This window comes from Sorex fumeus, unplaced genomic scaffold (assembly GCF_029834395.1).
Source record: "Sorex fumeus unplaced genomic scaffold, SorFum_2.1 ptg000028l, whole genome shotgun sequence".
Lineage (NCBI taxonomy): Eukaryota > Metazoa > Chordata > Mammalia > Eulipotyphla > Soricidae > Sorex > Sorex fumeus.
In genome coordinates this window covers 12,032,309-12,320,666 of record NW_026606085.1, presented here as the reverse complement: position 1 = coordinate 12,320,666, position 288,358 = coordinate 12,032,309, and the positions used below count along the sequence as shown (strand labels likewise).

The following is a 288,358-nucleotide window of genomic DNA, read 5'->3' as shown; positions in this document are numbered from 1 at the left end:
TCTCATTCTTCTGACCCTGAAAGAGCCTCGAATGTGGCACTTTTTAAAATCTCAGGGCTAGGACGAAGGAGACATCACTGAGGTCTGCTCGAGGCAATCGATGAACAACAGGATGACAGTGACTAAAGGGAGATAACTTGATCACCCTTGACCCCAGAATATAGGAAGGAGAGGACAGAGAGGGAAAGACATCGAGAGGGAAAGCAAGAAGTAGATGGAAAGTGATGGAGCAAGGGATGGTGCAGAGGAGATGAACAGCAGGACACCCAAACAACAGTGACCACTGAGATCAGGAGATCCAAACCACAACAACCCAACTGGAAAATGTGCCCATCAAGGAGGCTGGGGGTGGGGGCACCTGGGGACTCTGGTGGGAGTTGACACTGGTGGTAGAACTGGTGCTAGAACATAGTACACCTAAATCTCAATGCTGAGTAACTTTGCAAATCACGATATCTTAATATAAATAAAAGCGGTGAAGAAACAACTACTGAACCCCCTAAGCAATGATGCCCCCACCTTCCTCTGGCTCCGAGGCTCATTCTTCTAGTGACTCCTTGAGCTAGGGCCTTTAAGAGCACTGGTAAATAATGTACCAAAATACAAAAACCAACTTCCCCCATAGGGAGTTGATCCCTACACAGTCCAACATTCCAGCTCCTCCACCCCTTACAGGGGCGGAAAAGGACAGAGAACTCCCTCTAACTAAATAACCAGCAAGTGACCTTGAACTTCTCTAAGCAAGACAGCGACCTACAAGAAGCCCGTGGATGCAATGCAATAGTTTACCCTGACCCCGACTGACAAGATTCAGTGCCACTCCACTAACCTCAGAGAGGCTTCCAGGGATTGAAGGAATGATGGGTCACACCTGGTGATGCTCAGGGCTTACTCTTGGCTGTGCATTCAGGGATCACTCAGAGCAGTGCTCAGGGTGATGGGGATTGAACCAGTCTCGGCAGCATATCAGGGAGGTAAGTATCTTCCCTACTGCTCGGACCCTGATGATGAGAGTATTTCTCCCACAATCATCAGCATACACATGCATTATCAGTTACAATCCCCAAACCACACCAAGAATCCAGAACATATCGTGTTTGTTGTGTTGAGATGTTTGAGGAAAATTTACTGGGTTTTTTCAAAACAATGTGAAATTTTCGTCCTTCACGCCCTACCGAGGTTACGAGTTGCCCCCAATGAGCGGCTCTCCAGCACAGTCATGGCTCCAGAGGCAAAAGGACTTAGTCCAGAGCCCAGCAGCTTGTGGCAGAAAAGTGAATGGTCATGTGTTAAACTATGGTACCATGCCTCCCCAGGAGGGAAATGGTGTTGCTCCCTTCCGCCTTCCCCCCGCCAACCCTGGGCAGCAAGGTGGCCGCCCCCTCAGAGCTTATAGGAAAGCCAGGTATAAGCCAGCGGTGACAGGGCAACTGCAGTCTCATGGGAAGGGGGGCTGTTCCGGCTCGTCCTTCACTCCCTACTGAGGTCACGAGTTGTCCCCCATGAGTTGCTCTCCAGCACAGCCATAACACCAGAAGCACAGAAACCAATCTCTTAATTATCTGGCTCTTTGCAGAAATCCAAAATCGCGAGGCCGCTATTGCGGCTACACGAGATTATATGATTCTCATAACCAGCTATAGAAAACAAAGTACTTCACAATGCCTTTTCAGCAATTCTGATTGTTGCGGGGGGGGGGGGGGGGAGATTCTAAACAATAATGGTGCATCTTTTGTTGAAACAATGAATGTAATCAATGTAGAGAAGAGTTAAGTGGAAATCATCTGCCTCACAGACATTGGGAAGGGTCGGAGGGGGGTATATTGGGGTTCTTGGTGGTGAAAAATGAGTACTGGTGAAGGTAGAGGTGTTTGATCATTGTATGACCGAGACTTAAACCTGAAAGCTTAGTAACTTTTCCCACAGTGATTCAATAAATAAATATAAGAAGAAAAAAAAACAATGTGAAATTTTGTTAACGAAGGGACAACTGTAGGCATAAAACATGGGTTCAAATCTCTGCAATATCTGAGGTCTCAATCTCAAGCATTCCCAACAATTATTTAGCAGATTGTATGACTGGGCCATATTTTCATGGAGGGCTCCTTCCTCGAATCCTGTAGTTAAGGTCAGTGTGCCGCTACTCACCCTTCCGTCCTAAAGACGGAATGAAAATTTTTTTTATTTTATAAGGTAGTTCACAATATTTGGTTACAGTTAATATTTAAACACCAATCCCAACACCATTACATCCTACCACCATCATATTTTGGGTGTTTCCATCCTGAACCCCAACCTCTGCCCCACAGCAGAACTGAAATAATACAATATTTCCCTCTAAGGTTGATTGCCTCCTATTTGAATCCCATCAAATGTAGTGTGGTACTCTAGGAGTATGGTTAGGGCCTGCCCTATGAGGTATTGCTCAGCCAAGAATGCAGCTGCACCGTCCAGGAAAGGGTTTGCTCATGGGTGACGCTCGGCCTGAGTGTGTGGGGAGAGACTGTGAGCATGGTGGCGGTTGAGTTCTGGAGGTTTTCAGCTGCCAGAACTGGGTCTCTTGGGTTGGGAAGGAGTCTCACCCAGCCCCCTCTGGTGCGCCCCTAGTGAAACAGCATAGAGTGGGCCGAGCGGCATGGTTACAGCAAGTGTCATGCTATGCTCTGTGAGAGAAGGACATGCAATCTGGATGGTGGCCAATGACAAGATTATCTGGTGCCAGCCAGGGGTGGCTTATGGGCATGACTGCTGAGTTTCCAGAGACAAAGAATAATGGCAAAGGATGTCTGTTCCCAGTCCTGTTAAACCCAGCGTTCTCAGTCATAAAGTCCCACTGCCATGAAGTTTGAGAACACAGCTTCAGACCTTAAGACAGCTCCAAGGCTCAGCTAACTGAGCAGCCAGGGGCTTTGTTTCTTGATGCACTGAAGAGAGTCTTCTGGACTCCCCAGGTTTTACAATTAGAAGTCCTCCTTCTGTCTTACTTGGAATATGAATCAAGAGTTTGTTGCGAGTGCAAATCATTCCCTGATTTCAGAAACTGGCCTCGGAGACTGAACTCACTTTCCCCTCTGATGAAGAGCTAGTCTGAATGTTCCATAGTGTGCGTCACCCGGCCCTTCCATCTGCCCTTTGTCACAGCAACATCTTACTAAGCAGATCTCTGTCCATGAACACAGCCCTCGTCACTCCAACCTTCAAATCCTACGCACTGTGCAAGCTATTACCCTAGGTCTCCACTACCACATTTCATTCTCGGAATTCTGCAAAGATCAGACTCTTCTCCCAGCCTTTGATCCCTTACCAGCCAATAAAAAGTTAATCTCCTGCAATCTGGTTTCCACCTCCACAGTTGCTAAAACTGCATTTTCAAATGTCACCAAATGGAACAGCTGGTCCCAGTCTGGACATAAATCCCTGTCCTTCTCCTACTGCATTAACACCACAATGTCCTTTCTCAGTCCAAGTAGGCTAATCTTGCTGCATCCCAAGGTCCTTTTTCTCTCTAAATCCCCAAACATCTACATTCCAGAGCTTCAGTGACCATTGTTCTCCTTATTGTTCACTGTTTAATGTTGACAATGCTGAAGTCTTTGGGGACTTTAATTTCTCTGTGCTAAAGAAGAGTCCTAGAAAAATAAATGTAATTTTTAAAGTATTTAAAATAATGAATATAAAACATGTTAAGGAGAAATTTAAAAATATCTTATTTCATATAAATTTTCCATTTCTTAGAGAAAACATTTGAGAATGCCAAAATAAAGTGATACAGTGCTCTGGGCTTGGGAGTACATGTTTCACATGTAGAAGCCTTGAATTGGATCCTTGACAACACATGGGTTCCCTGTGAGTTCATTTTGAAAGCAGGAAGATCAATGAAACATTCCTCTTATATGATTATCTGGTTATCCCCTGATTATCAGATACCATTATTTTTAACTTTATTTTGTTGCATAAAAAATAAATGTGTCACTCAAAGAAGGGAAGTGTTTCAGTGAGGGGAACAGAGGCAGGAAAGAGTCAATATCACTGGCCCAACCTCAAAGTTCATAATCTTTTGATTATGCCGCTTTACAAAAGAAATTTCACTAAACCAATATAAAAACACCTTGCACTTGCATTTTTCATTATGAAAGCTTAATTTTGCATGCTAGCCATCCATTGAAAATGAGTACATTAGTGTTTCAGTCCTAAAATGACAGAAACAACCTTGCTGCTCACAAATAAAAATAGTGAAATAGAAATACAGACACATGTGTATCAAATACAGATGTGTATCAAACATAAAATACATGATTTATATGAAAAAAATACGTTTCTTGGTAAATCAAGAATTTTTTTTGATCATTCACTAGATTGTCTGGTTTTCTTGGGTGTCTTTTAAAAATATATATTTCTCTAAAATGAATAACAAATTTATTCTGAAGTGTAACTAATATGGTTCAGTTGGAGGATGCTCCAACTTAGCATTAATATTTAAAAATTAGACATTCTTAGTTTGGGGGATTTTTTTTTGTTTCATTTTGGGACTATACCTAGTCAGGGCTTACTCCTGGCTCTGCCCTCAGGGATCACTCCTGGTGAACTTGGTTGACCATATGGGATGTCAGGAATTGAACTCAGGTCAGCCATGTGGAAGGTAAGCAGCCTACCCACTGTGCTATCAACCCTAGACATGTTTAATCAGTTTTAATCAAATAATTCATTCTAAAAATGTGTAACTTGAATTTAAGAAATCCAGTGGGATATCTTGATATTATTGACTAAAGTACTACACCTTTTTTTTTGTTTATGTTTTCCAGATTTTGGGCCATACTTGGCCATTCTTAGAGCTCACACCTGGCTCTGCACTTAGGAACCATATGTGTGACGGGGTTCCTGCTGAGCAATCTGTCTCTGGGCCTAAAATAATAAGGAAAGCTTTTAAACTAAGATGAAGGAAGCAAGGTGGGAAGGAGGGAGCCTTTGGTCACTGATGGTGAATTATGAGTGACTGGTCAACATTTAGTTGATGTAAGTATTTTCCATAATGAAAAGTCAATATTTAATGTCTGAGCTACTCCTGATCTCTCTATAAAGGTTTATACTAACTAGAATGTTCAAAGAAACTAGAACATTTTTCTAGGCAAATGCAAAGTGCTAAGCACTGCTTTCAGAATGCAGGGACAATGTAGAAAGCACCATCTCCATCAGGAAGCCTGAGCTTGGACTCAGGGTATCCAACCAGACCATCTGCATATACGCCTGTTCATTTCTTCATTAATTTAGAAAGAATCGAGCATTACTGAAATAAGACTACAGTGGTTTCAAATGACTCTAGAAAGTACAGAAGATGGTGTGTCTTCTGCTATCTTCAGATTTAATTTGATATAAAGATAAGGATATATTTTTAAAGTCAAGAACATTCTTAATTCTCTCCTAGTTTCTGAACACTCCTATAGAAGGAGACAAGTTGCTTTCAAGTCTTAAGATGTCAAGAGTATCAAAAATTCTTCATAAAGCAATCAATGACCTTACCTGTCCATGTTGATAAAAACTACAGTATAGTTTTATGCAACTGTCCTATTGACTGCTATTATTTCTGACATTTCACAAGTACATTCATAACCAAGACGCAAAGTTATATTTTTATCATATACCTTCATAACTGTGGGTTTGGGTGATAGTGATAGCACAGTGGGTAGGGCATTTGCCTTGCATGCTGCTGACCTGAGTTCGGTTCCTTCGTCCCTCTCAGAGAGCCCGGCAAACTACCGAGAGTATCACACCCGCACAGCAGAGCCTGGCAAGCTCCTAGTGGTGTATTCAATATGCCAAAAATAGTAACAACAAGTCTCACAATGGAGATGTTACTAGTGCCCGCTCGAACAAATCGATGAACAACGGGAGGACAGTGCTACAGTACTACAGTGCTACCTTCGTAACTGTATTAAACTCATAGAAGTCATTCAATAAATATCACTAATGGTTTATTGTTTCTTTCTAAGGATGGAAGGCTAAAATTTTAAGTAACTATATTCATTCATTTAGCCTATAATCAATCCTTTTAATTTCTAATCCCTGCCCTAATGAAACTGTATTTTTCAACTTATGAAGAAATGTAACAAATTATTGAGAGATAGAGTACCAATGGAGGAGACATTTGGGACAGTGGAATAAGAAAAAACCCTCTGAGGGAAAAACATTTTAATCAAAAACTAAAGGAAATGAACCAATCATGCAAAGAAACTTAGGAATGAAAATTCCAGGCATTGGGTAGAGAGATAACACAATAGATAGGTTACTTTTTTTGCATGGAGCCAACCGGGATTCAATTCTCAGAACCCCATATGTTCCCCTCTACACCTTCCAGGAGTGACCCTTGAGAGCAGAATTAGTAGTAAACCCTGAGCATCACTGGATGTGTCACCTCCAAGAAAAAAAGAAAGAAAGAAAGAAAGAAAGAAAGAGAGAAAGAAAGAAAGAGAGAGAGAGAAGGAAAGAAAGAAAGAAAGAAAGAAAGAAAGAAAGAAAGAAAGAAAGATTAATAAAAGAAAATTCCAGGCAGACATAATCATATCAAGGTCAGAAGGACTAATAGAGGAGAATATCAAACTTAAAATTTTAAGTAGATCTTGATAAACATAACTGAGTGTCATATCATAAATATGGTCAATATTTTCTCATATTTGGAATATATAACTTTTCAGTGACAGTAACTTTAAAGTTCAAATATCAACATGTCTCATTCAATCATTGCTACTAGGGTTACTAGTCATGTCACTGTAAGAACTTTCCATTTTTACAGATACTTTCCTTTATTCCTAAATAATGAAATTTGGTAACACTAGATTTCTTCAAGAAAAACATGCTTATTTTTATCCAGATGAATGAATAATAGAGAGTGTGTCACAGTAATAGATGTGAATGTCCAGTAAGCATATCTTGGGGTTATAATGAAAGCAACTAATTATATAAATTATTTTTAACATCATATGAATGATATGAATGAAAAGTAATGACATTCCACTTGCCAAACAAATTTCCTTATTTCAAAGTCACTGGTGGTGAGAAATACACATTGGTGGAGGGATGGGTATTGGAACACTGTATGATTGAAACTAGATGATGAACAGCTTTGTAACTGTATATCTCATGGTGATTCAATAAAAAAAACAAAGTCAACTTGTCACTTGTTACAAATCAAAATAAGTCTCTAAAGTTTTATAAATAAATTAAACTTATCATTATATAACTAGATTTTTTTAAAAAGGCTAATTGCATTGCTAAAAAAATCATTTTTTCTCTCTTCTTAAGTTAAATTAACAGTTCTTGACTTGTTATATTTTCAGAAAAGCAAAACAAATTTGAAAATTGTTGCTGTGGTGATGTGAAAACCTCCTGATTTGTTTTGTCAGAGCTTTCAATGTTGTGCTAAAAGGACAGAGTCGAATAATTAGCCTCCATTTTTTTTAAACAATTATTGCCAATTTTCTATAGAATCAAGTTTCCATATCTGGTACTAGAATAATGTGAATTTAGAGATTCGATTTGGGAAATAGAAAAGAAGCTGTGAAATGCGGAACTCGGATCAAAATGAATAGACATACATGAAATAATAAATATAATCCTTGTCCAAACTGCCTTAAGGAGTGAGTGCTTTTGAACTTCCATGACAACAATAAAAGAAACATCTTATTTCAGAATAATTTGCATCGAGTTTCAATATTAAATAATATCTATCATTCATGCAAAATATAAACAATAATTTTTATTATTCCCATTCCCACTAAAGCTGGTATAAATCAACAACACCCAGGTCCTTTAATCAAAATACCTACCTGATCCTTCTGCATTATTCAGCCACATTTTTATTAACAAGATGTTTAAAACTATAAATCTGATGGAATAACTTGTTTTAAAATCAAGATTTGCTGCAATGGTTCTTTTGCTGAAGGGGTAGGGGACACCCCCAGCAGTGCTCAGGGCTTATTCCTGGCACAACTTTATTTATGATTACTTCTACCGCCCCCAGCTTCCCGGGAGGGTCCCTCCAAGGGAGCAGAGGCGGCGCTGTGACCCGGCTCTGCTGGGGGCCTGGGGGGGTCTGTACAGCCCCCGGGTAGCACTGAGTCTCGGCGGCCTGTGCCCTGGGTCGGTGGGGCACCCCCGGTGCCCCTAGCGGGACGGTGGGAGATGAGGGGGCATGGGGCCCTGGGGTCAGAGCTGGGGGCTCTTCTGCTTCCGCATGGGGGTCACAGAGACCTTGGTGACCTGGGCCCTCTGGGCTGGGGCCCGCCTGCAGACCCTGCTGTAGTCTGGGCGGGCGAGTCGCGGGGGCCATCCCAGCTGCAGCAGTGCTTGGGGTCCATGTGGCGCAGACCCCTGTGCTGCCTCTCTGCCCCCATGTTCTTGATTCTTTAAAAGAAGCCAGAGACACTACAGCAGACAGGGCACTTGCTTGGCGTGCAGAAGACTCGGGATCGAATCCTGTCACCCCATAAGGTCCCCCCGGGTCTGCCAAGAGTGGACCCTGAGCATCGCCAGGCGTAGCCCAAACAGTCCTGTCACTGTCACTGTTCATCAATTTGCTCGAGCGGGCCCAGTAACGTCTCCACTGTGACAATTGTTACTGTGTTTGGTATATCGAATAGGATACGTCACAGGTAGCTTGCCAGGCTTTGTTGTGCGGGCGAGATACTCTCAGTAGCTTGCCGGGCTCTCAAGAGAGGCAGAGGAATCGAATTTGGGTCGCCATGTTAGCCGCTTGCAAGGCAAACACCCTTATTTTGGACCACACCCGGCAGTGCTCAGGGCTTACTCCTGGCTCTGCACTCAGGAATTACTCTTGGTGGAACTCAGGGACCCTATGAGAAGCCGAGGATTGAACTCAGGTTGGGTCATGTGCCAGGCAAACGCACCTGGGCATTTGGGCCTCTCCCTCTGCCCCCACCCCCAAGAAAGACTTTAAAAAATAAAGTGATTGTGCAGAAGCCTTCCTGGCACTCGGGGGCAGGGATTGACAGCATTGGGCGGGCGGCCTGCAGGCATTAGGGCCCAGGCCCTCGAGGTGACACAGTACCTGCCCACTGCTGGGCCACACCCTGCAGTCCTTGGGGCTATACCCAGCAGTGCTCAGGGCTACTCCCAGCAGTACTGGTGGACTTACTCAGAAGTACTGGGGCTTTAATCCAGTAGCACTGGAGATATTCCTAGGAATAATGGAACTCTTCCCAGCAGTGCTTGGAGCTTTAGCAGTTCTGGGCAGTTCCCAGAAGTCCCTAGGACCTAGGGCTCAGACCGGCAGGCACCAGGGCAGGGGTGCCCACAGCATGGGTCCTCTTCGGCCTTCCAGCACACGGGGTGTAAGCTCTGCCCTTTATCTCCTTGCCCTGATTCTTTTTATCCCTACTTTTGGGTTTTATTTTGGGCCACACCCTGTGGTGCTCCGCCAGTCCTGGCTCACTGCAGGGCGAGGACATATTGGCTGCTCCTGGGGGTACTTGAGGGACGCAGTACTTGGGTGCAAGTCCTGCCATCTCCCCAGCCCTGATTCTTAGTTCTTTTTTTCTGGGGAGGCGGGGGTCACACCCACCAACTGGCCCCCTGGCGCCGTATAATCCCATCAATGGCCAAATCTCAGAGACTATAAAAACCAGCTCCTGGAACTGTGCGGCCACATTCGTGGCCGTGCGACATCTTATTATGACATCTTATTATCTCATTCCTACTTTGGACAAACTGGCAGGCTACCCAATGTAACCTGCCCACATGGCAGAGTCTGGCAAACTCCCCGTGGCGTACCCAATATGCCAAATACCAGTAATAATGATGGGTCTCATTTTCCTAAAGAGCCTTGAATATAGCACTTTCTTAAAAATCTCAGGGCTGGGATGAAGGAGACGTTACTGGGGCCTGCTCGAGACAATCGACGAATAACAGGATGGTCGTGATTCGTGATTCGTGACTTCTACTTATATTGACTATTAGTCTAGGAGGGCATTGGAGGGCAGACTTTCTAATGAATACATTTAACTCCAGCAATTTTGCTGCCTATTCACTGTAAAGTTTGTCAAAGCAATGTGAAGAGGTGACTGCGGCTGGGTTTGTGGAACTCAGGAGTATAAAGAATGATGAGAGAGATGAGGTCAAGGACCAGTAACACCCTGAGCTTAAGGCTGGTTTTTGTTTCCTGACTACATCCAAAGGACTGTCAGTGGAACTAGAGGTCAAGACTTAATGGAGCATGCGCAGGAGAACACATGCTGTGGGTGTCTACTCCTGGCACTGGCGTCATTGACTTGAGTTTGATGTCCCAGGCATCACTGAAGGTGAACTGAAGGTCAGAGGTCTAAAGAGTCTCCCCAGAATTTTCCCACTGGAATAGCTGGAGGTCAGTGACCAAAGAAGCACAGAGGGATCTGTGAGGGAGGAAGGTGCTGAATGTCTGGAGCAGCAGTTCAAAAAAATTTCCCACAGAAAAAAGGGATCAGGGTTTTGGTCACCAAGGTCAAGAGTCAAACTGGAAAGCATCCAGGAATCTTCTCAGATGAAGAGAATGCTTTCTTAGGTTTCCCTGCATATCCAGCAATGATGGAAAATGAGGGTGTGTAATAAGGGGAGCAAAACAAGTACCACACCCAAGAAATGGGAACAGAAAGGAAAGTAAGGTGTATATAACAGAAGCAGGTCTAGAAGCAGAAGGAGAGTCAGGAGAAGTACCACCATGGAGTCTTTTGTGTGTGTGTGTGTGGAGGGGGGGGCAGTTCTTTTTTTTTAACGAATCGCCTTTGAGCTAAGGTTACAGACTTACTTACAACCTTTTCAGTCATACAATGATCGAGTACCTATCCCTCCACCATTGCCCGTTCTCCACCACCAGTGTTCCCAGTATCCCTCCTGCCATCTTCCCCAAACCCCCCACCCCACACCCCGCCTCCATGGCAGGCACATTCCCTTTCACTCTCTCTCTCTCTCTCTCTCTCTCTCCTTAAGGGTTTTATGGTTAGCAATATGGGTACTAAGTGGCCATTATGTTCAGTCCATGGTCTACCCACAGCACATATCTCCTATCCTGAGTGAGCCCTCCAAGCATCATTTACTTGGTGGTCCCTTCTCTATCTCAGCTGCCTTTTCCCCCAGCAGGTGAGGCCAGCTTCCAAACTATGGAGTGATCCTCCTGTACCATGGAGTCTTGGGGAGACAATTGTGATTGCATAAAGCAATTATCATTGTAGTTTCAAATGTTCTACAAATGAGAGAGCAAACCGCAGTCTTTTAAGTCTGCCTTTATTTTCCAAGGATGTGGGAAAATAACTACTGCCACATTTTTCATTCCCTTCATTATACTTCAGTAGAATATGAACATTCTAGTAGCTGCATATTTGCAAGAAAACTATTTTCAAGGTTTATCATTTGAGAGACTCAGATAGGTATGAGGAATATCTATTGCCATGTTATTTCAGTGATGATTAATGATATTCAGGATGGTTTTATATGAATGTTAGTCCTTTGCCTATCTTCTTGTGATGTATCTGTTAAAATTCTGAATATATTCAATTTGTGGTCTTGATATTGATGATAATAAATTGTGAGAGTTTTTCTGTTTTTTTAAATTTTTATTAGTGAGACACCATGAGATACAGTTGTAGACTTACAAATTTTTGTGCTTGGGTTTCAATTATACAATGATAAAATACCTATCCCTACACCAGTGCCCATTTCCCACCACCACGGATCTTAGTATCCCTCCCACCTCCCATCCCCCCATCACACCCTGCCTCTCTGGCAGGGCATACCCTTTTGTTCTCTCTCTCCTTTGGGTGTTGTGGTTTGCAAAAGAGGCATTGAGTGGCAATCATGTTTGGTCTATTGTCTACTTTCAGCATGCTTCTCCCATCCTGGAAGGATCCTCCCAACACCCTTTATTTGGTGCTTCCTTCTCTATCTGAGCTCCCTTTTTCCCTAGCATGTGTAGCTGGCCTCCAAGCCATGGAGCAAAATTCCTGGTTCTAATCTCGGCCATTCTTGAGTGTTAGTCTCCTATTTTGTTACTTTATGTTCCCCAGAGTCTCCTGCCCTGTGCCTGGCTGTCCTTGCCGGGGCCCCTTGGAGGGGAGCGGGTTGAGTTTCTCTCCCCGCCCCGACCACGACTCCGGCAGCTGAAGACCTACAGAACCAGCCACCACCATGCTGAGACCACTCTCCACACGCATGAAGGTACTGGCAGAGGAACAAAGGCATGCGGATCCTGGGGCTGAGATCTCCAAGCCTGCTCGGATCAGGGCTGAGCATCCTCTACCCAGGTCCTCCAAATTCCAGTAGGCAGGGGTCACACCCACCAACTGGCCCCCTGGCGCCGTGTAATCCCATCAATGGCCAAGACTCAGAGACTATAAAACCCAGCTCCCAGAAGCGCACGGACATCTTATTATCTCATTCCTATTTTGGACAAACTGGCAGGCTACCGAATGTAACCTGCCCACACGGCAGATCTGGCAAACTCCCCGTGGCGTACCCAATATGCCAAATACCAGTAACAATGATGGGTCTCATTCTCCTAACCCTGAAAGAGCCTTGAATATGGCACCTTTTAAAAAATCTCAGGGCTAGGACGAAGGAGACATTACTGGGGCCTGCTCAAGGCATGTTCCCCAGATAAATTCAATCTTTCTATGTCTATCCCTCTCTTTCTGACTCATTTTGCTTAACATGATACTTTCCATGTAGTACCACTCGTATGTATTTTTGTTGTTGTTGTTGTTGTTGTTGCAATACAAGGGGTAATGCTCAATACAAGGCATGAAGGTACCTCCCACTGAGCCAATACAAAATTCAGACTTGTTTTTTACTATTAAGGATGTGAGTTCTTTATCAGAGAGATATACTGTATTTTGTCCTATGGGTTTCCTTTTTATCTTTTGAAGAACAGAAATTTTTCATCTTGAGGACACCCATGTTGATTTCTTAATTTTTAAATTTTCAGTTAGCACTTTAAGGACCCCATGCTGTAAATTTTTGCTCAATATTCCAGAGAACCAGCACATGACAGAGCAAAGTCATTTTCCTCTGTGCAAGCACCCCTGTTGCTTTTGAAGGGCCCATAATGATTGAAGCCTTTAGAGAGAACAACTATAAATTCTAATTTGCCCACCAGTCTTGGTTTAAGTCTACAATATCATTTTAATCAGTAAAACTCAATTACTTATGCTTGATGATAGCTCAGCTTGGATGGTGAAACAGTCATTACCCTGGGCTTGGGTGGATGCTCAGGGCCCAGGGCAGTATGTCTTACATGCACAGGGACCTATGTCCTGTCTCTGGCACTCATGGCCCCCAGCACTGCCAAGATGACCCTGGAGCCCCCCCACCTCACTGGGCCCAAGCAGTTTTGCACAATATGTTCTAGTATTAAATTTGACATGACTCAACAAGCATCGCTGGGGATGCAATCTGGGTATCTTGGACCTGCTTAGGCCAGATGGGGGCTCACATCCTGGTCCACAAAGCCATGAATGTCACATTGAGGGCAAAGAGACTCAGCAGATGTGATTAAGTTAAGGCTCTTGAGATAGGGATATCACCACAGTTTATTTGTATTGATCTGAAACCTATTTACAAGTGCCCTTAAAAGAAGAAGGCAGAAAGATCTCTGGCTACAGAAGGGGAAGTAAGAGACGGAAAAACAATGAGAAGAGCTTACAAGGATTACGCTGGAGTGCCGTCACTTCACTAGCCCGGTCGTACAGGAGCCCTCAGGAAGCCAGAGAAGGCAGCCGATGTGGCATGTGCCCTGGAGACTGCAGAGGGAGAGTGCTGTGTGCCGGGTAGCCCCTGTGTAGGCACCTTCACAACTTCGCACCAGGGCACTGAAACAGGCTGACAACTTTCAGGCTGCTTGCGAAATTGGAGTAGAATAAACATGTTCTCCTTTTGGGTTCTGCAGGGCTGGTTGGTTTATTTTATTTTTAATGGGGGGCAGGGTGTGTTCAGGCCACCCAGGAGTTACTCCTAGCTCTGTGCTCACTGCTGGAAGTGCTCAGGAGAGATCAGATGCAGTATCAGGGTCGAATTAGAATCAGAGACATACATGGAAAGTACCTTAACCCCTGGACTATCTCTGTGGCCAAGAACTTGTACTGTTTTTGAACCATTCCATTTGACTCCCTGGTGAGGACAGTTGTGGCAAGTCAGCACCCTCCCACAATACTGGAATCCAACTCCCCCAGGCAGCCTCCCAGCAGCACTGGGGTACTGGGGTACCTTTCAGAAAAGGGATGTTCAAAGAAGTCAACTTGTGCAAGGCAGGAGCAAAAGTACAGCAGGCGGGGCACTCGCTTTGCATGCAGTTGATGGAGGGTTCATTCCTGGCACCCCATATAGTTGCCCGTGCACTGCCAGGATTAACTATGAAGGCAGAGCCAGGAGGAACCCCTGAGCACTGTCAGGTGTGGTCCAAAAAGGAAAAAAATGAAGTGATGTTGTGTCAATTAGTCTTGATGCTTATGATTTGGTCTCCCCAAATAAAAAATGGAGCAACCTTCTTCAACCGAGAGAAACGCACCTTTTGGGGGTCACCATGAAGAAGACTCGCTGGAGAAGGCCAGTCCTAACTCTGAGCAGTGGCTTTGAGCTGAGGTCCCCTGAGAACAGAAGGCTGAGTGAGAACTGACTGACTCTGGACAAAAGTGAATGATTCAACAATTACTAACGATGCTTTGGTGAGAAATGTCTTGGTGACTTGAATTTGGGAATTTGATATTTTTAAGTCATAGACATCACTGCCTTAGCACAGAATTTCAAGAGGTGGGTCCTGTTTTCCACATAAAACAATTGAGTAAAAAATTATAAGTTTTTTCTAGATAGTGAAAAATAAAAGCAGTCTCAATTATGGCTTGAAGCAAATCATAAAGACAAATCCATGAGAAGTATTGCCAATAACCATGCGTACTCAAAGTGACACCAGGTAAAAGTCAGTTACATGATGAACTATCATGCACTGTATGTTCCACGGAACCATTATGACTTCACAGTCTCGGGCAGAGGGCAGGGGAATGTTAATAAGATTCCAGAAAACTTGGGCAATGTCAACATCATTCTTGGAAATTTGTTCCATGCTTTTTTTTTTAAGGTGTGTACCACAAAAGCAATCAGCGAATTAATCTGCACTCATGGACAAGCTGCTTATAAACAAGAGTATCCTGGATCAGCCATGCTTGGGACAGACACAGGGTCTCACACAAGCAAGGACTGTTCTTCAAAAGATATGCCCCATGGCTGCCCCACGCCCCAACCAACCACCTGACATGGGCATAATCCTTGTGTTCTTTAGGACTACATGGTGTAACAGGTGGCCTTGCATTGTGGGCATGGCCTCTATAGCTAACCAAAATTAGAGATGGTTCACTTCATCTTATGTATCTTCTATAAGGAATTCAAAACTATTTAAAATCATAAAATAATTCTTCCTTAAGGTAGATTTGACAACTCAAAATGACCTCTTTTTTTTGGCTTTTTGGGTCACACCCAGTGATGCACAGGGGTTACTCCTGGCTCATGCACTCAGGAATTACTCCTGGTGATGCTCAGGGGACCATATGGGATAATGGGAATCAAACCCGGGTCAGCCCTGTGCAAGGCACACACCTACCCGCTGTACTATTGCTCCAGTCCTCAAAATGGCCTCTTGAATCAACTAGATGAAAACAGAAATAATAGCTATGTGCCCCATATCCCATGGCAGCCGCTGCTAATGTTGGCTGACTCTCTGTGGGGCTTTTATATGCCCTGCCCCATGATTTTGCAAGCCCAGGGCACAGGATTTGGCCGGTAAAAACTGAGCACAACAGTGCCTGTAATTTTATGGAGAAACTTCGCAAACTATTGGATTGATTCTTATCTCTTCTATCTCCCTTCTGCAAGAATATTGATTCCTGTGTAATACCCCCTTGTTAAGTCTGTCAACCAGAACATATTTGAATTAGGAAGACAGCTTAACCTGTATATGGTGGTATAGAATATAAATGAGAAAAAGAAAGTGTCATTATTATACCCAGTGGACACTTGTAGTTACTTACGTATAAAACTGTAGAAATATAAAAAGAAAAAAAAAACGTAGAAATTAACCTGGAGGCCACACCAGAAATTGGGAGAAGGAAACCAAAATTCAGAGCCTGTATTCAATGTAGGAATACTAACAGAATAACCTACCCCCTTAACTATTAGACCCCCAAACTATATCAGTCACTTTAATGATAAAGTTAGAAGAAAATGGACCAATCCTCACCTCCATTCACTGCAAGTAAAAATGTCCTATCAGTGAATAAAGCAACATATTAAAAATTAAATATACAACAACAAAACTGATATAACCTGCTGGATTCAAAAACCTTTAAACTTCTAGAGGATCTAAAATGATAGAACTCACAGTATGCTGAGAAGCAAAGTCGTATTTCCACTAGAGCAACCATTTCAATTCTAAAGCTCAGGAAAGCATAGCATTAATTTTAATGGAAAATGATAAAGTCATAAGGAGAACTAACTAAGCACATGAGGAAAAGAGATGTCAAACTCGAGAAGTGACAGAAAGGAGATTGTAGGAAGAGAGAAAAGGTCTCACAGACACATTGGAATGTACAAATACAGTTTAGCGTGTAGAACATGAAAAGACCAGCTTGAAAATATCCACAGAGGGCCAGAGATCTGTACAGAGGTTCAGTGCCTTTCGTCCAGTCAATCTGTTTTGAACTCAGGACCATATGGGGTGATGGGGTGATCTGAACATCTGGAAAATTCCCCTGGAGTGTTCAGTTGAGTCCTACTCAGCAATTTTTGTGTGAAGAAAGTTGAGAAAAGTAATATACAAAAGAAATATAATGAATAATGTCTGAAATTTATTATTCCAGGGCAAACCTACCACCTATTCCCAACAGTCAGGTAGAAAAATTGGAGAGCATCTGTTAGATTTCTAAGAAGCAATCAGGAAGCCTGAACACTACACCAAGCAGAGAGCAAACTAAGCTTTAAATTAAGACTTAAAAAAAAAAACACTTTACAAGTCACTTGTAATAACAACTCTTTACAAGTAACTTTTTTTCTACAAAAATATTTAAAAGAATATAAATATCCAGTTAAAATCTGAATTTTTCAGAAGTGAACAGTTAATCAGGTTAGCATTTTACAATCAACGTTAAAAATATATGAAACCGTAATTAGCCCAGATGGTTAAAAGCTGTGCTAATTTGTCTTCACAGAGGACCCACACAGGGTTTTGAAAATATAGCCAGTTTCTCCAGCAGACACTACTGGGAAGGTTGCAATTTGAGGAGATCTTGCTGAATAATGTATAAAAGTTTCTCCCTGAGATAAGTAGTCTATTATGTACATGACACTCAAAAGTTACTTTGATTTAGAATACAATGAATTCAAGGATTAACCAGTATTACCATTGGTTTGCCATACTGAAGCCTAACTGGGAGGTGACAGTGCCTAATTGCTTCATTTTAAGATTTCTACTCAGCTAATGGCGACAAAAATAAGATCAGTCATTTCTTTTAAAATGGATTTCTGACTTCCGTTTGTTATATGATGCAACTTAGTACCATGGGGCAAGATATTAACTTCCTGTGAAATACAGAGAAGTTACATCCCTGAAATATAGTTATGGTACTATATTGAAGTTTAAAATTTTTGCTTATAGATAGGCTATTGTCTATTAATTTATTTTCAGAATTGTAAAGCAGGCATTAAAAAGTAATTATTATAAAAATAAGAGATTAAGTGTAATAGGACTGAGCACTGGTGTAGAGAATTATCACAAAAAGAGGACATTTAATCTAATAAGACTTAGAACTGCTCTATAGAAAAATTAAATTTAGTGAGAATGTTAAATTGACACTGTAGAAAATAAAATGTCAGCTCAGCAGTGCCTTCACAAGTAGGAGAAATGAAGTAAGCTAAAATTTAAGAATTCCTGGGCAACAATTTATGATTCTCCTAAAAATAGACACCATACTCTTAATCTGTATAAGAAACACTGTTCCCTACTGGAAGGTGTCATGTTGAGAAAAATAAGTCAGAAGTAGAAGAAAGACAATTACCAGATGATCTCACTTACCTGTGGTACATAGGGAAAAAAACAAGGGAAGAACAGACATCTAAAAAAGTAACAAAGCCTTGACCCTCAATTGCAGAATGGAGAATGCCACGCAGGGGGAGAGTGGAACAGGGAGGTGGTCTAGAAGTGACCTCCAAGTATTGGTGGAGGGTCCTTGGGGAGTGGTGGCTGCACTTTGGAGGTGGTTGGTGAGGTGAAATAATTGTGCACATCAAAACCATGAATGTTAACACTATTATAAACAGGATACCTAAACTATAATCATTTTCAATAACAAAAAAAATTATGTCCCTATCAGCTTTGACATTACAATCTCAACAACCGTCCTCATTGTTTTCATTTCTTTATAAATAGTCAAACTCCACTTCATTTTTATAAAATGTTCTTTTTGTACTATCTCTTTCCAACTCAACCAGTTAACTTATTAAATCCATTTTAAAGTTACAAGAACCTATGGCTCTTGATCTTAAGAGCTGATTTGTAATGTGGGTCAAATGCAGGCTGAGCACTAGTTGCAGAGGGTCTTTGAGAAATGCATAGCTATGTATTAAGACTGAGTTCATGAAGATTTTGGCATCAGTTGTGCTAACTTCTGTAATTTAAGGTGAGCACTGCCTCTCATTTGATCTTTAAGGCTTTTGATGGTCTATGAATATCAGTATCTGGAGATGTTATCCATTATCAAGAAACTAAGTTAAATCAGCATTTTCATAATCCTACAGGCACAAACCACTTGAGAAATCATAATCTCCGAATAGTGATCACAACAGAACAAAAGGAGAATGTGTGAAGAATGTATTAGCATCTGCAAAAGACTGGAAGGAAGGAGAGGTGAAGGAAAACTGGGAAAGAAAGAGATTGTGGTGCCAGATGCAAGATCACTGTGAAAGATAAATGTCTGTCATTTTTAGCTGGCCAAAGTGCTGAGTGGTGAAGAGTCTTTTGCTGAAAAGCCTCCTCTTTTTCAGAACCATATTATGTTAGTATAGTTAATGTTCATGTAAAGCCCATAATTCAACCTATAAAATGTATAACCTACATTCCAAAGCAGGAAAATTAAAAAAAAAAAAACTCAACCATCTCTTATTGCACACAACTGACTTTCTAAGATAATAATGTCTGTATTCTCTTTTGACTTCAGGGTTACTTTTCCTTGCCCGCAGCTCTTTTAAAAGGTAAAAATATTGAATTTGCCTTACCAGTTGGTGCTTTTCCTCATGTTCACAAAGCATTAAATTTCAGTCGTATTTCAGTTATCCTTGTAGCCACTGCACGATTCCTGAAGCTCTGTGAGCTCTTCACATCTATTACTAGCTGGAGGAACCAGGGGCTAAGCCCAGAGTAAATCTCTGTTGTTCGGTGGTTCATCCACACCTAAGTCTCTATTTCTGTCTCCAGAGCAATCACCATCAAGTGTCCTCAAGTCCTAAATCTATCCCTTCCCTTAACATTTTCTGCAAATTAGCAATGGCAAGTGCAAAGGTCCACAGTGGCCACCTTCTGCCTCAAAGCCAGTGAGACTCCTACCCACGGCACCTTTACTGTCATCTCAGTACAGGAATCGCTTCCGGCAGCTCTAAGGCAAAGCCCTCTATCTTCTCATCTCTGGAGTGCCATTTTCTGATCATTCCAGGAATATCATCAGATCTCACTAGCAGAGTCATTGAGGTCAGAGAGAATCTGGTAGTTGAAGAACACTAAAGCCAACAGCATGTGGCACGTTGGAGTCCGATGTGGTTGACCTTAAGCTATCACTTGGAAACAAAGGAAACAAAAGACAGGGAAATAAGAGACTAGTAAAAATCCTTTCCAATGCTCATTTGACTTCATTTTTATACAAGTTACTTATGTTAGTAATGCCCGCCTGTCCTTCACCAACTAGAAGACCAAGATGACTGCCCTCCGACGTCCTGATGGATCTATCACATCTTCCAGAAGGGGAATGGAGAAGATTATTCATGACTTCTACTCAGATCTCTTTAATAGCCACGTCCTCTTGCCCACATACCAAATTCCGCAGGATGGATATGTCGTTCCTAATGTTCTCCCTTCCGAAATCCGACACACCATCTCGTCTGTAAAGAAACAAAGAGCACCTGGCTCAGACTAGGTCAGACCTGAACACCTGAAGAACCTACTGTCAGTACTCATCAATACACTGGCTTGGCTCTTCACATGCTACCTGACTGAATGCAAGGTTCCGTCCCAAAAGAAAACCAGCAGGACTGTACTACTGTACAAGAAGGGAGACATCCATGACATTGGCAACTATCACCCGATCTGCCTGTTGTCTGTCCTCTACAAGCTGTTCGATCGAGTCATCCTGAATAGAATTGGCAGAACACTAGATGAAGGACAACCATGTGAGCTAGCCGGGTTCAGAAAAGGATTCAGCACCATTGACCATATTCACATGATAACCAAGCTCACTGAGGTTTCTCAGGAGTTCAAGATGCGGCTCTGTATAATGTTCATTGATTTAAAGAAGGCCTTTGATTCTGTTGAGACAGAAGCAGTCATCAAAGCCCTAGCCCATCAGAGCATTCAAACTCAATACATCAGGATCCTCCATAAGCTGTATTATGGATTCGCTACCAGGATCTCACCATTCTACAAAGAAGTGATCATTGAACATTTAGAGAGGGATTCAGCAGGGTGATACTATTTCACCGAAACTCTTCAGTCCCACCCTCGAGAACGTCATGCAACGACTGGAATGTGAAGGAATGGGAGTGAAGATCGATGGTCAGCAATTACGCCACCTCCACTTTGCTGATGGCATCATTCTAATAACATCAAATATCAGCCAAGCGGAACAAACGCTGACCAACTTCGAACATGAGTGTTGAAAGGTTGGATTACAGCTGAATCTCACAAAGACAATGTTCATGAGAAACAGTCTTTTTTCTGACATTCCATTCACTCTCAACAGAATGACCATCTCTGAATGCAACAGTTATGTATACCTAGGTCGAGAAGTCAACATGACGAATGACCTGGTACCTGAGTTGCGCAGGAGGAAGAGACTGGCTTGGAATGCCTTCAAGATCATTGAAGAAATAACTAAGAGGAGGAAGAACCTCCAGCTCTGAGCACATCTCTTCAATTCCATTGTTCTTCCTGCTTTAACATATGCCTCAGAGACCTGGGCCCTACGAAAACAGGATGAGAACGCTCTTCAGGTCTCTCAAAGAGGAATCAAAAGAGCTATGCTTGAAGTGTCACTTTTCACTCAAATGAGAGAAAGAATCCGGAGTTCCAAGCTCTGGCAGCGCTCAAGAATCAGGGATGCCATCTTGTTTGCCAGGGCATCGAAAATCAGATGGGCTGGATACGTAATGAGATTTAGAGACTACCGCTGGATTAGAGCTATTACTGACTGGATTCCACGGGACGTCAAAAGATCGCGTGGCCGCCCACCTATGAGATGGTCAGACTTCTTCGTCAAGACCCTGAATGATCAGTTTGAAGCTCTTCATGTTCCTAGAATGAGCAGATGTCATTGGGCTATGCTAGCATGCAACAGAGATGAATGGAGATGTTACTGGCACCCACTCGAGCAAATCGATGAGTAACAGGATATCAAGTAACTTACATTAGATCTTCTAACAACTCTCTGAGGTATGTAATGCAATCTCAACTTGATATCAACGAAGCTCAACTTGATATCAACGATGCTCACAGGAGTGAGAGAAGCAAGACACAATGACAAAGCCAGTACAATGGCAGCATGGTCTGGGGCTGAATGGCATCATTCTGTAAGACTCACGTTCTTTTTTTTTTTTTGTCCAGTCACTTGGTCCTGGTGCTATTGGATATGCTTGAAGAGAAAAAAATGCTTTCCTTTGAAAATATCCCTGAGCCCATCCTCTTCCTGAGCCAGCTAACATTTACCCAATAACATCCAGAAGACTGACTCTGCAGCTTTTAGCTAATTGCATGTTCTTTTGTGGCAGAAACAATGTCTGTAGATCATGTCCAGATGACATCTCTAGCACTGAACAAGAAGTGGTGTGTCACCTAAAATTAAGCGCATCTTTTTCCAAATAGTTTAACATCTCCAAATTACAACCAATGGCAAATTACAGCCTCACTAACTGCAAGGATGAAGAATATATCACCTCTCCCTCCTGCATCCCACTCCCTCACCACCAAGTCACCAAAAAAGCACCCAGTTCAGGACTGTTCGGTTCAGGACTTTATTTTCTCCACATCCTCACTTCATTCCAGACCATTTTATCATGCAACTTGAGATGTTGAACCAGAAGCTCCTATTGGGTGCTCCTAAAATACAACAAAACACCCATGTTTTATAGTTGGAGCTCATTTTGAGCCCTGATTTTCACCATGAATACCTGAATGACCTTTGGTGGGTCAATGCTTCTCTAAACTCTACTTCTTGATCCACATAATACTGACATTTGTTACTAGTGTACAAAACTAGAATGGCTGTGATCACTAAGACGAAATAACAATAACACCAATAACAAGCTCTTTAAATACTCTTGCATTCCTTCAGAAAGGGTGGACAACCTCCACAAAAGACTCTTTCTTGTCAGATCAATCCCTCAAATAACCTAAATGCTAAGGACAGAAATGTCTAAGGAAGACAATGCAATAAATATGCCATCTAATTCTATTCTGAATTACAGTCAGGTACTCCCATTTATTTTCTTAATATGACAAGCTCAAACAATTTTCTGTAAAATTAAGCACATTGCATATATTTTAATAGAAAGAAGGGTGAATTTTTATTAAGGACTCCGGGTTGATAAGTAAATAAATCAAGATTCAAGTCGAAATCTACCTAGCTTCAGTATCTGTCCATTAGACCGCACTGAATAAACCTACTTCAGCTCTGCACCTTCATAGTTGATACTGTGTTATGGCTGCGATCACAACTCATATCCCCTCAGAATTCACCTCTAAATAAATGAAGTTTTCTTACTACAATTACTATAGGCCATTTTTAAAATATTTTCTGGACAAGGAATTATATACTTGGCCTGCATACAAAGCAAGTCAAAAGTGCCAGAACATTAATATCCCTGCAAGCAGCCAGCTCCAGATGGAGAACTAGAAGAAAGTTTCAAACATTTTCCCCCTTTGATTGGGTAACTTCTGACACAGATTCATATCGTCTCCAAGGAGTTGCCAGCAGGAGTAAGCCCTGATGCTCACAGGAATAACCAACAAAAGCTCTACTGACATTGTGCCCTGTCCTGGGTTTCTACCCTAGACCTCTTGTAGGGCCAAGAATTACACCTCAAGAAACAACATGGTCCTTATTTGACTCTTGAAGTTTAGTTCTATGAAGCTTTGAGAAGAAATGGCTAAGCAAACCCAAGAACTCTTCATGTCTTTGCTATTTCTTAATTCATTTTATTTATTATTTTCTTTTTATTCATTTGCAGCCAAACCCAGTGGTGCTCATGGATTATTCTTGGCTCTGTGCTAAAAGATCATTTCTGGTGGGAGTTAGGGGACCACACAGGATGCTGAGGATTGAACCTGGGTTGGTTGTATGCAGAGCAAGAGCATTACCCACTGCTCTATCTTCCCAATCTAATTAGAGAACTTGGGACATCTGAGTGCAACAGACCATGAAATGAGTTCGGGTTCAATTTGTGGAAAATATAGAATCAAAGACAACAAAAACAAATCATCAGATTCCCACAATAGAATGGTGATTACCAGAGTGGACAAGGGAGGAGGGAATGTGGAACAGATGGAATGATTGATAGGATGGTGCTGGGTGGGAACCAAGTCAGTGGTTGGGGTGTGGAACTGTCTATACAGATGTCAAGAAAAGAACTTTATACAGTGTTATCAACCAATTTTCCCTCAATCAACAATTAATTTAATTACAAGAGGGAGCTAAGGTTAATGAGTTTCTCTCAGTCTACTACGCCCCATTTGAAACATCCACTTATTCAATAGTTATAGCCTAAATACCACTGTTTATTTACGGAGGGTTCAAAGCTAATTTGAACATTTTCAAGACCTATCCATATCAGGAAACCAAAGTAGTCTCTCACAAAAGGCTATGACATGATTGCAAAGGATGGTTTTGTTTATATATTTATTATATAACAGGAATAAAACACACTAGAAGTGACTAATTGGATAGTATTTGACAAACCACAGCTTCTAATGGTCATCTAAAACTGCCCTCTTCATCAATTCCTTTTGCTTACACATTTTTACCACAAAATATGATATTTTTATTCATAGTTACAGCAGTACTAAGGCTCCTTGAATGTTTTATATCTGGCCCTTTCATTAACATCCATCTTTCTTGAACTTTATCATTGATCCATGAGTAAATTATTTCACCTCTTAGCAGAGCTTATAGATCAGTCAGAGAAATAAACCAAGAGGTACAATTTCCAGGATACATTCAATTTTGTTTTCTATTGAGATTTCGGAAACTCAACCAAAGCCTTTAATTTCATTTCATCATTTGCCTCTATGTTTTCCCAGAGAAGCATTTTTAATCAACTTGTTGGACAGATAACCATGCTTAAATAGATTATAAAGCCCAGGTATATTTAGAAAAAAATTTTAATGTGCAAAGGGAGAAAAGAAGTATAAATAGTATGGGTCAATGAAGACCAGAGGTTAAAGACATTTCATCAGGATTTGGTTATGACTTTGATTCCATGATAGCAGCAAATGTGCTTTGCCAACCATCTAAATGCATAGCCTAATTCTCTGCCTGACTCAAGAAGGCATAAATATATGTTATATTAATTACCAAAAGAGAAAAATATCTGTTCTATTTTAAGCTATATGTCCATTCTTGCAGATCTGGGGACCAGTCCCAGGACATCATACATGCCAACCTCTACCACTGAGACACATCTCCAGCTCAGCACTGTTCTTCTTTGAAGTCACCCAGGTCAAAGTAGAGGGTTAGAGAGGAAATTCACTGTAAGTTGATATGAGAATGCCTACACTATTTATGAAAGGGTTCCAAGAAATACTATATCTGTCTATTTGGTGAGAAAAAAATCAAGTTTGCCATCATTTTCAACAAAACAATTTACAGTGAAAATCATTAGAAAGTACCAATTTAACAATTTTCCTTAAATAAGGTCCAGCTCCTCAGTGAATACACAAAAGAAGAGGCCAATAAAACTAAAATCAGAAAAAAAAACTGAAGTCAGGTTCATAGTAACTGACTTGCAGATTTTCTTTGTTCTGTTCTTATCAATAATTTCCGACTCCAGGCCAACATGGCTTTTAGCCTTGTTGACTGGCCTATTAGTCTGTGGAATGACTTATCTGGGATCTTCAAAATCCACTAATGCAACATATTATGAGGAGAATTACACCCCAATTAAAAATATTGCGTTAGTTTAGATTTTAAAAAGTTATCTAAAATGGGAATGTTTTGCTCAGTGTTAATCAATCTCTCAAGTCTCTCAGATCAATGTTCCTTGATGCAAAATTATTCAGGCATATTTTTCCAGATTCCCATAATTTCAGAACAATAAAAAAGAGAGAGTTTCAAATTTGTTGTATTATCATTAATATAATTGTTGCTCTTGCTATTGCTTAGTTACTCCACTTCTCTATTGCAAATATAATTTTTCACCATTATTTTATATTTCTCTATAACCTTTCGTATTAGATGCATTCTTTTTCTCTACCGCTTTTCTAAAGCTGTGAAGAAGCAAAGCTTTTGCACACCAAAGCACCTAAGTAATGGACAGAAGGAACCACTGACATGTGCCCGGTGCCCAGTGCAGAGCACTTGAAGAGCATTTATTTGAAGTGCTATCATCTGGATTTGCATTTTTTATAACTTTTTTGAGTTGAAAGATAATAACTTTTAACAACTTATATATTTCCACTCAGCCAAATAATTTATATATTCTTATTCCTCCTGGGAAATTTTTTTGATAGTCTCATACTTTAGACCAGCTCATTTTGCATATATGCCTTTTGATCATTTTTTTATGGAACACCATTTAAAAATAATTTTTTTCTTGTTTAATCACAAGACAAAGATTGTTAGAGCTCATGATTTAGATATAAACAAAGGCAGAGTCATTTGAATGTTTTATACTAGTTGGCCATTATTAATGAGTTATGCAGCACTGAAAATAATTAGGATGCAAAAGCAAAATAACTTTGCATGCATTATTGGTGTCTGGTATTTCTCATTATTATTATAAGTAACTTAACTGGAACAAACAAAAATGTTGCTTCTATTCTATTTTTTTTATTTGTGCATTCTCTGTTTCAGCTTCTTTTTATAAACCAAGAAATAATTCTTTTGTTTTTAGCCACACCCAGCAGTGCTCAGAACTTACTCCTGGTTCTGTGATCAAGGATTATTCCTATCAGGTTTGGGGGACCTTTGGGGTCCACCAAAATCCAAGGCACACACTCTTCCTGCTGTACTATCTCTTTGGTCCCCAAAAAATAATTCTTGAGCTGAAAGTAGGCTGTGTGTTTCTGACCTATCTATTCAAAGGATGTCTCCCAAGAAGCTCTAGAAATGCCTTCTCATGACAAGTCAACATGGCATGTGGATCATTTTCAGCTAAAGTGAATAAAAATCCTGAAGATCCAAGAGAAACATACTATTCTCCTAAATATCTAGAAAAATAAGCACTGGAAATCTTATCCAGAGTTGGTGTTTCTAGCAGAAATCTTCTATAAGAGAAACCTTTGACAAGGCAAACACCTCATTAAAAAGCACCCGGATTTCATCATGAGTCACCCTTTCCTCAACAGGTGAGTTCTCTTCATTCTCCTTCAAGTACCTCTCTTGTTTCTTGTCTCAAGGCCTTGGGATCCGTATCTATCAGAAGTCCCCTGTACTTTTAATAAGCCTAGTATTTATTTAATATATCCCAACCAGCACAAGAAGAACCCAGAGGGGTAGGAAATTTTTTTCCTTTCTTCCCTAACAAATTACCACATCTAATATCAACCATTAAGCATAATTCCATCTTCTACAATTCCAAGTGAGTAAATATGTTCCCAAGCAATGTATATAAAAATATATACAATTTAGTTTATAATCTCACAGAGGCTTGAGTAATAGCACAGTGGTAGGGCGTTTGCCTTGTGCAGTCAGCCCGGCCGAGCCGGGTTTGATTCCTCTGCCCCTCTCGGTGAGCCCAGCAAGCTACCGAGAGTATCTTGCCCACGCAGCAAAGCCTGGCAAACTACCCATGGCGTATTCAATATACCAAACATAGTAACAACAAGTCTCAAAAATGGAGACGTTACTGAGCCCGCTCGAGAAAATCAATGAACAACAGGACAGTGACATTGAATCTCACAGAACACGTGCTGAGAAGCTGGACAGGAAAAAAAAAAGCCAGTTTTGTCTAATGCACACATAGATTTCTCTTAGTGGGCTGAAAGGTGTACAGAATAAGATAGCTTTTATTCCCCAAACCATTTCCTCCTTATCACATCGATCCACACACCCTTCACCCCATCCACTTGGTGAGAGGCACCGACGAGAGTAGAGTTGATTTCTGTACATTTTTCATGACATTTTTTACTTTTCTCTTATCTTCTCTATATTTTCTCATGTTATAAACAAAAATGTATGTCTTGTTCTCTTTTAAACCTTGTTTACTTTAACACCATGTAACACTATGTCAGATCCCTGTCCTTCTAAATGTCTAATTCTACAAAGTAAGAGCATTTATAAAACCTAGTGTCTTTGCACAAAGAAAAAACGTTTTACCCATGGAAAGTCCTGATGACATGCGAAATCATATACAAATGAGTATTTTATCAATAAATAATTATTTTATATAAAATATAATGTTCGTGAAAACACAAAAACATTAGAATGCTTTAAGGGTAGCACAAATCATTTCTTACCAAGTTTATACAGTTAGGTGAACTTCAATTTGAATTATTCTTCGTGTGCTCAATTAGAAAATAATAGCATTTTGTGGTAGCCAACTTATACTCTCAAATGCATAAAGATGTTTCCTCACCTTAGGAACTGCACATGAATATGTTGGTATTATACAAACTTATAAAGATAATTCCTTCATCAATTATGAACACATCTGCCCTTTACATTAATTAGTATTTTGTTAAAAATAATTTTAATTTTTGTGGAATATTATTTTCTAAGAATTACCAAAAAAATTACAAATTCCATTTTCTTCATTCTTGAATTTAAACTTAGTTTTGGATTGATCTCACTGCACTCATAAATAGTTGTTAGCCCAGTTAAATGAAATTATGAAGCAGAAAATGTCAGCATTTTTCTGAACTCATTCATTCTGAGTTCCTCTTTGACATGGAAATGTTGATGTCTTGATAATTATCCTGCTGCCAGGCTGACCTAATGGTAAAATATTTTCCCAACGACATGTATTACTATTTTTTTCCAAAAAAAAAAAAAACACTTTCTTCCCTTCATGACCTTGTCTCGAAGGCTCCAGAAGCACTTTCAAAAATTGATTTGAAATGGTGAAAAGCTGAGTGGACTGTCTTAAATCGGTTAGCTATCCAGAGCAATCATGCTGCAGAATCCCCTGGCAAAAGACGCGAACGAAATGGCACTGCAGAAATGCTCCTGCAAGGCCCATCCTGCACACTTGGGCCAGGATATCCAACTTCAGAAAGGCTGGGGGCTGGGGACCACACCAGAGCCTATGGCTGCAGCCCCTAGCAGATTGCTCCCGCAAGGCGCTTCCCCTGCTCCCGGCCCGGGACAAGGGCTGCAGGAAGGCTGGGGACTGGGAACTGCAACAGAGCCTGTGGCTGTGACAAGCCATCACGGGCCCGTCTCTGCCTCCTGGACTCTGCTCCCACCGAGCCACAGCCCTGCTTTCACTGTATCCCGGGTGCTCAGCATACTGTCCGCTAAAGCAGTTACTCCCAAACTCCCCTTCTCATTTCAATCACCAAGAGCACTAGCACTGTCCTCCTGTTATTCATCTATTTGCTCAAGCAGGCACCAGTAACGTCTCCATTGTGAGACTTGTTGTAACTGTTTTTGGCATATAGAATATGCCATGGGGAGCTTGCCAGGCTCTGCCTTGCCAGCAGGATACTCTTGGTAGCTTGCCAGTCTCTCCGAAAGGGACGGAGGAATCGAACCTGGATTGGCCGCATGCAAAGCAAATGCCCTACCTGCTGTACTATCGCTCCAGCCCTGGAATTTATTTTTATAAAGTAAAAAAAATTTTTTAAAATACTGGGAATAACCTTTTTTGGCAGGGAGGTGGTGAGAAGGAACTCTCATCACTGCTCGCAGAAATGTCTGATTTTACCCCTCTGGAGAACTGGATGGAGAATTCTCAGTAAACTAAAAACTGAACTCCATAGAACCCAGCAATTCCACTTCTGAGTATTTGCTCCCAGGACACACACAGGTAAAAACTATTTCAAAGTCTGTGTGTGTACCATTCTTCCCTGCGATGCTTAATATAATCGCTTTGAGATGTAGAATCAATCTAGGTGTCCAATGACATGAGTGAATTAGGACAATGTTATGTACATGAGCCATGGACAATGACGCAGCTGTAAGGAATGGGGAAATCACCCAATTACCTGCAGCATTAAAAGAAAAAAAATTCCCAGAGTCTTTCTAGTATTCCTAGTGGCATGTACTGAAGCGATTGTTGGGTAAGGCACTTATTGGTGTTGCACATGGCAGACCTAGGTTTGATCCTTGGTACCCCATGTAGGCTTTCCAAGCACCACCAGGACTGACTCCTGCATGCAGAACCGAGTCTGCCCTGAGCACAGCTGGGTGTTGCCCAACAACAAACAAAAAAACAAAAATGGCTATTCCTGGGGATGGCCACAGTGGGTAACAAAACAAAACAAAACGAAACGAAACAAAATAAAAAGACTATTCCTGGAGCCAGAGAGATCATACAGCAGGGAAGACATTTGCCTTGCATGCGGCCAACCCAGGTTCAATACTTCGCATCCCATATGGTCCCCTGAGCACTTCAAGGAGTAATTCCTGAGTGCAGAGCCAGGAGAAACCCCTCCTCACTCCCAAAAAGCACTTCTATTCCTGGGACATGAAAGGTAGTACAGTGGGTCTGTCTTGCCTTGCATGTGGATGACACAGATCCAATTCCTGGCATTCCCATACAGCCCCCTGAGCATGCCAGGAGTAACCCCTGAGCACGGCCAGGTGTGGCCCAAACAACAGCAACAAAAACCCTACTCTTCCTAATAACATTGCTGAAGAGCAGACTGCTAACACAGCTGCATTTCAAGACATAGGTTTTCATCAGAATCAGCACTAGCTTGTCTTGAGTTCTGTGCAACCTGCCCCCTCTGGCTTTGCTCACCAGTGTGTTCTAGAAGGCAGCCATACACACAGGCCTCAGGAGACCTCATTCTTAGCTCTGTCATGCCTTCAACTTCATGAAATCCTCCAGGAAGCCACCCACATAGCCCCCTGCCCAACCCTCCAGTTGATGTAATCACGGCATCTCTCCACCCTTGCAACTGCAGTGTGCCCACGTCTTATGATAAAGACCAGTTTGAACTGGATGGAACATGGATCCATACACAAGCTTTAATTCAGTTGAACATGTCATGTGATGTCAGATTTTCTTGCTAGACTCAATTTCATGTTTCTCAATTCTTGGGAACATGTCTGGACTATTGTGGAAATTCACAAAACATGTGTGGAATGCATGCATCCACCAGACTGCACTATTAAGATTATTTTTTAAAAATTTTTATTAGTGAAACACCATGAGGTACAGTTGTAGACTTACAAATTTTTGTGCTTGGGTTTCAGTTATCCAGTACCCATCCCTCCACCAGTGCCCATTCTCCATCATTTACATTTTTTTTAAATTTTTGTTAGTGAAACACCATGAGGTACAGTTGTAGATTTACAAATTTTTGTGCTTGGGTTTCAATTGTACAATGATCAAACACCCATCCCTCCACTAGTGCCCATTTTCCACCGCCACAGGTCCCAGTATCCCTCCCATGCCCCATCTCCCCATCCCACCCTGCCTTCCCATTAGGGGAGATGGGGTGTTAGTTCAGTCGATGATAAGGCAGAGTAGGAAAGTGAGAAAGTTGGTGCTTATTAGGTATTTGCTCAGAAAATACATGGGTGGTACATCCATCTGTCTCTCAAATATTTCAGTCACAGGAAGCCTCATTTAAATTTGGAGAGAAGGACAAGAAGCCACTACATGACACATCTTGGCAGGCCGGGAGGACCAGCTGCAAGCATCCATGTGCACAAGTCACACAACAGCACTGAAACATAATGAATGTGTAATAAAAATGCTTCTTTCTTCATTCAGCAACATTTTATTTTGCCCCTCTGCTCATTAGGCATTTACCTTCTTAATAAACTTTAATTTGTGTGCATGTAAACTACTGAGATTTTAAATGAAAGTGCTTATTCAAAATCATATTAAATTTTACATGCCTTAAAATGCACCATAAAAGTTTATAAGGCAGTGGCTATCTCAGATTACATATGTGAGAGGTTTGCAAGTCAGACATTAATTATATAAAGCATTGGTGCTTACTATGCATGAAGTTCTTCAATATTAAAACTGAATGTATGGCATGGCAAGTGTGACATATATGCGTAATAAAAGTACTGTTTACTACAATACTCGAAAATGTGCTCTTCTTATTAACGTAAGTTATAGAGGCAAATTCGGCTTAAGCAGAAAACATTTGTTTTCTGCAGAATCACTATTACAATAATCACTTATTATGTCAATGCCTGTCCATGTCTCCATTCTAGCCCTTTTATCATTTGCATGTCTCACAGTAGCAGTCAATCCTTTTAGGACACAAGTTACTTCATAATATTTCTCATTACACTAGACTTGACATTCAAACGCTCTGCCTTGGGAAATAAATGAAGGTATTATATAGAACTATGGGTGACAGTGAATGCACTCTGAATCTGGACACCATATTGGAATCACCAGAAGAACTCAGAACAGTCTGAATCTTTCATTCCCTTCTCAGCGGTCTTGACTTAACTTATCTGGATGAGAGTGTGAGTGTGTGTGACATATTTATGAACCTCAGGTGTTACTAACGTGCCTACAATGCTGAGAACCATTATACTAAAGAGTCTGTCACTCATTCTGTGATTGAAAGAACCACTGATGGGCCCTCATCATTGGTATAAAACAATGTTGCTAAGCATTGTATGATAAAATGATAAAACTCTGAAAATTTCCCTGTTAATTGTAGTTTTCTTTTTGTTTGCTCAGGGCTTACTCCTGACTCTGTGCTCGGGTCTTAGCAGCATTTGGGGGACTAACTGAAGCACCGAGGATTGAACACAGGTCAGTCACATTCAGGGCAAGCTCCCTACCTGCAGCACTATTGCTCCAACCCTGGAATTTTCCTTTGAAAATATAGGGTGACAAGTTCCATCTTCTTTGCTATTCCTAGGGTCATTTTAGCTCTTTTGGATCAATCACAGCAACTCCTGGCTCAGTAGTACAGCAAATACCATGCCTGTGTGAGATACTGGGTTCAAGCAATGTTGGGGGGGAGGAGTCAAATCATGCAGAATTTATGATGGAAATGAGAAGGCACTAAAAACTCCATCCTGCTCTCCACAGAAGGATTATATCTTTCAGGCTCTGATTCTGCCTTTTCATTAATGTTAAGAAAGTCCTATAAACTGTTCTCTCAGTGTTAAACTAAAGCCTATAAAGCAAGGGAGGAAAACAAACAACAGATGTCAGCTGGACCACGTCACAGAGCCCACCAAGGGCCAGGCACCGCAACATGTGCTGTTATCTTCAATTTGACAAAGAGCAGGCCAGTGTGCCTCGGTGATGTCAGCGGGAAGCAGCAAGACTGGTTCTTTTTTCTCATGAGCCCGCTGCCCTGTCCTGCATTTGCCCATGTCCTCCACCAATCTTTAGATATACCTAGTTCCTGCCTAAGAGAAACATGATTTGGGGACAGAATCCAGGTACCATCTGCTGCAATTTTTAAAGATGGGTGAGAAGGAACTAGCACAGAAGAAAAAAATGATCTTCTTATCTGGAGCAATAGTGCCAGCAATGGCCTGAAAGAAGCATGAAAGGGAATTTCAGGTTGGAGATGCAATGACAAATGGAGAATCTAGAGTAAAGGATGTCCTGTAAATACCAGTGTCCAATAAATACAAAAAGGAGAGTCACAATATTTTGATATTTTAAGAGATTTAAATTCTTACAGTAATGTCTTCATATTTAGAGAAAAGATGTAACATATTTTGCTTGAGGTTTCATCTAGAAATCATCTTTAAAACTGGAGAGTTAAGCTCTTGGGGCACTCAGAATGTAGAAAGGCTCGAAGCAATAGCTAATAGAGTGATTTCCCTGTAGTCTGGCAGAAACCCTGGATGGCAGCACATATGATAAGTCATTCCTGCTGGCTATGAGGAACGTCCAAAACATCAGCTCTGCATCCTAAAATTCCTATTGAAACGAGAATCTTTCTTGTCAGTGTATCAGGCCACATCTGGCAGTGCACAGAGGCTATTCCCAGATCAGTTAGTTCTTGGAGGACTACGTCATGCCAGGATAAAACCCAACCTCCTGTGCACAAAGCCTGGGACTTAACCCTTTGAGTTTTCTCCTTTGCAAAACCAGAAGTCTCGAACTACTTCCTATGAGCCAAATGTCAGCATCCACTGTAGAAAATGACGTCATAGTGGACCCCAGATGTTATCATTCATATCTGTGACAGAAACCAAACAGGCTTCAAATCCCAAATATTTACTACCTGTTTTATACAATGGTAAAACATTAAGCAATGCTCAGATCTGTGGGTAAGAATTGCCACTATTAAGGTCCTATCACCTTCATACAAATTAAGAGAGAGCAGTGATACCTTAAGGCACAGTCACTGTTCACAGGTAGCACCCTCAAATCCCAGTTCTGCCACCTGCCAGCTATGCAGGCTCAGCAACGCTTTCAGCTCTAAACAGAGCTATCTGATTTCCATGGGAAAGGCCTCTGATTGCTGTCGCCAAGGCAACATTGGGTTAGGAATCTGTGTGATTGATGATCACAGAATGACACAGCCTGTCACCTGTCCTGGTGCATTTCACTCAACTTTCAGGTAAGCCTGATCCAATCACTCATCACACCGTTTTCACAGAAGAGGTGGGGGAAAGAAAGCGGGAGGGGAGATGTCATCAAGAATTTTGCAGAAGGCATAGCATGTAAAACACTCTTGATAAGAAAGCAACTGTGCAACTATTTGTCTCACCAAATCCCACCCTCTCTTTTCCTCTTCTCAGAAATTTTGGGTTGAACACAAAGCCATTAGGATAGGGTCCATACTTCCGAGTTTACTCTGAAAGGAGGTTTGGCTAAATAATGAGATTTGTTAGAGAAAGGAGCACCAAATAAAGGGTGTTGGGAAGATTCACCCAGGATGGGAGATGCATGCTGGAAGTAGACTATGGACCAAACATGATTGCCACTCAGTGCCTCTTTTGCAAACCTCAGCAACCAAAAGGAGAGAGAGAGCAAAAGGGAATGCCACAGAGGCAGGGTAGGATAGAGGAATGGGGGGTGAGGGATACTGGGACCCGTGGTGGTGGAAAATGAACACTGGTGGAGGGATGGGTGTTTGATCATTGTACAATTGAAACCCAAGCACAAAAATTTGTAAATCTACAACTGTACCTAATGGTGTTTCACTAACAAAAATTTTTTTAAAAAAATGTAAATGATGGAGAATGGGCACTGGTGGAGGGATGGGTACCGGATCATTGTGTAACTGAAACCCAAGCACAAAAAAATTGTAAGTCTACAACTGTATCTCATGGTGTTTCACTAATAAAATTTAAAAAAAATAATAATGAGATCTGAACTAAAAGTGTAGAAGGGGGAAGTGCAGAGAGATAGCTCATCAGGCCAAACTGCACAGTTTTCAAGCAGGAGGCCTGGGGGGAAGAGGGCGAGAGGGGGAAGGGAGAGGGAATCTCTGACACCACATCGTCTCCAGAGTACAAACAGGATGGAGTCTTCAACTCTTGAGCACAACTGGGTGTGGCCAAAAAAATAATTAATTTCTTTTCCTGAAATGTGAATTTTTCTTCCTTCCCAAGAAAGCCTGGCAGAAGATAAAGACAGTGTTGGGGGAAATCTGGGTTTCTGGAACTGAAGAAAAGGACTTAGGACCAGGTGACCTGGCAGAAACATCTGTATGAGGAGGAAGTGCCCATCATCATGAGTTGTGTTTTCAGACTTCCTGATCCCTCGAGAACAGACACATTTAAGTTCCAGAACTTTTTGTTGGTTTTCTATACTGTATATGACACCAGTAATGGAGTCACAAAAGTGAACCAATCCATTACCCCTGAAACTTTCCTTGTGCCCCTTTGGAGTCCTACCCTGGGCCCCCTTGTGGGCCTGCCCTACTCATCATCCTACAGCATGTGTGAGGGCAAAACTGATGCCATGACAAGCTGCAACTAACATTAAGTCTCAACGAGGCCTCAGTTTCTATTTCCCCGAGGCAGGACTTGCAGTTTCTGGTAAGCTCCCAATTGAGTAATTCACCTAGATAAGAAACTGGGCAGTTGGATCTGGCCAGTCGTGAAGGGTCGCCACACCCTTTTTGGAAAGAACCACAAATTGTTACTAGTACCTGCTGTCTAATTACTGACCACTGGTGTAATAAAACCAATGCTAAAAATAGACCCGTATATAAACCACTCTTAACACGGAGTCCTATAAAAACTGCTGGTGATTTGGAGTCAGGGTCCTTGTCAAGACTCCACTGCATTGGATCAGACTTGGACCCTAACCCAAGGTAGCCAATAAAGACCCTTTGCTTATTCCATCAGAACTTGTCTTCATGTGATTCCTCCGGGGAGATCTCGGCCTGGTTTAACACATGTACACCTCTGTGCCCCAGTCTTCATCTACATGGATGCAGGTATTTTTTATCATTACCATCAGTTTTATGTCAGTCCCTCCTAAAAAAAACTGTTGGTACATTTGCAGCTGGTAAATGTGTTTGAATGTGGAAGCAGGAGAAAATCGCTGAAGTCTACAACACAGAGAGTGAAGCAGTATTTGAGAGTGAGTGGTTGGAGCAGTCTGAGCAACTGATTGTTTCATTAGAACTTCCCTGAGGAAGGACCCATTGTTCTTCCATATCAGTTCCCAGCATCTCCAACAGGGTCCTAGTCTTCAGGACTCTGTGCCCGATGGATGGATGGATGGATGAATGGATAGATGGATGGATGGATGGATGGATGGATGGATGGATGGATGGATGGATAGATGGATGGATGGATGGATGGATGAGGGGGCAGACTTAACAGAGGAGAAAATGATCAACACTATAATTTCCTAGTTACTGAGCTTAATACCACTACCAAAGCATTAAGACACCATTTTTAGTGATAGCCAGTAAGAAAATTTTTAAAAAATAGTAAGTTCAGGTACAATTTTTGGGGACAACATCTTTGATCTTCTCCTAAAATATCTGGTAAAGAAAAACTGAAACAAACCAAAAAAAAGGATTAATGTTATGCAAAGCCTCAGGAGAAGAACATTTTTATTTGACATTTTAGAGCTATCTCTGGTGGAATCTTTTTCAAGTTCATCTCAAGAGCAAACTAGAAAAAGAGAATGATGAAGAATGAAGAGAATGTGCAATATGCTGAAACAAAGGAATAGAGCGAAAACCAGAGGGGCAGCCAATGAGAGACTTCACGAGCCTGAGTCACAGAATGTCTGGGTCCTTGGGACATTTTTATTCTGATGTCCTTCACTGATTAAACTTCCATTCATTCAATCACTCAATGAACCAGGTAATAGTTGTCAAGGGCTGTAAATACTTAAAGGTAAAAATGTCAAATATGGCACTCTGAGTGGGAATCTTGCTATTTGTTTTGTTGTTTGGGCCAACACTTGGCCACACTCAGGGACTAATTCCAGATGAATACTTGGGATCACTCCTGACGGTGTTTTGGGGATATGGCAATTGAATCTGGACTCCCTGCATGCAAACATACACTATCTCTCGATTCCCTTCAATGAGCATCTTCATAGAAGATATCCACATCCATGGAGAAAAAAATTATCAATACCCCAGTTTCATCAGAGCAGTCCCCATTTAATTTTGCTAAGTTATTCTATTTTTTTAAGAATTCTTTCCCATTGTAAAATGACTCCGACCATTAAATGCCACACTATGACTAAAATCTTAATGGTGCTTCAAAGGACAGAGTGGGTCAGTCTATCTAGGGAGGTCAGGAAAGATTTCCTTTCGAGGAAACATTTGAAGTAAATCTGAAATGTAAGTAGCCATGAGCCAGGAAAGGAAGGGCAGCATCAAGCAGGGCAGGCAAAGGGCCCATTAAAGATAGAGTTTCAGTGTTGTCCAGCAAGCATAGCACTTTTTTGAAAGAAGAGGGGAGCCAAGAAAGAAGGTTTCAAGTGTATGGGAATGTTTCTCATTAAAAATACATGAGAAAGAGGGGAAGAGAGAGAGAATGAGAAAGAGACAGAAAAAGAGAGAGAAAGGAGCCCACCATAGAGGCAGAGTGAGTGGAGGAGTTGGGGGATGAAGGGGGGGAAACTGGGGACACTGGTGGTGGAAAAGGTACAGTTATGAAGGGATGGGTGCTGGAACATTGTATCAGTTGAACCTGATCATGAACATCTTTGTAATATTCTGTCTCATGGTGATTCAATAATTTTTTAAAAAAGCATGTGGAGGGTGGGGCAGGAGATCCCTGGCACCAAACAGTCCCACGTGCATTTCTGAGTACAGATCTGGAGGTTCTGAACAAGCTCTGGGGGGTGTTCCTCGCAGCAAAATCCCAGGCAATGCACAGCCAAGCAGTACCACACCTTTGGTTCCTTCCTGCAAACCTCCAGCTTGGCTGGCCAAAACTCTCGTGGAGACATATCCAAGCCTCCTGAGCACTGCTTAGGAGCCCACCACCACCACTACCCTTCCACCAGCAGTTTTACAAATAATAGTAAACAATAGGTTAAAGATCCAAGAAATTCTTTTCTGATATCTAGGTTGGGGAATAACTGCAATTTATAAGCAGGTTCCATTCTCCCAATTGAGAATTCCTCCAATAAGGAATCTCACCCATGAGATAATAGTGTAGGAAGAAAACAAGGATCCTGCTATTAATTCAACAATACTTTTGAGATGATTAAGCTAAAGGAGAAAAGGCAAAACATTAGATGCCTGTGGTGCCAAGAGAGCTGTGATATAGTCTGTTAATCTTACAAGCTCGTTAAATTGGGAAGTTATACTGGAGCAGTCTCCTGCCCCCGCACCTGGCTGTCCTTGCCGGGGCTCCTTGGAGGGGAGCGGGTTGAGCTTTCCTCCCCGCCCCGACCAGGGCTCTGGCAGCTGAAGACCTCCAGGACCAGCCACCACCATGCTGAGACCACTCTCCGAACACCTGAAGGTACCGGCAAAGGAACAAAGGCAAGCGGGTCCCGGGGCTGCGCGGCCGCGCGACATCTTATTATGACATCTTATTATCTCATTCCTACTTTGGACAATCTGGCAAGCTACCGAATGTAGCCTGCCCACAAGGCAGAGTCTGGCAAACTCCCCGTGGCATACCCAATATGCCAAATACCAGTAACAATGATGGGTCCCCTTCTCCTAAAGAGCCTTGAATATAATCTCAGGGCTAGGATGAAGGAGGCGTTACTGGGGCCTGCTTGAGGCAATCGACGAATAACAGGATGGTCGTGATTCGTGATACTGGAGCAATAGTAGAGTGGTAGGGCATTTGCCTTGCATGCGGCCAGCCCAGCCAACTCAGGTTCGATTCCTCTGCCCTTCTCGGAGAGCCTGGCAAGCTACCGAGAGTATATCGCCTACATGGCAAAGCCTGGCAAGCTACCCGTGATGTATTCATATGCCAAACACAGTAACAACAAGTCTTACAATGGAGACGTTACTGGGCCCACTCAAGCAAAATAGATGAACAATGGGAGGACAGTGCTACAGTGCATACTGGACAGAAGAGGAGAGATGGAGGGGGAAATAAGAGGAAGGCACTGAGAGACTGGACTCGTGGATCTGTAGAGCACATATAAGCACTGTCCAGAATGTTTATTAAAATAACACTCTGATGTTTCACAGCTAGCAAGCATTCTACAGAGAAAACCTGGTTTAAATCTCAAAAATTATCTAAAAAGGATGAATATAGTTGAAGTGAAATGAAGATTTGGTGTTCATAAAGTCATTGAACTCAATACAAATAGATATTCGGCCACTGAGAAAATCCAATTTCATCAACTGTTATACTTGAAGTAAATGCTAATTTAGTCTATTGCTTCTTCCCTGTCATTTCTCATTCATTTACTCATTCAAAACTGAGATTCCATTATACTGAGGAGTTAGAGAAAACTATCAACTAAAAGCTATAAAACATTAATAAAGGAAATGGATCAAGGAACAAATAAATGAAAATATATCTTTGCCTATGGTGGAGGAGAATTAGCATTGCAAAAATGTCCATATTTGTCTAATACAATCTAAATATTCAATGTAATTTTATTAAAATTCCATTATAATTGTTCACCTATATAGAACAAGGAATTTTAAAAGTCTTATGAATCCACAGAACAGTCTTGAAAACGAACAAAGCTGGAAGCTTTCTGCTTTCTGACTTCAAACTATACTACAAAGTTATAGCAAACAACAGAGTAAAAGAGAGAGCACAAAAACTGTATATGGTTAATTAATTTATGATGAAGAAACTAATAATAGAAATTGTGTATCCATCTCTTAAATAAATTATGCTAAAAAAACAAAACTGGGATGGTCAGGTGAAAAATTATGAAACTAGATTCCAATCTTATACCAAATAGAAAGGTAAGGTAAGGTAAAGGCCCTCCCGTTGATCGTCGATTTGCTCGAGCGGGCCCAGTAACGTCTCCATTGGAGACTTTGTTGTTACTGTGTTTGGCATATCGAATACTCTCAGTAGCTTGCCGGGCTCTCCGAGAGGGGTGGAGGAATCGAACTCAGGTTGGCCGTGTTGGCCGCTTGTAAGGCGAACGCCCTACCGCTGTGCTATCGCTCCAGACCAAATAGAAAAGACAACTAAAAATGGATTAAAGGTTAGAATGTAGTATCTGACCATAACTCTCCTACTCTAAAACAAAGGGGTAAATGATTTGATAGATGACATAGCAAAGATATTTGACACTGAAGGCAACAGAAATAAAAATTAAAAATAAAAACTGGTAACACTACAGCAAACTAAATATCTTCTGCATGGAAAACTAAGTAAAATGAGAAGAAAGCCTATGGAAATGGAGAAAATTTGTGAAAATATTATCTCTGGAAAAAAATAATTCCATTTAAAATGGGCAGAGGTTATGAATAGATTTATATACACATACACAGATATATATATATATATATATATATATATGATGGAGAGATACAACAGTGGGCAAGGTGCTAGCTTGTGTGCAGCTGACCTTGGCATCAATTCTTGACATCAATTCTTCAATTCTTGGCATACCATATTGTCCTTTGAGTACAGAGCCTGGAGTAAGCTTTGGTTGGGTATATCCCCTCAAAAGATATGTAGATTAACATCAGCCACATACAAATTTTTCAACATGCAATTATCATCAGGAGGATATCTATCTAAACTCCAACACAATGTCACCTCATATCTCGTCACATGGTCAGTGGAGGGGGGGCAATGTTGGCAGGGTCATGGGAGAGGAGTTGGTCACTGTTAGTAAGAATGTGCTGCCATAATGGAGAAATAGTATATGCTTCTTCAAAAACGTTGAAATAGAATTACCACATGATCTAGCTATTTCACATCATGTATATACAGAGGCAAAAAAACACAGCCTTGAAGAAATTCGGTGCTCCATGTTCACTACAGCATATTAACAATAGTGACAACATGGAAACAACACAAGTGTCTATCTACTGAAGAATCAATTAAGCAAATGTGATATGTATGTATGTATATGTATGTATATATATGCATAGACATATAATAGCATAGATTCAGTCATTAAAAAAAGAAAACAATTCCATTATGACAATGTGCTTAGATGTGGAGGGCACAAGGAGAAGTGAACTAAGTCCAGATAATATGGTATCACTTATGTGAAAATTAAAAATAAATAACTGAACTTCATTATATAGAGAACAACATACTGATGTTTCCAGGAGGCAGTTGTACAGAATGAATAAAGGTGGTTAAAAGATACATTGTTCCAGATGTCAAATAATTCAGTCCTAGGGTAGAATGTACACTAGTCAAAAGTACTATATTATGTGTTTAAAAGATAGAATTTACAATTCTCATAGAAATAAAAAAAATGTGTGTGATCATTAGTGGTGATCATGTGCCACACACATACACACACACACACACACACACACACACACATGGGCTTGCACAGTATATACATGTACAGGTAGAAATGAAAATATAACTTGAAAAATATGATTCCTTCCATTGTCTGTATGCCAATCCTTCACTAGTCTTTAAGTGCACTTAATCAGGCAGAGCTCTATCTATGTGCTGAAGGAAGAATTTAAATTATCCCAAGGCATGTAGATATACAATAAAATGGGGAAAGATGGGCAGCTCATTTCTCTGTAGAGAATTCGTCAATTATATGGAAATCAAAATGTGAAATTCATGGCCTGGGTCACTGGTATACAACCATAAAATACTTACACTGGAAGAGATTCAGTGGCCACTAAGTCCAAAATTTTTTTATTAGGTAGAATTCTCATGTGAAATAAAGCTGTGACACTTACATCAGGTCACAGAGCAAAGTGGTTGGAGTGAATGTAGTACTCAGTACCCAATACCCAGCTATCACTGTCAAACCAGAACACTCCTCTAATTACCCTTATCACTGTAATTCATGCTTATTTGTGTAATTATTCACTTATCCATGTTACAAGCATTATTGACTAGTTGAGATATCCTAGACTTTTTTCAAAATATTGGATGCTCACAGAACCAAATATTAGAAAATAAGAGCTGAAATTTGTTGATTTCTAATTATTTGCAAAATACAATTTTAAATGATTTATGTATATTAACTCATCAATCTCCACACTTTTGAAGATAGGGGAATTTCATAGCTTTGTATTTCAAAAAGAAACAGTCCAAAGTAATCTATATGCTTTAAATATTTAAATATTGGGAAGATAGTACCCAAGAAATGAGAGGAGGAAAGTTTTTTCTCATGGAAGAGTTGGTGAAGGACTTTATGTTCAGGAGCCCCACATGTTCTTGCTAAGAAAGAGTGGCCAGGAGGCTAGAGTGTTTGGAGCAAGGACAAGAATGAGAAGAAATCTCACTGAGAGGAAATCCAAGGTCCAGATGGTGTGGCCTGGGGCCTCATGAAGAAAATCATCCCTTTATTAGTATAAGGGAGGTCACCGAAGCATTTTAAACTGAGCCCAGACTTGGAAGATTAGGTCTCTTTCAATCTAGTGGTGCCATGCACATGTTGGATTAGGTATAATAACTAGAATTAAACCAACCCTCAGATCACTAACATGGGCCAGAGATGTGACCCAGTGGTACATATACGCTTGCATGTCACACAACACACACACACACACACACACACAAGAAATAACCTGGAATCAGGACTAGAGAAATAGTACAGCAGGTAAGGTCCTTTCCTTAAATGCAACTGACCCAGGTTCAATCCCAAGGCCTGCCAAGAGTGATACCTGAGTGCAGAGTCAGGAGTAAGCCCTGAACATCACTAGATGAGGTCCCCAAAAACAAATAATTTTAAAAAGAACAGGGGAAAAAAAGAAATAACCTTCAGTAATATAGAGCTAGACAGCCCTTGGGACTTCATCAGTTTTTATGCCAATAAAAATATTACCCTGCCACCCACACCCACACCTTATTCATATTTGAATAAGTAACAAAGATGCTATTTAGACTAAAAAGGTCAGCCATAGGGTCCTATTTTTAGAACTCCCCAGACTAAGTGTAATAGAACATCCAGATACAATTATTTTTCAGCCCACAGTTTTCCTGCTCCAATTGTGTTTTACAAAAATGAATTCTTTCTGCCTTGAAGAAAAACTTGGAAAAAAATGTGTGTTTCTTCAGCAATCCCTCTGATCCAGAACATGGATATCAGAGTGAAAACTAAAATAGATTTCCCTCAGACATACAGAACTTCTGGACAGAGGAGAAGGTGAGAAGAGAAGGGAAACATTTCCAGGAATTCTTCTCATGCCTCCAATAGAACAACAAACATTAAGTCACTGCATTAACTGAGACCAGAGTCCAGATTCAGGCTCAAGAAGGCCAAAGGTGCCAAGTTCAGCGTTTACTCCCAGGAAGACTAAGAAGTTGCCAAAAGAAAGAAAGGCCAGGAGTGAGAGGCCTGTGCTCCCTCTGCCACATGGACTACCCCTAGCTCAGGGCTTAAGTGCCATGACAAAGCACCTAGAGGAAGGAGATTTCTGTCTATACCCCCAAGTCACACCTGCATGCAAAATGTTTTTAAAATAAGTCACAGCACCGTTCTCAGGCTCAGCAAACCTGTCACTAGAGGCTACATGTCCAAGTCCAAGAAACACATTCACTCTGCAGGATTTGGGAAAATGCCCTATAAACCAGAGTGTCCCACCTGGAGGGGTAACCCCAGAACTCACACACACTCCATGAAAATAGTGGCCAAATCTTGATGGCCATTTGACATCCTCTGGTTACGGAAATTCTAGCAGAAGCAATTCGGTAAAAGCACAAAGAATGGATTAGCGGTTTATCTAGAGTCAGGTCCCATTTACATCCTGTGAGGAAATGTAGAATGTACCTAATATATGAGCGCTGCTTAAAGAGTGTACAAAGTGGTTACACAGTCAGCAAATTATCTGACATGACTCAACATAGAAACTGATGGTCATAATGGTTAAGAAGCCTGTCAAACACTCTCCTGCTAAGAAGTTCAAGACCAAAACTCCAACCAAGGGCTTCTTTCCTTCATCCCAAGTATGAGTCCCAGCTGCATGCAGAAGACACATCAAACCTTTCTCTCAGTGAACTCTCAGTGCAGGAGTCTCTTGATTACCATGGTCCTAATGCTGTTCTCAAAGCAATGCTGGCCATGTTACCAAAGAAATATTTACTCCACATTGCATGGTCTACTCTACCCATCAACACATAAAGTAGGCCATGGTTCTTTCCAAACCAGCACTGTGTTTTCATCTTATTATTTTCAGGCAGGCCATCTTTGATAATTCTCTTGTACTATATTCACCCAGCTCAGCATCATTCTCAATGAAATTTGGAATAAATTGTTATTTTATCAATCCCTCCCATGCCAAAAATATGCATGAATAGAGATGCATTATGCCATGAGATCTATGCCATTTACCATCATTTCACCATATAAAATATAAATTTAAATGTATTCCTTATTACATAATGACAGATAGCAAAATGATGATCCATTTTGTATGTGAATGTTTTAAAAAAAAATGATGGGTGGGCGACCAGGAGATGATACAGGGGTAAGACACTTCCCTTCCACACAGAAGACTTAGTTTCATTTTCAGTACCGCTTATGGCATCCAGGGCACTACCAGGAGGAATCACTGAGGACCCAGCCAAGTGTAAGTCTTGGACACTCAGATGTGGCCCCCAAACATAAAAGCAAAACAGAACAAAACAAAAGCAACAAAAAGCAGAAATAGCACTTGTGGCTTGCAACCTTATCTCTGTGAACTAATGGCAGCCACTGTCTCTGGTGGCCTGGGTGGGCCACTGTTCTGCCAGCTTTGCTCGTTACCCTCCATCTCTCGGGGCAGGGTTGCAGTCGCTGATGAGAGCCATATTGCACTTCAGCAGACAGGATGACAGAGCTCACCTATTACAGCTCAGAGATGGAGGTGCTTTCATATGGCACCTCAGGCAGCTGCCGTCACTGTGAACAACGTCCACACCAGCCAGTGCCAAGCACTTGCCAGAATATTGAGAACCAAGGAAAGGTGAGAGGAACCGGCGCCTGAGTGTGGGGAGAGTCACAGGGTGGGGGTGGGGGGCAGGGGATGCCTGCTGACTAGGAGCCGCAGCCCAGCCCAAAGCAGGGCACAGGCAGCCTGGCCCCTCAGTGGGCAGTCCACTGCTATGCCTCACTTCCTGAGTCTGCGCTCTTCCCTCCAATCTGGAACATGATAGCATTCTGACCAGATAAATTCCCTTTTTCATGAGCAAGCTAGAGTGCAACTGTTCCCTACAACTGCGGGAGGGCAGAGCCTAACCAGCACATGACTAAGCTCAGCTGGGAGAGTGGGACTGGGAATGGGAGAGCAGGATTCCCAGAGGTGATCTTTCACATCTTCCAAGAACATGCGCTAAGCCAAGAGCATTAACTTCAAGTCAAAGCTCGTAACAGTTTCAGGGAGAAGGGGGAGACACCGCAGAGGAAAGCCAGAGAGGGTCCTGACCATCTATGAAGGTGAAAACACTCACAAGCTTCTTGTTGCCCACACCAGCTTGGCCACATCATTGATATCACCGTGACATTCTCAGAACTTTCAGTGGGGACGGTGTGGGCTCACACCCCCTCCCCATGCCCCTCTCACTCAGGAGGAAAATCCGGGCCCCGTGATGCTGTGTCTTCCCTGCAGATGCTGCTGCCAAGCCCTCCCAAGTTTCAGGGGATAAAACGCTAAGACTGACCTGACCGTGAACATATTGTTGATGACAAAGCACTGTGCTCAACATGGACAAAACAGGGACTACAGTGTTTTGCCTTTTCAAACTGAAAACCCTCAGTGCTTCTGTCGTCAAGCTGCTGTGGGAGAAGAGCCATGAGAAGTTCCTAGGAGTGAGACATTCATATTGACTCCTGGAACCACCGACAGTGGCCTCTAAGATGTGGCCCTTCTAGGGTGATCAGTTCCATGACCCCACTTTGCAGCCATCACAATTGAGTCAGCCCGTCCAAGCCTAAGCATAAGGATCCTTTCTTATTTACTTCGACGCATGAGAAGTGTTCTGAAAACATTCTCCCTGGCTGAGGAACATCTTATCAAATGCACCCACTGTCAGTCACAGTCTAACTGTTGTCAACTAGAAGCTCATTTGCAGTGTTTCATGTATTTAGAGACTTCAGGTACATTGGTTAAATATATATTGACTCTGAAACCCAACCTTGATTCACCCTAATTTCTCTTCAAATTTTTAAGGAATTTTAAGCAACAGAACAGAATCAGAGAAAATCAGTTGCCAAGATGGTTTCATAAAACACTTTGTATTTTTCATTCTTTCCTCCACTTTCCCTTCTCTTCATCGCCATTTGTCCCTGTTGTTGCTGTTGCACAGACTGGGAGCTCCACACACCCCCACACACAGCCACACCCCCCTACACACATCCACACACACTTACATCCACACACACCCAATCACACACACACACACACACACACTCACACACACACCCATACATACCCACACCCACCTGACACCCACACACACTTCCTCATACACACACCCCACACATACCCATACACACCCATGCATACACACCCATACACACACATACACCCACATACACACAGAGCTGTGGATTCACACACTTTCACATGGTTCTTACTGAGGGTCACACATCAGGATGGGGGTGGTAGCATACTTTTGCACACTTGCTGGGGTGCTCAGTGAGGTTGGCACTCCTTTACTGGGTGCTCACACACTCCCTGGCCAGTGCCTGGGCACCTCTCTTAGTGGCAGTGCTTGCCAGGACTGGACATGGCACCCCTCTCTGTGGAGCAGCCAGAAATTGCTGGTGGCACCAAGGTCCACAGCACAGTTGGCAGAGTGCAGAGGATACCTGAAATTTTAATTCCTGAGTGCGGGCAGGAGGATAACAATCTGTGGCACTCCCCTCAAATTCAGGACTCTTTTACCTCTTCAAAGCTGTAGGCCAACACTTGTCCTGCACAGGGGTTCCCGGCCCACAGTCAAAACCATGACAGGAGACTGGGGCTTTCACCTTTGTGGACCTGAGGCCAGAACCATTTCACTGGTCAAAAGCCTCCAGGTTCCTAAACACTTCTGGATAATATCTTATGAACCTAAATTGCATATAATTTGATGAATCTGAACACATCAAAACTAAACTTCATTACCACTAAAAGAGAAATATATTTTTACATTTATCAAAGAAACATTTTTACATTTGCAACAGAAATAAATTTATCTGAAATTAACAGCTATTGCCAAATTTTGTGCTGACCAACTTACTGGTGCATTCTGGAGAATCACAGAATAATCTTCAGGGAAAATATCTGTGCTGTTTAGAAACAATTAAGGCATGGAAGTCTATTAGAAAACTTGATGAGGTAGTCAGCTTTGAAGTCAATACATCCCCTGTCCTCAAGAAACTACAGTTTTAAAGACAAAACTTGAAGTCTGGAGACCCTGAGTTAGGCATAAATAATTTATATTCATCAAACTTGATGCCTGAGTCTCTGGCATATTAAGTGCCACCATTATCCAGAGCAGACAAGTGCTTCATTTTCATTTTCAAGAGTGATTTTTTTATGGTTGGATATATCTGTGGATATTTCCACATGATTGCTTATAAGAGGTTTGCTCAGTCCCCATTTAAATTTGCAAAAAGAAGTTAATGTTTTGCCATATTGAAATGTACACTGTTCCTGGAGGGTCAAAGTGAATTATGTTCCTGTGTTTTATGTTTGCTTTATCCTCAGTAGACTGTGGGGAGGAGATGTTTGGTCATAAGGGAATTCTGTTTTGCATAATTAAATAGCTTTTATTCTCTTCTACTTCTCATATTCAACTAGGAATGTCTTCTTTCATCTGCTTGAGTATTTCTCTTTTGGAGAGAGAGAACTTAATATAAGGAGTTATACTGAACGAACAGCAAGCTCCCCAGAAATGCAGCAAAAGAGACAAGTATGTTATGTTTCAAGATAGAGCTTCTGGGGGCCCAAGCACTGCTTTCTACACTTACAACTTCTCTCTTCTTGTGTCAATAGTGAAATATTAAACTGGTAAGCTGGCCATTGTTTTATTTATTTAGTTAGTTATTTAGTTAGTTATTTCGTTTTGCTTTTTTGGGTCACCCCCAGTGATGCTCAGCGTTTACTCCTGGCTCTGCACTCAGGAATTACTCCTGGAGGCGCTCGGGGGACCATATGAGATGCCAGGGATTGAACCCAGGTAAGTCGTGTGCAAGACAAATGTCCTACATGCTGGACTATCTCTCTGGCCCCTGGCTGTTGTTTTTACCCTTGATATTTCTTACTTAAATAGAGAAATGGACTTTTTCCATCCTGTTGTCCTCGATTATCAGAGTGTGTGACCTTCCAGACATCACCATAACAAAAGAAAGGGATGGGATAAAGGAAGAGGATAGAAACAAGGAAAACTTCCTAAGAGAAAGCACTCATCTAATTGAGGTTTTCATTTATATTAAAAATGTTTGATAGAGAAAGAGAGAGAGATAGAAAGAGAGAGAGAGAGAGAGAAGTACCTGCCATAAAGGAAGGCAGAGGTAGGGGCAGGAGGGAAACTGGGGACACTGGTGGTGGGCAATGTACACCGGTGAAGGGACAGGTGTTGGAACATTGTATTATTGAAACCCAATAATGAACATCTTTGTAAAAAAAAATGTAGTGTCTATATTGTTTGATATTATTGCATTGTAAAAAAGTTTTATATGATTTGGATATGTGCTTTGTTGGATTTATAAATCGTAAGAAATTCAAAAAGTTTGATATATGTTTATAATGTTGGCCTTGTGCAATCTACTTCCATTTCTCCTGCTCTTGTCAAAGATCAAAGATCTAGTCGCCAGCCATAGGCTGGAGCCATAGCACAGCAGGGAGAGTGTTTGCCTTTTATGAGGCCAACCCAGGTTCATACCACATACACTCCCCTGAGCACCATCAGGAGTGATCCCTGAGTACAGAGCCAGGGGTAAGCCCTGAACACCAATGTGCGTGGCCCAAAACACACACACACACACACACACATACGTACACACAAACACATACACACACAGTTCCAGTAGGCATACTCTTGCTTTTAGCTCTCACAATTAATCTAACCATAATTCTCCCAAACATGTCTTAGATTCTACTAGTTCTTTGCAGTCTCAACTGCCATCCTCCAAGGAGGACAGAGTTAATCTTCATTGATCCTGGGAGCATGAAGTGAAATAAAATATGCAAAACTAAGAAGACATATACAATGCCATTAAGTAGGAAGAGTGATACTAAAACATTTCCCCCAGAACATCAGTAACATTTTTAAAAGTCAGTTTTCAGTGCTTTGAAAGTTCTGTCTTCTAGGTTACATTAGTCCTGGAGTACATTTACAAATGGTTCTAGAGGTTGTGGGTGTGAAAGGACCACAGCTGCAGTCAACACAGGGCTGTTCTCAGACAGTTTCTACCGTTGCATGCCTCTAATGTGTCCAGGGAAGCTCAGAAATTCTAGATTCATCAATATGAGTGACATTGTATTCCATTTTTAGAAGGGGAATACAACAAAGGACATACATCAAAGAAATTCCAAAAATTTGAAAAATAAGCAATAAAACAGAATGCAGAAACTGGAGTAAATACAATGGAAATAGGAATCGGTCACTGAATCACAGGCTTCATGAACACAACATTAAGCAAGGGGACCAAGAAAGGGAAATTTAACAAATATAACTTCTGAATAATACAAATTTTTGCAGAAGTGTTTAATTCTTAAACTCATCCCTTTAAAAAAAGGAGAACCAGTAATCTGGGGGAATATTTTAGCACATACAAACTTAATAAGATTAAGGATATTGTCCTATTGTAAATATTTTCTATAAAGAGAAACATTTGCACCTGAAAATACTTTATCTCCCAAAATTTTCTATGTTGAGGTGCTAGAGAAATAGCAGAGGGGTTAAGGCACTTGTCTTGTCTGGTCCAATGTCCAGAACTGCATAAGGTCCCAAAGCATCCCAGGAGCATCTCCAGAAGCAAGCCCTGAGCAAAGAGTCAGGAGTAAACTAAGCTCTGAGCATGATTAGGTATGGCCCCAAGACAAAAACAATAAAAAATTTCCATTTACTATCCTAACATGGGGCTAGAGCGATAGCACAGCGGTAGGGCGTTTGCCTTGCACGCAGCCAACATGGCCGACCCGAGTTCGATTCCTCTGCCCCTCTCGGAGAGCCTGACAAGCTACCAAGAGTATCTCGCCCGCACGGCAGAGCCTGGCAAGCCACCCGTGACGTATTCGATATGCCAAACACAGTAACAACAAAATCTCCAATGGAGACGTTACTGGGCCTGCTCGAGCAAATCGATGAACAACGGGAGGGCCTTTACCTTACCTTTACCTTTTACCTTATCCTAACGTGATTTAATAGCCAGAGGAAATGGGACCTTTGGGGATACCTCTTAAGAGAAGTAATATTTATAAAAAAAGAAACACTCCATGTGAAGACACACGAAAACACAGTTGTACATGAACCAGAAAAAGCCCTCATGTGACATGAATGTCCCGGCAGCTGAATTGGGGCTTCCGAGCCTGTAGACCCAGGAGGAATTCAGCAGCCAGTCTAGTCTACACAGGGTTCAAAACAACAGCACTCAACACCAGAATGAAAATCAGAGTCTCAGTCTCTGCCCTCACAAAGTTTGTCATGATAGAAGGCAAATAGTCAAAACTTAACCAGGAGAAAATTCCATAAATACACAGCATCATTTCCGGTGATAGACTAAATTTACACAGAAGGAGGTAAATCAGTTGAATAAGTATAGGGGGAAGCTTTTGGCATGAATGGGGGTTAAAGAAAGCTCCTCTGAGGAGGTGAAGTGACAGAAGGAGCTTTGGATCTGTAGACAGGCATCTGCTCCAAGCAGAAAAATCCAGCAGCACAGCCAAACAAGCACCTCGAGGAAGCAAAGAGTGTGGCAGAGTCTCAGAACTGAGACATGGTGTGTCTGGAGCTGAGGGGTGTGGAGGAGATGGCTGAGAAGGGATAGATCAGATGAGGCTTGGAAGCGAATAGAGCAGGCCAGTTTGTCCTCTTTGAAAAGAACCTCCTTAGTAACGATTTGGTGCAGATTTAAAGCATCATGGGAAGAGATCTTAGCTACCACAGCAGTGAAGATTATAGCATCCATGGATTTGAAGAGGCTCATAGAAGACAAAATTCCAAGGTGAAATGAAAATTGTGAACACTTTCTCAAAGAGGAATTTCATAACTGTAGAGGTTTAATGTTTATTCACATAATTTCAAGGGTATTTCCAACTCTAGGAATGTGTATGTATAATATGCACAAATATATACGGTCACGGTCACGGTCCTCCTGTTGTTCATCGATTTGCTCGAGCGGGCCCAGTAACATCTCCATCATGAGACTTGTTGTTACTGTGTTTGGCATATCGAGTACGTCACAGGTAGCTTGCCAGGCTCTGCCGTGGGGGCGAGATACTCTCGGTAGCTTGCCGGGCTCTCCGAGAGGGGCGGAGGAATCAAACTTGAATCGTCCATGCTGGCTGCGTGCAAGGCAAACGCCCTACCGCTGTGCTGAATATATGCATATGCATGTATATAAATATTATGCATATGCATGTATATAAATATATGTTTATATATAGTGAAGGACTGAAAATAAACTAATGGACAAATAAATAGATATTATTGCATTAGTATGGCTCAACAAGCACAGCGGGTAGGGTGTTTGCCTTGCACGCAGCCAACATGGCCAACCCCAGTTCGATTCCTCCGCCCCTCTCAGAGAGCCCGGCAAGCTACCGAGAGTATTCGATATGCCAGACACAGTAACAACAAAGTCTCCAATGGAGACGTTACTGGGCCTGCTCGAGCAAATCGATGATCAACGAGAGGGCCTTTACTTTACTTTACTATAATAGAATTCAAAACTATATTTTCAAGGACTACTTAAGAAGCCTTAATATTCAGAGTAGTCTGTAGAAGAATAAAAACCAGTGTGTAAAAATTAACCCTAATTTTATTGGAAAAAAAGAAACAAAAGAAAGCAACTGAGAAAGACAAATATAAGTGGTGACTGTTACTGTATCAAGGATTATATTTGATACTGACCTCCTTCTTTATATGCTCTGTGACCTACTTTTTGTTCAATGACAATAAATTCCTATATAATCACAAAGTAATATTTTTTTATATAATGGTCTATGGGACTGGAGCAATAGCACAGCGGGTAGGGCGTTTGCCTTGCACACAGCCAACCTGGGTTTGATTCTTTAGTCCCTCTCGGAAGCCCAGCAAGGTACCGAGAGTATCCCGCCCGCAGGGCAGAGCCTGGCAAGCTCCCCATGGTGTATTCGATATGCCAAAAACAGTAACAAGAAGTCTCACAATGGAGACATTACTGGTGCCCGCTCAAGCAAGTCGATGAACAGTGGGAGGACAGTGCTATACAGTGCTATAATGGTCTATGATAAATGATTCCCATACTATGGACACCTTGTTAGACTACAGACAGAATGAAGGCCAGGAAAAAGCAGAGCTGTCTAGAAGTTTTTCTTTATTCATTTCCTACCACCAATGTCACCAGTTTCCCTCCCATCATGCCCCCAACCCTTCCCCTGGCTACCACTATGGCAGACACCTCTCCTCTCCTCTCCTCTCCTCTCCTCTCCTCTCCTCTCCTCTCCTCTCCTCTCCTCTCCTCTCCTCTCCTCTCCTCTCCTCTCCTCTCCTCTCCTCCCTTCCCCTCCCCTCCCTTCCCCTCCCCTTCCCTCCCCTCCCTTCCCCTCCCCTCTGCTCCCCTCCGCTCCCCTCCTCTCCCCTCTTCTCTTCTCCTCTCCTCTCCCCTCCTCTCCTCTCCTCTCCTCGCCTCTCTCTCTCTCGCTCTTCTTTATCTATCTACCTATCTATCTATTTATCTCCTTTGGGGCCTTATGGTTTGCAATACAGATACTGAAATGTTATCAGGTACATCCCTTTGCCTATTTTCAACACTCATTTCCTGTCCAAAATGATAATTTCCAACTATTATTGTCATACTGGTCCCTTCTCTATCCTAACTGCCCTTCATCCCTGAAACAGTCTTGTGGCAAGCCTCTAACCATTGGACGAGTCCTCCTGAACTCTAGTTTTCCTGGCCTTGGATAATAGTCTCATACTATATAAATATATATACATATATAATATATATATTCCACAAATGAATGCAGTCATTTTGTATCAGTCCTTCTCCTTCCAACTCATTTCACTCAGCATGATACTCTCCATGTCCATCCATTTATAAGCAAATTTCATGACTTAAAAAAAGAGAAGTTATTTCTTAAAATTAGTTGTCTCAGATTGATGGGCTTTTAGATTCAGAAATGAATAAAAAGATCACTTTGTCAAAATACTTTGTTTTAAAGATGAGAGGCAGGATTCAGAAAAGATTAGTGCATGACCTGCCAAGGACTTAACAATGAATAAATCAATGGCAGGGATAAGACTAGTACCCCAATCTCTGGCTTCTCTGCTCTTTTTACCTAGAATTCCAGAACAACTCCTCAAACTGCACAGGAATATTAACAGCATTTTGGGGTGCTGAGAGAGAAGAGGGGACAAGTGCTTGGCGGAATCCACTCATGGACTGAAAATCTCTTCATGTAGTGAGGGAGAGAAGAGAAGACACAGACGCCATCACTAGCAGCGCAAGTACCTGCAGACCCAGGTACCAAAATGAAATAAAAGCACCAGTGATGACTGAAAAACAGTGAGCAGACAGAGGAGAGCCCTCCAACACCACTTTTACATGACCAAGTTCAGCAGGAAACATATCTGGACCAGCAGGACTAGAAACCCCATCCTTCAGGAAATGATGACCCAGCCCCTTAAAGTAAAAGGAAGGAGTGGAGGTCAAGTGGAGAAAACATATCTGCAAGGTATTTGAAAACATATTTGTGTGCATGTGCGCGCGTGCGTGTGTGTGTGTGTGTGTGTGTGTGTGTGTGTGTGTGTGGCTTTATGTAGAGGAAAGGGACCCTTTGGACACAAAAATCACTGAATCAATGGAATAATAAAGAATCTAATGATGAGTTCTACTGCATTTGTCTAAGTGTGCCTTCGAGGTAGAGGCAAATCCACAGAAGACCCTGCAAAATTCAACTTCTGATTCTTCCCCCAGAGCACCTAGTGAAATGGAACAATAAATGTTGTCCATTTTAGCTTTCTAATATACTTCATGGCAAGAGAAATTAAACTGGAAACCAAAGCCCAACTTGCCTGCTTTGTGTGGTTACCATTCGCCCTTGTTCGGGATGCAGCAAGGCATGGGAGCCCTACACTGCTTCCCCTGCTATAGTTTCTCCATCTCACTCGCACGCTCACATGTATGTCTCTAACTGTTCGCTTTCACCTTAATAATGTGCCTGTGAATCATCTGTGGAGCTTTTGGAACACGGGGATCCCCAGCCTGCCATGAAAAATGTACTGCCGGAAACTGCACGTTAAATGAATATTCCCAGGGGTCAACCCCTAGTCCATTATGAGAAATTGCTACAGGTCTCTCTTCTTTGCTGTTAATTTCTCCTAATAAGTCCGTCAGCTAATTTATCATCTTTTCTTCTAATGTCTTCCACTGGGAAATATATTTCCTACAATTAAAAATAAAAGCCCCACACGTCTCTGCTCTCTCTTTTCCCTGCTATTTTCCATTTCTTCTTCACGCAGCTGGCGCGAGACAACGTCTCTTGGCTCAGAGAACACACACTCACCCACACATTCTGTCATGTTTTGGCCTTTGTTGCTCTTGACCCATCTTCCCGTCTTGACCCATCTTTCTGTGTGGACAATCATCTCATAGTTTGTGTATCTGATTGAATGTCAGAAAAACTGTTCCAATGTTCTGGGTTCCAAATTGGGATCCTGAGATTCTTCCTTCAAACCTGAAGACTTTTCTCTGTCAGTTCCCTTTTTCCCCCGTGGCCAAAAGTCTTAGACTTGAGTTTGACCCTCGGCTGGAGCGATAGCACAGCGGGTAGGGCATTTGCCTTGCACGCAGCCAACATGGCCGACCCGAGTTCGATTCCTCCGCCCCTCTCGGAGAGCCCAGCAAGCTACTGAGAGCATCTTACCCACACAAAAGCCTGTGTTGTATTCAATATGCCAAAACACAGTAACAAGTCTCACGATGGAGACATTACTGGGTCCACTCGAACAAATTGATGAACAACGGGAGGACTGTGACCGTGATCGTATGAGTTTGACCCTGCCCTTTCTCTCAATCATAACATTGAATCAACGAACAAACCCCAATGGTTCTACTTTAAAATTATGTAGAAATGGAACCCTTCTCACCTCCAACAACATTGCTTCAGCTCCTACCATTCCATTTCTCTCCTGAAAAATTCAATATTTCCTCTCAGCCCTCATTCCCACACACATTTCCCTCTGTAGGACTATTCTTGCTACCAACATTGGAAGAGTCTTGTGGAAACAGAAATCAGAGCATGTCCCCCCTCAGACCAAACTCTCACTCTGAATAAAAGCCAAAGTCTGTGATTAGCCTCCTGGGCCCCGCAATGCTTTGGCCATATGCTCGCTCTCTCTGACTTGATTTCCTGCAGGAACCCCACTTGCTGCTTTCCCGTCTTTAGCATTGGCCACCCCTGTTTCTGGACCACACCACTACAGGGCCACTGCAAGTGCTACTTCTTTTATCATCTGAAAAGTTGTATAGGGTCTACTCTCTCACTTCCTAAGCTCTTTAGCAAAAGGTCACTTCCAATGACAGCTACATGGGGGAAAGAATAGGTGGCATGTGCTGGCAGGACTGAAGACCACTGGGCCAGAAGGTGAAATCATGCTTAGTTTGGGCTGCGACCTGGATGGAACGGCAAGGCATGCTCAAAGCCTAGGTTCAGGACTCCGTGTCCACATATATTAAGCACTGCTAGGTGCTGTCACGGTGCCTCCCAAGCACTGCTGGGCTGAGCACTGCCAGGTGTGGCCCCACAGTAATGAAAACCAACAGAAGTCATTGACTTAGTAATAGTACTTTTGTGAAAAACACTAATACTTGCACCCACCTTCTGACACAATGCTGTAACCCTGTTTTACAGATGAGAAAGGTCATCTTTAAAAGTGAGGGGTCTGAAAAGGAGAGAGAGAACAGGGGGGAATGCCCTGCCACAGTGGCAGGGTGGGATGGGGGGGATGGAGGGGGGAGGGATATTATCCATGGAGGTAGAAAATGGGCACTGGTGGAGAGATGGGTATTTGACCATTGTATGGACGAAACCCAAGCACAAAAATTTGTAAATCTACAAATGTACCTCATGGTGTTACACTAATAAAAAATAAAAAAATAAAGTGAGGGGTCTGAGAGCATATTTAGTTAATAATCCTTGATCTTTCCAGGTTGCCTCAAAAGAGAGTCTTTCCCAAAGATTGTGCCTTCCCTTCTCGTACCACTGTTAGAGCATACCACTTCACAAACAAATTCCCCATTTTCAGATACTACTAGATCCTAAATATGATACACTGTCCCCCAAGATGATAAATTATATACATTCAAGTCTACTCTTTCATTTTAAAGGTATCTCTGGAAAAATGTGTCCTATATTTGTAGCTCTCCTAAAGCCCATGTGATGGAGTCAAGGTTGGATATGGGTAGTTTTTATGTCACTTGACTCCAAGCTTCTCTCCATTCTTTCAATTCATACAAGTCTGTCAACAGTTAAACAAACCTCAAATTCCAGTCTGACTTTTTAATATGTGGCATCGAAACCAGTGTTAATATTTCTAGCCAATGTCAGCAGAAAACTTGGCTAACCCTTTGTTTCCAAGTGGAATTATTGGGTGATTAATCTGGCAAAGTTATTTGCCTAGTAAAAGGTGCTAATACACACTCCAAAAATCTCCCCTTAAATTTTTGTTGCATTAATATATCCATGGGAATGACACAGTAAGGAAATATTTTAAGATAATGTCAATTTTAAGAATATGCAATTCTTACAAATTTGATGCAAACTTACCAATGCAAAATTCCACCTGCATTTATAATACTTGTTCCTAGCTTTTAATTGGACAGAACAAAGATAATCCGTTGGATATTAATGGGGGAAAATGCCAGCAACTGTGAAAACGTCATGCTAAGTTAGTACTTCACAAATAAAGTATGTTCTTCTTGCTGAGATTGACTTAATTAAGACAATCCTCCTGAGGGATAGTAGTACCTTCACAGATTAAAATTCCAATCCTCAATAAATATTTTGATGCAGATGATTCTCAAAATAAATACCTTTATTTCTTAGTGATTCATTATCAATCTGATGGAATAATTATCTATAGAACCTTACTTTCTTTGGAGCAAACTCAAATTTTACAATGTTCTTTTCTGCGTTTTTATTAGGAAAAGGGGAGATGCATAAAGCTAGATTGTGAAGGCACTTATATTAATTCATTACTTTCTCTGGAAAGGAAGATGGATTTTATAGTCAAATTGCATTGAAGCAAAACTCCTTTAATATATGGTAGGGTGTTCATTTTCAGGAACTCTCTGGAGAAAAGGAAAAAGGTTAAAGTTACAGATTTACGAAAGAACAAATTATTAGAACAAATTAAAAAGTATACTTATTTTGTGACCATAATTTTTTACCATAGAATATAAATTTCTAAACAAAAGAAACACAAAGAAAGTAAAAAAAGCATGAAAAATATCTGGACTGGACATAGCTTTAGCCACAAAATATCCTAACATCAACCAACATTTCATCACAGGTTTTAGAAAGGAAGTTCTTCAGATTTTTAGCCAGAGGCTTATCAGATAAAAGCAGATTCATATGTAAATGATTCCTTAATGCATTTTCTGTCAACTCCTTTGTTTGTACCATCATCACTATCACATATGCAAAATATCCTCAGTTCAGAAATTGCATCAATATCTTCTAGTTCTCTGTGAGTTCCTAAATATGGTCAGTTTAAACATAGCTATCTACGAGTCTTGGAACCGAGCAACTTGCTGCAGAGATGGCTCTGGAGATTGCAACAGGCCAGTTTCACTGGGCCACTCCAGATGGGAGCAGGTGCAGTCCCTCTGCCTGCCCCCTAGGAATCCCAGGGGAGGAGCTGGCCCTTCTCCTTCCCCCTCACCCCAACGGACTCTGAGATGATGCCCACAAATGGCCACCAGCTACTTAAGCTCCCACATAGCCATGATTCAGAGACACACACACAAATCTTGGAACAAAGCAGCTCCCTACAGAGATCTCTCCAGAGCCTAATTATTAAAATTTTAGAACTCCTAGAGTGCGCAGCCACTCTCATGGCCATGTGACATTATATCTTATCCATAACAAGCAATACAAAAGAAATTCTTTAGCATTGCCTTTTCGGCAGGTTTGAGTGGTGGTGGAACTGGTGTCGAAATATCAGATGTAATCAAAGTAGAGAGAGAGAATATTGTTAAAATTGTCTGCCACACAGGCAGGGGGAGGGGTGGAAAAGGGCGGGGGGAGGGGGGATACTGGGGATTTTGGTGGTGTAAAATGTGCATTGATGAAGGGATGGGTGTTCGATGATTGTATAATCGAAGCCCAAACATGAAAGCTTTGTAACTGTATCTCATGGGGAATCAATAAAAAGGGGGAAAATAAACATTTATCTGTAGAAAACAAAACTATCTAGTAAAATGATTAGTTCACTACTTTGAGAAATTTAATGCTGATATGAATATTTTGGGCCGGAGCGATAGCACAGCGGGTAGGGTGTTTGCCTTGCAAGCAGCCAACATGGCTGACCAGAGTTAGATTTCTCTACCCCTCTTGGAGAGCCCTGCAAGCTACCGAGAGTACCTCGCCTGCACAGCAAAGCCTGGCAAGCTGCCTGTGACATAATCGATATGCCAAACACAGTAACAATTGTCACAATGGAAATGTTACTGGCCCGCTCAAGCAAATAGATGAACAACGGGAGGACAGTGACAGTGACAGTGATGGATATTCTAAAGTTCTAGCATCACTGGAGAATGACCATAGTTAAACAGATCTAAGATGCATCCTATAAAAATAGTCATTCTTTTGTTCTATCATTAAGGAATGATAAAATAAGCTAATTAATTACTGCTTTGTTATCCTTCAAAATGTCATGATTATTCAAAGAATCCTTCTAAATAGATTTATACATACTTTAAAAAAATCAGTCCTTTGAATAATTATGCAAATACTGGGTCAAAGTGATAGTGCAATGGGTAAGGTGCTTGGCTTACATGCCTTCAAATACAGTTCAACCCTCAGTGCCCTGTAAGTTTTCCCAAGCTCCACTAGGAGTGAACCTTAAACACAGCAAGTAAGTCAGTTCTGAGCACCACTGGGTTTGTCGACGACACAAAACCAAAGAATTCTTCAACTCTGTTTTTTTCTCTATCATTATTTTCTAGGTCACTAAGAGTGTTTATAAAATAGCACATAAAGAGATAGTCAACTATATACTTGAAAGTTTTCTTTCCACCAACACAAAATGTGACTCTTACTTGTAGAATTTTTTAATTTTACCAGATGCATCAGGTGACATCAACCACATGCTTAAGACTCCTTGGTCAACAGCTTAAGAAAAGCAAAAAGTTTATCATGATTTCAGAGTTGCTCAGAATGAGTCAAAGAAATGTATCTTAGAAGTGATAGCATATGGTTTGCTCTTATGAATATCTCTCTATTTGTTCAATGACCAACAACATTATTTGCTAATACAAAGCTTATTTTTAAGTGTATTTCTATAATGTCTTCCATTTTAGTGCTCTGGTATTATTCCTCACGTTCTGGAAAGGTCCTCAAATACCTTTAACATATCATTACCAAATATTGACTATAAAGTTCAGCTTCAGGATAAGTTCAAGTTGAACTTCCTTTGAATTTAGTACTTCATAAATAATGTCTAATATCATAGTGAAATGCTGGATCAAGCAAGGTTAAAATAGGACTAGTTCATACAAATTTCTCAATGTCTGTAATATATTCAGACTGGTGAATGATGTGCATTTCTGAAAATTACTTGACTATGGACCCTTTTGAAATAGGTAATATTGTAAGATTTGTTTTGAAAATAGACTCTTGGAGCAAACCGGTATTCTTCATAGGGTTCCTTTGTATTGTTTTTGCTAGGTAATCCTGAAATTCAATGAATCATGGAGTGATAGAATTTTAATACAGGTTAACACAACATTTATCAAACACTATTATCAAACAGAGGGGTCATTGGGATTTAAAATTGAGGGATCTAGATAGATTCTTCCCGACACACACAATTGTTTGCCTTCTGTTATAGGTATGGTTTCACAACTCTCTAGGATATATCTGCCACATCTGTCCTGTAAATCAGTGAAAACCATCTGATCTGGAGGTATATTCTGAGTCTTTTGGGTGAATGTTGCCAGAGACATCGTGAATTAGGTAGGTGACAGTTAAACGTTCTTTCTCTTCCCTCTTCCCTCTCAGCTGTTAGATTACAGTAGAAGCATGTCAAGGCCAAATCTATATATATCATGATCAAACAAGCAGAAAACAAAGTCACTTTTGACTGCTGTGCAGGCAGATGGAGAAGGGCCAACTCTTCCCAGACACTTCTGCCAGCAACAAGTATCACACATCCACTCAGAGGTGAATGTGGTGGTGTCATGGCCTTGGAGCTGGGTTAGAAGGCAGGGCCCTCAGGGAGGGAAAGGACAATGGCCAGCAGGCCTGTGATCGTGTCTGTCCTGCACCAAAAATACTTCAGGGATGAACTTCCTGCATTCTTCAACTCCAGCCATTCAGGAAGAGGGGACCTGACCCACATTTCCTTCTAGCCACATATACAGACACAATTCACTTCATTCCAATGTCCCACACTATCCCTCTGGGCTATCAACTCTTCCGTATTCTGGATGCTCCCCTGTTAGGGTTCGCTACTTAATGGAGAAACCAGATATCTGAGTTGATTAAAGTTATCTTAGAGGCAAGACCAGGCGGTTTCAGAATGAAGAGTCAAAGTTTTCCACGCAATATATAAGGACTTTGCAGTACGACCTTTGGAAGACCCAGGTTGGCTATTCTAAGAGCATTCCTCAGTTTTATTACAATCACTCCAAATTTCTAAATGATCTATATTTGTCCATAGCCATACCACCCTGAACGCACTTGATCTCATCTAAATGAGCTATATTGAAAACAATAGCAAAAATAGAAGCTACACTGTATTTCGTTGGCCTTAATATTCTCATATTTTCTGTGGTTTGGCCTCATAAGTGAATTCAACAACTTTGCTGAGCTTGTTAAAGTTAAGATTGTGGTAGAAAAGTTATTACATCAACCACAATGTTTAAGGGAAAATATGTGTGTAGTCATAGCATGTTTCAAAATGTTGCCAGACTAAGAATATCATAATTTTGCATACATTGTTCAATGAAAGTCCATCCTGAACATGCCATAGAATCATATGAAGAATGCTGCCATGCCACGTGGGTGTCCAAAAGCAGTTGAAAACATTCGAAGACTCTGAAAAAATTATAAGTTCCCATCTGTACCAGATAAAATGGAACTGTTTCCCAAAAATAAATAATATGGGGTAGGATATGATTATAAAAATTTGAAATCCTAGAGCTGGCAAAATATACTTCTCAGATATTTCAAAACTTCTTAATGAAGCAACTTTAAATACTGATATTTATGCCATTATCAGGACAATGCTTTTAGTGATAAAAAAAAAATTAGTCTCAAGATACAACTCGTTCCCCATGGAACAGGTCAACTTACACTTAAGGATATAAATTCCCTTCCATTGGTGCTCCCTACCTGTCAGGGGGAGGAGGATCCCTCCTCTGTAGAACAATCCCCACATCTTCAATGTCTTTTAAAGTTACAATTCTGCCATCACTATGTCTTTCCTCCCTCTCCCAGCTGCCTCTCTACTCCTGCTTATCTCAAACCTTCCTCATCTTCACTCTTAAGCTGTGTCTTCCACGTATACATACATCTCCTCAGAGCATCATTACGATGCATTCTATCTTTACCACATGGATAGGTGGCCCTCAGGAACCAGAACTAAGTCATTTAAAAAATCTTAAGTCTGAGGGTTTTCCTTTATATGTTTTTATTATCTTGAAACAACCTACTTGGTGATCATCTCCCACACCCTTGCTGGCCACATACTTCTGGTTTTTCTCTTTGTGAGGTCTGTGCTTGAGCCTGCATCTCATGGGCTGGCTCTAGCTCAAGTCCATATGCTGGCCTGCCCACCCAAACTTCCTGTGTTTCGTATGCACCAGTCAACTCTAAAAGAGAACAGGCAGAGAGAGACAATTGGAGATGGCTTTTTAGAACTTTGAAAGAGGCCTAGCATAAATATCAGGAATGCAATCATGAAAGCACATCATTACCTTCCAAAGACGTCACTAGACTCTCGAGCAGTGCTTCTTAGACATTTTCTTCCCATGGTCTCTTTGGAATGTATTTTCTCCTAATCCCCCCACCCCACCCATCCCATCCTACTGGCCTGCCCAAAGTCTCATGCTGTGGTTCCCATATATGTGAATTTTCACTTCCACCCCCTTAGAATATTCTGGAGCCCAGGGAGGGGCATCTAGGCACTGACTGAGAAATGCTGCTTTAGAATCACCCGATGATCCCTGAGTCAATCTGTAAATAACACTGAAAAACATTCATAGGATTATGTAAAGTCAAGACAATGTTATTTAGCTTTATCAAAACAGCCTCCCTTTTGAAGATGTTTAAAAAGCTTACATGAGGGACTTTCCCAGTCTGCTCAGGAAAGAAATTCCTTGAGGCTTAAGTGAAAAAAAAAATCTAAGAAAAGAATCCATCTCAGTATCTAATAGTGATTCATTTCCACCACAAGTCAGCTCTTTAAAAATAAACTAGATCACTCATTTTGCACAACACTTTAATACTAATTCCTTTTCCACAGTATATTTTTATTTCCTTTAGTAGACTATAAGGATTTATATCTGAAGATATAACTCAAATTATAGAACACACACAAAAAAGACCTCAGTCCCAAACTCTTAAATATAATTTCCTGAATGAAGGACTTTATATATGACAGTGCTAAATTAGGTAAAACAGAAAGAATCCTATTAATAGAAAGGGGTTACTCAAGTTTTAGACATTGTTTATTAATTAATTTAGTATTTCTACTGGAAAAGAGAATAAATGTGTAACAGTATAATAGGAAACATATCTACAAGAAAACATTTTCTAGATGGAATTAAAAGTTTCACTTAAGGAAAGGAACATTTCAAGAACCTAATACCAGGTTTTTGCTCAATAAATGACAAGGTAAAAGGAGAATTCTAGCTATGGCAGTTCACTGGATATTAGCCAATCTTATAAAGATGAAATTGCAGAATTCTGAAGGAGAACTGGCAGACATCCCAGATCAATTAAGGAAGAAATCCTGCAGTACAGGCAACATATTCATCTTCGAAACCTTAAATTTAGATAATGCAGCTCAAGAATGGACAAATGGAAATAAAAAGTACAGCTACACTGACAAAAATTTATAGATATAGGGATTCTTTTCCATTATAGACTTTATATATAACTCAATGACTCATTCTATTAAGTTGAATTACTGGTTAATTCAATGAAGCAAAGAAACATTAATGCTTAATAGAAAAAAATACTAAATTGACTGACTAAACCTCTTAGCTGTCAAACGTGAAGCTGATAGTGTAACTTAGAATGAAATTTTTTGTAGTCAAGGTAATATGTTAACAACAATTTTAACATCTGGTCTTGGTATACAAAGTTACTGTGTCCCCACCGTTTTGCCCAGACACCAAACACACCCAAGAACTGTCTCAGGCCATTCTCTTCTACTTCTGCCTTCCCAACCTGTCCCTCGTCCCCTCAGCATTGGTAAGAAATCCATCAAACGGTGTCTGCACTATAACTGACTGAATTATACTTATCATTGCTATGTGAAAATCTGGACCACAGTCTAGAATGTATAGACATATATGTGAACGCATATATGCATATACCAATGTATACATACACATACATTATGTATAACAGAAGCGACAGGGACCTTTGTCAATTAACATACCTGGGCTATGGTTATAATACCATGAACTATGATTTTGTTTAACTTAGGACCCAGAAAATGGCATCAGTAGCTTTCAGCCCTTGGAGGTGGCCCAATTTTAGTCATTTCCTCCCTTTTAAACACAGGATATGAAATTCTCTTCAGATACTTTACTTAAAGAAAAAAGGTCCTTCTAAACTTGTTTTACTATTAAGAATAGACTAAGTATAATACAAGTGGCAAATAAGCCACTTAACATAGGAAAGAACAACAGCCTGGTTTTAGATATTAATGGATGGGCTAAATAGTGGTGGGCTACTTATTGATGAGTCAATATAACTAAATGATATATTTTGTATATATTTGATATAGAAAATTCTGTAACCATTCTGATATTTTAGACCTTCCAAACAATTAAGAACTACTTAGAAATTTACTAGTTTGTCACCTTATAACTATTTAATTCCATTCCCTGGAACTGAATATTCAAGATTATCTTTTTTCCAATTTCAAAAATAAATTGAGCTAAATCGTATTATTTACTTATCCATATCATAAGTCAAAATAAATTTTCTGTTTATAGCATCAGAGTGAACTTTAGGCTTCTTTATTAAATTTGTCATAATTTTAATCAATTGTATATAATCTATTTAGTTATATCTACCAGAAAGTATATTTATACATATCAACCACTGATCTCTTTCAAAGAAATCACAACCTTTAAAACAAAAATAACTGTTAATATCAGACAAAAAATCAACCTTTCTGCTATCCTTTTTATTATACATTAGTTACCGTAACTTCAAAATAGCAGCTTGCTAACTTTTGTAGAAAACTTTATATTCTCACACATAAAGTACATATTATCATATGTATACTTTGAGATATATGAGCTATGTAACAGGGCTTGAAAGCAATTATTCAACGTGCAATTGAACTTAATAAAGTTACAAAGAATTAATTGATTAGAAACAAAATTATGAGTAAAGACGGTTTAAAAAAGAAAAATTCGGGTTTCTGAAATAAGTTTGAAGGTAATCTACTCTAACACCCCTATCTTCAAAGAAGGAGTCATGGTCCCATAAAAGCTCAACATGATCAAACTCATCTGCCCAGTGGGAGGATAGAATCAAGGATGCTATGAGCGAGAGTACAGCGTCTGTGTGATCTGTGGGTGGAGTGCCAAGGCAGGGGCTATGTCTGGGAATGGAGATATCTTCCGAAGAGGCCACTGACTGGGACCCACTTGGTCCTCCACACGGTGACATGAACGGTTGGTGATCAACATATCACTGCTGAGAAACTCTTGCAGAAACTGGCGGTCTCATTCTTTTTCCTCTGGGGCTCTTTAATTTAAAAAAAAAAAAGTTATAGACAACAAAATACCTTTTGTGTCCTATCAATTCATTGAATGAATAACTACCTCAATGAAAACCCAGATTTTATATTTCTTTTGTGCCTCTCCCTGGGATTATCTTTTGAGACAATGTGATCAGAGAACTTTTTCCCCCTCAACTCTTTCAAAACATTTTTGTTCATGCACCTTTCGTGAACAGAAATACGTTTTTATGTTTGTGTACTTGAAACAAAGTATAGAATTTTAAAAATTTGCTCTTGGGGCCACCTGGCAGTGCTCAGGGGTTACTCTGCTAAGGGGTCACTTCTGGAGGTGCTCAGGCCACCGTATGTACTGCTTGGGATTAAATCTGTAGTACTGTCTTTCTAGCCCTCCTGAAACAATTCTTTCTGTTGGTTTTTGGTTCGGGGGTCACACCTGTGGTGCTCAGGGCGCACTCTTGGATCTGTACTCAGGGATCACTCCTGACGGGTCCGGGCACCATATGCGGTGGCAGTTGTGAACCCAGGTGGGCATAGGAAGAAACAGGACTGATCACTCACACGGCGGAGTGTGCGAGGCAGAGGCGACCCAGTGTCCACTCTCCCGCAGTGCCGCCTTGGCGTCCAATGCCCTTCTTAGATGGACGTCACTTACTTCTTACCCGTTTCCCTAAGGCTGGGAACGGTCAGCGAGGGCCCCGGGATAGCTGGAGAAGTGAAGTGCTTCCAGATCCAGCCACTACACCCTGCACTGCCCCCTACAGCTACAGCTGCAGCCTTAGGAAGAAACCCAAGGTGACTCGGGTGCAGGGACCCGGTAGCAGCGCACGGCCCTGAGTTAGGTCCCCATTATCGTGTGGACCTCGCAATTCCGTGTATGGCCTGCTGGTCCCATCACGGTCCATGGGTCAGCGTGAGGTCCCAGCGGCACCAATGAACACTGCGGGTAACCAGAAAGGAGCCTCAGGTCCCCAGAGCTGCTTGGGACCCCCAGCCCATGAACCCCTAGAGATAAAACAAACAAACAAACAAACCCCAAACTAAAGTTTAAGAGAGCAAGTGAAGGGCCCAGGTGAGCAGGACAGAGTGACAGTGGCGCGGGTGCCACGCGGATGCCAAGTGGGTCCCACCGGCGGGCCGGACCCCAAGCGTGGTCGCTGCAGGCTGCGCTGGACCAAGCCGAGAGGACAAGGACACGGGGTGTTTTGGGGTCCCCGGCCTCCACTCTCGGCTTCACAGTCACCTGAGATCAGAATCTGGACGGTGCTTTCCACCTTGTCGGCGGGTGACACTAGGCTCCGTGGGACCTGGTCGGGGTCGCGGGTGAGTTAAGAGAATCTAACCAGGCGTGAGACACGTCCGGGGGTCGCGCGCGCGCGCCCGGGGCTGCCGTCGGGGCAGATCTGGGCAGGCTACACTGGCTGCGGCGTCGCAGCGGGCGCGGCGCGCGCGGGGCCAGCTTGGAGGGAGCGGTGCCTCCGGGGCACGCGCGGGGCGGGCAGGGAGCGCACAGGGGCCAGCTTGGAGCGTGCGGGGCCTCCGGGGCGCGCGGAGCCGGCTTGGAGCGCGCGGGGCGGGCGGAGCGCGCGCGGGACCTCCGGGGCGCGCGTGGGGCCGGCTTGGAGCGCGCACCGCTGCCGAATGCGCGCGGCCGCCCGGGCCCGCCCGCCCCCTGCAGCCAGTGCGCACGGCAGCTGCGGGCCGCCGGGGGCGGGGGCGCGGGGGATGGGGGTGGGAGCGCGCCGGGCGGCGTCAACCTGTTGTTTGTCCCGTCGGCGGCAGGAAGCGCGGCGGCGGGTCCGCATCACCCGCGCGGCCGAGCGGCGCCTGCAGGAAGTTTGCGGCGCGCGCGGCCACTTGTGCAGACGCGGGCCAGCGCGGCGGCGTCCCGGGAGCGGATCCGACTTCTCTTCCTCGCAGCGGCGCGGTCCCCCGCCGGCGGTCCCCAATGCACCGGCTAGTCCTCGTGTGCGCTCTGGTGTGCGCCAACTTTTGCAGCGCTCGGGATACGTCGGCCTCCCCGCAGGGCGCATCCCTCCGAGCCTTGCGCCACGCCAACCTCCGGCGGCATGGTGAGACGCTCGCTTGTCCGCGCACCCGCGGCCCGGGGGCCCTCGAGTCGCTAAGTTTCTGCCCTGGACCCGGTTGACGGCCTTGGGTGGCGGAGTCGGGGTGCAGGGGGCGCGTTTCGCCTAGGGTCCCGACAGCTCCGCGCCCTCTGGGTTGGCTGCAGCCTGTGGCGGGCGGGGGACTCGGGGTTCGGGGACCACCCCCCTCCTCGCACCCTGGGCGCTGCGCACACTCCGGGTCCGGCCTCCGGAGCGCTCGGACCAAAATCCCCGAGTGGTGTCAAGTTGGAGGGATGCCCCCATCGGCCACGCGCGGAGCCCTTGGGAGTGGAGATGCCACCCGGGGGACGACGGAACGCGTGTGAAAGTTGAGTCGCCCCTCTGGACCGCTGTCCCCTAGCGCGGGGGAGATGGCAGGTCCAGGGACCGAGGGACAGGCGGTCTCTACGCCCTTTCTCCCCCGGGGCCGTTTTTGGGACTTGGGTTCGATGGATCCCGCGGGGCGTACCCCCGAGCTCTGCAGCGGTCTCTTGTTCACCAGGGGTCTGGAGGACACCTGTGTCCCCGGGCCCTGCCTTTTGCTTGAGTTCCCTTACTTAGAAGCGCCCCAGCAGCGGGGAGATTTACTCCTCGTCCCTCCCCCAGTTGTGTGCGTCCTTGGCACAGCTGACCCGGCCGGTCCGCACCCGCGCTGCCCTGCCCGAGCCTGCGGGCCCTGGTAGTTGGGGTGACACTGGACTCTCGGGTGAGCCACACCAGCGTCTGTCTTGGTCTCTGGCTCACCCAGACCCTGCCGATGGCTTCAGAACTTTGGGACACACAGAAACAAATCTCTGTTCCGTTCTTTCTGAAGCCAAGGAGATGGTGCTTCCCGGAGCACGCGGGAACCTGCCAAAGTGTAGGGATGGGGGTGGGTGGGCGCGGAGCACAGAGAATAGGGCTCACCTCGTTACCGAGGGTCCCCTCTGGTCCTAGAACTGCTTTTGCACGGCGGCTTTCTATGAAGTACTTGAGCAGTGCATGCTGATGGCCCTTCAGATGGAGTATTGAAGCACACGTGTTTCTCAAATTTAAAACAAAAAAAGACCAATGTATGCCCAAGGTCAAGCTTTCCCAGCTTGGCTTCACCTGTGAATGTTTCTGTCATGGTCATCCACTACGATTAAGTTTTTACATCGGTTCACATTGGCCCTTTTTATGTCCTCTTGACTTGGCAGAGTAAACTCTCATTTATAATCTGCGAGAGTCCATGGCCATGCTTTTGTAATCCTTAGCCCCCGAGTAGCTGTTCCAGAAAGTCAAGGACAAAAAATGAAAAGTATGCAGCCATTTTTCATGTACCCAGGATTCAGACCAAAACCACGTTTCAAGTTGCTCACAATATTTTTTGTTTAAGGGAGAAGAGTAATTTCACTGCAATGTGTACAAAGTTTTGAAAATGACCCCGAGTTTATTTCTCCATATTTTCAGCTATGGCTGTTTTGCAATTGCTCTTAATAGTACACACACTCACACTCACAAATTTTTATTAGTTCCGATTGCTCAATAATTACCTCAATTTCTTTTATTTACTTTCAAAAGCAAGCCTGGGAAAGAGAGAAGAGGTAGTTAGGTTAAAGGTGTTATTATAAGCTCAGAGAAATAGACATGGGTTAAAATACTTTCTTTGAATGGGAAGCAGCCAAGCTTTGATCCCCAGCATTGCATGGACTCCTGAGGTATGGCCCTAAAACTGCACCTCACAACCATTAAAAAACTTAAGAGTCAGAGGAAAAAATGTTAATGGATTGTTCATGTGGGAAATGTTCAGAAAGCATTTAGTTCTTAATCTGAAGCATCTTTTCTCAGCTGGGAACCTTATGGCTCCCTTGTGTGCCCCCAGGATATTCCACAGGGGGCATAGCATGAAACTAGGGCCCAGCCAGTTTTCCACTGGGCCAGAAAGCAAACAAATCAGAAGTGGCCATGTTCAGAAAAAGCTTGCAAAACACTGTTTTAGAGCATGCATTCTAGGAGGGATGATAATTGCCCCCAAGGGAAGAAATTCGATATTAGGGGGTAAAAACTTAGCAATAGTTTTAAGTCTTTCAAAGGCCAAGATAATACAGTGTATCAGAAATATTAACATTTCATAACACATGTATGTAATTGTCACTTTCCTCCTGTTGTTCATCGATTTGCTTGACGGGGCCAGTAACGTCTCCATTGTGACACTTGTTACTGTGATTGGCATATTGAATACATCACCGGGAGCTTGACAGGCTTTGCCGCGTGGGCGAGATACTCTCGGTAGCTTGCCAGGCTCTACAAGAGGGGCAGAAGAATCGAACCTGGGTCAGCCCCGCCGGCTGCATGCAAAGCAAGTGCCCTACCCACTGTGCTATCGCTCGGAGAAAAAGTCTCCATAGCCTTTTTATAAGGAGATTGACTATAAAAAATAATTGAAATATTTGCCATACAGTTTTGATGAGAGAATAAGAAAAAGAGGTCTTTGGAGATGTCTAGACATCATCTGGAAAATCTTGGAGTTTTTGTTTGTTTTATTTTGGGACACACCCAACAATGCATGGGGTCACTCCTGGCTCCACGCTTAGCTTGGGGTTACTCCCAAAAGGGTTCTGGGTACCCTGTAAAATGTCTGGGATTGAACTCGGGCCAGTTGTGTGCAAGGCAAACACCCTACAGGCTGTTCTATCCATTTGGCCCCATCATATGAAGAATCTTAATGGTCACATTTGACTAGAAGGAAATCATAAGTTACAATATGAAGCCCTTGTTATGATTCTCCACACTTCCAACTTGAAGTTCCTTAATGGGTCATTAAAGATTGCAATATTGTTCTTTTGGCTGTTCTATAAGGGTAGGCACTGGACTTCGAGGAAGATATATATGGATGTGGACTTTAATAAGGGATAAATAAGATAAAAGTTCTACACATTTATTTAGGGTCTCTTATAGATCTGGGCCACAGATTATAAATGGAAGGAAATCACATTCAAAATTAGATGGGGCCTCTGAATGGGGGGGTTTCAAAGCCATCATCTTATGATGGAATCATCTTCACACTTGAGTGCAATCCATTTGTCCTCTTGACCCTGTCCGTTGCTACCTTAATTGAAGGTGAGAGAAGGAAGAATGGGAGCAGGCATTCTGTTTAGGGTAAGAGATTTTGGATCCTGTCCAATGTGATCTTTCCTAACTACAGTATCTGAGAGCTCCAAATAAATGGAGTAGCAAACAAATGATACAGAAAGAAAGTATGGGATGCCTGTCTGTCGCTGTCTCTTCCCTTCCAGAACTTTGGAGTGGTTGTATTCCTTGCTCTGAAACAGATATCTTCAGAGCCCCTCTTAGCACCTGCCAGAACAGGGCATGTCAGCTCAGTGGAGGAGAGGGGACAGATTTTTCTCCAAAAGGAAAGTGGATTCTCCATCTAAAAAGGATTCAAATAGAAGGGTTTGCAGCACTTAATTGAATGTTTACACTTCTCTAAACCACCTTTATTATTCTTTCTCAGAGTGATTTGCTCTTGCTACCCATCCTGATCCACCTCTTGGCACAGAGCAGGCCTTAATTTAGCAACAGCATCTACATATTCTTATTTTAAGGCCTGTGCAGTTGGTGCTTTTGTAATAACTGGCCACAACTGGTGTTGCTTGCCCTGAATCTGGAAGTATAAAGGTAGCAATTAACTGACAGTATCATTTATTTTCAAATTGAACTAAATAGAACTTCCTGCTTGAGGGCTGAGAATACAGATGCACTCTTGGTTTTGTTGCTTTCAGTAAGTACAGGTGTGGGTAAATGATTCTGAAATTAGTTCTCTTTGGCCGTTTTACATCCCATGACTTTAATGTCTGTACATAACCGTCTCCTTGGGATAGACCTGCGGTGTTAGTGATTGTGGTCTTAAGATATCTAAGTAGTCAAGGTTTTTTCCCCCAGAAATAACATGGGTTTCTTCTGTTGCCATCATTGATGGTAGCGCACTGACTTCAAAAATCAGAACTTGGAAGTGATGCTAATGGAGAGTGGGAAATGTAAACAAGTTATTTTTAGTGTCTGAAAGCTGAAAAAGTAGATTTTGTCAAAATCATGTGTTTCTGTGTTTGTATTTTGTGCCTAAGGCCTCATCATCTTATAAATCATGGTGATTACATATTTTAAATACAACATGGCTTCAGCTTGTCACTGTAGATTCCATTAATAGAAATTCTTTCAAAAAGGCAAGTTTTGTCAGGTGCCCATAGGCTGTGAATTGGGAGTTCCTGTCAGGTTGTAAGTTATGGTGATAAGCATTGTTTGTTCATTGGCGTATAAGATTTTCATTGATCACATTTTCCCTTTCAGGATACAAAAAGTAAAACTTGATAGTTTCAGAACAATAAAGTCAAACAATGAAGTAATGTCCCAGAGTCACTGGACTTTCATGACCGGCAGTAAGCACATTGTCAGGGGGAACACATATCTATCCTGAGTTCATTATTACAGGATCCTGAGTGAATCTGTGAATTTATGTCTCAGCCTTTGAGAGCTGAATCATAATGCAGACTATCTTCTTGCTGGAGCTTATTCTTGAACTTCCTTAGCCGCAATGATCCAATTAGCCTGAAAAATGGCATGTGCCAAACGTCTTAGTAGGTCTCTGCTTTATTAAGATAGACTAACATTCCGGTGCAGGTTTCTAATGCTTTCAGATAAGACACTGGTCTTCCACCAAGGATACTGGGGAGTTGGAAGATGGAAATGGAGGTACAGGTAGTTGTTTCTACTGCTGACTCCCATTGGCAGCAGTTACCCATAGATCCAATCATCAGTTTCTCTGTAGGTGATCAATAAACTGGTGGTGTATGATCAATGGAACGTGAGGGTCCCTGTCTCGTTGGAGCCTACTGGACAACAATGAAGCTTAGTTATTCCAGTTTGTTGCTGTTGCTGTTCAGGTGCATCTGGGTGCCCATGCATTACCCAGCAGTACCACAGACTAAGACACAATGAGGGCACTGACCTTGTGTTGCTGCAACATCTTTATCCCTTCTTGAACAGACCAGCCCCACAATTTTGTTACATTTGTTGAAGTTCACTGGAAAGAGTGTGTTTCGCAGTTTGAAAAGAAGCTTGAAAACTCTCGTGTTCTAGGTACATAAATGCACACAGGAATGGGTGTCCTCTGAATCCATGAGGGACTGGGGAAGGACTTGTTAAGAGGTTTGGAGCAGTGGGAAGATGCCTCAAAGGGCTGCTGCATTCACAAAGCAACTGGGAGCCCAGCGTTCCCTCACTGGTACAACATGATTCGCCGGTCACCTCCCACCCCAGTAGTGGAAGCAGTGGAGAGGAAGGTGGAGTTTCCCAACAGATAGAACAATCTAGGCTAAGACTGAGAGATGAGAACAGAGGTAACCCCGTGTCCACTAGTGGGAGACATGCAAAGCCAAGGCAAGGAACTGGGGCATTTTGCTGAGGGTATCGGAAAGCTACTGAAAAATGTGAGTCACTTTGTGTCTGCATAGCGTGTCCGTTTCCTGCTGGAAGGAGAAACTGTACCAGCACAATGCATAGGGGATATGCCACCAAGACACAGGATTCATCTGGTTCCATGTAAAGGCAAAAGACAAAACTGATGCTGCTGGTCCAGATCCCCATCCATTAAGTGCTCGGGGTCCTCTCTGGGGTGCCCCTCAGCTGGGGTGCCTACCCTCCCCAATCTGTCCCAACGGGGCTGTTAAAATCATGAGAATAACTGGTTTAGGATTTTACCATATTTTAGGTTCTTTTAAGCCACTGCATTTCAGAATGAATGTCATTTTAAAAGGGAAGATTTTTCCATTAACATTTATGTGAAGGACAGTTGCAGCAAAAAGCTACAGGGGAGATAATATATGACAGCAGAAAGGGAAGAATCCAAGACAAATGTTGCCGCACAAATGTTCTGTCTCCCCATGCAGTATTTCAGGACCAAATGTAAGCCATAAATAAAGGAATAAGCCTACGAGACGCTAAAGTGCACAAGTGTCACACAGGAAGAAATATCTTCTTCTGAGCATTTCTTTTCCCAGGAGGATGAAGCATGCCTTGTTTGTAAAGCTGTTCTCGGTGCATGTAATAGTGTATCTTTTCTCTGCTTTTTTACCTCTGCAGTGCCAGCATCTTCCTGCTACCTTTGCTGTCCATAGATGAATAAGGTGTGTTTTTGTGCTTTTGCTGAATGCAGGTCTTGTGTGGGAGGTCTCAGATAGCACTGTCCACACATGTGAGCTGCCTTTCATTCTGAGTGCGAGCGCTGCTCTTTTCCCAAGTGAAGGGTTTTGGGGGCCAGAGAGATACCTGGCTAACCCGGGTTCGATCCCCAGCATCCCATATGGTCCCCCAAGCACTGCCAGGAGTAATTCCTGAGTGCAGAACCAGGAGTAACCTCTGAGCATCGCTGGTTATGGCCCCCCCAAAAAGCAAGAAAAATAAAAACAAATGGAGGGCTTTTTACCTGAGACATTTTTGTTGTTGTTCATTGCATAAAGACATAATTTTCAATGTAGCACCTTGCCTAGTAAAGTGTTCAAAAGGAGCCAGAAAAATAGCTCGAGTGATAGAACATCAGAGTCGTGGATGCGAGGCCGAGTTTAGTCACCAGCCCTATCACAGCCCCACACCACCAGCTGTGGCCTCTTAAAACTCAAGCCAAAATAGAAAGTGCTTAGAAGTGAGCATGGATGAAATTTGCTATCTTTGTTTTGAACAAGTTATTTCAGACCCAGTGAAGTTCTAACCCACGCTAACAAGAAGTCCTGTGTTGTACTTAAACATTTAGCAAGGAACCGAACGAAAGCCTACTTTTATAGAATTTAGCCCTTCAACAGCTTGTGTCAAGTGCAACTAAATGAAGGAATGCAGATGCAGCAAATTCCCTAAAAAGTCAAACTCAGTGTCATAGAGTGTCAAGATGGATTCATAAAGTTCGTGTGGTGAGTCCTGCCCGCCTGCTTGCCACCGTTCGGCATGTAATTCCACCCTGTCTGCGTTGAGTGGTTTCCACAGCCGGGTTCGAGCCTGCTGTGAGCACAGAGGGCAGGGCTGGCGCTGGCACGATCAGGACTGAGAAGTGACAGCTAGTCCTTCTCTTGCGTCCTCGCATATTTGTGGGCCTTGAAAAGCATGAATATAGCCTAAGCTAGTGCATATGCTTCCTGTTGAATAAAGTGAAAATAGTTCCAATCTGCAATGACTGGATGGTCCTCTCAAAATTCCTGTGATGGCAATCAGAAGCGGAAGCTTTGGGAATCGATTAGATTGAGGCTGGAATCTTTCATAAAAGAGACACCAGAGAGATTTCTTGTCCCTTCCATACTGTGAGAACACAGAAACAAAGCAAAAATACCTTGACCTTCAAAACTCCAGCCTCTAAAACTGTGAGGAAATATTTGCTGTCTAGAAGCTCCCAGTCTGTCATTTTGTTCTAGCACATACGGACTAACCTGTCCCTACATGTCACTGGAAATTGTCCGTGAATCATAAAGGAAAGTTTATATTGCATATTTCACAAGGGTCATGAAGTATTTTGGTAGCAATGTTTAAGTATATATGCATTTTAACCAGAAATTTGCCCATACTTACCAGGCAAACCTTGTGAAAAGGAACAATGGTAGCCTGGATATTAGTAGTATGTTGTTATTACTCTTAGTAAAATTTAACAGATTATCAGCGTTTCGTATTATACCTTTTAGGATTCAGATAACTAATTAATAAAGGTAAAGGTAAAGGCCCTCCCGTTGATCGTCGATTTGCTCGAGCGGGCCCAGTAACATCTCCATTGGAGACTTTGTTGTTACTGTGTCTGGCATATCGAATACTCTCGGTAGCTTGCCGGGCTCTCCGAGAGGGGCGGAGGAATCGAACTCGGGTCGGCCATGTTGGCCGCTTGTAAGGCGAACGCCCTACCCGCTGTGCTTCAATAAAGATACCAAAAACATATCTTCCTTGCATTTTAGCTGGAAAAAGTAGTTAATAGGATATATTAATTTTAGAGGTTGGCTGACATTTTATCAGAAGGGGCCAGATAATGAATGTTTTAGGACTTTCACACCAAAGAATCTTTGTCCTAGTTACTCAGCCTTGCTGTAGTAGCACAGGAAAATGGTGTGATTTGATACCTAGAACATGTTGCTGAGAACAGGCAGTGGGCCTGCAGGCTGTTCTTTACTGAACTAGAGAATCCTTAGGCTGGGGCTGAGGCTAAGGTGGTCCTTTCAAAATGAGATTCGCCGGGGCTTGAGAGAATGTCCAGTTCTTTGACTGGAAGGGAAAAGTACCACATATTGAGAGAATGAGAGAACTTGCATTGTCATCCTGAAAGATCTGGGAAGGAAGGGAGGAAGGAAAGGAAAATCAATAATATATGATGGAAGGATGCGTGCATGGAGGGATTCAAAGATGATTAATAATGGATTTGCAGGGAGATACGTTTTGTTCTCTCTGTCTTAATGTCGTTTATGCTTCAAAAAAGCTTGAGTTGCTACCCAGCGATGGCAATCCTGTGGGCATGCAGTTAGCCTTAACTCTCTATCGGCCGGAAGAGGCAGTGCACTTGGCAGATCAGCCATGAGAGGGGTCTGTGTGCTTGGGCTTCTGTGCATTATTCCACCTCTGAATCCACAGACTCGACAGCTCTTCTGCTGTTAAATTTTCCCTTCCTAGTTGCTCTGTCCCTTCAACCAATGGGTATGTTGGACTTTACTTGCACAGCCCTATAAGTCTTTCTGTTGATTTTTTTTTGATGTATCATTGCGTAAACATAGACTTACAATGACCTACTGGGAAGCTCACTCATACTTGAAGACAACTGTATACTTCTGTAAAGATCAGAGTGAAAATATTCATTTTTTTAAAAAAAAATTATTGGGATTTTCACTCGGTCATGAATTTCTCAACTGCATTAATTCTCTATCCTGTGTTCTTCTGGACACGTTCCTCTTGTTTTCCAGGGAGCTGTTGGGTTTAAGTACCATCCTGACCAACTATTACCTTTTAAGTAGAGGAATTAGATCCCCCAACACTTTCCTGGTATCACTTTCTACACTTTAACCATAAGATCCACAACAGAACTTATGGATTTAAATATCTGATGTCTGCTGAGAGGGGCTCACTTGGTCTGCTGCCTCCTCATTCCCTTGCCTGACATTGGAGATGTCTGATAAGGTTCGATGAAACCATCCATCAATCAGTGTCTTCATTTTATCATTAGGCCACAGGAACTCTCTCACTATCAGATGGCAAACAAATGGTAAAAGGGTATTTAGGGTGGCTCAAGGCTGACTATCAGGTTTCTGTTAATTGTCTATGTTATTGAACAGGATGGGAGATAAAGTACGCAGAGAAGACGGGAAAGTCATGGAGATAGAAATGTAACTTGTGGGCTTCGTGCCATACCCTGGTGAGTGAAATCTGGAGCAAAGGGACTAGAAGCATGAATATAATGATGCATACTGAACATGAAGTCATGATGTAATTTCATGTTTGAAAAGTGAGTGATTCATAGCTATGGGTGCATGATAAAATTACCTGATATTTCCTGAGTACTAGTAGTCAGGCAAAATAGACATCATAGACAATGATTTGGTGTGAAGACTTCAACTATGGTTCCAAGAGACTTCATTTAGAATGCCATGATCACACATATGTTAAGATTTGCTGCCTGAGGCAGAGGAACATTTTGGGTTAACTTTGCACTATTACCTATAAAATGTGGAGGATTTTCAACTCTCTCAAATGGGGAAAAAATCTTCAGAGAGATGGAATTATATATTAAATTAATATACATAATTATATTAATATAATATTAGTATTATTAATATTTTGCTCGAGCGGGCTCAGTAACGTCTCCATTGGAGACTTTGTTGTTACTGTGTCTGGCATATCGGATACTCTCGGCAGCTTGCCAGGCTCTCCAAGAGGGGCGGAGGAATCGAACTCAGGTCTGCCATGTTGGGCGCTTGTAAGGCGAACGCCCTACCCGCTGTGCTATCGCTATTATAAGGGCTGGAGCGATAGCAAAGCAGGTAGAGCATTTGCCTTGCACTCGGTCAACCCGGTTCAATTCTTCCATCCCTCTCGGAGAGCCTGGCAAGCTACCGAGAGTATCACTCCCACACAGCAGAGCCTGGCAAGCTCCCCGTATTGTATTCAGTATGCCAAAAACAGTAACAACAAGTCTCACAATGGAGACGTTACTGGTGCTCGCTCGAGCAAATCAGTGAACAACGGGAGGACAGTGCGACAGTGCAGTACTAATATATATAGTTCTATATTTAATATATAATTAGTTCTCTTAGACTTTCCTTTGTAGGATAAGTATTTGAGTTACTTTTACATGAAATTTTGTTATTTAGACTAGAGTTTTAAAAGAGGTGAAACTAAATGAAAGCAAATCGAATCTTGTGTTCTGTTTTGGGGTCATGCCTGGAGGTGCTCAGTGATCGCTTCAGACTTTGTTTTGTACCTGATGATGCCTGGGGTGCAATATGGTTCAAGGGGCCAGACCTGGGCATCCCACATGCAGAGCCTGTGCCTCAGCCTGTTGGACTATCTCTCTCACTCTCGGAAACAGTGCTGGAGGTTCAGTCTGGGTGATTGAATTGTGAATGTTAGGAAATACAGAGGCATCTGCTCTTATTTGCAGATTTACAGATATGGAAGACATTTATACTATATCTTTTGCCCCCAAGATTTAAACAAGAAAATTACTAATGACTTGTCTTTTAAAAGTATATTTTTTAATAAAATTATTTTGCTAAACATGAATTTAAGCCTGTTTTATTATTATTTTATAATCAGAATGTGTATGACGATTGCAATTTATTTCAAATTCAGAGAACGAGAAGATCGTTTAAATAGCATGGAAAGAGCTTTGTAGCTTTGTATTGCTCTGATTCAGGTCTTTCATTTACTAGTTTCACCAAACTCCACTTTAATGAGCATAAACACGACTCATTCATTCTTCCAGTCTTGATTAAATACTTTGATTAAATGCAAAGTTCTGGATGGAGACCTGAGACAGAAACAAGGGAACAGAGAGCCTGGGATGGAAGACACTGGCTTTGTTCACAGAAACAGTTAAGCTTTCAGCACATTTTTATTCTGTTAAAAGTTATGCTTTGGCTCAAGCAATAAAATAATGTGTGTGAATTAACACAGAAAAGGGTAGCATTTTCTGAGTTTTATATAACCTAAATTTTTCTGTTGCTTGTTGCTTTGATTTTATTTGTTTTATGTTTGTTGTTATTATAACTTAGGAAACATGTTTATATTGTTAACGTTTATGATTTTGATGTACATGTAACTTGCCATCACCGAAGTCAGTATCCTCCCCCATGCTTTGTTTTTGTGTGTGTGTGTGTTTTGTTTTTTAAGCCTATCTTGCATACTACATTATAATTACAAGTCAGTTATCCTAATACTTAATTCAGAAAGAAAAATTAACTAGTTGTTCTGGTGTTGAGCATAGTGTTCAAGTCTCTGAAGAAATATTAGAATGTTTTTTGAGGCTGAAAGGCAAATTCCTTCTATGTTATTCACTATCACTATCACTATTATCACTATCATTTTGTTGTTCATTGATTTGCTTGAGCAGGCACCAGTAATGTCTCCATTCATCCCTGTCATGTGCTAGTGTAGCCCAATGGCATATTGGGGGCTCTTTCAGGGTCAGGAGAATGAGGACCATCATTGTTACTGTTTTGGCATATCGAATACACTACGGGGAGCTTGCCAGGCTCTGCCGTGTGGGCGGGATACTCTCGGTAGGTTGCCGGGCTCTCCGAGAAGGATGGAGGCTTTTGGGAGAGCCTCTAATCACCTTTACAGCTGTTCCCAGTCAGGCATATATGCGGGCAGGATACTCTAGGTAGCCTGCCGGGTTCTCTGAGAGTGAGAACTAGACAATAAGAGGTCGTGCTCTATGTTATTATCTGAATAAATTGAGCTTTGATAATAATAAAATTTTTATCATAATAATAATAGAAGTAACTTAATTGTAGAGCTGAGTGTTATAATGGAGGTTCTGGAGTTTCTTTTTTTTTTTTCTTTTCTGTCTTTGAAATATTCCTGAATCATGAATATGTGAACTGCCTTTCCAACCTAGTAAAAGTGATATGGAATATGATTATTTGGCCACCGGATGGCAGTATGAAAAAAGCAGCTTTTTTTTTTTTGGGTCACACCCGGCAATGCACAGGGATTACTCCTGGCTCTGTGCTCAGGAATTACCCCTGGCGGTGCTCAGGGGACCATATGGGATGCTGGGAATTGAAACCAGGTCGGCCACATGCAAGGCCAACGCCCTACCCGCTGTGCTATTGCTCCAGCCCCTGAAAAAAGCAGCTTTGTACCTTTTTTATTTTTTTTTTCACTTCCTCTCTGGGTTGAGAATGTAAACTGAAGTAGGGAGTTTCATGTATATGAATTTCAAGTCCATAAGAAAGATAAGTTAAGGATAATAGTAATCCATCATTAATAGAGAGCTAATTTAGTCTGTAAGATATCAATAAATTTAGATATAATTAAACTGTTGAATCAATATTTCATGTGTTCTGAGTAAGATTCATGAGGCCCATGAATTTAGAGACATTGATTTGCTGAAAAATCCTTTTCTGAACTACAGCTGCATGCACACAACTATTGGTTGGCACAGCCGTCTGGCCACTGTGGGCAGCTCTTACCCAGGCCCCACTCTGAGCCCCTCATGACTGCTTTGCTTGCCCGTGAATGGCTCTGTCGTTGTCATTCACCACCTGAGGGGCAAAAGCATGAGGATGCTCTCAGAAGATATCACCTCAGGTGTTTGTGAGACAGGGAGTGAGAGAGGCTCAGATCTGTGAGTCTGAGTAAGCTGAATAAGCACAACTTGAACCCTGACCCTCACTACCAAGATACTGTAGCAGTCAGTGATGTCTGTGAATGTCCAAATCACTGCTGGACACTTTTGATTGGTTGTCCATAGATGGTACCAGATTATCACAAATCCTTGGCTTTCAATTGCAAAATTGAAATGACCAGGTAGTGGGGGAGGAGGTATGGAGAAGGAAGAGGTGCAGTAGGATTTACATAAGGACCGTGGTGGACAGTCTGGGCATCTGGGTGCATGATTTTGTGCATCAAACCATAAACATTAACATCATAACCATGCAACCTAAACTGTATTAAAACTTGAAAATTGGGGCTGGAGATATGACAGGGGTTAAGGTATTTGCCTTGCATCTAGCCATCCCCCTTTCAAACTTCTAGCACCACATATGGTGAGTACTTCAGGGGCCACCCCTGATCACAGAGCCAGGGGTAGGCCCTGAGCAGTGTTGCCCAATCCCCCCATTAAAAATTAAGATGGAAGAGAAAATCTTGGTCATAAGAGAGATGACCCAGTGGACTGAACACGTTTTGCATTGGGAGGCCTGGGTTTTATCCCCAGCACGGAGCACAGAGCCGGGAGTAACCCTCTGGCCCTGTCCAGTGTGGCCCTAAACCCAAATTAAAACTAAGCAAGTAAAAATGAATGAACGCTTCTAGTTGTGGCTGAGGAGAGAAGTGAGATGGGAGAGCGCATACCAAGTGAGTCTATGTGAGGCCCTGCGTGGCATCTCTCTATTCCAGAGCTATTGGAGGTTGTAATCCCTAGATTACGTTTTTTATTGTTGTATTCACTCAACTTTAACAAAAAACACAAAATAGTTTTCAAAAGTGTCCGCTGTTAGTGAGGTCTTGGGAGCAGATTGGCGCTCTCTGTACTGGAGTCTGTGCCCGACTGAGGGTCCTCCCCAGAGATTGCATTTGTGCGGCTAAGGATCCTGGGCTCAGGTGGCAAGGCTCAGTGGTGTGGATGGGCCTCAGTGCAGTAACCAGTGTCCCCCTGGGGGAGAAAAGGGTAAATTTGATTGACAGGAGAAGGCAGTGTGTCCCAGGTACAGCCACAAGTCAAGGAGACCACCAGAGCTACCCAGGAAACAAGAGGCGGAGCTGCTCTGAGCTAGTACGGCCTACCTACTGGTCTCAGATAAAGAGTTACTAAGAGTGCACCAGTCGGATCTGAGGCTGTTCGTCCCCTTTTAGATCACCTTAGCACCCCCCACAGAGCCACGTGGCCCACTTTGGAAAACTCTGCTCTACAGGAAGGGTGTCTTGCCAACTTCTTGCTTTTGGCTCCTGACTGCTCACCTCAGTCTCCCGGCTCCAGAACAGCAAGAGAACCAAAGTGTGTCTTGAAGTCTGTTCATTAGTGTCCATCTCTTTCAGTACCGCCAGGGAAGTAATAAAGGGTCTTGATTCCAAAGAAGACTAGTTAAGCTGCCCACTCGGTGGAGCCCAGGCTTCTGACCTTTTCTTAGAATCATTCTGACCAGTAAATCGATATTGTCAGCTTAATCCTGTGTTTAGATGTGGACCTCAGAGAACGTACTGGGAAGCTTTCACTCTGCCCTGGCACCATATCATAATGCTGTGGAAATTCTGACTCTTCCTTTCTTCTGTTTGGGGTTTGTTTTATTTTTTCTCACTTGCATTAAGTCCTTACATGATGGAAAGGTCAGTGACCCTGTCTCATCATAGTTTAGTTGGTTCTTAAAACTTTCCCTTAACCCAGATGTGTCATTTCTGCATTTTTTGACTCATACATTCATTCTTTTACTTATACATTCACTTATTTATTCCTGAAATTTCTGTTGTGAGTTCTCTCTTTGACAGTTTCTGTTTTTGGTTTTGGGGCAAAGGTGCTTAAAATTCTGTGATCATAATGACTTTGTTAGTTAACAGATAATTATACATACGCAACGTTCATCATTGCAGGTAGAATGCTGTATGTGCAGGTACAGGTACACCGATGTATGTTAGGTGAGCAGATGTAGAAAAAAAAGCATCTAGATGAGGTAGTCAACGAAACTGCAGTTATCAATATTTTAGGAAATCCAGGTGAACTTTCCTAAGCAACTCGTGGACCTTGTTACTGCAGATCCTTATTGTTCATTAGAAATTGTTGGAAGTCAGTTTGGATTAGAATATCATTCATTGGTAGCCACGTTTGAAAAATAAGGTGCATAAAATTAATTATAGTACCTGTCACTGTCACTGTCCTCCCGTTGTTCATTGATTTGCTCAAGTGGGCCCAGTAACGTCTGCTTTATTTAACTTCGTTTGTATCTGGATATTATTTCTCTTGGATTTGGGGTGGGTCTCCCACGTGGTTCTCAGGAGGCCAGGACCTCTTCGTGGCAGTGCTCAGACCCTGAGGTCTGGCAATGCGATGTCAGGGGTCATCGGGCCAGACCAGCCACTTAGAGGCTTCTGCAGGCCTGCCCACAGTGATCTGCAGTCAGGTGGCATTGGGAATGAAGCCAGGCATGGCCAGATACAAGGCATGCACCTGAAGTGCCCCTATACTATCTCCTCAGCCTCCGAATATTTTTAATCGAATTCTCTTCTTATGTTTTTCTTATATTGGATATTCAAAAATGGTTGGTGTTTTGCACTTGTAACTTATCCCACGTTTCACAAATGTATTTTCTAAGGCCCCAGAGCCACAGGTGGCCGATCATCACTGATTTGGACACACAGCATTTTAATAGCATCTATTTAGGACAACACATGTTATTCTTGGTATTTTTCCAACATAAAAATATTTAAGTTTTAAACCTTTTCTCAAACTCTGTGATATGGTTGAGCTGAAATTGCCTGAGTCCCCATTTTCGGGGGAGAGGATGAGTAACCCAGCAGAGAGAATTTTCTGCGGTTTATATGTTATTTTCTTGTTGCATCAGCATTGTCACAGCTGAGGTTTCTGGCTACTTTTGTGTTTTCTCTTTAAAAAAATAAAATAAAAGTTCTCTAATAAACTTACAGAAAACCAGGCTACTCAGTTTATATGCCAGGTGCAGAAGTTCTGATATTTGAGAAGCTTCTTATGAAAACAGCAGCTGGTACTTCATTTTTCTGCCTGGATGGGGAAAACTCTCTTTAACCAACATTGCTATTCCCTTTCATTTTCAACTTAATTTAACTTAGATAATGATAAAATTCTCTTTCATTAAATGACTTTTTTTTAATTGCCCTTTCTGACTGATTGGGAAAATATGAAAACCATAATCCTATTTTGTTTTGGGGGACAGACTTCGATACAGTTTTATTCAACAATTCATATATCATTGGATTTAGATTTTTTAGGAATATTAAGCTGATAAAACACCAAGGCAGACATGGGCTGCCAAAACGCAGAAAAACAAAAATGATTGTCTGTACTTTTAATGCTCGTACGCTGGCATCTGCTGCATCCATTGAAGACCTTATGGTACAAGCACGAAAGATCAAGTACGACATCATTGGTCTGACCGAAACGAGAAGACATCAATCCCATCATGCTGTTTTCGACACTGGAGAAGAACTGTTCCTTGGAACATGTGATAAAAGAGGCGTCGGTGGTGTCGGTATCCTTGTCAACACAAACTTAGTCACAAGCATTGATTCATTTGAATGCCTAACAACCCGAATCGGACGATTACACTTGAATAAATGTGGCTCACTACCGGCAGTTTCTATCTTTGTTGTCTACGCACCAACATCCAGTTATGGTGAAAAAGAAACTGAGAAATTCTACATGGAGCTGGAGAAATTCTATAAAGAAGATCACACCTTCTACAAGATCATTGTCGGTGATTTTAATGCCAAGATAGGACCAAGAAGATCAGTCGATGAACTCCACATCGGAACCCATGGCCTGGAATGGAACGAACAAGGTGACAGACTGTCTGAGTTCATCATGTCAACCAAAACCTTCCATGGTAACTCACAATTCCAAAAGGCTGAATCTAAACGTTGGACATGGGAGTCTCCCGATGGACGGTTCCACAATGAAATAGACCACATCATATTCAATCGGCGGTTTTGCCTAACCGATGTTGCTGTTGTCCCAAAATTCCAAACGGGATCAGACCACCGTCTTCTTCGTGCAAAATTCTACCTCACAGAACGAGGAGAAAAGAATGCAAGGTTTAAGAAGAAGACTCCCAGAACAACCACCAACTGGGAACTCTTTGGCTCTGTTGCAGCAACATGGGAAGATGCCGTCATTGACAACATTGATGAGGAATACGATCGAATGATTCAGCACCTCCATGATTGTGCAAGGAATGCCAAGAGAGAGATAACCACAAAAAACCGTCTTTCTTCGAACACTCTTGAACTTATTCACCAACGTGGTGTGGCACGTGCCTCAGGCAACCACAAGCAAACGTCCGAACTGGCAAAACAGTGCAGAAAAGCCATCAAGGATGACCTCAAAAACAGGAGAGCAGCAGTACTGGTAGATGCAGCAGAAGCTGGGAAAAACATTCGTAATGCCCGCCTGTCCTTCACCAACTACAAAACCAAGATGACTGCCCTCCGACATCATGATGGATCTATCACATCTTCCAGAAGGGCAATGGAGAAGATTATTCATGAATTCTACTCAGATCTCTTTAATAGCCACATCCACTTGCCCACATACCACATACCACATGATGGATATGTCGTTCCCAATGTTCTCCCTTCCGAAATCCAACATGCCATCTCGTCGGTAAAGAAACAAAAAGCACCTGGCCCAGACAAGATCAGACCTGAACACCTGAAGAACTTACCATCAGTACTCATCAATACATTAGCTCGACTCTTCACACGCTACCTGTCTGAATGCAAGGTTCCATCCCAATGGAAAACCAGCAAGACTGTACTACTATACAAGAAAGGAGACATCCACGACATTGGCAACTATCGCCCAATCTGCCTATTGTCTGTCATCTACAAACTATTCACTCGAGTCATCCTGAATAGGATTAGCAGAACACTAGATGAAGGACAACCATGTGAACAAGCTGGATTCCGAAAAGGATTCAGTACCATCGACCATATCCACACAATAACCAAGCTCATTGAGGTATCTCGGGAGTTCAAGATGCCGCTCTGTCTAACGTTCATTGATTTAAAGAAGGCCTTTGATTCTGTTGAGACGGAAGCGGTCATGGAAGCCCTAGCCAATCAGGGCGTACAAACTCAATACATCAGGATCCTTCGTGAGCTCTATTGCGGATTCACTACCAAGATCTCACCATTCTACAAAGAAGTAATCATCCATATCAAGAGAGGGGTTCGGCAGGGTGATACCATTTCACCAAAACTCTTCAGTGCCACCCTCGAGAACATCATGCGACGACTAGAATGGGAAAACATGGGAGTGAAGATAGATGGTCGGCAACTACACCACCTCCGCTTTGCTGATGACATCGTTCTAATAACACCAAACATCAGCCAAGCGGCACAAATGCTTGCGGACTTTGACCGTGAGTGTGGAAAGGTTGGACTACAGCTGAATCTTACGAAGACAATGTTTATGAGAAACAGCCTTGTTCCTGACACTCCATTCGCTCTCAACGGAACCACCATCTCCGAATGCAACAGTTATATATACTTAGGTCGAGAAATCAACATGATGAATGACCTGGCACCTGAGTTACGCAGGAGGAAGAGAGCGGCTTGGAATGCCTTCAAGAGCATTGAAGAAATAACTAAAAGGACAAAGAACCTCCAACTACGAGCACATCTCTTTGATTCCACTATTCTTCCTGCATTAACATATGCCTCAGAGACCTGGACCCTACGAAAACAGGATGAGAACACTATTCGGGTCTCTCAAAGAGGAATCGAAAGAACTATGCTTGGAATATCACGATTCACTCAAATGAGAGATAGAATCCGGAGTTCTGATCTTCGTCAACGCTCAAGAATCAGAGACGCTGTCTCATTTGCCAAGACATCAAAAATCAGATGGGCTGGACATGTAATGAGGTTTACAGACAACCGCTTGACTAGAGCCATTACTGATTGGATTCCACGAGACATCAAAAGATCACGTGGACGCCCACCTATAAGATGGTCAGACTTCTTCGTCAAGACCCTAAATGATCGGTTTGAGGCTCCACATGTTCCTAAAACGAACAGATACCATTGGGCTACGCTAGCACGCAACCGGGATGAATGGAGACGTTACTGGCACCCGCTCGAATAAATCGATGAATAACGGGGATTAAGTGATTAAGTGAAGTGATTTAAGGAATATTAAATCTCATGAAAAATTCTACATTTAAAAATCTCACATTTATATTTTACTCTATGGCCCATAATTGACAGGTACTTAAAATTATTACAAAAATACATCATTCCCACTTTTGCTAAATGACACAGTTCTGTCAAACTTACAGGTGGGTATTTTTCAGCATAAATGTTTCAATTTGCTTTAAATTTGGGCAAGTGAAATGGTTTGCATCCTGATTTGGGGGTTCTTTTTTTACCCTCTTAATTAGCTTTAGAAAGATCTGGGTTTTGTTTCCAGGAATGTCCCATAGATCATGATAGTCTATAAAACTTTCTTTCTTTATTTCTTCTTTTACTGGAGAATTCAAGCTGTGTTGCTTGTTCCGATGCCTTGTCCCAAGAAGGCGCTGAGCACTGTGTAACTGGGCTCAGAACAAACACTCAGGCTCTGAGAGTCTGAGATATTCGGGGGAGTCTGGGTGCCCCTTCTGTCCCCGCCCTATCGCTTGGTGGTCCGCACATAGCATGTCTTGGCTTGCTGGTTGTTGCAACCCTTTCACTCAGGACACACTTCTGTTTTCAGCAAAGAAGCATCTCTAAAAAAATACTATTAAACAACACTATTACTGTGCCCTGATATGACGTACCTGAGTCTCACTATCTCTTGCTAGAATCTTCTCATTTACTTTGATTTCTTTATGCCCGAATCTTCCTTCCAAGCCTGGGCTCCGTTGAGATACTTGACTCTTCCTGCTCGTTTCTGGAACAGTCCCCGGAGTGTGGGAGCAAACATCTACTGAATCTTTGAGTAAACATCAGCTCAAGTGAGGCTCACACATGCCAAAAAGAGAAAGGCACCTATTGGGGTCAGCCGGAGCTTCCTCATCAGGTCCTTTCCGTGGCCCTGTTACCTAATTTTGTATCTAGAATTTAGTATTTTTTGGTCTTAAAGCATCCCAAAGCATGTGAATGTCAGAACCCACAAAATCTGGATCATTCCCTGGTATTAAGGCACATTATCTTGTCATTTGAAGTTTGCTCTGAAGATATGTGAGAATATCCTCTAAGATGAACAGATTAATGCTGCAAGAAATCCTTTCCCCCACGAGCTGGATTATCCAAACGGTCTAGTCTTTATATAAAACATCTTATTGATGAGTACCCACGATTGGGAAGCTTTTGTGTTGCTTCTCTTGTGTGCATTTCTGCTTTACCACAAAAGAAAGACAGATTTCAAGGGTTTGTTGTATTCATTCCCAAACATACAACTTTCAGCTGTCCTTATTAATATAACTACTTAGCTTGCATAAACATTGCATGATATGACAAAATATGAGTGCAGCAGAGAGAGATATTTATTTCCAAAAGGAGTTCATCGAATACCCAAACTTTCGTGGTGAATTGCTACGGAGGGATGCTCTGAAAATAGGTAGAACCGAGACAACACAAATTAGTTGCATGAGAGTGAAAATAAAATAAATCTTCAAGGTCTGATAGACTCCATCTCTATATCCCTTCATGTGTGTTCTTAGTTTTTCTTTTGAGAAAGACAGAGCAGGGGGAGGAGGAGAGTGAATGCCTTTTTAGTCCAAGCTGTGAGTTCAGACATCAACACTCAGGGTGGTGAGCAGTGAGGGTGCTGCCAGTTTGAGCCCCGGGCAAGGAGTGTGTGGTCATCTTCACGCCATGGCTGAAGTGAACAGCACGTCCAAGTGTGCTGCCTGCAGGCAATCAGCAACAGTGAAGAGAAGGGAGAAAGTGTCAAAATAAATAAATTGAAAAATAGGGTAGTTGCGCAGAGGGTTTATGCAAGAGAGATTACAAAGAATTTCATCAGGATGATACACTCTCAAAGGAAAGATCTGTACTTCATCAAAACTTGGTCCCAGGAATACACATTTTTATGTGTTCTACTAAAATGTAAAACCCTGGCTTTTTAAATGGATGAGTTCAGACCTTTTCAGCTTTATTGGGTAAGATGGCTTCCAATATGTGTGTAGAAAGTGTCTTAAAGATATCCAGGCATTGTCTAATACAGCATAAAATTTATTACAGAAGAGGTTAATGAAATTTATTAGCATGAAAAGAAAATCTTGTCCAATGAGAGGCTCTATGGAATAATGATTAGGGGTAGCAATACCTCAGCTGAAATGTTGCCCCTCCCACTTTCTAACCATGTATTCTAGGGAAATTACTTGACCCCTTTTAGAGATTAGCAATTGAGAAATAAAAACAACCATATTGCAGAGTGAATGTTAAGATTTGTTCCTGGATATGGGCCAGAGACATAGTATAGTGGGGGGCTCGCTTGTCTTGCCAACCCAGTTCAATTGCTGGCACCACATATGGTCCCCCAACCCCCCACCAGGAGAGATTCCAAGAGTCAGACCTGAGTACCTCTGAGTGTTCCCCCCTCAAAAAAACCAAAAACAATTAGTTTTCGTATATAATGTGCTCGGCTTGATGTCAGGCATGGTTGCCCCCCCACGCTCCCCACCAGTGCTCCTCTAGGCCTGCCCCCCCATCGGCGACAGAGAGCAACGTGACTGAGACTCCAGAGACAATGTGAGACGTGGAACCACGTGTGTGTGTGTGTGTGTGTGTGTGTGTGTGTGTGTGTGTGTGTGACTTCTGGTTATCACAACTATCTCAATAGCTAAAAGGACAAGGAGGGGATAGAAATAAAAATATTAGTGAAATGACCAACAGAATTTACAGTCTGTTATCAGAATTATTTTTTTGTTTTACCTTTGTTTTCATAGTATCCCTTCATGATATTTGTATCTTAAATGTAGTACTAATGGGGGCTGGAGTAATAGCACAGCGGGTAGGGTGTTTGCCTTGCACGTAGCCGACCCGAGTTCGATTCCCAGCATCCCATATGGTCCCCTGAGTACCACCAGGAGTAATTCCTGAGTGCAGAGCCAGAAGTAACCCCTGTGCATCGCCAGGTGTGAACCAAAAAGCAAAAAAAATAAAAAAGTAATGCTAATGGTTGATGTCCTCCAGTACAGACTAAATGTTTGTACTGAAAAGCTGAAAAGGTCTGAAGTCATCCATTCACTTGGGTTCCCATGTGCTCCATCTCTTTGAGACATATCCGTGGCCCAGACTTGGGTTCCTTGAAGGCATGGAGGCAAGGCAAGTGACCTCAGCATTTTCCAACCATGGTCTGCTTCCAGCCCTGTTTCCTTCCTGGCATCCACCCCTGTCTCACTGGTTGGCTCCCTCATCTCATGCCTTGCCCCTGTCCATTTTTGGTTTTGTGTTTTCTTGTTTGTTTGTTTGTTTTTGAGTGACATCTGGAGATACACAGGGGTTACTCCTGGCTTTGAACTCAGGAATTACTCCTGATGGTGCTCAGGAGACCATATGGATGCTGGGGATCGAACACGGGTCGGACATGTGCAAGGCAAATACCCTACCCTCTGTATTATTGCTCCAGCCCTGCCCCTGTCCTTTCACACAACTTCAGTTTGGACTCTGAGACTATCCTGAGGGCCCCAGGGGTCACCTCGCCCTGTTGAGAAACTCTGGTCTAGGCTGTTTTCTTGCAGTTTAGTGGATGAAACCATGCCAGAGAGAAGCACAGTGAATTGTCTAAAGTGGTACAGATGACCAGGGACTCAAGGGCGTTTCCTGACCTCTGCAGGTGCCTCCTGTGTGTTGGCTGTAAGACAGTCTCAGCAGCAACTATTGGTAAGAGGTTACATGACATCCCCAGCACCTTCATGGTTGAGTTACCATTATATCTCTCTTCTCCAGAGTTGTCGTAGATTTGGGCTTTTGTTTTCCTTTTGTCCTTCTTGTTGCTATGGTGACTGAGGGTTGCCCACTTGGTTGTGATTGCCTGGAGTTCCTGCAGGAAATGTTCTGGGTCCCCCAGATCGCTCTGCACAGTGGGCTGCTCGGGCAAGGCCAGCTCCATCCTCTGCTCCTTCCTAGGGGCTGTGCCCAAAGCTTTCCCCCACCTCAGTTGGGCTTTGAGTTGTAAATATGTCATTTTTTAAGGAACTTTTAAACTAAAAACTTATGATAAAAGCTGAAAATTTGTGTTCTTTGTTTCTAAAAGCATCATTGTATGTATAAGCTTAATCCTTGTGCTCAGCTCCCTGGAATATATTCAAGTCAGAATTGTAGATCAAGCTGATTTGCAACCTGTTCAGAAGAGGTTTGACTTTTTTGGTAATAACCTGCTTCTTTGTATAAAAGCATGAATCTAAATAAAGTTGGAAGTCAGCCTGAAATCCATCTTGGAGCTGCCAGTCAAAGCTTTCTTTCTGAAAGCAGTATGCATGCAAACACAAACCTGTCTTAAGGAAAAGGTCAGTAACTTAAACTGCCTTAAATAATCTTCACTGGATTTGGAAAGCAGACAAGTCAGTTTTATGTTTAATTTATCAGTCATTTGCCAAATACGGAATCTGCCTTTTGACAGACACATGAACTGTCCACAGTAAGGTAGTATCCATGCTTTGGTGTCTCTTTGATTGGGGAGACCCCCAGACCAGTAGATTATATGCCCTGGGCAAATGCTGTGAGGGGAATATAAACTATGTGGGATGGTGCTTCAAGAGCACTTACCCAAGAGCTTTGAGTTATCTTGAAATGTAAATGATGCTCCAAGGATAGAAGTATCTAAGTAAAACCAAATCTCTGAAGTCCAATCAGCTGCCTAATTTTATATTTTCTTGCAGGCTAAGATTAAGCAACAGTTTCAAGGATAGCATTTCCATTCAATTTGATAAGCATTGGTTCAAGAACACTTTAGGGGGCCAAGAGAGATAGTGTGGGGGTCAAGCACTTGTTTTTGCATACTGCAGGTCCCAGTTTGATCTTTCTGCAGTGCAGATGGGCCCCTAAGCAACACTCGGAGAGATCTCTGAGTATGGGGCCAGGAATAAGCCTTGAACATCCCCAGGTGTGGCCAAACCCCAGTCCCTCCCAAAACCTTTCTGATTCACGTGGTCTTTACCTCTAGTAAGGTTAGTATTGTGCAGTATTATCTAGACATAGACAGTAGTTTTAGAATAATTCTTTTAATTGACCAACAGTTAGTTCAGACACATTCAGCAAACAGAAAAAAGACTGGAAGGAAGAAAAAGAATCTGGTGTAAAAATCGATGGACAATTTAAACCAGCATGTTAGACAGATAAGTTAATTTTCATTGCAAAATATTAATGGCAGTGATGATCTAGCTTTGCACTGTGGGGGACTTTCTTAAAGAATGAAGGCTTCATCTTTCCAAGAGCTGTGTGTGCAGCCTGGTCTCAGCGTGGTGGAGGAAACCCAGCAGTCGCTGTCTTCTCTGTATGCACAGGAATACTCTCCTGGCCTCACTCGTATACACCCTGGCCTAAGGTGGCTCGGAAACCCACGCCTAGGGACAGTGTAGAAACCATGACTCTGAGCATCATCATATTAAATACTATGGGAAGCTCTGCCTATGCAGGGTCACTGGTGGACAGTTTTCATTTTCTAGAACTTTAAAAGGAAGTCCATCACTTCCGGAAATCCTCTCCTTATTCTTGTTGCAAAGTTCTTAGTCCTTATATTTCTCTAGTGCAGTATTAACTCATCAACCTCTCATTTAAGTGTATCAGAAACTTGGAGATGCAGTAAGAAATTCAGAGACTTAAAATTCATTCACGAACAAAAATATAATGAACATCTATTTTAAATAAGACTAGTACTATGTTAGGTAGGTAAGATAGACTGTTAGATCATCTCTGGTTGTATATAGTCTGTAATTATTCCATATAGACACACATGTGCATGATAACATTAACATGTAGGACTAGACACAATTATCTCAGTGTTCAAGTCTTTTGTAAACTGCACACATTATGACTGTAATCATGCATGGCACCAATCTCTGTGGGGTCATTGGTGTGGCTTGGTGCTCATTAATATGGTAAATGTTCAGCCATGATAATGTAACAATGAAAATTAAGGGGGGTTACTTACTCACACCCTTTTATAGAAATGAAAAGGGTAATTGAACTGCAATGTAGAGTTAGCACGTTAGGTTCTTAGGCTGCATCAGATTATCATGATGTTGGTGGCTCCAAACAACGGGAAGCATTCTTTAATGATTCTGAGGCCAAATCCCAAATCCAGATGTCAGCAGCACCACACACATCATGGGCCTCCAGGGAAAGACTGCGCCTTGTCTCATGTTGGCTGTTGCCTTCTTGGTTTTAGCCATTTTGTTCCAATCTCTCTCTACCCCCACATTCCTTTTCCTGTTATGTGGGTGCTGACTAGTCTTTGGCTCCCTCTTTCCAGGACCCCCGAGACTGCTTGGAGGACTCTCCTGGATAATCCAGAGAAAGAGCTTCCTCTCAGCAGCCTTAGCTCCAGCATATCTTATAGCAGGAACAGAAGAGTACCAGGTTTTTGAGTATTTAGGATGTAAACTCTTTGGAGGAGGTTGACGGCTACATCATTGTCATTGTTCAATCCACTGCAGTTGAGAATGGATTCCAAAATCTGAATTTGGAGAAGACATTACAGGCTTGGAAACTGATCAGAGCAGAGAGGTAGGGGCATGATGAAAAGGCACTGTGGTGGCAGGGAGCCACAGGAAGCTTCCCCATGTGAAAGGGGGGTGGGCAGGCCTCAAAACTCTGCTCTCAAGAGCCATGCTCAAAATATTTGGAGATCTAGAGGGGGCATCTAGTGACAGCCCAGGTGTGTTATGGTCAAATCTAACCCTTGTCTGCCATGGGACTTGAAAGGAAGGGCAAGATTTCGGCAGTAAATGTGATCCAAATCCAACAGAATGTGGCATTGATTTTTGGTTTGAGATGCCACTGAAAAGAACTCCAGATATCTTGGTTACCAGGAAAGGTTTGTCACTAACAGTCAGGAAATCAGAAGTTGGAGATGATGGTTGGGTTTGGACGTAGTGCTTTGGTTGTTGGTATACCATGCAGAGGAGGATGCAGTTAGAAATGAGAATGTGGCAGTTGGGCGTTAGAACGAATTATGTGGGAGCGTGAAACTCTGACAGGAGGAAGGAGAAAGAGGGGAAGCAAATTCCTCCAGTGTGAAGCCAGCACTGTAGCACCCTTGCCTTTACACGGTCAAACCAGATTCAACTCCTGACTCTCCTGAGTCCCACCAGGATTGATCTTGATGAGTCCTATGCACTATTGGGTGGGACCCAGAAACAAAATAATAAAGAAAAGAAAATATTCCCAATGCTATATTTTTTGACAAAGTCTTCCTTTAGATGTTAGGTGAGAGCAGAAGAACTAATAATCTTCCTTTGTTTCTCCTTTGAAAATGCTTTCTGTGAAGGCAAGATTATTTAATGACTCATTTTTCATGCACTAAAACATTGTAAGTGAGCTCAGTCCCTTTATGTCTTCCACTAGGATGCTGGTGTATGAATCTTGCTATAATTCTTTGCATTTTGTGCTAAAGTAATTTACTCTAATTATGACCTTATAAAAGTAACATGGCTATATTTGCTCTTTGTTTTATGGTAATGACTGATAAACAAAATGCTAATTGGAATTACAATTTTGTGCTATATTTGTTCTGATGTTCAAATGGTTTAATTAGGATTTAATGTGAACACCAGCCAACGTGGTTGTCTATCCTGATATTTCTTTCTATCTTCCTCAAGGAAAAGCTATTTATTGAGACATGGCAAGGACTCAGAGCATTCTCATTGTACTGTTAGTGCTGGTTTTGAGGCAAGAAGATCTCCTTTAATAACCAAAGAAAGATGACTTTGGTTGCCAGTATGTCATTGTATTAAGGATTTTGCTGTTTCCAGTGAAGGGTCTCTGAATTATGTTGCATGGACAGGACATGCAATTATCTTGCAACGTCTTTATGAAGTGGAAATTCTGTGCAATTCCTGAGTCTGTAGTGTTTGTGATTTTACTGTCATCTCAGCTGCTCATTTCCAGTTTGGATCAGGTCCCTGTAATGAATCAGGTCCCTCTCCTCTGCCACATCCCAGGGTCTCTGTTCTTGGGCACCCTGTTCTCACGTTTTCCTGTCTATTGTCATGTACTTTACTCATTTCACTTTACAACTGAATTCCGGTTTTCATCATGTTCCCTGTCCACAATGGCTTAGGCTCTTAGGAGCCACATGGAGTCTCTGATCCCTGCTTAAGAAATTTCAATTCTCCCAAAATGGATTAGTGCCCTACAGAAATATCTCTGGAACCAACCACTTACAATCTAGGATTCCAGAAGCGTGTGGTTGTGGCACCCATAATATTCAAAATTAGTGATGGACAATAAATGACCTAGCATCTGCCTCTGGCAGGCAAGCTTGAATGGTGGTGGGAAAATTCGAACAAAACATAATGCCCAAAAGTGGAGAGAGAGTATTAGGGAAATTGCCTGCCATGGAGGCAGGGTGAGGACTGGGATGGAGGAGGGGGGAAATACTGGAGACACTGGTAGTGGAGAATGTGCACTGGTAGAAGGATGGGTGTTCGATCATTGTAAGACTGAATCTCGAACATGAAAGCTTTGTAACTGTATCTCATGGTGATTCAATTAAAAAAAAAAAAGTAGCATGGAATTCATGCCCAGTTCAATCAGCTTGATCAATGGCTGAATAAATAGCAGGAGTGATAACACAGCGGGTAGGGCGTTTTACTTGCACACAGCTAACCAGGGTTTAATTCCTCCATCCCTCTCGGAGAGCCTAGCAAGCTTCCGAGAGTATCCTGCCCACCCAGCAGTGCCTGACAAGCTCACCATAGCATATTCGATATGCCAAAAACAGTAACAGCAAGTCTCACAATGGAGACATTACTGGTGTCTGCTCGAGCAAATTGATGAACAATGGGAGGAAGTGCTACAGTGCTACTCCTACATTAAAAAAAAAATCTTTGCTTGCTTCATTACCCACTGTCACTACCAAATCCTCTGAGTCATCTGTCAGTTGGAAGGAATATGATTCTGTACTAATGATAGAACAGCAATGATGAGTGAAGTGAGGTCACTTCGTTTCAGAGTACTCTGGGAAAGTCCAAGGTACCATAGAAGCTGTGATCTCATTGCACTGCGTATTTAGTGCCACAGAGAGTTCATGCTTTTAGTTTGAAGTGATACATTCAGACCACAAGGAAGGGAAGGTGGATGGACTAAAGTCATGCATTTCAAAATGAAATGTGTATATGAATCAGATCCAGAGCTTCTGTGGTTGACCTTGTCCTCTGTATTTAATAAAGTATCATTGGCAAAGCGCAGGAGGTTTCTCTGTGGAGCTATGTTCTGTACCAAACAATTAAAGAACTTGGGCTTTATTGAGATAGTTTCTCTCTAATATCAGAAATAAAAAGACATGCTCATAGAAGCTTATATCAAATGTATCTAAGTTGTACTTAGATGCAGTATTGATATTAAAGCCAGACTGGGAGAAAGCATAAGAACTTACTTAATCCACTTGTAGAATCAAAGTTTTTAGAAGCCGAGACTGAAGCGATGGTCCAGTGAGTAGGGCGATTTCCTTGGGTGTGGTTAAGCTGGTTTCTATCCCCAGCACCCCTTAGAGTCCCCAGAGCACCACCAGAAATGATCCCTGAGCACAGAACCAGGAGTAAATCCTGAGAACCTCTAGTTGTGGCCCAAAAGAAAATAAAATTTATAAAAAGCAAAAATTACTTAACTAGAAATCTTTCTACTTGCAAGAGCTATATAGTGAGGCCTTTTGTCATACAAATTTTCATCTAAAATAACTTCTTTATAAATGTGAATTTCCTCATTGGGTTTTCATGAAGATGGAATTTTTAATGAAAAAAGATTTAATGTATAAGTAGAATCTATTGTCAATGTTTTCTCTATTTAATAAATATGATAATTTGAGGTAATATACATCATTTCTTTTCTTTAGCACATTAGTATGGTACATTAGCAATCACATCTTAGGGATTTATATCACTTGTTCTTAATAAGAAAATGTTCAGAAAATATTAGTCTCCTAATACAGTCTGTGCTGTGGGTTGTGTGTAGTCAGGTCAGCCTGGACGGAGAAGCCAGCGAGAGGCAGACTCTTGTGCCAGCAGTGCTGGTGCGCTTAGCAGGCGGGGGGTCAGCAGAGGCCAGGAGGACAGTCTGAGCAGGTCAGTGGGCCTGTTGCAAAGGGTAGGGATAGTTAACGGAATTCCCGGCAGAAATTTCCAGACATTCAGTAAGGAAGAAGATGCAAAGTGGTGATGTGCATCCTTAGGATAATGTCAGTGACAATGGACAGTCCAGTTAGGCATTGCAGAATTCCTTATGCAGATGTCAGCCAAGACCATCGAGGAGTGATAAGTCACCAGCCAAGAGGGTGAGTGACCGCACCGTGAGTTTTGCCAAGTTGGGGATTAGGGCTGGAGGTATTTACTGGGATGCTCCTGGCCCTGCTGCAATTTCCAGCTCTCTAGTTTGTCCATATACAAAGGAGGAAACTTTACAAAATGTACTTAGTTCCTTTTGTTCTAGAAATGACATTGTGAATATTGTGTCTGTAGGCATATTTGGAGTTGGGAAATTTTGTAGATCATTCCAATTGCCATGAATATTTTTTAGTGTAGATCACACACTTTGTTACTTTTTTTTTTTTTTGCTTAATTCGTCATTCTTTTACTTAGAATGTATTTGAAGAATCTACGAAAGAGAGAGGATTGACTCAGATATATGCAGTGTTTGGAGCATTTTTTTTTTCATTTAGAATGTAATTCTGAAACAGTTCAGATAAGATTCTTATTATTACTGGAACTCTAAAGAGCAGTTTAAAAATGATCTTAATATTGACAAAAATAGTGTCAATGTTTTGTTCAGGCCATCTGGTTTATTGTACTTAGTATTTAGTAGACCAGAGTTTGCAATATGACATCACCAGACAGGTAAGTTTTCAAATAATTTCTCCATATGACAACATGGACTAGTTATACTATCACATTTATGATGCATGTAAGTAAAATAAAATCTTTTAAAAATCTTATAAAATCTTTTATAGAATTGACTCAAATTTTGAGTATTCCTGAAATGTACTTGGTCATCCAAGCAAGGTAATTATTCTAATATTATTGGCCTAGACTTTTTTGAGAGTGAAAGGTGGTGTTTTAGGCCGTACATAACAGTGCTCAAAGCTTACTCATGGCTCTGTGCTCAAGGATCATTCCTGGCAATGCTCAGGGAACAACTGATCATTCCTGGCAATGCCCAGGGATTCAACTGGGGTCAGGTACATGCAGACCTTAATCATAATCTTCAAACTGTTGCTGAGACCTCTGAAGATAGGATCTTGTATGGCAGAATTCTGCTTCTCATGTTCCTGATCACAGGGAAAAGTGTGTTTGTGAAAATTTAGAGGCAGTCTGACTCTCACTGGCCTCGTTGATGTGGCATTTCATCAAATGATTACTTTTTCAAAAGTATAAATATACACATATTTGTATGTGTATAAATCTTGTTTGATATATTATTAAATGATTTACCTTTAAAAATTTGAAGAATATGCACAGTGGCAGTGGGTTGAACTTGGAACATTGCCTGAAACTGCCACCAACCGTGTTGTCAATAGCATAGCTAAATAAATACATGAAATGAAAAATAATGGTATGGGTACATAACCCTTGGTTATCAAGTGATTACTACAAAGCTTCTTATAAATGAAAGATGAAGTAGAATTGAAGGAGGGTACAGAGAGGGAATGGAGTGTAATCAGCTTGTTGTTGCTTTGAGGATGAATGAGGCCTTGGACTGGTGGGAACAAGAGAGCTTGACAAGTCTAGTAAATGGATTCTGTCCTGGAACCTCCAGAAAAGGCCTCGACACCTAATTTTCATCCAGTGAGATTCACATTAGTCTCTGGTCTCTCTAGAACATTAACAGAATATGATGTATAAAGAAACTAGACAAGTAAAGATCAATCATAGCCACGATAGAAAACTCATGTGTTTGGGTTTTCATAGTTTTGTTTGAAAAATGCCAGTCTCTAATCAACTCAAAACTATGCACATGTGATGCAACAGAGGACAGCTGGCTTAATATTTTTCAAGGTCTCCTTCATCCTTTCCTGGATCAGCTGTTCTTTCTGGACTGATGTGGTAGGACCAATTTATCACACACTGATGTTTCATATACGTATGATTCTATATCTGGATGTTTGATTTTGTTTCATTGATCCAGCTGCTTATATTTCATGCTAAGATGACTTTTGGTACGAATTTGTAACAAAATATTTGTTGCATAGAACCACTCTCTTAATCATTTAAAAAAAATAATAACACAGGCTTGACTGAAAAACAAAGGTAGCAATTTTCAAAGGTTTCTAATAAGGGGGTGAGGAGAGCTTTGCGGAGTGCTTGGCTGCTTTTTATTCTGTGCACCCAGAATTCAAATAAGTCCCCATGAGAGAGGAGATTATAGAGAGCAGGGTCAGCCTGGGGTCAGGGAGCAGACCCCTCTCTCACTTTGAGGTATGGGTTTTTGGTACTCACCCCTTAAGAACTGAATAAACATACTATTTAGACTGTGTCTACCCTTACATTCAACCTTTGATCTCAGATAAATTATTTAAAAATGTGTTGCTTGAAACCAAATTTTTCCTGACCAAGCTATTGGTCTTATCCAAATTACTTACCGTGAGCTTTTTAAAGACACAGTCAGTTCTCTGAGCTTAGCATATGCCTGATGCAGTGGAGGTAGAAACGCCCCATCAGTGAATGGATGAAGGGTGTGGAATCCCTTTGTCCTGGGTCCTGGCTGCCTTGACCAAAACCTTCTCTGAGACTTCCCATCTCCACTTGTCCAGCGGTTGTACCACTTGAGTTAATTGGGGTATTCATGAAGCAGATTACCCCCATTTAGAATTCCACTTTGTGCGTGTTATAAATTTTTGAATCCAACATAATCATTTATTTTCATAATATACTTAGGATGTTCTAAGTATGATTAATTGGGTGGATTTCCTTGGCAATGCTTAGCATCTAAAACAAGCTAAGCCAGTATTTACCCTGTCTAATCCCCTGTTGATTTTTAAGCAGTTGCCTGCTCTGTAGTACTCCAAAAATGGTATTGTATGTGTATGAGTAAATGTTATGTTTGTGTATAGCCCTTGAACACCTAGTATCTCTATAAACAGCTGGGTTTACAATTTCCAAGGGTAATGAAAACAGAACTCTTCAAAATTTTGACTCCTTCTTTCCTTTCTGTCTTTCTCAAGTGGATCATAATGACAATAGATGTGACAGAAAAGCATGTGCTTATCAGAGAAAGGTTCCTGGGGTTACCTGAACCAGCGTCTCTCCTGACATAGCCCATGTCAGAGAAAAGGTGTTCAGTATGGTTTCTAGGTCACATTCTGGTCGATACACGGACAGTGGTCACAGGAGAGACCAAGGCTCTGGGCTCTGCCATCGGGTTCATTATTGACTACTTTGATCTTTCGTTTTCTTGTTGTCTCTTTAGTTTGTTTCTCAATGATCCTTGCACTCATGGCACTGACGTTGATGTAGTAAATCCCTAATCTGTACAGTCTAGCGCAGTGTCTGACACAGACGAACACCTCCATGAAAATTGAATGTTCGATAGTGATTATTGTTGATGCTTACTGCCACGGGGATAATTAGTCGCTGTTCAGTAGAAAGTGGACGCACACAGGGCGACCTATGAGGAAGTAGAGCATTGACAGAGAGCAAGAGCGTTTGTCATAGGGGACGTGATTACACTTGAACTTGGTGGAGTGTCTCTGTCACATACAGCTCCAGACACAGCCGTGTGGCCAGGCAGCTGTGCTGTGGTAACTATAGGCACAAGCTAAGAGTATAATGAGGACTTTAGGACTTTACTTCTAGCCTTTAAGAATCAATTACGAAGAAGAAATTCAGCTACAGAAGCTCACCTTATAAAACCCTTCAAAAAACTTGATTAAATTCTTTACAATAGCTATTTCATTATTCATATTTTATAAATATTCAGTATATTAATCAAACTTTGACAGTTATCTTTTGTGTGCCACTTCACTGGATCCTGGCAATATTCAGTGTAAAAGTTTCTATAAAATGATGCCATATCATGGTAGAACATCTGTAGAAACTCACTTATCCAACTGCTTTCTGTTTAGAATGGCTATGCAGTAGGGCATAAAGAAGATGACAGAGAGTAGGGCAGGAGGGCAGCAATAATCCATGGAGGAAGGGTTCTGTTTGTAAGTGGGGTTTCAAAGAGTCTGCAAGGAGGCCACTAAATGTATTTTCTTTATCAGAAAGTAGGTATGTGCATCATTACAGACATGTACGCGACATAGGGAAACAGATAAAACAATAATTTTGTGTAATATCAACTTCAAGCAATCTGCGTATGAACACATTAACTTGATGTTACTTGTGCAAACTTTTTTGGGGAATAAAGCGTATTCTGGTCTGGGGTGCTTGTTAGTGTACATGTATAAATCCCTGGATCAAATTTCCAGGCACTGGGTAGAAAGAGACACAAGAGAAGAGAATATTGAAGTAGAGAAAAAGATGCATCATTCTTTACTAAATTTTGTCAGCATTCTTTTTATTTAGCAAGTTTTAATAAATTGCCCATCTCTCTCTCTCTCCCCATGCATGCGCACACACACATGGGGGGGGGGAGAGAGAGAGAGAGAGAGAGAGAGAGAGAGAGAGAGGGAGAGGTGTCTTCAAACAAGTTTATCAAGGAATAAGTGACAGATGAAATCATCCCATTGGGATGCTCAGATCAGAATCTTACCTGATGCTCCCCTAGTTTCTGATTCGTTCTTTTCTTTGGCACATTCACTGTGTCAGGACATCTTTCAGGATCAACATTTACTGCTCATAAACAGCATCATAGATTCTAATGGCCCCGGAGTTTCTTCCTCGTCTTGGCTTGTCAGCTTTGTTTCTAAGCAGGGCTCCATAAATGAGGATTTCAGCCTGTGCTTGTCTTTCCAGAGGCTCGATTGCTAAGCATCCCCAGACATTTCTTTGCTTTTTTTCCCCTTTAATTCATGACTGTCCAGAATATCAAAAGGAAAACATTCAAAAACAGCACCTCTGATAAGATTAGCTTTCTTCTAATTGGTAGCAACAAATCTTTAAGCCACAGTTATGAGAGCAGAAATACTAGTAGTCATAAGTGGCAGAGAAATTGCGTTGACTGCTCTTAGTCCATTGTGCATCATTCTAGGTGGTCGAGTGACACCCACAAAGGTGCCTTTCTCACAGGACATCCATCTGATGGATGCTCCCCTCGAATATGCCCCTGCTTGTCACAGAACAGACACACTGTTGGTATGTGAATTGGCCTTGTTCCTGTAACACTCATGGAGTTCAGTTGCCATTTAAAATGTCTTCAAGGAAACCTTGGGACCGATTTGATGGTTCAAATGAAAGTTACAGTCTCTGCCAGCAGAATAAAAGTTTAAATTTGGATCATATTTAATCAGAAAATTGACTTTGAAAGCATGGCTACAACTCTCTATTTTATTACACAACAAAAAGCAGATCTCCTTTCTATATTCCCATTTATATATGTAAAAGAGTGACATGATAAAAATGAATGTCAAGTGTATGAAGGCATTTTAATTATATAAGCAATGGGAATCGAGAATTGTCAGAAAATGTGGTGTCCATTGCTTTGACAGCATCTTGCAGATAGTTTTCAAAGTAACAGCTGACCTTACAGTAGATGGTCAGAATATCCAGGGAGATGTAAGGTCTGTGGAAGCAATGAAATAAGGTGAGATGCTAGAAAATGAGTCAAGTGTTGGGGAGGTGGCCTGAGCGTTTCCAGGAGAGGGAGCAGTGCCAGGCCTATGGAACTGCAGGGCAGGCAGATAAGTCCATCTGTACAGGGACAGTTTTGATCTTCAGCGTTCAGCGGCCTCAGCTGCTAACCATAGTTAGGTGTCACCCTTCCTCCAGAGGAAGAGACCAGCACTGTGGTCATTTGCAGAAACGTGGGCAAATCCAAATATGACTCTGAAAGGAGGAACCACTGGGACAATCCTAGCTGGACAAGCACTGAGTACTGAAAGGAGGTAAAGGGATGTACATGAAAATCTTTCAGTTGCTGTATTGTGAACCATAAAGCCCAGAAGGAAAAAGAGAAAGAGAAAGAGAGAGAAAGAGAGAGAGAGAAAGAGAGAGAAGTGGCAGGTGGGGGGAGGGGTGGGCGGGAGGGAAACTGGGGACATTGGTGGTGGGGAATGTACACTGGTGAGGGGATGGGTGTCGGAACATTGTATGACTGAAACCCAATCATGAACAACTTTGTAACTGTGAAAAAAATGAAGATAATTGAACTAAAATAAAGGCAAATCTAACTCTAGTCCTTTCTGCTGCTTTGCATTATCCTGGCTAGCTCAGATGTGGACACTGGACCTCAATTTGTAGCACTTCTTGGCATGGAGAGACAAAGGGTTGCCCTCAGCAGCAGCTGTGCCTTTCCTGTATGTGGGACGCCTGTGTCCCCTTCATGGCCTTGTCCCAAGCATGCAGAGATTCTTCTCTTCACTCACAGGGACTTACAGAGAGCTTTGAGGTGGCGTGTGTGGCCTGCCCCAGCCTCTGTGCAGCTGACATCCTGCAGCCCAGGCGAGAGTTCTGCTCTCACCTGTCTCTCTGTTCTCATTCTGGTTCTTGCTTTCACCTCACCCATAGCTTCCCCATGCCCTAAGCTGGTGACAGGACCATTTCCCCTTTAACTGACCTCCTCCAAGAAACTCCTCGAGATATTTGACCTGGAATTTCTTCCTTAGGAGAAACTCTGGCTCCAGCATTTACATGGTCCATGCTGCATTTGTGTTTCACCTGATGTTTGTGTGCAAAGACCCAGGGCGCTGTGGGAACCTCCGAGCGAATGCTGGGTGCCACCCCTCCCCCCGCCCGAGAAAAAACAAAACAACAGATAATAAAACCTCGTCTTCACGCTAAGCTAGCACAAAGCACTAGACTTTTTTTATAGTCACTTGGATAAATACAATGGGTTATACTAATATTCTGAATAAATGAGAAACCAGTGAACATGAACATAGCTAATAAAAATGAATATCAGCATTTGTAATAATTATCCTGAGTGAGGAAGAGAGCCTGAACGATTATCTAGTCTCCACAGAGCGGTCTCTTCTGGACCGCTGCAAAGGGACTGCACATCCAGCTGTTCACTTAGCGCTACTGGCACAGAGAAGCAGCAGCTCTCAGGCCTGAGAATCACCCACTGCACCACGAGTATGTACAGTGACCTTTTCCTCCCTCCAGATGATTTTTTTTTTTGCTTTTTGGGTCACACCCGGAGTTGCACAGGGGTTACTCCTGGCTTTACACTCAGGAATCACTCCTGGCGGTGCTCAGGGGACCATATGGGATGCTGGAATTGAACCCGAGTCGGCCGCGTGCAAGGCAAATGCCCTACCTACTGTGCTATCGCTCCAGCCCCTTTCCTCCTGATGATTCTTAAAATATACTTCTCTATTTTGCTCTTTTTTCCCTTTATACTTATTATATTTGTGCTAAAGGAGACTGGCCCCAAGTTCTCAATTGCTGAGGGAGGAGGAGAAGGAGGAGGAGGAGGAGAGTCTGGACTTAAGCTGGCTTGATCCTAAAATGCCAAATATAAGGGAGAACTGGTACACTCGCGTGAACACACTAGTAACATGAAGCAGAGAAAGAATTGCTAAATCCTGGGTTCTTAAACTCCATCTCTTCTCAGACTGCACCCTTTCTCTAGGGGTGACGCATTAATGTTCAGAGCAGCAATTACCAGCCACTTACTATTGAGTCTTCTTTGTTTTCCTCTTCCGCAGAACATACATCTATGACCTCTTATTAGACAACTCTCCTTGTCCATTTTACCAGTATCAGATAAATGGCACTTTATGATATTAGTTCCTCAAAATAAAAGCTACTTTTTTTTTGTTTTGTTTACTATGCTCCTTCTGTTTCCTACCAGTGAAGCAGACCTGTCATTCGGCCAAATACTTGAATCAGATACTTGAAAGTTTTTTTGATTCTGCCTTCCCTTGTCCCCCATATCTAATCTGCCAATAAACCCCATTCTCTTAGAGAGCTTCTGGAACTTTGTATACCCCCACTCCCTCTGTCTTTATCTAAGCTCCCGAGACCTCCAGCTACACCCTGGTGGATGAGGCCTGATGGATTCCATGCATGTTCTCCTCCACCTTCACGTAAGTTCTACAGATGTTGTTTCTTGAGTATGTCTCTTGGTGGACGGAAACCCTCTGTTCTGACATTGCTGTCCTCAAGGACACTCAGTAGTTCTCATACAGTTTCAGTTGTAGGGTTGTGAAGGAAATTTCCCAAGCCCTTCTAAACTTGGGCTTGGGAAAGTGGAACAAAAATAGAAAAGGAACACCAGTGCAGTTGGGGAGGGGCGGAGAACACAGTACACATGTATGAAGAATTTGGCATAAAATTGTAAAGTAAATGGAACCATCTGAGAAATTTTATTCCTAAGCCGAGGAATGGGTTAGGAACTTGAGGTGCCAGGGAAAGTGAATGGGGTAACTCATAGGACAGAACTAGTCATTCTCCATGTTTTCCTGCACAAAACTGCTTTCCTGATGGAAGGGTTCTACCTGCGGAAGCTGCAAATTCTAACTGGTCTTCTTGGTTTAACTTGGGGCTGTGATTGACCTTATCCCCAGGGCCAAAGTGACTTGGTTGAACAAAGCCAGCTCCAGAGATCTTGGGGAGGCTGATCTAGACATTTTGGAGTGAGAAGTGGGGGGCAGGGAGCTAACCTTCCCAACAGCAGGGCAAAGCTGCTTTCTTGGGTAGAAATTTGCATCTCCCTGAAGGACATACAGCCTCAGGGCGGTGCATACCCAAGTGTGAGGTTCAATGAATGGTGAGGTGGAGGCTGTTTTTTGTGAGGAAATAGGTGCTTTTTGGTGTGTCCCATTGGCCTTAGGTGAGTGCATAGGAAAGCAACATCTCAGTCTAATGTGGTAGGGGTGGCAGAAGGCTCTGCTGGGGGGTCGGGATGCCCCTGAGAAGTAGCACTGAGTACTCGCATTGTTCATCAATTTGCTCAAGTGGGCACCAGTAATGTCTCCATTGTGAGACTTTTTGTTACTGTTTTTGGCATATCGAATATGCCACGGGGAGCTTGCCAGGCTCTGCCGTGTGGGCAGGATACTTTTGGTAGCTTGCTGGGCTCTCCAAGAGGGATGGAGGAATCAAACCTGGGTTGGCAACGTGCAAGGCAAATGCCCTACCCACTGTGCTTTTGCTCCAGCCCATTGAAATATTGAGGGTAAACAATTATTGTGAACAACTTTATAAAAAATTTAAAAAGTCAAAAAAAGTGTGCCTTACTCCATCACTTTGCCTCAGTGCTAGACTGACATAACACTTTTCTTTGAGATTTGCAAGGTCCTAAGACTACCACAGTCACCCTGAGAAGTAGCATTTTCAAAATTGCTTTTCATTTCTCCTGAAATTAGCACCCAGTGATGACAGCCAATACTAAGACAGAGAAAAGGGAAAAGTATGAGAGAAATACCAAATCTCAGAAAAACAGAACATGAAGAAATATAGACATTTATAGAACAAAGGGCACTTGAAAAAAACATCAAAAGTCTGCATTAAAATTGCAAGCTTTGCTAACAAAGTTATTTATTTTTGAATTCATGAATTCTGAATAAAGACAAATGAATGCCACTTTAACCATACTTAATTGGTTGAATTCATGGCTTCGGGGTATTATTAACTCATAGTTTACTAGGTTTAAAAATTGATAAAACACTTATTAATAATAGATGCTTGTACTCATTATTTAACATTCACTAAGCAACCACAGTCTTTGTCTCCATAGACAAGTAAATCAGTAGTTTAAGGCAATTAAATAGACATTTCTAGAACTTTCTACTTGAAATGTCTAGATAATTGCCCTGGTGCCCTGTTTGCTTTTCAAATAGACAGATGCAATCAAATAGACAGAATATAAAGTTTTCTTTATTTTTAAAAGCCATTTTTTGCATAAATAAATACATAAATAAAGGACCTCCTTATTCAGAGACAACTTTTGGATGGACTTGGGCATTACTTTCCAGGTATCACGACTTGCTGGAAAATCTCTGATATGATCAGAAGTTTTGAAAGTGTTAGCTGTTGGTCTTTTTGTAACTTTATCTTTGTATTTCTTATGGTTTTTGTAGATTAAAGTGTATTATTGTCCAACTCAGATACAATATTTGGTAAATATTCACCACATGGTCATTCCCAGGAAAATATTTTTTTCAAGAGGGAGAGAAATAACAAAACTCCCCCATGGTTTAAATTGTTGGGATTAGCATTAGCCGAGAATAATGTAAGCACAGCTGTGTGGAGCCTTGAGCATCCTGGGCCTTGCCCCACCAAATTGTCAGTAAGTGCCTGGTCTGGACTAATAGTAATTTTTCCTCTTAGCCTTACTTTAATTTTATCCTTTGTTCTGTGTTCCTCTTCTATATACAAGGTAATCAAGATGAAGATCTAATTCAAGTTATATAGATTTAAAAACTGGTGCTCAGAAATCCGAAATTTCTGAGATTAAGGTTACACTTATATTTTCTTTTCCCGAGTTTTGGATAAGCTAAAGAAAAGAACCAGCTCTTGGAATTGCCAGTTGTGTTTCAAACAACACATTGGGCCAGAATAAAGATGACTTGGCCATGCCTCAGTTTTCTGACTCCGTGCTCAGATGTATCCTATTTTGTTGACATTGGTGTCATCAACTCTAAAGTGAGCATAGCTTTTACCTAAAAAGGTTTCCTAAGGATTGAATAGCATCAATCATGGTATGACACTATATCTTTTGTTGGTATATAAGAGGTGCCCACATTAGAAAATGATTGTGACTCTCACTTTGCTCTTCTCTGAAATAAGGGGGACTTGCTTAGTGCTAATCCAAGTGTTTGGCAGCCAGGAGGGTAAATAAATTGATCCATCTAGGAAGAGATTAAACGTAGGAATTGAGAGTGTACATACATTTTGTATCATTAGCCATCATTTTATGGCTATTGAATCTAGCCGTTAAAATAGGATCTTCTAGTAATGCACATTTTGCTTTTTATTTCAATTTTGATTGTTGATTGTATTATGCTTTACAAACACATTGGTCAATGGCAAGTTGAAAATTGAAAAATAAAGGTATGGGCTTTCAGCATTGGAGTTTAAGTAGCACTGGCTGGATGATCTCTGATATACTCTTAGAATTTAAACACTTTTAAAGCACTGCGACGGGCACTCACAACAGCACGTCATAAAAAAGGAAAAACAGCTCATTTAAAAGTCAGCTCAGTTCATGAAAATTGCTTCACTCAATTAAAATTCCAAATGTGTATACCTTAATATTTATTCACAATGTCACCTGGATTAAGAAGAATGTTCTGGGGGCCTGCAGGGAAGAAGCAATGTGTCTGCATTGTTGACAATCAAATTAAACTTTTAATTTGTTCTTTAACATCTAATCTACTTGGATTCGGAGGTCTGTTCTAAATGACAAGCAGCGGGAGCTTCCAGAACGAAGCCAAGGGGCGCAGCCACTGGTCTGTCAGTTGCCTCCATTGTACTGGGTAGGAGATGCTGCACTTCTCCAAGACACGCTGCCCTGTGTCCCGATGACCTCAGATTGGAGGTCCAGGGTGTTAAGCTGCAGATGCAATTCTGGTGGCTCAGCCCCTGCAAAGGAGATGTGCAGGGTGGGGAGTGACTCACAGCCATGCTCAGGGGTCTGGAGGGCCCCTCCCTGCAATACTTCAGCTTTTAAACTGTCTTTTAATAGTTTTTGGTAGGACCATAATTTTGTCATTTCATTTCTGTAACGAGAATGCAGCCTTCTAACATGCCTTATCAGGCAGTTTTATTATTTTTTTTCCATTCATGTATTGATGGTTTGATAAACATCTCAGCATCATTACTTGTTATTGGCAACATGTATAAGAGTTCCAGAGCATTGAAAATATTCCTCTTGTGTGTGTTTTGCATCTCACTGAGAGTTTGTAGAAATTCCTGTAGGGTTCCATTGCTTGCTCCCTACTTCCCAAACCTGCTTTTCCCCCAGGATCTCTGTTCTTTGAATAACAGACCCAAAAGGCCCTCTGCATACCATTGGACAACATCTGTCTTTGCAATTCTGGGACCAGCTGGGGTGTGTGTGTGGGGGGGGGGGGAGGGTTGGGAGGGCTGGTAGGGACTTATGGCAACTGTTTCAGAGAACAGTGATTTAGTTTATTATTTTTATTATTTTTAATCACTCTGAAATACAGCGACAAAGTTGTTCATGATCAGGTTTCAGTCATACAATGTTCCAATACCCATCCCTCCACCAGTGTCCATTTCCCAGCACCAGTGTTCCTATTTTTCCTCTAGCCTGCCTCTATGACAGACACTTAGACCTTTTCCTTCTCTCTCTCTCTCTCTCTCTCTCTCTCTCTCTCTCTCTCTCTCTCTCTCCTGTCTCTCCTCTTTCCCTTTATCTCTCCCTTCCACCCTCTCTCTGTCTCTGCCTCTGTCTCTGTCTCTCTCTCTGTCTCTCTCTGTCCCTCTCTGTCTCTGTCTCTCTGTCTGTCTGTCTCTGTCTCTTCTTTTGGGCATTATGACTTGTCAAACAGATACTGAGAGGTTATCATGTTTGTTCCTTTACCTATCCAACTATCTTCATCTTAATGGTTCCTTCCCTATCCCAACTGCCCTCTCCCCTAGTACTGAGGCAGGTTTCCAACCGTGGACCAATCCTCCTCACCCTGTGTTTCTTCTTAGTAAACTTCTGAGTTATCATGGAGCAAGTTGGTTGGAATTCTCTTCTGTCTTAACCCTAGGCCATTCAGGATGGTACTAATCACCTCCCTGCTGTGCCCTATGATGAACCCCCTGCTGTTTCTCTCCTCAGCACGTGTAAACACCTGTTTCCATCTAGAGTGCTACCTGTTCAAGAAAATCTGTTGGTTGAGGAAGGGTCACATTGAGACATGCCTCACCCCCATACTCTCCTGAAGTGTGGCTACTTCTTGAAGGCATTCTTGCTCACCCCTATGGGAACCAAACCATCAGTATATCTTTATTTTACCTTTCAATCTCTGTTGTCCTCCTGGATTTCACACAGTCTCATCCTGTCATCATTGAACACTCGTGTTCACATAAAGTTTGAATCACCTTCGCATTGATCATTCAAGTGCCCTGCGGTCTGCCTGACCAGGCCTGGCCAAAGATTCTTACAGAATCCTTTGAAATTTGAGCCATCACTGCCCCCCACATCACTCTCCAGCCTCTCTATTCAGTATTGGGGGTATCCTTCTCTGATATACTGCTATTGGGTGCACATTCATCTGTCTCTTCAGTGGAGGCTTATAGGGGCAGAGGGGCAGAGATGTAGATGCCTTCCTATTGCCCATTACATGTTAGGTCAAAAATAAAAACAAACTGGAAATCTTAGTCCTTCATTTGGGTTTTTTTTGGTTTGCGTGTTTCAAGAAGATATCGTACTCTGAATTCAATTCCTGGGACCTCTAAAATGGATTATTTACCCAACCTATATAATAGATATATGTCTAAAGTTTGCCTCATCCTAATTATCATATAATTTCTTCATTTTTACAGTCTGAGTTTCTCTCAATGGAATATTGACTGTTTTTCAAAACCTATAATGACAGAGTAGTCTTTAACTGTGGAAAATCATAGGGAAAAATCACTAGTTAGGAAATTATATAAATAATAATAATACTGTTCATGCATAGAAACTTAGTTTTTTCTGAATGAAGATGTGAAAAATTAGAAAAATAATACAGTAATAATAGTCACTGTCACTGTCATTGTCCTCCCGTTGTTCGTCGATTTGCTTGAGTGGGCTCAGTAACATCTCCATTGTGACACTTGTTACTGTGCTTGGCATATTGAGTAGCGGGTAGCTTGGTAGGCTTTGCCGTGCGGGCGAGATACTCTTGGTAGTTTGCCAAGCTCTCCAAGAGGGGCGGAGGAATCGAACCTGGGTTGGCAGGTCAGCTGCAGCCACATGCAAAGCAAATGCCCTACCAGCTGTGCTATCACTCCAGCCTGGCAAGCTACTGAGAGCATCCTGTCCGCATGGCCGAGCCTGGCAAGCTCTCTGTGGCGTATTTGATATGCCAAAAACAGTAACAGTAATAATAGCAATGGTAACAATAGCTTAAGCAACAGTCATATTTTACGGAGCACTTTCTCTCTGTGTTAAGAACCGTGTTTAGTCTAGAAATAAATTCTCTCACAAACTCTCTTAGTTTTATCCCCTAATTTATAGGGAATTTTAATCCCCTTTATTTTTTTCTTTTGGGGTCACACGTGGCAATGCACAGAGGTTACTCCTGGCTCATGCTCTCAAGAATTGCCCCTGGCAGTGCTTGGGGAACCATATGGGATGCTGGGAATTGAACCCGGGTTGGCTGAGTGCAAGGCAAACCCCTACCCACTGTGCTATCGTTCCAACCCTTTAATCCCCTTTAGTCCTGCTTTTAATCTCTCAACTCAAGATTCTTTATAAAATACTCAACTAAGATTATCCTTAGGACATCATCTCAGGCCACTGATTAGGAAACTAACCAAGGGCTTTAATAGGCAACAGGAATGTGGAGTATGAAATTCTCATCTGGCGCACATTGATTTTAGCATCTCACCCAGTGGCCTGACTGATACATGACTTATATTAATATAAGTCATGACTCTTTGTAGAAACAAATGGTGGCCTCCACTGTCACTCTTCGGAAGTCATGTGATGCAGAAGGAGTGATTTTGTCCCTGGATGTGAGTGTCTGGTGGGTAAGCACCACGTGTTATATGCCTGACTGTGTTTCTTGGTGGTATTCTAACATTCTTTAGAGCTGAAAATAAATGTGAGCATATGCTCTCAATTAGTGGGTACACCAGGAACTTTGCAAACAAATAGTGCCAAAGTGTTGAAAGATTAGAATGACCTCATCTTGTTTACAACTAGATTTGAAGTTTGGGATTCCAGTTTACTAAGATACCTTGTTTGATTGCTTTTAACTCATCTACCAAAGATTTATTCTCTTCCTTAGTTCAAAAACGTGTTTCTAATATATGCATGACTTAAGATTCCTTAGGGGCCTGGTTGAATTTTTTTAAATGAAGATTTAACAATACTTCTAAAGTTGCTCTTTTTAGAAGCATTATACTCCCCCACCCTATTATTTTTTGCAATCACTGTATCAGCAGTTTCTGGCAGCCAAATATCCATTCTGGGACTTCCTTGTGGTCCTGTCTCAATTTTAAGTTCTTGTTTTCCTCATTCATAATATTACCAACATGGTCTTACATCTAACCAACTCAGAAGTTTGCTTTTTCTTTGAAGATGTGTGAATTCCCATCAAATCCCAAGGAGGATTTCCGGGAACCCTTTTATGTGGTAGCTTTGTATGTTGCCAGCTATCCTGAGCCTCATGTGATGCTATTCTCCGCCAACCTTTTAGAACCTGCCTCTTGCACGGCAGAATCACAGGGGCCATCACCATAGTCCACACCAGATGAGAGGTGTGGAGTAGAGCCAGTGTTTGAACTCTAGGCAGACTTCTTGGTGACGCAGAGTGATTATGCAGATCCTGACATCTTTTTCTTTTGCAGGAACATTCTTATGCAAGTTCTTTCCGTCATACCCAGATACTTTGCCTTGTGTGGACTTCCTGTGCTTCCCCACAGTTTCTGCTCAGGCTCCGTTCCAGAGTCTCAGTGAGAGCACCTTTGCCTTGGTAGCTTTGTTGGAGAAAACCAGTTTGTTAACATCATATAAGATAATAGCCAGAGTATCCCAATGAGAAATTAGATTTATTGATATCATTTCAGCTCTCCCTCCTCCTTGCTGTTGCTGTATCTGGAGAATAAAGTCTTAAAAGCAGATCCAGCTCCAGCAGCAAACCAGCCCTCTCTGTGTCTGCACAAACCAGGTGCCACCTAGGGTGTCTCAATCTCTGCTTGCTTCTATCTCTGCTTCCCCCTCTGGGTGCTTCCAGAGCCCGCCTATGTCTCACCCTGTGGCTTAGATGAATGAAGCATGTGAAGTGTTTAAACACAACTGCAGCCGCAGAAGCTGCGTCACTTAAGTGTTAATGGTTTTTATCATCAAACTTTATCTTTATGGTACTGAGATTTATACGTATATACATGTGGTGAGCAGCAAGAAGCAAGTCTTTATCCCTGATGCAGTGGTTGTAAAATAAAAAGTGTGGGAATAATTTCTCTTGAGTACTGCTCCTAGAGGTATGTAAATTTGCACAGAGTACCAGTGTCTGAGGTCACAAAGAGTTGTTTCCAAGGTACGTTGAAGTATCCCCACCCTTCTCCATTGATGCATAGCACCAAATGACTTGGAGAACTTCCTCAGAGGAGTTTCTGTATTGATGTGTGCACAGTACTGTGGTACATGGTACAGTATTGGAGGGGAATTTGGTCATGGTATTGGATCATGTATTTTCATGGTCATGGTATTGGATCATGTATTTTCATGTATTTTCATGGTCATGAAATTGGATAGGATCATGGTTACGGCATCGGAAAGGATCATGTATAAGATCATGATCATGGTATTGGAGAGGTGAATGCATGTGCTCTCACCAGCCTCTGTTTCTGCACAGCACTTTTGCTCATGAGAAAGAAAAAGATCTTTTTTTTCAGGTGACAAATTTAAACCCAAACATAGACTTAACTACAGGATTTTAATTGAACCCACAGGCTCAACTGAAGGGAAAAAAAATCCCTCCAAAATCCTATTTTGTAAAGATAAGCAAATAACATTTATATAGCCAGCCTTCTTTTAAGAACTTTGCATCTATTAATTCACTAATACTTGTGCAACTCTGATATTAACAATATTATTACTGGCGTTTTATGAAGGAGGAAACTAAGGCACTTCCAGGTTAAGTCATATGATCAATATATATGAATAGGGATTTGACGCCTTGTAGTCTAAGTTCTTCTTTGGTGAAAATGCAACTTCAAAATAGTCATTTCATTATTTCATATAGTTCTAAATCTTACTGCTTTTAGACCCAAGAGAGATCCCGGTTCCTATGTATAAATGGACCCTGGTAATCCCCATCCCTGCGACACAAACACAAACATACACACACACACACACACACACACACACACACACACACACACACATTGAACAGCACATTGTCACCTGGTCCCTGGCAATCCAGTGCTCACGAAGTGTGGACTGAGCAGCTCAGGCACCTTGTGTCCCTCTGGGCACCTTGTGTCCAAGCTCAGTAGTTCATTTCAGCAGGTCCCAGTGCACAAAGTTATGTGGGTGGCAGGGGCACAGGGACAAATTAGCTACTCCAGATACAGGTTTCTGCAATCTGGACATGCTACCCCACCCTCCTTCTAGGGATATAAAGATCAAAAGTTCCAAGGAAACTTCCCGTGGATGTCCGGCCTTACTCTATACTTATTCCCATTATCTTCTGCTGCTTTCAGTAAGAAATTTATTTAAAAAATTACTGTCAGAGGACAGAGAGAGTCCAGTGGGTAGGGCACTTGTCTTGCATGCTGCTAACCTGGGTTCAATCCCTGGCAGCCCATGTGGTCCTCCAAGCCTGCCAGGAGTAATCCCTGAATACAGAGTCAGGAGTAAGGCCTGAACACAGCCAAGGATGACCCCCAAAACGAAAATAATAATAATAATAATAAAATGAGACTAGTGATTTTTTAAAGGTCAGTCATGTGTTTTTACTTACTTTTTCAAAAATAAGAGAAAGATCTGGGGCTAGAGTCATAGTACAGTGGGTAGGGCACTTGCCTTGCATGCAGTTGACCTGAGTTTGGTCCCCAACACCACATATGATGCCCTGAGTCCTGCCAGGAGTTATCCCTGAGCACAGAGCCAAGAGTAATCCTTGAGTAACCCCAGATGTGGCCTAAAATCAAAACCAAAATATAATAAGACAGAGATCTTCAACTGGCTTTATAGTTTCTGTGTGGTTTGCCTATTTCTGGCAACATGCTGCATTTTTCTTCTTTTTTAGTTTGGTAAATAAACAGAAAAAAAATGTTCCCATTTATATACATGATTTGAAGTCTTTTAGACCTCTGTACTTCAACCTGTGGTTCCTGACACACTGCCAAAAATTCTTCTTAAATCGTGTAGTGGTTAAGCAGTAGCAGATGTCATACTAGCTAAAAAGGAAATTTTTGAACATTAGATTCAAAAAAAATATACTGTATATATTTAATTTTATTTCTCTCTTAGCCATCGGCTGGTCTACAAAATATTTATCCTCTTTTTCCTGATCCATAGGTATTAAAAGGATGAAGAATGCTCCTTTAGATTGCTTTAACAAACATTTGTTATCAGAGAAGGTAAAAGTGTAAATTAAAAAACAGTTGAGCACTCCTCAGCAATCTTGATATTTCAACCAATCCCATGTATAGTATCTATGGTATCTTCTTTGATCTCATCTTAAAGGTCTGGGTTACTTGTAATCTCAGCCTCAAACCCAGACAGCAGACAAGAAAATTGAATCAGAGTATTTCACCAATACAACAGAGAGCTACTTTTGTCTTTTGAAACTTTTGATTGTAGACAAGTACCTAGAGAACATTGTAGCACATTTAATCAGCTTCAATTCTTATTTTTAGATTGAATTTATTATGTTTTCAAAAAACACATTGCATTAAATGTAACTGTAGTAATAATAGGAGATTGGGAATTTAATACCAGATTCTCCAAGTGCCTATGTAATAATCTGGGGAATATATTTGTGCCCAGCCGCAGATTGTATTAATTCTTGCCTGCCACTGGGGGAGTATTGGGTGAGTTATTGTTTCAAAGATTGGGCTGGGAAATAATCTGCTCCAGAACTAATAGAGCTAACTTGCATTTTTATCTTCTCATATATCAATGAGAGGGATTTCATTTCTAGTGTGAAATATAAGAAGAGATAAATACGATACTTGAGTTGGTAGGATGCTTGCTTCTAAAGATTGCAGTGGTATATTTGGCCTTTCCAGCGTTAGCAGTAATGGAGATTGCATGGCAAGGATTCATTACAGAGATGATAGACTTTTCTATGGAGCGTGTTTTATAGACCAAATCCGAAAGGAAAATGGTAAGGATATTTCTTACATATCAAATGTGCTTCCACTGCAAAAACTAAATTTTTTCCTTTCTGCTTTCCCTCCTCCCTCTCTTTCTCTCATTTTCTTCTTGTCAGGATTGATGCTACAAGAAATAGATGTTTGGGGATTGGAGCAGTGATAGGATAGTGGGCTAGTGTTTGTTTGCCTTGCATGCCACTGACCTGGTTTTGATCCTGGCATCATATAAGTTCCCCCGAGCACCACCAGGAGTGATTCCTGAGTTCAGAGCAAGGAATAACCCTGAGAATCTCTGGGTATGACCCAAAAAAGCAGCCCCCCCACAAAAAAAAAGAAAAAAAGAGATAGATGTTTGGATAGGGGTAGGTGTGAATGGCAAGGGTTTACTATAATGACCCATTGAATGAAAGAAGCTTTGCATGAATGAATCACCTTTTGACCTCTTACCACAGGACTTACAGGTCTGCCCATTTCAGTGGCAACAGTAGTTTACAAAAGCCAAATTCCTTTCTGCTTATTAATGCATACACATACACACACACACACACACACACACACAAACACACATGTATAATTTTTTCTTTTTGGGTCACACCGGCTATGCACAGGGGTTATTCCTGGCTCTGCACTCAGGAATTATCCCTGGCGGTGCTCAGGGCCATATGGGATTCTGTAATCAAACCCAGGTCAGCCATGTGTAAGGCAAATGCCCTGCCCGCTGTGCTATTGCTCCAGCCCCACATTTGTAATTCTTGAACACTTTTGTATGCAGTAGTAGGTGCTGGATATTCAGTATTGAAGGTATAATTTTGGCCATCCTGGAAGCTATAGTTTACTTAGGTGACATAAAGTCAGCAAAACTTGATGGAACATAGTAAGAGGAACTGGGCTGATTTAGGTCAGCAGATGGGGAAATTATCTTAGGAGGTGGTAATAAATGGAGATCTGAAGAATGAGTAGAAGGAGAGGAGGTTGAGTAGCGAAGACATCTAGAGGTAGAGGAAACTCCCACCAGAAGAGACGAGGATGCTCTGGATGTGGGTGAGGGAGCAGCAGGGCGTGCTAGAAACCAAACAGAAATCACATCACAAGGCTCGCAGCTTTGGTGGGCAAGTTAAGAGCTTCAGGTCTGTTTCCTGTGTAGTCGAAAGCCATCCACTAACGTCTAAAAGAGGAGTGTTATTACCTGGGTTGTAAGTTAACACTATCACTGGGCAGTGTGACGTGGATGGAGGAGGGCAGTGAGGACAGCGTGCATGGATGAAACCAGTGAGGAGATTATTGCACCGATCCAGCCAAGGGATAAAGCGATGATGAGCATTTTGGAAGTACAAGTGGACCCAACTCTGCTCAGGAATGTAATTATGGCTGATGTAATAGACAACCGGTAAGGTGATGGAAGAGTGGGAAATATCAAGATTGAGCATGAAATTTCTGTACTGAGTAACTAGGTAGATCACAGTGCTATTTATTATCAAGAAGACACGCTTGGGAAGAGAAGTAAAGAGCTTGATAATTGGGCCAGACAGATAGTAGAGCTTGCCTGGCACATAGCCAACCACGTTTGATCCCTGCACCACGTGGCCATCTGCACGTCAGCAGGTGTGGTCCCAAAGGCCCTTGAGCACTGCCATGATGAGCCTGGTCATTACCAGCGTGAGAGTCTGAGGGAAATGCTCGACTTTGGTACCAGCTCTTGAGGTTCTAGCCCCTTTCCTGGCTGCATCCTCTGGGGAACAGCCCGTGCCTCAGCATCTTAGCACAGTGCTTGGAGACCCCCCTCCCTCCGCCCTTCCTTTTCATTATCTTTCGCCTAGGAATAAGCATCTCCACCTTGCCACACCAACATGACAGTGTTTCCTCGAGAGGCATCATCCCAGAAGCCTGGTGAGCCATCACTGGGCCACCCTGACAGAGTCCCCACCCCCCACCCCACCCCTGCTCCCCATCAGGGCAAATGACGGCTGTGGCTGCTGGCAGCTTCCCCAGTCCTCACAGTCCGCTGGTTCTGCAAACTTCTGCATCTGAGATCAGTTTTGTCTTGAGTCTGGAGTACGTCAGAGTTAAGATTTTGAGCAGATTCATTTATGAAATGGTAGTTATTGTTATTTACTCGATAAACCACAGGGACTGTGCTGAGCACAGGAAACAACACATTGAATTGAGTCTTTGCTTTCTCCTCACCAAATGGGTCTGTCAGGGCACTTTTTCAGCATGCTGTGAAAACGGCCTCCTTAAAGACAGCTTGTTAGCCTTTCTCCGGAAAGTACTCAGTCTGCATCTCAAGGCACTGTCACCCTGGGGGACCTGCACCCTAGGGATCAGTAGCAGTCTCCCCCTGGGGGAGGGTCATGCCAAAGAGCAGGCCGCAGTATATAAGGTTTCCGAGGGGAGGGCTGCTCTTTCTGAGATGTGAAGGAACCTCATGGTGTCTACTTAAAAACCAAAGACTGTCTTTCATGGTCTAGCACTCTGAGGCGTTTCTATTTTTAAGAAAGGCAATATAAATTATAAACATGATATTAATTTTTAAGTACAGTCAACTGAGAAAGCGTTTGGAGAACGATTTCCATGGTTTGCTCAGAGCAAACAAGCAGGTGAGGCTTGAGCCACACACTCTCGGGACTTTCATTCGAATGCTGCTTGCTTTTCTCTTGTCAGGCTTCCGCTGGTAGATCTGTGCAAATCACACTGAGTTAGCTGGCTTAGCAAGCCTGGAGAATGCTAGCGGGTGTCAGCGTAAGGCCCCGGGGCTTGCCTAAGGGGCTTGGGAAGCTATTTGCAGGCCAGGCTGATAGAACTGTCTTAGCACTGTCTTAGAGCAGTAATAGAGCACAAACCCTCTCAACCAGCCATAGGGCTGCTGTGTGGTTCCACGTGTCTGCCCACGGGAGAACCCAGTGGGCGAGTAATGAGCAGGACAGTTGATTCCTGGGATAGCTGAGGAGAGCTTGTGCCCTGCTGCAGCCAGGACTGGGATTCGCCCTCAGACAGGAATGCAGAGCCATGGATTCCATTCTGCTAAGATATTTTTTTAAAATTAGCATGGTGGGGTTTCTTCTGCTTCTTCACTTCATTTTTGTAGTTGCCGTTGTTACAGGGCTGGGATCAACCCCAGGGGCCCAGCACATGTCAAGTGTGCGCTTTGCTACTCGAGACACAGCACTGGTCTCTCTTCAGTGAATAAAGATTGTTTTCACTGTGCCTTCTGCTGGAACACCCAGGAGTTTAACATCCACAGTACTCCAAGTGGCCCCAAGAGTGGTGAATTCTATTTGAACTTTTTAAAAATGTCATATGAAGCAAACAAAGGAAAACAAACACTCATCCCTTCTCTGTAGTGCTTCTGTGTATCCATCACATCTCACCTTTGTGTTCTTGGTAACAACTGTTCCATATACAAAGAGGCAAACAGAATGCTTCAGAACAAGTTATAAGCAGGCAATCAGGATGTCGTATATTGAATCCTACTATATGGAGTAGAAATAGACATGGGCTAATACTAGTCGAATTTCTGGTGGATTTTCAGCAAAGTTCAAAGAAATCGGTATGTTTATATTTCTTCATTTACATGGAAATATGAGTCTGAAACATTGCCTGTGTTTATGTGTGTCTGTTTATATTATTATTGTTGTTATTATATTGTTAAGTTTGGGGGCCACACCCAGCAGTGCTCAGGGCTTACACCCAAACTCTGTTCATGGATCTCTCCTGGCAGACTCAGGGGACCATCTGGGGTACCAGGGATGGAACCTGAGTCAGCTACATTCTAGGCAAACACCCTACCCACTGTGCTACCACTCCAGTCCTTGTTTGTGTGTTTTAAAAGCAAATACACAGACAACCTTCATGCACAAGAGCTGTGAAGGGCACTTGCCACCCCAGATAAGTGAGATGCAGGTCCAATCTCCGGGAACTAACTATTTCCCATACCCATTTGAATACAATCAAGAGGCAGTTACTAAGTGTGTATGGAGGCATAGAAAGGGTAGAAGACAGAGATATGTTCAAAAATAATGTTAAGCCTCTGTTTCCTTGAGATTGAAAAGCATTATTTCACCCTGCAAGCTGGCGAAGGTCTAGCATGTTCATGGAGTAAGGGACTCAGGATGACTGCACTCTCAGAGAAAACTGCATCATGGAACTTTATTGGAAATTCACTGGTCTCAATGTCCATTGTTCCAGATGAAAACACTATAGGGCAAACCATGCCCCTGAGTAGAAGCAGTTTCTTAGTTGTGTGAGTTAATGTAATTGAAGTTGTCCTTGGACATCTTGAACCTAAAATGATATGGAAAAATTATTCAGAAGACAAGTTATCAGTAGGCAGATAGGTTCCTTTTGCATTTATGTGATCTACTAAAAAAATTGTGGACAGATTTACTTTTTTCATTCCATCTGCAAATATGCTGAAAGGATGAAGGGGCAAGGAGGCCTAAGAGCGGGCACCGCATTACATGCCAAGGAGCACTGCCTCCAACCCTGCATTTGTGATTCATTCCTAAAGGACTCAGACACTACTTAGCCCATGTCATGGTGTATATTCCAAGAACATTGCTGGCACACAGGGGATGCACTAATTATCTGTCATTGATACTCAAATGTATTTGTTTACATCCAAATCTAAACAGAGGCCTTGGTTTTCACTTCAGTAACATGATTTTGTTTACATCAGATCCTCTGAAGGAACTGAGCAAGATGGCTATCTGAAAAAAAGTGAGTATTATTACAGTGTTTGAGTGAGATGTTTGGCTAAAGTCAACATCCTTTGGCCTGAACTCTGCTGTGTTTACTTCTAACCATGTTGTGCCAGTTGATGTTGAGAAGAAAATATAATCTTTAAACATTCATTCCTAGTTCTGAGATGTTTCCAAAACTGCCTCTCAAATGTCTACTGAATTCTAATATTTTTTTAGGTTGCAGTGAAATCACGAAGTATAGTCCCTGAATATAAGTCATTGATTATAAAATTTATCATCAGTTCAGTATCAAATATGGGGAAAGCAAGGGAAAAATTAGGTGGAGCATATCTCATTTAGCACACATGCTTTTCTCCTTTTTCCATATTTACACTAAGCTCCTCTAGACCTTACCTGTACTTGAGTATGATTGCAAAATTATCGGTCAATCCCTGATTTCTCTCTTTCTGTCATCTCCAGAATAAGCTTTATCACCAAGACCCGTAGACTCTACCTTCCAGATACACGCCTGCCAGTGCTATCTTGACTGTTGCTGGACCCGCCTTGCCCCATGTCCTGCCAGGAGAGCCCCAGAGGCCTCCCACTCGACTTCTCTGCCTCCAAGGCCCCCACCACATTCTTCATTGCCCCGTGCATTGCACACTCGGGGCAGGGGAGTGAGTGATCTGCGGTATAAACCAAATCCCATCTTGAGTCCTAAAGAAACTAATGCTTCGATTCGCACCTGGAGGCAGTGAAGGGTCAGAGTCTGACCAGCTGGGCAGTCAGTCAGGCTGGAAGTGCTTGCTCTTTCCTCGTGGGGATGCCAGCCTTGCTCTGGTCAGATCTCCAACAGCTTGGCTGAGGTCGTCCCTCCTGGAGCAACTCAGAGTCCAGATTCCATGGTGAGCTCATCTGCAGTAACCTCTCTTGATCTGGGTCCTGGCAGCTTGCTGACATGCAGAAGTAAGCACAGTCAGACAACTTTATTTATTTTTTTTTAATTTATTTATTTATTGAATCACCGTGGGAAAGGTTACAAAGCTTTCAGGTTTAGGTCTCAGTCATGCAAATATCAAACACATTTCCCTTTACCAATACTTTTTTTTTTTACCATGAAGAACCCCAATAAAACCCCACCCCCCACCCCTCCCCGTCCCTGTGAGGCAGATGAATTCTAGTTAACACTCTATCTGCTTTGATTAGATTCATTGTTTCAATAAAAGATTCACCACTATTATTTAGAGTTTACCCCCCCCCCCAAATCAAACAAGCTGAAAAAACATTGTGACGTGATTTGCTTTCTACAGCTGGGTTCAAGAATTAAATGTTGGTTTTGGATTTCTGCTATTTTACTTATTGACCCTGGAAGTATTTCTACTGAAAGTCAGATAGTTAAGAAATTGGTTTCTGTGCTCTGGAGTTGTGGCCATGCTAGAGAGCCGCTCGTGGGGGGCAACTGGTGACCTCGGTAGGGCGTGAAGGACGGACCGGAACGCCCCCCTTCCCATGAGGTTTTAGTCGCCCCCACACCCCGGGCTCATACCTGATGTCCACAAGGCTCCCATGCGGCTGCCATCTTTCTTTCCAGAGAGGAGAGGGCGAATGGGGCAACACCCTTTCCCCTCCAGCAGATTTGATGGCCTGGATTAACGCATAGTCCGTTCACTTTTCTGCTCCAAGCTGTTGGGTTCTGCATTAAATCCTTGTGTTTCTGGGGCTGTGGCTGTGCTGGAGAGCCGCTCGTGGGGGGCAACTGGTGGCCTCGGTAGGGCGTAAAGGACGGACCGGAATGCCCCCCTTCCCATGAGGTTTTAGTCGCCCCCACACCCCCGGCTCATACCTGCTGTCCACAAGGCTCCCATGTGGCCGCCACCTTTCTTTCCAGAGGGAGGAGGGCGGAAGGGACCAACACCCTTTCCCCTCCGGGCAGACATGATGGCCTGGATTAACGCATAGTCCTTTCACTTTTCTGCTCCAAGCTGCTGGGTTCTGCATTAAGTCCTTGTGCTTCTGGGGCTGTGGCCATGCTGGAGAGCCGCTCGTGGGGGGCAACTGGTGACCTCGGTAGGGCGTGAAGGACGGACCGGAACGCCCCCCTTCCCATGAGGTTTTAGTCGCCCCCGCTCCCCCGGCTCATGCCTGCTGTCCACAAGGCTCCCATGTGACAGTCAGACAACTTTAAATTCCACACCAACAGTGGGTAGTTCAGTCTAGGGAGGTATGCCATGCAAAGGTTGGGACATACCTACGATAAATAATTATTCAAGGCTTGAGAGAGAGTTCAGGGGCCAAAGTGCTTGCTTGCATTTGGCAGACCCCTGGTTCCATCTCTGTTTGGCAGCTGGATGGCAGCTCAATACTACCAGGAGTGACCCCTCCCCCAGGCACAGGGATGAGAGGATGCCCATAGCACTGCTAGCTGTGGCCCCAAGTCTCCCGAATATAATAATATCCTTTTCTGCTTTTCTGAAATTCAAATTTATCTGAGTGCCCTGTAATTATCTAGTAGCATGAGCCCAAGATTGGTCCTGCTTTCTTCTCAAGGTGGGATGGACAGATGGGCTGCATGTGAGAATTCTCCACCAGGTGAGAAGTCTCTCTACACTGTCACTGTTGAACAGAAGTTTGAGAGGGTTTGAAGGTATTTCTGTATTCCAAGATTATATCATACGTGTGCTTTAATTAAACCAGTATAATCCAGCTTTACTGTTTGGGAACAATGCCTTTGGTGATTATTTTGAGAGTTTAAGGTAAAAACAAATTTATATGCATAGACATTGGAAATTTTAGGGATTTTTCTATCAGGAAATATGATGGTATTATCACTAGTAACAGAGGAAATGTGATCAGGGTTCCAGAAAAATAGATTTGTGCCTCTTGTAGAAAGTGACACTTCTTAGGATATCCTCAGAACTTTCATGGTCAACTTCAAAATGTTTCTGTGTACCAAAAACATTAAAGTACCAGGTATTTTAATGTTTCTATTAAAAAAATACTGCTCCCATGTATAATTCCAATACTTTTCTGCCTTTGGGCATATCAAATATTTGCTCACAGAGTTACATCTATTGTTTGCAGTTTAGAAAGGACTAGAATCTTGAGATGTTTTTGAAAAGTTATATTACACCATTCTTCATCTGACTATTAAAACTTTTATGAGTTTTATTTTTATTATCAATATAAGTATATTGCCAACATATTATGAAACTAATACATTATATGGGCAGTATTAGTAATCTGAAAGTTATAGGGCCATTACCAACAAAAAGCTCCCTTAAACAGACAGTCTTACGGGAAGCTGACATTGTGGGGGATAGAACTCTTACTTTAGTTATGATTAGTAGACTGATCTCTTTCTATTAAAGCACACTTGGAGGAGTTTATTCATGGTTTTAATTCATGACAGGGCAAATAAATCTAAACTGTGCGTTTTGAAATTACCCTTAACATGTATGTATCAGAAAAATGTAAGCATGCAGATTTTGAACAAACATCATTAGTCTTTCTGTTAACTACACGTGAAACACAGTAACTGTATTTATGTCATGAAAAGTACAACCAAACCCTTAAAATAAAATTCATATTATTATTAAGTCTTCTCATTCCAGTTTCACAGCAACCTTTAAAAGTGAGATTCACATAATAGGGGATTTCCTGAAGCCCTGCCAACAAGGTTGAATCTCTGGCTCACAGCACCTGAGGACGCTCTGAGCATGCGTCTCTGCACTGCTGGGTTGAGAGCTCATTTCTATACAGTTTTGGAGTCCTTGGAATTAACTCTCTCATTGATTCTATTTCTGTGTACGTGACACCTCTAAAGATATTACATGATATCTTCTTTCCCAGTGTATACCAGCTGTCAGGAGAAGAGATTAGCAATAATTAAAAGGTCTATAAAAAGCAAAAAAATTGGAACTCAATGAACTGCATCAAGGCTATTGCTATATTTATTCAAATGACCTTCAGTGGGATCTGGAGAGATAGTGCAGTGGGTAGGGCACTTCCCTTGCACACGGCTGACACGGCTCGATCCCAGGCATCAAATATGGTCTCCCTTGGCACCTCCAGGAGTGATTAAGAGTGCAGAGCCAAGAGTAAGCCTGGTGCATTGTCAGGTGTGTCCCACCCAATAAACAGGAATTACTTGCAGAGAGGTAAGGGGGTGTAAGTCACTTACTTGCTTTGTAGGCCGTGGACTCCAGCCCAATCCCCAGTATCAGATATGGTACCTCAAGCTCTGCCAGCAGTGCTCACTGAGCACTTCCTGCATAGAGTTCACCCCAGTTCCATCTCTGACCTCGCATTCAGCCCTGCATGGCCCCAGCACCACTGAGCTGGCCCTGGTAACCCCTGGCACCACAGTGGCCTGTGCAGTGCCACAACTTTGGGCCTATGTATTGAGTAGCCAGCTTGGTTGGTGAATAAGGGCCCTGGGACCCCAGAGTATTGCTAGGAGACATACCCCATCCCCCCAAAAAAATGACTAAGAGACTTTGGTCCATGATTCTCTCAGTGTTGTCAGTGTAATGCTTTAAAAGATTATTTATAAAAAGCAGTTGATTGTAGCTGTCTCACATGAAACAAATTTGGGATGAATTTCAGAATGAATGTTGCAGGGAGCCCTGTGGGGAAGGGGCAGCTGGGCAGAGGGTCTCTCTCCAAAACGTGGCATGTGTGTGCCCACCCAGTTCCCAGCACCCCCACACTTTGGACAGAGATCACAGGGCTGGGCTGTTTAGAGCCCCCAGCACCACAATTAAGTGTCACCCACCCCCAGGATACCCATCCAAGTATGGGTGCCCCCTCAACCATCCTCACAGAAGCAGCAATGAAAGCCAAAGGGAAAGAAAGGCTTCAGATAAGAAAGAAGTAGACCTGAAATAAGAAAGAAGTAGATCTGAATGTCAAATAAGAAAGAAGTAGATCTGAATGTCGAGGTGAGAAAGAAAGTCACAGATTTCAAATGCTTTAAATTAGAGCTTTATTTGATAGGGAATGTGGTATATCATGCCAAGAGCAAAGCCTTGGATAAGTCATCTCATGGTTTGAGTAATTTTTGTTATAGCTGAATATTTGTATCAACAACTTCAATTGCAAAAATGAACTGTTTTTGTTCCTTTGCTTTTTACTGTTTCTATCCACAATAATACTGCCTAAAATGAAATTTTACTTGGATGAAAAGACTTGATCATATGAGCTATGGATTCCTTGTGGCTTATTTCATTTACGTTGGATAGAAATTACATGTTTCCTGATGAAAGAAAAATACCTTTTGATGATATATTTTTCCAAGACATTAAAAAATAAACTGAACAGTGATTCAGGAAGTATTTGAACCTGTCATATAAATCAAGCAACTCTACCTCTTACCAGAAAGGTGAATTTAGCCCTTTAACCACTTTCAGCACACATATCCCATCATATGGCTTCTCAGTATCTGTATTGCAAACCATAATATGGAGAGAGAGAGAGAGAGAGAGAGAGAGAGACTGAGAGAGAGAGGAGGAAGTGGAGGGAGGGATGGAGAAGAAAAGTGCCTGCTATCGAGGCAGGCTGTGGGGGTCAGGGGTGGTGGTAGGTGGGATACAGAGAACATTGGCAGTGGGAAATGTACACTGGTGGAGGGATGGGTGTTGGAACATTGTACGACTGAAACCCAATCATGAAATCTTTGTAACTGTGTATCTCACAGTGATTCAATTTTAAAAATAAAATTTAGTAATAAAAAAGAAAGGTGAATTGTACTTTTGAAAGTGTGATTCCCCCCTGTGAGCAGCCGGGTCTCTCCACTAGCACAGCTAGTGGAGACACAATTAGTTCATGAAGATGGACAGATTCGCCATTGGCATCTGCTTGTGTGGTTTATCTCTGTGTCTAATTAACTTAGTGGTCTTAAGTCAGTAAGAAATATATATTCTCTCTTAGAGTTGGTGAGAGTCAGGGCATCCAGAGGTCTTAGTCAAGACTTCCAGGCTGCTTTATAAAATAGCGTTTACAGGATCTTCAACGACCAGTGGTGTGCAATTTTATTATAGTTTAGACTCCTGTTTTCCCTTTGATTTACTCACATAGCAGGTGAGTTGGTACTAGTCGGTCCCAAGGTGCCTCCATTTCCCTTCGGCTTCTCCTCCAGGGTGCTTTAGTATGCGCTGGACTTGGCGGCTGTTTTCCCAGAGAGCATGCAGTCCAGAGTGCTGGCACAGAAGAGTCATTCTTTCTCCGAAGATGCTCAGCCCCATGCTTCTGCTGAGTCACTGAATGAGGTCTCTAGGCAAGAGCTGTAAGCAGGGATCCTGGGAAGGGCCACTCAGTGATCGGTTGCTCCAGCCTCTGCCAGATGGGAATCATAGACATTACATACCAAGGTGGAGAAAACACTGTTCTAGGTGCTAAAGCTTACCTGCAGAAGGCCAGCCTCTCAAATTCCACCCGGTGTCCTCCCTGGTACTTTAAACTCCATGCAAGTACATTGTACATGGTTACGTAAGTGATATCGTAATTTGTTTTCTAGAAAACATGAATCTATCATTTTAATATTGGTGTAGCTGATGTGTTAGGCCATCAAATCCAGATTTTAAATGCAGCTTCTTGGAGAGTCTTTAAAGATTTCAGATTGAGATCCACATGCTGGATGTTCGTTCTCTTCACAAGTCTTTGGGACGAGAGTCTGAGAGGAACTTTCTTTTAGGAAATGTCCCTTTAGACAGTTTGGCTGCATAAGCTAACTGCAAACATCTGAGTTAAAGATACGGAATTAGAAAAGGAAAGATACAATTTTATAGTATGTTTAGTGCCTGAATCTTGCTATTCTCTACAAATCTTTATTCAGTTTTTATATTGCCTTTCTATATAACCTAGGGATTTGTTTGTATTCACCCCCTGCCTCCATGTCTAAATCCTTCTATACTTCAAACCAAGATTCAATACTTTGTTTTTCACAAAGTCTCCGCACAGAAAATACCATATCCATGTGGCTACTGATCCCTGTCTCTTCTGGGTGGAGTGAGGCTGGGATGAGTGAGGTGGAGAGGAGGGGAAGGGTGGGGATAGTGAAGCCTCTGCCCCTCCCATCACACTTTCTCTGACACTTTCCTGTCAGCTACTAATGGCGGCTCATAAGCCAGTGTCACACATGATTTGTTGAGTGAATGTGGTGAATTGAATCTGTGCTCAATAAATAACTTCATCGTGGCTGGTTATCTTTGTGAGGCCAGCTATTATGATATGGAAGTCATGCATATCATGTCCATGATTTTCTCTATTCTTTCAGAGGAAGAGAAAACTCGCAAATTCTCAAGTCCAACTCTATAATTTGTCATCCATTGATCTTCGCTTAAGAGTGTAATTGGCTTTAATACATGGAAGATCTGCTGTTTGGGTTTTCCTTTCTCATATAATCTTCAGCATTGTTGCTGTTATTGACAGACGTATTAGTCACCCATCCCTACTTACTATGAAAAGAGAATAGCATTGATCACTCCCACAGTTGTTTTTCAGAGAACTTACTGGCTGGACCACCCATTTTCTCGTTATACAGAATACGGTGTTGAATGACTCTTGGTTTCCTAATTTAAAGAAGATGAAATATTATAGACAGGGCTATGCTGGAGCCTCCTTGAAGTGCCAGGAACCATCCATATTGCTGATTAATCTGATGGCATGCTTCTGAATTTCCAGAACTGCTGCTTCTCTTACTGAGGCTTGCTTTGATTTTGCTTGAATTCAGTCACATCAGCTTTTCTCCCTGCTGTTCCTTCTTTCTGGTTTCTGTCTTCCTTCCCTAGTACCATTTTTCCCTTTTCCTTCCCTCCCTTCATCTTGCCTTCCTCTGATCCTCTCCTTCCTTCACATTCAAGGGGACGGGCCAGAGAGATAGTGCAGGGGTTCAGGAGCCTGCTTTGCTCAGTGCCAATCTAGCATCACACATCACAGAGCACCAGAAGGAATGATCCCCTAGGCCAAATGATAGTACTCCAGGCAGGGTGCTTGCCTTCCACAGGGCGAACCCAGGTCCGACCCCAGCATCCCATATGGTCCCTTGAGCTCTGCCAGGAGTGACTCCTGAGTGCAGAGCCAGCAATAAGGCCTGAGCATCACTGAGTGTGCTCCCCTACCCTCCGACCAAATGTAGAGGTCATAGGGTGAGGAGAAGCCCTGAATACAGCTAAGTGTGTGCCCACTCCAAAATTCCACATTCCTGGGTACTGATGTAGGAGACTAGTTTGCCCTCTTTGTCACAGAACCTGCTCCAGTTGGAATGCTCAGTGAAGCTGTAAGGCTTCTTTAGAACAAGTTCTGACTAGTCCGATATTCTGTTCCTGGCATCTAATACACTGTTTGAATAGACTCAGTGTTTAAAAATATCTTTTCAGTGAGTGAATTAATTATATGGATCATCGTTAATAATAAAATTAAGTAAGTGACATACATATATATATATATATGTTTAATTCCTGTCCTGTAGTTCAAATTTGGTGATGGATGATAATATATGGGTATTATTTTTGTTTAGGGTTATTTGTTTATGCTTGATAGATAGATACATCATAATTTGTTTCCTTGTAGCATCAAAGCCTACAATCTTCAAAGAACAAAATGATAATTAATTGCCTCCTTTGGAAATCTTATATCCAGGTCAAAACAATGCTAACAACATATTTATTTAATGATGCAGACATAAAAACTTCCCTTTTCAGTGGAGGGTACATGGTATCTGTCTTCTTTTCATATCTCTTTATTATATTTACTATGTAATTAGTTGGGAAGACAAAGTAATTCTGAAATTTCAGCCACATTTGTCTGCATAAGCAGTATCTTAAAGAGTATAACGTAGTTTTTTTTTTTACTTTTTAAAAAATCTTTTTGGAGCGATAGCACAGCGGGTAGGGCGTTCGCCTTACAAGCGGCCAACATGGCCGACCCGAGTTCGATTCCTCCGCCCCTCTCGGAGAGCCCGGCAAGCTACCGAGAGTATTCGATATGCCAGACACAGTAACAACAAAGTCTCCAATGGAGACGTTACTGGGCCCGCTCGAGCAAATCGACGATCAACGGGAGGGCCTCGAGCAAAAAATCTTTTTAGAGAGGGGGTCACTGATATCATGTACTTTAGATCACATTGTCACTGTCACTGTCCTCCCGCTGTTCATCGATTTGTTTGAGCGGGCCGAGTAACGTCTCCATTGGAGACTTTGTTGTTACTGTGTCTGGCATATCGAATACGTCACGGGGAGCTTGTCAGGCTCTGCCGTGCGGGCGAGATACTCTCGGTAGCTTGCCGGGCTCTCCGAGAGGGGCGGAGGAATCGAACTCGGGTCGGCCATGTTGGCTGCGTGCAAGGCAAACGCCCTACCGCTGTGCTATTGCTATGTATAAATGTCTAGATATTCCTTGCCCTGCTTAGAAATATAGGTTTATACCTGGATTAAATAATATTTTCAGCCTTTGCCTTCTGTTCTTCCATTAACAATGTATTCCTGGGTGTGATATTACATAGATGTTTGTGCACAGATTGATTTTTCAGATTATACTCCTCTATCACAGTGTCTGTGCTGAGGTAGCTGGACAGAGATTTGTAAAAGGAACTTTACAGAGACGGTGAAAATGGGCCCAACTTTAGAGTCAGCACATCAGTTCAAGAAATCAGAAGGCAAACCTGATAATTTTAGAGGACTGGGATAGCAAAGAAGTTTATTGCAATTATTTAATATTGGCAGAAGTCAAGAGGTTTTATAGAAAGCAGGTAGGTTTGCTCATCCCTGTCCACTGAAACAAAGTGTACTTTGCCTGAGGTATTCCCACCCCCCACCCTCAAAACACACACACACCACACACACACACACACACACACACACACACACACACACACACACACTCCTTTGTTCACTGCTGCCTCCCTCTGTAAGTCATTGCCAGGATATGCAAACAACCAGCATGAAATTTTGAAGGTTGCATGCTAATAAATCACAATCTGGGTACAGCTGATGCTCTGTTTCTGTTCCGAGTTGTTCATTTTCTTATTGTGTTGGTACATGAAGATTCATCTCCACTGTGGGCACAAAGGGTGACTACACAATGGAATCTTGAGAGACTCGTGAATGTTAAATTAGAACAACATGAGGATGCACTCAGCACAGCCAAAGAACCTGATCAGCAGCATTTCATCTTACCTGAATAAGGATCCAATCCTTGGAAAAGTTGACATTGGTGGAGACATTTTTCAAATGTAGCCAGGGACTCATGGCAGAGAGGTAGAATGACCTGTGTCCTTTGGACTACACCTAACACACTTAGGCAGGGTCAAGGACAGATGTTTCTAGAAGACAGAGTGCAGATGGTTATTGGAACCATCATGAAGATCCTAGGACTCCATGATTATGGACTGGATTTTGCCAGAGAGTGGAACGGCAAGCAGCTTATACAGAACCAAGACTGTTAAACCAAGTTTGTTAATTTACCTCGCCTTCTACTTTTCCTTTCACTCAAAGTTCTGACTTGTCCCTTCTTGGGGAATGGTTTAGGTGATCCGCCTCAGTCTGTATGCCCTGGGTTGCAGTGCTTCGCTGGCAAATAAAGTGTCTAGCCTTTTTAATTGCTTTGTGCAATTTTTGAAGTTGCTGCTTCCCCACTCATTGCCTGCAAGAAGTCAGAGAACCCAGTTTAGTAATTAATTACAACACTAGTGCCAGGTAGGCTTGGGTGTCATCCCGACTCTGCACTTGTGTCTTTTTTTTTTCTTTTTGGGTCACACCCAGTGATGCACAGGGGTTACTCCTGGTTCATGCACTCAGGAATGCCAATCCCTGATAGATTGGCCAGTCCCCTGGCCGTGCTCGGGGGACCATATGGAATAATGGAAATCAAACCCAGGTCGGGCTGCATGCAAGGCAAACGCCCTAACCGCTGTGCTATCACTCCAGTCCCTGCACTTGTGTTTTGGAGAAGAGACTGTGAGCCGTTCTACAAGGGGGTATATGTAAGTGCAGTTCAGCAAGAACACCCAAGCAAGTACAGGGCTGCTTTCATCTTCATGCTTCCATTTTCTGAAGAGAGAAGTGGTGCAGTGCATCCAGCAGTTTTCTCATCTCACACGTCAAAAACAATTACCTGGAAAAGAGACTCTTGAACGTGTTAACATGCAAGTGTGTGATGACTCTGATTCTCTTTCACCCACGGAAACGTTCCTGTCAGTTTCACACGCAGAATTCTCTTTCCCCTGCAGTCTCATTAGCATTGTTCCCAAGAGAGAACCAAAGCTATAAAGCAAAAGCATTTTAATTAACTCTGGTTTGATACCTTTTCCTTATCTGCCGCTGGAGCAGATACCGCATGAACAGAGCTGTGCTGTCTTCAGAATCTTTCAGTTGATCAAAGACAGCCGAGTGCGGGAATTCAAGGCTAGAAATTCATTCAGTTCAGGTTAGGCCTCGGGCACCTGCAAAGGCCATTTATCCTTCAAAATGTCTTAAATTTTCTGTTTTTCTTATAGAATCTAATATCGTTTGGAATTATTCTGGCTTGCTAAAGGAGATCATACAACTGTACAACCACCTATTTTTTTTCCAGTTTCATATCTTACTAATGGGAAATCAGCGATTCCTTATGGTACATTTGATAAAACGATGAATACAATTTAAAGGTGTCTACATACGCATGGGTGCGTGTTTAATCTGATTGGATTCCAATAAAAGGATTTTTAATTTTGAAGTACCTTTTGTGCCTCACAAATAATGATGACAGCAGAAAAAAAATTGCTAGGTACGTTTCCCCCCACCTGTTTTCATATTGTCAGAACCATTGTTCAGCCCGTCACGAAACACTCCACAACTATCTTCTGTTGGAAGAGAAACAATTTTCAAAGTATAATTGAGAAAACCCTTTTAAAATATTCTGTTAGACTTCTCCACATCCACATAGAGAGCTATCTCCTTTGATGGAAGGCATTTTAGTCTGCAGAGAGTAGTCTTAAAGAAATGGGGTAATTAATAGTGGAGGCTGGGACACTAGCCTACATCTCAGCCAATTACAGTGTGGTCTTGTTTGCCCCACATGTTTGAATGACACTGGAGGGATTGGCCATGCCCTTGCTTTGGAGGCTACACATGAGATCTGCCCTTCCACCTTTTCTGCAGTGCCCGGCCACCGTGGTTTATAGTATGGGGAGAATTAGGCTTGCTCTGCAGCTTAGGATGAAGGAAAAAGTAGTACTTAGTCTTCTCCCAACACCATAGGCTCCTAGTACATGACCTTGAACTTGATGACTTGGAGAAAGGGAACTATAACCCTTAAATTCTCGAAAAGAATGGGATCAGGCCTTATGGTTTGATCTCGTGAACTAGGCCAGTGTCACCTGGAATTTATCAGTGATTCCAAAGATTTGGTTTTCTTTCCATCTACACGATGCTTTTGTGTGCCCCAGATACCTCGGTATGCCGTTGTACATTTTTAGGGACCACACCCAGCATTGCTGGAGACCCCTGGAAATCCTGGGGGTGCTGTATCCAGCAGGACCTCATCATGGGTGTAGGGATGGAAGCCAGAGCCTGTACTTCCTGAGCATGAATGCCACCGCTGGAGACAACTCCCCAACCCTCTGGACAGCCTTCAGAATATGAATAGGGATTAATTTACCCTTTTTCTGTGCTATCTTCTCTGAGTATGCCGCCTCCTGGACTCCCTGGCCTCTCCAACAGAGACCTTTTTTCTGCATGTACTTTTAAAAGCTGGGGGTACAGACTACTTGCTTTGATAAAGAATCAGTGAAGGGACTGTAGTGAGAGCACTGAGAGTAGACAAATGCCTTCCAAGCCGCTGACCTGACTTCAGTCCCCAGTACCCCATAAGGAACCCCACCAAGAGTGATCCCTGTGTGCCACCCCCTCCAAAATAAAAGTAAGAAAAGGCTGAGGAAGTGACCTGGCAGTGCTGTTGTCACTAGGGGGGGTCTGCATCTCCCCTGGTGGATCCCACTCCTGGGGAAGGATTCCCTGGGCTGTTCTCAGCCACATCTCCAGGAACCATTGCCAAAGTTTGGAGAAGGCTTTGGAGACGTCAGCCTTGGCGTCCACTGTCTCCGATTGGCTTCACTCAGAGCTGGGGTTGTCCTGCCTCAGGGATGCAGTGTTTCAACTCCCTGCTGGTTCAGCAGCCTCCATCTCTGTCCTCTGCGGTTTCTGGCTGTCCATGCTGGTGTCTCTCATCCATATCCTCGTGATGAGTGGTCAGTTGCATGCCAAAAGAAGACACTACTTCCTTCTTGGGCAGCAGATTTAGGCTTTGGATTCCCGCTGTCGTTCTTTCTGAGCTTCCTAAGCCCCCACAGATGTGCCCACTCTCCTCCTCGATCTCTAACTCTTCATGCTGTGATTATTCCTTCCTAAGCCTGGGACCATTGGCCTGGTTTGCTGGTTCTCAGGGGAAGCTCTTCATAAAGTATTTACATAACCCCAGTGTAGGGAGCTTTGCAATTACAAAGGGTTTGTTTGTGTTTTTTGTTTCGTCCAGGGATGATGGATGGCCATAAAGTTTTCTCAAGACTATTTGGGAGATAAAATACTCCACACAGACACTCTATATGTACCTCTAAAGAAGTCTTCATAGCTAACCAAGTATTAATGAGCATATCTGTTAGAGGTAAATGTGATTAATCCGATGGAAGACCTTTTTTCTTCCCTCCCCTGAACATGATTTTTCCAGTGCCCTCTTGTTCCCAGTTGTTCGGTTTGTATGTATATTTTTAAATTGCAGTTTGTTTAGACTGGAGGAGGTTTGGGGTAACATCATCATCTATTCTTTTTGTATGTGAAGTCTCAGCTTTTACTGCTGCAGTAAATTGAGTGGGTGGGTAAGCGCTTAATTAATGTATGTAATTATTTCTAAAATATTCTGAGGTGTTGAGCTGCCACCTGGATGGGTTTTTTTTGTTTTTTTGGGGGGCTTTTTGCAAATCTAACCCCTCTCCCCAAATGAAAATCCCTAACTTAATTCAGAACTTAAACGGGCCATTTCATACCTAGTTGGTAACAATGATTATGCAGTTTCACCAACTTGATTTGGATACAGGAAAATCCTCTGCATCAGAGGGAGTGAGTGGGAGTTCAGGGATCTGATCAGATGATAGACAGGAAGAGCTGAGGTGGGAGGTGGAGGGGTGGGTCTGTCCTTTTTTTTTTTTTAATTGAATCATCATGAAATAGTTACAAGCTTTCATGTTTGAGTTACAATCTCACAATGATCAAACACCCATCCCTCCACTGGTGCACATTCCCCAACACCAATATCCCCGGAATAACCACCCCCCTTTTCCAACTCTCCCACTGCAAGGGGAGGGTCTGTCTTTTCTGCTAATAAGAGCAACAGGAATAAGAAACGTCCTAGAAGCCGCTTCAAATCCTAGTGTATTGCTGGTGGGATGCATCTGTTTCCCGAGTGTTCTGGGGTCCTGGGACAGGGTAGCAGCTTCTGCTCTTCTGGGGGCCCCACAAGTGCCTTTGAGAAGCCCCCTCCCCACACCACCTGGGACCTTTTCTGTGTGCTCCAAAACCCACAGCATGTGAAGAGCCTGCGAGCAGAAGGACTCAGCACCCACCTCAGCCTTGGTCCTCCATTCTCAAGGATGTAATAACAAACCCAAGACAAAATGTTCTCAAACTTTTTTTTCATGAACCCAAATACTCTGTTGAGAAAATGTAGTTCCAGAAACGGGCACAGGTAGATTTGTTTGTTCATCTAATAAATAATGATTGAACACGTTGCTCGGCTTATAGCCTGAACATAGAAGGTCTGAAGTGGCCACAATTTTTGTTTGTCTGGTGCAGATTTAACCATGGGCAGGTCTGGAGTGGCATGCAGGGGGTAAACCGTGTCAGCCTCCCCCGGTCTCTGGCATGGGTCAAGCAATATGATGTTCCTCTTACTAACCCTGCATCCTGATGGGGGCCCAGGCCAAGTCCTGCCAGGGACTCTGAGAAGCCTGCGCAGCTGGCCCAGAGGGGTGCTCAGGTTTGACTCAGGGGAGCAGCCTCCCTGGCAGATGTGGGTCCCACATCTGTCACTGAGAGCCTCCTTGGCTGGGCACAGATCTCAGAGCAGAGGCCTCAGACACAGTCAGCCCTGGTCATTCAGAACTCCATCCTTCCATCTCTGTCCTACGTCGTGCTGTGTATCTGATGCCCACCCCTAATTCTCAGTCTCTCAGATGACACTTTATGCCTTTATGAAAAAGAAACAAATGGCAAGGCAGCCAAATCAAATTAAGGTTGAGTCTGTTGTCCTTCCAGTGCTCTTTCACTCTGAAATCTCTCCTTGGGTTCTCCTCTATTTCGCTTGTCTATTGCAGGGGTTAAATCTCCTGTACATGAAGCAGCAACTGATACTCAAAAGGATTTATTTTGAAAGCATGCGTGTATTTAGCACCTTCTGGGTAGTAGGGATTTTGCTAAGGGATGGCCAGATAAAAATATATCAACTGGAATCAGTATTCTCATTTTAGGAGAGAGGACAAATGTCAAGGGTGGGTGCTCTACTGGAAATATAGATTCGGTGCCCTGGAGCGCAGGAGCCAAATTGGTTTATCACCCAGCTTCAGGGAGAGTGGTCAGGGGTGGGCTTCTCAGCTATCTTACACCATCTAGGACTTCCTTAGGCAGACAAGGTCTCAAAGAAAAATGAAAGCATAGCACAGGGGATTCGATTATAGAGTGGAAATTTTCGCACTACAAATGGGAAAAACTCAATAAATTAGAGAACTGGGTTTGAATTAACTGACATATAAATAATAGAGCTAAAGCTTGTGTGCTATTTTCAACTGGGAGAGAGGTGTTTCACTGGAAAAGATTTGTGCTTAGTTATTAAGACAATGACCGGTAAAGTTGTAAGGATGCTTAAGAATCATGTGTTCGGGAGCATGCTGACAATTTCGTGTGTGTGTTTGTGTGTGTGTGTGTGTCTGTGTGTGTTTGGGAGGTTGGGGGAAAGTAGGGGAGCATAGATGGTGTTCAGGCATCACATCCCTATGATGTGCAGGGGAAAGAAATGGGGTTGTAACGGGCAAGGCAGGTACCTTAACTCTTGCACTAGCTCTTTGGTCTTGAAAATTATTTTAAAAGCTCTTTATTTTCCAGTAAAAAAGCACATACATGTATATATATTGCACATTCTATTGGAGAATGTTTTGGATTTATATTTGCTCCAGGGCATCAGTCTTGCTGAAGAACACACTTTACTAATAAAATTCCATCGTGTTAATTTCAAATAAACACTGTTTTGTAAGCTACTCTGAAACTCCTTTGTTTTCCCACTTATGTGTATTGGTACCTATTTAAAGCAAATATGATTTCTATTACTCTGTATATATATTACATAGACACATATTGAAGCACGATTCATACCTCGTGAAACATTTTTAGGTGGACAGCTCAAACTCTGGCACAGTGAATAGTCACCACCATCCTCACTCAAGATTCGGAACACTGTGTCCCATGAACACGTTCTCTGAATTGCCTCTCCAGCTCCAGCACTTCACACTGGCTGTTCCTCTTCCCATCTTTCTAATTTTGCTTTTTTCTTGAATTAGCATAGAAATGGGACCGTGTATTATGAAACTTCTGAGCCGGGACCCTTTCTTTAGCACATGCTTTGAAGTCAGGAGAGTTCTCATTTTCCATGTACTAGCAGCTTGTCCATTTGTATTTCAGAATGGTTTCTGATTCATTAATTTGTTTATCCATCCAAGTGCTCGTGGACATTTCAGGGTTTTCCAGTTGGGGGCTAAGACTGATGCATATTATAAATATTTGTGTGTCGATATCTGATCTACCAATTTGGGGGATTAAATGCCTGCAGGGGTGCTAAGTATGTGTTTAGCTTCATGTCTTCCAAACCATTTTTCAAAGTGACTGTTCCCTTGTATAATCCCACCAACAGTGTATAGGAGTTCCAAATGTTGACATCTTTGCCACGCTCCGTGTGGTGATCTGTTGATGTTCTTACTGTACAATTTTAGACATTCATGTAGTGGTGTCTTGATAGATCTCAGCGAATTTAATTTGCATTACTTACTATCACATTTTGACATATTCACATACTCATCAGTCAACTGTCTCTTCAAATCTTTTGCCAGTCATATATTGCATTCCTTTTCTTCTCATCGAATTGAAAAAGTTTGTAAATACACATTTGGATACTTATCATTTACACATTTCAAAAATAATTACTGCCAGTATGTTTTCCTTCTTAAAGTTTTTTTTTAAATTCCAATGAGGTCCAGCTTATGATTTTTTTCTTCCTTTGTGTTTATGCTTTTTTTATTTTCTACGGAATCTTTTTGTCAGGGAAATATTCTCTTACTTTTTTTTCTGGCAGTTTTGTAGGCTTTGCATTAGAGTTATGGTCTATTTTGGGTTTTAAATATTTCAGCATATGGTAGCCTTCTTGCTCCTAGACCATATGTTGAAAAGACAAATCTCTCTGCATTGGATTACTTTGACATCTTTGTTGAAAATCAGTCAGCTATATATATTTTATCTCTTTCTGGCCTCTGATTTGTTCCATGGATGTATATGGCTGTATGTCAACTCCTCTCAAATTAACTTGATTACTTCAGCTTTGTAAAGTCCTGAAGTCACGTACCCTGAGGCCTCCGAATTTTCTTTTTTCTTTTTAAAACTTCTCTTAGCTATTCGTTGCTCCCTGTTTTATGAATAAATTACCCTGTTTTATGAATAAATTGTAGAATAAGATTATTCATTTTTATCAGCAACAACAACAAAAGTATCAAGCTGGAGTTTGATTGGGATAACCTTGACTCTGTAGGTCAAATCTTGAGAGATATGCATCTTAAATGTATCAATTCTTTTCCATTACTTTAGCTAATGTTGGTTCCTTTAAAAAACAAAATTAAAAGTGTTGTATGGTTTTCTGTACAGAACCTATTCTCAAGACTATGTAATATATAGCTTTTCACATATTAGGTTCAATTAAGAATGCTGTATGGGGGAGGTGTATGGGTTTTGCTGGATTAGGGATCAAAGACAGGACTCAGGACCACAAGACATGAACTTTACCATCAAGTCACAACCCCTGCTAGTTCCTTTCTGAGACACCCAACGGACAATCCCATCCCCTGCCTCTCTCCGGGCCCTGGGGGCTCCCAGCTGCATGCAGGATTTTTAGTCTGTGACACTGTGACCCCATTCCCCATTTGTCTTCATGTAGCCTGCTGTGTGTCTGTCCCAAATGTTCCTCTCTTTGCTCTAGAAGGATGCCAGCCAGTAGACTCAGAACACACTCTTATTCTATGATGATATTAACCCCGATTTCTTTTTTTTTTTCTATTTATTTTTTTGGTCACACCCAGTGCTGCTCAGGGGTTACTCCTGGCTCTGCGTTCAGGAATTACTCCTGACAAAGTTGGGAACTATGGGATGCCAGGGATAGAACCCAGGTTGAGCACGTGCAAGGCAAACACCCTACTCACTGTCCTATCTCTCCAGCTCCAGCCCACCCCTCCACCTGCCACTTTATATTATTCCTACACAGACTCTACTCTTCTGAAGGCACTATTCAAACCACTAAAACATCCTGGAGGAAACTAACTGTGCAAATAAACACTCTGCCCACATTCAATATTCTGTCACCTACAGTAGTGTTTCTCAACTGGGGGCTGATAATAGTCCCCTTGAGGATATTCCAAGGGGGCCACAGGTGAAGGTCACATAAATGAGAGGTCATGTTGCAAGACTAGGGGCCAACCAATAGGCTGGGATCACAGGAAGGATGAAACAGAGGGTCACGAGTAGAGAAAAAGTGAGAAGCACTAGTCTATAAGACAGGAATATGGCACAGAAAGATCACAGCTCAGGCATATGATAGATTTATGTAACCTGATATGTTCCTGATGTTCTCAGTCCCTTGATTTCATTTCTACACTTTCAAAATGTTTATTGTTTGATAGATTTTTATGTGAGCAAAACCAGTGATCACTTTGGGGAAGGAAAGTGTTTCCAAGTTTTTCAAAATATAGATTAATCCTTTGATGTGGGGTTAATATTTTGCCTGTTTTTTAAATAATTAAGAAAATTATTTTTAAAATAAAACCAAAAAAAATAGACACACACACACACAAACTGAAAGACTTAAATGCAAAAAGGTTTGCTCAGTGATTTTATTTATTTACTTTTGCTTTTGAAATATTCTTTTTGCTCTGGGACACAAGTCTAGCAGCTGCTGGCATGCACAGGAGCTACTCCTAGTTTCATGCTCAGGAGCCTATCCAGCAGTCCTCAGCCAACTAGGCAGTGTAGAGAGCTGGACCATCCCTTGCACAGAGCATGCAACATCCTCGGCACTGTCTCCAGAACAGGGTTTTATTTTTGCATCTGAGTTTTTCCACTCTCCTATGAAGGAGTGCCGTCCACATGTGGAGACGGAGTAGAGAAATACCATTTCTAAGGCAGCGTTTAGATCTTGAATTTCAGTGACAGTTTCTGTAGCACATTGAATCTGCCACTGGTACCACTAAGGGACCCAAACTGGAGGAGTAATCTACTTGAGTAAAATTATAGAACGATGTCTCCAGGCGAAACATGAATTAAATTGATCACCTTAATGATGTATCTCAATGTTTTAGACATTCTTCAAATAATTATTGTTTTTACTAATTACCACTAAACATTGATATTCGCTACGAGCCCCCTCTAAGTGCTAGACATTCTATTACAACTTCAATATATTATTTCTAACACATTTGAGTTAAAAGTACCTCTAATTCCACTTACAGAAAAACAAGCCAAAACTCAAGAAACTTGATTCATTTATTCATTCAATAAACATATATTAAGCCAACCACTATATACTGCCATGAATAAGTGTGAGCTATAAAATAACAGGGCCAAATGCAAATCCACATCTGTGTAACTGTAAAATTTAGATTTTGATAAAAAAAACTGCTTTTGAATCTGACTCTTTTGCTATAATATACAGACAGATGTAAACATAATATGAATGCTAATTCCTTTTAATTCTTGGAATCAAGTTGTCAGAGAAGATATACTTTACCCAGACAATTTGCTTTTGAATGCATAGGACATGCATAAAATCAGGTAATAACATATGACCTTTGAATTTTAAAAATCTAAAGTTTAATAGTCTTTTATGCCAGATACTGTGTTAGACTAAGGAACATTATGCAGTGTTGCTCGCTGCCCCTTTGGGCTTTGGGAAGTGCAGTTCCTTGCCTCATCTGAGTCTCCCTCTTCTCACATCCCTCACCTATTCCTTCTTGTTTTCTCTTCCTTTCCAGGATCCCTTTCTGGTACCGCCTCTGTATTCTCTATCTGTAACCTTTAGTGACTTCTTTTTGCCTTTCGACTTGCTCTCCTATTTCCCATCTAAATTCACTTTCCCTTTGCCCTTCCATTGCCTCCTGCTGACACTCAATTTCTCTTTCAATTTGAAAACGTTCTCTATTTGCTCTCATTCCTCTCTTCTGTCCTGCTTATTCCACCTCAGCTGAATCCTCTCTTCTCCCTTCCATTTTGCTCACCTTTCCCAATGTCATGAATCTTACAAGTGATACTTATTTGCCTTTGGTTTTATTTCTAATTATTGGAGCACATTTATTTCCCTTCTCAACTGTAGTTTAGTGTTGCATGTTCAAGACACCTATCTGGTTTCTTGGGATGCTTTCCTGATGACATGGTTTAAGCTTTTGAGCCCTGGGTACTCAAGCCCAGGCATTGAGCCCAGGGCTCCTGTGTGCAAAGTCTACACTCCCATTTCTTTAAGCCATCTCACCAAACCTCCAAAGCATTTAGATTTAATGGGAAAAATAGGTCACCTCATGCTCTCTGGCAAACTGTGGGAAGAACTGAGTAGTTAAATACCATTATTGGTATCCGTCAGTGGTGTGTGTGTGTGTGTGTGTGTGTGTGTGTGTGTGTGTGTGTGTGTGTGTGGCTGAGGACACTGAATGACCAAACCGAAGTGTGAAGGGTTCTGTGCAGATGTGTGCCTGCCATTTTAAGAGTCAAACACTGGCCTTCCTTCCTTCTTTCCCAGCCTCCTTTTCTTTTCTTTTCTTTCCCAGTTTTTCCTATTCTTTTCTTATTTTTTTTGGCTGTGGGGGTGGTGGGGGTGGGGTGACATGGAGGAATCCAAGCAGTAAGTACTCTGGGCTTACTCCTAGATCTGCACTCAGGGATAACTTTTGACATCCAACCATATTGAATGCCAGGGATCAAACCCAAGTTAGCCTTATGTAAACCAAGCACCCTATCCACTGTCCTATCTCTACAGACCCAATCTCTACCATATGCAACCAACTGCTTGAGATACTAGGTGTCTATTTTTGAGCGATAGCACAGCGGGTAGGGCGTTCGCCTTACACGCGGCCAACATGGCCGACCCGAGTTCAATTCCTCCACCCCTCTCCGAGAGCCCGGCAAGCTACCGAGAGTATTCGATATACCAGACACAGTAACAACAAAGTCTCCAATGGAGACGTTACTGGGCCCGCTCGAGCAAATCGATGATCAACGGGAGGGCCTTTACCTTACCTTACAATGTGAACATAAATATATATATATGTATGTATACATATATGTATATTTTCCCTCAAGGGTATCATTATGAATTCAAGTTACTTTGTTGTCTCTGGACAGAGGTTACTAAGATGGGTTCACCACTGCAAATTTCATAATAAGAAAGTGTTTGCTCAATTAAATTATAGGCATTAAATCAAATAAAAAAAAGAACCATGACTTAAAATCAGAGTGTGGAAAATTACAGTTCTAACCAATTTCTCACACATTTCTTCACTGTGTTTGTGACAGAGAATAAAAATATCAAAATTCTTTCCTAGTTAGAATAAAGATCTTTCAGGATAGAGTTATAGGGGTTTTTTTTAATGGAGATATTCGCTAATTTTTCCTATCACCTGCTCAGGGTATTTTATGCAAAAGGAGCCTATCCCACCAGTTCCAATTAGGATTTGGTAGCACTTGAAAGCAGGTATATGCCAGCTCTGGAAATTAATGTGATAGGCACAAGAAAAGAGACAATTCCCACAGATTACCTCAACATCAGGTAATCCATTAGTTTGCCCCTTGTCCCATTAGCCCTCCTATTAGTGAGATAGAAAGAAAGCCCAATCAGAAAACAGCAACGAAATGCTCTCTGCTGTTCCTCCTGCAGGCCACTCAACAGACCTTCACTGAACCTCTCTCCGGGGTAGAGAACTCAGCTGTCATTCACTAGTAATTAAAGAGTATTTCTGATGTGTTAGTAGTGAAGACATTAGAGTTTTCTCGCAGTAGTGTCTTCAGATAATTATTGTCTCCTGAAGAAGGGCTGTGTCCACCAGGATGGACTGGATTTTGCAGTGTTTCTGCCGCTGCTGAGACTTGTTGTCACTGAGAACTGCAAGGAGGTCTTTGCAAGGCTTCTTAGTGAACGTTGACACTCGCAAGCATGTCAACTCATGCTGTAAAGGGAATGAAAGACAGATAAACACCTACACTGGGTCAGCCAGATATTAGGGGTTCAGAGAGAGGTACTGGGTACACCATCTTGCAGTAATTGTTCCCAAGTTATTCACTTTTCCAAGAAAAGATTATTTTATGTGACTTAGACCTTAATTTTTAAAAAGTTACCAAACATGTTCTACTTTTACAAAAGTGAAAAGTTGTTGGCTCTGTATATTTTACTGTATTTAATTACATTGCACAGCCGAAACAATAGTGTTTAGAATAGCCATCATGCATTTTATTCAATCGATGTCAGTAATAAAGCTTCTTAACAACTGCATAATCACTGGATTTTATCTCTCAGGAGTCACCAGCCTGCTATTTAACATTTTCACCTCACATATCTTCCCCACTGCCCAGGTTATTTCGCTATATAATTGTCCGCCTTGCATTTAAAATCTTCCCAGGAACCTTCACACTGGTTTCTCCTCAAGCTATTACTATGATGCTGTAAGCTTGCTCCGAGAGTAGCCCCCTTGTCAATCATTTTGAAAATCCATTCACTTGCTGGTTCTCCCCTTACACATCATTAACGAATGAGCCAATGAGAAAGGTCAGAGGTAGCTATGCTCATCATGTCCTGCCGATCATTGGAGTAGAATTTGTTCTATTGGCTCTAATAATTGCCCTCATCCTTGCCCTCTGAGTCTCGACTGACATTGGAGGCTGTCTAGTCAATACAATTAAGACAAATATTTTCCCCTTCTGTGGCAGCAAGATGTTCTCAGACCAGACACAAGCTAACCAAGGCCCAGATGCTGCTGCCTGACCATCTGGTTTAATCCTGGTGGTAGTTAATGACCACATTGTCCACAGAGGGGGCTGAGTTTGCATTTCTGGGTCACCTTCTGCTGACGTTTCCTCTCCTTCTCCCTTCCTGGGTGCTTTCTCTGCTCCTTAGGACCCCTGGGTCCTGACAAACTAACAGGGCAGCCTCCCCCTTGGAGCTGAGAGCATGCAGTGCTGATCCCCTACCCCTACAGGCTAGGCACTTCTGGGGCTGTTGAGGACATTCTTGTGTCCTGTGGGTCTCTTCTATGACAGCAGACACTGAGCACCCCCAGACCAAATGCCAGGAGTGGCCAGGACAACACAGAATACCCACACTTTCCAGTTGCAGCTAACGAGTGCAGACCGCATCTTTCTGCTCATATAAACCGAGGCCTTACTGAGAGGCCCCGAACCTGTAGCCCACCTGACGAAGATGGAATATGGGTGGGGGATTAATGCATCAACCTGGATTCCATGTTCCTCAATCAGCTCTGTGACCCTGGGCTGCTAGTTACTGCTTTGTTTTGCCATGCCCCCATCCTTCACCCTGAACATTCTTAGAGTCAGTAACTCACCCAGAAAGTTCTTCATAAATGACAGTATTGGCTGTTTCATCTTTGGTTTGTTTGAGAATCATATACCGCCCCTGCTCAGGGGAGACTCCTTGCTCTGTGGTCAGGGCTCACTCTTGGCAGTGCTCAGGGGAACATATGCAGTGCCAGGAACTGAATCCTAGTTGACTACATGTAAGGCAAGCACCTCAACTCTTGTGCAATCTCATTTAAAAGTGTCCATTGGAAACGAGGCTGGCAAAGGACAGTTGTTCTGCCCTCTGGATTCCCCTGTAGCATCAGCAGGGTCTTCGGTTCTGTAGACTCTTTAGTCATTGAGTACACAGCTGATTGCCTTGGATGGATGTCACAGCATCCCCTTGAATTCCCTGTGACTTGCCTGAGAACAGCATAGCTTTGCAAGCTGCCTGCATTATATATTATGGCTTTGTGTGTCAAGAGGTAAACCTGACTGAGAACCCCCATACGCTAAAGCACTCGTGTCTGCCTTGCTGGCAAAGGGTTCGAGAGCCTTCTGACTAAGAGTTAGATCTCTGCATGGACATGGATACCAGAGAGAGAATGGGGAGGTTGGCGGTGTTTGAGGTAAAGGCAGGGATAGGAACCAATTTTGCTCACTTGAGGAAGGAGACAGTAAAACTATCAGATGGCAGAATTAGAACTGGGTTTCAGATATTAAACTTTATCTATTGACACTATAAATTCATAACTTATCTTTGGGTAGTTTATCTCTCAATAGTCACTTAGAGTCACATTTGATTTTTCTTTTACAGTGTTGACCACATTTCTCTGCATCAGTAAGTTGCCCTCAAGATGGCCTTTAATGTAGAATATTTTTTAGTATCTTTGCTTTTTCGGTGCTGGGTAATGATTAAAAAATATGTGAATATAATGCGCAAAAAAATCTTACAAGAGAAATGCGGGCTTTCATTACTGGGATTTACCTACGGATTCCAGGAATCTCTCTTGTCCTCTCACACATGTGCACTACCCCCTTTGTCTCTTGGTAAACTGAAACTGCCTGAGTATCAGATGCAACAGCTTTCCCTTGGGGCCATGCACGGGAATCATTTGGGCCAGCTACAGATGGACACAGTGCTTTAGTCTGACCAGTTACCCTTCGTGACATCTCAATTAAAAGATGCTGAACCCTTACCTATAGGAGTTAGACCATTCCAGTAACTATGAAAATTTGTAGTGCAAATAGAAATTTGAAACTTCCTCGTGCCTTCCTACCACTTAGTTGTAATCAGGAGCATGCTTAGAAAGGTTTTTATTCCCCCAATTTTGGAGACACTGTGATCAACAATACTGTTAATGATGGTGTTTGATGCAGTGTTCTTCCACCCCCACAACCACCAGAGTGCCTGTGTCTTTCCACCAATGTCCCAAGCCCCGTACCCTCATCTACTCAAACCTTAGTAAATTCAGCCATGACTGGTCCCTTACTATGTTTCTTTACATGACACATGTGAGAGAGATCATCCTGTATTTGTCCCTCTCCTTCTATCTGACATCATGCAGTGTGAAAACCTATAGTTGTGTCCATGTAGCAGCCGATTACACGATTTACCTTTTATTAGCACTGAGTGTATTCTGTCATGTATACACATCATAGTTCCTTTATCCACTCATCTTTTCTCGGGTCTTTGGGTTGTCTCCATATCTTGACTACTACTGTGACCCCTGCTGCAGCGTACATAGGAGCACAGATATCTTTTCTAAATAGTAGTATTGTGTATAAATAGTAGTATTGTGTATAAACTCTTCGCCTGGGTTGGGTGGCCTCAGGCCACTCTCCTACCCGGGATGGCCCAGGCCATGGGGCAGATGGAGGAGGAAACGAGGGTGAAGCCGGTTGATTCATCAGTTGCCATTTATTCCATTCTCTCCAAGCGCCTGTTCCAGTCTCACTAAGCTCCTCGTTCTAGTCTCATGCTGCCCCTCATTCCCTTCTCCTCCCGTCTCTCCCACTCATCTCTCCATGCTCCATCTCACAGCCTGGTCTCTCTCTCTCCACGCTCCTGCTCCTCATTCTTCCCCTACATCCTTCTTCCTCTGTCCTCCTTGCTAGTCTCTCTACACTCCATCTTGCTGCCCGCTGTCTCTCTCATCTCTCTCCAACTCTCTTGTCTCTCTCTCTCTCCAATTCTCTCCAACTCTCCAGCACTGGAGGTCAATGATGCTATAACCAGTCCAGTAACAAAATCAAAAATCAACATAAGAAAGCCCTTCCTGACCACCCATCAGACTCAAAGGCAGAAAAACCACCTAGGGGTGTTCCTCCTCTCCTTAGTCCAATAACCTAATTAACATCTTAATTACCATCTTAATTCTACTTCTTAATGTTAGTTATTTTGTATGGAAACAGTAAGAGATAGCTTGTAGGGTGGCTCTCCTGGCAACGTCTCACCACAGACTCAGACTACAGTACTCAGGACAGATTAGTCTTTCCTAACCCTGGCAGGGTTCGAATCTAGTTATTGCTTTTTATTTCATGACAGCATTTGTTCATGTCCCTGCTCTTAACTTACAGTTAAGCATTATGGCACTTTGGCCAGGCCCATTTCGATGCCAGAGTAGCTTATAGCTCACAATTTGCCCTGGGTCCATCCTGTCCCTCGTCAGGACCCTGCTTTTGGGGTGCTAGGAAGTAAGGCAACTGAGGTTTAGGTCGAGAGAACAGATGTCCAGGAGGTAAATTAACTCCCAAGTTATGAAGGCATAGCATTAACTGTCTTCTTGTGTCCATACAAAAAGGACATTGCTCTGAATTAACTATGCAAAGGACTTAAGGAGAAGAGAAAAACAATATTTACAAGTCAACAGAGCACAAAGAAAGAGGTTACAAATAAACACAGAGGAATGGGAGCACTGCGATGGGAGCAGCCCAATAAACCTAAGCTCCCTGTAGTAAGGCAGAAAGGACAAACCAATGTTATCCTACAGTATTGGGCCATTGGAGTTGATGCCAAGAAGTGAAATTGCTAAGATGTTTTTCAAATGGAAAAAAAACATTCCCAAAGTATATTCACACTGTTCTTTGTAATTTTTGCTGAACTTTTTAATGAAACAGCTTCCTCTGGATCACTGAGAATAGTTAGCCTGTAAAGGGTTTTGCATTTCTTCATAAAACATTAACAGGCTTCTTAGTTACTGAGCACTGAGGTAGAAGCAAGGAGTTTCCATTTCTTCCATTAATGAAAACACTTTCTGACAAACGTATAATCATTCTCATTATAGAATGAGGCTTTGTTGGTGCAGACCTTGCCATATGGGGAATAAACTGCTATCTCTTAGAGAATATCTTTGAGATTGTCTTGTGTCAGTTACTGCTTTTGAGACGGAGTGATGGCAGTTGGCAGTGTTTGAACTGAGAGTATCTTTGTTTCTGTTTCACTCTAACTGCCCATCTGTTGCTTTACTTTATGTAATTATTTGTGATAGAATGAAGCAAGTGCTGGCCTCAATGCATATACATGAAAGAGTTTTCTTAATATCATTTTATTTTCAATTCTTGCTGAGAGAGGCTGGCAGTAGTACACAGCAAATTGATGAGCTGGTTCAACTGATAAGAGAAGTTTTTCTGTGGAAGTTGTTGCTGTTCCATGAGTCCCATCCACTTTGCTGCGTTTTCTGAGTTCTGTCATTTTTCCAGTGGCCAAGGTGAAAGTCTCATCATGCCGTTTTGCTTGCCTTCAAATAGTTTGGCAAACTATATGTCTGTGGCTATCCTATTTTTCCTTGGACCTCCAAGATCTCTACTTCCATGGCAGCGCCAAGGTGACAGGCCAGCCCTGGTTCCTGGCCATGCTTCCCGCCTTCTTTGGAGGAGTTGTGGGTCTCTGTGTCTCTTGGGCTCTCTGGCCACAGCCATAGTAGAGCTGGACCCACTGTTGTCTGAGTACTGTACACTCATCCCTGTCCAAACCCTGCTTGTTTCCTATCTCTCCACACTGTGCTTCTTGCTTCTTATTCCTAAGCAACTCGAGGGCAACTCAAAATTTCAACAACTAGGATTTTGTTGGAGATGCAGATTTAGTCCATTGTGATCCTTCCTCTAAATATCAGATTGTGTGATTTCACCAATGCCAAGTCAGCATTAGTTAATTCAAATTCATAGATAATTTTTATATTTAGAGTACTCCAAGCCCATATTTTCTACATATGTTTCTATACTCATTGAATGTTTTAGTTGTCTACCACTTTTTAGCTATATACTACTTTTGCAGAATCTCAAAAGTTAGAGTAGTTATGCCAGTTATGTTGTCGCTTAGAATAGCCGAGATAAATACCAGGAGGTTTACTGCATGGCTTGGAGGCCAGCTGCACACTTTAGGGGTAAAGGCAGCTCAGATAGAGAAGGGAGCACCAAATAAAGGGTGTTGGGAGGATCCTGCCAGGATGGGAGAAGCATGCTGTAAGTAAACTCTAAACCGAACATGATTGCCACTCAGTGCCTCTTTTTCAAACCACAGCACCCAAAAGGAGAGAGAGAACAAAAGGGAGTGCCCTGCCACAGAGGCAGGGTGGGATAGGGGGGTGAGGGGGGTGGGATTAGTGGTGGTGGAGAATGGGCACTGGTGGAAGGATGGGTACTTGATCATTGTACAACTGAAATCCAAGCACAAAAATTTGTAAATCTTCAACTGTACCTCCATGGTGTTTCACTAATAAAAAATAAAAATAATAAAAAATAAAGTAAAAATTCTGAAAAATAAATAAAGAAATAAATAAAATATAGATATGCAACATTTTCATTTTCTCATTTTATCTTTTTAGGATTTCATTTAAAACTATCTCTCCTCTTCCTTCTCCTCCTCCTCCTTCCTTCTCTACACTCTCCCCTTCCTCCTTCCTTTCTTCCTTCCTTCCTTCCTTCCTTCCTTCCTTCCTCCCTCCCTCCCTCCCTCTCTCCCTCCATCTCTCCCTCCTTCCCTCCCTCCCTTTTTCCCTTCCTTCCTTCCTTCCTTCCTTCCTTCCTTCCTTCCTTCCTTCCTTCCTCCCTCCCTCCCTCCCTCTCTCCCTCCATCTCTCCCTCCTTCCCTCCCTCCCTTTTTCCCTTCCTTCCTTCCTTCCTTCCTTCCTCCCTCCCTCCCTCCCTCCCTCCCTCCCTCCCTCCCTCCATCTCTCCCTCCTTCCCTCCCTCCCTTTTTCCCTTCCTCCCTTCCTTCCTTCCTTCCTTCCTTCCTTCCTTCCTTCCTTCCTTCCTCCCTCCCTCCCTCCCTCTCTCCCTCCATCTCTCCCTCCTTCCCTCCCTCCCTTTTTCCCTTCCTTCCTTCCTTCCTTCCTTCCTTCCTCCCTCCCTCCCTCCCTCCCTCCCTCCATCTCTCCCTCCTTCCCTCCCTCCCTTTTTCCCTTCCTCCCTTCCTTCCTTCCTTCCTTCCTTCCTTCCTTCCTTCCTTCCTTCCTCCCTCTCTCCCTCCATCACTCCCTCCTTCCCTCCCTCCCTTTTTCCCTTCCTCCCTCCCTTTTTCCCTCCCTCCCTTCCTTCCTTCCTTCCTTCCTTCCTTCCTTCCTTCCTTCCTTCCTTCCTTCCTTCCTCCCTCCCTCTTTATAATTTCCAGACCACACCCTGGAAAGAGTTTAGGGTTTACAAACTGGCTCTGCTCAGGGATCCCTCGTGGCAGGGCTCAGAGGACAGTATATGGTGCCAGGGGTCAACAGTATAGGCACACACAAGACAAGTTCCCTACCTGCTGTACTATTACTCCAGTCCCAGATGAGATTTTCTTTTAATTTGAAGAGGGGAGAGGTATCTCTCAATCAACACTTAGAGGGCTGGCGGGGGGAGGGGGGTCACTCTCTGTGACACTCAACCATCAGACTGCAGTGTGTGCAGTTGCAGGCTGCAGTGTGGATCCTGGCAGCGGCAGTGCTGCGTGCTGCCTTTGTGCCATCTCCAAAGCCTCATTCAGTTTATCAAATGATGAACTTCCCAGTCCTGAAATGTTTCAAAAATAAGTTTAGAGTATTCCTCCTACATAATGAATGCGAAGTTCTACTCAGAATATTTGGTTATACCACTGTGACATACATCAGTGATCATCCTGGTCTATAAAACAGTCATTGTTCAGCTTGTTTGGAGGTGCTCACAAGTATACACACATTTTTAAAATAAAAATCCACCCCCATAGTTCTTTGGGGAGTGTTCTGCTTCATGTGCTGGGTGGAGTTTTAAGGACTTTGAAGTATCCAGATCAAAACCAGGACAGTCTCCACAGTACCAGGATGACTTGGCCACTGCAAGCTAAAAGTGCTCTAATGAAGGAACAATTGGCAACTTTGACAGATTAAAATCACACTTTTTAGTCTTTATATCTTTATAGGCTTTATTTATTGTTCCTTTACATTTAAATTTAAGTTTACATATGTTGATGGTGTTGCTTGTCCATCGTATATTTACATTATGCAACTTAAATTTACCAGAGATATTTTAGTCTTGCTTTACCTATTTTATATAAAAATAGTAAATACAAATCTATCATTATCAATAGACTTTTTCTACTCTTTCATTCGTATAATCTGTATTTATTAAGCATATCCTACTTCCCTTGCCTGAAACACAAAGAACTAAAGTTTAACTATGAATGATATAATCATTCCAGGAAATCTCAGCACTGTTTAATTTTTGTTAGTGATTTGGGGCCCAATTCTGGTGCTTCAAAATGCCCAAATACTTACATCACTGCCATCTGGTTGGTAGCTCAGTTTCCAAGAGAACCGCAGTTCTTTTAGTTCCCAGAGTTTAATATGTGACAAATGTTCCCTTCGACAATGCCTCCTCTGGGAGTTGATTTCTTTGCCTGGCTTTGTGAGAGGCACATATGTGGGCTGTGGCCTGGCCACACTTCGAGACTCAGCCATCACCAGGAGGGAAGTGGAATCTCCTGTAGCTGTGGGTCAACAAGGCAAAGCAGATGTACGGGTCACTGAGGCTGGTTTGAGAAGGTGCCTGCTGCTAGCGTGAGGCAGTTACCGGGTCCCCTGCACTTGCAGGACAGGCCCTCTCTGTGGAGATGGCAGACTGTCCTGAGTGTGGACTGTCGCTTAAAGCAGCATTTCTTAGATGAGGATGTATCCCACGACCCAGGTTTGATGCCCCAGCAAACATAGTTCCTGAAGCTTCATCAGGGACCGGGAAGCCCAGCATCAGAGGAGCCCAAGTATCCCGGCACTGCAAGAACTGAGCTTTGTACCACACCCTCAGACCTTTGCGTTGAACTGCTGGCCCACCCGGCCGAGAATTGCCAGTGACCCCTTCTAGCCCTTCGAACAAAGTAGTGATTATCAACCATCACCACCTGGGGGCCCCAGACATTCCAAGGGAACCATAGGTGAACGCTGTATAGGTGGGGGACTGTGGCACAAGACTCTGCGGCTGAGCTGAAGGACTGGGAGGGGGAAATGCACAGTAAGGAAGCCAGCTTGAACGGGGCTGTGGTCAGAAAAAGACTGAGCAAGAGTGGCTTACAGCACCTGCCATGGCATCAGAACATTGATGCAGCCTATGAAACCTAGCACTTCCACAGCATCTGACATACTGGAAGTGCTCCATAGCGCATTAGCCTAGGGCCCAGCTGTGGTAGGGAGCACCAATAGCACCTACATAGGGTGGGTGCTCCATAGGGCGTTAGCCCAGGTCCTGCCTAGTATAGGGAGCACCAACAGCCCCTGACATAAGGTCGGTGCTCCATAGTGTTTTAGCCCCAGGTCCTGGCTGTGGTAGGGAGCACCAACAGCGCCTGACACAGGGTGGATGCGCCATAGCACGCACAGGTCTTGACTCTGGCAGGGATCACTACAGAGATAGATGATAAGCAAGTTTGTTCTTGTGGACTCATATTCTGAGGTTCTGGATTCAGCCCAAAATTAATTATTTTTTAATATTTCACTGTGTACATTTTTGCTGCATCTTTTCTTGTTTCTCTAACCGAGCATCTAAGGGTTTTTTTGTTTCTTTATATTTTTAGGCTATAAGGTATATTCTCTTGCCTCTGCTTGGCATAGAATGATGACTAGACTCTTGGAAAAGTATTTTGACTTTCTAATGACATCAATAAATGTAAAACTCTGATGCATTTCAATTGAAAGACTAATTGAATCCCTAGATATGACATGAGTTTGGGAGAATATATTAATTAATGTAATTTAAATTAATTTTCCTCTTCATCTTAAAAGGTCATTGTAGTAAAGTTCTGGCAAAGTGAGACAAAGTGAGATTGATGCTATAGGGTAAGAATGTGACAACTTGGGGGGGGCAAAGTGATAGTACAGCGGGAGGGCATTTGTCTTGTAAGTAGCTGACTGGGGTTCAATCCCTGGCACCCCGTGTGGTCCCCTGAACTCTGCCCTGAACAGTAAGCCCTGTAAGGTATAAGTTCTGAACACAGCTGGGTGTGCCCCCCCCACAAACAAACAGGAATGTGACTAATTTGAATGATGATTTTACCCAGAGTATACCAGTTTTGGACATAGCACCAGTTGATCCATTAACAGTAGGAAAACACTTTGATTTCATCTGCATAGTGTCTGCATTACTGCTTTATAACATGAAGAAAAGCTTGAGGATTTTCTAATAATATTCATAAAATAAGCCTTACTGATGAGAACTATGCAAAGAACCAAGCCTTAAAGAGTGTTTCTATTGAAGAAGGGGAAGGATAAAGATTAACAAGACAAAGACCACCTCAAATGCTTTGAATAGCTTTAGATCTTGTTGGGGTAATAGAATAATTTCAGTATGCCTACGTCATGATAGACTCTTCATACTGCAAATGCTTTTTCCTCTGAAACAATTTATGAATGATAAATTTGAGTTGCAAAATGTACATACTGATTTCCCTAGCACTATAGAGCAGGAAGCAGGATATATATTTCTTGACGAATTAATATGAATTATTGCCCTAAAAATTTTCTCTGCATCTGAAGATCTCAGTCAGTGGAAACTTTTGTCTTGGTTGTTTCATTCCTGGATTGTAATCAATCTTCTCTTTACCAGAGTCACTGGTATAGGAGAATAGAATGGATGTGACCATGGAATGCAGCTTCAGAAATCCTCCCATTCAGAAAGGGCAGCTCAGACAGAAAAGGGAACAAGTAAAGGGTGTTGGGAGCATCCTCCCAGGATGGGAGATGCATGCTGAAAGTAGACTATAGACGAACATGTTTGCCACCCAATGCCTCTTTTGCAAACCTCAGCAACCAAAAGAGAGAGAGAACAAAAGGGAATGCCCTGCCACAGATGCAGAATGGGATGGGGGTATGGGAGGGATAGGAGGGTTACTGGGATCATTGGTGGGGGAGAATGGGTACTGATGGAGGGATGGGTACTGGATCATTGTATAACTGAAACCCAAGTACAAAAACTTATAAGGTCAACAACTGTACCTCATGGTGTTTCACTAAAAAAAAAAAAAGAAAGAACTTTTCCCATTCAGAATACTCGAGGCTCATTTAAATAGTGAACTGCTTTGTTTAAATAATATTTATGTAGTAGCTTAAAATATAAAGAGAGATTTTAAAAAGGAGATGACCTTGTGGAAGTGAGCATTAAAGAATCTGAACCATTGATCCTTTCTTCATCCCACTCCTCCATGACCACCCACTAAACTGCCAAGCAACACCATCATTTTAGTTTGTTTGCTCAGGGCTTACTTCTGACTCTGCACTCAGAGATCAATCCTGGCAGTACTCAGGGGACATTATGTGGTGCCGGGGATAGAATTCAGGTCAACCACCAGCAGGGCAAGTGCTTTACAGTACTCTCTCTAGCCCCTTGCCATCATTTATAAAAATCTGCTTGATCATCTTCATTTTACAACCTAGGTGTCTTTGAATGCAGAGCAAAGATAAAATTATTTTAGCATACCTGGGAGGACAAAAAAAAATGCACATTCTCAAATTTAGCAAAATAAATAAATCAGAGGTCTTTTGAGGTAGACTGTAGCGAGTGTGGCTCCAGGGGACTCAGGGGAAGGGCAGATGTCAAAACAGGAAATTGGCTCTTCTTGGGCTGTCTAAAACAGACATTCATAACTATTCATCTACTGATGTGCCTGACCTGAAAATTGCTAAGAACTCTCCCAAAGAAAACACCACCTGTGAAAATAGACATTTTTCTGAATATAAATAATTGTTCGGGCTGGTTTGATAGTTTCGCATAGATGCCCAGCTCTTTTCCTAGGAATTCTGCACAATAGTAGTGGCTTTGCCCTGGGGACTCTGCAAAGACCTGGTTGGCACACACCTCGCGGCTCTTAGGACACGGTTGCTCAGGAAAGAGGCCAGTTATGGGTCTTGAAATTCCCTGAGCCCTGCAGGGCCTTCTCGGGATGAGGTTTAGTGACATCTAATGAGGGCAGTGGCAGAGGGCCCGAGAACAAGTAGCCCAAACTTGCAGGGGAAAGAATCTGAGAACTCAGCCAAGTCCAGGTCTGGTTGTTACAGATGTTTTAATTTGTCTGTTACCTGTGAGCTCCTGCCTTATAATTTCCCCAGCACCTGAGCCCTACCCTCATCAAGGTGGTGACATTGGTTCCACGCACATCAATGCCTTTTTCGCCCCGAATCTTTCCTGGACTGTTTAATAGAATTTGTTCTGTCCCTTTCGGACAAGTCGTCCTGCCCATACCCAGTCACCAGCCGAGCGCAGGAGGGTAGCTCACCCTCGGAAAGGAAGTGGGTCTCTGTGCCCGTGGTTCCAATCACCAGCACGTTTCTCTTCAGGTCAATGGAGCACTGGTGTCTCCTGAGCATATCGAGGCCAAGGAGCATGTCCATGGGCTGCTCGCCCAGGATGACCAAGGAACACTGCAAGAAATCCCCCTCGATTTGTATCTGTGCCAGATGGACCCGGCCGATGATCCTCTGTGTGCCCACGCCCTTGGCGATGCCAGCCCAGCGGCTATCCACCAATCGCATGACGTTGCAATGCTCGGCACAGGCTTTGCTCATGATGGTCATCTGGGCGCCGGAGTCCACAAAGGCTTTGAGGGCATGGCCATTGACCTTGCAGTTGATGTAGAGCATGGCCACCTGCCCGAAGCTCTCAGGGGCCTCCTCCATGGCCATGTGCATGTTCTCCTCGATGTTCTGCTGCCGGATTTCCTCCTCAATCCTGGCCTGAGCGTCCAGATCGAATGGGTCGGCTGAGTAGAGGCGCAGCCGCTCCTGCTCTCTCAGGGCCCGGTCCCGCTGCTGCTCCCGGAGCACCTGCGAGAAGGCCTCCAGGCTGCCGCTGAGCAGGGCGTCGGCCAGCACTGGGTTGCGCTCCTTCAGGAGGGACAGATCGTGGGGACTGGACAGCAGCATGCTGCGGATCAGGGCGGGGTTGTCCATGTCCCCGAATGATGAAGTCTTCTCTCCCGAGCCCAGTCTGTGGGAATGCAGGGCCGACGGTTGGCGGGGCTGCTGGGCCGCGTGGTGCTGACGGGCACTGGATGTTCCGGGCTCAGCCACCCCGCCCAGCTCTATCTCAGGCAGGCTCAATGCCCGACGAGAGCCCACATTCTCCTTCTGGAGCAGGACGATGACATCTCCCTCCTTGATGCCGTAGGAGCCCAGAGTACTGTGCTCATCGCTGAGGATACGCTCCAGGAAGAAGATCTGGGTCTCTGCGGCCGGGATCCCGGACTCCAGCTCACACAGTAGGCGGAAGTTGTGCAGCTGGAAGTCGGAGCTGACCTGCAGGGAGAAGGTCACTTCGGAGAGGTCCCTCCGCACGCAGTACACGGTGACCAGCATGGCCCAGGCCCAAGACGGCGGGATGGGCAGAGAGCATCAGGCCGTTCTGTGACTGGCTGAAGCTGGAGCCCCTGGATGTCTCGGTGGCGGCTCCTCACCGGCTGGTCAGCACTTTGTTCATTCACTTCCCACACAAGTCCAGCTGCTTGCTGGCCTGGGAGCTGTCTGCCAGCCACAGTGCCTGCAGCCGGACCGCCTGAACTCTTGGGGAAGCATGTCGTATTCCAGAGTTTGGATGGGTACCACTCAGCTCTCACAATGCCCATTCCCATGGAAACAGAGTGACTGCACTGATGAGGTTCTGAGGCTAGCCCTCCGACCCTATTGGAACCCACGTTGAGAACACTGCTCTTTCATTCGCCCCCTCAGCCCATATTGATGCTGCCCTGGCTCATTTCCAAAAGTGTGTTCTCATAGGCAAATATCCTTGTCCTCCTTAGGAATATCCTGCTCTTACCGAGTGTTAGCACTTGATTCAGGCTTGGTACCTGCCCCTGCAGTGCGCCCCTTCTAGGATGAGATTGATGGTGAGTTCATAAATCCTAATCCTGGAGGAAAAGTGCTTTCACAAGGCGTGTTGGTACCCTGATGGACCCACAGAGCAAGGGAAGCTTTTGAAAAGACAAGACAGAGTGAATGTTGAACAAGCAGTGCTGGTCCATCCAATCAAACAAAAAAAAAATGTGCAGGTACAAAAGCAAGAATGTGTGTTACTTCAGAGAAGAGTGAACCACTCATTATAACGGTGTCAGCCACTTTCTGGACATGAGCTTTTGCCCTGTAATAGCTCCTCATCCCCAAGCTTTGTATCTGTTTCTGTTCTGAATACCACACAGGTTTAATTACTGTTGCATTGTAGTACAGTTTGAGGTCAGGTAACTGACACAAGCATTTTGTTTAGGTAACATGACACCAGCAATTTGTTTTTTCATCTCCAGGTTGTAGTAGCAATTTGAGGTCTTGTACAATCCCATAGGTAAAGGTAAAGGTAAAGGCCCTCCCGTTGTTCGTCGATTTGGTCGAGCGGGCCCAGTAACGTCTCCATTGGAGACTTTGTTGTCACTGTGTTTGGCATATCGAACACTTCACGGGGAGCTTGCCAGGCTCTGCTGTGCGGGCAAGATACTCTCGGTAGCTTGCCGGGCTCTCCGAGAGGGGCAGAAGAATCGAACTCGGGTCGGCCATGTTGGCTGCATGCAAGGCAAACGCCCTACCACTGTGCTATCTTTTGGTTCCATTTCCTTTAGATATTGTTTTTCCATTGGGTTGGGATTCCATTAAGTTGACATATTGCTTCCAGTTAAATGGGCATTTTGTTTGTTTGTTTGTTTGCTTGCTTGCTTGCTTGCTTCTTGGGCCACATGTGCACTGCCCAGGAAGCAATTCCTGACTCTGCTTAGGGCTTGTTCAAAAGGTGTTGGGCATATATGCACACCCTCGTCACTCGCTTCAGCCCCAAGGTTAGGGGACTGTTTGACTGTCTTCATTCTCCCCATCATGTACATGGAATGGTGTTTCACCTGCTATGTTTCTTCTTATGCTTTCCAAGTATGTCCTTTGTGCCATCTCCCTGTCCTTAGTGAAATAACTTTCCTGTAGAAATTGATGAATTATTTTAGGCTTTTTAAAAATTATTTGTAAAGAAGGCTGGCATGTTCACTCAATACTCTTACAGTCATAAATGTGTTCTTTGTTTCTTACGTTCCTGATAAATTTATCAGAGCTCAGTAGTGCTTTCTCCTAAGTGTGGGAACCATTATGAAATGTGGTGCAGGTATGTTTCTCTGCGAGACACTCATGAGAAGCCGGTGATGCTTCGATACAATGTTAGCCCCAGCCACTCAGCTAGGACAGTTTGTTCTGCAAACTTTAATAAGCTAGGGAAATAACGCTTGGAATTTTATTTTTTTTAAACAACAGATAAAATTGGGGGTTTTGTTGTCAGTTATATTTTTGTAGGAAAGCAAGAGTTTGAGTTTGCATCCAAAGAATCTAACATTTATATCACCGTAATATTCAACATAATGAGTATTTCTGTTGTCTGTTTTATTAGTTTGCTGCACATTTTGCTGCAGGTAGCATTTTGTATTTGTGTGCAAAGTAATATTTTGCCTGCCTGTCTTCCTCTCTCCCTCCCTCTCTCCCTCACTTCCCTCAATGCTAGACACTCATGAGAATTCATGATACTTTGATGCAGTGTTATACCCACCCCCAGCCACCTAGCTGGGACAGTTTGTTCTGAAAATGTTAATAAGCTAGGGAATTAATGCTGGAATTTTGTTGTTTTTTTTAAAAGAAACAACAGGTAAAATTGGGGTTTTTGTTGTCAGTTAAATTTTTCTTCCTTCCCTTCCTTCCTTCCTTCCTTCCTTCCTTCCTTCCTTCCTTCCTCCTTCCTTTCTTTACTTCCTCCCTTCATCCCTTCTCCCTCCTTCCCTCCTTCCTTCCTCTTCCCCCTTCCTTCCTTCTCTCCCTTATCTTCCTTCCTTCCCCTTCCTTTTCTTCCTTCCCTCCCACCTTCCTTCCTTCCTTCCTTCCTTCCTCTCTCCCTCCCTATCTCCCCCCTTCTACCCCCATAATGAAATACATGTGGAAAATCAAAGGGTCTCAGACCCTGACCAGTTGGCTGTCATTGCTCATGTCATAGGATGATGCTCTAGCCCAGCCACCTCAGTCCATGATCCTCTATCTCAAATCTCCGAAACTGTAAAAGATCAAGAGACTCCTGAGGCTGCTTAGACTTCTGTTTGTATATTGTTTCATCATTTTACTCAGCATTATTCATCATTCTAATACTCTGTGCATAAGTCTCTTCCCTTAACATAGTAACGAGAAACTCCTGTTTATGAAATAAACTCAAGGATCATTAGAAATATATAGAAATATTCCTAAGTGTCATATGTTCTTATACCATAAGTTCCTAAAGTAAGTTACGTGAATTATCTGGTTGTGCCATTTGAAGGTTAATGCAACATTTTTGGGTAGTTTTTTTTAATTACCTCCCCGTTTCTTTCTTGGTGTGTACAATCACTTATCACTTAACTTCCCGTTAATCGTCGATTTGCTCAAGCGGGCTCCAGTAAGGTCTCAATTTGTCCCTGTCGCGTGCTAGTGTAGCCCAATGGCGTCTGTTCACTCTAGGAACATGAAGAGCCTCAAACCGATCGTTCATGATCTTGATGAAGAAGTCTGACCATCTGGTAGGTGGGCAGCCACACGGTCTTTTGACATCCCGTGGAATCCAGTCAGTAACAGCTCTAGTCCAGCAGTTGTCTTTAAATCTCATTACGTGACCAGCCCATCTGATTTTTGACACCTTGGCAAACGAGACAGCATCCCTGATTCTTGATCTTCGATGGATGCCGGAACTCCAGATTCTTTCTCTCATTTGAGAGAAACGCGATATTCCAAGCATAGCTCTTTCAATTCTTCTTTGGGAGACCTGAATAGTGTTCTCATCCTGTTTGCATAGGCCCAGGTCTCTGAGGCATATGTTAATGCAGGAAGAACAGTGGAATCAAAGAGATGTGCCCAGAGACGGAGGTTCTTCGTCCTCTTAGCTATTTCTTCGACACTCTTGAAGGCGTTCCAAGCTGCTCTCTTCCTCCTGCGCAGCTCTGGTGTCAGGTCATTTGTCATGTTGACTTCTCGACCTAGGTACACATAGCTGTTGCATTCGAAGATGGTCGTTCCATTGAGAGCGAATGGGGCATCAGGAACGAGGCTGTTTCTCATAAACATTGTCTTCGTAAGATTCAGCTGTAGTCCTACCTTTCCACCCTCACGGTCAAAGTCGGCCAGCATTTGTGCCGCTTGACTGATGTTTGGTGTAATTAAAACAATGTCATCAGCAAAGTGGAGGTTGTGTAGTTGCTGACCATCTATCTTCACTCCCATTCCTTCCCATTCCAGTCGTCACATGATGTTCTCGAGGGTGGCACTGAAGAGTTTTGGTGAAATGGTATCACCCTGCCGAACCCCTCTCTTGACATCAATGATTACTTCTTTGTAGAATGGTGAGATCTTGGTAGTGAATCCGCAATACAGTTCACGGAGGATCTTGATGTATTGGGCTTGAATGCCCTGATTGGCTAGGGCTTCAGTGACCCCTTCCGTCTCAACAGAATCAAAGGCTTTCCTTAAATCAATGAACATTAGACAGAGCGGCATCTTGAACTCTCGAGAAACCTCAATGAGCTTGGTTATTGTGTGGATATGGTCGATGGTGCTGAATCCTTTGGGGAACCCATCTTGCTCACATGGTTGTCCTTCATCTAGTGTTCTGCCAATCCTATTTAGGATGACTCGAGTGAACAACTTGTAGATGACAGACAATAGGCAGATCGGGCGATAGTTGCCAATGTCATGGATGTCTCCCTTCTTGAACAGTAGTACGGTCCTGCTGGTTTTCCACTGGGACGGAACCTTGCGTTCAGACAGGTAGCGTGTGAAGAGCCAAGCCAGTGTATTGATGTGTACTGACGGCAGGTTCTTCAGGTGTTCAGGTCTGACCTTGTCTGGGCTGAGTGCTGTTCGTTTCTTTACCAACGAAATGGCGTGTCGGATTTCGGAAGGGAGAACGTTGGGAATGACATATCCATCCTGTGGAATTTGGTATGTTGGCAAGTGGACATGGCTATCGAAGAGATTTGAGTAGAAGTCATGGATAATCTTCTCCATTACTGTTCTGGAGGATGTGATAGATCCATCAGGACGTCGGAGGGCAGTCATCTTGGTCTTGTAGTTGGTGAAGGACAGGCGGGCGTTACGACTACTTTTCCCAGCTTCTGCCACATCTACCAGTACTTCTGCTCTGCTCTCTTTGAGGTCTTTCTTGATTGCATCTCTGCACTGCTTTGCGAGGTCGGACATTAGCTTACAGTTGCCTGAGGCATGCGCCAAACCACGTTGGCAAATAAGCTCAAGAGTTTTTCGAAGACAGGCGTTTTTTTGTGGCTATCTCTCTCTTGGCGTTCCTCGCACAATCATGGAGGTGCTGAACCAGTCGATCGTATTCCTCGTCAATGTTGTCAACAATGGCATCTTCCCATGTTGCCTCAATAATGCCAAAGAGCTCCCAGTAGTGGTTGTTCTGGAAGTTCTCTTCTTAAACTTTGCAGCCCTTTCTCCCCGTTCTGTGAAGTAGAATTTTGCACGAAGGAGACAGTGGTCCAATCCCATTCGGAATTTTGGGACAACAGCAACATTGGTCGCTGGCAAAACCATCGATTTTATATGATGTGGTCTATTTCGTTGTGGAATCGTCCACTGGGAGACTCCCATGTCCAACGTTTAGATTCTGCCTTCTGGAACTGTGAGTTACCATGGATGGTCTTGGTCGACATGATGAACTCAGACAGTCTCTCACCCTGTTCATTCCATTCTAGGCCATGGGTCCCAATGTGAAGTTCTTCAGCTTATCTTCTTGGTCCTATCTTGGCATTAAAATCACCCTCAATGATCTTGTAGAAGGTGTGGTCTTCTTTATAGAACTTCTCCAGCTCCATGTAGAACTTCTCAATTTCTCTTTCATCATAATGGGATGTTGGTACATAGACATCGAAGATAGAAACTGCCGGCAGTGAGCCACATCTATTCAAATGTAAAAGTCCGATTCAGGTTGTTAGGCATTCGAATGAATCAATGCTCTTGGCCAAGTTTGTGTTGACAAGGACACAGACGCCTCCGACACCTCTTTTATTGCATGTTCCGAAGAACAATTCTTCTCCAGTGTCAAAAGCGGCATGGTGAGATTCGTGCCTTCTTGTCTCAGTCAGACCAATGATGTCGTACTTGATCTTTCGCGCTTGTACCATCAGGTCCTCTATGGATGCATCTGATGCTAGCATACGTGCATTGAAAGTACAGACGATCATTTTTGTCTTCCTTCGTTGTGGCAGCCTAGTTCGGCCTTCAGATTTTATTGGCCTCTCCTTTCTCATCCTTCTCAGTGCTGCCATGTGAAGCCTTCAGGGTCAGGTGAATGAGACCCATTGTAATTACTGGTTTTGGCATATCGAATACAGAACAGTGTGTACAATAAAAAACATAATTGAATCTGTTTTTGAAAAGTGAGACTTCTGCAAGATCTCAGGGCTATCACTCAGAAAATCAATTCTCATTGTATAGCCTAAATACCCAGAAAATAAAAAAGATGACACAGATTTCATACTAGCTAAATAAATAACCCCAAAGTCATTTGTGGGGAATAAATCCACAGTGATACGTTTCGTAATTTGCCTCTTAAAGAAAAATACTTAATGTAGCTGAAGTTCCAGGTAATTGATGGTTTTGCTTAGTACAGTCAGTTGATGTTCAAAGTATCATCTCTAGCTTTACTGAGCAAAATAAATGGCTTTTTCTATGGGAAAAAAGAGTATTGGAGAGAAAAAAAATAACTTCATAAATGCCATTCTTTCGAATATATGATAATTAGACCATGTTAAGCCCTTGATTTTCTTACTATGCCTTGATCCTTTCCCTTAAAATGTGTGCATGGGACTGCTTTAAAGTGAAGTGTAATCTAGACTTCCGAAGACAGTTAAATCATCAGTTGAGATGTTCACAGTGGTTTATGAAAAACAGAATCATTTTCTTGTTGGACGGAGCCACTCCCACCCTATGTGTAGTGGTGCTTTGGGACCCAGGGAGAGCACACATTCCTGCCTCACTCCCAGCGCTCCCAAAATGCAAGGCTGGTGTTTGCCCACTCGAGCCATATTTACAGTGCCCCAAAGACATGCAATTTTTAAAGCTGTATTTTTAGTTTTATAAAGTTTTGCTGCCATCCCTTCATTTGCTTTACACTAATACAATAAATTAAATCAGAACTCAACAATAAATAATGTTTAGACTGTAGATAGATCATTATTTGCTAGATACACTTTAAAAGGATCTGATGAAACTGCAAGCTTAAGTTAGAATGCTTGGAGTTTTCAGTTATGAAAAGTTTGACTCTAGTATGATAAGACCGCTTAAGACCTCTTAGATAATTGAAGAAACTGGTGGCACTTAAGAATTTTGTCAGTTACTGGACCTCATCTAGTGTGTGTTTATTGTAAAGAGAAAGAATTTGGGCAGGATTCACATACATAGAATGATTGAGCTATTCAGGACATCTTTTCAGTTACATCAAATATATAATTTAAAGGATATATCCTTTTCTCCATGTAAAAAGCATAGTTTATTTATGACCTTATTTTATAGATTGTTTTATCTTAACAGAAGAGACTAGTTTTAAATTATACATTGCATGTCGAAAGCAGTATAACCTTTTCATTTTTTTACTTTTTCAAAATACATGCTTTCTAAGTCTAAATAGACATGTATTTTCTTATTTTAAGAAAGTTTGCTGTGATTTCTGCAAAAAATAAATTTTGTGTAACAAATTGATAGCAGAATAAAATGACATATGATTTTGTAGGTTTTCTTGTTTCTTAATGTATCTTAAAAACAAAATGTTTTCTTATATCTCCTCAACAGAAAATAATCACAAAATAGCAATAACAATTAGATTTTACGTTTTGAATCCAGCTGTTATTGAGATAATTATTTAGATACTTTTCCTTGTTTATTTTTTATTGTAACTTAAAAACAACACATTTAAAAATAATCACTATAGTTTAGAATGAGACCTGTTCCCAAGTGCAAAGAAACTTTAATAACATCACCATGAATAGTATTTATTATAATATTTTGCTAATTACATTATATAGTTAAGTGTGGTGAAAATATCTGGCTTCTCACGTGGCAGCGCTCAAATCAAAAATCCTTACCTTTTGGTATCTTCTGTGGTGTCTTTTCCATGTGAATTGATCAAAAAAGACATATCTGAACCTCCCCATTTACCCACAAGAACAATCATGTTCATTAGAATAAAACTAAAGGAGAAGGCAACGAGTTGTACAGACTGGCATTTTATTATGTTCTGATTATGCATTTAGTTTAGGAATCATAACTTTATTTCATAAGGGATGTGAGAGATTGTTATTTCATAACATCCATGAGAGACGTTGCCATGATATATTCTCTTATTCAACTATGAAATTGCCAAAGGTCTAAACTCTGGATTTTGCTCTTATAAAAGAAAGGTCTGAAAAAATGGGTGCTTAACCAGAACTTACAGCAAAGGAGAGTCTACGGAAAGAGGAATCCTAAAATCCAAGCCCCTGTCCAGCCCTTCACTCTGCTGCCAGGAGGTCCTGGGTATGTTGGCACTAACCTACTTGTTTTCCGTTTCTTTCTGGCTTGTTTGTGATCATTGTGCTCTCCTGTGCTGTGGCCTTCCCAGCAAGTCCATTCTACTGGGAAATCAGTGGAGGGCTGCAGAGTTATTTGTTATTTGGAAATAGCTGGTCTCCATCCCCGGGGAACGTACATTTGGAAAGTTAGGAACATTAATTTTTGCATAATGAGTTAAGTTTTCTGCCATTTGGGGGATGAACTAAAAAAGTGTTCATAATCCTGCAGTCACTATTGAATGGCCACTCCTGGAGACCCCTGGGCAGGCCCTTCAGAGGACAGAAGGGTGAGTGGGATGAGGGTGGGCGCTCTCCTGCTCCCTGCAAGAAGCTGCAATGCAGGATTGCTCTCCGTCCTTTCATGCAGTTGAAGTCAGAGAGAGCATGAGGCAGTATCAGTAAATGAGCTGCTTGCTTGGGAGGCATGCATGTTCTGCTTTGGGGGCTGGGGGACAGAGAGTGAGGAAAATGCTCTGTGGAAAAGTTGACTGAGCGGGATTGTGAGATTTTACCCAGCAGGGGCTGGGGGGACCTTCACTTGGTGGACAGGCCCACTCTAGGTCCGTCTTCTGATGATAGGTCTCTCTCTACTGGTTTGGCCTCTGATACCTCTATGACCGAAATGTGACAGAGGTTGGCAGGGGATGTACAGAAAAGGAGGGAGGAGTCATCTGGCCTTCTCAGAAAGTAAAGGTCCTGCATTCATGTGTGGGCATCGCAGAACAGAGGCCCGGGTTCCTCCGAGGTCCAGAGTCTGCCTAGTGGAGGGCCAGGCTGTCTGTTTCATGAGTGTAAGCCTAGGTAGTGTGTGAGTGGACTCCTGCTTAGGTGCTCCTGCTGCAGCTGTCTTCCATCTCTTTGAGAGACAGCAAAGATTCCCTCAGCGTTTGGGCATTTGATTGCCGTTGCATCTTAACTTACGTGTGAGTCAGTGGAGACATTTTACTGGACAGTGAGAAAGTCTGTCCCGAACTGCCTAAAGTTCCCGTGAGCACTCTTGCTCTACACTTCCATCAGTGGCCGCCCTCCCGTCAAGTGTTCCACGTAACACAGTCCACAGCTTCCCGAAAGTGACTTGTTTTCCTGGTACCCAAACTTCCCTCTGGTACATGAGATTTCAGATTATGGGGCACAGTATATTGAAAGCATAAAATTGCCCCCACTGGCTGATCCCTCACACCCCTGACCATGGCATCCCATGGCCAGGTCACTTCATCAGTAGAAACACACTGGATCTAGTGCTCATGGTAGCTCCATGCTACATGTATGTTCGTTTTTTAAAATGGCAGAGGTACAATAAAAAGGTCTCAAAAAAATTGAAAAGGATTTGAACTACATGAAGAGTGAATTTCCACCTACTCTATGTAGGACAGGTAATATTTCTGCTGCTGTCTTATAAATGATGGAATTTTCAGATTGCTATTTGTGTAGCCTTTGCTATTCTCAACAGCAGCTGAGTTAATTGATTACCATGGTAATTAGCATGGCTAAAGCCCATCTGTCTATAGAATTTAATTGTGTTCCAACCATGAAAATGAGAGAGAAATCCTGATAAACAAAGCTTTAAAAAAAAAAAAAAGGAAAAGCACACAAAAGAGAAATCAGCTTCAACTTCTTTTCTGAAAAACAAATCGAAAAAAATTAGCAGCCCACCTACAAAATCCAGATTCTTTTTCTTTCTGTTTCGTATTTGCTTGGCTTGTTGGGTCTGTGGATGTCTGCATGCTCATCCTCTACCTTGAGAGGAAGCATGCCCTCCTCACCTCCACCCCTGGTCCTCACTTCAATTATCATTTCCATTTCATTTACAGATACTCTTATTTCACCCAGCTCATAAAATGGGCTTAAATGCTGATAAGATCTTGTTTACCATGTAACTGGTTAAATATCTCTGGCACCGCTGAGCTGATTCTCAGAATATAAATGGACTTTCTTTGGAGGCCCCCAGGGGATGGTGACAAACCAGAGTCCCTATGTCTCCCCACTTTCCAAGTCACAGCCCTCATCTCTGGTGTGCAAGACTAAGAAGATAGCATCATCGATTTTTTTCTTTATAAACTATAAATAGGATGGGACAGAAAGGTCCCGACCACCCCAACCAAACTGTTTTTGTCTTTTATTATTCTGCTTTTACTTGTCTTTGTCCAAAGCGACTTAAAGCACGATTAATCTTGAACAAAGATAGGGTTCTGCTTCACATTCCTCCTGCAGTGTTTTTTATCCAGCATGGGAGCTGCGGTGGGCTGCTGGTGCCTGTGGCTGAGAGACACAGGACGAACTGTTCTAAGGATAACTCACAAATTACGGCTTCGGCCATGAGAAGGCACTGCCATTAGTCTGGCATCCAAAAGCGCAGCCCCACTGCATTGGCTTCTGACATGGAAATTGAGCCCCTGACTATTTATTCACAGGATCGTCTGAAGCAAGTTCAAAGCCCCAGCTTATGAATTTGCAATTCCGTCTAAAGAAAAAAAAAAGAACCTTTATGAGGATGCATCATTTGCTTTTGTAGCTGCTTTAGTCTCAGCTCGCCAATCTTCTGTTTCCCTTGCTAGGCAAGACCATCTCTTTGTGGTATTGAATTTTTTATCTAAAATAACTAGGATCGTCCTAGATACGAGATACCTCAATTAGAGATAAAGAACTCACGCTATACTTTGAATTACTTCTTATCAAAAAAAAAGCTGCACGTTCTGTCCTTTGAAAATATTGACTCTGTCAGCCTCTGTGACCGAAAAATAAGAAAGTCAGCAAATATAGGTATCTTCAAAATCTAGTGCCAAAGTTTTAATCAGGGTATGCTGTTGTACCCGTGTATAAAACAACAGTGTCTCTAGCTAGACTTCTGGAAAAGCAGTCACGCAACAGGAAACTGGATGAGATATACCGGTTAGTCACAAAAGCTCCTATAACTTTGAATTCATAAAAGTCGGGCTTAAACATCTTGACTTTATCGTTTGTTTTCTGAATGCCCTTCAACAATTCATTGATTTCTCTGAGCCTCATTATCCTCTTTTGTAAAATGGAGTAAATGATGGTAATCTATTTTTCCTATAATTTTGGTATAGACTAAATGAGGAATTTGAATTTGTATTGTAACTAGGAAGGCATTCTAGCAAAGTAACTTATTTTTTCCTGAGGGCTGGAGCAGTAGCACAGTGGTAGGGAGTTTGCCTGGCACGCAGCCAACATGGCCCACCCGAGTTCGATTCCTCCGCCCCTCTCGGAGAGCCCGGCAAGCTACCGAGAGTATCTCGCCCACTCGGCAGAGCCTGGCAAGCTCCCCGTGACGTATTCGATATGCCAAACACAGTAACAACAAAGTCTCCAATGGAGACGTTACTGGGCCCACTCGAGCATGAGGAGAATCAGAATTAACCACTGGGAAACATTAAGGAGTGAGGGGAGAATCTATAAGGAAGGTAAGTTTCACCTGATTGACTCAGATAGGGTGTACTTGTGTTTTTAGAACTCATCCTGCCTCCTGTAACTCTGCTCGCTGAGCAACCTAGGCTAGAAGGAGGGCGTCATCACCAAATCTGTTTCCAAACTCAGAAAGTATTCTTTAAATATTAAATAACTAAATCCATGAATTATTAGAAAATGTATTCATTCCCTGTCCTTTCTAATCAAACTTGTGTGCCTGGTCTTCTCATAGTTTAAAGAAAAAAGAAAGAAAGAAAAGAAAAGAAAAAGAAAAGAGCCCTTTTCAGAAAATTTGCAGGCAGACAGAATATAGTGAAAAGACAATCCATTTATCACAACTAAGTGGAAAAACACTGCATCTTAAATCAGGCTAGTATTGCTCCTCCCTTAAGTTAGAATCTAGACACCCTGTTATGGACACTCATGTGTTAGATATGAATGAAACAAGGAGAGAGCCTCATTTCATGTGGCAATTCCCTTAAAGAGCTTTTAAAAATATATACCCTCAAAGCAAATTCCAGAGCGAAGGGTCAGAGGGATGCCCGGATACTAGGCAAAAGCCTTCCATGAGGCCATAAGGTTTGCAGGACGGGGACTCTTCAGAAGTTGGCAGCACCACTAGATGCCCCCAGGCCCCTTCTGCTTTTTCAGAGGCACAGTTCTTCTAGGTGTTCCCCATGGCAGAGTAGAACCAGAGGGGACTGGTCATGGTGAAGCCAGGAGAGCCCCATGGCTTGTCCCTGGCTCTCATTGCCTTGAGCTCTTGCTTCTTCTTTTCCCTTAATCTAGGCATCCCAGGGCTGACCCAGCCAGGAAAGCCCACGACACCCATCCTGTGTCCAGGTTGACATCCATAGAGACACCACCTATGAACTACACAGGGCTGGGAGAGGTTTCTGCTGACTTCTTGTGTTTTCCTCCCAACACTCCTTCTCGAGTTTCAGACCTCAAGATATTTTTATAGAAAGCACAATTCTTTGCATCTACTTTGCACATCAGCTTGTCAAAACCTCGTCGCCTGGGCCAGGGCTCCATGTGGGCCTGCCACCTTCATGGTGTGTGTTCCTTCGTAGGCTTCTAACGCTTCTGTCTGTTTGGGAATTACAGCTCATGTTCAGGGGTGCCAGATTTCCTGACAGATATCTCTGTGCATGGCCTTGACTGAGCCCAAGTTCCCATTCTCTGACACCGACTTTGCTGAAGTTTCTTTACGCTGTGAAGAAGGATCTCAGGGTTTCTAGGCTTTTCGCTTCTGAGCAATGTAGGTACCTGGCATTGATTTTGCAGTTATCTCAGAGCATCAATCACTCAATGGTACATGGTTAGAATGTGTTCCATATTCTGCCCACAACTTCCTAGATCAGTTTTTCAGGAGAGATTATACAGATTTGACACTTTCAAGTGCAAATAGGCAATTTGTATGCACATTTCTGACAGGGGCCTTATGTGTGTCTCTCATTGTTTTGACAGTATTAGCAAACATTAGAAAGACAGCGACTTAAGTATCAGTTATTTGTATGCGTTTCAGTTCACATATTGTGGTTTTTTGAAGAAAATTCATATTCTCTGACCAATTTGTTTTACAAGTGAAATATGGATGAAAGGGTAGCATGATGAACAATAACAAAGTGTTGTTTCATTTTTCTTTGTATAATGACATTCAAATGTATTCTTATTCATCAGCTTGGAGATATTAATCCCTTTGGATTGACTTATTTTATCTCCTGATTTAGAGGCCAATGTGAAAACTGCTTTAGGTAGTAAATGCTAAATGTGTGTTTGGTGAGAGCTTCTTGCCCAGTGAGGTCCCAGGACAAGGAAAGCAGCTAAAGCCATTTCTCAGACTTTTGTCTGCTTAAGACTCATGCCAAAGATAGGTGACCTTTCTTCAGAGTGAATCATTTTCACCTGATCCCCAGATTGGACATGTTACTAAGAATGATCAATAGTGTGCATTTTCTGTGAACAAGACAAAACTATTGATAAAAGTGCAGTCAATGCCATTTTTCTCCCTCGTACTCAGAATCCACACTTCTTAAATGCTGCCCAGTAGGTTGGGGCCTCTCAAAAGGTTATGCAAGTCTGTCTTTGGTGGATTGAGTGATATGGAGGGAACTTGGCCTTAATTGCCAGAAGACAATGGAATCTTTTGAGATCCAGAGCTCTTTGAGAAATGGAATGTCTGACATTTATTTGAAATGCAGTAGAGCAGAGAAGGTAGTAGTTCCAGTTCTGAACGATGTAAATAAAACACAACTCAGAAACCTTTTTTAGCTTGCTTATCTTGCAGCTGTTATTTACTCAGATTTTGGTTCCTTAATTATACCTTCTTCTAGAATACATCCAAGGTCATAGTTGTGGCAGATTTTTAATTATATGTAAAGCTACACTAAGTGGAACATTTCACCCTAGGGAGCCCCTCAGAAGGGCCGTAAGCACTTTATTAAGTGAACTGCCGCAGAGTTCGCCTATGGTTGCTAAATCAAAGGTTTGTGTGTATGTTTTGTTCTTTTGGGCAATAGTTGTTTCATAGTTTTCCCTTTTCACTCACTGGGAGTACCAGTCAGAAACTTGGAAGAAATAAAAATAGTTTTTACATTTTTAGGTAGTGTTCAGGAAACTTTAATAGCAGCAATCGAAGTGACCTGTAAATTTAGTGTGTAAACAGGCCAAAAATTAACCGAATGTTTGCTAAAGCTCAGTTGTAAGTTCAGCTTCTGACTTAAGACTAGGAAAGCCAAAACCCAGAAAAATACTGTTTTGCTTTCATTTATGTCATTTTTTTTCTATCTTTTGTTTGTTTGGGGGCCACACCCAGCATTGCTCAGGTTAACTCCTGGCTCCTTATCATAGGAATTAGTCCTGTGGGGCTTGGGGATGCCGGGGATCTAGCCCAGGTCTGCTGTGTTCAAGGAAAGCACCCTACCCTTTGTGCTCTCTCTCTCTGGGCCCTCTTTTCACTTTTTGTTTGGGGGCCACACCCAGCAGTGCTGGGAGGGTTATTCCTTGTGCATTGCTCAGGGATAACTCCTGGCAGGTTCCAGGAATCAAACCGAGGACTTTGACATGCAAAGCCTATAGCCTATACACCCACCCCTTGAGTTATCTCCCCAGTCCTATTTATGTACATTTTAAGGTAAAAATTTTTACTTCCCCAAAATTTAGTTGGTATCAATCTTTTAGAAATTTACATAGGAAATTGGAGTGGGAGGAACCGCTTCATTCACTGGTGGTATAGAAATTGTATGTTCTTGTCATTTCTAAAAATAGAATTATGGGGCCTGGTATGGCTCTCTGGTAGAAGGCTCCTGTAGTACAGGTATGAGGCCATGAGTTGAATGCACGAGACAGAACCTCAGGGCAGGGCCTCTTGGGATCTCTGGAACTGCCACTACACAGCTTGTCTCTGGTGTAATATCTGTATACACTGCACCGAAGCACATGCAAAAGTGAGCGATACCCAGAAAGCATCAGAACCAAGTGTGGAAACTTGGCCCTTGCAACAACAGCAGCAATGGGATGGAGGAAAAATTAATTTTAAAAATAACATTGTAGCACTGCCCTCCTGTTGTTCATCTATTTGCTCGATTGGGCACCAGTAATGTCTCCATTGTGAGACTTGTTACTGTTTTTGGCATATCAAATACTCCATGGGGAGCTTTCCAGGATTTGCCATGTGGGCAGGATACTCTCAGTAGTTTGCTGGGCTCTCCGAGAGGGATGGAGGAATCAAGCTTGGGTCGACCGTGTTCAAGGCAAATGCCCTACCCACTGTGCTATCGCTCCAGCCCAATTTTAAAAATAATTAGTATGAATGGTAATAATACCAAAGCATTATTCTATCAGCGACCCATCTTTCAGTTTATTCAGTAATAGCCATTGGGTCCAAATGCCGAATCTGTTAGAATTATAAAGTCAGAAGTGAGAGGGAACACAGATAATAATAGGGGACCCGGGGAATCTGCTCTGTGGGATTAAAATTCTATTTTTACTTGCAAATAAATCAGATAGATGGAGACTTGCTTGAGGGGGTGTCGGGTCTGCATCTGCTCCATGAGCCTCATTTGCTCTTGTTCCCAAGGGTCACTGATCGGTAAGCTTTCCAAGGCAGGAACAGCAACACGAAAGGTTGCGAACAATCACAGGAAATCGAGTGAAGCCTCACTCAAAGTCACACACAGGGTTCGTGCCGTCCCGCTGTCTCCATCAAGTCGGGATCCACAGGGCAGGAAAGTGCAGTGATGGAGTCTCAAGGGAATGCCAAGGAGTGAGGAAACTGGGAGGATAATGGCACGCTAATGGCTTCTGTTGTGGGGTGGACTTAAAAACTGGCCCCACAACCTTTTTTCTCTCAAGACAAAGTGGTACATTGAAGTACGACAGTCTACCTCCTACTCTTAGACTAGTGCTTTCATAGATCAAACTGGAAAGAATTGACCCATTTCTAGTTCCTTAGATCAGTGGAGTTCAGGGTACACTGGCCGCCATGCCTGGCAACCCTTGACTTGCCCACAGACAGATAAGGAACATGAACCAGTGAAAGATCAGCTCTTACCTTGCATATATTATCTATGAAAATTATATTTTCTAGCAAGAAATTGTGGAATATAAAAAAAATGCTGAATCTTCAGCCTGACTCCCATTCTGGGTCCTGTACAAGAATATTGTTTTCACCCTAGAATTTCTCTAGAAAAAAACAAATCTTGTAACTTAAGGTTTTTAAATTCTTTTAGCACTAATACATTAGACACTAATGCATTAGACACAAATCTCCAGAAGTGATGTTAAAACGTAATGAATCCAACACCTTTCTAATGGTTTGGTCAGTTTAAACAATTGTACAATTTCATGTAGAAAAATGGTATATTGAAATATATTTGAAACTTATCAGTTAAGTTAGAGGCATAAGAAAAAAAAGGAGAATAAAACATGACCATTTCCTAAGCCTTACACACTTAGAAAAATAGACATTTTCTCGATCTAAATGGAAAAATTTGTTTTCCACCAACTTTCCTACATAGTCTAGATCCCTGTCGCTATGATGTGTACAAGGCTTCTATCAATGTAGCTGTGATGAAATGAAACAATTCCTGCTGTTCTGAATACTTATCTGCTTTAGCTCACATGGTTTTGCCTGCTTGTTAGATTGGACTCTTTTCGTTGTTTATTCTCATTTAAGAGCTGTTAATAAACCATTTGTAATATCCTTGGGAGATTAAATGCATACAATAAGGTTTGTTTTCATGGGGTTTAGAGGCAAGTGCAGTATATTGACGTGACTGTCATGCCAATAGTCACTTCGAACTTATTAGGAAAAAATTAATGAAATAGCCTGGAACCAAACACTTCTAGGAATTCTCAAGAAAAGGAAAACTTAAAATAGTTTATACCTCCATCTCTGCATTTTATTGCATATGTTACTTCTACTCTCAGAAAGAATAAATTTGACTGAAAGACTGTCCCATCATTCTTTTGGCTCCTGAAATGTTTGCTGCCTAGAAGCCATGTTTATTCCTTCCCATCATTTTTCTATGCGTTTTTTTTTATAATTGAATACCACTTTTCCCATGTATGCTTTAGATTTTGTGAGACCTTTTTTGCATTTTGGAATGTGGATGTTCTTAGAATAGTTTCCTAAAGGAATCAGTACTGCTAGTTTTTGCAGATAAACTGAACATAAATTAGGTGTTTTTTCTCTAAGACACACAGCTAGGAAGTAGTTCAGAACACTCATCCAAACATTCTTCTTTTAGAACTTCATTCATGTTAGTCTTTTGAAAACAGGGTTGGTAAATAGAGCTTGTATTTGACTGTTCAGCCCCTTACTTGCTCATGGTCAATGTCAGTAATTAGCCATGATATTCTTCCCCCTTATCAGTCTTCCATCTGCTAAGACTAAAAAGAGACTTTCTATGTATCATTCCAGAAATAATTGCCTAGTTTTGTGGGGGTGCCTTCAAAATTAAGTATGCCTGACTTCCCCTCTCTCTTTGTCTCTTGCTTTGTTAAGCCTGCTGTCTTTCATTCGTGTGCCAAGTAACATCTACCACCATATCTTGCACCAAACAGTAAATGCTAAAATAACAAGTTCATCATCCGTAGGTAGAAGGCATTGGTTGATGGTGGAATTTCATCTTTCCTTTTTTTATTATTGAATACTTAATTTCTCAGATGCCCTTGTCTTATGGTGGGCTCCGTGCAATGCTTGTGGGCTTCAGTAGGGCATGACAGTGAGGCGGAAAGTAAGGCACCGTGCAGGATGGGATGAACAGAAACTGTGGGCTGGATGTTGGGACTCACTCATCACCCACCTGTTTCACCCCTGCCGACTGCACTTTGCCATGAAGGGACATCATTTGAGTTGGGTAAACGCGTCCTGTTCCCCATCCCTGACTTCCTGCAATAAAAAGCACTAAATACCTGGCTTCCAGAATATTCTGATTATGCATGTGTCCAGTGAATAAGCAGAGATGTCTCCTAATTGACCACAGTAGGTCTAGATAAAAAACCAGCAAGTGAGCGACTCCATCTTTACTCTCTGGTAAGTTCCAGTCTGGGAGAAGGAGGCAACAAAAAGACTTCATTTCAGGCAAAGTTGGTAAAAACGGCGTATGTTATTTTGGGGCTCAGTGCCTGATCCAAGACATCCATTCCTTCTTCCCACCTCTGCCTGCCATATCATGGTATGATGCTGTCAATATTTTTAAATTCTAAAATCCCTCCTTAATATAACTCTATATCCATGGCAGCATCAGAAGTTACTATATTAATTTTTAGAATTTTTTAGATCTTCTCAGATGTATAAAGGACAGTAGCACAGAAGGGCCCAATTGGCACATGCTGCAGACTCAGAATAGCCACATTCCATGGGCTTGCCTGTGTAAGGCTCAGCTCACTGGTGATCAGAAGCTTCCACTCTCCCTCACATTGTCTGAGAGAGGAGGCCACGTCTGCACCTCTGAGTCCTAGAACAGGCATCCACAAACTCCCCACATGAGAGAAAAGATCAAACTCTCGAGGTCTGAGAGATAGTACAGGGGTTAAAGTCCTGGAGCTGGCCGACACCCTGACACAGCATATGTTTCCTCTAGGCCCAGCCAGGAGTGACCCCTGAGCACTGAGCCAGGAATAAGCCCTGAGCACAGCTGTGCCTCCAGCAAAAAAATGTAAAACAAAACAAAATAGAATTGGCCTTTTGGTCCATTTTATTTGGTGCCTGGGAAGTCCGCTTAGCATCAAGACTCTCTCCTGGGGGAAATGGGCCTGGGGGGAATCCTAGACTGGCATTCGGGCTGAAAAGGGCAGGTGAGGCGGAAGTTTTGCAGGAGGTAAACCCAGCCTGTCCCTCACAGCCCCCAGAGAGATGATGCTATCACACACTCTGAACGCTGCAGGATGCAAATGCAAGCAGGAGTAAGTTTAAAGGGATGTGGGAGGGAAGGGTTCTTTATAGGGGCCACTTGCAGGACACCAATATGCCTTATATGGCACTTCCTGCCAAGTGCAGAGGGAGAGATTTTTCTCCCAAGCTCCAGCACGTGAAACAGACCATCAACCCCCTTTACAGGGCAAAAACTACATCCTATTCATTTTTTGTTTTTTTTTCCCTGTAGTGTTGGTGCGTGTCTGTGTTAAATTGATGCACTCAGGAAGTATTGATTGATTATGTATTTCAAGGGGTCTTTTAAACCTTGATACAAAAAAAAAAACCATTGTATAACTGAAACCCAAGCACAAAAATGTGTAAGTCTATAACTGTACCTCATGGCGTTTCACTAATAAAAATTTAAATAAATAAATAAACCTTGATACAAACACACTAATTTCTTTCTTTCTTTTTTTTTTAATCACCATTGAAATGGCTTTCTGTGCCTTTGTTTTCCTGATGGGCTGATGTGGACCTCAAAGAAAGTTTGGCCCAGGGAGTGTGTACGTCCACCCACTCAAGGAAACCCCTTTGCTTTGCCAGAACTGAAATGGAACTGGCCCTGGCTCCAGTTTCTGGGCAGCGAGGGGTGGGGGACACCTGGGACCTCCCGAAAGCTTTCAGTTTTGCTGAAAGTTCATGTGGAAACAAGTCCTCTGTCAGATCTTTGAGGCCCACTCTGGTCAGCGGCCCTGGCCATTGTCCCATGATGCAGAGAGCAGCCCTCTGCCAGGCTTCTGGAGCAGAAAGGGCACATCCCTGAGTATGCTCTTCCCCTGAGCCTGCTGACACACCCTGCACTCCTTATTGAATTGCTACCCACGGATCCTCTGGTCTGGGAGCCTGGAATCTTCTATATCATCAATGGATTGAGTGAATCTCAGATGTGAGATTTCTGAAGATGCAGTTTATAGTGTTTCTTTTTTTCCTTTCTTTCTTTTGAGAAATTTTGGGTCATACCCAACAGTGCACAGGGGTTACTCCTGGCTTTGCACTCAGGACTTACTCTTGGTCGTGTTCAGGTGACCATATGGGATGCTGGGAATCGAACCCGGCTCAGCTGCATGCAAGACAAAAACTCTACCCACTGTACTATTGCTGCAGCCCCTCACAGTATTTCTTGAGAGCCTGCTCGTCACTCTTCAAATACAGGCAGCTGGAGGTCTCCGTGGAGGTGGGATGCTCCATGGCACAGGCAGCCAGCATGAAGTTCTTATGCGGGCTCCTGAGATGCATGAATGGATTGATGACCTCTGAGTCTCTGTTTATGACCAACAGTGAAAACAAAAATGAGAATATGTGACTGGCTGAACCGGATGGTCAAACATGCAGATTCAGCTTCTACAGGGTCCCAAATACTCTTTCATCCTGGATGTGTCTCTACTTCAAATGGAGAGAGACGTCATCATTAGGAAACTAAGCTTTTGAGTATACTGTTTGATTTAAGGACAATATGAAAATAGGTGGTTTTTCTGTGTGCAGGGAGGCCTTAAAATGCTTGGGAGCAAGAGGGCAGGATGGGGAGAAACACTCAGATGTGTTCAAGTTTTACTCCTGTCTCTGTGCTCTGAGTCCTGGCGGGGCTCAGGGGGATCATTTATAGGGCCAGGAATTGATCTAGGGTTGGTCACATGCAAGGCGAGTGCCTTATCCACCATATAATCATCACAGCACCTTGAAATGCTTTAAAAATATTTTGCATTCAAAGGTAAACTTGCCCTATAAATTGTTCTTTTTCTAAGATGAACTTAAAAAATAGCTTTCATGACACCTGAGACCCCTTGAAAATAAACAAAATCTGCATTTCTCTTTCAAGTAGTCACCTGTCAGTATAAGAGGAAAATAGAACCTTGTTTTGAGCTCCGGCTCCTTATAACGAGGCATCGGTGGCAATCTCATGGAAGATTACTATTTTGAACTCAATTTGAAAGTTACGATTTTATTTTATGTGGTTCAAAATAAAATCTGGTGAGGTTTAAAAGCAACTATATGTGGTTTATAAAAATATACGTATATACTTAAAGTGAAGGTTAGGAGAAACTGATGAACACACAATAGCCATAAAGGGTGCGAAGGAGGGGGAGAGAAGTTTTGGCTTTTCCTTTGCAAAAATCATAGGAATGGAAGCAGCCCACCCCTGCCCAGGGGCACCATCTTTAGGATGAAAACCTGCATCTCCTCCACCACCTCACTGCTGCTCCTTCCAAGCAGGCCCTGTTAGCTAGAAAAATGCTTTCGTAGGGTTCGCCCCCTTGGGGTGTCTCCCAGAAAATCACTTCAGATTTCTTTTTTTGCCAGTCAGGATTTTCTGGGTGCTGTTTGTCTACAGGGCCCTCCTAGAGAAGCCAGAGAGACTGACATTTCATTGGTCACCCTTTCCGTTAAGCCTTTCCATTCTTCCAGCAGAAACCACAGAAAGAGCAGTCCAGGATTCCCTAAGTTCCGTTTCACCACAATCCCATCATTCACAATATTTACTAGATGCTGTTATGAACTTTCCCTTATTGAAGGCCAGATCTTTTATTTTGTCTCATCTGAAAAGAAGAAAAACTGTCTATTAAGACAGGAGGAATCCCCCCCACACACACCCCCACCGGAAATGTAGCTTGGCTTCATTTGGTGTGTTTTTCACAAGTCATGGTATATTATAAACATTTTTAATACTCCCTAAGGGTAACTATATGATAAATATTTACCAACTCCTGGTAGCTGATTCTCTTATGTGTATTTCTACATATGCATATATATAGATGTTACAAATATATGATGGTATCTTTCTCAAATGCTGTTCCTTTTCAAAGATAATGTTTTTAGTGTTAAATTTTGTGTCAGATGGTTCTAAAGCATAAGCAGAGTAAACTCACTGAGATGGCAAATGATCAGTTCTGCAGTATCACTGAGCGATGCTCCTTCCTTCATTTATTGACTTACTCCTACAATAAACACTAACGTCTGGACTGTGTTAAGTGCTGGCCATAGACAGGGGTGTACCAGTGTACTGGCCACAGCAGAGAGGTGGAAAGCGTACTGCATTGAGAAGAGGAACAGAATTCAATGAGTATTAGCATCATTGTCATTTTATGTTATATCCATTTTATCACTGTTACTATATGTCTAGTTCTCTATCAACTTAACTGGGCTACAGAAACCTATTGGCTCAGATTGAAAAGTTCTAGCAAACAGCATGATTAAAGGAAGTGATGGGGTCAGAGAGAAAATACAAAGGTTAAGGCTCATTCATGCTTTGCTTGCAGCTGACCTGGGGGACCATATGGGACATTGGGGATTGAACCTAGGTCAGCTTTGTGCAAGGCAAGCACCTTACCCATTTGTCATTGTTCACGGTTTTATATGATAGGTGATATGTTGCATGTGATAAAAAAAATTAATGTGCAGATGAAATAGAGGGCATAGGTATAACCAGCACCAAAAATAAGCCACTGTTCTTGTTTGAATTAAATTCTACCAAGATATTTTGGTTGAGACCTTTCATTAAATGTAACTAAGAAAATAATTTTGTCTTTGCTGTGCAAATCAAGTAGGTTTTCTTGGGGAGGGGTGAAGGAGCCCTCGGCACAGCTGAGGGGTGGTGGGGTTCCCAGGATCAGACCCAGAGCTTTAAATGTGTGTCCTCCCACTGAGTCCCCTGCACAGCCTCACAAATCAAATTTTTCATCTGTAAGATATTCCTGGAACATGTCTGTTCCATTCTGTCAATTCCCACATCCACTTTGTTGATCAGCTGCTTTCAGAAATTTAACCTGTAGAATCAACAGGAAATTCTTACTCTCCTCAAGCTCCTTGGAGTCCTTCTTCCAAGTCTTCCTTGGTTTTCCCCAAGATTTTGGGTTTCTTGTGGTGAACAATTCTAGAGACTCTACAGTCCTCTCTGGCTAGGACTGTTCTCTGTACCTCTAAACTATGCTCGTTTCAGTTAAGGCAGATAATTCTGTCATTATGGTTATCTTTGCTGAGTGCTAAATTAGTCTCATTAAAAATATCTCTCCCGGAAGCAGCCTTTCATTCTCTAAAGAATCATTCTCGAGCTTCTGTCCTGTCATTTCATGATACCCACCCCATCTGCCACAATTCTGAATGTTTTTTGTTTCATTTTTCCACTTTCTTTACCCATAGACAACACTATTAATGCAAAAAGGAATGGTAGAAGACACTGATCAGAAAACTAATGTGAATTATTCTTATGTGAGAAGATGACTTTTAGGGATGATATTTCTTGTCAAGGATTTTAATTTTCTGAAGACACCCCAAATCATTCTAGCTTTATGAACACTTTTGGAATCAACCTATAAGATATAAGCTATTTTAGGAGAAATTTTAATTGTCCACTATTGTATAATAACATGCCAGAGTTTTGATATAGCAGAGAGTGGTGAGAAGCACTCAGCACCTGCGTGTGCTTTGGCATCAGTGGAGCGCTCTGCCGACAGTTGCTTGTTAAGGTTCTGAAGCCTTTATGATATTTTTTTCCTCTCCTTTTAATAGATTCACATTCTTAAAGCACAATAATTTTGACCTCAGATAATTATCAACTGATTCCTATTGGAAAACACTGTTTCTAAAAATAACACTATAAGGATGGTTATTTATAAAACATTAATACTCTATAACAAAATAGTTTTACATATATAACAGGGGCTGGAGTGATAGCACAGCTGGTAGGGTGTTTGCCTTGCATGCAGCCAACATGGCCGACCTGAGTTTGATTCCTCTGCCCCTCTCTGAGAGCCCGGCAAGCTACTGAGAGTATCTCGCCCACACGGCAAAGCCTGGCAAGCTATTCGTGATGTATTCAATATGCCAAACACAGTAACAACAAGTCTCACAATGTTACTGGGCCTACTCGAGCAAATCGATGAACAACGGGAGAACAGTGACTGTGACAGTGATATATATAACATATATATGACAAATAGCATATGTGTGTGTATATACATATACATCTGTGTGTGTGTGTGTGTGTGTGTGTGTGTGTGTGTGTATGTATGGCAAATCTTCCTCAACAGAAAGGCTCTGTACTGTTCTCAGTTCCTTGAAATCTAACAAAATGCTGACTATTTAGTTCACCTTGCCCTGAGTTGCTTCAAAGCTGACTGTGTGCTGGAGAGGGCTGTTTGCAGTGAGCATGCTGCTATGGGCTTTGGGAAGATGTTTCTAGATGGGAAACTGTGGCAGGTGTTAGCCCAGATTTCCTGAAGGGAGATATTTCCAACTGGCCCCAGAAATGCTGTGCTTCGGGGATTGATTCCAAACCTCGCTACTTTTGAAAACTAGTCACTAATTTTTAGGCTAACATTGTCAATAAAGTCTTTTGTTTTGGTGGGCCACACAAAGTAGTGTGCTGGGTGAGTCCTAGACCACTGCTCAGAGGCCCCTCCCAGTAGTGTCTGGATACCTGTGAGGTGGCAGAGGTCATTGTCATAGGCATTCTGCTTGCAAAGCTCTTGGAAGTGCTCTGGAGAGCCGTCTTGATGCCAAGGATTAAACTAGGTTTGTCTGTGGGCAAGTGCCCTCCAAGTCATCCTAGCTCTCCAGGCACCCCCTCCTTTTCCAGGCACCCCCTCCTCTTCCACAAGGCAGTGCCTAGGTCTCTCCAACAAAGGGGTTATTTCCCCCCAGAGGTGTGTATGTCTCTGGAGTTTCTTGTTGAGGTATGCCCTATAGACTGTTGGAGGCAGCTGAGCCATCAGGACCATGCAGGCAGACCTCAACCCTGACTCCCTGAGAATCTGAAGAACTTTTTCTTCTCAATTCTGGAGTTTCAATATGGACATTCCTTCAAAAACTAGAAATTGAGCTTCTATAAGACCTAACAATACCACTTCTAGGAATATATCCCAAGGGTTCAAAAAAGCACAGTAGAAATGACATCTGCACCTATATGTTCATTGCAGCACTGTTCACAATAGCCAGAATCTGGAAACAACCTGAGTGCCTGGGAACAGACGACTGGTTAAATAAACTTTGGAGCGATAGCACAGCGGTAGGTAGGGTGTTTGCCTTACAAGCGGCCAACATGGCCCACCCGAGATCGATTCCTCTGCCCCTCTTGGAGAGGCCAGCAAGCTACCGAGAGTATCTCACCCACACGGCAGAGCCTGGCAAGCTACCTGTGACGTATTCGATATGCCAAACACAGTAACAACAAGTCTCATGATGGAGACGTTACTGGGCCCGCTCGAGCAAATAGATGAACAACGGGAAGACCGACCGACCGACATCTACACAATGGAATACTATGCAGCTGTTAGGAAAGATGAAGCCATGAAATTTGCTTATAAATGGGTGGACCTGGAGAATATTTTACTAAGTGAAATGAGTCAGAAAGAGAGGGACAGGCATAGAAGGACTGCATTCATCTGTGGGATATAAAATAATATAAGACAGACACCCAAGACCAGTAGACCAAAGGGCCAGGAATATTGCCCCATAGTTGGAAGCCTGTCTCATGAGCTGGGGGAGAAGGCAGCTGGAATAGAGAGGGTATCACTAAGTCAATGATGGTTGGAGGAACCGTTCAGGATGGGAGATGTGTGCTGAAAGTAGATAAAGGACCAAATGTAAGAGCCTCTCAGTATCCAGTCTCAGCATTGGAAACCATAATGCCCAAAAGTAGAGAGAGAGAGAGTATAGGGGAAATTGTCTGTCATGGAGGCAGGGGGAGGGTTGGAAGGGGGGAAACTGGGGACATTAGTGGTAGAAAATGTACACTGATGGAGGGATGGGTGTTTGATCTTTGTATGATTGAAGTACAAGCATGAAAGCTTTGTAACTGTATCTCGCAGTGATTCAATAAAATTCAATAAAAAAAATTTGAAGTTTCAGAGGACAGTAGGGACTTCCTCATTCCTCAGAGGACCTGAGGATAGTCCCCCAAAGGAAGGTAAACACTCCTGCCTTCAGTCTGCCTTTATTCTCTCTGTCACTGCTCTCTAAAGCACAGGCTGGCCTGGCTAGGATAAAGCCAGAAGTGCAGGTTTGGATGGAAACAATACAGAATCCCAGGCCAGCACTTCCAAATTGTTGTCTGTAGCAGACATCAAAAAAAAAGAGTTATTTCAGTCATCTTCCCCCAGTCTCATCCTTCAACATTCATCTTGCATGGCTTCCCATAAATATCAGCCCCCCTGGCTACAGCAGAATTGAACTTCTTAGAGATAAATTGTTTGGGGCACTTTTTGACATCATTTCTGATAAAATTGCCTTATTTGTGATCTTACTTTGAAATGCCTTAGCCTCAGTGCACTGTTTGCAGTCACTATCCATCCAGGTATGGATTTAATAGATACATTTGGAAAACTTGCAAATAATCAGAGTGGTAAGGCTGGGGGTTGTGCTGTTGAATGAGACGTAGTTCTGAAAGCCTAGAGGAATTGAAGTCTGCATATGTTTCTTTGTTTTGCCTTTCCTGTGAAACTTTCGAAGAAATTCAGAAGCACTTTTGAGATTTCACAATCTGTCTCTTCTACCTTTTGAATGGCAAAGATAAGCTTCTGCTGACACCAACATAGAACAAAATCTTGAATACAGTTTTTCCACATTATAATATTGAAGTTCCCGGAATAAAGTGTTTGGCACAAATCAGTGTGTTAAAGTGACTAAAAGCCTAGAGCACTCTTCTAAATATTTATTTTTTAAATATTTGATATTTTAAATGTAAAATATCCCAATGTTAGTATTATTTTAATATTAAATACTTAATATTATTAAATATTCTCTCATGTACTTGGCCTTTGAACAACCTGTGGAAACGTCCATCTGGACCCAGCTCGCTCCTCTGCCTGGCCGTGTTCCAGATGAGAGAAGTGGGCACCATCCGAGAGTTGCCTTTCCCATCCTCCCTGTCTCCATTCCTGTTTTACTTGGGCCCATAGTCATGGTCAAACCACCGATAATACTGTCCCTCTGACCAAAAAAATTGTTGCAGTAAAAGTAAAAAGGTAAAGGCCCTCCTGTTGATCATCGATTTGCTCGAGCGGGCCCAGTAACGTCTCCATTGGAGACTTTGTTGTTACTGTGTTTGGCATATCGAATACGTCACGGGGAGCTTGCCAGGCTCTGCCGTGCGGGCAAGATACTCTCGGTAGCTTGCCGGGCTCTCCGAGAGGGGCGGAGGAATCGAACTCCGGTCGGCCATGTTGGCTGCATGCAAGGCAAACGCCCTACCGCTGTGCTATCAGGTCATTTGGACAGGAAAGGAATCCAAGTTCCTGGAATATTGATCTGGGGAAGAGGCACAGTGCAAACTCTGCACTCCCTGACAAGAGCAAAAGATGCCTTAGCAGTACTCCTACATTATTAAAAAAAAAACAAAAACAAAAGATGCCAGGGTTAGAACTTGACAGGGTGGGATTTGTCTCAGCTCAGGGGCTGAATTAATGGGAAAGAACAAAAGCCATGAGAATGATAGCACTGATATTTAATGACCGCCTTTTGGTCAACGTACCTTTGTCGCCATGTACCTCAAAGGCTGGTCAATTACATCACACCTTACACAGATGCCATGAATATGAGCAGCACCAGTCGGCTGTGTTGATTTCTGTCTAATTCCGTAACACTCTGGAGCAGCACTGGCCATATGTCACATTGCCTGGGAACCAAGCAGCCATTTCACAGATAGAAGTTGGTGACAGGTCTTATGTGGGCTTGCCTGACCCTGGGACCAGCCTGTGCTTTTGCCTGAGCTTTTGGCCCGTGGGTGCAGAATATTGGGTTTGTGACTGTGGGTCGCGTTGCTGGCTCAGGATCATGGGTGTGTGTGTACTTCCCCAATGAATTTGTAGGAGGTGGCACCGACTGCCAGTAGCAGTTCTTAGGGAATCCGTGACTGAGTGTTTTAATCCTTACATCAGCAATGAGCATTGGCCCTGGTCACCAAGAGCCCTCCGAGAGGAAATACAAGCATTGTGGGTATTTTGTACTTTCATGCTACCTTCAGGATCCGGAATGAGTCTTCATGCAGTGAGGAAGCTGCAGAGGGCATGAAATGCGGGGCCCGAGGCACTGGAGCCAGTCACCTCTTGCACTGGCAGGTGACATGTCCCAGAAATGGTCCAGGCAGAGGTTGCAGGACAGTGAGTTCCAGTCTGGGAGGTAACGTGAAAAATCAGATGTGAGATGTGGAGGCAGAGGTGCGTGGTGGGGAGGGCAGGGATGTCAAATAGAAGAGACAAAACAGTACAAAGTAGAGTCAGTGCTTCTCAGACTTGAGGAACTCTCAGTAGCAGCAGCGTTGTGTTGCTCCCTGCCCCCAGCGTTTCTGCTGCTGTAGATTTGGAGGGCAGCCTGAGAATCTGCATTTCCCACTAGCTTGTGCGTGGTGCTAAAGCTGCTGTTCAGGGAGCCTGTGTGAAGAAGCCTAGTTCTGGAGGAATTCCAGAGAGAGGCCTGTGGCGGAGGGACTTTCCTCCAGCTCTAGACAGGCTGCCCACAGAGAGCCAAGTTTGCTTAACAGATACAGTGCTTTGGCTTAGGTTTTTCTCAAGAATCCTGAGGCTTCTCTATTTGTATGTAAACTAAGGCCTATTGCCGTGTATTCTGAAGATTGACTGACTCTCTTGGTCCCATCTTGATTGCCCCAGGTCACACATTTCCTGAACTCTGTGAGCTTAACTTGCAAAGGGAGGGTGTCACTAATTGCATCTGGGGGAACATTAAATGAAGTTGTATATTCAAGCTACTAATTCTTGGAGTGCCCGCATACAAATATTGCCTTGAAAATGTTCACTGTTGAGGCTGGAGCAACAGCACAGCTGGTACGGCGTTTGCCTTGCACTTGGCCGACGCGGGTTTGATTCCCAGCAACCCATATGGTCCCCTGAGCACTGCCAGGAGTAATTCCTGAGTGCCGAGCCAGAAGTAACCTCTGTGCATCACCGGGTGTGACCCAAAAAGCAAAAAATAAATAAATAAATAAATAAAAATAAAGAAAGAAACTATTCAATATTACTGGAACACCAAAGTAAACACCTTCATTCAGGAATGCAGCTTCTTATCTCAGCCTTACCTGATCTGATCCCTGTTCCTATCATTCATGATAACTCATCTGCTCAGAATAGTCCTGAGTTGGCAGGAAGTTATAAATTAGATGTAAACAATGGAATTTGAAAGACCGAGTGGATTATAGATAGCAAAGAATGTGAAATTGCTTCTCGAAAATTTCAGAACCCAAAGGAAGAGTCCTTATCTGGGGCCAGAGACCTCCTGCCTGGGGCCAAGTGCCTGGATTTGTTTTCTGAACAACACCCTTGTCTAGCTCTGTGACCTTGAGCCAGTTCCTTGACCTCTCTGTGCCTCAGAACCTGCATCTGTCAAATAGTGATGCTCAGAACCCCTAACTCAGCAAGTATTTCTCAGGATACCTAGGTACGCACTCAGGGAAACCACGGTCAGTGGCCATTTCCTCAGCTCCAATTTCTTGTCCCAGGTTCTATGTGTGACAGAGCTAGGCTCAGCCCAAAGCTGCTTCTTCCCTGGGCAGGTAGACTCATGTGTGCTTCCCTTGGCCTCTCCCTACCCAGCCATGGCCCTGACTTCCTGTGGTCCAGCCAGCACCTGTCTGGGTCTCCCCTTCAGTGCACTCCTACCCTTTCTAAGCTGCACCCTCTTCCCTTCTCCCCCCTCATGTCTTGACTTCTGTCCCCCAAATCTGCTCAGGTTTTCACTCAAATTGCTCCCCACATCACAACCAAGCTGACATCTCTTCCATCACGTTTCCCATCCCTGGAGCCCCAGGCAACCAGAAGACCACCCCAGGCCCAGCACATCAGGAACCCAGCACCCAGGTTCCATCCCTGCACCCCACATTCCCTTCAGGCCCCACCAGGAGTGTCCCTGAATGCAGATCCAGGAGTCGGCACTGGCCCCAAAAAAGGACGAAAATATCCCTTGCATAACTTTATGGTTTGGGGTTTTTGTTTGTTTGTTTGTTTTTTATTGAAGCCATAGCACAGCAGGTAGGGCATTTGTGTTGCACGTGGCTGACCCAGTTTTGATTCCTCCATCCCTCTTGGAAAGCCCGGAAAGCTACCAAGAGTATCCCGCCCGCATGGCAAAACCTGGCTCCTCGTGGCATATTCAAAATGCCAAAAACAGTAAACAACAAGTCTCACAATGGACATGTTACTGGTGCCCGCTCGAGCAAATCGATGAACAATGGGAGGACAGTGCTACAGTGCTATTGAAGTCCACCAACCCCCAATCCTTCTTGCATCTTTCAGACCTTGTGGCATGTGTCTAGTTTGCCTCTCAGATCCACAGAAATTATTCTTTGAACCTTTGAAAATTAGATGTGAACCAAATATCTGGAATGCTAATAAATAAATAAATAAAATGTGGCCCCCTCAATCCTACCCCTGGAGGAGATCTAGGAGGAAATGTGCTGCCGGCCTCTTTTATAATATCAGGAATCGGAGCACCTGCGATGGGTGTTCTTGAAATTTAATATCCTTGCCTCCTACTCTCAACAGACGGGATCGAGCTGCCATTTGAATGAGGGATTGAAAGTTCATGCTACAATAGTTTTGCTTTTATTAAAGTAGTATTAGAGAAATAGTCAACAACGGTACTTGTAACCAAATGGGTCCCAACGGTCACTGTCCAGCAGGAGTGCTGGCATGGCTGGCATTTGCACAGGGAGCCTCGCTCCCTGCTGGCTTCTGCCTGTCCTGGAAGGCAGCCACCTCCTCCCCTCTACCCCTATAGGACAAAGGACTCCACCATCAATTGTCTCCCTAAACATTTCTATCGACATAAAGTGGAGGAAGAAGAGAGGAGCAAAGGAGCAAATGACCAGAGTGCCTCTGCCTTGGAAGTTCTTTTGCTGCCTCACTGGTGGTGGTGAGGGCAGAGGCTGCTGGTGTCCAGGCAGGAGTGGGCACTCGGCCCTCAGCCACCTGGGTTCTTTCAGGATGTACCCAGACACCCAGCTGGCCAAGAGAGCACAGTGCACATCACATGCGTTCCTTAAAAACACTGAAATTCCCACACACTTACAGACATGCAGAAAAGGAAGGGATGCTCATTTGTTACTCACTCCCTGGTTTTGTTTATCCCCTGCCTCTTATTTTGGAAACTCCGACAGCTGTGCTCCTCACCCTGACCTTTTGGTGGCACTGTGACCCTCCAGCAAGATAAGCCTTCTGGATTCGGAATATCAGAGCCCAGAGCCAACTCTCAGGGAGAGAACTTGAACCCGCAGTGGTGGAGGCTCAGGAGATGAAGAGGTGGGAATGTGGACCCTTTGTGTCATGCTGGTGCAGACACAGACCCGCGTTAGGTCCCCAGGTTAAAGGCTCAGCCCCAGCCCAGCTGCACTTAAGCCGCTTTGGTGACACCAGACCACCCACCTGCTCATCAGCGATCTTCAAGGTCAGGTCCCCTACACCTCACCTTGGATCGTTTGCTAGAACCCACCACAGAACTCACAGAAGCCCTGACAGGCAGTGACAGCCTGATGCAGCCACCGCAAGCCCAGGGAGGGACTTATGCTCAAGGATGCAGCACTGGGCATCGCCGACCAGCAGGCTGGCCTGGGCCCTCCCAGCCAGAGCTGGTAGGAGTGACCTGTGGGCAGCATGACTGGACTCAGCTTACAACCCCTTGGACCTCTGAGGAGGCTGCGTGGTGACTCGGAGTCTTGACTTTATTCAGAACAGCACGACCCTCCACCCCAGCACCCCCACCACACACATCCCCACCCCAACACTACTCTGGAACTACTTTAGGAAGCCACAGTAAATCACCTCAGTGTCAGATCCACTGTGTTTCCAAGGGCCTCCCACGAATCACAAAGACACTGTTATCATTTAGGGAATTGCATAGGTTTCAGAAGCTCCCTCTTTGGGGCCCAGATCAGAGGCAGTGAGACCAATCCTAAGTGATTCTCCAATGCATGGAGTATGGAGGAAGAATGGAGCTACCTATAGTCCCCACAAACTGGGAGTCAGGAATGTAATCTTAGGGCAGCTACTGGAAAATGTCATTGGAGTATAAAATAAATGGTTACTGGACACCGGGAGTTTTCTTATTTATTTTTCACTTACTCACTCACTCTGTCACATTTATCGATTATGCCCCACACTAAATGCTTAAGATGTCTAGTTACAGTATCAGTGAGAGAAAACTGCTTATTTGTGTTATCTGGAAAAGGAGATTTGGAACTGTCTGCTTTTTCAATTCCGGTGAATAAAGTAAAATTAGATCACTTAAGTGAACCAGAAATCCAAACTAACTTGTGCTAGCTCAAAATGTCTTCGGAGTGCTTAGTACTCCGGATGGCGTACTTAGTACTCCTGAGTACTTATTGCAGCCCATCCCGATGTGTGCAGAACCTGGGGGGGAGGGGGGCGGGGGGGAGGATCGTGGGAGAAATCTGTGGATTCTGCCTAGTCTGAGGGCCGCCATTTGCTCTGACCATTGTTTCAGACAAAATCCTGAAGGACTTTGAAATGTGATGTGTTAAACTTTGTCTGTTTTTGTTTTTGCCTTCCTGTAATTGGATCAGCATACTAATTTCTCCAAGTTGTGACTACTAACAGAGAGCAATCACCTCACAGACTTGTACCGGAGGGATGAGACCATCGAGGTGACAGGCACCGGCCACCTGCAGAGCCCGCGTTTCCCCAGCAGCTACCCCCGGAACCTGCTGCTCACCTGGCGACTTCGCTCCCAGGACCAGACGCGCATCCAGCTGGCCTTCGACAACCAGTTTGGGCTGGAGGAGGCTGAGAATGAGATCTGTAGGTGAGTGTGTGGTGGGCAGGCCCTACGGCTCTTTCGCCTAGGCTTGGCCGCTCTACTTCCTTCCCACCCTTACCGCAGATGCACACGGTAGCGTCAAGGAAGGCAGCTGCTGCTGGCCAAGCCTCAGCCTGATCCCAGGGTCCTGCTAAGGCAGTGTGGGCACTCCTGGCCAAGGTGGAGGACAGTGTCCTGGAGTCCTGGCCTGCCAGGACCTTTCGGTGGGATTGTCAGCCCCGGGAGAGGGGAACAGGGACTATAGGAGGGCCTTGCCGGTCCTCTTTGAGTTCTGCAGACAAACCATCACTCAGGCAAGCTCAAGTCAGTTTGTTAAGAGAGAAACTGAGAAATGTATTCATGACAGGTAGAGAGACCTAGAAAATAAAGCAGCTGGTCACCTGGTCCAAGATGCTATCTTTAGAAATAACGCAGAGGACACTCGAGAAGGACAGAGGGAGGTCAGTGAGGGCGGTCACCCAAAATAAAAATGAGGGGAGAAGAAAAACCCAGCTGAATCGAAGCATGCAGGTTCAGATTTCCCCGGTGGCGAGGCTTCCTACGAGAAAATTCTTCCGTGGGAATCTCTGTTTCCATGCTCCTCTCTGCCCTGCCCCCAGCACCCCTCCCATGCAATGAACCTTTGCCAAAGACATATTTGGGGGTGGTAGCTGCCTGAAGGCATCGTTTTAAGGCCCCAGCTGTGTGTGAAGGCAGCTCAGGCTGCCTGGGGGTCCCTGGGCTCCTTCCAGTCTATTTCTGAGTTTCTGGGTCAGCAGTAGATGAAAGCTCACCAGATAATCTTGTTCCTCCTTAGCATATTTATCAGCCAGTGCACAGCCATTGTTCTTTGAATTGTCCTCGGCTGAGTCCTGGGCCCTTGATTAGTATGTGTAAGACTTGGGGAAGATCTTCCCCCACCCTTTGTACTTTACTTCTTTTGCTTGTTCTGCATTGCCAATGAACTGCTGAACTGCTAAATTCCTTCAGCAGTTTTATTTTCCTTTGAATAATAAAAAGAGGTGCCTCAAATTTGGCTGTCCTTTGTTGCGTGTTTATTATACTGACAGCTTTTATTATGTTGCTGGATTTTTTTTTTAAGAACAACAGCACCAACTATTACTTTCTAGGACCATAGAGGGTAATGTATGCTAGAAAGCAGATAGGATTGCATGCCGGAAGAGTCAGGTAATATATGCAAAGAGAATAAACTAGAGCAGATCTTGCCTTTTCAACCTTGAAAGGGAGAACTAATTTTCTCTGCTGGAAAAAGAGAAGAGAGAGAGAGAGAGAGAGAGAGAGAGAGAGAGAGAGAGAGAGAGAGAGAGAGGAGAGAGAGGAGTGAGACAGAGAAGGGAGAGAGAAAGAAGGCAGAGAGAGTAGAGGGGAGAGAGAGGAGAGAGAGGGGGAGAGAGAGAGAGAGAGAGCAAAAACAGAACCCCTATTAAAACCTGTGAGCTGCTGAGAGGGAATCCGCAATCCGCATCTTGCCAGCCAAACCGTTCTGGGGCCTGAGGGCGAGGGAGTCTTCTGTGTGTTATGACCTTGAAACTAGAAGAGGAAACTGAGGTGGTTTCCTCTTCCTTAACTCTAATGCTCCACCAAATTTCTTCAAGGAGGTAGAAGAGTAAGAGATGGAAAGGGGGGAGGGGGGGAGGAAATAGCAGATTTGACCGAGAACTCAGCCTGATCTGCAAGTGCGTGGGATGGAAAGAGTACAAGAGACAGGCACTTGCCTTGCACAAGGCACTTAATGCTCAGCACCACGGCCTATAAGTCCAAACCTTACCAGGAGTCCTTCCCGACTACAGAGTCAGGAATAACCCCTTCATCCCTCCATGATTTGCTCAGCCCCTCCCAAAAGAAACAAACCAGTGCTTTCTTAGCCTGAAATCCAATTTGAAAATTGAACTGATGTCTTTTTAAAAAAAAACAAAGTGACCTATTGTATTAATAATGAAGTTTCAAGTATCACTGTCTTGTGCCGTAAAGGTGATTTACACGTATTGTATATAAAATGCAAAGCAATTGATTTCCTACCATCTGTTCCAAAGCCTTCTTAATGTTTGCATTGTAATATTTTATTGCTTGAATAATGATTCTTTGTTAGTGCTTTTCACCTTCCAAGCACCACATAACCGTTCAGTAATTAATTTACACAGTACCCAGGAGATATTCAGCTGATAGAATTGTCTAAACTTTCTTATTTCATTCATGAGGAAACTGAGGCAAAGAGCAGAAACCTCATAGATTATGGTCAGTGAACTGTATTCCGATCAGCCCTTTTCAGGCTGCCCTGCTGATCTGGTCATAATGGTGAGGTACCTGGATTGGACCCTCAAGGTCGTATTGGATATTTCTCCTATTCAGATGTGTTATTTCTCTCGCTGGATCCTTTGGTTATTAAAGGTAAAGGTAAAGGCCCTCCCGTTGATCGTCGATTTGCTCGAGCGGGCCCAGTAACGTCTCCATTGGAGACTTTTGTTGTTACTGTGTCTGGCATATCGAATACTCTCGGTAGCTTGCCGGGCTCTCCGAGAGGGGCGGAGGAATCGAACTCGGGTCGGCCATGTTGGCCGCTTGTAAGGCGAACGCCCTACCTGCTGTGCCTTTGGTTATTATTGGCACATTATGTGAGGTCTGCGCCTTGGTTGTCCCTTATTCTCCCTGTGGCACTAGAACCTGAGATTATTTGGTGGGGCAAAGATTCCTTTGGATTGACACATTTGTCAATGTCCCCACAATTGAAGGGCAGGCAATTCAGCTTGTTGTATAAAACATTCCAGGATCTCAAATGTCTGGAAGTTAAAAGAACAATAAACATTAGAGGATGTCAGTGCTGTAAAGATGTACTATTACATGATGGAAAGATTTCAAGGATCAAGAGCTTAACGAGTCTTAAAGAGACCTTTTCTCTCTTCTTCAACCTTGATGTTCTATTTCTTTTACCAATGCTAAAGGTGACCTATGGTTAAGCTCATTTAAACTCCCTCATTAAAAGCAGTTCAGATATTTTCATTATTTTCTGTTGTTTATATATCCCTCCTGAAGTCCTGTGCTTTCCATCATTATAAATGCCATATTTCACGGTAATAATCAAACAAAAATATTTACAAAAAGAGAAGATAGCAATTTATTTCATCATTTATTTCTTTAATGTGAGTGCTGGTTCTATAAGCTATCTAGTTATAGATCATTTGCTTTCTTAAGGAAGCACTGGGTAGGGTAAATTAATTCAAAGTGGGGTTTTGGGGGAAATGTTAAATATTTGAACATATAATTAGAGCAACATGTCTTAAACTACAAGAGATTATAGTTAATAGTATTTCAGAGAAAAAACTTTTCTACTCAGAAGTGGCCCGATTTGATTGGCTTCAGAACGGTAACACCTAAATTTGTATGAATTCTTTCAAATAGGTTTTCTTTGGAATTTGAAAGACCTTGTCTAAAACCTGGTCCCTTCTTTTAAAAAATTTTATATGATTATTTTTATTTTATATCATAGGTCATGAGGATTCACATGTTACTTTTAATTTTTTAGTGAAAGTGTAAATTTTTAGTGAAAGTGTAAATTTCTACCTTAGCTAGAATTTTCAACTTATGTCATATTGATACTAGGTACGATTTTGTGGAAGTTGAAGATGTGTCTGAAACCAGTACAGTCCTCAGAGGGCGATGGTGTGGACACAAAGAAGTGCCTCCAAGGATAACATCAAGAACAAACCAGATTAAAATCACCTTCAAGTCTGATGACTACTTTGTGGCTAAACCTGGCTTCAAGATTTATTATTCTTTTGTGGTAAGTACCTTAAACACCTCGTGATTTACAGCAGACACTGATTTCATGAAGCCTAGAGGTTATTTTCTTCAAATAAGTATTATTTATGAGGGTTATTTAACTTTATTAATTAAAGTATTAATTAATTTATTGATACTTTATCAGTGCTTCATTAATTAAATGTCTACTATTTAAATGAGCTGGAGCGATGGCACAGCGGTGGGGCATTTGCCTTGCATGCAGCCGACCTGGCCGACCCGGGTTTGATTCCTCCACCCCTCTCGGAGAGCCCGGCAAGCTACCGAGAGTATATCACCCACGAGGCAAAGCCTGGCAAGCTACCCGTGATGTATTCAATATGCCAAACACAGTAACAAGTCTCACAATGGTGATGTTACTGGGCCTGCTCGAGCAAATCGATGAACAGTGATCGAGGACAGTGACAGTGACAGTGACAGTAACATTATGTATATATAGTAGTATATGTATACACTATATATATATATATATAGGAAAGCCCATATTACATTCTGTTCTTCTGAAACAAGGTAAATGTACAAACCAATAGAAAGTTGTCTGTGTGATTTCAATCACTGGAAAGAATACTAATGATTTTTATTTGAATTGTAACCAAATGTGAGAAGAATTTCTGTTGTATAAATCACCGAGTGTCCTCTGGTCAGCTCCTTTGAACAGTAAGCAGGGCAGGGTGCTGGCACTTCTTAGAGTCTAGAGCCTGGTGAAGCTCAGCACGGAAAGGGCATTCACAAACAAGGTACTATATTAAAATGATGAAGGCCAGGGTGCTGTAAGAAAAGCCAGGGAGAGGTGGCCATAGTCTTGTCTGAAAACTGTCATACATACCGTGAATTTGTGCTTTGTCCCTGCAAACTCCCTGTGTTTTTCCAGTAAAACTGACTACTGCCAGCACTGATGCTGACATAGAACATGAAATGGCAGATTGGCTTTTTCCATCCATGTTTTCTTACAATTCAAATTTAGATGGGAAAATCTTGCTTTTTTTTTTATAAATCTAACTTTTTTTTTTGCATTATGAGTTATTAAGCAGTAAGTGAGTTATACATCTGAACGTCGTCACTGGGAAAATAGCATGCCATGGCACTGGTTCCAGTTTTAATTTGAAAATAATCCACCAGGTGTGATTTACATGATTGCGAACGAGTGCAGAACTGCTCAGCATGAAAATTAAAATGTGAACCTTTGGTTTCTGCATTTCTTTGCCTTTCAATGTGTTTGGTGACACCTCTGCCCTCAATTGCTTGTGGACAGAGCAGGCCATGTAGGTTGGAATGGTGATGGATTGGCTTATGAAGGGTCCCTCTCCCCTGTTAAGATTTCAGGCACTATCAGTGCTAATATGCCTGCTTTGTGGGAAGCTTCAGTTGTGACTAAGCTGAGTGGTCCATCAATAACTCTAATACAGAACTGTTAAATATGTCATCTCATTTTGAAGAAAAAGTATCTTAGAGATTTAAGGACAAATTAAGACTCCCTTGGGGGAGGGGGTTAGCACCACACAATTCTTAGTCAATCCTGAGAGGATATTGGGCATCCCTGAGCTGAGACATCTCTCTCTGCTCCACTCACTTGCTCCCAGCAGGTACAGCTAGTCCTATCGTTAAGAAATAATCTTAGTTTAAGCATTTTTTGTGCATTTCCCTATGGCTCGATTTGCTCGCGATAGCACAGCGGGTAGGACGTTCGCCTTACAAGCGGCCAACATGGCCGACCCGAGTTCGATTCCTCCGCCCCTCTCGGAGAGCCCGGCAAGCTACCGAGAGTATTCGATATGCCAGACACAGTAACAACAAAGTCTCCAATGGAGACGTTACTGGGCCCGCTCGAGCAAATCGACGATCAACGGGAGGGCCTTTACCTTTACCTTTTACCTTCCCTATGGCACCTTGGTCTTTATTTGTTAAAAACAGCTGAATTCTCTTTCCACACCTAATAGGCTCCTCACTACGTATGATCAAGGGGTGCCAATGAGCTTTAGTGGCTGAATTCCAAGAGCTAGAACAAGCTTAACCTTCAAGTTTGTATAGACTCTTGATATATGTAGCTTTTTAACAAAATCGTTCCATTTGGTTCTTTATGAATACAGGTAGAAAATCACTCTTGGGTTGGGCAACATAATAGATCTTTTCATTCTTTTTTGAATTTTACTTGGAGAGACTTTTTGTCTTGTTTGCTCACACCCAGTGATGTTCAGGCTCTGAGTGAGTATAGGAATGATATTTAACTCTGCTGCTTCCCAACCAAAGGCTCACTTCTATCATCTGAAAATGGTAATAATAGCGCTAGACACACTGAGGATTAAACTAGATAATTTTCATAAATCACTTTACCCAAAAATTCTGAAGTGTTCATTAGCTCTTATCGTTATCATCACCACTAGTGCAATGAAGCTCCTGTCAGGTTACAAGTGGACGTGGTCAGTAAGTCAGGTGGTCAGCATGTCCCTGGATCCAGCCAGGCCCACTTCTCGCTTCCTTTATCTTGGTAGTAACATTTCATAAACATCTCGCCCGCACAGCGAAGCCTGGCAAGCTACCCGTGACGTATTCGATGTGCCAAACACAGTAACAACAAGTCTCAAAATGGAGACATTACTGGGCCCACTCAAGCAAATCAGTGAACAATGGGAGGACAGTGACAGTGACAGTGGACAAACATAGAAACTTTTATATCTGTGGGTTTCATGAAGGGTATATTGCTTCAAAATTTAAAAGTAAAATTTATGTCATTTGAAAGATACTCAAAAACCTCCTTGATTTATTAATAAACTCTAGTTTGTTTCTTAAGTTGAAATTGTCTAGTGCCTATTATAAACACTTTCACTTTCAAAAACAACAAAAAAGCAATTTTATCAGATCAATTGCTTAACTGATGCGTTGTACATCTCTGCAGTTTGAATTAACTTCAGATGGTGCAATTAAGATTTCCATTGAGATTAAAACTCTTCATGAATCATGGTCTTGCATTGCAAATTATTTTAAATAGAAGAAGCAAAGGTAGAAGATGGAAAAGAAGACCAAAAGGAGATGCAAAAAGGAATAGTCAAACCAAGGAGTTGAGTAAGATAAGATTCTCTATCGTAACAGCTTTTACAGTTTCTAATTTTGCTCATCCAAAACTGACCAGTGAAGGAAAGGAAAAGGACAAAAAAATAACGCTGGGCAATGCATCTTCATTCCTTTAAGGTGATTTTCCCCCTCTCTTCTTTCTTTCCTTTTCTTTGTTGCGGTGCTGGGAATAGATCTCAAGCCCTCACACAGGTGAGGCACCTACTCTACCACTGAGCCACATGCCCTGTGCCAAATGTTAAACAAAGCTGGAGAGAAAAGGACTGATGTCCTTTCTCTGGGAAATGTGTTAGAACCCTTTCTTTATTTGCATAGGCAGAAGAGCATTGATGATCTGAATGGCCACCTTAGCTGGGACTGTAGAAAGCCTTCAGTCCCGGTCACTTCTGTGCCCATCTGGGGTTTGGGAGCTGTAAGAGCTGTGTCATTGTCATTCAACGCTGTGAGCCAGAGGGGGCCGGCGCAGGACCCTGGGAGGGTGTGCTCAGACCATGCTCAGACTCGGGTGGGAGTGGTTGTACAGGAAGCACAGAGACCCCAGCGTAGGTTCTGGATGTTTGGTAAGGGCAGAAAGAAAATAAAGGGTGCTGTGGAGGCAGTGGGAGGGTGGGAAAGGAGTATACTCGGGAGATTGGTGGTGGGGAATGTGCACTGGTGGAGGGTTGGGTGTTTGATCATTGTGTGATTGTAACCCAAACATGAAAGCTCGTAACTATCTCACGGTGATTCAATAAAATTGAAAGAAAAGAAAAGAAAAGAAAAGAAAAGAAAAGAAAAGAAAAGAAAAGAAAAGGAAAGAAAAGGAAAGAAAAGAAAAGAAAGGGGCTTGTGTTGGAGATTGGTTGGCAACAGACCCTAGCCAGCAGGAGAGTCAGGAGAGCTGTGTGGATGTACAGTTGGGAAGGAGAGTGAAAGAGTGAGAAAGAAGCATTTCCGTAGGAAGTTATGGAGAAGTACAGTTGCAGCAGAAAGAGCAGCAAATCCTGAGCTTCCCCCAAGGAGCAGAAAAGACCTCTTATCCTTGGATGGTCACAACTCTTTGGATGTGTTGGGATTCAGGTTGCCAGGAGAGCACCTGTATGACACCCGGAAGCAGGACAGCAGTTAGTTGTTCTCTGTGGTGTAGGAAGTGTCGTGTCTGCGCCTTGTCCCCAACCATCCTGTTCTGGCTGTTTCTCAGGGTTTTCAGTGCTTCGATCTGATTTGAAAAAAAAATAAAAGCTCAAACCAGAGGGTCAGCTCAAGCTGGACAGCTCAAAAGGACCAGCAAGATTGCAGCCATGCTGCAGGGCAGAGAAAAGCAGAAAACTGAGGCTTGTTCAGGCTGTGAGCAGCCAGTTGGGCCGCTGCTCCTCTGCATACCCCCTTCCACTCCCCTGCATGGCTGGAGCGTCGCAGAGTTCCCAAGTGCATTAGTGTGAAGGCACTTTCTCTAAGGATAGAGTGTCTCTGCTGCAGCCTTTTATAGACAAAATTCAGCACATGCGCATATTTAAAAAGTCACTGCGTGCAGGCCATTTTGACAAATGACGCCTCTGCGTGCAAAGGTTGAATGTGTAAGTTACTTTAATCAGATTGTTTCCAAAGACCTGAACGCTTATTGAGAGCTTTAGTCAAGCCCATGGAACAGAACATACTTTAACACAATCCTTGAAGACAGGATCATTTGGCCTTAGACAGCTACGTAGGGGAGGAAACACTCAAAGAAGGTGGGTTCTTGTAGGAAGTGGAGGTAGGGGGCAGAAGTTAAATGGAGACTTAAGGGAGAAGAATGAAGCAAGAAAGTGAGGTGGATGAAAGAAAGCCCATGAAAATGTTTTTTGATCCTCCCCAATTCAGATCATCCTTGCTGCTGTATGTTTATTTCACTGCATTATTCAATAGACTTTTTAATTGATTATGTAACAGGCCATATATTATTAAAAGGCCCTCCCGTTGATCATCGATTTGCTCAAGCGGGCCCAGTAACATCTCCATTGGAGACTTTGTTGTTACTGTGTCTGGCATATCGAATACGTCACGGGGAGCTTGCCAAGCTCTGCTGTGCGGGCGAGATACTCTCGGTAGCTTGCCGGGCTCTCCAAGAGGGGCGGAGGAATCGAACTCGGGTCGGCCATGTTGGCTGCGTGCAAGGCAAACGCCCTACCACTGTGCTATCGCTCCAGATTATGTAACAGGCCATATATTATGATAGAAATAATGTAGAACATTGAACAGAATAGATAAGGCCCCTGCCTTTGTGCCCTGCATTTGTAGAGATTATGATGATGATGACGATGATGATAAATTTAAAGTAAAATAATTATAGCACCTAACTTCTGATTTACTATGAGGATTATTGGCAATATATGAGTGTTCAGAGCAGTATCTAGCATGCTGTCCATAATCAATCTCCTATCATGCATTGCACGAAGACTGATATAAGAAAAATAGAGTTTAGAGCTACAGTGTTTTAGAGACCTAGCACCGAGTCTCTTGCTTTATAAGCAAGATGGTGTTTTATGAGCATCTCACGACAGTCAACTTGACAGAGAAGGCAGTGAATGGAGCGTAAGTGAGTTTGCCTGTGGGCCCAGAGCTCACACATATCCATTAGCCAGGAGAAGAGCTGGGGACTCTCTCCAGAGAAAAGCTGCTCAGATTTTCAAGGAGCCCTGATCCTCATCTGTGCGTGCAGTGAGTGCTGTACTGCAGTGTGGAGCCTTCCCTGGTCCCGGGGCACCTGGTTGCCCGTTTGCAGTGGGATCTTGCTGGGCAACTCGTTCTGATGTGATCTGGCTTTGAAATTACGCCTCACAGCTTGGAGTCACTTTGCTCACACAACACCATGTACTGAGCACTAGAGCAGACCCTGCTACATGCACTGAGTGAATGTGGGGCCGGCTCTGGGCTGAAAGGTGTTCACGGACATGAGTAGACCCCAGTGCCCTGCTCATTTAGCATTAACCACAAGCAGGGCTATGAGGATGCACTCGCTTGTTCTCATGGAAACTTAGAACTCGCCAGCAAGATACGGCAATGCCAGGGGACAGTGCCTCTATCCACGCAGCTCCCCCCTTCCCCCATCCTAGGCCTCTGCTCTTTGATGTGCTAATATTTTGGTAGATGAGAAAAATGAGAAAAATGAGGAAGGAAGAATACATTCAGCTCTATTAGATGACTTGCATATTTAAGATCTGCCCAAGCAGAGCCGGATTTCTTTCTTTCTGAAAGAGCACTGGAGAAGCGAATCAGTTTCAGAAGATGTATCTTTGTCTAATGCTCACTTATAGATTCAACAAATATTTCTGAGGAACGCCTGTGGATAAGAAGAGATAATAATAGTTTTGCAAGGGAGAAAGACATGCAGTTTGAAAGCCAGGTCTATCACAGTGAGAAGGTCTGTATGGAGCAGAGCAGGCCCATCAAAAAGAGGGACACTCAGCCTCTAAGGATGGGGCTATCGTGAGAACAGACAAAACACAAGTGACTCTCCACCTTGGTAGGTTTTCTCCCAGTACCCTGCACACTATACTGAGGATAGGTATTAATCAGAGGAAAACAAATAGAAAAGTATTCCCTTTGCAGCATGCATACATGTGGGAGCACTGAGTGATGAGTTCCTGGGCAAGATGGTTCAGACTTGGACTTTTAACACCTCTTAACAAAGAAGTGTTCAGAGATGCCAAAGGCCAAGCATAGGGCTTTGGGTTCTCGGGCCAGAGCTGTGGAAGGTTCGTCTCTGGCAGGGCAGTCCGGGGCTCTGAGAACTAGTGAACCAGGCAGTGTGTGGGGCGTCTGCAGCCTTTCACGTCTGTAGGGTCTGAAATTGTGTCTGCAGAGGGGAGGGTGGCGCCTTTACAAAAGCAGGTGCTTCCGGGCAGAGAAGGGAGAGCTGCAAGCTTTTCTGGCTTCTATTTCTTCATCCCATTCATCTCAAAATAATGTTTCTACCCCTGGAGCCTGCTCTGCTCTTCCAGGGCACAGAAGCAGATTTTCAGAATATTGAGATCATTCACAGCATCCCTGTCGAAGGCTCTGGGCGTTTACTCGCTTTTCTTTATTCTGGACAGGAGGGACAACTGAGAAGAGATGAAAAGATGATCAAAGTAAAAGTTTTACTTGTGGTACCCAAGAAATGACAAAGCTCAGAGTGTCTTATAAACCAGAGAGAAGCAGTTGTTGTGGGGGTAGCATGAGGGGTGCAGTGCGGAGCCAGACACAGTGATGCAAATCCTGACTCGGGGGTTCTTGGAGGGGTTTGAGGCCCGTGAACAGACTTGGACACACTCACAGGTACCCACTGTGTGCACCATCGCAGAGCTGTGACAGAGAGACTGTGAGGACGGAACCTCCAACCCAGCGAAGCTTAGAAAGAGCCGGGAAATGGCACAGTCAGGGATTCAGAAACGGGGCAGCGCAGGAAACAGGGAGGGGATGCGGTGGGAGACAGCAGGAAGCAGAAAGAAGTGGCCAAGGAAACAAAGAAAGAGACCAAAACCTTTCTTGGTGTCTCAGCTATCCGAGAGGACACAGGAATGAGGAGTGAGAGGTTTCCCCTACAGGAGAACCAGCAAAGGCCTTTGTGTTCTTGTGTCCACCGTGGTCTTGAGTGTTTCTTTCTAGTGGGTCGTGTCTGGGCACTCAGTCTGAGCCACTGCTGGTTTAGGGTGACTGAACTGTCACCCTGATTGGGAAAGATACCAGGAAGTTGGAGGAAATTGCAGTGCAATCTCTCGAAGGTGAAAGAAGCAGCTGGAAATCTGTCCAGTACACAGGATGCATCTAGCTTTGAAACCCGCTATCCTCTGTGAAGGCAAACGTGACAGAATCAGGCTGACCTCTCTTCTGCATGACTGCTTTCACCCAAGGAGAAATTGAACTGCAGATTCAGTACCTCTTTCTGTACTCTGCAATTGAAAATCAGCCAGAATAGGAAAAGGAGAGACAGAGATAGAGACAGAGAAACAGAGACAGAGATGGAGAGAGAGATCAAACACCATATATGGTCCCCAAGCACCTCCAGGAGTGACCCCTGTATGCACACCCAGGAATAAGCCTGAACACTGCTAAATGGGGCCCCCCAAACCCCAAACAAACAAACAAAAAAGAGATTTTTAAAAGGCATGCAGGCACCTATGGAAAAAGGGAGCGCCATAACTAAGAAATCAAGTAATTATTGCTTCTTGGCAGCCCCACTGATCACTCCCTGATTTGTCTCCCTTCCTCCCACTTCCTCTGCCTTCGCCTCCCTCCACCTGCTTGCCCACTAAAATCAGACTGAACACCTTCATTGTTCTTTTAGGAGGTCAGGGGTTGGGGTAGGAGTCGCAAGGGGCGGTGCGCAGGGCTTACTCCTGGCTCTGTGCTCAGGGATCACTGCTGGCAGGGCTCAGAGGGCCAATTGCGGTGTGAGGGATCGAACCTGGGCCCACCCCAGGTAAAGTAAGTGTCCTTGAGGGAGGAATATTGTCCTTAGATTCCTCACCTGCCGTTGTGAGTAACTGACAGCTTCCTGCAGAATGATGTGTCCCTACCTGGCGCTGAGACAGTGAGACAGCCAGTGCTCTGGGCCCGACCTCCCATTGGAGTTTCAGTTCTCCTCCTCCCTGTGCACATTCTTCTCTCCAGACAAGCAGCTTTGTGCCCTTACAGTTCGCCCAGCTTTGATTTCGCACATCTTGTCCCGGCAAGCCGCCTGTGTCAGAGACATATTCACATCAGTACACTTCACTCCTCATGCAGAGGTGCTGTTTCTTCCAGCAGTTGCACAAACTTCTGATCTTCATCAGCATTGTAGCTTTTTACAATACCACTCCTGGGAATATATCCCAGAGAGGCAAAAAAGTATAGCCGAAGTGACATCTGCAATTGTCTTGTTTATTGCAGCACTCTTTACAATAGCCAGAATCTGGAAAAAACCTGAGTGCCCGAGAACAGATGACTGGTTGAAGAAACTCTGGCACATTTACACAATGGAGTACTATGTAGCTGTTAGAAAAGACGAAGTCATGAAGTTTACATACAAGTGGTACTACATGGAAAGTATCATGTTAAGCGAAATGACTCAGAAAGAAAGGGATAGACATAGAAAGGTTGCATTCATCTGGGGAACATAAAGTAACAAAATAGGAAACTAACACCCAAGTATGGCAGAGATTAGTACCAGGAATTTTATTCAATGACCCGGAGGACAACCACACATGTTAGGGGAAGGGGGAGCTCAGAAAGAGAAGGGAACACCAAATAAAGGGTGTTGGGAGGATCCGCCCATGATGGGAGAGCATGCTGAGGGTAGACTGTCGACCAAGTATGATTGCCACTCAGTGCCTCTTTTGCAGACCACGGCACTCAAAAGGAGAGAGAGGGAAATGCCCTGCCACAGAGGCAGGGTGGGATGGGGGCTGGGGGGGAGGGGATGCTGGGATCCGTGGTGGTGGGAAATGCGCACTGGTAGAGGGATGGGTGTTTGATCATTGTATAATTGAAACCCAAGCACAAAAATGTGTAAGTCTACAACTGTACCTCATGGTGTCTCACTATTAAAATAATAAATAAAAATGAAAAAAAAAACATTGTAGCTTTTAAAAGAAAAAACAGTACTTTTACTTTTCAGATATATATTTTTTAAATATATAGAACAATAAAAGAAAAGAAGTGTGTGTGGGTTGGGGGGGGGGAGCCCATATTTCCCAGGATTCAATTGCAAGTGCTGTGTGAATTTTGACACCTTTATTTCCAGTCTTTTCTTTTCTTTTCTTTTCTTTTTTTTTTTTTTTTTTTTGAGGGATGGATCATTGCTCGGGCAGCAGGGATGGATGCCAGACTCACAGCTGTCTGGACCCTCCCCTGGGGCTACCTTCTGCCCCACCCTGATTTTGTTATTTTTTTTAACCCGTAAAGCCTCATGCACTTGCCTCACAGCCAATGTGTGTGAAGGCCTATAAGGGCGCAGAGCTAACTCCTGCTGCTTGTCCCAGCCTTGTACTAAGGAGGTCTCAGAGGGTTCCACTGAGCTGCAGGCCTCCGTTTGGTGGCTTGGAGTGAAAGTGCAAGCTGTGTGGTCACACTGTCCCTTCCAGCTGCTTCTGAGCCAACCGAGCATGTGACAACATTATGTAAACCAGACCCTAAGTGTCCGAATGACAAATAAATGCAGAGCTGCAGCTCAGGTCAGCATCTCCAGACTCGGCCCTCACTCGTGCCACTGCCCCACCCACATATGAAGACTCTGAGCTGCTGTGCTCAGGGGGAAATTGAGGGGAGGCTTGGTGAGGGCAGAGGCAAAGGTATGAGGCCCACCCCTTAGAGCTGTGGACTCGGGTGTCAGGGGCTGTGGAATGGCGGCACAGCACAGATGTCCTGTTTATGTCTGCCCCGCCCCCTGGGTCCCTGCCTGAGGATGAGTCTCTCAGTACCCTCCACCGGGGTACCCAGGGTAGCTTCCTCCCTGAGCCCCCCTTCATGGGAAGCTCCATTTCCTTCATCACTGGACAAAGCCCTCTGGAGATATAATTGTCCAGCTCTCCAGAGCCTCTTTGCTGAGGATTCAAGAACTTTCCAGGCTTTCAGGATACTCAGAAGTGATGTTTGATTATTATTTTTTTGAGGTTTTTCTGCACAACATCGAGACTGTGTGTTCTATGAAAGCCCAGATAGGGTTTAAACAACCTGGGCTGCTGCGTGTCTGGTGTGGGAAGGGAAGGACAGTCCCACCTGGAGCCAAGGCCACAAGGCTGACTCCCCGCTCTGTGTGGTTCCCTGTGCAGCCAACTGAGCCTTGTCCTTACAGTATCTAGGATGTCTGGGCAGAGTTGGGAACAAATTAGGCAGATTCAAGATCCTTAGTGTCTTCATGCAATCCGGACATGTGCCAAACCATGGCGGGGGGGTGGGGGGGCGGGGGGGGACGCCTGGAAGGGTCCAGCCTATTCCTCACCATTTTTGAGTCTGGGAGAGGTCCAAGTATAATTATGGTCAGCACCCAGTCAGTTCCTGCTTTCCCTTTCATGGCGGCCAGAATGTCTGCTGTGACCCCCCAATTGCCAGGAGCACCTTTGCACGTCTTTTAAGAGCATTCAGCCCCCTGGTGAGGACCTGTTGCCCTTCCCCATCTTCTAATAACAGTGGGATGGTGACGGATAGAAGCATCTAGAAACATCAGCATCTCGGGGCCAGATGAACACTGGGGAGACGCTTCCATGAGGGCTGTCCCGCCACCCCCCAGCTAAAACCACACAGCCAGGCTGATTTGGGAAGACAGAGGCGACCAGACTCAATTCTGCTCTGTTCTGCTTTCTTGAATGTCCCCTCCCTTTCTCCCTCTTGGGCTATGAGTGAAAATATCCGGAAACATATCTTTAGTATGATAATTCTGATTTTAAAAGTATATTTTCATTTGGAAATGTCCTTAATATCACTGCTATTGAATTACTCAGTGATGTAAGACTCTGTGCAAACAACTTTTTGGCTCAAAGACTCTACCCCAAGGTGTCCCCAGCACTCTGGAATGTGTAAGGATTGCAAGGTCCTAGTACTCTGGAGTGTGCAATAGTTTCACAGTCCTGGGTACTTGATGTCACCTACCACCATTGTGTTTTACCAAAATGCTAAAACTAATTATTTTTAAAATAAAAAATAAAAAATCCCTTAGAATTGTAGTATCTACAATAAATACTTCCTTGACAAAAGAAAAGATGGAAATACAAATGATTAATGGAATCATATTTTATTCAGCCACGGATGATAGCCTAGATAGGGAAGAATTTTTTAATTGATAAAAGTGAATATGCATATGAATGAAAACCAGAAATAATTTGTGAAGGAAAGACAGTGTTATAAAGGCAGAGTTCTAAATTAGAATTTCAGAGCAGACCTACTTTTGGTTTCATGGTACAAGTGGAAACTATTGTAAATTATACTGTTTTCTTCTGTACATTTGTACCAGCTTCCGTTGTATAACAAATATATATGCTGTGTCTGACTAAGAAAAGAAAGCTGTGTTTTTGAGAAGGCCATTGTATAGGAAGATTGGCAAAGCAAATCTAAGCATGTCCCCACTAATCCCTTGGAAACATCTATAAGGTGACCATCTCATCACCTCTGTGCCCTGTCCTCCTCAAATGCTCGCTCCTCTCTTTTTCTCTCCTCCTCCTCCTCCTCTTCCTCCTCCTCCTCCTCCTCCTCTCTTCCTCCTCCTTCTTCTTCTTCTCCTCCTCCTCTTCCTTCTCCTTCTTCTTATTCTTTATTCTTCTTATTCTCCTCCTCCTCCTCTTCCTCCTCCTCCTCCTCCTCCTTCTTCTCCTCCTCCTCCTCCTTCTCCTCCTCCTCCTTCTCCTTCTTCTTCTCTCTCTCTCTCTCTGCCTCTATCTCTTTCTTCCTCCCTCCTTTCCCCCCCTCTCATTCAGGATGACCAGACTGTCAGTTGGTTCTCTGATTTCCTGAGGCACTCATTTATTCAACCGATTTCTGTGGCTCTCTGTCTGAGTCTCTGTATCAGGATCCTAGCTAGGTTCTGGGATACAGGAGGAGGGATCCAGGATAGTTGCTCAGTAAATGAGCATGAGCAGATGGAGGGGCTGTGGGAGGGGAGGAGAGAGCCAGTGACCATGTGTGGAGAGAAGGCGATGGGGAAATGATCCTCGATGAAGCCATTGCCAACAGCAGAAAAAGCTGAGGACCTTCCAGTCCTAGGCAAAGGAAGCAGATGAAAAGCTAAAAGCCTTGCTTATCCCCCCTTATTCATACTTATAAGTAATAAACCCTAAAACTAACCAGGAGAAAGCCAGCCAAATTCTCTTTCATCTTCACCCATAGATGAGGAATCATTTTCTTATGTAAAAGCAAGATTTTTAAAAAATATTACAAGAAAATGATTCTTCATTGTATCTTTTGCATTAGCACCAAGGATTAATATGTGCCTTTAGGTGCCCAGAGCTTCTCTCTGACTCACTGAATCAGAATCTCCGAAATAGCAAACAAAACTCATTTTATTTTTCTTGAGGCAGCTTTGGCTCATGGGACTGTGTAAGTTTGGGAACGCCAGTTTCTCACCCCAAGATCACAGCAAAAGTCTAATTTCTACCCCCACCATCCACTTGACCTTCTGTTTGTTCCTCATGTCTCTCCCTTGGTTCTGACTGAAAACTGCCATTCTGTGCAAAACTGTATTTTAAAAAGCTCCTTGAGTGGTTCTGATGGGCTGCGTGGTTAAGAAACTATTTCTTTTGATATAACTTGATTCCTTGAGCAGAGCCCCCTGAATATATGCTAGAAGGAGTTCCATTTGCTGCGCCCCATCCCCAGCCTTTTGGTCACCCAGTTGACCAAAGGAGGCTACTATGTTGTGTTCTCACATTTCTTGTGTGTGTGTGTGTGTGTGTGTGAGAGAGAGAGAGAGAGAGAGAGAGAGAGAGAGAGAGAGAGAGAGAGAGAGAGAGAGAGGAGAGAGAATAGTGAGAAGAGAGGAGGGAAAAAGAGATATGGAGGAGAGAGGAGAGAGAAGTGAGAGGAGACAGATGAAGGGAGAGAGGGAGGAGACAGAGAGGGAGAGAGGGAGAGGGTGTAAGGCAGGTTAAAGAATTTCTATCATTGACTCCCATTCCCCCATAATGCAAATATAGTTGCAACCCATAAAATGAGACCTCGGGATTAATTACTTCTCTTGATGCCATCATGTCTTCCAATCAGACAGCTTTCTATTTCACTTCTGTCCTTGGTTCATTGTCCGTGTCTGTGGAGTGGCCACTTTGAAAGACAGGATGATTCCTGGTGGAAAGCGTGGGGGCAGGCAGAGGCCAGCAGCTGACCACCTTCTTCCACACACGCTCCCGCTCAGTGCCTATCTCTTGCTCTCTCCGAACTGTATTTCATTTTGAACACGCACAGAGAGTCCTTCAGCTTGGCAACTTAAAGCACACTTTGCTTAGAGCGAACCCCTTTTGCATCCACAGCATCCTTGGGAAGCAATGCCTACTGCCCTCTCCATCCATGATGTAGCCATTCTCTGTCCCCTGATTCTCAACTCATGTCTGGTTGGTGACTGATGGTCTCAGCAACCGTCCAATGAAAGAGCAGTTTACTTGGTAAAACCCCTTCTCATTTTCTGCCTGTCAAATTGCCCCATGTCCCGTTTCTGAAGCACCAACCCCAACAACCTCCCTACCTCCCCCAAGCCTCTCATTTAATAAAGTTATAATTATGCATAACCAAGTAAACTGGCCCTGTGCTCAAGTGCCTATGCAGGCCACGGACTCTTCCCGCCCTGCCTGCCTTGATGCTGAGGGAGCCCCGGGTAGATCCGGATCATGTCTGGTAGAAACAACACCATGTGGTTCGTATTCTATTACACTGTTCCAGGTGGACTCTTTCACTCTGCTCCCCAGGAGAGGCTTGAAGGGATGGGCCAGACAGGGAGCTGTAGCAGGCACTGCGGGGCCTCGGAGATGAACCCTGGCTCTCAGGAGGACTCGGGACAGGGCTGTTCTCGGGCAGGAGGGGAGGGCAGCCTACAGCAGCAGCAGCGGTTGGTTCTCTTGGTTGTGCCCCATGAGCAGCGCAGAGGTTTAACCACTCAGCACTTCCTTGGTGCATCCAGGGTAGTAGAAAAGGCAGAGAGAGAGAGAAAGAGAGAGAGAGAGAGAGCATTGTCTTCCTTCCTTCCATGTACAACAGTGTGAAGACTTTTCTTTGCTAAAAGATGTTGCCTGCAGGATGCTGGGACTCAGCCCCCAGCAAGGGCTGGTGGCCCTTAAACCACCAAGGGACACCTGAGGGCAGAGCCACAAGTGACCTCCTGCACAGGTGTGGCCCCTATCCTCTCTGAAGACCTCCCTTCACAGAATACAACCCCTTCTTAGCTCCATCACTCCACAGCCCCCTCCTCTGTTCTCTTTCTTTTCCTGTGGTGTAGATGGGGCCACATAATGTGTCCCCTAAAAGACCCCTTCTCATTTCCTACCTGTCAAATTGCCCCATGAAGTACCAATCCCAACAACCTTCCTACCTCCCCCAAGCCTCTCATTTGATAAAGTTATAATTATGCATAACCAAGATTCATATAAATTAACTAGCTATTTTTCAGTGTACAAAAAGCATCAAACATTTCTTCTGTTTACATTCATTGCCTTTAATCTATTCCTCATAAAGTTTCATATCTGAAAACACTAGTATTAACAGATGCTCCTAAGTAAAAGAATTAGGGCTCAATTAAAATAAGGCAAAGTTGCAAATTTATAAAGGACTAAGAGATCACTAATTTGGAATTCATAGCAATACATAAAAAGGCAAAAAAGTTTTCTTCCTCATCAGCATTCAGAGACTCTGAGTTTCAGATTGGGGATAGACTCTTCCAGTTGCATTGTAAAATGGATTAAGATTCTAACTACTTTTATTGCATTTTCCTCAGAGCTCTCTTCCTTCTAGAAAGCAGAGAATATTAATTACAAATCTGATTTCCAGAAACTAGCATTCAAGCAAAACAAAAGATTTACAAACAGTCTTTTCAAAGAAAAGAGAGAGAGAGAGAGAGAGAGAGAGAGAGAGAGAGAGAGAGAGAGAGAGACAAGATTGAAATTGTCAACATAAAACTCCAGCGATGATATGAATCTGGTCACAGGAGAAGACAGATGCTCCCTAAAACCACATAAGAGAACACAGAGCCCTGGAGGGTCACTGATTGCTCACGCCCTCCCAACAGTGAGGCTGATTTCTTCCCAAAGGTGCATCTTTGAATACTGTGTCCACTCTAGTGTGAAATGACTTCTAGGCCAGCTCTTCCCCCACTGCCACGGGGAGGCCGTCTCACAGTTTAATAGATATTTGCGAGTGCAAGTGTCTTTGCCGCTATTTCTGCCCTTCAATTCCCTGCGCCAGCCTCCCCTTCCCACCACCAGAGAGCACCGTAAACAATTGTTTTCCTTCAGGGTGATACATTTTGAATTCTTGGCAATCCGCCTTCCTATCCACCTTTCTCTGCAGAAAGTGTCCTATCCGCCTTCCTCTGCAGAAGGTTATATGAAGTCATGTTCCCCAAAGTGCTTAATTCCTTGGTCAATGGAAAATATATTTCACTTTTTTGAATCTTGTTGCATCATTCCCCTCAGCGTGTTCTTTAATCAGCTCTTCTCAAAAAATCTCTCAAGTTTGTCAGCATGTTATGCTGAAGTGCTCACCCGATGACCTCTGTCTGCAGCCCTAGCCCTCATTGCGTGGGGCAGGTGCTGATGTCCTGTCTCACACTGGCATCCCTTAGGGTTGGAATCTCTGAGAGGCTAGGGCCAGGCCTGCACAGCTTTTTATCTCTGCTATATTTTGCAGTCGGACTTTTCTGCTTTGAAGTTCCAGTGATACCAAAAAGTCATTAATGACTTTTTTCTAAATTAAAAGCCATGGGCTCACTGCTATATCTTTGCAATAACTACTTGTGTCTATTGTTGGTATTTAGAGAACTAATTTTCATTTCTATTTTTTAACTGAGATGCTTTACATCTAATATAGAATATCAACATTTTCTGTAGAAAGTATGTCTAAAATATGTAGACCAATTTTCCCTTATTAAGACCCTATTTGTGGCACCCTGTAATTTATTATAGTTACTGGGCTGGAGTGATAGCACAGTGCCCTGCATGCGACAGACCCGGGTTCGATTCCTCCGGCCCTCTCAGAGAGCCCGGCAAGCTTCCAAGAGTATCCCGCCCACATGGCAGAGCCTGGCAAGCTCCCCATGACATATTTGATATGCCAAAACCAGTAACAACAAGTCTCACAATGGACACGCGACCGGTGCCCGCTTGAGCAAATCAATGAACAAAGGACAGTGCTACAGTACAGTGCTACTGTAAATAATGATACTTCTTTAATATCCCCTTTTTGGTAGTGCCAACAATTAAAACCAGGACCTCACTCATTCAAGGCAAATATTCTACTGCCGACTCACACCCCAGGCCCAGTTTGACCCCTTTGAAAGGGGGGTGGGAGTGTCTGATTTGAACAGCTGTTTCTTTTTTTCCATTTCTCATGTGTTAGAAAACTCTATCGGTACTTTCTTTCAAATTCATGAGATTTCACTTTTTTTTTTTTAATTGAGGTAACATTGAGTTATGTTACTGTATGTGTTTTGGGATGCTTTTCCATATCTTTAAAGTAAGTGCCACACCACATCCACCACCAAATCACCCAAGCCCTCCCTCCCTACACCCCCACCCCCAGTAATACTCCCTCCCAGCTTCTGCTTTGGGAGCCCCTTTTCTGTGGTCTGATTCCAATGTCAGCTTGTAGGTTGGTTTTGTCTGTTCCCGTTGCTTTGTTTCTTTACATACTATACGTGATGATCCAAATATTCATAAGGCTGTATATAAGAATAAGTTTAATATAGCAAAGTTGCAGGCTATAAAATCAGTACCCAAAAGTCCATGGCTTTCCTTTATGCAAATAATGAAAGAGAAGAAAGTGACATGAAAAAAACAATCCCGTTCACAATTGTGCCCCAGAAAATCAAGCACCTAGGAATCACCTTAATTAAAGACGTAAAAGACCTGTACAAAGAAAACTACAAAATGCTACTTCAGGAAATAAAAGAGGACACAAGGAAATGGAAAGACATCCCCTGCTCATCGATCGGGTGAATTAACATTGTCAAAATTCCCCAAAGCATTGTACAAATTCAATGTGATCCCTATAATGATACCCATGACATTCTTCAAAGAAATGGAGCAAACACTCCTTAAATTCATATAGAATAATAAGCACCCACGAATAACTAAAGCAATTCTTGGGAAAAAGAAAATGGGAGGAATCAACCTCCCCAACCTCAAGCTCTACTACAAAGCAGTAATAATTGAAGCAGCATGGTACAGCAACAAAGGCAGAGCCGCAGACCAATGGAACAGGGTTGAATATACTGACACCTCCCCCCGAATATATGATCATCTAATCTCTGATAAGGGAGCAATAAATGTGAAGTGGAGCAAGGAAAGCCTCTTTAAAAAATGGTGCTGGCTAAACTGGACAGCTACTTGCAAAAAAAAAAAAATGGGCTCGGATCTCTACCTAACACCATGTACAAAAGTAAGATCAAAATGGATTAAAGACCTCAACATCAGACCGGAATCCATAAGGTTCATTGAAGACAAAGTTGGCAAAACCCTCCATGACATTGAAGCTAATGGTATCTTCAAAGATGTCATGCCACTGGCCAAGCAAGTGAAAACAGAGATAGACAAATATGACTATCTTAAACTAAGAAGCTTCTGCACTTCAAAAGAAACAGTGACCAGAATACAAAGACAGTCTACAGAAGGGAAAGGATATTCACCTAATACACATCTGACAAGTGGTTGATATCAGGAATATACAAAGCACTGGTTGAACTCCTCAAGAAGAAACATCCAACCCCATCAAAAAATGGGGAAACAAAATGAACAGAACTTTCTCAAAGAAGAAATCTGAATGGCAAAAAGGCACATGAGAAAATGCTCTACATCACTAATCATCAGGGAGATGCAGATCAAAACAACAATGAGATATCATCTCACACCACAGAGACTGGCCCACATCCAAAAAACAAAAGCAACCAGTGTTGGCGCGAATGTGGCGAGAAAGGGACCCTCCTTCTCTGCTGGTGGGAATGCCGACTGGTTCAACATTTTTGGAAAATAGTATGGACAATTCTCAAAACAAAATTGAGTGCCCATTTGACCCATCATCACCACTCCTGGGAATATATCCCGGAGAGAAAAAAAGTGCAGTCAAAATAACACCTGTACTTGTTCATTGTTGCACTGTTCACAATAACCAAAATTTGGAAAAAACTCGAGTGCCCAAGAACAGAGGCCTGGTTAAAGAAACTTTGGTACATTTACAAAATGGAATACTATGCAGCTATTAGAAAAGATGAAGTCATGAATTTACATACAAGTGGTTCTATATGGAAAATGTCATGCTAAGTGAAATGAGTCAGAAAGAGAGGGACAGACATAGAAAAACTGCACTCATCTGGGGAATATAAAGTAACAGAATGGGAGTCGAACCCCCAAGAATAGTTGAGATAAGTACCAAGAGGTCTGCTCCAGGGCTTGGAAGCTGGCAGCACATGCTGGGGGAAAATCAGCTCAGATAGAGAAGGGAACACCAAGTAAAGGATGTTTGGAGGACTCGCTCAGGATGTGAGATGTGTGCTGAAAGAGACTAAACCGAACACGATGGCCACTCAATACCTCTATTGCAAACTACAATGCCCTGAAGGAAACAGTGAGCAAAAGGGAATATGCTGCCACAAAGGTGGGGTGGGGTGGGGGGTATGGGGTGTGGGGGTGGAAGGGCTACTGGGTTCATTTGTGGTGGAGAATAGGCACTGGTGGAGGGATAGGTATTCAGTCTTTATATAACTGAAACCCAAGCATGAAAGTTTGTAAGTCTACAACTGTACCTCATGGTGTTTCACTAATAATTAAATATATTAAAAAAATTAAATTGGACTAGAAAAAAGAATAAGTTTTTCTTTTATTACATTATCTTTGCTTTTCAAAAATTCAAATGGAAGAGATTTTTTTCTCTTCTAGAATTATTATAATTAAAGCCACTTTTGTTGTTTTATCTATTTTGTTCTTATCAGAATCTGTGTTTCATCTTTTTTTAAAAATTTTTATTAGTGGAACACCATGAGATAAATTTGTAAGTTGTAGACTTACAAATTTTTGTGCTTGAGTTTTGATTATACAATGATCAAATACCTATCTCTCCACCAGTGCCCATTTTCCATCACCATGGATCCCAGTATCCCCCCCCACCCATCCCACCCTGCGTCTGTGGGCCCTTTTGTTCTCTCTCTCCTTTTGGGTGTTGTGGTCTGCAAAAGAGGCATTGCGTGGCAATCATGTTCGGTCTATAGTCTACTTTCAACATGCATCTCCCATCCAGGGAGGATCCTCCAAACACCCTTTATTTGGTGCTCCCTTCTCTATCTGAGCTGCCTTTTCCCCTAGCATGCCCGACTGACCTCTAAGCCATGGAGTAATCCTCCTGATACTTATCTAGGCTGTTCTTGGGTATTAATCTCCTATTTTGTTACTTTATGTCCCCCAGATGAATAATGGTCTTTTTATGTCTGTCCCTCTCTTTCTTACTCATTTCACTTAGCATGATACTTTCCATTAGTACCGCTTGTATGTAAATTTCATCTTAAGCCAAAATTTTAAATGTTTTGATGTAAACCTTTTGATATAGGCCTGCTGAATCTGGGCTTCTTTAGAGGACTTGAATTTCCACAAAAAAAAATGGATATGAAGGAGTAACTCTGATATCAGAGGCAGAAAGTGGAGAAAATACTGAATGATATTGAATGTCTGAATGTTGTGAAAAGGAAATATGATCTTATAAAAGCAAAAAACATTTATGTTATTATTATTATAAAAAGTCCTACAAATATCAATCTTAAAATAATTGAATTAGTCATGTGCTATTTCACCATAGTATTCATATTAAGGAAAATGCCTCCATCATTTACTAAGAAGAAAAACATTGTTTGAAGATAAAACTAAATGCCAAATGCTGTTTTATTGCCAAGAAAGTGAAACTTTAGGACCTCTAGTCATCACATTGAGATATGTTTAAGAATAGAAATAAGCATTAACCCATAAACCTACCTTTCACTTGAAGGTATCTTTGAATAAAGAAAACCGAATAATGTTTTTAAAATAGTCCTTAAGCAAATAGATTCCATGCTGGTAGATAATGGATCTTCATTAAGAAGTTGAGAAGGATGAGTCCTGCCTCATGCCCTAGGAGCCTGGTCAGTCAAGTCTTTATTGAAAATCCCTAGTCCCAGGCACTGCTCTGACTTCAGTGACAACATGCATGTTAATGGAAGTACAGGCTCATGTGGTCTCCATGGACTCTGCCAGTGCCGAGGAGGGAGCATTTGCATCAGAATGAACCGTGCTTCTTCATCATTACATCTGCTTGCTAAAGGCATAGGCCTAGCTCTTAAATTTCAGAGAACTGGGTGTAATATAAATTAGTTCTGTAGTCCTGCGGAATGTGTAAGGATGATTGGAAATCATGTCGTCAAGGAATACAGGAACCAGATCATGAAGTGTTCGAGAACTGTGAGCTCTTCAGAACCTCTGACGGACATGGGATTTAGGAGTAAGGTGGATATTAAAGCATTTTGCAAGCTTTTTCCTTAGAAAACCAATATGGTAGGCCAAGGGAGGAAAGATTATGGTTAGGTAAGAAAAGAGAAAGCCTAATTAAGAAGTGATCAAATACCCATCCCTCTATCCCTCCCACCACCATCCCCCCATCCCACCCTGCCTCTGTGGCAAGGCATTCCCTCTCTCCTTTTGGGTGTTGTGGTCTGCAAAAGAGGCATTGCATGGCAATCATGTTCGGCCCATAGTCCACTTTCAACATGCATCTCCCATCCTGGGAGGATCCTCCAAGCACCCTTTATTTGGTGCTCCCTTCTCTATCTGAGCTGCCCTTTCCCCTAGAATGCCCAGCTGGCCTCTAAGCCATGGAGTAATCCTCCTGGTACTGATCTTGGCTATTCTTGGGTATTAATCTTCTATCTTGTTACTTTATGTCCCCCAGATGAATGCAATCTTTTTATGTCTATCCCTCTCATACCTCATGGTGTTTCACTAATAAAAACAAAAAAAGAAGTGATCAAAGTAATTCAGAATAGACATGCTCAACTGGAGGCATGAAAAGTATGAGTAACAATATTGTAAATCTCAGTATCTAAATAAAAACATTTTTTTAAAAAAGTACCAAAAGGGGCTGGAGTGATAGCACAGCGGGTAGGGTGTTTGCCTCGCACGCAGCCAACATGACCGACACAGGTTCAATTCCCAGCACCCCATATGGTCCCCTGAGCACCGCCAGGAGCAATTCCTGAGTGCATGAGCCAGGAGTAACCCCTGAGCATCGCCGGGTGTGACCCAAAAAGCCAAAAAAAAAAAGTACCAAAGACAGAAACCCATGATTTTACTCATTTGCAAGATAAATAAACTGAAAAAAAAAAAAAGCAAAAGAACAAAAGATCTCTGGATTATTAGAGCTAAATAGTAGTTACCAGAACAATAGGGAGAAAGGAGGTCAGTAAATTTAATAAAAGAGGTTGACTTATGCTGAATGATTAAAAACAAAGGTTTTGACGGTGAACATACTAAGCTTATGTAGGTGTTGGTTTATAATGAGGCATGTCTACATGTAATGTACCAATGTAGCTTCTGATTTTCTAATACATGTTAACGGTCTGGAAGTGAAAGGGCCCAGGTAGGTGAGAGCATGCCATGCCCTTGTTTCCATACTAGATGGGGTTCTCAGGGTGGGAACTGCCAGGGCTCGCTCTGAGGAGGGAGTGGTGCCATGGGAGTTGTGTTGTTTGTTTGCAGTGTTTCCTGGGTGGAGGAGGCATCGGAAAATGATAACGCTCAAAAGTGAGGTTGCGCTAATGGTCCCCACTTTAAAATTAATCTGCTCAGTAGTTTTTAGACTGAAAACACTCAACCAATGTCAGAAATCCAATTTAAAGTTTCCTTTTTTATTTTTAAAAAGAATATGGAGTCTGGGCTAAAACAGCTCCCCAAAGCAATATTCTTTACTGTGTACGATAAATCATCAGCTTTCCATCCCATCAGTAAACTAGGAAGTTGGCAGAAGATAATGCAGTGTGCACTTGAGAGCAAAGATTCTTGTTAACTTTATTCTTATCTGTTATCAAATTTCATGGGTTTTGTTGTTGTTGTTACTCTTTAAAGGATAGTATCTTCCACTTAGTACAGGAGAGTTGGGCATATTTTTCTTTTATTTATCCTGATGAAATCTGAATAGCAGCTGTAAAGGTTGACAGAGCCCACTAAGGATAAGCAAAAAATGAATGAAACCAGAGAAAATAATAAAGCAATCTTCTCTTCTTCTCTGTGAGAGCAGTTGAGCATGGAGTCATTTTGCTGTAGGGAGCCTTTCTTTAACCCTCCTCCCCGCCTCCAACACTCTTCTAAACTCATCACTTCAAAGAATGCATCCTAGATGAGAATCCAATGAGTCTAATTAGACTCCTTGTACTTGACCTTGGCAGTTATAACTCCTATGTATTAAATGATGTTGCTCAGTTCCCTCCCTCTAACCAAAGGGAACATGAAAATGGCCCCTCCTTCCCCTGTTCTCTTGGAAGTAGCTAAATACATGCAGGAGGAAGCAGGGCTGGCCAGGTCAGACATCCGTCCCACCCATGGCCCACTGGGGACTGTGTGGGTCCTTTCCCCAGCCTGAATGTCAGAAGCTGCTATGTCAGAGCTTTGCACTGGGCTCACTCTGGACTTCCTGTTACTGAAGTGACATCGTCTAAACCTGCTAGTCAGAAAGACAGGAATTTACTGAGACCACTCAAGTGCAATGAATTTCTCTGTAAAGGTCGAGGGAGGCTGCTGTGGTGAGCATTTGAATACTGCAGGACTGGGAGCTGGACTGTGAACTCTCTCAAGCCACAGTCCACATCAGCTTCCATCTTGGATACTGGATTCCCTTCTGCATGGAGATGAAAGCTTTCCGTTTAAATTGTATTATTCCCGACCATGTCTGTTTCGTTATGTAACAAGATATTGTGCAAAAGTTTGATCCAATTCTAGTAAAATTTTTATTGCTTTTGGGTTTACTTTAATATAGAGCTTCCATCGCCGGAAATATGCGTGAATGGTTGTCATGTTTTTTTAAGTTTAAGAGCTAGAGTTCATCTGATAATCATTTTTATGGAAAAGGAAAGCTAGTGTGGTTATGTCATATGTATTTCCTGTACTTCAAAGCTTTCTTTGAATGATGATTATCAAAGAGTCATCCTAAATAATAGTTTTCTGGCTTCTCAGGTCAAATGCAGAGAATGTAGTTCAGTCTGTGCTTCAAAACTTGCATATCATCACATACAAAATAGTGCTTCCCTCTGCAGAGAATTTCATTTAAATGCCAGTGTTTTTCCCTTACAGAAGCTCACCCTCACGCTTTTGGTCCAATATTGGGAGATCTTGTGGCTTTCAAATGCATCTTCTGTGGCATTACTCCCTCACCCTTCTTATCACTCTCTGGGATTTTTCCGTTTGATTTGTGATCTGCTGTTTCCTTATCTTTTGGGGTCTTAGCATGACAACTGGCGGTGTTTCCATGTTACTCCAGATCTATGCTCAGGACTCACTCCCAGAGAAGCTTGTTGGGGGGAGGGGGGTCCATGTGGCGCTGGCAATTGAACCTTGGTCAGCTGTATGCAAAGCTAGTGCTGTACACTCACACCAGCTCTCTGGTCACACATTTTGGCAGGCAGCCACGTTCTGTAGTGCTCTGGGTCCCTCCCAGCAGAGCTAATCTGACACTTGAATGCTGGCACATGGTACCCAGGGTCAAACTTAGGGCCTCACACTAGGCTTACATGTTGCCATTTGAGTGATGTGCCCTCTTCCTATTTTTTAACTGTCCAAATTTTACCTGAGAAAAAACAGGCTAGAATGCTGTGCCCAGCCAAGGGGGTGAGAGCACGAAGATGAGGCCTAACCTGAGTGCAGGAGAATGTCCCCCTCCCAGACATCCAACATCCCACTGCTGCTGGCCAGATCTGCTGTGGGATTCTCCTGCTCGCAGGGTACAGCCATGGGTACCCGCACAAACCACTGTCACTGTCACTGTCCTGTCACCGTCCTCCCATTGTTCATCGATTTGCTCGAGCAGGCCCAGTAACGTCTCCATTGGAGACTTTGTTGTTACTGTGTTTGGCATATCAAATACATCACGGGTAGCTTGCCAGGCTCTGCCATGAGGGCAAGATACTCTCAGTAGCTTGCTGGGCTCTCCAAGAGGGGCGGAGGAATCAAACTCAGGTCGGCCATGTTGGCTGTGTGCAAGGCAAACGCCCTACCACTGTGCTATCGCTCCAGCCCTCCACCACACAAACCAGGCACTGATAAATCTGGGCAAGAATAGGAGGTTTGGCAGTACTGCGGACAGGACACCATTCATGGTTCACCACCAGGGAGTGGAGACCACGGCCGAGGCCTGGATTGTCCCAAGAAGGATCCTCTTTTCCCTTTCATTTATATTTAACTTGTGTAGCATTCGCTTATAAAAAGAGGCAGTCACACCGACATCCGACTCACCGCCTTCCCCATCAACACAGAGACCCGTCCTGGAGTTTGGCACTGCCTTTCCTTAGAGCATGTGCCAACTGGGAACAATCTGGGCTCCTACTCGGGGAACCAGGAATCAAGATTTGGCTTTCTCGAGGGTTAGCCACATCCCCACTAGAGATCGTCAGCACTGGACAAAGATTCCTGGAATAGTCATGGTTTGCTAAGTTAGACTGTAGTGACAGACATCCCCTACATGCCAGCAACCCACAAGAACAGATGTCCGCCTCTCTCTCTCCTTCTCCCTGCCAATCCCTGCAGCTATCGCCCACGCACCCACCTACTGGGGGATTCAGGAGCCTCAACCCCCAGCCTGTAGCAAATGGTAAAGCCACTCCTTGGGCTCCAGGTCTCCTGTCCCATTCAGCAAAGAAAGTGCACAAAGAATACAGATTCTCAGCAGGAAGCACTGAGGGAACCTGGGAAGGGAGAAACAGCTTCCCACCTGTCCTTCAACTCTATTTCAGCTCCCAAGTCTCGGGTGCTGAGCCATGCTTAAAAACAGTAATCGTTTGTTTGCATCTAGATAGCTTCACCAAGAGCTAAGAGATGGCTGAGGAGATGCCTCGAGTAGACAGTGAAGAAGTAGTTGGCACCTGTGTGAGTATGAGGATAGTGCTTTGGTTTGAATCCTGTTCATACTCAGTGGAGCTTCCTGCTGATGCTCCAGCTCATCGGTGAGGACCAAGAGTGCAGTCCAGGGGCTGGTCTGTAGTCCAGAAAATCACCCCGGCTATTGGGGGGGGGGCGTGCATCCATGGGCCAAACTCAGTGACTTGCAGATGCTGTTCCTACACTCTGCTTCTTGAGCTGTCACCCTGCCCCTGCACAAATAGCTGTTATTGTTTGTTCTTGGGCTGGTGATTCTCAGAGGTTCCTCCTGGCTCTGCACTCAGGAAACACTCGTGGGGGTACTCAGGGACCCTATGGGATGCCTGGGATGCAAGCTGGGTAGGCTGCATGCAAGGCAAGATCCTTGCCCGCTGGACTATCTTCCCAGCCCTTCTACAGGTAATTTTATCATTCAACTGATTCATGCCCTGTTTGATTTTTTGGTTTGATACATTTAGAGGGAGGGAGGTTTGGCCCCAGACCCAAGGGTGCTGCTCCCATGTTTGCTCCTGGCCCTGTGTTCGGGGGTGACTCCTGCTAGAACTCAGCATGCATGTTGCTGGGGATGGAACTGGAATAAGCTGCATGTAAGACGAGCTCCTTAATGTCCACACTATCTCTCTGGCCCTTTGATTTTTTTTCTTTTTAATTTTTATTAGTGAGACATCATGAGGTACAGTTGTAGGCTTACAAATTTTTGTACTTGGGTTTCAATTATACAGTGATCAAATACCCATCCCTCTACCAGTGCCCATTTCCCACCACCATGAATCCCAGTATCCCTCCTACCCCCAATCCCCTCCCATCCCACCCTGCCTCTGTGGCAGGGCCCTTTGATTCTTTTAAGAGTAAACAGGGGTGATCCTGATGGTCTGCAGTACCACTGGGCCCAAGCAGCACTGCATTCCTGAATTCAAGCATTGAACCAGTAGTTGAGCTGAGTATTACCAGGAATGACCCCCGACCCACCTGGCTTGGAGACACCCCCCCTCCCACCCAATCAAAGACTATGTAGGGGTTTTTTTCATGCCTGTAGTATTTCAGCTGAGTGCAAGGCAAATGCCCTACCCGCTGTGCAATCACTCCAGCCCCATATCCCCAATCTCTTTAAAAAGTTACGTCTCTAACTCAAGAAAAGGCCAGGGCTGAGAAGTAAAAGGCCAAGGCTGGAAAGGCGAAAGCTTTGACTAAGCTCTAGAGCATTCTAAGGAGTGGCTGGGCTATAGCTCAGCACTGCGTATGTGTGAGGGTCTAAATTTGATCCCCAGAACTGTGAAAATACATATAGCATAGCGGTAGGGCGTTTGCCTTGCACGCAGCCAACATGGCCGACCCGAGTTCGATTCCTCCACCCCTCTCAGAGAGCCTGGCAAGCTACTGAGAGTATCTCGCCCGCACAGCAGAGCCTGGCAAGCTCCCCGTGATGTATTCGATATGCCAAACACAGTAACAACAAAGTCTCCAATGGAGACGTTACTGGGCCCGCTCGAGCAAATTGAAGATCAACGGGAGGGCCTTTACTTTTTTTAGTATTTAACAGCCAGGAAAGTAATTTCATAGATCTCTGTTCATCCCATGATCAAATCATCTGTGTTTGGTTTGTGTCCTCGTTATATCCAGTGCTCAAATATACATGTGATAGGTGGAAATTCTTGGACATTCTGGGTAGTACAGAACAATAAATTTTTTTTCCATGGAAAGAAATGTATTAAGGCCAAAGACTTATATATGCCAGGCATTTTCCTAGCAGTTCTACATATAGTGATCTATGTGAGCCTCGAAACATCCTTTTGAGATTTGAATTACTTACCTTCATTTTTAGGAAGGTACGTTCAGTCAGAGTGAAACTTAAATGATTGGTTAAAGAGCCATAGTTCGTCTGCTGGAGTTGGGATAGGACCCAGAGACTCTGCTTCAGAATGTTTAACAGGCGAGCACCTCCTCTGCAGAACCATTCATGTAGCCATCTTTCCGGCTGGCAAGATACCCTGTTGGAAAAACCATACTTGGAATTTGTTCTGGCATCACACTCAGCACTGCGCAGGGTCTATTCTCAGCTTATTGTTTGGAAGTTGCTCCCAGAGGAGTTTGGTCCTCAGAATTGAAGCTGGGTGTCCTGTGTGTACTCTGTCCCTTTGAGCTGTTTCAACCTCCCTTGGTAACTTTCCTTAATAGGGCATCTGATCACTCAAGGGGAGACAAAGAACATCCAGGTGATAGCTCTTAGCAAACTTTTATCCTGACCCTTTTGGCTGACTTGCAAGAAAAGCAAGTCCCAAAGCTCAGGGTCCCCTGTCATGGGCAGTCCTCTGAGGGAACCTGGGTCTCTGGACAGAGTGCCCACCACCACACTACCTTGCAGGAAGCAAGCTATGGCTTCTCTCGGTGTTTGTGTTTGGGGAAGAGGGACTTGGGGACTTGAGGTTCTCCAGAGTTACACCTGGTGACATTCAGGGTCCTGTGTGGTATGGGGGATCAACCCAAACGTGTCACATGCAAGGAAAACCCATTCAGCACTGACCCCGGGAAGCTGGTCTGTCACAGCGCTACAGCCCCCTTAGCCCTGATCTCACACCTCCATATCCCTGTGTAGGAAAACATAACATATTTGCAGCCTGGATTCAGAAATCTTAACCATCATCCAGAGTTCCTTAAATACAAATGGTAAGCAGTGGAAAGCTACTTGGTAAGATTAGAGAAAAAACTTGAAGAAATTCATGGTAGTTAATTTGGAAAATCTTTTGGGAATGTCCACATTCTCTCAAGGCAACCTTAACATTAGGAGTCATTCCTTATTTTGGTAATCAGACCCCTAAAATGATAATGGCATTCTCCACTCAAATACAATTTAGCTCTATCTTATCCTCAGCAGGGTACAAAATTACCTTTCTTCTTCTAAGAAGAGAATGTCTGTCTGATGAGAAGCTTCAGTAGATGAATATCCTTTAAGTACTTGATGATGACCCCTGAGGTTGGTCAGAGGGATTGATTTGGTGGGATTACTAAAAGCTATCTCGACACCCAGCAGGGATCATAAAGATGCTAGAATACAAATGGGTCCACACAGCTTTCATCAGAGGAACTTTCTGAACAAACAAAATAAAAGCAAACCCATGCCTTTAAAAAGAGCAGGGGACTTGAGAAATGCCTTTGCAGTTCCCTGTGCTGGATAGGGCTGGCATCATTTTTTGGTTGGCAGAAGAGATCTTATAATCAGTGTGTGAAGAATTTTTTAAACGTGGCCTAGGAGATAGATCACTCAGAATCAAATTCCACTGTGAACATTGACCGTTCGACCTTGGGCAAAGTAAACTCACAATGCTTGAGTCCTCATTTGAGAAACAGGAAACATAGAGCCCTCTCCACCACCCACAGATACACACAGATTTAGCTGACAGTTAATATTAGATAACTTCTGTGAAACTAACTGGTCCAAGTGGACACTCTTTGCATTCTTTCCAAAGAACAAATGAAATGCCAGTAGGAAGGCAGACATTTGAGACCCTCTGCAGTGCTCTGTGTCTCTCCTCTCTAGCTTCATCATTCCCCATTTTTGGGGATGGGGGGGCACAAGCTATATTCCCACTCTCATCTATTCTCTGTGTTGGGTCTGTTCTCGCTTTCTGCTCATTTTCCACATTAAAAGTTAGGATTAGAGTTAGCTTTGGTAGAGTGTATGCTTCAGAGGTGTGAGGCCCTGGGCTTAGAACTAACTAAATCGGTCTCTGTCTGTCTGTCTGTCTGTCTGTCTCTCTCTCTCTCTCTTTCTCTCTCTCTCTTTCTCTCTCTCATTTTATTACACTAGGTTGTCATTACTGAATCAATGTCAGTGTTTCTGGTCCCAGCCCTCCTAAGTAGACTCTGATAATTCCTTCCTCTGTAGGCCTTCAAGACCTGGTCACCTACATTGCCTATTTCTATAGGTCTTATATTATTTTATTCTTTCCACAGATAGTTATTAATTTGCAGTCTTGTGCTCACCAGTGCTTTTCCATGAATCATCTCACTGTGCCTCACAGCAGGCCAGTGGATATCCATCCTCCCAGCTAACCAATATTTAATGATTAAGCACTAGTTAGTGGTGATGGGGGATTGAGCAGTTATAACTCTAGAAAGCACCCTAGTCTCCAAGAACTGCACTTCTGCTGGAATGACTCACACTTGGACACAAACACTGAAGCAAACCACCAAGATAATGTCACATAATGCTATGTCATCAGAGTCATTGATGTGAAAGGAATTGACAGAGTGGAAACTCAGAATCACTCTAAATGAGAAATCCCTCAGGCAGAACAACATCTTAAATATCTATACATTACCTGATACTTATAAGCAATGGATCTTTGATTCTGAGGATCTATAAACTTCCTTTCATCTCAAACTACTGCTGAGAATCTAGAAATTGATATGTGATACAAGAGTGAGGCCTGAGGTGTGCCTAAAATTGTTATATGATTTATATTAATAAATTAATAAAAATTTCATGTTACAAAAAATGTTACTACATGTTATTAAAAAGAATGATTAATAAAAATAATGCTACTGCTTTCATGTTGTTAATATAAATAATAACATTTAAATATTACATAAGTCTTAATGTTGTGAACATATAATATGTTCATATGGCATTTATAGTATAATACAATAATTTTTAAATTTTTTTAATAATTTGGCTGACATTTGAGCCTGAACAACAAAATCAGGTCTGAATTTCTCCAGTATATTAGAAGAGACATTATTATTTAACAAATTCTTAAACTATTTCTCCTTTGACTTTGGCATGCATTGTGCTTTTTTAAAAAATTACTATGCACTGTAATCACTTCACTTAATTACTTAACTTCCCGTTAGTCGTCGATTTGCTCGAGCGGGCGCCAGTAACGTCTCCATTTGTCCCTGTCGCGTGCTAGTGTAGCCCAATGGCATCTGTTCGCTCCGGGAACATGAAGGGCCTCAAACCGATCGTTCATGATCTTGACGAAGAAGTCTGACCATCTGGTAGGTGGGCGGCCACGCGGTCTTTTGACATCCCGTGGAATCCAATCAGTAACAGCTCTAGTCCAACTGTCGTCTTTAAATCTCATTACGTGACCAGCCCATCTGGTTTTCGACACCTTGGCACTGTACACTATGCACTGTACTGTTTATTTAATTACCTTTGCAGCAAAAATTACTTTCATAATTATATTTAACTGTATAAAAGGCTACAGCAATGAATTTGCATTATCTAAATACACAGCATGTGAATAAAGAGAGAGAGAAAAGAAGAGAAGCAAAGGAAAGCCAATTTAGGATTAAATTGTTGGTTTGTAAACTTTAGGGTTTTCACTCACAAAAACTGCTGATGCATAGTTATCCTGCAATGCCAGGCAAAAGAAAAAAATTGCTAAACAATAAACTCTCAACTAATGGTAACCCAAAGTAAAAGGGAATTGTAGAAGAAGTAATAGAATCCACATCGCCAGCAGAAGTGCTTTCCTTAGCCAGTGGGAGAAAACTTGGAGTTGCTGATGCAGAGCTGACAACTACCGGTATATGCTCTGATGGCACAGATGTTCCAGACAGTTGTGGTGTATGAACTGATGGGGTAGATGTACCCAGGACCTTGTTCAAAGACCTGAACCCAGAGCTGACCTCTAACACTGAGTTTTTATCCGTGCATGGCTTTGCCAACCCTTATTAGCATGATATCCATCACGTGTGTACTTGGCATGCAGCCCTGCCAGCTCACTCAAACAGCAAAGCTGCTTTGTGAGGTGGGTTACCTGTAGGCTGTCTTGGTTGGTGGCCACTAGTTCCGTGGAAAGAGAACCTGCGAGGTCCAGCATGTCATACTCCACCCTGAGTCGAAAGAGTAATCTGCAGGAAGACGGTCCTGTATCTCAGATTCAAAGTTTTCATCGCCATCTCCTTTCTAGTTAGATCACGTAAAAGAATCTGAAAACCCCCCATTCAGACAGCTCAAGAAATGGTTGTACTTTGAATTAATTTTATTTTTGGTTTTAATTTGCATGGTTCTGCAATCGTAACTTGGCTATTAAATGTGCTATGTTTGTGTATTTCTCTGATAGGTGATAATTATAATGGTGGCATTTCTGAAGAGCCATATAGCTGGTTGAGAGTAAGGATAAAGAGAAAAGCATCAAAACCAACATAAGAATACCTTCTTAGGGAATATTCATATTTTTTAAAGAATGAATACATGTTTTCATGCTTTATGGCTGGCTTACCTCTGATTGTCTTCTAGAATACTTATTTCCGTGTACTTGATCAGTGAGTTGAAGTTCCAGTTTTTATCCTGAGAGGAGGATGAGCTGTGTGGACAATGGACCACATATGGCATTTCCACCCTAAAATCAGTTATTGCAACTCTTAATTAATGATGAAATAATTTCAGCTCATAAAGTAAATTGTTTCAGCTAAGGAACTTTGGTGGCATGTCTCTAATCTTCCTTGTGTCTGTAATATTTTAATATTTATATTAATCATATAAGGAGCTTTCAACCAAGATGAATCTAATCCATTTGCATAATGCCATTCAAGCACAACAAAAAATTTAACAGTTCTTTAGAATGTGAATTTTAGCACAGAATCTGCCAATCATAATTATTTTTGTTAAGTATAAAATAGTATTTTCTCTCTCAACAACAAAAACCAAAACAAAGGGTGTAAAATATGAGGAAATGAAAGTATGAATAGTTCAGGCAATTTTTCTCCTTTTCATTTCAGACATAATTTTCTTAAGGTAGCAAGAGAATTTCCTCAATTATTTGTTTTTGTTTGGTGGTGTAGCCTTTCAGATTGCCTTAGTAATATCAAAAGCATAATCTTTAATAATTTTGAGTCTACTGGCAAACATACCCAGTGTTCTAAAAATTTGGCATTAAAGCTGTATTTAGCACAAATCAAATGACTTTGTTGATTTTATGAAAGGATTCTTTATCAATGAAAAGAGAAATCATTCAGCACAGATGAAAGAGCTCGGAGGGTCAGGCAAAAGCTAATATATCTGCAGGTCCATTTAATAAGCAGAATGCTCTCACTCCCCTGGACAGCCTCTACATCCTGTCCCTCTGTGCCAACTTCTTTTAAAGGTGCAGAGATGATGAATGAGATAATACAGGGAAAGTGTTTGTTGCAGTGCCCATAACATAATCTGTGCTCCCTACCTGGGAGCTGGTACTGCAACAGAACTCACCCTAGAGGTGTTTTTTGAAATATTAAACTCTATTGTGTTTATAAACACTCCTAAGAAAATTTAACTCTGTATCTAGCTTTCCCACCACACATTGTAAAAAAGACCTCTCCTGGTGATATTTTTCTAGATGAAAATCAAATGTTTATGTGTCATTGAAACTCTAACAAATATGTGGAAAGCCATTAGCAAAGTTGCATTTTGCACTTAATACAGAAACTTTACTCTTTTATGTGGAGCCACTTGTGAAGTCCTCCTCTTCTGGAAAACAAGCTGTTTGTGTTTGCTTTGTTATGAATAGAACCACACCCAGCAGTGCTTGGACCATTCTAGAATTCTAGTTAGGGTTAGCGTAAGGGTTGTGGAGGAATTAGGTAGAAGGTGTTGCTGTATTCCAAGATAAAAAGGGAAATGAAGATCGATTGTTAAATTGGTCCTAGTTGATAGGTTTATGCCTATGTTTGGGTCAGGCAAGGCTTAGGGTTTGGTTTTTGGAAGTTGGAGGTGTTAGCTTTGCCTGTATTAATTCTTAGAAATGAAAGTTAAGTGTAGAGAGATCATTAAATTAGAAAAATGGCTAATTTAGGGGCATCAGCAGATACCTGTCTTAGTATGGGTTTGGGTTAGAAATCAAGCTAGGGTTAGGGTTATGGATGTGTAAGATTTAAGTGGAAAATACTATGCTCCAAGATAAAAAGGAAAGGGAAGTATGGGGCAACTGTTAAATTTGGGCTAACTGGTAGGTTATTCCTATGCTTGGATCAGACTTATTACAGTGATCATATTAGCCTGGGGCAAGTGTTAGGATTAGGTTAACTTTTTCTGTGTTCATTTTTAAAAAATGAAAGTTAAATGTAGAGAGATCATTAAATTTAAGAAATTTTCTACTTTTTCACATCAGTAGAGATCAGGCTTGCTATAGGTTAGGGTTAGGTTTGGAATTCATGATAGGGTTAGTGTTAGTGTTAGAAATGTGTAAGGTTCATGTGAAAAATATTGTTGTGTTTCAAGATAAAAAGAGAAATGAAGTATTGGGTGATTGGGTTAATTGGTAGTTTTAGGCCATAAATTATTTTTAGCATGTCTTATTACTCTAAAGTTACATGTATTACTTATACAGGCAAATTTTATCATTTTAAATATTTTCTTTGATTCTCTTAAATAATTTATTCTTTAGTGCATTGTATCCTTGTATTAAAAGTTGGTGCCATTAAGAGCAGCCTCTAGTCCAAGACCTTTCCATCTTCCTTGTAAAAGGGCTGGTTTGATGATGAACATATAATGAAATAGGCTTGTGATGTTCTGTTCACTTGCAGAGATTTTAGTAATCAGTTTGTTCTCTTTGAGTAGACATCAAGGCCTTTGTGTATATTATTTCCACCTTTGTCTTGGGTTGTGTGCACAAACTTCACTTACTAAAATATCAACAACTTCATTCTAAAGGATCTCCCACGCATAAACATCCTATGGCATAGGCGTCCAATATTTGTGTGACACAAGTTTTCCTCAGTGGGTCAGAAATAGCATATCATGAAGAATTCACTGAAGTCATAAATGTTTATGGTGTATTTTCTTGCTATTGTTTCATGAAACCCAACAAATCCCTTTGTTTTCAAAAGAAATACCTCTAAGCATTCTCTCAATCAAAAAGCGCAGATACAATTAAGAGAGAGATTCCTTTATTTCTGCCTCTGAGGAATAAACACAAAACAGCAATCAGAAGAAAAATTTCAAAATGTGTGGAAATACTCTGACAAATGCATTTTAAAGCTTTCCCCCAATCATTCATCCTTGGTAAGTTACAGATTGTTTTGGTAGAAAGCGTTTTTTAAAATTCTGCTTAACTACATGCATTCTGTTTTAAGACATGGTGGAATACATTTCTCTTAGCGGTGAACAGTTGATGGCTCATCTACTCTTATACAGGATAAAAATCACTCAGGATAAAAATGAAAAGCCATCCTCCCTGACATCACATACAGGTGGTACAACTAATCACCCCAAATGTTTGCTATATTCTCCTGGCAGCAGCTGTCTCCAAAGACTCTAGAGACAAGCATCCCTAACTTGAGTCCCAAGGGACAAGAGCTAGATGACTTTGGATATTGATTGCAGGAACTTATATATCTGAAAGCTCACCTCATATTCTTCCTTGTTAATTTATGTTCTAACATCAGCCCTCACGGACAGATCAAGGTGACTGAGGGCAAGAATTCTTTCTGAAAATGGGAAACTGCCTTAGATCTGAGTCTTCATTTGTGAGTTCATTTGTGAGTCTTCATCTGAGTCCTCATGTTGTTGTGTTGGGGCCACACCTGGAGGTGTTTAGGGGTTCGGTCACAGTGGTGCATGAGAGGCCATGAAGTTGTGGGGATTGAGCCCAAGTCTCCCATATGCAAAGGATGGGTTTGGCTCTTTGATTTCTCTCTCTGGCCCTGACATGTTAGTCTTTGATGCAGAAAATATTGATTGCATGTATTGATATTTTATCCCCAGCTATATTTGCTGTAAGCCCAGGAGTAACTGTCCTTAGAGGCAGATAAACTCTTCTTTGACCCTGCTCTGATGACTGTGTGCATGTTTTCAACATCAAAGTTGACACAAGCTATGTTTTAGGTTGAGCCAAATGGATCATTCTGGAACAATACTTTATTGTACAATCTTTCAACAAGTCTCTGTTTAGTAACTGGTGAGAAACTTGCTGCAAAGACTTTTATACCCTACCCCCCAGGGAATATGTGGGTAACACTATGAGATGCATTAACATAATACAACATAGAAGATTTTAGGTAGGTGACTACTCAGCACCAATTTGTCTTATATCTATGTATTTTTATTTTAAAATGGTATGGTACAGAATATAATTTCATGCCCTTTTGATTTATTACTTCATTTTACTTAAGGGTGGTATTTATTTACTGCTGGAGCGATAGCACAGTGGTAGGGTGTTCGCCTTACAAGCGGCCAACATGGCCAATCCGAGTTCGATTCCTCCACCCCTCTCGGAGAGCCCGGCAAGCTACCGAGAGTATCTCGCCCGCACAGCAAAGCCTGGCAAACTCCCTGTGACGTATTCGATATGCCAGGCACAGTAACAACAAAGTCTCCAATGGAGACGTTACTGGGCCCGCTCGAGCAAATCGACGATCAACGGGAGGGCCTTTACCTTTATCTATTACTGGTTTGGTTATTAGCTTGTTTTGCTTCAGTTTTGTTTTGGGTATTTTTTTTTATTTACGCCATGTGCGGTGCATCAGATTTTATGTTTGATGAGTTTAGCATTCATACTTAGAAATATCTCATCCACACCGTTACATAAATATTTGTCTGTGTTTATGTAGTACTTTAAAAGTTGTTGCATAGCTCCCCAACTTTCAAGTCTGTCACACTTTTCTCATACACACTGTGCATACTGAACTACTTAGAAAGCAGGAGTTTGAGAATCAATATCAGTCTTATCAGGATTGTTCCAAAGAGCAAAATACAGATAATGAGGGGGTACGTTTCATTCCAAAGTCCCAAATAATGAGTTTCACTGCTAAAGTATAATTACGAACTGATTTTGATGTGAGAATATGTGCAGAGAATAAGTTATGAATGTAAATGATATAAATGAATTCTCATTAAAGTAAGGCAATGCAGATTATACAGTGGTAGACATCATTATTGGTGGATTGCAAAGAACATGTGAGTTAGAGAGGGCATGTTGTGTTCTGATCTTGACTCTTGTTGAGTTCCAATGTAGACTCCAGGAGCTCTCAGATGTCGGCCATGCATTTGACATACAGTCTGCGCTTCAGTCTGTATCAATCAAGGGAAGGCAGTGGATCCTGGTACTGAATAACAACACCAAAACAATAAGATTCCCTGGGCTGAGGGACCAGTATCCAAAATATTAGCACCTATTTGTTCTGTCTCCTAGATGGAACCCACCACCCTGCAGAGCAGGAAGTAGGAAATCGGGGACTGAATTTGCCTCAAGGAGCTAGAAAACAGTTGTGTTTCCTCAGCAGAATAGGGCACAGCCTTGAAAACTATGAGTTTTGTGCAGCCAAAACTAAAATTGTGTTTTTGTAATGTAGACCATTTCTGATGAATTTCAAATGACTCTTTACTATTCAGAATGCAAAAACTGTTCTTTTTTTTTTTTTTTTTTGCATTTCTTAAGCAATATAAAGGGTATTCCTAATCACAAAGCATCCCCAGACAAGGACTTGGTCTCCGTTAGCTGGAGCTTGACAAAGCAGGTTGTCTGCTCAGTTGACCTTAGAGATGGTAGTTAGTGTGGGACCTACGGGCCTGCAGACCAAAATGGAGTCTGGCTCCAAACTGTGCTTTGTCTGTACAACAACTCAGCATCATTCCTGAAAGTACACAGAGAACCAGAGAAATTGGAGCGTGTTCCAAAAGCTCAGCCTTAGGAACTTGGAACAGAGTAAAGAACAAATAAACAAGTCCCTCGCTTTCTGGGACACATTAAGGAAAGTGTGCACAGTGAAACTGATATACTTGAAATCCCTTCAGATAAATCATATATTTTTTACAGGAAATTGAGATTGAGAGAATAGACTAATCACAGGTGCTGGTGTGTAAATAGTGATCCCAGGGTAGGTTCCTAAGTATGAGATTGTTGGGTTCAAGCCTGTGACTGAGATGCTTGGAGAAAGTGCATCATGGGCTTGGGGAACAAGGTATTGGGACCTAAGGAAGAAGTTGCTCTCTGCCAACTATATCTCAATAAAGCTAGGCTTTAGGGGAAGAAAGTTCTGGCTTCTCTGGGCTAAATAGGAATCTGAAGCAAGTCAACATGCTGTTCTTCTCTGGGACTCAGGAGTTCATGATTGAAGATGTGAGAAACGAACACTTAGAGGATAGTTTTGAAGGCAGAATTGCTAGGTTGCTTTCTATGCTTAGAGTCTCCTGAAAGCAGTAACATTTGAAGGTCCTTTGTTTTATTTTTATAAGGGTTATCCTACCCTTTTATAAACTCATTTTAAATATGTCATTTATTTTCAGGAAATGGAAAATTCTAAGGTAACATACAAGAAAGTTGATGTCTTTTATGTGCAGAATATTTATGTTACAAAGAGAGGATAAATTTGCATTTTATCAGGGACTTTGTCAACGCCTATTCTCACTTGTGCCTGTTACTGTTTCTGACTGGAATCCTGTAGTCCAGACAGCAAAGAAACTGAAAGTGTTTGGGTACCATTTATTAGGGACACATGCATGAGAAGTGTAAATATCGAACAGAATGGTTTTACTCTTGTCCCTGCAATAAGAAAAGTCACAGCATAGAGTGGGTATAGTGCCAAACTATTGATATTCAGAGAATCTTCTTAAGCCTTACACCCACATCTGTATCTGTATTCCACCTTTCCTGCTGCTACTGGTTAGCCTGCCCCACGTCGGGGTGAAAAGTCACCACACATTGGTGACTTTAGAAGTACACTTAGCAGTACGCTCTCTCTAACAGTCCTGACCACATGTTTCTCTCTCCAAGACTTGGTTTTCTAAATTATTCAAAAGAAGAGATTGGACTTGATAATTGTAAAATCATTCAAATCCCAATGTTTGAAGATGGACCTTTATCTGATTTTCACCTTTGGTCAATACAATCCGTCACTTGCTTTCATTGCGTTTTTTTGTGGTAATTCTCAGCCCTGTGTCCAGTGCAGCTCTCAGCTGAGTGTCATTCTTATGGGACATATGATTCTCTAAACATGATTCTCTAAACATTTCTACTGAGGTACTTTGCATAGGCTTCTCGAATATGCTGTATCCCCGTGATGCATCAACTTTCCCAGTTTTCTACTTTCCTCCCAGGGTTAGATCTCTCCTCAATACAAGTAACTCGCATGCAAGTAACCATCTATGTTCTCCTTATCTCTTTAGATAATTCAAAAATCGTTTGTTAATGGCCTGGGTAATCCAACATACCAAAAGTTCTGTTGCTTTTATTTTCTTGTCAGCACTAAAGCATTTCCTTACAATTACAAAATTTTTAATTTAAGTAGCATTTACATTATAAGCTAAATGAAATTTTTCCAAGCTAACTTTTTTCAGATATCATTTTCTGTTGTCTCACATAGTTCCCTGGTGTGGAAAATTTTGAGCACTCCCCAGAACTCAGGGCATAGTTTTATTTCCAGAGAGACATTTTAAATAACCTAAGAGCAGGGGTAGTTTCTTATTTCTTTGTGATTCTATTGCAGCTTAGAATGCATCTCAGGTGACTAACGGATTCTGAGTCCATGAGTGAAAATGAAAATACGAGGGTCTCTCAGACAGTCACAGCCTCACGCCATGAGTCTCTTTTCAGCACAGAGAAGCCATTGGCTATAGAGTCCGTGTTACCTGCTGCCTTGCTTCTGAAGAGTCCTGAACACCTGTCTTTCTTTGTTTGCACACATCCTCTTCTGAGAGAATCCAGTGTCCTTTCGTCTAGTATGTCTATAAAGCACATTTTTGTGTATTTTCTGGGGATGAGATTAGAATTATGATATCTAACCAGTCTTGAATAGAACTTTCTTGTACCCCACATTTGACTCGGTTCTCTTGGTAAACAACAAAAATTTTCTTCAAAACAGGTGTTTATATATAAACCAATCTCCTTATGTGCAATTAACAAATGACCCTCCAACTCCTCCAAATGTTAGTGAAATTTAGTCTACAGTCTTAGCTCTCATCCGTAAGCAAAATAGACTGCCAAGTGTGAGTGACTGCATTTTTCTCATCATCATAAAATACTTCCTGGAAGATATTAAGCAAGGTGACATATTTTTGCAGAGTTAACAAAAACTATTACATGTAAAAAAAATCAACTTCCTATGTGTTTTTTAAACTTATTTTTTAAATGTGTGCTGGAGTAATGAACATGAAAGTCTTTTAAAATTCAAGAAAAGTTTGATTTTTAAGAGAAGCAGCTTTCTCTGGTGTCTGCTGCGATCACAAATCCTTTCAAGCTGAGATAACTCCCTCAGATGAGTCCTTTACTGCCTCTCCTTGAGTGGGTTGTATTTTGTCACTCCTATAACCGTTTCTTTCGCCTGCCATGCATTCTTCCAGGCATTTCTTTATAGACTCAAGAATTGCCCTTTGTCATTTTATTTCTTTTTGAAGAGTCTCTGAGAGTATAGACCAGCTGAACAGGCAGGATTAAATGCTATGCAAAAGCTAGCTCCAAACAAATGAAAGTCAGTATCAATAAGATTTGTCATTACTCTTTTAAATCACTTTATTGAATACCACTTATAATTACATAATTAATGTCTCAATCCTTAAAGTAAGCCTGTAATTTCAGCATGGATAGCAGCCTATTACAGTGCGGGATGAGGATTGAGATTAAGTAGACTGCTTGAAGTCACAGAGCCAGGTTAAATTGTTAACTCCTGCTCGCAGTCTCTGTTTCACCAGAGTCTAAGCATGTGAGTGCCAACACCAGGGCCTTTTTTTTTGGGGGGGGGAGGGGTCATAATCAGCAATGCCCAGGGCTAATTCCTGGATCTGCATTCAGGAATCACTCCTAGTAGTGCTGTGGGGACCATATAGGATGCCAGGACTAGAACCCGGGTCCACCGCATGCAAGGCAAATGCCCTACCTGTTAAACTAATGCTCCAGCCCAACACCAGGATGTTGGGTGAAGGGTTCTCAAATTGTTCTGCAGGAACATAGTCCCTAGTCCAGTTGTCATATAGTCCAAAGAATCAGGTGATGGAGATGTTGACATTCTACACTTAATGAATCAAAGAGAAGTTTGACAGATTCCTCTGGATGTTTCTTTGTCTTCTAGGAAGATTTCCAACCCGCAGCAGCCTCAGAGACCAACTGGGAGTCAGTCACAAGCTCTATCTCAGTAAGTAATTTGTTTTACTATTGCCAATGGAAAAAAACCGAGGCATTCGCCAAGGTCAACCTCAGAACAATTTCAGCTGCATTAAGGACCATTGGTTTGACCAAAAGCCAGGCCTCATGCTTGCTCCTTTCTCCCATTTCAGCCCGGTCACAATGAGCCATGTCACACTTCTCTTTGGGAAAGGTTCCAGGAAATGCCAGGCCTCATTGTGAGAACACAGGAGAAACAATGACTTGAGAACTGCTAGGGCTTACCAGAGAATCCAAGTCAAGGACCGTTCAGACACACTCAACATAGCAAACTAAACCAGGGCCCAAACTCAAGTGGAGAATTTTGAAATAGTTTTCTGAGGTTTTTTTTAATTCCATTCAAGAGGAAGTTGTGAATCTTTGCATTTTAAGGGTTCTTTTCAGATCTAAAAAATCCCAGTTTCCAGTAAGCTAACAGGAACAAACCACACATGCTCTGTTTGACTAAGAAATAAAACACAGCTCACCCCAGAACTGTAAAATTCTTCATGTTCCCATTTTGTTCTCCATATTTAGTCATTTCTCAGTATTCTACTTATCTGCATTGCATGGAAAAAGCAGACCTTGTTTTCATCAGTTCTATGTGTAGCACTTCATGTAGCAATAAAATACAAGATAATGAAGCAGATGTTTATTAAGAAGTGAAGAGAAGTGAAAAAAAGTGTATCCATGATTTTAAAAGGAGTCAGTAGGACTGAGTCAGAGTTAATATATTTTTCCATTAAAGTCATCTTTTGCTCTCAGGAATATTTCTGTAATTCCCTTATGTTACGATTTCCTCAGCAATGGATTCCATGACTATTTAATTCACCTGGTGTGGCTGCTGAATGAGAACATCACAGGGTCGAGGTCCCTGAGTAGTGGCATTAAAAGTGTTTTTGACTGGACAATCCATTACGCATGCGTTAACTAAGTTGAGGGGTGGGTGTCCCGCCAGACAGGTGGAAATGAAAAGGCCAGTGAGGCTGCCAGGGAGGTAACCTGAAACCCAGTATTCAATGTCAGTGTTCTGCTTAAGTTGCTCTCCTATCCTGTAAATTCTCCTCTGTCTTTGACCTAGTGGGTTCTAGACCATCCATCTTGCTCCAGGGTACAGATATGACTTGTTTCAAGGACCATGGAATGCATAATAGATGATTTCATTCTCATAAGGAGACAGGTTGGCCTGTCCATCTGGAAGCTGTGCAGCTCAGCTGTGGGGCTGTGTGCACTGGAAAGGCATTTGGCTTGAGTTTAAGGCCAAGTTCTGCCAAGTCCTCAAGTAAGATGAGGGAAATGTAGCTTCTTTACTCAGCATTCCATTTCTCAGGAACCTTCTGGAACAGAAACCAGGACCATTGGATCAACCATTAATTTCTGCATAAGCCATGCTTTGTTTCTGTTAAATTTTTAGTTTCTAATTATTAGAGCACTACCTTATAAATTGTTATCATTTTCAAGTAATTCATCTAACTGTACAATTGAGTCATATACACATACAACAAAAGCTAAAGGAAATCAAATTGACAGCAGTTAAAGAAAGCCCCAAGTTAATTCACTCTCTCAAAGATAGATTTAAAATAATTAACTCAGAAGTAAATATTGTGGGTTTCATCAGGTCACTGAAGCACTCAGACATATTTTATTTTATTGCTCTTGAGGTAGCATGGTTTGCAGTAGTGTTCATCTTTATGTCTTTGGCATAAAATGTCAATGTACCACCACCAAAATCCCTGGTGTGTTGAACCTACCTTCTGCCTCTCTACCCCATTGGTAAATTTGGTTTTATTGTCAAAAATACTTCCTTGTGGGCTGGAGCCACAGTACAGAGGGTAGGGCACTTGCCTTGCACACAGATGACCCAGGTTTGATCCCCACACATGGTCCTCCTGAGACCCACCAGGAGTGACCCCTCAGCATTGAGCCAGGAGTAAGCCCTATGCTACATGTGGCCCCCAAACCAGAAATACATGAATATTTTATTAATTTTTATTACATGTCTGTCAACTTCCCTAAATCCAAGCTTAAAAAGAGCACTAGAAACTGATATATGCGCACAGTTTGACATTGGACCTATAGTTTGGATTTACTCTTTAACCTAATGTTGGCTGCATCCAACATGTTGGCTTCTTCCTTCCCCACAGAGACCAAGTCCCTGTCTAATGCTTTCTTGTGACGACTGTTTGGGTTCTTCACACTTGCCCAGAGGCACACTGAGCTCCTAGCAAAACTGGGTCTGCTAGCAAAGGCTTCCCCAGACCACTGTACAAAGCAGTCACCTGTAGGACAAACTTGATTGAAGCGCTGCCTTTATATCAGAGAGAGAGGAGTGTTTCATTTCAGAGCTTTTCTATACAACTGAATATTGAAGCATGGGCATGAGCATTGATTCTTTGGCTCTTAAGCCTTCAGTATTGTGACACAGTTGGATTGTAAATCAGCTGGTGGATGTGAACCGGTGGTCTGCCAAATCTCCACACCATACAGGTCAAACGAGCATTTGGAACTTTGGTGCTGGATTATAGTACTTCATGCTTGAGATGTTGAGGACAGAAACGTGCTTCAGCCAGCTTTTAGGTCACGTCACACATGCACACACACACACACACACACACACACACACACACACACACACACACATACACCATACACATCACATACATGCTCACAATTCTTAGATTGAAGAAAACTGTCCTGACACCTTTTTCAATCCTTCTGTTGTCTCCCCCTTTAGTACCCAACTCTCCCCTGAACTCCATCCCCTGCAGGCTATAATTGAAAACTTCTCCTGAATGGCACATATGCTTTTTGTAGATAAATATTTTCCACCCCTGCCTTTCTTCTAAACCATTCCTCTTCAAGCGGGCAATCAGCAAATCCTTAGGGACCTCTGGACCTGGGTTGGTTTAAAAAAAAAATGACCTAAGAATGAGACTATAAATTAAGGGCTTTACTCTCTGGAGCTCCAGAGCACAAATTACTATTCAAAAGGGATATTGCAGTTAAGTTTCAGGAGCACAAGTTTTCATTAATTTCCATTTTCCCGTCGTGATGGGAGATATTTGCCCTTGGGGGATCTTATTTGTTTGGCAGTTCCTTTAGAGACATTTAGAAATCATTTGAGAGTGTGTGCTCTCTATTTTCTTGTTAATGGGTCATGAATTTTTACAGAGCTGTTTGAATCATGGCTCATTTACCTCTAGATTGTACAAGGGTTAGTGAAGTAAGTGCTTGGAAACTTATGTGGGGATGCACTCCATGACAAAAATACAGAATTCCTTTCAGACTTTCCGTGATGTTGCCTCTTTAACTAGCATTCATGGACTGTGGTAATAGCAATTGGGATCACTAGCAAGGCAGGCACTTTGAAAAAATTGTGATTCCCATGTGAATATTCTAACTCTTTAAATTGAGAGAGCCAGTGTTGGGGCTAATTATCTTTGTTGACAGTAAATAAGCCAGTTGGTGTGCAAGGTCTTATCAGGATGTCTCCAAAGTGGATCCAAGCCTAAGCACCTGCTCTGCTCAGAGGTCTCAAAAGCAGGGCACAGGGGAGCCCACAGGGGCAGAAGAGTGGGGTGGGCTACACAATACTTGCATGGAAAGCTTTTAATTTTGCCATTATTTTTTGATATGGATTTGGGTACTTTGGGACCTTCGAGCTGGAAAATGTATGAAGTCATTTTACTCTTCATTCTACCCAATATATTTTTGAAGATCGTAATGCAGATGAGCTGAAAGATTTACGATCTGCCTAGTTTTGATTAGCAAAAAGTGAATGACTGCCATTTACTAATTAATTGCTCTTGCCTAGGAAAATGGCAAGACCATGGCAGAATACTTTATCATGATATGGATGCATAGAATTTGAGAAGCCTATTAATGTTCCTTTCATAGAGTGGCGGGACAGTTGTATTTCCTAGAGCGGACTGTTTCTGAGTACACTGAGCTGTATGTCACTCTTAGGGGGTGTCCTATCACTCTCCATCAGTAACGGACCCCACACTCACTGCGGACGCTCTGGACAAAACCGTCGCACAGTTTGATACGGTGGAAGACCTGCTCAAGCACTTCAATCCAGAATCCTGGCAGGAAGATCTTGAGAATTTGTATTTGGACACACCTCATTATCGAGGCCGGTCATACCATGACAGGAAGTCAAAAGGTAAGGAATGGAGACAGAGGGGTCCTTCATAACTGGAAGGCAATGCTAATGTTAAATGAGGATCAGCGATGTGATATGTTCAATTGGCAGATATATGGTTGCTGTTAGTCCATTATTGCATACATCTTTCAAAGAACCCTCACATAAAGCTCTGTGTTTTTACAAAACTGTGATGTTTGTATGAAAGGAGGAAACAGTAGATTCTATCAAAGATTTATCCCAGGTTGGAACTAGGAGAGACATAAAAACAAGAGGGCTGGCTTTTGGGTTTAGGCAAGAAAAGCCTCGTGAACCGCAACAGTAAACCATGCAGGCAGCCACAGTCAATGGTAAACAATTCCCCAGAGCCTGCATATGATGGCCAGACCTCATCTCCATGACTTGTCTGTCCCTGTCTAAGGGCTTCCAGCCAGGTCTGGATGCCAGAGTAACTAGGCACAGACTCTGCTGGCAGATGCAATGGTAGATGAAGCATCGGTCATAGGTCTCCAAAAGATTGAGACTTGACTCATTAAGTGAATATTTGACAGATTTGGGGGGTGGGAGGGCAAGGAGGTAAGGGGGTGTTTGGCCACACCTGGAAGTGCTCAAGGCTTTCACTTGGCTGTATGCTCAGGGATCACTCCTACAGGGCTCAGGGGATCAAATGAGGTGCAGGGATAGAACCAGGTCCTGCCACCTGCAGAGCATGCGCCCCCCCCCCACTGGGCTATTGCTCCAGCCCCACTTTACAGATTTCTTTTAATGATGACCCACTATGTGCTTGGATGCCCTGATGAGTAATGCGCTATAAACTTCCAGACAAAGATCTGGAACCTACTGGAGATGTGTGATGGCATATCTCCCATTGGAAGGCCTAGGAAAGTATGCTGAGGAGAGGGACAGAAATATTCATGCAGAGAAGACACCTTAAGGTAAATAGTAATACTTGAGCCCCCAAAATAAATACCTAATGTATACATTGAAGGGATAGGAACTTAGGATAAGAGTTTTAATTTCAGGGGCTGAAGAGGTAGTACAGCAGATAAGGCTCCTTCTTGGTTCGGTCCCCGGCATCCCATAGGGTCCCCAAACACCACTAGGAGTGATTCCTAAGTGCAGGGCCAGGAATATCCCCTAAGCTTCACCAGCTGTGGAACCCCAAAAATTTTAATTTCAGTGTTTGACTTTAATAGTGAAGTACCTGGAAATTTTCTAGTTTAATTCTTGGGACAATGAAATACCTGGGAATTATTGGTTTAATTCTTGGGAGGGGATAAAATTACTAGTACTAGCTGCTACATCCTAGCCATCATATTTGTAGGATTTGTTGTTTGTTGCTTTGGGCCAGAGAGATAGTACAAGGGTAAGGCACTTTCCCTCCATACTGGCCAACCCTAGTTCCTTCGCCATCACAGCATATGGTCCTTCAACACTACCAGAGGTCATTTATGAGTACAGAGCCAGGAGGAGCCCCTGAGCACAGCAGGATGTGATCCAAGGCCCCTCACCCCCTCACTCCTGCCCCATCCCCATATATATATACACACATATATATGTGTTATTTGTTGCATCACTGGGTGTAACTCAAATGCCAAAAAAAGCTTCTTGTGTGTGAGAATGTTGAGAGCTGCCACTGAAATTGTTCCTGTGAAGGCATTTAAGTGACATACAGCTCGCTTCCTGCATTTTGTAACATCACACACGTCTAAGAATTATGAACCCGACTCTTTTTAGATAAATATTTGTGTCTATAAGTATAACCTATTCTCCACTGTCTTGGTGGGTCACTTAACTCCTGCCGGGGTCTGCTGCTCGCAGCTTAGATTATAAACCTTGTGTCCTTAAAAGGCACAGCAAAGAGCGAACAGGGTGGCCCTGTGTGCCGGGGATATGCACATGTTGATCACTGTGACTGTCCAGCCATCAACTCGGGGCCCCAGTGGGATTTGGAGAAAGCAGAAACCATTCCTCTGTAAGGGGGTTGCTGTCCTTGGATCTCCACAAGGTCAACTGGAAGGAAAGTGAAATAGCTGCACGTTTTAAAAAACAAAATATTTTAAATGGCATTGAACAAGAAGTGGTTGCATCTGGCTCTGTCTTCAGGTCTGGGCACCGTCTGGCTATGAGGGGCAGCCCTTTTTGGTGCCTGTTACAAATAGAAAATTTTTTAAATAACCTCAATTTGTGACTGCTTTTCCCCCAGAATTTAGGTTGCATTGGTGTAGGGTGTCAGGTTCAACTCTTAACCCTGCTGTTTACAAGCTCACCACATCTGTAAGCCCTTGTTTCCCCCTCAGCCAGGCGACTGTGTGTGACTGTGTTTGTGTGAATGTGTGTGACTCTATTTGTGTGTGTGAGAGAGAAAGAGAGAGAAGAGAGAGAGGAGGGAGAGAGGAGAGAGAAAGGGGGGTGAGAGAGAAGGAGAGAAGGGGAGGGAGAGAAAGGGGGGGAGAGACCTGCAGTGCATGACAGTCTGTGGCCCATGCTAAAAGGATGGTTGGCATTTGTGGAATTGAATGATTGAAAGTCTGGATCATCCAACCCTCTCTGTTTATAAAATTCCAGAAAGCCAGCCCCTAGACTCTGGGTGTAGCCTATGAATAATGCTGTTGGTGGCTGAAATGACCTTGGAGGGTCCCATGCCTGGACATCCTATTTACCTCTGACTAAGCAAACATCTCTTCCCTGCTGGCTCCCTATTTTAATCTCCTGTGTGAAGTGACCCCGAGGCAGTTCACAGGCTTCCTCATCCTCGGGATCTGCACATGGTCTGCTCTTGTATAAACGACCTCGTTTAATTGTTTATCGTCCCTCTGATGTTCTACCACCTGCACGTACCACAGAGGAAGGGAGTCGGGAGTCGACTTTAATATTTCAGCTGTTAGATCTCAAACACACAAAGCTGTAGTTTGCATCCTGACATATAAAAAGGGGAGCAGGGAGTAAAGAGTGTGAAAAGGGGAAATAGCTAGAGAGCTTGGAGGTCCCTTGGGTCACCTAAAGCTTAAGCCTTAAGGGAAGAGTGCTTGGAAGAGTGCTATTATGCTACTATCAGTATAATAAAGGTAAGGTAAAAAAAAGGTAAAGGCCCTCCCGTTGATCGTTGATTTGCTCGAGCGGGCCCAGTAACGTCTCCATTGGAGACTTTGTTGTTACTGTGTCTGGCATATCGAATACTCTCGGTAGCTTGCCGGGCTCTCCGAGAGGGGTGGAGGAATCCAACTCGGGTCGGCCATGTTGGCCGCTTGTAAGGCGAACGCCCTACCCGCTGTGCTATCGCTCCAGCCCATTAGCGATAGCACAGCGGGTAGGGCGTTCGCCTTACAAGCGGCCAACATGGCCGACCCGAGTTCGATTCCTCCGCCCCTCTTGGAGAGCCCGGCAAGCTACCGAGAGTATTCGATATGCCACACACAGTAACAACAAAGTCTCCAATGGAGACGTTACTGGGCCTGCTCGAGCAAATCGACGATCAACGGGAGGGCCTTTACCTTTACCAAATCAGTATAATAATCACTTAATATCTGATAGGAACGGGGCTCTGAGCAGCCATTCTCCACCTACTGATTCGTCCAGAGGCTCGAGAGTGATGCTTTTGTACCCCTGAGGAAAACCCTGCTCAGAGGAGCTTTGAATGTGGATACACTGTGATCATACGGGGTGAAGAACATTTTTTTAATCACCATGAGATACACAGTTTACAAAGCTGATCATGATAGGATTTCAATCATACGATGTTCCAACACCCATCCCTCCACCAGAGCACATTTCCTACCACCAATGTCCGTAGTTTCCCTCGTGCCCCTCTTCCTGGCCCCCCAAGCCAGTCCCTATCGCAGGCACTTTTTTTCTTTCTTTCTCTCTCCATCTCTCTCCTTTGGGACATTAGAATTTTCAATACAAACACTGAGAAGTTATACTGTTTACTCCCTTCTTTCAGCACACAGTTCTTATCCAGAGTGATCATTTCCATCTATCTTTGTCATCATGGTCCCTTCTCTGTTCCAACTGCCAGGATGAAGAACTTCTTAATGTAAAAACTTAAATGTTATCATTTGTTTCTGTGTTTTTGGAAGAAAGTCTCATACGGGTGAGTTTTCAGTTCTCTTGACAAGGAGTGTTGATGTGAAAAGCAAGAAGACAGTAAATGTGGGGAGAAGAGGGGAAGAAAGGGCTCAGATGGCACTGACTGATCGGTTGGAGACTTCACCCAGCACAAAAGGACCCAGAAGTGTAGAAGTTTATTGGGGTGCACTCCCGTGCAGGCCCTACAGTCCCCCCGGCAAGGCTGGGGTAGAGCCACACTCTGGAAAATGCTAAGTGGGATTTTAAGTTGTCTTGGACAAGGAAGGTAACAAAGACCAGTGTGAGTGGTAACTCCTGGCCAAAGCAGGGATATGGCCTGGGGGCTGCCAGACTAGGGATGGAACATATACCCACCATATGTCCCCTTTGACCTTGAAGACAGGGTGAGCTTCCATTCTGGCAGTGTTGAGTGTTCATCAGCCGGCCTCCGTTTGATCCCAAGCAAATCTTACACTGACAAGTACTGAAAGCAGAACTTCAGCCCTTTCTCTTTATGTGGTGAAGTCCTCAAGTAACAGATAAGCTCTGCAGACTTCTCTGTGAAGGCGTCTCACTGAGGATGACATGCCTCGCTCCTGTGTCTGACTTTCCATTTCTGATGAGTCCTGGAGAAGGGGCCAGCATAGCTAATTAAAATCTGCAGATAACTAGCTCAAAGTCCAGTTTTCAACAATATGTCAACATGGTGCTTCCAACCTCACTGTTTCCCCCAAGTTTTTTTTTCTTAAGTAATTTCTCAGATTGGTTCAAATTGCATTGACCTCTCTAAGACCATAGTAATGATATAGAAAATTTGCATATGATGGAGTTTAAAAATAGGTGGGTGTTCTGTAGGCTGAATAGTTAGCCCTTGGCATCGCTGAAACTCAGCTTTAATTCTTTGGAATTACTAACGCCTGTTTCTTCAAGGACATAGCATGAAACTCAGTAGCTCTAAATTTTAAATGATTGACCTTAAACTTTGCTAGACAGGGTGTTTATTGAAAGAGCACTTATGGATACTAATAATGCCAGTGAACCCTTTTCTTTTACTTAGTGTGGGCGAGTTTAACTTTTCAAAATAATTGTGTGTCAAGTCTACAACGCATAATAGGGAAATCCAACACATAATAGCAAGAGGAAGCCTGCTTTCATAGATTAAGTGGTGTGGTTAAAATAGGAACATTGTTGGGATAGTTCAAATAATAGTTTTGAACTATAATTATGCTTCATGAAAGTTCTTCCCTATACAGCTGCTATTATTAATTGCAAATGGCAAAAGTGATATATACTCTACTTTTTAAAAAAACTATTTTTATGTTGAGTGGGAAAATGTATTGTTATTAAATCGGTTTCCAAATGACATGATTTTAAATATCTGAGTTTTACATGGTATATACATTGTCATTTTGGGACCCAAACTGACCTACAAGGATCAATTACCAGTTCTCTAATTTCTTACATGACATTATTTTTCTCTAAGATCTAAACACTCAAGCCAAGTTTTTTTTTAATTTATACATTTATCAGTGATTTAAAAATTAATAAATTGTATAGGAAAGTAACTGGCATTAAAAAAAAAAACCACCCCTGAGGATTAAGTGAAACAAATGGATTTTGACTCTGAATGTTTGATTTGGTTCTGAATTCTTTTTGGTCATAACACCTTTTATTTTTCAATTACTTATTGCTGTTTCTTTGTCATGTCCCTGCATGCTAACCAGGAATGTACAAGTTTTTCTTTCAACAGTGATTTAGGGTATAGAAAATAATTTCAGAGTGTATTAAGACATAAGCAGTTTTACACCCAAACTGAAGTCAACACACATTGAATGCTTGCAACTTTTTCTGGCTGCCTATTTGATATATGGATGAACACCCCCCGCAGATACACCCCCAAAAAGAGCTGCAAAGAAACTTTGACTGACACTGATTAGTCTCTGTCATAATCCCCTGGAGAGTAAACAACTCCTCCTTGTAAACAGATCAAAGAGATACTGGGAACAGCAAATCAAAATGAACTTATTTTTCAGTTTTCCAATCTTGAATGAAAGTTCGCTTCTCTTGGTGTCCAGAGCCACATTCTTTGCACCAAGTAAACACACTTTCAACAGGTCTTAAATTGTGTACCATAAAATTTATAGAAACTGAACCAAAAGAGGGGAACGATGTTGTAGTAAAAATCGAGTTGACTTTGGAGTCACACAACAAGTTTGGCTACAATTCTCATTCAAATCCTAAGAATAGTGTCCATGGAAAAGTCATTTACAGACCCGAGACACTGTTTTTTGTGTTTTTTAAATAACAGTTTTTGCAAAATATTATTCAGATTTCAGTCACAGAGTATGAAACACCCAGTGAATGCTTGTGACTATTACTGAGTACAGAATTGCACAGAAATGGTCGTTTTGTCAACCTGAATCTCTTGTTTGACCTCTGAGAGCCATTGGTTCTCTGGAGAGGTCACATAGAGTTCCCAAATATTGTCAGGTCTGAGTAGATCTACATCAGAATATACATTATTTGTTTGCAAAATAATTGCCAAATTCTAAAATCTTCTATGATTCTCTTTAGCCAGAAACTCTCTGGCATTGTTTTGCTTGTTGGATACCATTTTTTGCAATTTTCTTTTTTAGACTCCCAGTACTATTTGAGTCTCTGATCATATCACTCGTATCTTGATTCCCTGCCAGTTTGCCAGCAGCTGTTAATAAAAAATCATATTATTATTCCCTTTTTATGCGTCTACAAGCACAGATACATAAAATGTTGGGGGGAAATCTTAGCAAAGGAACTAGGACCCTTCTGCTTAATTATCACCCTGTCTCACTTGGGCATGAGGTTGCCCATGTCGGTGACTATCCTAGGCCCACTGGCCACATCCCAGTTCCTTCTCTTATCTGTGACTAATTGAAATGCCAGTTGATGGGCAAGTATGTGTGTTTCGGGTCTGCATGGAGCAATGTGTGTTTTCCACAGCAGTGACTCTGGTTACAGATGAAAGAGTTTGCTTCATTCTCCCTGTGCCTACATCTTCTGGGAAGTGTCAGGGACTCTCCTTACATCCTTGACCACAGTGCTCCCAGTGGATTTAAGGAGAAAACAACTTTTCGGAGGACGCACTCATCAGAAACTTCTGGTGCCAGGGACTGGATGAGCCTAGGCCTCCCAAGCCAGCAGCATGCTCTCTGAGGCACTTCCTCACACGCCTGTACCTGGTGCTCCCTCCTGGCCCCTGAGTCCCTGGGACTGGGCTAGAGAAGGGAGAAGTGCCCCACCCCCACTTTTATTTTATTTATTTTTAAATCCTTTTTCTATTTTATAAAGTAGTTCACAGGGGTCTGGAGCGATAGCACAGCAGGTAGGGCCTTTGCCTTGCACACAGCCGACCCAAGTTCAATTCCCAGCATCCCATATGGTCCCCCGAGCACCGCCAGGAGTAATTCCTGAGTGCATGAGCCAGGAGTAACCCCTGTGCACCACCGGGTGTGACCCCAAAAGAAAAAACAAATAAAGTAGTTCACAATATTTGATTACATTTAATATTCAAACACCAATCCCACCACCATTACACCTTCCCACCACCATATTTTGGGTGTTTCCATCCCAAAGGTGTTTCCAACCTCTGACCCAAAGCACAGCCAGAGTAATTTATTTTGTATTATTTGTAAGCCTGGCAAGCTACCGAGTGTATTCAATATGCCAGACACAGTAACAACAAAGTCTCCAATGGAGACGTTACTGGGCCCGCTCGAGCAAATCGACGATCAACGGGAGGGCCTTTACTTTACTTACTTACTTTATTTGTAATGTAAAACCACTGAAAATACTCCAAAAAGTTTCCTTAGAGGAAAGGGTGTGAAGATTGTTGTATTTCACCCTTCTATTCTGTGAAATTCATGGCCGCACAACCTCTTACTGTCTAGTTCTTGCTCTCAGAGAACCCATCAGGCTTCTAAGAGTATCCTGCCTGTACAGCAGAGTCTGGCAAGCTCCCGTGGCGTATTCGATATGCCAAAACCCAGTAACAATGATGGGTCTCATTCCCCTGACCCTAAAAGAGCCTCCAATGTGTCACTTGCTAAAATCTCAGGGCCAGGACAAATGGAGACGTTACTGGTGCCTGCTCGAGGAAATCAATGAACAATGGGATGACAGTGATACAGTGATTCTGTAAAAAAAATATATATATATATGTATATATATAGTTTCTTTCTCTAAGATTGGCTGCCTCCTCCTTTAAACCCAATCAAATGCAATGCGACACTCTTGGAGTATGGGCTATGTGAGGTATGAAATGTCACATGGTCACCAATGCAGCCACGTGGTCCAGGAATATGTTCACTTCTGGGTGACGCTCAGCCCAAGCATGTGGAGAGCAGCCTTGAACATGGCAGAGGTTGAGTTCTGGAGATTTTTGGCTGCCAGGGCCGGGTCCCTTGGGGCAGGGAGGAGTCTCCCTTGCCCTGTCTGGGGTGCCCTGAATGTGGCCTGGTGCCTCACCTCCATTTTAAAGGAATGTGTCCAGAGGGAGTCCATGGGCCTTTCCTGCAGACCCAGGAGCCTGTGCCCCTGAACCAGTTCCCTGGTATGGATTTGCGATATGGATGAACATTCCCCAAACATACACCCCCAAAAAAGAACTGCAAAAAGTGCCAGAAAGGGTCAGGCTCAAGTGGAAGAGGACAGCAGAGAGTGGTTAGGACAACCTATGACCCTAAGTGAAGAAACGGAGAGTAGTTTAGATTAATGGGCCTTTGAACTAAATCTGGAATATTCTTGCTGGTTTAGAATGTGCAGCTCTAGAGCCCGGAGCTGGAGCAGGCAGGACAGTCTCTATTCCTGGCTTCACAGGTCCTGGCTGGCCTCCACCCATGGTAACCCCAGACCCCCCAATTTGTCCCCCAATACTGAGTGCCTCAGAGCCTCCTGCCTGGCTTCCTGCTCACGGTGCAACCTAATCAGTCCCTGCAAACTGGAAACTCAGTGTCCCCTGCAGACTCTCTTCACGTGGCTCTGTGGCACTGGTTTGAAGTGAGTGTCAGGATGGTTTCACAACCCTCACTTGTCTGTAAACCTGTCCTCCCAGGAGCAGGAAACAAGGTCCCCAGGCCAGTCCATGAAAGTGTGTCTTGGGGGCACTTGGAGGTTTAGCTTGTTCCTGCTGGAAGAAGCATGAGACGTCCTGTCATCTGTCCCAGAGATATTCTGGGCCTAAGAGTGGTCATTGGCTACCCTATCCTAGTATAGCCCCCTATAGGATCATGTGATGTGGCATGTGTGGGTGTGAGAGTGTGGGTATATGTGTGAGTATGTGAGAATGTGTATGTGTAAGAGAATGTCTGTGTATGAGAATGTGTGTGAGTGTATGTGTGAGAAAATGTGTATGTATGAAATGTGTAAAAGAGTGAGACCGTTTATGTGTGAGAATGTGTATGAAAGTGTGTGAGAATGTGACTGTGTGAGAATGAGTGTGCTGAATGTGTGAGAGAATGTATGTGTATGAGAATGTATCGGTGTGTGTGAGATAGTTTATGTATGAGAATGTGTGTAAAAGGTGTGAGAGTATGCATGAGAATATGTGTGTCTACTGTGATAATGTGTATGAGTGTGTTTGTAAGTGTGTGAGAATGTGCGAATTTGTTTGTGAGAGTGTGAGGCAGTGTATGTTGAGGCAGTGTATGTGAGAGTGAGAGTATGTGTGTGCATGTGTGTATGTGTGAGAATGTGTATAAGAGTATGGGAGAATGTGTGTGAGTGTATTTGTGAGTGTGTGTGAGAATTAGTGTGTGAACGTGTGAGAGAATGTGTGTATGAGAATGTGTGTATGAGAATGTGTGAGAGTATGTGTGTGTGTATTGTGATAATGTATGAGTGTGTTTATAAGGGACTGGAGCGATAGCACAGTGGGTAGGGCGTTTGCCTTGCACCTAACCGACCCAGGTTCGATTCCTCCGCCCCTCTCGGAGAGCCCGGCAAGCTACCGAGAGTGTCCCGCCCACATGGCAAAGCCTGGCAAGCTCCCCATGATGTATTAGATATGCCAAAAACAGTAACAACAAGTCTCACAATTTGTTCTGAGACATTACTGGTGCCCACTCGAGCAAATCGGTGAAGAACAGGAGGACAGTACTACAGTGCAGTGTTTTTTAGAGTGTCTGTGAGAATTTATGAGAGTGTGTGAGACAGTGTGTGTTGAGAATGTGTGTGAGAGTATGTGTGTGCGTGTGAGTGTATGTGTGAGAGTGTGTATGAGAATATGTGAGAAAGAGTGTGAGAGAGAGTGAGAGTGTGTGTATGTGTGTGTTTGTGTGTGGACTCAGCCTTCGGCCTTCGCAGTTGCGTTACCCATCGCAGTTCCTGCTCTGCCTGACACCAAGGGCTCAGGCTCCAAAGGGGAAGGTCGGAAAGGGCATTATTCTGGTTTTCTCACTTCCACGTCACTTTGGCTAAGAAAGCCCAGCTTGGAAAGGGTGGGGACAGGAAGTGTGAGCCGCCTGCAAAGGTCTGTCTTCCGTTCTGTGAATGGTTCTGTTTTACTCCTCCCCATTAGACAAAATAGAGCCCCATTAGCGCAGGCCACCGACCTGGTTCGCGGCCTCGCGCTGTCCATAGGCCCGGCACCGCACAGGCCAGCATCAGTATTTATCTCAAGGTGACACTTATAATAGATGAGGGCTGCACTTCTTAATCCATTTATGTAATCCTTGCTGCTTGGCTTGCAGTTATTTTCAGGGCTTTAGCAGCAATAAAATGGTTCCTTTCCCCAGACAGAGTTCATTCAATTTAAATCCGGATTGATTATAGCTAAACTTATGACATGCCTTTACAAAGGAAGAAAAAAACAGCCATAAATTATGCAGAGTCATTAGTTAGCATTTTTAAGGCCCTCGCCAACCCCAGCAGCTTCCTGAGCTCAGCACATGGCAGTGAAGTGTCCCTGCCCTTCACACTCAGGGGCTGGTCACACACCGGAAATAACACCCCAGCAGGACATCAATTTCACCTCATTTAATTCCTTATTCAAGAGTCCTCTGGGGGCTGGATAGCACAGAGGGTAAGGGTTTGCCTTGCATGCAACCGACCTGGGTTCAATTCCCAGCATCCCATATGGTCCCCCGAGCACCACTTGGAGTAGTTCCTGAGTGCAGAAATAGAGTAATCCCTGTGCATTGCCGGGTGTGACCCAAAAAGCAAAAACAAAAACAATAAAAGAGTCCTCTGGCCAGAAGGCCAGTCTCTGGGCAGACTTTCTGAGATTCAGGGCCTCTCCCTACCTTCTGTATATAATGAACCTTCCTTTCCTCCCGGTGCCCTCCACGGAAGGATTCTAGCAGTGTGTGTGGCCATAGAGAATGAAGACTTTCCATTCCTCCTCCTAGCAGTATGTGTGGTCAGTGCTGCAAGAGTTCCTTTAATGCAGTGCTTCTCACCCCGTTTTGCTCTGAAACAGTCCTAGAGCTCAGAGTCCAGGGCTGCCTACCATGTGACTGCTCTGGCAGGGCTTGGCCAGTGATGGGATCAGCCCTGGGCTGTGGGCTGTGTCCTGGTGGCCAGAGGACTTGCTTCTCGCTGCTTCCCTGGGGAAGAGTCTGCCATGTTCTCACCAGACACGGAGCTTGGACTCGAGGCCATGTGGATGGACAATTACATGGATTTTGAATTAAAATCTATTTAAGTGTCATTTATATAACATGACCCAATTCACATAAATACTTAGGGCTTAAGTGTAAGAACAATGTGGGGGTTATGCTCTTAATTCATACAAGTCCCAGGAACTGTATGTACTGATTTAAGAGAGGAATGGCTGAGGAAACAGCATCACTTGGGGATTCAGGAATTGGACCATTTGACTTTTTTGCCTGAGCATGGAGAGATGGCCAGAGCCAAGCAGATGCTCAGTTGGAGGCTGGGCCTTCTGCGGGCAGGCCCTTGCTGTAACCCTTTGAGCTGTTTTCCCAGCCCCATAACCGTTTGACTTGAAGAAGATAAAAGGAGGAAAAAACCTATCAGAATCGTGATGAAGGGGGCAGGAAGGTGGCATGAAGGGCTGGAGTGAGTGCTTTGATCCCAGACCAGCAGGGTCCTCTGAACACCTCTGGGAGTGACTCCTGAGCCCTGTTACAAGTGACCCTCCCCCAAATAAGGATGAATATTTTAATTGAGGGCCAGGTACACTGAGTGGAGTCCTTGGAATTCTGCTGGAAGTTAGGTGACAATTTAGTTCTGTGCTACTCACAGACAAAGGAACCGGAGCTAGAGCAGAAAATGCCCCTGTAAGGAGGGTTGGTGGAGAGGGGCCAGCAGCCCCTAGAACTAGGGACTCCACAGCGCCCCCAGATGCCAGCTCCTTTGATATTGTGGATGACCTCAGAAAAATAAAGCCTTCTCCTTCCTCCAGTCTACTTTTCAAATTTCACTGCCAAGTGAATGTGTTCCAGTGATCGTCCCTAATGTTTACCCAATAGAATTCAAATTATATTTAGGTAATAGCTTCGAGTCAGGGTTTATTTAGAATCAAGAAGCAATTTATTTTGTGTGTGTGTGTGTGTGTGTGTGTGTGTGTGTGTTAAGATAAAGGCAATTATTTTAAATTGCTGAATGTTTCATTTTCTTTCCTCAGAATATTTATTTGTTGGTGGAGTGGGAAGCGGGGAGCATTGATAAAAAGGTACAAGGAAATTTGATCCCAGATGTGGACAGCTGTGTGTTAGAGGCCTGGAGCACAGGGGCTATTTTTAATTTTTCATTCATTTATTTATTTTTTTAACTGGCTTGTTTCTGAAGTGCAGGTAGGATAAGGGAAATTGGAAGAGCAATGAGATTTTGCACCGTGATGTTGGGGAGATCATTTAAGATCCCAGAGACCGACTTGCCCCTGGGTGTCTGGGAGGCCCATCCACAGCTTTGCAGGCCTGTGCTCACCCGCGCGTGCGTCTCTTGCAGTTGACCTGGACAGGCTCAATGAAGACGTCAAGCGTTACAGTTGCACCCCAAGGAACTTCTCGGTCAACCTGCGCGAGGAGCTGCGGCTGAGCAACGCTGTCTTCTTCCCGCGCTGCCTCCTGGTGCAGCGCTGTGGCGGCAATTGTGGCTGCGGCACGGTCAATTGGAGGTCCTGCACCTGCAACTCGGGGAAGACAGTGAGAAAGTACCACGAGGTAGGTGACTCCCTCCGCCTGCCGAGCCGCCGTGCCGTGGATGTGCTGTGTAGAGAGGGCGGGCCCTGTGTGTACGGGCATGCGCGTTGTTCACTGCACAAGGCACGGGTTGGCAGAGTAGACCCTAAATTGGGCTCGAGCTTGCATGAGCGTTATTTTTATTATTTTTATAGATGAGTGAATGGAACAGGGAAGCTCAGGCAAGGGCCAGTGAGACAAAGCCTGCGCTGACACCCTGGGGACCGGTCAATAGTGAGGCCCCGAGGCCCTGCTCTGCTCTCTGGCAGGTGGAATAGAACTGCGGGGACAAATGCAGTGTCTCTGCTGCTTCCTGATTTGGAGTCTCAGTTTTCAGGTGTGAAATGTGCCACGGGAATGAAGCTGGATAAACCCCTCAGGCTGCTTCTGAGAGTCCAGGAAAATAAGTACCATGCAACACATTTTGTAGGATGCAGAAGATCCTGCAGAAGTGTGTTCACAGACACACACGGTGCATGATCTCTGCCCCATCACAGCCTAGGACATGTGATTTCTCGCTCTCTCTTCTTGCATTCTCCCCCCCACTTTGTTTTTCTAAATAAAACTATTCTACTTCCAAAATGTTTAAAATTAAAAAAAGAAGAGACGTTATGCAAGAAAAGTAAGCCCCCCCCCCAAAAAAAGAGAAAAATCAAAACAAGTGTGAAGCAAATATGAGTCACAACTTTTTGTCTGAATTCTTTTTATTACCGTAATCTAAGGAAGAGAGTTCTCTGAAATAAATATCTAGACTTGAAAACTTGTTTTTAAACTCTGAAAACATTAAAACTGAAACAGTGAATTAGAGATAAGTGTGGAGTTAAGTGAAAATGGATGTTCTGAGGGTGTTTGCAGCTTGGGGCTTAAGTACTCAGACCGCAGTGCTCACCTCTCAGTCAAGTGGGGGAAGGAGGTATTTTAGTCGTTGAGCTTCTCACTCCATCCCACAATTTTTAGAGGGGATAGAAAGAAGTTCCCACACCCAGAGAATGCTGTCAACTGAGTTCATTGTGTTTTATTTTTCCCTAACCCAGTGAACTCTGCACTGGGTGTTGTTCTCAATCTGGGGTCTTAGACCCTGCATTTTATAATGTGTAGTCATCCTCTGACAAAAAGCACAGGATGCAGAGATCTGGTAAGAGACAGATACCCCAGGGAGAAGGGCCATCCAAGGGTGGTCCTACTGCCTAGATGAAAGGCTCTATGGTTTAGCTCTTCTGTAAAGGTAAAAAGGTAAAGGCCCTCCCGTTGATCGTCGATTTGCTCGAGCGGGCCCAGTAACGTCTCCATTGGAGACTTTGTTGTTACTGTGTCTGGCATATCGAATACTCTCGGTAGCTTGCCGGGCTCTCCGAGAGGGGCGGAGGAATCGAACTCGGGTTGGCCATGTTGGCCGCTTGTAAGGCGAACGCCCTACCCGCTGTGCTATCGCTCCAGCCCCTAGATTTTCATCTCAAGTATCTGAAAAAATTACTGCTGAATTTTAAAATATTGTTTACAGAAGTAGGCAGAGTTAGACATACACCCCAGAGACCCTGTCCCAGTGAGCTGACCCTGACTAACTCCAGGCTCCCGCTTTCTTCCCTCAGTCAAAGCTGTGCCTGCACTTTTTGTTTCTCAATTAATATCTAGAAGGGGGAGCTTTGCTCTCTGCCAGCCACTGAACCATCCTGCAGTGTGGGTGTCTCTCTGAAGCGTGGGTTATAATATCGGTGCTGCTGGGAGGAGTCTGCCGAGCTCAGTACGAAATCACTCTTGCCAAGTGCTGGACGGAAGGACTAGGCCGCGTCCATCATGGAGCCAGTAGCTGCAGAACCAGCCGCACGCCCGCCTCACTGCCTGCAGTGTGGCCGAGGTCAAGAGCGGCAGGCCTGATCTCCTTCCAGAACAGTGCCCTGCACTGCACTGTATCCTTTGGGGAGAGCCCTTCTCTTGTTTCTCTGTTGTCTTATGTCAGAGATATGGGGATGCAACTGCCCACCTCATAGTCCTGAACAATGAGATGAGACATGAGTTTTGAAGGACCTGAGCCGCCTAGAGGGGCTGCTGGAACTCTCTCCAGGGTGGGCCCACATGACACTGTGGCTGTTTCAGTCTGAGACCTGGTTTGACTCCTGGGGCAGCTGACACCACTGAAGGCTTTGGAGGCTGGTTCCTAATGCCACTGCATGCCTTGGAGGCTGGATCCGTCCCTAGGGCTGAGAGCAATGCGCATTAGGAAAGTGATGTTGCTATGCAAACTGTTTTCTCTTCTCTAACACTTGCTACCCTGCAGGCATATTTTTTTACCATTTCTTTACTGTCATTGTCACTGTCCTCCCGTTGTTCATCGATTTGCTCGAGCAGGCCCAGTAATGTCTCCATTGGAGACTTTGTTGTTACTGTGTTTGGCATATCAAATACATCACGGGTAGCTTGCCAGGCTCTGCCATGCGGGCGAGATACTCTTGGTAGCTTGCCGGGCTCTCCGAGAGGGGCGAAGGAATCGAACTCAGGTCGGCCATGTTGGCTGCGTGCATGGCAAACACCCTACCACTGTGCTATTGCTCCTTGGTTTTGTTTTTGGGCCATATCCAGCAGTGCTCTGTGCTCTGGGATACTCCTGTCTCTGTGCTCAGAGATCTCTTCTGGTGGGACTCGGGAAACAATACAGGGTGCTGGGGATCAAAGCCAGGCTGGCTGCATGCAAGGCAAGTGCCTTACCTGCTCAACTATTGCTCTGGCCCCCATCCTTACAACCTCTCTCTACCTTTAAGAACATACAGGGTATGAAACATCCTTTAGCTAGTGTGGGGTTTTATATTTTGGATTTTGGGGTCATGTCCAGTGGTGCTCAGGGGCTATTTCTAGCTCAGTGCCCAGGTGTGACCTCTGGCCAGACCCAGGAACCATATGTGGTGCCAGAGATTCAAAGCAGGCAGACTGCATGTGCAATCTCTCTGGCCTTGCACAGTAGTTTTGAAAAATGAAAGATTACAGGGACTGGGCAGAAAGATCCAAGGACGGAGAAGAAGGAGAAGAAGGTTCCAGATACTGGAACCTTCTACCTAGCACGTAGAAGGTGTGAGTTCAGTTCTTACACTGCCCTTCACCCCTTCACCACCCTTCCACCCCCTGAGCATCCTGAGCCTCAGTCCCCTGAGTCCCCAACACTTGCCCGAGCACTGATGGATGTGGCATAGCGGGGGATGGGAAAAGTCCAGATCATCCAGTGCATAAAGGACTCTAGGGGGTTCTTATTGTCCCTCACTAAGGGGTAATGAAGGACAAAAACATTCCCTAGAAATCCAGGGACTTACGAAAGTCATGCTATTGTTGGTCTTCACATGGCCCCTGGCTGCATCAGTCAACTGCCAGACAATCAAGGACGTTCGTTCCCTGTCCCTCAGATTCCAGATCCCCCAAGTGTGGCCCCTGCTCATGACATAGGCTCAGGCGTGGTGCCTACAAGAGTCCGTGATGTTCCTGTCATGGATAGACAGAGTGAGAAGTCAGTCTTCCTCACAGGCGTCCGAGTCCATGAACCCAGTTCTAACTAGGGCCACTATTTTTTTTTCTTTTAATTGAATCACCGTGAGTTTCAGTTTCAAAGCTTTCATGTTTGAGTTTCAATCATACAATGATAAAACACGCATCCCTCCACCAGTGCACAATCTCCACCACCAATGTCCCCAGTATCCGCCCCCTATTTCCCCCTTCCTCCATGGCAGATAATTTCCACCATACTCTCTCTCTACTTTGAGGCATCATGGTTTGCAATACAGATACTGAGAGGCTATCACGTTTGGTCCTTTACCTACTTTCAGCACACATCTCCCATCCCGAACTATCCCTTCAGTCATCATTGACTTAGTGATCCCTTCTCTGTCCCAGCTTCCTTCTCTCCCAGTTCATGAGACACGCTGCCAATGATGGGGCAATATTCCTGGCCAATCGGGCCACTCTTACGTGCACCCCATCAGTGAGCCTGCAATGGTCCCCAAAAGCTTCTCTGTGATGTGAGGGTCCATCCCCAGCTGTCATGAGGCATTCTCAGACACCCGAGGGTCGTATCCACCATCCCTGTGCTGCCACATTTGGTCCCCCGTGGGCATCTCAGCTCTTGGATCTCTGGGAACTGTTCTGGTGTGACGTGGTGTCAGACCTGCATTCCATTAGACGTCAGAAGCTTGCCCTTCTCCAGCGGTTATGGAGGTTTCAGAAAGAGTGGCTACTGGCTCTTCAGAGTCTTAACTCTATACATAGTTTGCATAGAGTCCATAAGCATGAAAGAAGTCAAAGTGAAAACAAAAATAAGAAACTCATTTTTCTTTTTTTTTCTTTTCTTTTTTTATTAGTGAAACACCATGAGGTACAGTTATAGGCTTACAAATTTTGTGCTTGGGTTTCAGTTATACAATGATCAAGTGCCCATCCCTCCACCAGTGCCCGTCATCCATCACCACGGGTCCCAGCATCCCCCCCGCCCAGTAATTGTGTGTGTGCTGAATACCACCTGATTTATAAATGGGTTAGAACCTTAAACAAACTCTTAATAATTCGGGTTTATGCAATATATTTGTCCTGAAATATGTGCTTGTGTTCCTGTGTCAGCCATTAATTGGGAACTGTTACAAGGCTGTAACAACCTTTTTTATATTCCCAATAAACAAGAACCCAACTCAGCAGATTGCCTTCCAGTCCAGTATTGTTTTATTAGTGTAATGGCTTTGTGCGATGATTCATTCGTGGTTTATTGGCAAGTAACTGTAGTTAAATATCTTTGCAAACCGAGCATCTTTGGTGTGAAAGCCACCACAGGCTCCAGCAGTCTCTCTTTCGTCAGCAAGTCAACTTTGCTGGCTTCTTGTGGCTGGCCAGGCGGTGAAGACAAGTCAGGATTTCCATTTTCACCCCCACGCGATAAGCCATGGCTGGCTGCTCCTCGGTGAATTTTTATTTCTTCTCGTGTGCTTACAGCTGTGAGCCCTGGCTTGGAAAATAGAAAGCATTTTGTGATGGCACCTATTAGCAAGTGTCCTTCAGAGGATGTAATTAATTCACTGGTTGCTTCCTTTAAAGGTGACCAGATAACCCGCAGCCAGCCAGTTTGCTTTCTCAGATAAAGGCTTTTCATTTTGCTTTTAACTTTTCACGCTCCCTCAAAGAAGCTTTACTTTCTTCCTCCTTTCAGTGCTGTATACCTGAACCCAAGACTATTACATGGTCTGAAAGCTTTGAACATCAGTGCTGTGATCAGCCAGGAAAGCAGTCCAATTTCCACTTTGTTCAAACACTGCTTTCCTGTCTTGTCTGGAAAAGTGTCTGCCAATTCATTTCTCTCTTCTTATCAGCAAAATGCATATAGACTGTGCTCATGTTGCTTAATATAAAACACAGGGGAAATCCCTCAACAGTCAGGAGACCAGTTAGGAAGAATCATCCAGGCTCCGCCAGCATCCACAGCACACTTTTGTTTGCCAGCAAATGAGAGTGAATCAACAAAGTGCTGATTTTCCAGGTGCCAGCCCTTACGACTTATTAGGCTTTGAGAATGGTCTTCTTAAAACAGAGAATATTTATCATATGCTCAGCTTCTTATGAATCATATCCCTCCCCCACATCCGCCAACCCCCACATCTGTTTCGCACATAGATAGTCTTGGACAATAGTGATAAATTCATATTAGAGAAATAATTGGAAAATGCTGGTGTTCATCCTGCACCACTGGGACCAAGTAAGGCAAAAGAGGGCTTTCCTCTCTCTCTGCAGACCTATTTAATTCCTCCAAAGTTCCACATGCTTCAACCTTTGCTTGTCTTGCTCAGGTTTTTCCTGGAGACACAACTATTTTCTCTGAGCCCAACAGAGAAGCGTATGGCACTTGACAAAGGAACATGCCCATTGAAAGCCTGAACTCGATACTTTTATTCTTTTCAGACCTAGGAGAGGATTGAAAGGGCTCCTAAGCATGAGTCACTTTATTTAGGCCTCATTTCTATTTCCTGGCTTGTTTTTCTTTGACCCCTGCATTTGTTGGTGGCAGATAGAGGAGAGGTACAGAGGAGGTAGAGAGAGAGAGAGAGACAGAGAGAGAGAGAGAGAGAGAGAGAGAGAGAGAGAGAGAGAGAGAGAGAGATGCTGAGCAGTCAGTCCTGGACTTCTGTGTTGTGACATTACCACCACGGGTGCCCAGATGTATTTCTGAGAAGCTGCCACACCACTTATGCTGTTGACGCACGCAGACCAAAGTTGTGTTTGTTATTTGGGGTCATCCCTGCCTTTGTGCTCAGGGATCACTCCTATCAGTGCTTAAGGAACCATCACTTATCACTTAATCACTTAATCCCCGTTATTCATCGATTTATTCGAGCGGGTGCCAGTAACGTCTCCATTCATCCCGGTTGCGTGCTAGCATAGCCCAATGGTATCTGTTCATTCTAGGAACATGCAGAGCCTCAAACCGATCATTTAGGGTCTTGACGAAGAAGTCTGACCATCTTATAGGTGGGTGTCCACGTGATCTTTTGATGTCCCGTGGAATCCAATCAGTAATGGCTCTAGTCCAGCGATTGTCTGTAAACCTCACTACGTGTCCAGCCCATCTGATTTTTGATGTCTTGGCAAATGAGACAGCGTCCCTGATTCTTGAGCGTTGACGAAGATCAGAACTCCGGACTCTATCTCTCATTTGAGTGAATCGTGATATTCCAAGCATAGTTCTTTCGATTCCTCTTTGAGAGACCCGAATAGCGTTCTCATCCTGTTTTCGTAGGGTCCAGGTCTCTGAGGCATATGTTAATGTAGGAAGAATAGTGGAATCAAAGAGATGTGCTCGTAGCTGGAGGTTCTTTGTCCTTTTAGTTATTTCTTCAATGCTCTTGAAGGCATTCCAAGCTGCTCTCTTCCTCCTGCGCAACTCAGGTGCCAGGTCATTCATCATGTTGATTTCTCAACCTAGGTATATATAACTGTTGCATTCGGAGATGGTGGTTCCGTTGAGAGCGAATGGAGCGTCAGGAACAAGGCTGTTTCTCATAAACATTGTCTTCATAAGATTCAGCTGTAGTCCGACCTTTCCACATTCACGGTCAAAGTCGTTCAGCATTTGTGCCGCTTGGCTGATGTTTGGTGTTATTAGAACGATGTCACCAGCAAAGCGGAGGTGGTGTAGTTGCCGACCATCTATCTTCACTCCCATGTTTTCCCATTCCAGTTGTCGCATGATGTTCTCGAGGGTGGCACTGAAGAGTTTTGGTGAAATGGTATCACCCTGCCGAACCCCTCTCTTGATATGGATGATTACTTCTTTGTAGAATGGTGAGATCTTGGTAGTGAATCCGCAATAGAGCTCACAAAGGATCCTGATGTATTGAGTTTGTACGCCCTGATTGGCTAGGGCTTCCATGACCGCTTCCGTCTCAACAGAATCAAAGGCCTTCTTTAAATCGATGAACGTTAGACAGAGCGGCATCTTGAACTCCCGAGATACCTCAATGAGCTTGGTTATTGTGTGGATATGGTCGATGGTACTGAATCCTTTTCGGAATCCAGCTTGTTCACATGTAGGGAACCATATGCACCCTTAATCCACGTACTTTCTCTAGCCTCAAACCAAAGGTTTTATCATTTAGAAAGGCCCTGGAATAGGCCACATAGAGGTAAATTCTAGTTCCACCACTTTCTTACTCTGGGACTTGGACAAGCAACTGAATCTCTCTCCTTATGTGAACAAAATTAAAACAAGTATTTAATGATAGCTGATAGTATTGCAGAAAAACTATTTGGGTTTTGAGTTATTTGGACTCTGTTTGCAAAACCAAATATTATACCAGTGTGTATCATTTCATAAAGGCCCAGCAATGCTAGTGATATTTATTTTTATTGCCCTGGCCTTCCAGACACTTATAATTGAGTTCATAGAAAAAATACATAATAAAGCATGAAACGATGTTATTGATACAGTATAAAATAATTGCAGGAGAGAAAGAGCATGTGAATAGCTAGCATAGCTGGCATTTGGGCCAGCCTGAGTAGTAGGAAATTCTGTTCCCTTGATACTTCCCTCATGAACTCTGTCTCCTTTTCTTCTCGGTTGTGGGGCCATGCCAGACAGTGCTCAGGCATGGGGTGACGTGGGGACTCAGACTGGGGCTTCTGGCATATGCAGGCAGAAGCAGTACAAAATGAAATCTTGGAATGGGGTCCTTTAGTCCCCAATTTTGTGCTCACAAGTCTTCTCCAGATCAGATTCCGTGCTGCCCTCTGAGTGCAGATCCAGGTTTCCTGGTGTGACTAACATTGAATGGACTGTGACGTTCCCTTCTGCCTCTCCTTGCTGCTTGGAGCATCACTGCCGCATGCTCAAGTAGAGCTCGTTGCAAGTCTGAAGACTCTCTGGCCTGCTCTTCCTAGCAAGGGCTCAGCTTTGTTTCCCACTGTTAAACCAGGCCAAGATATCTCCAGAGGAACGCATAAATACAAGTTGCGATGCAATAAGCAAAGGATTTTTATTGGCTAGCTTGAGCTAGGATCCTCATCTGGCTCACAGATAGCCTTTTCAGAACCAGCAGCCCCGATTCTCAAAAGTGAGGGGCTTTTATACCATAACATTGTATAACAAGGACTTTCCTCGGACCACCCTTTTGGCAGAAGCCTCAAGGGCTTTTCACTACTTGAACTGAGCTAATTGGTTTTAAGTTGGAGTTACATAAAAGTTGCATAAGAGTTACATAAGGGTGAAGGGGTGGGGGGGTGGGGGCCAGCTTCCCTACCTGCATCTGATCGGTAACCCTTAGTTGACCTCACCTTGGCTATCTCACTTTGGGGAAATCGTGACTCAATTCCAGGAATTCTGGAACCGAAACTTAGGCCTAGCTTCTTCTGGCTACTTTATGAGCCTGTCATGGCACTGCTATTGCTTCTCTATCTCTCACCACTTGGAGCAGGCACTGTGCAGGCAGGGGACTTGCTTGGAACACAGTCCGTTGTGAAGAAAGAGGGGCGTGCTGCGAGCCGCTCTGCCCCTACGAAAGCGGGCCTTGCCACATTTGATCTTCCCCTAGGCCCAGGGTTTACCCAGCAGAGCATTCCAGGCCCCCTCTCTGGGCACATGTGGGGCCCAGCAACCCTGGGGGACATGTGTGGAAATTGGTATGTGTCCTGGGAGACAAAGGAGCTAAATTATATTCCCAGATCCAAGGCTCTGTAAGACTCTGAGCAAAGCACTCAGCCTTCCTTAGAATCTCAGTCCTCCAGTTTATAAAGGAGCATAAGGATCTCGCCCAAGGATCTGAGCTGAAAGAAATAGTGTGTCTTTATACAGACTTTAAAACCTGTGACATGTCATGTGATTGTATGGTGGTGCCATGATAGAGTTTAAAGTCTGCAAAAAACTGTAGAATAAAAGCAAAAGGAAAGAATAACAGGAAACTAAAAAATACAACAAAAATAATCATTAAACTGACTGTACAGTATATCTAAAATTTCCCAAGAACTTGCACTGGGCTGGTTACTAACTAATGTGTGATAAAAGAGAAGAATAAATTTCTATTTAAACTTATTAATGACAAAATGTGTTTAAATTTACTGTAAAAAATTAGGGTATGTTAACTTAAAGAATGATAAAATGATACCAAAGAATTAATGTATAAATGATTTTAGAGGGGCTGGAGTGATAGCACAGTGGGTAGGGCGTTTGCCTTGCACGTGGTCAGCCGGGGTTCAATTCCCAGCATCCCATATGGTATCCTGAGCACCTCCAGGAGTTATTCCTGAATGCAGAGCCAGGAGTAACCCCTGTGCATTGCCAGGTATGACCAAAAAAGCAAAAAAAAAAAAAAAAGGATTTTGGATGAGCATAATGTTTTGAACAGTTAGGAGGTTTTATATCTTAATAAAAATATAAGAACATAAACATACTTTTATTTATTTATGATCAGTAATGATCTGCAGACTACATGACTTATGACAACTAAACATTTACCTCCTGATATCATTTTCATATTAATATTAATGTTATGTTTTCATATTAATATTAATGTTATGTTTTCATATTAATATTAATGTTATCATTAATACTATCTTATTGTCCTGTGTACAGTGATAATGAGATGATTACTCTTTTAATTATTATAAAACATGCTTTGCTTGGAAATATCTCAGTAGTAACATTGGAGAGAGTATTTGGCACAAAGCAGGCCCTGAGGTCCCAGTACGGATGTGGGTAAAGCAGATGGAATTACTCTGATTAGTAGATTCCCTCCTCTTTCAGAGGTTGATTTTCTAAAATATTTACATGTGTGCATTCTGAAGTTTATAGCTTTTACTACAGCCTTAAGGGGTTAAGAACCAGTTTTCATAAAGAGACAGAGTGACATCAATTTGAGTTCAACCCCAAGGGGTTTCTAATTAGAACTTGCTTCTTCTCCTAGGTATTGAAGTTTGAGCCTGGCCATTTCAAGAGGCGGGGTAGAAGCAACAAACACATGGCCCTTGTGGACATCCAGCTGGAGCACCACGAGAGGTGTGATTGTATCTGCAGCTCAAGACCACCTCGATAAAAGAATGTGCCTGTATCATTCTAAGCACAAAAGAACCTTAAGTTTCAGGAGGGAGTGGTAAGAAACACTCTTCCCAGCAGCAACTGAACTTACTCCTAGCTGCAGAGCAATGAAATCAAGTGGTTGCCAAGTTTCAACTTAGCTTTATTAGTGCCATGGCAGTACAAAGGCCTATTATCATCAACTTCTGTATCCAAGAGTATAGGATTGCATTTAATAATAGTGGTTGAGGATGTGTGTATGTATCTATACGTACCCATATATGTACCCATGTCACTATGTAAATAGATCGGATGATTTATTCTGTGTATATAATCAGGTACACCAGAGCCTTCTTTTGCTTGCGTTATTTAGAACCTTTATAGTCTTTTCACAAAAATATGGGAGGCATTAAGTGATTAAGTGATTATGTGATGGGAGGCATTAAATCCATTAAAGTCAACTTCAAAATATTCAAAACATGAATTTGCTTTATGTTTTACTTTGAAATATGACATAATTTTTGGAACTTGCTCTTTCACATACAGTACCTTGAATATCAAAACGAAACAGATGAGATCTTGTTATATATACATCTTAATTGATTTCTAAAAAGGAGAAACTAGACTTTCTAGGACAAAACATAAGCCTCGCCACCTCCCCATGAGATGCTCTACATAATTAATGTGGACAATAGTTAACCAAAGCATGTCATGATAATATAGGTGCTTCGGAAATATTCTCAGAGACTGTGGCAAAATTTTCAGTTGTTTTCTTTCCAAGAACCCTTCCACAAAATGGAGAATGGCTTAGTGCCCTATATGAGCTTTTCAAAATGGGATCATTGAAAGATTTGGGTAGTTGAAAACCAAGAAAGTGAGCATTGAAATCCTAACATGACTAGAAATCAGATGGAGCAGTTGATAGAATCCAGACTTAATAAAGAAATTGAACTGAGTCAATTGTCTGGCACCCTGCCTTCAGCCCCTATCTCTCTGGCACACGAGCATGGAGTTACAGTGGCATTTTATATTTGACTGCCCATCATGGATTATTTAGAGTCTAATGCTTGTGTGTATTGGAACAGTCCTGTCTCAGTGATGGAAATCCCTCATCAGGTGCTCACTTGCCATTCTGGAGCTGAGTGACGTCAGAGCTGGGTACCTGTCTGCCTCCTCCCAGCTCTGGACAGCTGATTCTGAGAAGGTGCATTGTGCAGGCATTTTGGCCCTGCTCTGCCATTAGGAAACTATTTTTGCATTGGTGGTTATTATTGGTGTTTAAGTAAGTTTTCCTCTCTGGCTCCTGCGTGTCCTGGTTGTGATTCCACAACCAGGAAGTGATTCATCACATGCCGACTCAAGTCTCTTTGGGGGCTGCCCTGGAATCAGCAGCGCTCAGGGGCGAATGGAAAGAACCACAGTTTTCTTCCTGCTTTGGAATCCAAAGGGAGAGCTGATTTCTTCTTGAGTCTAAGGTCCTGCCAATGGTCTTCAGTGTGGGTGCAGGGAAAGAGAAAGGCTTGTGAAGTCCTGATGTCAAATCAGTGACTGCTGTACTCGATCAATCGGTGCCCTCAAGACCAAGTGCCCCATTAGCTTTCATGTCTCATTTATTCACAGCTTTTGAGATGAAAAGGCAGTTCCTACTGGAGAGGTTCCTTCAAAGCATCCCTTAAAAAGTTTCCGGTGTTTTTGCTGCAGGGAGTGAGTGATAAAATTAAACACTGGTTTGGTGGTTCAGAATCTCAAAGCACGGTCAGAATTAGCAGAAGCAAATCCTCAAGCCCAGAAATTGTTCTTCCCCTTCGCGGTCACTTGCTAGTTTCCTATGAAAACATCAGCTGCCAGATCAAAACCAAAATGTGTGTTACATTACTCTAGCCTGTTCGACTTACATCGTAGTTCTAAGTATGAAAAATTAAAGTGTTCTACCCAATTTTCAATAAACCTTCCTGGCTGTAATAACCAGGATGCTCTTCAGTTAACACTCTATCTGTACGTTTTATTTATTATCTGAAATGTAAGCAGGCTTAGTCACTCGCTTTTTGAGTGTTTTATTAAAACTTCTCTCTTGGTTATCTATTATCTATTGCACTTCCAACATATAGCCAATAAATCTGTTTCATTGCCATCAAAGGAATAAAAAGCTTGCCAAACAAATTACATTTCAAAACAAAACCTAATAAATCCACACTTATGCATGGCTTGCTCACCTGGAATAATGCCTTTCATTTAATATATCCTCAAAAGGCAGAACGCTTTCCTAAGTAGATTTTTTTAAAATGTCTGGGTTTTTTTTTTGCGGAGATGAGGGGGAGGTAGGGGGGTCATATCAGTAGCAGTTTTTTCCCTCATAGCATTTTTATAGCAAATGTAATATGTTTCTTATCTCCATAAAGAATAAATATGACTTTGAACAAAACCGTTCTATTATTGAGTACTCAGCTGTAGTTTTCAAAGGTGTGTGGTGTTAAAATGTACTTTCCCAGATATGTGCCGCTGCTTGGGCTGACAAGAGGGATGATGTCTGAGGGAGTTGAAAGAACACAAACCTGATGTCCCAGAGGACAATTCCCTGTCCCCATTCCAAAGCAAGGTGAGTTTCATGGGTTTGTTGCTGCTGTGGCTTCTGGGTTATTTTTCCCTCTTTGTAAGGAAACTCAATCTCTGCAGGCAGTCCTGTCAGCAGAGAATGTCCAGGTGTTCCTTTCTCATAGGGTCTGACATCCATAGCATCACAGACTCGGTCCCCTTGTCTTGGCTGTCTCATCTTTCCCCTCTACCTAGGGGACCCTACCAGCAGCTCCGCTTTTTCTGCCTGGGAAGACCCAAGGAGGAGCTTCAGCCTATCAAATCTGTCTCAGGACTTCTTGATTCATGGTCGGTGGATTGGTGGGGCCAGGGTTAAAGAGCTTTTCTTCCTGCAAGAACTTTTGCTGGGAGTTTTGTCTTCCTTATTATCCAGCTGGAGACAAGATGCAGCTTCATTACCACTTTACTAGCAATTTGGTTGTGTGGGAAAAGGAAATAGAACCATTATATTCTGTGGCAAGAATCGGTTCCATCCCTAGAAATAGCAACTGGAGAATGGCTAAACTGTGTGGGTGGGTGGGGAAAGCAAGAATGAATATTCTGCATGGTGGTCAATTGAGATCATTTAGATTCTTATGTGAAGAATCATACTAGCCATGTATATAAACACTACTTTAATGCACATACATTAAGAATTTTATTCTAAAATGTGCATGTGTCTGGTTTTGTTTTACGAGTGACACAGCAGATGTCCAAATTGTTCCTATTCTCCTCAGATCCTCAAGGAGAACATTAAATTAAAATTCATAGATTAGTAGTCATGCCATAAATGCTAGGAAATACAGTTTTGTTTATTGACAGCTCTGATCAAATATGCTGGTGGAGAGTATATTTATAATTCATGGACTGTATTGACATCCACTCAAATTTTGTTGTCTTTAAAGATCAAGTTAAAGACTACACAGGCCTTTCCAACTTAACATCACACTGGGGGGGGGGGTGTCTTGCAGATATAATAATTAGATTTCAAGAATGGATCAGTTAGATACCCAGGGCTAAGCGCTTCACTCAGCACTTCATGCTTATTATTCATGCCATAGTTTTGAATTTTGCAAGTTAATTTCTATCTTCTTAAAAATAAGTTTAATTTCAATAGAGCTCTCTGAAAATTTGTTAGCATGCCATATTAGAAGAGAGCTAAGACCATAATACAGGTTAATGTATTCAATGCTGCAAGTTATGGGCCAAAAAATCGTAATTTTCAAGTAAAACCATTTGACTTTCTAATTACCTTAAACTACAGGACACTGGTTGCCAGGTTTAGTGGCCAAGAACCAAATGTTAAATTCGCTCTGAGATTCAATTTATATTTTAAACAATGTCTCTAATGAAAATTGTCCCTTGAAACTAAAGACTCTGAATCTTATTCCTGGTCCCATTTGGTTGAGAGTATATTACAAATTCATGGCCTTCATAGGTTCTTCTGAGGCTTCTTTTTGACTGCCTCATTCCTTCTCTTTCTCTCTAGGCCTTCCCCACCAGCTTTCAATCAGAGGGAGTCATAGTCATTGTCTGCCAAGAAGGCTCAGGAGGTGAAGTTTAGGCCATAAGAAGATCAGAGGCACAGGTTCCCAAGTGAGCAATTAATAGGATGACATTCCCAACTGTTAAGAAACTCTTCTTTACAAGTAGAACATATCAGGCAAATTTCCCCCCATGTTTTCCGTTGGAGTGCAAGCACCAGAATATGGCAAGAGATATGTATTGATTTTTATCAAAGGAAATTTAGTCATCGCTCAATATGGGAAAACTGAATTAAGTATTTCATTTATTCATTCAACAAAAATACATTATAAGATCTAGGTGTCACGCATATTTTGGTGTTAAAAATATAATCTCCAGTAAGGAATAAAAAAAGAGAAAGAGGATTTTGGATAAGAAGAAAGAACAATGTTCCCCCGGCAAAAAAGCAGGATGAAGAATGAGGTGAGAGTAGCAGAAAGGGACCTAGAGAGGAATCGTTAGGATGGTGTTTGCAGATAAGTACATCAGCTTCCCAAAGGTCAGACCATGACTAGCAAAGAACCATGTCTGTTAGCTGCAGGAGAGGAAGCTGGGGGGTCTTCTGAGCAGTGAGGACAGCTGGCATTGGAAAGCATCCAGGTGCAAGTCTGTGGGCCTTGAGGAGAGTGACAGGTCTGCTGCTGCCTGAATCTACATTCCCTTATTTAAAATCAGGTGGGGAAACATGCTGTAGCTCTTTCCAACAAAATAATAGTGACCTTTGGGCAAGGACAGTGTGATGGAAAGACAGGGATGCTGGGAGATGAATCACAGCCAGGGTTGAGACAGTGCGATGGGAGTGGACCTCAGAGAGGCGAAGGACTGGGGATTCCCTATGACCGAAGTTCCAGGACATGTTGTGTGGACTGTGAGAGCATTGGGAGGCCTGCATGCCCCCCTAGGGAGTGAGTGCTCTGGAAGGAGGCACATGAGTTGGAATTTAGAGTATTCTGGAAAAACTAGGGAGGTAGAAAGGAGAGGTGAGTTTTGAGAAGTTCTCACTTCTCTCAGGAGATCCAGGGCTAACTTGGGTCAGAGCATGGGGAGGTCCCCACGCTTGCAAATGTCTAGTGTAGAATTGTAAGTACTCTCAGAGGAAGAGTGCTTGTGCCCAGACTGGGCTGAACAAAACGGTTTTAGAGAACAATGAAGGTCTTGTGTTTCTTGTTCTGACCGAGCTGGAGAAGGAAGGGCAGGTCTTACACTGATAAAGAAATGAGTAATCCATCATGTTTGTGAAAAGCAAAGACTTAGTCTAGATGGCATTCAAAGGTGGGGTTTAGATCAGAGGCAGAAAGGGAACTTGTTGTTGTTTTTATTATGAAAGTGTCATTGGACCAGGAATAGAAAGTTGAATAAATGTTAGTCTAGAGAAAAGTGGGAAGGAGAGGGTGCTTTAGGATGGTGGCATTATGAACCAAAAGAGTTGGTTTTAGTAGATTAGAGAAACACTTAGGGTACATAATTAATTTAGATGTGGTCACAGATTATGCTGAGAGGAAGAAAAGAGACAATGTGAAGGATTTTTGACACACAAGGCATAGAGGGATGCTGTTTTCTAAGATGGCAAGTGTAGAAAGGAAGATATTTGGGGCAGATCAAACCTAGTGTAGGAAGTGAACCTCAAGAAGCCTTTGATATGCCTGGTTGAAGACATTAAATTAATAGGTCTGTGGGCCTGGGGCTCAGAAGAGGGTCTGGGAATGGGATGTCAACAATGTGGTATTCATCAACTTGGAGTAATTATAAATGACAGGAGGGGGGCTTAGAGAGGGGACATTGGGTAGGGTACTGGCCTCACCCAAAGCCAACCCGAGTTGGTCCTTACCCGATACAGTCCCCCGAGCCATGCCAAAAGTAATCCATGAGCACTGTACCAGCAGGTGTGGCCCCCCAACAAAAAAGTCTCAGGAATGTTTGAGTCGCTTAAGGAAAGAGAAAGACAGATGGAGAGAGGATCATCAAGTCACTAAAAGAGCAGAGCACAAAACGGTCTTAAACTTGCTCCAAGAAAGCTGGGTAAGCTCTCTAGAGGATTGCAGGAAGTTGTAGAGGTCACCCACTGACCTTACCAGGCAGTCTCTCCCTCCTCCTCATTGCTCCTTCTCTTCCCAGAGCAAAGCCAGCCCATGTCTCAGGGTATTGGCTGGGGGCTCTGATTGCTAGGAAGGAAGAATCACTTATTCACTTTGGGCAGTATTAGCTCCTCTATGTTTACTGATCCCTGGGAACACAACCAACAGGGGTGAAAACTCGAATGATTCTGAATTTACATTTAACTGCACACAGACACATTGTGCCTTTGTAACTGATCAATCAGGTGACTCAGTTCTCAGAGAGAGGCTAAAACAACACACATGAGCAGCCCCTGCAGCATCCTGGGACCTAAGTCTGACTTGTGATCCGTGGAATTGACCAAAGCAAGAGTGTCTCTTTGGTTATGTGATTGGTGGGTGTCAAAACCAGTGCTCTTGGTGGCCATGCTCCTTTCCCGTGGACTGGAGAAAAAACAAATGCAAAGAGTGAGGGAAGAATGACACCTAAGGTCCCAGAGTGCAGCCGTGTCCTGGGACGGCCCCTTTCCCATCTGTCCCCTACAGCTGTCGTGAAAGTCTAACAAGATACATGAGTTGGGTGAAAGGATATATACCGTGGCAAGAACACTATGAAAAAAAAAACAGATTTGGAGTGAAAACCTTTCTGAAATGGAAGGTAAGAAAAACAGTCAATGTCTGCAGTTGATGGAACTTATGTTCCATAAAGTCACAACAAATACTGAAGTAGAGAGCTCTGAATCAGCTCCCAGGGAAAGTGCAAGGTTGCATTCCTGGGAACTCTGTCCATATTTTCATCAACTGGTCAATCCACAGCCTTGCGTTTTGTGTTCTGTGTGTTTCTGGTTGAAGACACCTATTAATGGTGGTTTGGCCTTGGTTTGGCCTCACTCTACCAACACAACTATAATTCATGCTTGAATGGAGTTTGTCCAAAACACATCTTCAACATCAGGCATATGGCGATATTCTTGTGTGAAGGAATAGCCCACAACATGTAAGTGCATGTGGGTGGCATTTAGAACAGTAAAATTACCCAAAAAGCACAAATATGTGAAAAATGTGGTATTAGAATAGACTCCTGAACTGTTTGTTGGACAGCTCACAATTTTCACAACTTTGACCTTGTCCACACTTCAAAATGTTTCTGAAGGAAATGTTTGCACACTGATGCATCTCTGTAAGGTGCTTAGATATCATGAGGCAATCTACATTTGATACACCTACGAATGCACACACTAAGTGAATTCAATGGCATCTGGTTCTCATATTTGTGGTGCTCAAGTGAACACCCTCAAGTGTATTTCAAACGGCCTGTGTTTACAGGCCTCTGTGACCCACTCAGTTTAAATTGAAACCCAGGGTCAGTCATCTCTGGTGTGGATGTCAAATCATAGTTTCCCCCCAGTCTGCATGAGGCAACTCTGTTCATGGCCAGGGAATGCATCAATCAACCAAGGGACGTGTAATGGTCCTGTTCCCAAGTTTAGAATGTGCGGTAGACAGGGTTACCCTTGAAACATCTATGCTTTCATTGGTATAGATTAGTGGCTCTGCACCCTGACTCCTTGAAAGCATTGTCATTGCAACTTTGAAACACAAGGTCCTTACCCCAAAAAGTTCCCTGAAATGTCCCCATGAAGAGCCCATGTTTCTGTATCTGTCAAGCTCCTTGGGAAATTTGCGAGTGCATGTTGGTTTGAAATCCATCAGTATAGCTCTGCTCTAATTAGTCTCCCACATGGCAATGTCCCCTATACTATGTTTTTCTCTTTGAATTATGTCATAGTCTCTCATTAAAAATTCTTTAATCACTACCCATGGCATGGTAAAATGAATTTAAATTCTAACCTGGCACTCAAGCGTCTTAGAATTCTACTTTCAACCTAACATTTATTTTGCCTTATTCTGTAAAGTGGTGGAATTCAACCACATAAATCTTCTCTTTTCCAAAAAGTTATATGCATTCCCTATGCCCCAACATGCTCATCCCCTTTAAAAAAAAACACTCCCTTTGTCTACTTTGTTTCATTCAGTGTCCTCATATCTTAAAGCTCCACAGTGCCAGTACCCCACCTGCTCCACAGTGGTAAGTGGTTGCGTGTGCTCTTGTGCCTTTGTTCTTTGTATCCACCACAGGCACCATCATATTTTACTGAGGATCACTTGCAGGGAACGTGTCCCATGACCAGTACATTCTATCTTGCTTTCTTTGCCTGAACGTGCTGGAAAAGTTCATTTCCCAACCTCCTTTATTACTCAGTTGGGATCACATGCTATCTCCTTGTCAATAAATATACACAGGAGTCCTGGGAGCAATTGTCACACACAGGCCTTGAGAATAACCCCTTTTTTCTTTACTGTAAAGCCTGACAACCAGAGTAGATTCCAGCCATTGCCTCTCCAAGAACTAGTATCTAGCATGTATAGTATTTGCTCAATGCATGTCTATGGATGAATGCCGGCATGTAGTAAAAAAAAAAAATAGGTGGAATTAGAAGTTTGGGAACAATACTGGAAGCTGATGGCTGCTGACAAGGCCAGGACACAGGTCACTAAGCAGGGGATGCAGTAGACCAGGAAATAGAAAACTGCTTCCGAAAGGTCGGTGCATCCTCTGGGAAAGGAGCTGGCATCTGCGGAGGGCAGTGTGGCATTTGTCTTCAGAGCACCCCAAAGGCTATGGAATCGGTTCGTACTGATGGAGATGATTAAAGTTATAATCTCTTGTGTTTGCTTAATATGCCATATGTTTTCCAAATCATATTCTCATTCATTGTATAATTTGATCCCAGGAAACAATAGAGTTGGAACAGGTACTGTCATCCCTCTCTGAGAACGAAACTGAAGCCCCTGGGATTAGGAACTGGCTGAAGGCCCCTTTGAAGGAGTAGCTTGAAATTTGAGCCCCCCCCTTCCCTGGCCCTGTGGCACACCCTCCCCTCCCCCCCCCCTCCTCCCCCCCCCCCCCCCCCCCCCCGCGCCTCAAACCTGTCATCTTGCCCTCATCTGTGCTCTTGTGACAGTCTCCCTTGTCAGCTGCTGAAGCTTAAAGCGGCAAGAGCGGCTGCTTCACTGCTGCTCCTTCGCTGGACCCCGAGTCCATTCTCAAGACTCCTGCTGCTGTTCTTGCAGTGACCCCATCTCTGAAGTGAGTAGAACGACTTGGTTGGTAGCCACAGGAGAAATTCAGACTAAATAAAGAATTCTGAGGTGCAGACATAGTACAGAACAAGAGAGAGACTGCAGGAGCTTCTACAGCTTCCTAACATGGTCGATCAGACACCAAGGGTTTGATTCCCATGAAAGTTGGCTATTTTTCCTGAAGGCATTGTGTTTGGGGTGGGGGGGATCTTTTCCAGTGGTTTGGCGATTCAGTGTGAGGCCCTGAGAATTCAGAGCTGCTCTGCCCTGCAGTACCAAGAATTAACCAGGCAACCCCAATTGAGCTCAGAACTCAGGGCTATACTGAGTGGGTGATGTTTGGGGAACCATGTGATCTTGAGGATTATGTGCAAAGGAGCACCTTAACCTGGTACTTGGTACTCTCTCCCTAGCTCCTGATTTAGAGTTTTAGTAAACAGCTGAATGGGAAATTCCATGAAGCTTAGATCTAGGACATGGGAAGCGAGTGGGAGCAGTGTTCCTCACAGATCAGTGGAAGAGGTGAGAAAAGGTTCTGGGTCAGTCCTGCCATTCCCCCAGAATCTGAGAGTTAGACCATCTCTAGGGAAGGAGAGCTCGTCACCCCAGCACCACTCCTGCATCTGAGCTGATCAAGGTCACCAGCGCTGCCCTGGGGAGTGTGCCAAGGTGAGTATTCTGACTTCTCTGTTCTTTCCTCCCTAGGGCCACTAGCTACATTAGTTTAGTTCCTAATGCATTAAGCCTAAAGAAATACAATAGTGGAGGTGACTGCCTGTGAAAAGTGCTGAGGTTTGAATCTTCCTTGTACAATTTAGTAGGTAAAGCAACGTTATAATAACACTAGCTACAACGAATTAAAAGATCACTAAGTATCAACTAAATTTTATTCCTTATAACCTGTCATATGAGGAGGTACAGACACCAAAAATTACCCAGGATCACCCAACTAGAAAGAGATGATTTTCAAGTCCCTATTCTCTCAAGAGAAGGTGGGGAAATGGGGAAAATCTTAAAAAGAGAAAGAACAAGAAGTTTTTTTTCATTGTGCATTTCTGTGCATGTGTTCTATGCCAGAGAAGACACTTCCCTGCCACCAGACCCTCCCCAGCTGCCACCTCACTGCAGCCTTGAGCTCGAACTGAGAGGCCCTCCCCAGCCTCTGATCTTACCCTGCTCTTATCCAGAAACAGGGCTTTGGGAGCGAGGTACCAACTGTTTGTTTCAAAGAGCTAAGGCAAGCTCACTGCTATGCAATATTCAGGAGTTTAAATCTGTGCCCTCTCACCTGTTACACAGGCCACAGTGGACTGCCCAGCCTGGGGCACGAACCTTCATCTGTTTGTGGTGAAATACTTTCCAATTCCAAAGAAGTGGCTCACCAGGAAATTTGGGACCCTCCTCCTTTCAAAAGTGTGGGATGACCTATACAGAGATGAAAAGAGCAAACTTTTCTAAGATCATGTAAGAGTTGGTGACTGGGTCCATGGATACTTACTGTTAGAAAATTTAAAGATTCCAAGAGCTTTTATCATTCACATGAGGCCAACACATCCCCCCCCACACACACCCTAAGATAATAAAATGGGGCCTTATTAAGAGCTTTATCACAGGAAGAAGGTCCCAAACCTACCATCCCTGGAGCTGGCACTTTCCTGCAGCGCCTATCTGGATGCACCTTCAGGCCTTCTGACTGTGAATGAAAATAAAAAGTGTAAACATTTTCAACACCAAACAACACAGAAAAGGCTAAGTAGCCTGATGTGGGGGAGTTTGACAGTACTTGATGGTACAAAGGTAAGTGGGCCCCCCTCTGTACCCAAGTGTCCATTAGTACAAAGATGGTGGAATGAAGTAAGGAGGAGAGATTCTGATCTGATTTCCCAGCAACACGGAGGACACGAAGGAATTCAATCACAAGCATTTCTAGAGTGTGTGCTGTGCGAGATATGGTGTGGAATGACAAGCAGCTGTGGTGGGAGGGAAGCGAAGCCGTGTCTCCACACAGGGGGTAGTGCGCTTCATTCACCAGTCCTGCCATGCGTTGATGCTTTGAAGTTCATGTGACTCACTTTTCCAAGGCCAGAATCATTCATCAGGTGTTTCTTGTTATACGCAGCACTTTACTGAGCTGAATGATGCTAGTTGCTTAAAGTCACAAATTTTTATAACCTGTGCCCTAAACTCAAGTCTAGTTTATGATAAAAAGAATTTTTAAAGGTCCAGCCCAACTTTCTGAGGGATGTTGTCCATCCAACATTTTCTGTGGAATGTTTTACACAGTTTTCACCTTACACAATGTCTCCAGAGCCACACTCTCCATGGAATATGACTTTGCTGCAATGCTTAGGTGGAGGACTGGATTCATGATGCAAGTGACCAATGGGGACATTTCCTCACTGAGTCTCCAGAATGCCCAAGCAAAATTCATGTTATTTCTTTGCTCTTCCATTTCATGTGTACTTACATTTCACATTTGGACTAGAAGAAGGAAGAATGCAAAGATTCACTTATTTGGAACAGTGTGATTATGTTAAGGAAAGGTTTGGGAAAGCATGACCAAAAGACATAGAGAAAATTGATCTTAGATTTAAAATAGGCACAAATATATAGAAATGTGATGATAAAATGAACAAAGGTTGGACTGCAGGACTTTAAGATGTAAAATGAAATGAGGAGAGTGATACTTACCCAAGCATCAAGTTTCTTTGAAGTGTGAATCATCTGATACAAAAGCAGCAAAGGGTAAGATGTGATTTATTACTCAGGGGGATCAAACAAGACTTGTGCATGTCCAAACCTGCCACCTCTGTATGAAGCGAAGAGCTGAGTCATGCATGAATGAATATAACCAGAATAAAGCATCAGGGAGACTCATCAAGTTGTCCTAAAGACATGGGAATCAGAGAAAACAAAGTTGGCAGCTGTATCCAAGTGATATGAGAAACACTTAAATTAAGATGGTGAGTCTGGGGCCCAAGGAGATGGTTCAGAGGTCTGCACCCAGCCTTTCTGTGTAGGAGGCCTGGGTTTGGTTCATGTATTGCATGGCCCCTTGCATAGCACTGGGAGTGACCACAGAGCATTGAGCTAGGAGTACCCCCTGAGCACTGTTAAGCGTTCCACCACCAACAGAAATATTTAAAATGTTGCTGGAGCAATAGCACAGCAGGTAGGGCATTTGCCTTGCATGCGGCCGACCCAGGTTCAATTCCTCCACCCCTCTTGGAGAGCCCAGCAAGCTACCAAGAGTATCTTGCCCGCAAGGCAGAGTCTGGCAAGCCCCGTGTGGCGTATTTGTATTTGATATGCCAAAAAAAGTAACAACAAGTCTCACAGTGGAGACATTGCCGGTGCCCACTTGAGCAAATCAATGAACAATGGGATGACAGTGCTACAGTGCTACTTTGGGAAAAGGGAAGAAAAGCAAGTACATTGAAACATAAAGAAGAAAATCACAATTTGGGATGTCTTGGAAGTTGGGGAAAAAATCAAGGGAGAGTTCTTATAGATTCAGGTTTGGAGCCTCCTATGAAAGGCATACATTGAGAAAAGGGGCAAGGTGTTGGGGTGTAGGGAGCAGTTCCCGGAAATCCTCGTGGTAGCCTGTTGTGCAGACAGATGCCTTGGGCAATGGATAGTGAGACCCAGCCTTCGTTGTTTGGTCCAAATGCTGTTGTTAGAGATGGGAAAAATCAACAGAAATTCTAGGAAGGTGTGGGGGGAATTTGGTGGTTAAGTGTGGGGGTGAACAGGTAGAGAGGATTTGGGAAATGAACATTTCCAGTTATGGAGGGATCATAAAAATACCGGTCTGGAAATGGCCAATTATGTGAACTGAAGAGTTTCTAAGGAAGAAAATGGAAGCACCACTCCTGGGACCATTTGCACTGGGTCATGTTCAAGGTGCTCAGGAATGGGGCAGCAGCTGTAGTTGTTTTGTGTCCTTTGCTCGCCATTCTCTGCCTTTTAGGCATCAAGATTGATTTTCCACATCAGCATAGGTGGAAGCCAATTGCCCGAGCACTGAGATTGATGGATCTATCAAAATCCAGCTTTTCTGGAGAGTCAGTGGCAGGGCATCACAGAAGCTAATAAAATGTTGCTTATCCTTATGCCAAAGGTGCTCCCTGTGTGCACGATAGAAAATAGTAATGGAACTCGGTGTAGGCATGGCAGTCACCTGCCAGGGAGCTCAGAGCATCCATTAGCTATGGATGTTTCAAGCCCCACTTTGGGATTCTGGGCTGTGAACCTCTTCCCTTGTCTAAGGATTAAATTAGGGGCACATCCCAAGCCCTTCAGAGACCATGAAGGACAGAAGGACCATATATATTCCTGTAGTGTGAGATGATGATGAGATCATAACCTGAAAAATATGCTGCGGTTCGCAAATGACATCCACACACACAATCTACACTCACATATATACTTGGTGACTTGTTACCTGAAATACATTCATAAACTTTAGCTTTTCTGATCATTTGTGCAATGTGACATGTTGTTTAGCCTCTCCGGTGCTTCTCCATCACCTCCTAAGGGATGATATTAAAAAAAAAAGCAAAGCAAAGCAAAGCTGGTACTGGGATTATGTGACCATGACACGGAGTAGCAGGCAAAGTGAAAACACAAGTCACGATGCCCCAAAGAGGAAAATAGATGGCTTAGGCCCAGCTGGCAAAGAGTCAGGGTTTGGAGTAGGTACAGGCAGATGCCAGGCATTCCGAGAGGCAGATGGCATGACACAAACTCCTGTGTCTCTTCCCTGGAGCAGAGGTCAGCCCTGGGTGGAGGGCTGGTACAGGAGCCTGTGAAAGGACACAGTCTGCACAGGGCAGAAGAACCCAGCCCAGCTACTTATAAGCAGACGAGGGCATGCAGCGTGGTCCGGAGCTCAGCCTTGGTACACAACAGCATAACAAGTCCCCTGTGGCTCTGAAGTGTCAGATGTGCAGACCACATCAGCACTCAGGCTTCCTGCAGGAGCTGGGGTGACACGAAGCCCAAGCCTGACTGTGTGTTTGGCTCACCGTTCCGGGCCCGGTCTCTGTGTCTCAGGAGCTGGGGCATCTGGAGAAATTCTGCCGCCACAGGACCGAGGTAGCCTTCAGTTCTTGCCCCATGAGCCTTGGCAGAGCAGGATGCAGGCGAGGCTGTTGCCTGCCGCTTGTCTTGAACTCCACCCTCTCCTTGCAGGGTAGACTACGAGGGAGGACTCAGTATAGTGTCCCGGGGACAGTTCTGCTGTCTCTGCCGGAAGATAAGGAAGCAGACAAAACATTGTTTGGTTAGAAAAAAAATAATTCCATTAATAAGTGATAAATAATTGTAATAACAATATATCCAAGGGAGGGGAGAAAGAAACAGCCTCATGAGCCCCAGCCTCCGCTTATGTTCCTTGGAGCCCCGAGGTCTGGGCCTGCGAGCAGAGGGGAGGCCGGCAGGGGGCGCCCCAGGGCCCTGTGCGTCCCTGGCCTCGCCCACCCCAGGCGCCCGCGCCTGTGCCGGTATCTGTGCCCGCGCGGCTCCTGCTCCGGGGACCCTCCTCTGCATCCAGCTGCTGGCCCCAGGGGGAGGTCCTGCCATCCCCAATTTGGGTGAGCAATGGGGCGCTCAGCACCTCCTTTCCTGCCTTCGCGGCCGCCCCGTCCAGTCTAGTCTCTGGCCTGGCTCCCTGGGACCCAGGACCCTCCCGGCCCGCAGCTCTGACTCCCCCTTTCCGCAGGCCTGGGTGTGGGGCCTCCCCGGTCCGGTCGCAGGGCAGAAGCCTGGCCAGGACGTGTTGGGGAAGGTGACTGTGGGTGAGGCCCGCTGAAAAGCAGCCGCCTCCTTGGTGAAGGACACAGACACTTAAGAGTTCATCACTGGTTCCAGGGAATGACGTCACCCTGTTCGAGTGGTGATATCACCTGGTTCTGGGATGACGTCACCTGGTTCTGGGTGACATTGCCTGGTTCCCAGGTGATGTCACCTGGTTCTGGGGTGACATTGCCTGGTTATGGCTCCAGGGTAACAACACTTGGTAGTGGTAGGGACTGGCACAGGAAACTGCTGCCCCGTGGCCTTGCCAGTTCCCCGGGCAGAGAAGAGACAAGTCTGGGTGGACAAGAAGCATGTCTGCTCCCTTGAAGCATACCCAGTATCCCCAGGTTTCCAGGGCTCCCTGCTATAGCCCCTAAGACCCCCACCCTCTGCAACGTGCAGGCATCCCCTTTGTCTTCCATTCCAGAAGCTTCCAGAACAATCACTCTGTTCCACGTGACCTTGCACTGACTCTCGCAAGCCCAGAGCCCAGCACATTCCTCTGAAAGTGCACAGTGAGTCAGTCTCAGCCCACCCAGAGCCCAACGTCCTGCCCTAGGAGACAGTTCAGCCAGGCCCAGACTGCAGAGCATCTTCAGAACAAGGTGAACTGTCCTGGCTCCCTTTCTCTGTCGTAAATACAGGCTGACAGGTTGATCTGAGCACTGTGGCCATGTCAGAGTGGTAGCTGGTATCTAACCTTTGTTTGAAACGTGGATCATTTCCGAATGAAAGGTCTCTGCCTCCCCAATGGCACTTTAATCAGAGGTGATTGTAGTGTGAATGTGAATTCGCTATTCTGTGCGAATCCTCTAGCCAGCTGCTGGGCACATTAATATCTTCTGCCTTTTGGTGCTTTGTAGATCATACAAGCCCTTTTCGTGTGCAGTAATAAGAGCTCAGGACATATTAGTGACTCTTTCTTTCATCTTGACAACAAACAGGGGGAGTTGTTATTCATGTCTAAGTGTGAAGGCAGCTCTGAGAGGCGAAAGGGATTATTCAAGGTGACAAAGCTAGTAATACAAGGATGAAGGTTTATGTGTGTGCATATAGTAATTATTTATTACCAAGAACTTGTTATATGCTGTGCAATTACTTCGACCTTTTCATGTATTATCTATTTTAGTTCTTGCAACAACTGCATGAAATAGGCACTTTCATCTCATTTTAAGCTGCCAGTAATTACAATGGGTCTCATTCACCTGACCCTGAAGGCTTCACCAACATGGCAGCACTGAGAAGGATGAGAAAGGAGAGGCCAATAAAATCTCAAGGCCGAACTAGGCTGCCACCATGAACGAAGACAAAAATGATCGTCTGTACTTTCAATGCATGTACGCTAGCATCAGATGCATCCATTGAGGACCTGATGGTACAAGCGCAAAAGATCAAGTACGACATCATTGGTCTGACCGAGATAAGAAGACACCAATCTCATCATGCCGTTTTCGACACTGGAGAAGAATTGTTCCTTGGGACAAGCGATAAAAGAGGTGTCGGAGGTGTCAGTGTCCTTGTCAACACAAACTTGGCCAAGAGCATTGATTCATTCGAATGCCTAACAACCCAAATTGGACGTTTACATTTGAATAGATGTGGCTCACTGCCAGCAGTTTCTGTCTTCGTTGTCTACGCACCAACATCTCAGTATGATGAAAGAGAAATTGAGAAGTTCTACATGGAGCTGGAGAAGGACTATAAAGAAGACCACACCTTCTACAAGATCATTGTGGGTGATTTTAATGCCAAGATAGGACCGAGAAGATCAGCCGAAGAACTTCACATCGGGACCCATGGCCTAGAATGGAACGAACAGGGTGAGAGACTGTCTGAGTTCATCATGTCGACCAAGACCATCCATGGTAACTCACCGTTCCAGAAGGCTGAATTTAAACGTTGGATATGGGAGTCTCCCAGTGGATGATTCCTCAAAGAAATAGACCACACCATATTCAATCGACAGTTTTGCCTGACCGATGTCGCTGTTGTCTCAAAATTCCAAATGGGATCGGACCACCGTCACCTTCGTGCAAAATTCTACTTCACAGAACGGGGAGAAAGGGCTGTAAAGTTTAAAAAGAGAACTCCCAGTACGACCACTAACTGGGAGCTCTTTGGCACTATTGAGGCAACATGGGAAGATGCCATTGTTGACAACATTGACGAGGAATACGATGGACTGGTTCAGCACCTCCATGATTGTGCGAGGAACACCAAGAGAGAAAGCCACACAAAAAACCTGTCTTCGAAAACTCTTGAGCTTATTCGCCAATGTGGTTTGGCGCATGCCTCAGGCAACCGCAAGCTAACGTCCGAGCTCACAAAGCAGAGCAGAGATGTGATCAAAGAAGACCTCAAAGAGAGAAGAGCAGACATTCTGGTAGATGCGGCAGAAGCCGGGAAAAGTATTCGTAACGCCTTCCTGTCCTTCGCCAACTACAAGACCAAGATGACTGCCCTCGGACGTCCTGATGGATCTATCACATCCTCCAGAACGGCAATGGAGAAGATTATCCATGAATTCTACTCAAATCTTTTTGATAGCCATGTTCACTTGCCGACATACCAAACTCCACAGGATGGATATGTCACTCCCAATGTTCTCCCTTCTGAAATCCAACACTCCATTTCGTCAGTAAAGAAACGAACAACATCCGGCCCAGACAAGGTCAGACCTGAACACCTGAAGAACCTGCCGTCATTGCTCATCAATACACTGGCTCGGCTCTTCACACGCTACCTGTCTGAATGCAAAGTTCCATCCCAATGGAAAACCAGCAGGACTGTACTACTGTTCAAGAAAGGAGACATCCATGACATTGGCAACTATCGCCCAATCTGTCTATTGTCTGTCATCTACAAGTTGTTCACTTGAGTCATCCTGAATAGGATTGGCAGAACACTAGATGAAGGACAACCATGCGAGCAAGCCGGGTTCTGCAAAGGATTCAGCACCATCGACCATATCCACACGATAACCAAGCTCATTGAGGTTTCTCAGGAGTTCAAGATGCCGCTCTGTCTAACGTTCATTGATTTAAAGAAGGCCTTTGATTCTGTTGAGACGGAAGCGGTCATTGAAGCCCTAGACAATCAGGGCATTCAAGCCCAATATATCAGGATCTTCCGTGAGCTGTATTGCGGATTCACTACCAGGATCTCACCATTCTACAAAGAAGTGATCGTTGATGTCAAGAGAGGGGTTTGGCAGGGTGATACCATTTCACCGAAACTCTTCAGTGCCACCCTCGAGAACATCATGCGACGACTGGAATGGGAAGGAATGGGAGTGAAGATAGATGGTCGGCAACTACATCACCTCCGCTTTGCTGATGACATTGTTTTAATAACACCAAACATCAGCCAAGCGGCACAAATGCTGGCCGACTTCAACCGTGAGTGTGGAAAGGTCGGACTACAGCTGAATCTTACGAAGATAATGTTTATGAGAAACAGCCTCGTTCCTGATGCCCCATTCGCTCTCAACTGAACGACCATCTCCGAATGCAACAGCTGTGCGTACCTATGTCGAGAAGTCAACATGACAAATGACCTGACACCTGAGCTGCACAGGAGGAAGAGAGCGGCTTGGAACGCCTTCAAGAGCATCGAAGAAATAGCTAAGAGGATGAAGAACCTCAGACTCCGGGCACATCTCTTTGATTCCACTGTTCTTCCTGCATTAACATATGCCTCAGAGACCTGGACCCTATGCAAACAGGATGAGAACACCATTCGGGTCTCCCAAAGAGGAATTGAAAGAGCTATGCTTGGAATATCACGTTTCACTCAAATGAGAGAAAGAATCCGGAGTTTCAACATCCGTCGACGATCAAGAATCAGGGATGCTGTCTCGTTTGCAAGGTGTCAAAAATCAGATGGGCTGGTCACGTAATGAGATTTAAAGACGACCGCTGGACTAGAGCTGTTACTGTCTGGATTCCACGGGATGTCAAAAGACTGCGTGGCCGCCCAGCTACCAGATGGTCAGACTTCTTCATCAGGATCATGATGAGGATCTTCATGTTCCTATAGCGAACAGACGCCATTGGGCCACACTAGCACGTGACAGGGACAAATGGAGACGTTACTGGCACCCGCTCGAGCATATCGATGATTAACGGGAAGTTAAGTGATTAAGATTAAACTGGCAGAAATTAATGCATGAGGAAGGTGCATGACTTGCCTAAGTTTCCACTGGTGATCTAGGATCAGACTTTCCTGTGGGGTCCATCCATAAGTGTGTTGCTACATGCTCCTGCCCGCTGTGTGCACGCACATGCTTGTCTATTTCTCCACATGTTATACTTTCCTGAGCTCTATCAATGGCTCCTGAAGTCAGTCGGAGACCCAGCCAGCCGCTGATCCAGCCCTGAACACAACCCACTGCAGCTAATTTCCTGAGTGCTTGGAGCAGCCTCTTGAACCAATCTGTGGTTTGCATCAACACCAGTTTTCAATTAGTTCTGATGACTGGGCCCAGGAGGCACAGGTGACTGAAATCCAAAAGTAATCTGGGAAACATATTTTGTGCAGTCCCCTATGCTAACAGACCCTGCCAGGAGTGTTGAAAGTAGCCCTGGAGATCTGTCTGGGTTTACTTCCTGTCCGTGTCTGGCCTTCTTGGAACAGAGGTTCAAAGTAACTCCCAAGTGATAGGGGAAGGGGAACAGGGACGTCAGGAAGTCACTGGGCATTGATTGAAGAGCTTGGGGTCCAGAATCTAAGAGCAGGATTGAGAGGGAGGAGGGGCATGCTGGAGGGCTGTGTGTGATGGGGCCCAGGGGAGCACATTGCTCTCCATGCTGGCTGCATATTTGCTGGCTATTCTTGGCGAGGGACTAGACATAGTTTTACCTCCACCCTTTGGCACAGACCATTCCTGGTGTCTGTATCTTGTGACAGGCTGGGGAAATGCCCAGACAAGAACCTTCATCGTCTTTGCCTTGCACCTAGTGCTCCTCCCTGGACCACCTGGAATCTCTTAGGAATCCCACATTGCTCTGGACCCGTGACTGTGTCTCCTAAGGAGCCTGGTGTTCCCTTGCTATCTCAAAGCTTCGTCAGTCAGTGGCAGCCAGGGGTCTTAAGCCCAGCCCATCAGAGTGGACACTCAAGGAACCCCAAGTCTGAAGTGAAGTGGTCTCGAGACCACCTGGAGGTCAGCTCAGCAGCATAGTCTGTGTCTACTGCTTGATCTCTGCTGCCCTGGCACTGCCCCCCTCCTCCTCCTGGATTCCAGTCTCTGGTGAGTCCCATTGCCCTTCCAGAACATTCCCTTTATGCCATAAGATTGCTGGACGTTTCCTGTAGTTTGCCTGCCATTAAGAACTTGGGTTGGGCTGGAGCAATAGCACAGCGGGTAGGGCATTTGCCTTGCACGCGGCCAACCCGTGTTTGATTCCCAGCATCCCATATGGTCCCCTGAGCACCGCCAGGGGTAATTCCTGAGTGCAGAGCCAGGAGTAACCCCTGTGGATTGCAGGGTCTGAGCCAAAAAGCAAAAAAATTAAAAAATTTAAAAAAAAGAACTTGGGTGAATACTGATTGTTTAAGTCACTGGAAATGAAAGGGCAATGAAAAAGAATCACTGTACATTTATTTAACCAGCATTGATATTGATACTGCATCCCCAAAGACCATGCACTCACAGAACCGAGAGTCCAACAAGAGTGTGTGTGTGTGTGTGTGTGTGTGTATGCGTGTGTGTGTTACCTGGTGTTGCAACTGTCAGGTGCCATCTGCTGAAATAAGCACGGGATCCTGGAATCACTATAGAATGTGCACATACAGGGAACTGGAAACTGCAGAGGATGGCCATGGCCAGTAAACTGCATTGCTGTTTGACTCAAAAACTGGGAAAGGTTATTTGCAGTTGGAGTAGAAGACAGCTTAGCTGAAAAAACGCGTCACAGAAGTTGCCTACAAGCTTTTCTCAGGAAAGGGGGATGTTGGGGGTGTGGCGGGGGGGGGGGTGCGATGAGTGGCCTGCCAGTTTTGCCGTGGGGTTGAGCAGGGAGTTGACAGGAGTGCTCTGGGGTGCTCTTCTGTGGTGTTGCAGACACTCCCCCAGGTTCTCTGGGACCTACACGATGAGGCAAGTCAGTATTAGAGAGTAGGTGACTCCCTTTTGTTAAATAGATAACACTTCCACCCCAGGGAATCAGGTAATTGTAACGGTAGTTCTGGATTAAATTCTAATTATCGCTGCTGCAAATCACAAGGCTTGGAAAAGATCGATTCAGGTGTTTTTAGAATCGTATTACCTGTGGGATGGTCTGGGGAGTAGGGAAAAGAGCTCATTAAGATTACAGCTTCTTTTCACCACTGAATTCAGACTTAGTAGCACTTCATGAAATTATATCTTTGAAAAAAATAATGTTTGGTACCGAATCTCCTTCCCTCCATCTCTCCAAATTTCCTCCCAGGCGACTGTGCTGTTGGACTCGGCGAGCAGGAGCTTTTGAGGGGTCTTGTGTGTGTGTGCGTGTGTGTGTGTGTGTGTGTGTGTGTGTGTGTGTGTGTGTGTGTGTGTGTGTGTACCCAGGTGGATTGAGAAAGGAAATAGGGAATAGGGATGCCAGAGAAGGTGTGAAAGGTCAAGTTCAAATCGTGTCCCAAATTGTGTCCCCCAGGGAAGGTGAAATTGCATCCTGGAAAGGAGCGAGAAAGCAGAAGCCATAGAAATAAAAGAATTCAGAAGAAGCCAGTGGAAATAGAGAAAAAGCAACCAGCCCTGGCCTCTGAATCTCCACCTCTCTCTTGCTCCTACCAGAGGGGAAGGAACAAGTTCCTCAACCCTGAATCTTTCTTTGGCGATTCATAAGGAAAAACGGGGAGACATGGGAGGTGGTAGGAAAACTGCCTCGTGTGTTACCTGTTTCTAGAGTTCAGGCTTTTTTTGAAAGACTTAGCACAGATGCAGTGGGAACTAGTGGGCATGCCCAGTCAAGGATGTGATTGGGTCAATGAGAAGTGACCCGAAATTCAGGGAAGGCCCTTCACACATCACTCCTCTGCTACCTGCTGCACCTCACTTCAGGGCTCCACTGTCGCAGGTGAGCTTTCAGTGAACCCCACTGCCAAGCTTATTAGCTCCATTCAAGAACAAAGTCCAGGCTGAAACTGGAGGCATCCTGCTAATCCTTGGTGATGTGTGGAGAAAGGTCTCACTGATTGGTCCAGCTGCCACACCTCTCAGACCAGTCACTGTCATGGGCTGGGGAATCACACTCAGGTCTCACTGCTTGGGGTTCATCTTGAGTTAGAAAACAGTTTTATAAAAAGGGAATTCTTGCTTCTTGTTCTGGAAAGACACCCCCAAATTATACCCTCACTGGAAAAACACGACATGAGAATTTTTCTGAAAAGCCAGCATTAGATGTGATTTTTCAACGAAATGCCCTTTCGGGCGTCCTCAGATGCCATCATTCTGGCAAGATGATTGACAAGGAAATGTGAAGGGAATGCAAGGGGAGGGACAGCGTTTGGACTGTGCCTACCTTAGTGACATTTCGAAGATTAATTAGATGCTTTAGCAAGAGCTTTGAAGCTAAAAGGGGCTGGAATCAGCAGTAAGTCTTTACTACCAATTCCAGAGAAAGTAGGCTGAGAGATGAATTAGTTCCAAGACTGTAATGTTGTAATGACATTCATTGAGGAATTGCCATCACTGTGTTTTAAAGGCTATGTTTCATCTCATGGCGGGCTTCTGTAAGGCCCAAGAAGCTAAATTCTAAATGGAGAGAAACTAGAACTTGAACATTACCGAGTGTTCTTGAATTCACTATACGAATTTCATATGTAACCAATCCTTCAAAAGTGGGGTGTTGGGGCTGGACCCCTCCCTGAGGATGACCTAGTGTCTGTTTCTTTTATTACAGATAAAAACTTCAAGGTCTCAAGTTAGGTGATAGCACAAGTGGTGCTAAGATGTGGGCCCCGAGTCCTCATTTCAGTCACATAAAACACAAAAATTTCTCTTCTTGGTATGATTTTTGATTCAGGAGATTCTTGGAAATCTTTCTCCCTAACTTGAAAATATTTTCTATACTAGCCTTTAACTCATGCTAGAAACCACAGTGGTTCTTAATTTTCTCTTGCCCTCCCTCTTTTAAGAGGAAATAATTACTGACAGGTAATAAATAGACTGACTTGGCTCAGAGTTATGTTTATTAGCCTAAGAAAGGATGTGGGCTCAAGAATCAAGAAAATTCAAGGCTAGCCTCAGCCCTACCATTCACCAACTGTGGGAACTTTGACAAATTATTTCCATCTGGGAATGTCAAGTGTCTCATCTGTAAAATGGGAAAATGACTATGTTGATGGTAGAATAGTAAGTAAGTAAGTAAGGCCCTCCCGTTGATCGTCGATTTGCTCGAGCGGGCCCAGTAACGTCTCCATTGGAGATTTTGTTGTTACTGTGTCTGGCATATCGAATACTCTCGGTAGCTTGCCGGGCTCTCCGAGAGGGGCGGAGGAATCGAACTCGGGTCGGCCATGTTGGCCGCTTGTAAGGCGAACGCCCTACCGCTGTGGTAGAATAGAATGAAATAATGCCTAGAAAGCCTGGCCAAGCCCCTAATGAGCACTGAGTAAATACCATGCTAGTGTGCAGTGTTGAATAAACACAGGCACTATCTCTATCCTTGCCCCTCACTGCCATCATGTCACTTCTGTACATGAGTCTAGTTGGAAGTTTCTTCCACAAGGAGAATATGCCTGTAAAGATAAGGTAAGGAAACAAGGAGTGAAGAAGAGGGAGGTTTGAAACAGCAAAATCTTCATAGCTTGTGAGATGATTTGGCTTATGTTAACCAAACCATGATAACTATGATAAATGTACATTGGCTAAATTATTTTTAGGGGCCACGTCCTTCCTTGTTCAGCCAGGTGGTGCTTAGGGACACACTCATTAGTGCCCAAGGACAGGTGCTGGGAATAGAACTCAGGGTCTTGCATATCCCAGGCATGCATGCTACCTCTTGAACAAAATTCCTGTCCCTGGATTTAAAATTTTTAAGAAAAATACTTGAGTTCAAGTTATCTTCTATGACAGTGATTTTTGTTTGTTTTTGTTGAATCACTGTGAGATACACAATTCCAAAGTTGTTTAGTTGTTTATGATTGAGTTTCAGTCATGCAATGTTCCAACACCCGTCCCTTCACACTCCATTCCCATCAATGTCCCAGGTTTCTTTTCCTCTCCCACTCTAGCTTACCTTTTCTTCTCTCTCTCTCCCTCCCTCCCTCTCTCTCTCTCTCTATCTCTCTCTCTCTCTGTGTATCTCTTCATTTTTGGCACTGTGGTCTGCTATATTATCACTGAAAGGTTATCATTTATATCACTTTATCTCCTTTGAACATTCAGTTCTTGTACAGTGATCATTTCCAACTGTCATTGTCATAGTGGTCCTAACTGCATCCTCTGTCCTGACTGCACTCCCTCCACCACACTTGTGCTAAGCTTCCTACAGTGGACCAGTTCTCCTGTCCATCATTTCTACTATTGGAAGGTATTATTCTCATAGTATTTTTATAACCCCAAATGAGTGTGATCATTCCATGTCTGACTCTCCCTCTGACTCATTTCACTCAGCATGATACTCTCCATGTCCATCCATGTATAAGAAAATTTCATGTCTTCATTTTTCCTTGCTATGATGTAGTATTCCATTGTATAGATAGATATGACATAGCTTCTCTATCCACTCCTCTGTTCTTGGGCACTTAGGTTGTTTCCAGATTCTGACTATTATTAATTTTGCTTCATTGAACATAGAAGTGCAGATGACTTTTCTGAAGTGTGTTTTGGGTCCCCTAGGGTATATACCTGTAACTCAGGAGCAGTAAGGAAGCTCAAATCCTAGTTTTTAAAGGAATGCCCATATTTTTTTTCTTGTGAAATGTCCGTATCAATGGGCATTCCCACCAACAATGAATGAGAGTTAATGACAATGTTTTTATATAAAAATCATCATCAATTACTGTTCATTCTTCTGATTCTTCAGAAATCCTTCAAAAGTAAAACAACATATGGTTTATATTTGTGTGAAAGTGGTTTTTCATTGCTTCGTTGTTTCTGCAAACATACACAATGTGTTCTAGAGTGTGTTTCTATTTTAGCATAGGGAAGTTTGAGGACCTCTTGCTTCTGTGAGTAGCTAAGAATCTGAGATGCTTGGCCCTCTACTTGCCCTATCAAAGAAGGTGAGCTGAGGTTGAGAGAACAAGTGTGACAGCAGGTCATAATCAGGTGACAATGGACTTAGTCAACATTGTAATGAGGCTTGACTTGGTCCTGTGTTTTGAGGAAGATTCTCCTTTTTGTTTTTGTTTGGAAGGTCCACCCTATTGGTACTCAGGGACAGCCCCCATCTTAGTGCTCAGGGGACTCTTCGATCCTGGAAATCAATCCTGGTCCTCCTGTGTTCAGAGCATGTGCTTCAGCCCATTGAGCTCTCTCCCAATGCTGGATGTTCCTGGCAAGAGGAATTTACTTTTTGAAGCTGTGTCCTTGAAAATAGCACGTTTAATGGAGTTTACAGAAATAAGAATGTTCCCATGCACAGCTGTGCCAGGCTGCAGTAGTTGAGAGGCCAGACTCCAGTGGAGGGGTATTTTGCATCCCTCATGCCCTTTGGGCTCTGGAGTTTGAATCACAAGAATCTGGTAAGAAGGAATGTACCCTGCCCAGGAGGGGAAATGTGAACCTCAGTCCCAGCTCTGTGTGATTAGGATTAAGTACTTGGAATTCCTGGGTCTCAGGTCCCTTATCTCCAAAGGGAAGATAAAGTCTGTCCTGTTCCACATAGCTGCTGAGTGGACAACTAAGATAATTGTGTGAAAATTCTTGATAAGAGACACACAGATGAGGGTGGGTGTCACTCTGATGCCTGGCACATTACTCTATCAGCTCAATCAAATAACCTCTCACTCCATTTTCCATAAATTCGCCCAATAGCTGGGATTTGCTGCGAGTTAAAGACTCACTTATTTCTGTGGACAGTGTCAGAAGTTTCTCAGGGAGATTTTCAGCAAAAGAAGCCAGAGGTCCATGAGTCACTGTGCCCATTCTCGATCCCTGTGCAGTATAGTTTTTCCTTCCCCTTTCTATCCCACCCACGTCTCAGCTTTGAGTGGGATTGGCCTGCCTTCCCAGGGTGCTGACCCAGCCCACAGCCTTTCTGTCTCTCCTCTCATTGTACCTCCAGTTTCTCTCATTTACATTTTTTTTTAAAAAACTTCCTCACTAAATTCTCTGAGTTGCTATCAAGCTTCTGTTATTTATAATGTTCATGTAGTTATTTTTTTCTGGTGCAGTAGTTTTCAAACACCATCTAATAGAGTACAGCAGAGTGCTGGTGATTTCTGAGGCTCATTGGAAAGGGTCTTGTACTTCTCTCTGGTTCTGCAAAGTGCTTATTTCAGGGTAGCAGCTGTCACATGAGGCATCTGGTACTCTCACTGTTGGAGTCACAGCAGTGCTGTGTGGGCATCTGGTCAACCAGCTGCTCCACACTCCCAGCTAGCAGCCTGCAGCACCTGCCAGTGTACAGGCAAGACCAGTCTAAGGCAGTCTTCAAGGGATACAGCCCAATGGACCTCAAGCTGCTTCCACCCGGAGGCTTAGGGATAACCCAGCCATAGCTCCCCAGACTCCTTAGTACCCTAAACTAAGGACCAAAAATTCTTGAGAACCAAAGGAAAAAGTGTTTTAAACTCCTAAATTGGAGGCTTGGGGTTGGTGCATGGGTATGGGTGCTTGCTTGTGTCCCTGTCACCACATATTGTCCCCTGAACTCCACCACCAGGAGTGAG

At 43.2% G+C, this 288,358-nt stretch overlaps 2 protein-coding genes across 3 annotated transcripts; one reads left to right on the top strand and one right to left on the bottom strand.

Annotated features, from left to right (window-relative positions):
* The first annotated feature begins 67,074 nt into the window (after nucleotides 1-67,074).
* On the top strand, nucleotides 67,075-261,852 carry PDGFD (platelet derived growth factor D). Of its 2 annotated transcripts, none has more exons than XM_056115050.1 (7): nucleotides 67,075-67,519; nucleotides 188,640-188,826; nucleotides 192,439-192,619; nucleotides 233,457-233,519; nucleotides 237,494-237,692; nucleotides 250,686-250,900; nucleotides 261,331-261,852. In XM_056115050.1, the coding sequence occupies exons 1-7, from the start codon at nucleotides 67,396-67,398 to the stop codon at nucleotides 261,457-261,459; spliced, it is 1,098 nt and encodes a 365-aa protein (XP_055971025.1). In that variant the 5' UTR covers nucleotides 67,075-67,395; the 3' UTR covers nucleotides 261,460-261,852. The 2 variants fall into 2 exon arrangements, with proteins under 2 accessions (XP_055971025.1, XP_055971024.1); XM_056115049.1 differs by having other exon boundaries at nucleotides 188,622-188,826; nucleotides 261,331-261,851.
* Nucleotides 154,777-155,973, bottom strand: DDI1 (DNA damage inducible 1 homolog 1). Its single transcript, XM_056115048.1, has one exon. It carries the CDS (start codon nucleotides 155,971-155,973, stop codon nucleotides 154,777-154,779), a length of 1,197 nt encoding a protein of 398 aa, XP_055971023.1.
* Nucleotides 261,853-288,358: the final 26,506 nt, after the last annotated feature.

Bases quoted from the DNA above. Each gene is read 5' to 3' on its own strand.
- PDGFD (XM_056115049.1), top strand. From the start codon at position 67,396: ATGCACCGGCTAGTCCTCGTGTGCGCTCTGGTGTGCGCCAACTTTTGC. The intron at 233,520-237,493 runs GTAAGTAATTTG...TGTCACTCTTAG, and splicing joins CAGTCACAAGCTCTATCTCA to GGGGTGTCCTATCACTCTCC. The intron at 237,693-250,685 runs GTAAGGAATGGA...CGTCTCTTGCAG, and splicing joins CCATGACAGGAAGTCAAAAG to TTGACCTGGACAGGCTCAAT.
- DDI1 (XM_056115048.1), bottom strand. From the start codon at position 155,973: ATGCTGGTCACCGTGTACTGCGTGCGGAGGGACCTCTCCGAAGTGACC.